The sequence below is a fragment of the Manis javanica genome, chromosome 9 (genome assembly GCF_040802235.1).
Source record: "Manis javanica isolate MJ-LG chromosome 9, MJ_LKY, whole genome shotgun sequence".
In the NCBI taxonomy this organism is placed as follows: domain Eukaryota; kingdom Metazoa; phylum Chordata; class Mammalia; order Pholidota; family Manidae; genus Manis; species Manis javanica.
Genome location: NC_133164.1, coordinates 89,273,038 through 89,512,216, shown reverse-complemented (window position 1 = coordinate 89,512,216; position 239,179 = coordinate 89,273,038). Strand labels below are relative to the sequence as shown.

At 43.0% G+C, this 239,179-nt stretch overlaps 4 protein-coding genes and 2 long non-coding RNA genes across 20 annotated transcripts; 3 read left to right on the top strand and 3 right to left on the bottom strand.

The window, feature by feature from the left end:
• Positions 1 to 8,309: 8,309 nt before the first annotated feature.
• Positions 8,310 to 46,201, top strand: NPC1 (NPC intracellular cholesterol transporter 1). Of its 2 annotated transcripts, none has more exons than XM_073212883.1 (25): positions 8,310 to 8,486; positions 9,097 to 9,219; positions 10,163 to 10,269; positions 12,245 to 12,420; positions 15,304 to 15,471; positions 15,996 to 16,245; positions 17,969 to 18,042; positions 18,579 to 19,000; positions 20,185 to 20,411; positions 22,974 to 23,074; positions 26,259 to 26,361; positions 30,504 to 30,693; positions 31,130 to 31,312; positions 32,054 to 32,168; positions 33,836 to 33,963; positions 34,059 to 34,199; positions 35,539 to 35,628; positions 36,085 to 36,272; positions 36,620 to 36,735; positions 38,352 to 38,481; positions 39,847 to 40,047; positions 40,609 to 40,840; positions 41,572 to 41,685; positions 42,403 to 42,565; positions 43,215 to 46,201. In XM_073212883.1, the coding sequence occupies exons 1-25, from the start codon at positions 8,421 to 8,423 to the stop codon at positions 43,256 to 43,258; spliced, it is 3,852 nt and encodes a 1,283-aa protein (XP_073068984.1). In that variant the 5' UTR covers positions 8,310 to 8,420; the 3' UTR covers positions 43,259 to 46,201. The 2 variants fall into 2 exon arrangements, with proteins under 2 accessions (XP_073068984.1, XP_036873569.1); XM_037017674.2 differs by having other exon boundaries at positions 8,312 to 8,486; positions 18,630 to 19,000.
• On the bottom strand, positions 43,673 to 64,188 carry RMC1 (regulator of MON1-CCZ1). Of its 5 annotated transcripts, XM_073212887.1 has the most exons (20): positions 63,947 to 64,186; positions 63,229 to 63,305; positions 61,057 to 61,141; positions 60,195 to 60,251; positions 59,028 to 59,114; positions 56,068 to 56,208; positions 55,706 to 55,809; positions 53,163 to 53,252; positions 52,966 to 53,071; positions 52,118 to 52,229; positions 49,789 to 49,833; positions 49,450 to 49,503; positions 48,193 to 48,321; positions 47,650 to 47,756; positions 45,754 to 45,873; positions 45,345 to 45,422; positions 44,905 to 45,009; positions 44,753 to 44,821; positions 44,443 to 44,668; positions 43,673 to 43,837 (listed from the first exon to the last, which is right to left on the bottom strand). In XM_073212887.1, the coding sequence occupies exons 1-20, from the start codon at positions 64,046 to 64,048 to the stop codon at positions 43,758 to 43,760; spliced, it is 1,974 nt and encodes a 657-aa protein (XP_073068988.1). In that variant the 5' UTR covers positions 64,049 to 64,186; the 3' UTR covers positions 43,673 to 43,757. The 5 variants fall into 5 exon arrangements, with proteins under 5 accessions (XP_073068988.1, XP_073068985.1, XP_073068989.1 ...); XM_073212884.1 differs by having other exon boundaries at positions 44,443 to 44,821; positions 63,947 to 64,188; XM_073212888.1 differs by lacking the exon at positions 63,947 to 64,186 and adding an exon at positions 63,427 to 63,930 and having other exon boundaries at positions 44,443 to 44,821.
• A 131-nt stretch (positions 64,189 to 64,319) lies between these two features.
• LOC140843426 (uncharacterized) lies at positions 64,320 to 82,908 on the top strand. The gene is made up of 4 exons (XR_012121183.1): positions 64,320 to 65,608; positions 71,707 to 71,766; positions 81,952 to 82,011; positions 82,774 to 82,908. It is a non-coding gene; the product is annotated as an uncharacterized lncRNA (long non-coding RNA).
• On the bottom strand, positions 79,089 to 101,143 carry RIOK3 (RIO kinase 3). Of its 2 annotated transcripts, XM_073212891.1 has the most exons (14): positions 100,879 to 101,143; positions 97,914 to 98,009; positions 96,418 to 96,533; positions 95,687 to 95,832; positions 95,500 to 95,607; positions 95,224 to 95,333; positions 94,328 to 94,471; positions 93,552 to 93,679; positions 85,386 to 85,583; positions 83,984 to 84,143; positions 82,525 to 82,605; positions 82,343 to 82,432; positions 81,361 to 81,468; positions 79,089 to 80,728 (listed from the first exon to the last, which is right to left on the bottom strand). In XM_073212891.1, the coding sequence occupies exons 3-14, from the start codon at positions 96,480 to 96,482 to the stop codon at positions 80,621 to 80,623; spliced, it is 1,446 nt and encodes a 481-aa protein (XP_073068992.1). In that variant the 5' UTR covers positions 96,483 to 96,533; positions 97,914 to 98,009; positions 100,879 to 101,143; the 3' UTR covers positions 79,089 to 80,620. The 2 variants fall into 2 exon arrangements, with proteins under 2 accessions (XP_073068992.1, XP_073068991.1); XM_073212890.1 differs by lacking the exon at positions 97,914 to 98,009.
• Positions 101,144 to 107,123: 5,980 nt separating this feature from the next.
• Positions 107,124 to 217,148, top strand: TMEM241 (transmembrane protein 241). Of its 9 annotated transcripts, XR_012121182.1 has the most exons (16): positions 107,128 to 107,423; positions 111,310 to 111,356; positions 115,622 to 115,699; positions 128,099 to 128,180; positions 138,540 to 138,617; positions 145,908 to 145,933; positions 147,971 to 148,022; positions 149,465 to 149,513; positions 150,228 to 150,273; positions 151,424 to 151,459; positions 155,445 to 155,479; positions 161,210 to 161,279; positions 165,014 to 165,107; positions 207,007 to 207,071; positions 216,357 to 216,534; positions 216,766 to 217,148. XR_012121182.1 is itself a non-coding variant. In XM_017661414.3 (15 exons), exons 2-15 carry the CDS (start codon positions 108,118 to 108,120, stop codon positions 216,824 to 216,826), a joined length of 750 nt encoding a protein of 249 aa, XP_017516903.1. In that variant the 5' UTR covers positions 107,136 to 107,423; positions 108,060 to 108,117; the 3' UTR covers positions 216,827 to 217,148. The 9 variants fall into 9 exon arrangements, 8 of the variants coding, with proteins under 8 accessions (XP_073068994.1, XP_073068995.1, XP_017516903.1 ...); XM_017661414.3 differs by lacking the exons at positions 128,099 to 128,180; positions 216,357 to 216,534 and adding an exon at positions 108,060 to 108,130 and having other exon boundaries at positions 107,136 to 107,423; XM_017661410.3 differs by lacking the exon at positions 216,357 to 216,534 and having other exon boundaries at positions 107,183 to 107,423.
• Positions 202,890 to 206,996, bottom strand: LOC140843427 (uncharacterized). The gene is made up of 3 exons (XR_012121184.1): positions 206,258 to 206,996; positions 205,531 to 205,625; positions 202,890 to 203,259 (listed from the first exon to the last, which is right to left on the bottom strand). It is a non-coding gene; the product is annotated as an uncharacterized lncRNA (long non-coding RNA).
• Positions 217,149 to 239,179: the final 22,031 nt, after the last annotated feature.

Sequence of the window (239,179 nt, the reverse complement as noted above, 5' to 3'; positions counted from 1 at the left end):
GCATTACCTAATTATAAAGATATCAATCTAGCAAGTATATGTAACATTTATAAATACATATGTATGCAATCTAGGAGCATCAAAATATATAAAGCAAGTATATAAAGAGAGAAATAGAAAGCAATGTAATAATAGTCTTTAATACCCCACTTTCATCAATGGATAGGTCATCCAGACAAAAAAATAAATGAGGAAACTTCATCCTTAAATAGCACAATAGACTAGATGGAGTTAATGGGTATGCATAGAACATTTCATCCAAAAGTAGTAGAATACACATTCTTCTCAAGTGCATATGGAACATTGTCCAGGACAGATCACATATTGAGCCACAAAACAGGTCTCAAAAATTCCAGGAAAATTAAAATCATATCAAGCATCTTTTCTCACCACAGTGGTATGAAACTGGGAATTAATTACAAGAAGATGGGGAAGACCACAAAAATGTTGGTTAAAAACATGCTACTTCACAACTGGGTCATCTAAGAAATCAAAGGAGAAATCAGAAAGCACTTAGAGACAAACTAAATTAGAAACTCAACATACCAAAATCTGTGGGATGCACCACAAGAGGTTCTTTCTAATAGGGAAGCCAAAGCAATACAGGTCTACCTCAAGAAACAAGAAAAATCTCAGACAGTCTAACTTTACACCAAAAGGAACCAGAAAGAGAAGAGCAAAGCCCAAAAATTAGTGGAAGGAAGTCAGTAATGAAGATCAGAGCAGAAACAAATGACCTAGAGGCTAAAAAGATCAGTGAAAGGAAGGGCTGGTTCTTTGAAAAGATAGACAAAATTGACAAAACTTAAGCTAGACTCACTGTTGTGTTTACAGTTTTCTAGAACTGTGAGGGTCAGTGGGTGGGGGGGGGGATGTCAGAGGATACAGGGCTTATTAAACCAGGTCGGGGTGGAAGAGTGAGACTCTGGGGATCTGTGTCCTTCCACCCGCTCAAGGCATGTCAGTAATGAGGGGTAGTGAATCACGGAGGGGGGCAGATAAGGGACTAGAGAAACCTCTCCTTGAACTTTTGGGTAGTCCTAGAAGTGGATAGGTGATGCTGACCCAGGAAGGGCCCCAAAGCCAGAAGAAGAGCGACGGCTCCCTCCTCCCATATGTGTACATGGGCGGAGGTGGGGACCCTAGCAGTGTGGGCTTGTGAAGAGCCCACATCTAGTGCCTGGTAGGGAGGGAGGCAGAGGAAAGAAATCAGAGATAGTTTAGAGTGGGATCAGTGGGTAGACCACTCACTAGCTCTGTGGCTTCGAGAACCTTGTTCTTTTAAGCCTCAGTTTTTTCTGAAGACAAACAGTATCTCATAGTGTTATGGGGTTATTAAGTAACATAACATCTACATAGAGAGAACTCATCAATGTAGTAAAAACTCAAGAAATAGTAGCAGTTGTGTGCTTTTAAAAGAAGTTACTCGATTTCCCTTGAGTTTTAGGTCAGGATCTAATAGGCAGACTTCACACTGTTAAGTAGGTTTAACTTATCCCTGGAATCCTTTTCCCTCAAGGTAGTTTCCAAGACTAGTGGCCAGGGAGTGCCTCTCCCTAGGATTCTTGCAGTACGTCAAAGTTTGGCCCTGGGGCTCTTGAGAAAAACCTGGAAGCCTTGGGAAGGGCTGTAAACTAACTGGAAATACTCCCATTGTGGTTTTACAAATTAACTCCTTCCTACCTTCAGAGACTGAGTACACCTGAAAAGACTGGGGAGTGTCAGTCTGTTTGTAGAACTGTTATCAGTGATAGCTCTTCTCCATTCAGCCTGAGAGCACTAATAAAGTTGTCACAGATTTGTAAGGTCTAAAATACATGTTGGGGGGATTCTTGCTTTCCTTAATTTTTAATTTTCACAGATGATGAAATAACATTCTAGACAGCATGATTTTGAAACCTGGTGGTCATCCAAATAATGTGTGCAGTTTTGAGAAATAGTATATATTTCTCCTAACTTTTAAAAGCTTTTTCTGTAGGAACTTGTAACACAAAGAGGTCTGGGTAGGAATTCAGCCATCAAAATGGCTTTTCCTGAGGAGATCAGGAATGGTTTAACAACCTGAGAGCATTGAAGAAAAACCTGAAACTGGAGCTACTGTGGGTAATCTTTCCCAGTCTCTCCTGCTCCTTGATCGATATTGTGATCATATCTTACTAACGTAGATAATCAAGGGAAAAGGAGGTTTTTTATTTTAGTGAGTGGGCAGAAAGAAAAGAACTATCTGAATAGGTCTTTGTATTCTTTCACTGTTTGTCATATTACCCAGAACAAAGACTCCCTCTGGTCAGGAAGACAAAAACCCTCTCTTCCCTGCGGACCCCTTCCCCACCCTTCACTCCACCCATAAGGGATGCTTCTAAGGGTGTTTTAAGCGTCACACATTACCTACTGTGGAATCCTGGGTCACCGTCTCTCATCTGACCTCAGGTGCCCCTTTCTGCCTGTCACCTGCAGCTCTGTGAAGGGCGTCAGCTCTCCAGCCGGATGAGCTGGCTTGGTTTCAGAGCTCTGCCTGTCTTCCACGGCCCAGTCCAAATGCCACATTATCCGTGACGTTTGTTACCCTGTTGCCCCAGCTGGAATGCCTTCCCTCTTCTGAAGTCTTAAGTCTTCGTTTAAACTGCCACAGCATTATTTATTACCTGGCAAACGACTGAGGTGATAGACCTGGATGTGGGCCTTCACTCTTCCTCTGGTGGGAGTGACCTTGGGCAGCCAGTATTCCCTTCAGAGCCTCAGTCTCCTCTGGAAAATCATGGTGACAATGATGCGTGCTTCTCAGGGTGCTTGTGGGAAGGTAGAGATATATTGTTTGAATTGAACTAATAGAGTGCAAGCACCTTGAGGGCAGAAACTATGTTTTTTACATCTCCAGTATGGCCAGGGCTCTTTTACTCTGCTGAATTGCCAAACCATCAGGCCTTTGTGGGTTTAGGTGAGGTGGTAAGATTCAGAGGCTAGTGGAGATCAGAATTAGATTTGCTGTTGGTTTCTGGGTGTGGTTATCAGTGACCACCTGTGGTCCACCAAATTTTCCTTGCTTGGACTGCCTCTTATTTTCAGTCTTTGGAATATTTGTTTTGGCAAGAAAACATAGGCGCACACACACACACCACCGCCACTGCCGCCACTACCACCACCACCACCACCACCTCCTCCACTACCAGCTCCTCCACCTCCTTCTGATGCAAGTATGCCTTTGGGGGATTTGAGAGAGAAGCTTTAAACTTGCTCTTTATCTTACTATTCTCCTTTAGGCCACAGAGGAACTCAAATTATTGTCATTCCCTAATTTCATAAATATAAAGTGGTTGCTCTGGGCAGAGTGTAGGATATAGAAGTAGATTAAAAAAATAACTAACGTTTCAGAAGGCAGTCTGTAAACTGTAAAGTACTGTGTAAATGTTCATTTCTATCCCTGTCATGTTCATAGTTGTTGGGACAGAGGGTGTATACATAAATTACAATGCAATGCAAAGTGAGCTCAAATAAAGGTAGGGACAAAATGTTATGGGGAGTCCATTCTTGAGGTAACCTTTAGAAAATGAATTAATACTTACTAGGTGGACAAGAAGAAACCTGGAGAAAATAGGGGGAAAATTACTAAAAACTTGCTATTAAAATTGTTAATAAAAGTCATTCAACTGTGTACTTAAAGGATGAATTTTATGGTATGTAAGTTGTCTCAAAGTTGTTAAAAAATGGCATTGTACAATGACTACAAGAAACTTAAGAAAGGAGAGTTGCCTATTTTTTGCATAGTACTCCATTGCTGGACACATCTGATCTTGGTTTAACCTCATAGAACCCCTTTAAGATAAGTGTGATGCTATTTTTCTTGTTTTACAGTTTACGGCTCAAAGTTCTCTCAAGGTCACATAGCTAGTAAATGGCAGGCAGGGGGCTTGAGCCACTGTCCTCTGACTTATATGCTCTAATTTATTGAAATTCAAAATATTGCTACCAGGTATTCCTATTTAGCAAGCCAAGTTGAGTAGGTGTTCAGCAGATCTTCCACTTGGCCAATAAGCCATCTCATTGAAGGCATGTTCCCAGCTCCAGGGTGGCTTCTTCAAAAGCCAGTGATAAATCAGGATGGATTTAGCCTATCAGCCTGACCTGTTGTTCAATTGCAACACTGTGTGAATATTCCATAGGAAAAAACCTGCAGCAAGATACACTTCCACCCACTTTTCATGGTTTTGTTTTAGTCTTGTGGCTTCTGAATTGGTTTTTAAACTTGTGGGTGCTGGAGTTCAGAAATGTCTAATACTAAGAGTATTAGTATACTAATCTCTGGGGACTTGTCAGAATCAGAGTTTCATCTGTGCACAAACTGAGCTGCAGTAGGAGCAGTGCAGCAGCTTGGGGCTGGGACTGGAGGTTAGGAGGGAGAATGCCTAACTTGGCGCTCAGAATCTTTATTCCTCTTATTGGTTTTGTTACTTATGAACCATGGGACCTCAGTATCTTCTCTCGAGCCTTAGTAAGATGCTGTGGTACTCCTCCATAGGGTGTCTGAGAAGTAAATGAGGCAATGGGGGAGAAATTGCTTAACATTGTGCCTGGCACCCAATTGGTGTCAAGTCAGCCCTGGGATAGGAGTTAATACTTCTGCAGGATTCACTACAGGCAGCCTGGTGTGCAGGACTCTGTTCCTGAGGCCCAGAGCTGTACCATGTGGTAAGGTGGGCTGCCCTGGGGCTCTGGTGGTAGGGTTAGCAATTGCTGTAGTTGCTCACATATAGCACAAGGGGCTGTTTTTTTTTTCTTTTTTTAACCTTTCCTGAACCATTCTTATTACTACTGAAAGGAGCTTTCCTGTGCAGTCATCTACCCAGTAATTAAAACTCTGGAGCACGTTATGAATTATCCATATGACCTAACCTTTGAAAGTAGAGACAGTCTAGCCTTGTAACTACTAGGTCAAATTTAAATTCTGGGTTAAAACCAAAACAACCAGTAGTTCTCATTCTACTCTAGTCAAACTCCTTCAACTCATGGTGAGTTGATGGTTATTTCAGAGGACGTTTAACAACTGGCCTCTGCCCTTCAGGATTTTATAGTCTTAGGAGGGAATTGAAACAAAGGCAAGAAAATTCTTTTGCAGCCTATCCCCATATATACCTTTGCAATTCTCATAAGTAGAATTCTGCTTGATCTAGGGCAGAAGCTAGCAAGGTAGGGTCCAGCCAGAGCTTGCTGTTGTGATTAGTTTTCTTTGGACACGCCTACACCCACTATTACCTATTGGCGTGGTTGCTTTTGAGCTACACCAGGTAAAGTTGAGTATTTATCACAGAGACTGAATGGCCCGCAAGCCTACAATCTTTACTATCTGTCCCTCCAAGGGAAATTTATCCACCTCTGCCCTGGTGGATCCACATGGGAGCTTATGGAGTATAAGTGACAGAAACAGCGCTCAGATCTCCAGAGCTCTGGGTGCAGAACACAGCTAAGAGCAGTGAGGATGGATGTCCCTGGACACCGGCCACCTGCTCCAGGACAGCTCCCCTGGGCAGGGTTGCACCGGCTGGAACCAGGTGGGAGGAGGCAGGGTTACATTCAGTGGAGGCATTGAGTCGGGAGAGACTTGTCAGAAGGGAGGATTGAAACCTGTGGAGAAAACAGTGGGGCTGGAGACAAAGAGTGGCCTTGGGACCCAGATCAATATAGTCACAGGCAGTTCAGTTAGAGCCAGGAACCAGTTGGTGGAGGGAAGTCAAGATTTATCTTTGCAAAGGCTCTTTAAAAGTTACTGCCCTCCTGTGCGTTTGTGTGTATATTTATCTCTACAGGTTTGCCTGCGAGGAGCAATTGAAAGCCTGGAAGACCCAGATCTAATACAATAGTGTTGATGAAATCTGAGAAATGGGGTGGGAGGCGGAGAGGTGAGGGGGAGCTGTCAGTGTACTCCATACGCACCCGTGCCGTTAGATTATTTGTGGCGAGCCGGTATTGATTCTGTAATTAAAATAAAATCTACAGTCATTTCTTTTTAACATTTTAGGAGTTGGGAATTTAGGAATTAAAGCACTTTAAATGCTCAAATAAGATAGTTCTTGTGGTTCTGACTAATTCTGTAAGACTGGTCCGTGACCACAAGATAAGCTGTGAAGAATCGTCAGTTGTCATTCTTTAGACTTGCCGCCACCCCCTACCACACCACACCCCCATGCTTAAGCAGAGCTTTAATAAGACCCGTTACCAGAGACTCTGGGTATGTCGTGGGGCATTCGGGCCCACAGTCTTTGATAGTCATTCTTCGTTGTTTAATCTCATATGTTAACTGAGGGAGTGCTCTCTAGTCTTTGCCATGGGGCTTTGCTCTTACATGGTGAGGAGCATCTGAGCTCATATTTTGTCAAAACACAACATACCATTGACCATTTTTAAGTGTACAATTCAGTGACTTAGTGTATCACACTTTTGTGTGGCCATCACCAACATCCATCCCCAGAACTGAGCTCACCTTTAATCAGGTACACTTTTGTCCCTGGCAGACCTCAAACATCGGTGGGTTTTATTTAATTATTGGGCATAATACTTCCTTCCCCAGGTGAAATATTAGTGATAGGAAATCAGCACCTGGTGTTCTTTTATCACAGTAAAAGCAAATTCCAGCTAGACACCTTACTTTCAGAAATCAGGTGCTTTGCTTAGAAAGGAAGCATGTGACCTGTGCGTGAGCTCTTAACTTCACAGTGTCCCCTTAGTCTGGTGTCAACATGTGTGCCCTGACATTCCAGAGATCCTAAGGTGCACCTGACCTGCGGAGCCAGCCAGGCCTCAGGTGGGGTCTGGCTCTGCCATTTCTTAGATGTGATCCCAAATGAGCCGCATTCCCTGTGTGACCCTCAGTTTCCTCATCTGTAAAATGGCCTCACAGATCAAGTCTAGGGTTAACAGAGATAATAGGGGCACACTAGCCAGTGTCTGGCCACTGGGCGTGGTGGCAGCGTTTCCTCATAGGAGCAGGTGTGATGGAGCTCAGGGAGGGAGGGCTATGTTTGGGCACGTCAGGAGGCCCAGGGGCGAGGTAGAGGTTGCAGAGTGGCCTTGACAGGGAGTGAGGGGTGTAGTGAGTATAGGGGAGGGAAGCTGGCAGGCATGAACAGTGCAGAGGCAGGCAAGTCCCACTTGGTGTGAGTTGGAAGGGACGTATGGGTAGGTGAGAGTGCACGGCAGAGCCAGGCGAGGCACCTGGAGTTCATCTCGCAGGCAGTGGGAAGGGTGGTGTAGGTCTCTGAGCATCAGGACACTGTGGAGCGTGGTTGAGGAAGAGCCAAGTGACAGCTGTGCCTGGGGACATTGCTGAACTTTGGCTGGGGGGTGGTGACAGGAGAGTAATGCTGGGACAGCACTGGAGAGCCTCCCCTGGAGGCCAGCTGGAAAGCACCTGGTGCTTGAAATGCAAGGAAGTGGGGTTGGCCTTGGAGAAAAGACTGTTTTCATGTAGACCACCTGGGGTCATCCGGCAGACAGCTGGAAGTGCAGCTGGAAAGAAATTGGGGTGGTTTGATGAGAGGGAGAATAAGATTGCAGCACCTATTACAGGCAGGAGTAGGTGAGGGATGAACCCAGAGGTGAGGCCAAAAATGTGGAAGGGAAAGTGGTGGTGGAGGTCCTGGTGGAGGCTCAGGAGCCCGGGCCTGCTGGTCCTGTTGGTCAGCTGAGAATCCTGTGACATCTAGGGAGGGACACCTTGTATTTAAATTACATGTCATATCTGCAGCTACAGCTACCTCCATGGTCACCTTTTTTGCCTTGTCAAACTTCAGTAAATGAATAATGACCTTTTAGTTGGAAACCCCAGGTTTTGGAGGAAGCATACATTTGAATCTTATAATCCCAAGATTTATGGAAATAATTGTGATTCTTTTTATATAAAAATGGTGGTGGCATTTTGCAACTTCTTCCAAAGGTTTGGCATGTAACCTTGTTGAATACCTGTCACTTCCTCCTCTGTATAATTTCCCTCCCTTGTGGCCTAAACACGTGACTTTGAACAAATCAAGATAGGGTAAGTCATAATTTCTGTTTTAAAGTATCTAAAGGATGCGTTCAGACATAAGTCATACTGACCCTTAAATTCCTCCACCATACACCCCAGTCATTTGCCTGTTTTCTCTTTAATGCTTTTATAGGGCTTGGGGGTCTGTGATGATATTTCTATCTTAACTAGGGGTCAACATGAACCAATTTAGCTCCTTGCCTACATGCGGGTCATCTGTGCCACTGGAGAGAATTCACTCTGTTGGTTCTGTGCATTTTTTTTTTAAGGGCTTTTCCACCAGTATCTTGGGAGCCATGGTTGCTTCTTGATAACCCTGTTTCTCTGTGGGACTGACGATTGCGAAACTGCGAGCCTGCCGCCCTGGCCAGCTTGGCGGAGCTCCGTGGCTGTCAGTAATGCGATGACTCACACTGCACCCTCCTTCCCTCTCCAAGTTTCTGGCAGCCTTGTGACTCCCATGTGGGCAGTGAGTGGCTCTTGAGAAGTCTTTACATAAGAGATTTGAAATTTTTCTTTTAAAATTGCTGAGGTGGTTTTCTTTAAGGTTCACACATTGCTTGCTTTCTGCTTAAATCTCGGGGACCTGGTCATTCTTGTTCCTTCTTCCTTCGGGTCTCTTGGTCCTTGTGGTTTTGTTCTTCATGTTATTAATAATGTGCTGATATTAATTAACCTAAATTAATGGAAACATCTTTCATTATTTAGAACTTACATAGTTCCTTATGCAGATGTACACAAATTTTAGTGCCGTAGTAATTGCAAACCCACACTATCTTGCTTTCTTCCCTCTACACTGATTCTTAATGATTCTTACATGGAACTGGCTTCCTCTTATCCACAAACTGGCAGGAAGTAGAAATCATGTAAATAACTAATTTCTATTACCTACTTCACTGACTTACTTGGCAAGTCCAGTTTGGGCTTTTGTTCTATTTTAATTAATACTTTTCAGATGTCCCTTGCTGTAACTTCACTTTGCAGATAACATTGGAAGGTTGAGTGGGTACTTTGTGCTGCTCAAGTTTGTTTTAACCTTGAGGCCCTGACCTGCTGAGTTTTGTGTTGACTTTCTGTAGGTGTTTTCACAGTCCTGTGTTTGGTATGGAGAGTGTGGAATTGCAAGTGGAGATAAGAGGTACAATTGCAAATATTCTGGGCCGCCAAAACCATTGCCGGAGGACGGATATTACTTAGTGCAGGTGAGTTCATTATTTTGGACATTGGGAACCCAAAATGCTAATCAGAGATCCTCTGTAATTATACCTTAATATTATTGGGTGGGAACTGGGGGGAAGTTGTATGTAAAACGAATGGTCTTAAATCTTATCCCACACTCTTACCTGTAGCACATAAAGGCAGAGAAGATAACATAACCACAGAGGCTTAATTTTCTGGGCTGACTTAATGCCTTTCTCATAAAGTTTCCTAATGGCAGGTTATAGTTAGGAACTGACCTTTGTACCTCAGATGTTCTTCCTTGCAGCTTCTTCAAAATATATTAGAAGTTAGTTTTTTGGTTCCTAGATTTCAGGACCCGAATGGATGAGCTGTTAAGGGACTATGACTCCCTTGTCCTCTGCTCATTGTGGTGATTCCTCCATTTTCCATCAAGAGCCTGTGATCTTTGGCTGCTACCAGGACTCTGTTCTGTTTCTTTGACCATCCCTGATACACAGGGATAATAGAAAAGAACGGGAAAAATCAAGGTGAAAAGACTGGTTTTAGAGGCTTCAGTATCTAAAATCAAGTTGACATAAATAGCAGGTCTCCTAGACTTGCTACTTTCACCAGAATTAGTGAAGGCATTTGATTTTCACTGGAGTGACTCATGAAAATAGTAAATAGCACTCTGTTGAAGATTAAAGTTAAAAATCCTGCGAAGAGGTAAAATGATGTGTCAAGGGAAGAGAGTTTCCAAACAAGAAAAAAGTTGAAATGTCTCTACTTATACTTTGTGAATCCCTAGTTTATCAGTAGTAAAACTGATATCCTTTTAAAAGAATTCTATAAGAACTTTGCAAATGTGTGTCCTTCCCTTGTGTTCCTAAAAAGTATTATATGAAAAGAATACCTATTTCACTGAGGAATATTTATCCTTATTTAACAATGCAATTCTGATATGCATGCTTTTTCACCCAAAAGGAACTCTGTCCAGGATTCTTCTTTGGCAACGTCAGTCTCTGTTGTGATGTTCAGCAGCTTCAGACACTGAAAGATAGCCTACAGCTCCCACTACAGTTTCTGTCCAGGTAGGAGGATGACCCTCAGGAAAACAGAAAAAGTGGGTTTAAGGTACTCATGAACTAGTAACATTCTGATTTCCTTTAAAAAGTTCTTGTTATATTTTATGGAAAGCAATCTTATGACTTCTCAGAAATAAAGAATCATTTCTGATGAAGTAAAAATTCTCAGATAGTTCTTTTCCTAGTTCCATTCGGAGTTGGTACCTGGGTTTCCTCTGAGATGCCTTCATCCCAAAGGGCATTGGCACTGTGGCCTAGGGAGGAGCAGTTCCTGATGGTCCCTAAACATGTCCTTGACAGGAGACCTGCATCCCTACAGTCTTCTGCATCACCTCCCTCTCCTGACCTCCCCTGGGGTGTGCACAGTTCTCTCTTCCTGTGGTGACACGATGTGCTAGAGCCCCAGTCCTCAGTCCAGCTGGCCGTTGGTAAATGGCACCAAGCTCATTCTACCATAGTTTGCTGGTTTCGTCAGAATTAGTTTGCAGTCCAGTCTGTTCTCCGTGACAGGGTAGGAAAAGGGCTGCATGCCAGATGTTTTCTCAGCTTACCCCGCAGTTCTCACACGTGCAGGAGGCAAGTTGGTGGTGGTCTATAGATCAGCACATTGTAATATCTTTCTGAATGTTTCACACTTACCCCTGATAAATGTGGATGGGAAGGACAATGAAGCCTTCATGGGGAGGGACACGACAGTCGGTGTCCACTATGAAAACCCTGCCTCTTTCCAAAAGTTTAAACTGGCAATACAGAGTGGAAAACCATCCCTAAATTGTTCTTTCAGGACAACATTGCAATATAACAGTAGATCAAAAGTTGAGAATCTAATCGGGCCAGTGTGTCCTGTAGAAGGCTAATGGATAGAGCTGAATTAGAGCCATCATTCACTCAAAATACATTTAAAAATTTAGCACCTACTCCTGGTGAAGCCTTATGGCCATAAACAGCAAAAGATTACTAAGTTTTTCCCATATTGTCAATGATAAGTAATAAAATGCCAATCTGTGGAATATTATGCAGCTGTCAAAATTGATGATTGTGGAGATTAAGTGTAATAATATGGGGATAGGTTTATAATTCATGGACAATGGCGGAAAACTGCATTCCACAGGTAATTTTGTTAGAATTGTGTAATTGTTCCTGTTTTTGTCGCCGTAAAACATAGAACTCCTGAAAGAGAGTCAGTGTGGGTGTCTGCACCTTCATGAGACCAGAGGCTTTGAAGGCTAGGGCCATACCTACACTGTCCTTCCTATGTTGAGTGTGCTTGCTTGGACTGGATCAGAGTAGAGAACAGTCTTAACTGGTTGTATTGAGAGAATGCAAGTCTAACGAAGCAGTGGCTTCTGCAGATAACAGTGAACCACAGAGGAGAGGGAGTTCTCTTGCTGCGTAACAAGTCAACATTAGGAGGCTAAACTTAGAACCCTTAGGACAGCAGACAGCTTACAGTTCTCATTAGAACCCGTGTGCTCCTGAAGCAGCGAGAGACCACTGCTGTCCGTTTTATCGTCTCAGGTCACAGGAAATCCTCTTGTTTCAAGAGGGCCTAGGGATTATCTGGAGCTTGGAAGAGAGTCCTTCGCTAGGTTATAAAATTAAAATTCTAACATGTAAATGTCATTTTTCTCCCATTTTTCTTCTTAATCGGAATTGTCAACGTAATGTCCCTAATTCCCTTAAGCTTCAAGAGAAAGAAAACATGTCTTTAAATTAAAAATTGCGGAATTCAGAGAAGCATTTTTCTCGCTTTGAAATTACACCTGGACAACAATAAGTAGTAATTAGGGCACTTTTTTTTAGAGAGGTGTCTTCATTTAACATGAGGCTGTAGGTTTAGAATTGCCAGGTTTAATATGTCCTTGTAATTCATTTGTCACCTTGCAATAAATGTTAAATATTCTTTGTCTATTTTAAATCATCTTTTTGTTTGCCCTATTATCTTTGAGATCATAGAAAATATAATTTGCTCTTCCTTTAGATGTCCGTCCTGTTTTTATAACCTAATGAACCTGTTTTGTGAGCTGACATGTAGCCCTCAACAAAGTCAGTTTCTGAATGTTACAGCAATTGAAGATTATGTTGATCCTGTTACAAACCAGACGAAAACAAACGTGAAAGAATTACAGTACTATGTTGGAGAGAGTTTTGCCAATGGTAAGAAATCTTCTAATTACTCTTCTTTCACAATTGGTATCAGGACAGTGAATCAAGTTGTTCGTTTTTGTTGTCCTGTCAGCTGTGTGTAAAAATGATAGCTTTTAGTTCCACTGGCATCATATGGGAGTTGTTGAGCTACGGTCTATGAAACAATCTTAAAGTATTTGTTTTAACTTCTTTCTAACTCCTTTCTAAGTTCCCACATGGAAATTTTTAGCGTGTGCAAGTTTACTTCTGTAAAAATGATTGTAACTTTGGTTGTAGTTGACAAGAATTGTTTAACTTCATTACTGCAGAATTGAGGAGAGGAGTTGGGGGGTAAAACTAGTTGGCAGAGGAGAGGAGATTGTGACTAAGAAGGAACAGGTCACCTTTAGGGGAAAGTGAGCAGCAACTAGCAACTAGAATCCCAGCAACTAGGAGTCATAGAACAGTCTGGAAAAGACCATATGTTTGTTGAAAATGACTGAAATCAAAGAATTCTAAAAGAATAGAAACACTAGGGAAAAATAGTGAACAGATTAGAAACAGAACCAATTGGACCTATTAGTGAAAAACAGTCATTTAAATGGACTAAGATAAATAGCAGATTATAGCTAAATAAAGAACATACCCAAGAACAACCTATAAATTAAAAGAATAAGAATTCGGCAAAGTTGTTGACTATGAGAGTAACATCCAAATTTAATTGTAATGATTTAAGTATGTAAAAAAGAAAATCAATAGAAAAAGTTCCCAATCACCAGAGCAACAAAAAATAAGTTTTTGTTACTAGTAATAAAGCTTCCAAAAGGTGTGACATAAAAGAGCCTGTCTGAATGGACAGAAATAATCTGTTATAAACAGAACCATGCATGTGCAAAGTATGTAACAGTTAACACGTTTTTATAATTCATTACAGGAAAAGATGGGCTAGTTAATAAATAGAGTGAGAAAATAGATTATTTTTAAATTTTTGCATATCATATTAAAAAATAGATTAAAAATCCTAACATTGGACATTTTCAGAAGTGAACATAGATACTGTCTTTAGGACTTTAAGGGTTCTAGGCAAGAGAGGAAAAACAGAAACCGTAAATGAGAAGATTTGTAAATACGATGACTATATAGAGCATTCAGGGAAATGCAGATTCAAACTTCCACACATCAGATTGGCACAAATTAAAAAATTGTTCAATTCTAAGATTTGGTGAGGATGTGGAGCAATAGGGAGGTTTAATATACTTAACTGCCGGTGACCATAAGTTGGTGGGAGCTTTTGAAAACCATTTGGAAAGCAATTTTGCAATACCTGGTAGAGTTGAAAAAATATACCCTCATCCCAGAAATTCCACTCACAGATGGCTGCCTCAGAGAAACTCTAAACTCTAAACAGAGAGAACCTTGTAAGATTGTTCACTTAGTACTTTTGTGATTGTGAAAAATTGGAAACATCCAGAGAATGAAAAGACAAGCACAAACAGGAAGAAAATATTTGCAGAAGACATCTTATGTACGATTGATTACTCCAAATGTATGAGGAACTCTTAAAACACAGCAATAAGAAAACAAACAATCCAACTGAAAAATGTACAAAAGACCCTGAATACTTTCTTAAAAAAGAAGAATGGATGGCAAACAAGCATATGAAAAAATGCTTAATATCATATGTCATTAGGGAATTCCAATTAAACTGACACTCGATACCCATTAGAATGGCCCAAACTGAGAACACTGACACCACCCAATGCTGGTGAGAATGGGGGGCATCAGGAATCCCCGTCTGTTGCTGGTGGGAATGCCAAGTGCTGAGGCCACATTGGAAGATGTTCTGGGAGTTTCTTACAAAACTAAAAACATACTTGAGTTTCTTCTTTAAAGGCAATGAAAATGTTCTAAAATTGTGGTGATGGTTGCATATACCTGTGAATAGGCTAAAATTCATTAAACTGTAACATTAAATAGGTGTAACATTAAATAATATGGTATGTAAATTTTATCTTAATAAGCTGTTTAGAAAAAAAAAGTAAATACATTCCTAAATAGAACTTAGGAAAACTATAAAACTCCCAAGACAGGCATCTTAAAAGCAAGTGGAAAAAAAATATAAATCACTTTAGAAGAATAGCACTTGGGGATTTTCTTAACAGCAATCATAGAGGCCAGAAGGCAATGGAATAATTACATTTCTAAAGAAAACTATCACTTCAGCTATACTGTCTTTCAAAAGTGAAGCAAAGCACGATGAATTTATAAAGTATCTCCTTAAAGTTGGGGGAAGTTTCTGATAAGCAGAAACTGGCATATAACTAGTAATACAGGACCTGTTCCTACTGCTGTCTTAGGTGCAAAATGTCACTGGCATTATCCCTGTTTAGTGTGATATTTTTTTGAAGGCTAAAAAAAAAAACAAGAAAGTAGTTAGGTTCATTCGCACATGACCTCTGCTTTAACACTGTTGTTCCCCTGTAAATTCCTTAGTCCTCTAACTGTGATTTCTGGGTGCCGAAGTTTTCTGGAACCAACTTCACTGACTTTGGGGGCACTGAGGTTCTCAGCTTCTCCTCCTTCAGCCTTAGTGCAGCTCTTTCTGCAGTGGGAGGAATACTTCTCCAGGCTGTTGTGAGCAATGCAGGAGGAGGACTTAAGCCTTTCCTGTCTGCTTATTACATCTGATTTACTTGGAATCTGGCCTGGGATATTACTTGCTGGAGGATAAGCCCGTTTCAGGGGTGATTTTCATTCCTGCCCTTAGCGTTTATTGCTCTGCATTTCAGCCCCACGGCTCCTGATTGCAGAGCAGATGGATTTCAGAGTTCATGTCGGAGCCACTTTGGTAAGATCCCGCCAGGGGAATTAAAGGAGCATGCATTTCAGTCTTTTCCCTTATTCTTCTGCTAGCCATGTACAACGCCTGCCGGGACGTGGAAGCCCCCTCAAGTAACGTTAGAGCCCTGGGACTCCTGTGTGGGAAGGACGCTGATGCCTGCAATGCCACCAACTGGATTGAGTACATGTTCAACAAGGACAACGGCCAGGCCCCTTTCACCATCACACCCATTTTTTCAGGTGGGGTTAAAGCCTCCCAAGTTTGGATTCATAATCTGTGATAGGAAACTAAATTCAGGTGACTAGTTCCTGGTTTTTGCTTCCACTGGAGAGAGGTAACTAGAGCATTTATCCCACCCCTGGTTAACTGAAAGAGTGAGATGATTTTTGTTTTGTTTTGTTTTATAAAAAGACTGAAAAGTGTTAAAGAGGCCTTTTCAGGAGCTCTGCACTCCTTTTCAGGAGCTCTACACTCGTATTAGACTAGCTCCTCAGTGGAGATAAGGCACAGTTGAGGGCTTCCCCTGGGAATGTGGTGTACTCAGGTCTCAAGAACAAACCCTTTGCCCAGAAGTATTTGAAGTAACTTAAAACTTTACAGGACTAACCAGCAAAATCATTTAATTAGTAAGAAACATCCAGTCTTTTACTCTTCTGGTGGTGTCATATAGATTTCATTGTGTTTATCATTGGGCTTAAGTATAATTTAATGCAAACTGTAATTTTTTAATTGAGATATTCATTCAACATAATCCTCCCTGAAGATTTTTCAGTCCATGGGATGGAACCCATGAACAATGCCACCAAGGGCTGTGACGAATCTGTGGACGAGGTCACGGCACCATGCAGCTGCCAGGACTGCTCAGCGGTTTGTGGCCCCAAGCCGCAGCCCCCGCTCCCTTCTGTCCCCTGGAGAATCCTGGGCCTGGACGCCATGTATGTCATCATGTGGATCACCTACATGTCATTTTTGTTAGTGTTTTTTGGGGCATTTTTTGCCATGTGGTGCTACAGGTAAGCTTTGTACAGGTAAGGAAATTTGCCCATTTCCTCCAGGGCAAGAAGCCAAATTATTAGAAGCATTTCTAATTTTCACTTTGCATGCCTTCATTAATTAGACCAAGAAACAAATAGCTGCATTAATGCCACTCCATGAATTACTTTTGTCCTCCAACTAGTAAACTTTCAAAGGCCTGTTGAGACATTTGAACATTTGAAGTTGGTTTCACTGATTTATTCAAAATGATGAGTGATTTAAAGCACCATGCAATGCATTAACCACCCATCCTTCAACAAAAAGTCTTAGATGCCAACTCTGATTCAAATCTAATTATGAATGCAGTCCTATAGTCCTTTTAGAGAAATGCATCTTGATTTAGAATTGTATGTTTTTTAACTTTTTATTTTGAAATAATTTTAGTCTTACCAAAAGGTGCAAAAATAGCAGAGCTTATATGTAACCTTTACCAACTTCCCTGAATATTACAACCTACATCCCCCATAGAATACAATTATCAAAACCACGAAAGTAACACTGGTAAAATATTAGCTAAACCACGGCCTTGATTCAGATTTCCCCAGTTTTTCCTCTGCTGCTGTCTTTCTGTTGTGGGATCCCATGTCACATTCACTTTCCGTGCTCTACATTTCTGCTTTAATCTGCAGCAGTTCCTGTCTTTCTGTTTCTTCTGTGGCCTTGACACTCGGGATGAGTACTGACTAGTTATTTTGCAGAATATCCCTCTATTTGGCTTTCTCTGATACTGTCTCATTATTACATTGAGGCTGTGTGATTTTGACAAGAGTATCACAGAAATGATGTCCTTCTCAGTGTGTCATGTCAGGGCTGCATGATCTCAGTGTCTTTACCAGTGATGTGCTGACCGTGATCAGGTAGGGCAGTGTCTGCTGGGTTTCTCCACTGTGAAGTTACTGTGTCTCCCTTTGGGGTTGATAAAGATCCCAGGGGAGATACATTAAGGCTGTGCCCATATCTTATTTCTCATGCAGTCACCCGCTGGTTTTAACATCCATCCGTGGGGCTTGTTCTCAGCAGTTACTACTGGTGTTTGCCTGATAGTGACCATATTTCCCTCGTTCCTTCTGTGTTGACTAATTGCACTTTCTCTTTACAGTTATCCCTCTCCCCTACTTACTTATTTATTCAATTATATTTACCTCATGGAATTTTTTAAATTCTGAGGGCTCTATCCAATACTGTAATTTATTTTGTTGCTCAAATTTTTCCGGTTTCGACCATGGGAGTACCTTTCGGTTGACTCCTGTGTTTTTTCTAACATGCCCCACCTTCCTCAAGCCTGTTCTTATTTTCCGGAATCACAAGATGTTCCAGGCTCATCTTGTATTTTCCCTGCCCCAGCCCTGTCATCAACCTCTTCTGCAGGGATCCCTGGCTCCTTTTATTGAAGAATGGTGTTTAGAAACCAGGTGTGCTCATTGCTACAGCAATATAGTGTTTACTGTGCTTTTAAAGGACCTGAAAGTTTTAAATGTAAATGAGGGCTAAAAGGTGGAATTAGCCTTTATTTGTTCTAATGCCTTCTTAAATGTTCTCCTGAGATTGGTGGGCAGAGGGACCCAGAGTAAGGGAATTTACAGGAAAGAAGACAATAGGGAGGAGAGCAGAATGAGGAAGGAAGCCTTTAATGGGGCTGTTAGAAGAACTCCTCATGCTATAGAAGTTCACTGACAGTACTTACATGCTTTTATTTTTCAGAAAACAGTATTTTGTCTCCGAGTACACCTCCATTGGTGGCAGTATAGCTTTCTCTGTAAATGCCGGTGACAAAGGTAGGTATGTTTGTCTGAACTAAGGGTTAGGATTTTGCTGGCATGAGAGCGTTCATTTCCTCAGCACACATTTATGCCCCTGTTCTGGGAGAGGGTCTGTGCTTGTGTCAAGGACACAGCTGTGATCAAGACAGGTCCTTGCCTTTGTGGCATTTACTATCTAGTCAGGGTGGCAGATCAGAACCAAGTAAGTAACAATAGCAAGACAGTAATTAGGGGCTGGGGTGAGCTGCAGAGGTGCTGTGTCGGTGGGCTGAGGGCAGAAGTAGCAGGGAAGGTTGCTGGGAACTGCTTTGGGCAGACTGCTTGGAGAACTTTGCCTTTCAGAGGCTTGCCATGTGAGCATTGTTCCTCTGGGGGATGGGGATGGCGGCCCTCAGGGGCAGACAGGAAGGGCGGCTGCCTGAGCAGACAGGTAGCTGATGGCCTGGGGAGACCCTGTGTAGGCCCTCGGTGGGGGCGCGGTCTCACGGCATGCTGGGGCGCAGTCCCACCGTGTGCTGGGGTCGCTAACGCTTTCCCTGTTCCGCTTTCAGGAGCGGCTTGGCTCTTAACCTCCACCCTCCCTTCCTCTCCTGCTCTTCCAGGGGAGGCATCCTGCTGTGACCCGGTTAGTGCAGCATTTGAGGGCCGTCTCAGGGGGCTCTTCACACACTGGGGCTCTTTCTGCGTCCGAAACCCTGGCTGCATCATTTTCTTCTCCCTGGCCTTCATTGCTGTGTGTTCTTCGGGCCTGGTGTTCGTCCAGGTCACGACCAACCCCGTTGACCTCTGGTCAGCCCCCAGCAGCCAGGCACGCCTGGAAAAAGAGTACTTTGACACACACTTTGGGCCTTTCTTCCGCACGGAGCAGCTTATCATCCGGGCCCCCCACACCAACACGCACACTTACCAGCCCTACCCCTCAGGATCTGACGTGCCCTTTGGACCTCCGCTGGACATAGAGATTTTACACCAGGTAATCTGCTTTGTGCAGAAATCAATCCCAGGGAACCTAGGGGATTGTTGGCTTTTACTTTACTGAGAAGTTCTCCTTTGGGTTTGGGGCTGCATGTAGTGGTGTATCTTGAAACTCTTATGGTGAAAGTAAAGGTGTTTTTCATTTACTTCCAAGAAAGCAAATGTTAGGCATTTACCTAATGAAAACTTCACTCTAGACTGTTTTTCTATTTATAGTAGGTCTTGCTTCTTTGTTGAACTTGGGATGAACATTTCTCCATGGAAGCAGAATGTAATTATAATTCATCTTGGGAATTTATGAATTTTTTCTCTTGGTAATTGTAAAGTAATATGCCAGGATCCCGATGAATAAAGCCTTTTATGCCGTCCTGGATGATTGCTGCTCTACCTTCAGGGATGAGTTTATCGTCGCCTGGATGTGGGCTCCCAGCCTGCATCTGGTGAGAGGTGCATTTGGAATGAGGTCCCTCCTGTTCTCTTACAAAGGCCTTTAAGCCTTCTTGTTATCTTATCACACTTGCCATGGAGAACTGTATCTGTGAATAAACTGCATACCACTTATTTTAATGAATGACTGCATAATTGCATGGCTTTTCCTTTAAACACTGTTATTGCCTATAGAAAGTCTGATACCTTGAAAAACATCAATATGGTCCCAAGACTTCCAACAGAATTTTTTCTCTAGCCAATGACTGTCTGTTGCTTTTTCTAGCTTGTTGCAACAGATGCACAACGTAGTCATTTTATTCCAGGAGTGTATTCTCTATTAGAAAATATGGAAATATACATAAATAATCATAGTACAGAGCAAGGCATTAGGTAGTGTATTGTTGGTCATTTGCCCCAGAGTCCCCTCTGTGATCCTGTGGGTCACTGCTGCAGAAGGGTGGGAGGGGAGCTGTTCATGTGTCCTGCACTGAGATCTTTCTGTCCTGGTAATGGTGTCACCCCCCTGTCTCTCTGGATGCTTCTAAGCAGGGTCTCCATGACAGTTTGCTGTCCCTAAGAGTCAGCCTTCATGCCATCAGGTATTTTACCATGGTGTGCCTTCGTCCTCTCCCGTGTCTTAGGAAGAATTTTCCCCGAATACCCTTTATTTCTGACCCTTGAGGGCAATAATGATTAGTCAAAAGCAGAAAGAAATCTTGGGTTTCTGAACTTATTTTTAAAATCTTCTTTCAGGTCCTTGACTTGCAAATAGCCATCGAAAACATTACTGCATCTTACAACAATGAGACTGTGACCCTTCAAGATATCTGCTTGGCCCCTCTCTCACCATATAACCAGAACTGCACCATTATGAGCGTGTTAAATTACTTTCAAAATAGCCATTCCATGCTAGACCACAAAATCGGAGACGACTTCTTTGTGTATGCGGATTATCACACACACCTTCTGTACTGTGTACGGTACGTGCCTGGAGACCATTATTCATTCATCCCACCAATATTTGAGTGCCTGCTGTTTGCTACAAGCTGTTGTAGGAACTAGAGGCTTGGCAATCAGTGAACAGAACAGGACCCTGCCCTGTGTAGCTCATGTTCTAGTAGAGGGAAACATGAACTATAGACACATGCGGTAATGCCAGGTAGAAATGAGCACTGTGGAGAAGATAAAGCCGGGCAAGGAGAGAGAGTGCAGTGGGGATGACTGCAAAGGGGAGGGAAAAGAGGGAGCCTCTGATTATTAGAGGGAACAGTGTTCCAAGTAGACAAGCAGCAAGTACAAACGCCCTGAGGTAGGAGCGTTTTTGTGTAACTGGGGAACAGTAGGTACCACTCCTTCTCTAACTCATGTCTGGATTGACAACAAAGTTGGATCATCCACACCACCTGCTAAGTTTTTTTGAGGTAGTTTCATAGTACAAAAATATAAACCTATGGTGCTTTTTCTTTCAAGTATACATTTATACCATGGTACTGAATTGTTTCTCTGAGTGCAGCATCCCCCAGCAGTCGCAGGGTTTATGCACAATGTAGACTGGACATTACTGGAGCTGCTCCCTCTTGGAGGCACGCCTGGCTGGGCGGGGTGCGTTTCTGTTTCAGTTGGTCACAGAGAGGCTGTGCATGGTGGCAGTGCGATCCTTAGGCTTGTCCCTGGAACAGGAGGAACGGCTTGTGCTGGCTGGGCCTGCCCCTCAGGCTGACCTGGTCTCAGACAGTCATTCAGCCAGACAACCACCATGTCTGTTTCACCATCACGGGGACAGAGAAACAATTCCCTTGTCACCTTCACATGTGCTGTTCAGCTCACCACATCTCAAGAGCCAAGCATCTGACTTTGGTCCAGTTTGGTGAGCTTAAAGTCTGTCTATTTTTGTTACTGGAAAATAACTCTTTAGGTAGTTGGACTGGGTTTATTATTGTGTTTCAAGGAGGTCACCTCTAAGAACAGGTGCTCCACACATGAAACAGTGAGTGCACGCCCACATGCCTTCACTCAGTGCTCTCTGCGAGGCAGATGGTCCCTGGGACCCATGGGCATTTAAGAATAAAAATGTTTAATAATATGTACTTTTCATATTTAAAGAAAACTCTTTTTACAAAATAAAGTCAACAAAATGTTGGCAGTAGAGCAGATGCATGAGGCTTGTGCTTCAGCCATGGGGCCCTGGTTCCAACAGGTGTGGAAACACAGCCTTCAGCAGCTCCCCTCCCTCGAGGCAGGGATTTGTGTTTGGCATATGGTTGATGCCTGTGTCTCCAGCTCTTGCCCCATCTCCCTGCCAGCTTCCCTTGGGGCTCCCCCCTGGAGTCCTGCGTGAACAACAAACCCAGCCCCCCCGGCCCCAAGTACAGACCTCCTTCTTGCATGCAGCCTTTGTATCATGCCTGGGCATCTGCACCTGCCCATTACACCTGAGGCCGCATCCCTCCCCGCCCTCATCTTATGCATGGGTCCTCTGTGGGCTCTAACCTCCAGCTGAATTCTGGTGGCAGAGTGGACATGTGAGATGACAAGACTCGGCTTCTAGCAGCAGCCCTGCTGCCTGTTTGCTCCAGCAGTGGGCTCTAACCTCCAGCTGAATTCTGGTGGCAGAGTGGACATGTGAGATGACAAGACTCGGCTTCTAGCAGCAGCCCTGCTGCCTGTTTGCTCCAGCAGTGGCCTGACCCCCAGGGCCTGATCCCATCAGCCCTGGGCTCTGAAGGCGGTGGTTCGAGTCATATGCAAGAACCTCATGGGTGCCCAGCAGAGCTCTGGCTTCTGACCTGTCTGGAGGCCCTTGTTCCCTCTCTGCTGATGCTGCTTGTCTTCACTACTGCTCATCCCTGCCTGGGCCATGACGCAAAGCTCCCAGCTCATCTCTCTTCTTCCCCTTTTTTTCCTGCTTTGGACCTTCTTCCACTTTGTAACCTAAACTATCTTTGTAAAACAGCTCATCACATCCCTTTCCCCTAAATCTTGAATTGATCCCCAGTGCCTACAGGGTAAAAATCCAAACTACTTAACCTGGCACCCAGTCCTTTTGTTCACTGCTTGTCCCTCACCCTTTCCAGCCTCATCCCCTCCCTTGGAAATCCCCCCACTTCATGGGCATATCCCACGCTTTCCCAGCACAGGACTCAGTCCTTCCTCAGGCTGCCACCCTCTTGCTGTCTTCTCCCCATGCACCTGTTTTCTCTCTCTCTTCTCTTCCCATTTCCTCCCTCCCAGCTGAATTCTCCCTCAGCCTTAGAGATCTGGTCCTGTACAGGTCTTTTTTTGGTGACAGTTCCCTGCATACTGGTTGCTCCCTCCTCTGCACCAGGTGCTGTGTACTGTCAGCCACATCGTGCTAAGCTGGCCTGCCTCTTGCTCAGTGATGAAGAGTTCCCAAGGGCAAGTGCTGACCTGCATCATGCACCTAAGAAACCTGTGCCTAGAATGTAATCAGCCTCATTGACTGCTTGCTGAGTAAACATTTCAGTCTCTGTGACATCTTGAGGCATGTTCTAATTGGGGGATGTTTTCTAAACTTCTTGAAGGGCTCCTGCCTCTCTGAATGATACAAGTTTGCTCCACGATCCTTGTCTGGGTACGTTTGGTGGACCAGTGTTCCCATGGCTTGTGTTAGGAGGGTATGATGGTAAGTAAGAGAAGATTTTACTTTTCCTATTTGATAAACTAGTTGTGGGTTCTGTCATTAATAATAAAGTGGTGATTACAAAGATTTCATAAATTGAGCAGTCTTATTAATGCTCTCTTTTTTTTCTGCATTTGTTTATTTATTTAATCTTTTTTTTGTATCATTAATATACAATTACATGAGCAACATTGTGATTACTAGATTCCTCCCATTATGTCCCCTCCACCTATCCCATTACAGTCACTCTCCATCAGTGTAGTAAGATGCTATGGAGTCACTACTTCTCTGCGCTATACTGTCTTACCCGTGTTCCCCCCTCCACGTTATGTGTGCTAATTGTAATACCCCTTATTCCCCTTATCCCTCCCTTCCCACCCATCCTCCCCAGTCCCTTTTCCTTTGGTAACTGTTAGTCCATTCTTGGGTTCTGTGAGTCTCCTGCTGTTTTGATTAACTCCCTGTCTCTTAAATCCCAAATATAATACCTGCTTTGGCTTTGGCTTTGGGTTTTGTTGCAGATTTGAAAGAAGTAGATGTTGTTAGCCTTCTTAACATCTGCGTCGGTGTGTTTCCTACATGTAAATATATAACAATATTATACACAGCAGTAATAGTAGTTTAACTCCATTCGGGTTCCCAGAGCTGATTCCAGTGTGTGTAAGTATGTGGGAGGGCATTTTCCACACATAACACCAAGCAATTCTGGAACACCAGTAAGGTGTCAGAGAACTCAACTCAATTCTGATGCTATCTGCCTGGAGATGGCACCAGATTCCCCATGTTAAGGGCTCTGGCCTACAGGACCGCCCTCCACCCCCCACTCCAGATGTCTGCAAGCCCCAGGCAGTTACTTGTGCTTCTGACCTACCAGCTACAGATTGGAGGTGCCCACGACCTCCCCCTTGGGTTCAATTAATTTGCGAGAGCATCTCACAGAACTCAGGAAAAACGTTATGTTTAATAAAGGACGCTGTAAAGGATACAGGTTAACAGCCAGATGAAGACATGCACAGGGCAAGTTCCTAGATAAAGGAGCTTCTGTCCTTGTGTTGCTCAGGGCCTGGCTCCTTGGCACGTGGAGCTGTTTTGGTTCCCCAAGCACAGAAGCTCTCAAACTGAGAAGCAGGATCCAAAAGAGCAATAAGCTTTTCTCAGAGTTTTTTGTGAGGGCTTCATTGTACAGTTATGATTGCTTAAATTATTGGCCATTGGCTGATTCAAGTATCTAGCCCCCGCCCTTGGGTGGGGGTCCAAAAGTCTCATTAACGTGACAGAACACCCATTTCACCTTTAAGAATCTGCAGTGTCTAAGAACTGTAGATGAAGACCAAATATACCTGGGAAAGATATATTCAGTCATACAAATATATGTATTTCTTATGAACCATTATACTGCAAGATCACACTATGGGACGCTATCAAAAGCTAAGGACATTTCTCCAGAATGTCTTTTGTGCACAGCCACATAACTTGTTCAGTTTCAAGGAATTCATGGATTTCTTGAAGCTTACCAGTAGATACCCTAGGGTGTCCATGAAACCCTAGGGTGTCCGTGGACCTCAGATTAAGAACATCTGTAAGGGGAAGAGATAATATACAAGACATGGGGAGAACAAAGTTGGTGGGCACTTTTCTTCTAAACCTGTTGGTTAAGAATTGAGACACTTCCAAAGTGGGGAGAGTAGTGGGCTTGCTCTGGGCTCTTCTGTAGTGCCTCCGAACTGGCTGTACTAGATGCAGTGGGGTCATGATTCATGGGACAGCTTTGATGGCTTCAGCTCAACAGGTTTTCTCCCCAGTGAAGAGGCCAAATAGATGTTCCTGTCTTCGCCCAGTAGGGAGGGAAAAGTTGTGATCTATGTCTAAATTTTACTTTGCCTCATAAAATGCCATTTCTGACTGGTGGGGAAATTTGGTATCCCCAACTGGCTAGCCACAGCCATCAAAATTACATTTGATCTCTCTTACTTTTTCCACTAAAATAAATTCCATATGTATGAAAGACTGAAATGTAAGAAATGAAGTGAGTAAAGAGTGAGAAGAAACTTAGGAGGAATTTTTAAAATTATGTTAAAATGGAGAAAGCATTTCTAAGCAAGACACAAAACTAAAAAGCCACAAAAGAAAACTGGTGAATTTGACTACAGAGTTTTTAATTCTTGTGTGCAGAGCAAAGTTTAAAAAACAGAAAGAGGCAACAAAGTGGAGGAAAAAATGTACATAACATAGCATTTCCTTAATATTACAAAGGGCTCTTGTGAAAAAAGAAAAATGTCAACAATGCAAAAGAAAAGTGGGTGAAGCCATATGAAAGTTAGCAAAAGAAGAAATACAAATGGCTTTAATTATATGGGAAACCGCTCAACCTCCAGGAAGGCTGGGTTTTTTTTCTCTTTTGTTCACTAATATATCTGTAGTACCCCAAATTAATTCCTGGCACAAAGTAGGTCTCAGTTAACATTTTGCTGAAAAAAGGAATGAAAAATAGGATAGCCTTTTTGGAGGGAAGTTTGGGAGAATTTATCAAAATTAGAAATGCACATACTTCTTGATTCAGTGATTATACTTGTTCGAATTGATTCTACAAATACGTATTTTTCACACAAAATTTGTATCAAATTATTTGCATTTTGTTCATAATAAAAATTGTAAAAAAATGCATCAGTTGCAGATTGGTTAAATTACACTAGAAAATATGCAGCAAAAAAAGAATAAGGAAGCTCTATGTCCTAAAATGCAGCAGTCACCAAGATACAAATTAAAAATGTAATGTGCAAAACAGTATGTCACTGTTGATGTAAGAAGAAAAGGTGGAAAATATGTTTACATACACATGGAGTGTGTCTGGAAGGATTAGTCACAGCCACAGTAGGGGGAGGCTAAAGAACAGGGACTTGGGAAAGAGCAGTACTGTTCTGAATACCTTTCTGCTCTGCTTGAAATGTTTACCATGCATGAGCCATGTGGAATTAAAAAGAAAATGTCACTCTTCCTGAAGAACTGCTTACATCTGGTGGAGAATCCTTTCTCTTCATTAACTGAACTTCATAAACACTATTTCAGTACATACCTGTCTTGTCCTTAGAGAAGTCACTCACCTTAATTATATTGTGATTATCCCCTCGTACTTATCTAAGTTCCTGCACACTTGTAACCTTTTTGATGTCACATTTTTCCTTTCTAGATCAAAACTACAATAACGCCACAGCCCTTGTGATCACCTTCCCTGTCAATAATTACTATAATGACACAGAGAAGCTCCTGAGGGCCCAGGCCTGGGAAAGAGAGTGAGTTACTAATGGGGTCTAAACAACCTGTCCTGTGTGGGAAGATGGATGCTAAAAGAAAGCACTTAAATTTCATTTGGCTAAATTAATCAACGTCAGGTCTCAACTGTGTCATTTTTTTTCACTTGGTACTAGCAATGCTAAGAAAAAATCTGTAAATAAATTTGCATATAAACATTGTTTGAACAGGTACCCATTCACAAAACTACAAAAGTTCATGTACAGAAATGATCCTTGTATGAAACAAGCCAAATGTACCTTAGTAAGGAACAGGACAGTAGAAAATTATGCAGTCATTATACATAGGTAAATGGCTCAAGATATATTAAATAAAATTTGCAATCTATGTATAAGTGAATATATCCTATACCTGCTGTCCATGCCTAGAAAAAATATCAAGCAAAGGACCCAGGAAATGATGAATTGTGTTTGTAACCTTTAGAGAAGGGGATGAGAGGACTGAGCAGGGCAGGGGACTGACTCTTCATTTGATACCCTTCAGTACTTTTTAAAAAAACAACAACATATATTGGGATATAATTCATATACCATATATCTTACCCATTTAAAGTATACAGTTCAATAGTTTCTAATATATTCACAGATGTAGGCAACCATCACCACAGCCAATTCTAGAACATTTTCTTGACCCCAAAGATAAACTGTATATACTTTAGCTGTCACCCCCATCCTCTCATCCTTCCACCTCCCAGCCCTACACAATCACTAGGGTACTCCAACTCCATAAAGTCTTGTATGAATGGAGTCATGTATTCTCAACAATGTCTTCAAGATTCATCCAAGCTGTAGCATGTATCAGTACCTCATTCCTTGTAGTGGCTGAATAATGTTCCATTCTGTGGATCTACCACATTTTGTTTATCCCTTCATTGGTTGATAGACATTTGAATTGTTTCTACCTTTTGGCTATTGTGAATAATGTCACTATAGACATTCATGTACAAGTTTTTCTGTGAAATTATGAATTCATTTCTCTTGGGTATATATACCTAGGAGTAAAATTGCTGGGTCAGATGGTAACTCTCTGAGGAACTGCCACACTGTTCTCCAAAGTGGCTGCACCATTTCACATTCCCACCAACAGTGTATGAAGGTTCCAGTTTCTCCGTTTTCTTACCAATGTTCATTATTGATCTGATTTTTCTTTTTGAAGTATAGTTGCTATACAGTATTTTCTGGGTTTCAAGTATACAACATAGTGATTCAATAGTTACCGACATTATTAAATGCTCACCCCAACTAGTTACTGTCAACATAGAAAGATGTTACAGAACTATTGACTATATTCTCTATGCTGTACTTTAATCCCCATGACTAATTTATATGATTGAGATTTTGTGCCTCTTTATCCCCATTACCTATTTCACCTACCCCATGGTAACCACCAGTAACTTCTTAGTGTCTATGAGTCTACTGCTGTTTTGTTCATTTTGTTTTGTTTTGTTTTTAGTGAAAAACAAGTGAAATCATACAAGTAAAACCATATGGTATTTGTCTTTTTCTTCCTGGCTTATTTCACTCAGCATAATACCCTCAAGGTCCATCCATGTTGTCAAAAATGGCAGGATTTTTCTTTTTTATGGCTGAATAATATTCCATTGTATATATGTATGGCATCTATTCATCTATAAATGGACACTTTGCTTCCTTCTATATCTTGGCCATTGTAAATAATGGAACAGTGAACATAGGGGTCCATATATCTCTTTGAATCGGAGATTGTTTTCTTCTGGTAAATACCTAGAAGTGGAGTTACTGGGTCATATGGTTTTCTATTTTTATTTTTTTTGAGGACCCTCCATACTGCTTTCCACAGCGGCTGCACCAATTGATATTCCCACCAACAGTGTAGGAGGGTTCCTCTTTCTTCACATCCTCACCAACACTTGTTATTTCTTGTCTTTTGGATAGTGGTCATTCTAACTTGTATGAGGTGGTAAGTCATTGTAGTTTTGATTTGCATTTCCCTGATGATTATGTGATGTGGAGCATCTTTTCATGTGCCTGTTGGCCATCTGTATTCTTTGGAAAAATATCTATTCAGGTACTCTTCCCATTTTTTAATTGTGTTATTTTGGGGTTTTTTTTGGTGTTGAGTCATTTTGAGTTCTTTATATATTTTGGATGTTAAACCCCTTATCAGATAAGTCATTTACAAATATGTTCTCTGACACTGTAAGATGCTTTTTTGTTTTGTTGATGGTGTCCTTTGCTGTACAGAAGCTTTTTAGTTTGATGTAGTCCCACTTGTTTGTTTTTGTTTTTGTTTACCTTCCCTGGGGAGACATCCAGAAAAAAATTACTCATGCTGACATTCAAGAGATTTTTGTCTGTGTTTTCTTCCAAAAGTTTATGGTTTCATGTCTTATATTTAAGTCTTTAATCCATTTCAAGTTTATTTTTGTACATGGCCTTAAATAGTAATCCAATTTCATTCTCTTGCATGTAGCTGTCCAGTTTGTCCAACACCATTTATTGAAGAGGCTGTCTTTTCCTCGCTGTATATTCATGGCTCCTTTATCATATATTAATTGATCATATATGCATAGATTTATATCTGAGCTCTCAGTTCTGTTCCATTGATCTATGGGCCTGTTCTTATGCCTGTGCCATACTGTTTTGATTATTGTAGCCTTTGTAGTATAGCTTGAAGTCAGGGAGCCTAATACCCCAGCTTTGTTCCTCTTTCTCAAATTTGCTTTGGCTATTTGGGGCTTTTTGTGGTTCCATATGAATTTTAGGATTATTTGCTCATTAGTAGTTTATTGAAAAAATGCCACTGGTGTTTTGATAAGGATTACATTGAATCTGTAAATTGCTTTGTGCAGGGTGGCCATTTTGACAATATTAATTCTTCCCATCCATGAGCATGAGATAGATTCCTGTTTATTTGTGCCATCTTCAATTTCTCTCATCAGTGTCTCACAGTTTTCAGAGTACAGGTGTTTTCTGACTTTGTGATTACAGCTGTCCTCATGGGCATCTCATTGCAGTTTTGATTGGTATTTCCCTAATGATTTCAAGCATCTTCATGTGCTTATTGGCCATTTGTATAATTTCATGTGCTTATTGGCCATTTGTATAATTGTTCCTATCCTTTGCCCATTTTTACCTGGGTGATTTTTAATTTTATTAAATTACAAGAATTCTTATATAGTGTACAAATCCTTCATCAGCTATGTGATTTGCAAGAATTTGCTCCCATTCTTTGGGTTGTATTTTTCCTTTCTTGATGGTGTCTGCTGAAGCATAGAAGTTTTTAATTTTGAAATCCAATTTATCTCTTTTTCTTTTGTCGCTCATACTTTTAGTGTCATATCTAAGAAACCACGGCCTAATCCATGGACATGGAGATTAAAAGTACGTGTTCTCCTGAGAGTTTCATAGTTTTGGCTTTCACATTTAGATTCTTGATCTATTTGAGTTAATTTTTTTTATATAGTGTAAGCTTAGAGTCCAGTTTCATTCTTTTGCTGTCCAGTTGTCTCTGACCATTTGTTGAAAAATTATTCTCCCTGCCTTAGATAGTCTTACCATACCACCCTTGTTGAAAATTAGGTGGCCATAGATATGTGGATTATTTCTAGACTTAGACCTGCTCATCTGATTTATTTGCCTGCTCTTGTGCCAGTACCACACTGTCTTGATTACTGTTATTTTGTGGAAAGCTTGAAATTGGGAAGTGACAATCACCTTACTTAGTTTTTGAAAAAGAAGGTTTGGGCTATTGTGAGCCCCTTGCAATTTCATGTGAATTTCAGAGCCAGTTTATCTTCCAAAAAGAAGTTGGCTGAGATTTTGAAAGGGACTGCATTGAATCTGTAGATCAACTTTTAATATTTTGTTCCATGAGCATATATCTTTTATTATACTACATTTTGAAATATTTTTTATAAAAAAGAATGTGAACCAACTTCTAAACTTGTTTTAAATGGTAGAAAAGTCAGCACATCTGGAACTTTGTGATCTAGGGGTGTCTCACCTTCTAGTGTTCAGTGTGGACTATCCTAAAGTACGATAAAGGTTAAGCATGGCATTTGTGTCATAGAAGTTGGGAAGGTGTTTTTCACTTAGCTGTCACCAAATTTTAACTAAAAATATAAAATGTTCTTACTCTTCAGGTTTATTAATTTTGTGAAAAACTACAAGAATCCAAATCTGACTATTTCTTTCACTGCTGAACGAAGCATTGAAGATGAACTAAATCGTGAAAGTAACAGTGATATCTTGACTGTTGTAATCAGCTATGGCATCATGTTTCTGTATATTTCCATAGCCTTGGGGCACATCGAAAGCTGTAGCAGGCTTCTAGTAAGTCGTGTGTGTGTCTTTGTGTATGTGTCTGTGTGAGACCTGGCCAGGCACATCATGGTGGTGTATTTTTCCCTTTACTTATCATCATTCATTGTGTTCCAAACTGCCTAAATGCCTCTGTGTTTTAATTGGATGTGACAATTCTATTTTCTGCATCTCTTTTCTTCAGTTCCAATTTTCTGGTTTATCTTAAACTTAAAATTTATTTCACGTAATCCAGTTTTTTCTAATTTGTCCACTCCATCACCTAGAATGGAAGCTCACAAAATATGTTGCTAGGGAAGACCTAGAACATTTTCCTTATCTTCTCCCAAACATGGAATTGTACTTTTAATTCCGGATTGGCTCTACCTGTGTAAAGAGGTAAGATGAGGGTCTTTCAGTAGTGGGACAGGTAATAACTCTGACCATTTGGGTCTCTGTTGCATCTCAGGTGGATTCTAAAATCTCCCTCGGCATCGCGGGTATCCTCATTGTGCTGAGCTCAGTGGCATGTTCATTGGGCATCTTCAGCTACATCGGGATCCCCCTCACCCTCATTGTGATTGAAGTCATCCCATTCCTGGTGCTGGCTGTTGGGGTGGACAACATCTTCATTCTCGTCCAGACCTACCAGGTACACTTTCATAAACTCACAGAGTTTGGCACCTGACCAAGTACTGGTGCCACTAATGGCTCTTCAGGGCCATGAGGAGTATTTCTGAGTGTGGACAGCAGGGAAGCTTTGTTACCTTCCTCTGTGTAGCTTATTGGTGCCGTGACTTGTTCTGGACATTTTGAGAACCAAGAAGTTCACCCCTCTCTTCGGTTGATGGAATTGATAAAAAGTGAGAATTTGATTTTGAATGTGTGTGCAGAAAGGGCTAACATGCTTTTGGAAAATGTTTTGGGTATGACTGCCATTAAAGTGATTCTGCATATGGCAAAGAAGATTTGTCAGAGGTGCCTCTAAAAAGACAACAGGTCAGCATAGGACCCGCTCATGTAGAAAATGATCCCAATCAGTTGCTTCTCACATGGTCCCCTTGTTCTGTAGCCTTAACCTGCTTGGAGACTGTGGCATTTACAGGTGCCATTTAATGGTCCGGCTATCTGCAGCTGACATGTCTTGTATTTTCCTGATAATATGGTTCAGTCTTTTCTTGGGCTTCTCACCCTGTTACCTAGCTCAGGGGTTCAGTAATATCCTGAATGAACTAACATGAGATGTGAGTCCCCCACCAAATTTTATATGCAATAAGAAGTTTCCTTTTTCTTTCTTAACCATTGAATTAACACAGGGCAGCAAATTAACAAAAAGATGGCATTGTTACTTAGAAATTTTAACATCACCTGTTTTGTCTTTTGTTTTTTTAAGAGAGATGAACGTCTTCAAGAAGAAACACTGGATCAGCAGCTGGGCAGGGTACTAGGAGAAGTGGCGCCTAGTATATTCCTGTCATCCTTTTCAGAGACCATAGCATTTTTCTTAGGTGATTATTACTCTTGGAATTCTACCAGTCTGACAGTTTGCTCAGCCGGAGTGTAGGAAGACTAGAACTCGGGCAGAATGCTGCTTTGTGCTGCCTCCTCCTTTAAGCTTTCCTCCATAATTGGAGGGTATCAGAGTGGATCACAGGAAAGACGGTAGCAGAGTCTTGTTTTGCAAGCAGCTACTTTCTCACATTGTGTTAAGACAGTGTTGATGTTTAGGGACCAGAATAACACACACCTAGAACTCCTTTGCCACTTTCCCTGTTTGGCTCCCATGGCAAATGTTGATATTAGAAAACAGTATTCTTATATAGCCACAGAATCGGTCTCAACACAACACTCTGAGCAGAACCCGCAGGCATTAGTTCGCAAGGTATTTGCTCTTGCTGTCTTCGGCAGTGTTCCTCCTCTGTTCACACAACTTCTGAGAGAAGCGTCCTTATTAATGAGCAGGGGGTCTTGATTCTTACCTCAGTATAAGGAGCCAGAATAAGCTAGAACAAACCAGCACTTGTATGTTTCTTTCCTATGGAGAAATCACTGGCTTGCCTTCCTAGTGGGGCTCTGTTCCTATGTCTGGTGTGGGTAGGAAGAGAACACTGTACCCTCTGGAGAGGCAGCCAGATTAGAGTTGCCCAGCAAGTCCACACAATCTGGGGTCACACGGAAATGCCCCCAGAGGCCACCAAGTCATCTTACACAGGGCCACTGTAGGCCGATCGAAGGTGGTAGTCTTTTGGTACAGACACACCGTTAGCATATTCATTTCCACAAAGCTGTGCACTTTGAAACCTGTGGCCCTTATATGTCCTTTTGGTGGATACAGGTGTGGAAAAAGCTCTTTTTACCTCTCTTTACCTCTCATAAGAAAGCCAGTGTGAGTGTGATGATAACAGCAGCTGACGCCATACCTCCAAGTCAGGGGGACTTTGGGGGGACGAGCAGTGGGGATGGGGTGCCAGAGTGCATGGGTCTGAAAGAAGCAGGTGTGTATTGTCAGCTTTTTGTTGCTGTTGTTCAAGCAAAGCTGTGAATCTAGATTCTTTTGTAAGATCTCATTTTGAATATTGGCTACTTTCTTTAAAAAACGTTTTGTGATCCTTAAACGGGTTGATATAATATGGGCCAAACAGGATACACCTGGCCTGTGGGCTGCAAGTTTGCAGTTTCTGAATTGTAACCTAGTGCCTCTGACTTGGAGTGCCTCATTGATTGTAACTAACCCAGGAGACCAGTATTGTTGATATAATAGCAGATGGAAAATACTGTCCCTTTCTTAGAGTATAACATAAAAGATACTATTAAAAGATGGCCTTTATTAGTTGTTTTCGGAGTTTAATTTGCCTGGAGAGCCCTATTAAATTCAGTCGATTTGGGGTTGAATACCCATTGTCCTGACTAAGTAGGTTGGACCCAGGCCCAGGAACCTACATTTTCAATTCCCCAAGTTCTGCCCCATTTTGCAGAACACCAGGCTTACAGACTCCCCCAGTCCCGGCCTGATACCCAGACTGTTGCAGCACGTGTGGGGGTGGGTGGAGGGGAGGGTCTTCTCGTACGTTTGGCCTCCTCTGGCTCCTTGAAATTCAGATATACACATGGTGTGAGCCTCATGCAGAGTTGTCTGCTGCCAGTGGAAGTGATGGGCAGCTTTTCTCCCCTGCAGGGGCTCTGTCGATGATGCCGGCTGTACGCACTTTCTCTCTGTTTGCGGGCATGGCAGTCTTCATTGACTTCCTTCTTCAGATTTCCTGTTTTGTGAGCCTCTTGGGGTTAGACATTAAGCGTCAAGAGGTATGTTATCAGTATTAAAATCTATTTGATTGGAGTCTGGAATCTAGGTGAGGCAGCCATGGGGTATGACCTCTGCTCCTGTTTTGTTCCCTCAGAAGAATCGCCTGGACATCCTTTGCTGTATCAAAGGTTCTGAGGACGAAGCAAGTGTCCAGGCCTCAGAGAGCTGCTTGTTCCAGTTCTTCAAAAACTCCTTTTCTCCATTTCTGCTGAAGGACTGGATGCGACCAATTGTGGTAGGTGCTTATCTGTGGTTTTCCTCATTTCTCTCCCCAAAACAGATTTGTCACATGAATTCTAAGAAATCAGACAGCTTCAGAAGGAGATTCCGACAGCTGTTAAATATATACACAAGAATGCAAAAGCAAATATGTACAAATATATAAAATATTTTCTAGTTAGTTTAGCAGTCACTATGAGCAAGAGTAAAGTTTTTGTTTTGAAATAATTATAAATTCATAGAAAGTTGCAGAGGTATAGAGAGGAGCCCGGTCCCCTTCACTTAGTTTCCTCCTGTGGCCTTACATAATTACAGCTCAATATCAAAACCAGGAATTTGACGTTAGCACAACAGGTATGTGTAGTTCTATGTCATTTAATCACCTGTGCAGATTCATGTAATCACCATCATAATCAAGATTCAGAGTTGTTCCAGCACCACAACATTTCCCTGCATGCAACCCCTTCGTAGGAGTCACTTATCTATTCCTCCACACCACCAGCTAGTGCTAGTCCCCAGCAACCGAGCGAAAGGTTTTATGTAGTTTATACACTGGATGTAGCCAACAGTGATAATCTGTTACTATTATATTTCTATAAAAAAAACATAAATTACAGTTGACCCTTGAACAAAACAACGTGGGTTTGAACTGCCTGGGTCTACTTGTATGTGGTTTTTTCAATAAATTATTAGAAAATTTGGAGGAGACTTGTGACAATATGAAAAAAAATTTTCTGTAGCTTTTTTGTAGGACTACGGTCTGCAGTACATATAACATACAAAACATACGTGAGTTGACTGTTTATTGGTGAGCCTTTTGGTCAGCAGTAGGCTGTTAGCAGTTAAGTTTTTTGAAGAATCAAAAGGCACATGTGGATTTTCAACTGTGTCAAGGGGTCAGCGCCCCTAACTCCTGAGTTGTTCAAGGGCCAACTGTAGTTTCCTATAACAGCAAAAGGAATGTAATATCTAATGCTTATGGAACATTTAATATTGGGCATTATGCTAAATACTGGGTACTATGCTAAAATCTAGATTATCCCTAGATTTTCTCATTTAATCCACATATTTTATTTTTCCTGTTCTACTGATGAGGAAGTAGAAGGTGAGAGAGGTAAGTTGACTTCCCCAGGGTCACTCACTTTATAAGTGGTGGAGCCAGGATTTAAACCCTTAGTAGTCTGACCCTGCATATTACAATTACAGCCACTACCCCATACTGTTTTCTTAGTGTGTTATTTTAAAGTTGCTTTTCACTTTGGAGAAGTGCTGTATCTTGTGTGTTGAAGATTTATATCCTTAAGCTCATTGTAACAGTAAGCAATTGCTGTCCTGTAACTCACTTTTCATTCCAGATAGCAGTGTTTGTGGGCGTGCTGTCATTCAGTATCGCAGTCCTGAACAAAGTAGAAATCGGATTGGATCAATCTCTTTCAATGCCACATGTAAGATGCTTTCTGTTTTATTTTAGCTTGTTTAGCCAATGCTGAACAAATTTTTCAAAATATGTATGCAGATATTTTAAGCAAATGCCACCTAATAAGTGCACATGCTGACAGGTTCTCGCATGTTAAAAGAACTGCCACAGAGCTCTGCCAGCATGGGGCATCTTAGCTTTTTGAACTCTTAGAGAGCCTTCAGGGACACAGCCACAGAATGTGAGCAGCTGGTCTCTTTCTTACCTTGTGAGGTGCCCTCCTAGTGGTCAGACCAGCCAGAGGAGCATGCTGGATCCAGGGAGGGTGGAGAGGGGGCAGAGTTCTGTGGGAAATCACAAGTCTGGTCTGGGGGTGTATCATTCAGGAGCCTCCTGGTGCCGTCTGAATTCTGGTTGATCATCATCTCACTTAGACACTGTCAGAATGGTCATACTCTATCCTGTTCTTTGATCTATCTTCCAGGACTCCTATGTGATGCATTATTTCAAGTCCCTCAAGTACCTGCATGCAGGTCCGCCTGTATACTTTGTCCTGGAGGAAGGACACAACTACACTTCTCTGAAAGGGCAAAACATGGTGTGCGGGGGCATGGGCTGTGACAGCGACTCCCTGGTGCAGCAGATATTCAACGCAGCTCAGCTGGACAACTAGTCAGTACTGCCCAGTCATCCTATACTACAGCAGAAGCAGCCAGAAGGGGCTCTTGGCCAGAGTCAACTCAGGCCTGAAATTTCTCTCTGAAAATGTATTTTCTTGCAAAATTTGTTTTTCAAAATAATGCTAAATTTAGGCTTTACTGGAGCTAAACCTTTTTTAAAGGACTAATTTATCACATAATGCTTTGAAGGGTTTTCCATGAAGTGCTAATGAGATCTGTCTTTTGACTGGGGAGCAGTATAAAGTCTAGAAAAGGAAGTTAGGCTTCAAGAGACAGACCAAAACTAAAAGCTTCTTCCCTGTGGAGTGGGTCTGTAATTTTCTTTTCTCCTCTCTCTAGTACCCGAATCGGCTTTGTTCCCTCATCTTGGATTGATGATTATTTTGATTGGATCAAGCCCCAGTCTTCTTGCTGTAGAGTCCACAATACTACTGATCAGTTCTGCAATGCTTCAGGTATGTCCAGCTTCTTTTCCAAATCTTTCCCTTTTTGCTGAGACATTTCAGCAGTTCATACCTGTTAACGTGCTGACACTGGGCTCGCCCCCTTGGCCATCTTCCCTTTGCTCGGTTCACTCGGGAGAGGATTGCATTGTTCCTGTCTCCGGCAACCCTCCGTGGGACAGCAGGCTGGACAGGGCCCTGCACGGGGCTCTAGCTGTCAGGGTTTGGGGGTTTATCTTTTCCCAAAGACTTCAATGGCCTCTGCTGATTGGTATCTGGCCGTGGTTTCTCACAAGTGTGCTTTCCTTTGTTTATCACTGTTACCTTATGGTTTTGTAAGAGTGTTGAGGTTGTCTTAAATTTTCTTGATAAAAACAGATGCCCTGGGCATAAAATATGCAAAGAAGTAAAAAGCTAACCTTTTCAAACAATAAGGCTTCTCTATCACTTACCAACTTAACATTTCCCTGTATGGCCCCTGAAGATGACTGGTTAGCCAGAGACGGGTAAGATTCCTCAAGGGAGGAACAACCTAAGACAGGCACAGTCGCAGGGGGGCCATCAGGTGAGAAAATGGGGATCAACAGAGGTGAGGCTTAGAACCTCTCCCCCCCTCCCCCGTTCTGAGAGAAATCTTCTGCATATGTGGATGTTTTATTGCCTTTGTCTAGCTTGGACTAACACAGTCTACAGGCACACACCTGATCATCTACATTTGCTCTCTTACAACACTAAACTATGTTTTCTACCTTTATCTTGTATCTACCTACCACTTCAGCATTTTATTAAAAATAATAATAATAAAGAGAGAAATGTGGTATCCACATATAAATCAAGTATAAAAATCAAATGAATATTCATATTTGAACTGTTTATAGTTCATAATGCATGATCAAAACCAAAAGCCTCTGTGATGACTGCCCTTGTAATGTTCACCATGTAACTTATTCACTATGTAAGAATTTGTTCTCCATGTAAGAACTTGTTCATTATGCTTCAGAAGATTGGAGACTGACGAAAATTAGGCTTGGGGTGGATTAGTGATTGTGCATTGAGCATTGACCCCCCTATACAAAATTTTATTGTGGTTAACAACCATTTGATCAATAAATATGAGAGATGCCCTCATAAAAAAAAAAAGAAAGAAAGAAAAAAAAGTACACACTTCCAATTGTAAAATAAATAAGTAACCGGGATGTAATGTATAGCATAAGGAATATAGTCAAAATATTGTAACAACTTGGTATGGTGATATCTGGTACCTAGAATTATCATGTATATAAATGTTAAATCACTGTGTTGTACACCTGAAACTAATGTAATACTGTGTGTCAACTACCCTTCAATAAAAAATACTTATCTAAAAAAAAAAACAGATGCCCTGCGCTCTGATAATGGAGGTTGAAAGCAGTACACTGCTTCAGGGAAGAAAATTTACACAGCCTACCTAAGACAAAGATGGTATCTCAGATATATTAGACTATGAAAATCACATGTATTTGAAGCTTTTGGATAAGGAAAAAGATTCAGGAAAAGAACTTCCCTCATCTCCTTACCAGTATTTTTAAATGTTTTAAAATAAAATCTGAAGATTTCTCAGCTTGCCTTCTCCACTTTGTTTCTGCTAGTGGTTGACCCTGCCTGCGTCCGCTGCAGGCCTCTGACTCGGGAGGGCAAACAGAGGCCTCAGGGTGAAGACTTCATGAGATTCCTGCCCATGTTCCTTTCCGATAACCCGAACCCCAAGTGTGGCAAAGGGTAAGTGCCACTGAGCCAGTCAAATACGTGCCTTCTTCCCTTTAATTTGGAAAAACTAGGTTTTTCCAGCTGAGGTAGAAACAGTTGTGTGGGGAAGGTCCTCTTCCCCACCCACCCCCACCCCTGTCCTGCTCCTTCTGTGAAAGCATAGAAACCTAAAACACCTTAAAGAAAACTCATTTTCACCTGCTTTTACCCTGGCTTGAGCATTTGTTTCTCTTGCATCCCTGTGTCCTGCCCTCCTGGCTGTACGAATGGATACAGAGTCTCATGCAGGTGGCCAGTGGGCAGAGGACAGGGAGGAACACATGACATTTCAGAAGTGAAGTGATCTGCTCTGTGTGTCCATGGCATGTGGACAGCACGTCTGCTTTGGCAGTGTCATCCTAGATTAAGATTTAGATTCTTTTAGCCCCACTGCTTCTTGACAGGACCTTCCGTATGTGAAGTTATGGGCTGTCTTACTTCCTTATCCAGCCAGGCAGCCAGTTACCTTGGAAACAGGATCACTGGCCCAGACATAGTGAAAATGACTGGAAGTCTGAGGTGGGGAGAGTTGGAAGCTTTTGTAGGAGGAAGATGAGTGCCCACTGGTATGTTAGGTAAATTCTGGCCCTCTCTGTTTTCCATATGAATATATAATTTGACCAGAGTCCCATCAGTTAGTCATATATATCATGTCTATGTTTCTAGACCTACACTAGGTAGCATGGGGAGGCTGTCCCTAAAAATAAAATAGAAGTGTACCTTGCAGCTTGGTCTGCCTGCAGACTGAATGCTTGGCCTACATAAAATATGTCAAAGGAAATTCAGCTTGTATGAAGGCAATAGCCTCCACTTTCAGGAAGCCTCCTATGTGTCCAGCACCTCACACAGACCATTTCATGTACTCACCACACAACCCTGTGAGCAGGTAGTGCTACACTTGTTGCATAAGTGGACGCTGCAGCCCAAATTTAGTGACTTTGTCTGGGGTTCTGTGGCCAACACATGGCAGGGCTGAGGCCAACTTCATGGCTGTCTGACCCCAGGACCTTTGTCCTTTCCTGCCTTCTTTTACACAAACATTGCTAAGCAAATTCTGTATGAAAACACATTGGAGGGTGAGCAAAAGCAGATATAGAATCAACAGCAGCTGTGCACCAAAGAAACCAGAAGCAAAAAGCAGTAACAAAAAGCCAGTATGGGAGACAATAAGCTAAAAGCTTCATCATCCGCTTTCCAGGAGCCTTCCTTTCCCTGAACTTTACAGCCAGGTCTGATGCTGAGCCTAAAGTCAGATGATGTCATTTAGCCTTGAGTTCTCAGACTGTGCAGGTACGCTACTAGGCGTGGCCTTTCTAACCCCACTAAGTCCTCTTTCAGGGGACATGCTGCTTACGCGTCAGCAGTAAACATCCTTGACAATGACACAGATGTTGGAGCCACTTACTTCATGACCTACCACACTGTGCTGCAGACCTCTGCTGACTTTATTGATGCCATGAAAAAAGCCCGCTTGATCGCCAATAACATCACCAAAACCATGGGCCTCACAGGCAGCGCTTACCGTGTGTTCCCATACAGGTTAGCATGGATCTTACAAAAGAGGGTGGCCCAAGTCAGGGCCCACAGCTGGGGGCCCTCTGGCTGGGATACTTGGCTTTCATTCCGAGCCCTCCATCGTGAGCACAGGCACCTGGGTGAGGAGGACCAGGATCGAGCTCCTGCAGGGTCTGTGTGCTGGAGACAGAACTCATGCTCTGGGTGGAGCTCAGTCTGAGCGCCACACCACCACCCAGCACTGAGGGGCCAGCGGGGGCGGCGCTGAGCGGGCGTCCCTGACCGGGACGTGGGTATCTGGCTCTGGTTCCTCAGGATGGTGCTTTCATGGAGGTTTTTCATTTTCGTTTATTGGGGTTTTCACCTTAGGAAGAATGTCTTTTGCAAAGCACTGAATTTGGAAAATACAGAAAAGCAGAAGAAACAAGTGTTTTTCACCCCCACCCCACGATCTCAGTTAAAGGAGTCCTGACCAACAGATACCATCTTTCAGAGTAGTTTCATGGTTTTATGATAGCAGCAGGATGAAAAGCGGAGCTTCCAGAAGCAAGGAGCTGTAACGGAGCCTTTTCCCCTCCTCTGCAGTGTATTCTACGTCTTCTACGAACAGTACCTGACCATCATTGATGATACGGTCTTTAACCTTGGAGTGTCCCTGGGAGCGATCTTCCTGGTGACCATGGTTCTCCTGGGCTGTGACCTGTGGTCTGCGGTGATCATGTGTGTCACCATTGCCATGATCTTGGTGAACATGTTTGGCATCATGTGGCTGTGGGGCATCAGTCTGAATGCAGTTTCACTGGTCAACTTGGTTATGGTGAGTCCCTGTGTGCTCTTTGTCCCCAACTCCTGCATCACTTACATGAGTTGTTTCTTGGGGCAAAAGACCAAGTCCAGCACTTGCTCTTGGCGCATATGTACAGGTAGGATGAGGCTGTGTACGGTTGGGACATGGATGGTGCATATAACAGTGATAATGACTCCATGGTCTCCCTTTGGCTGATCTGCCTTTATTGTTCTGAAGGGTTTGCAGAAACATGTAGCCTAACAACAGCAAGATGATTTTTTAGAAAAAGTTGCCCCTTTCTGGTGGCTTTCTCTGACTGGTACTTACTGGTTCCCATGCAGTTGCCAGGTGCTTTTTAAGTCTTGCAGATGTGAGCATTTGAGAAGTATTCACAGAAAATACAAAGTGTGTCTGTACTTCAGATCTGAACACTACTTTCTGGGTAGGACTCTGAGACCCAAATAAAGAAATGACAATGGTGTGTTGGCTTAGTGAGGGGAACTCTAAGGGGTTTCAGCAACATCCCCTAACAAAGGCATTCTGTAGAAAACTGGAGCATTGGGTGCTGTGTAGAGGAGGGTTCCACAAGTCTCCCAGTACAATTTAAGTTGGTGCGATGGAGGCTTTGTATTTCAAGTTAAAGGAGATGCTCAGGGCTCCTCTACCACTCTGGATCTCCTTGTAACTATCAATCCTGAAAGTTTTGCTGTTTAAGATTTCAACTGGGAAAGCACAGTCATAAAGGAAGTGCTTTGTTTCAGAGCTGTGGCATTTCAGTGGAGTTCTGCAGCCATATAACGAGAGCGTTCACAGTGAGTGTGAAGGGAAGCCGCGTGGAGCGTGCGGAAGAGGCTCTGTCTCACATGGGCAGTTCTGTAAGTAACCTGAGCAGGGTGATCCAGGCAAATTTCAACATTAAGTGCCCATCTTAGCTGTTTCTCAGAAGGGACTTAAAATTCAGGAGGGAAAACAATTTGGGTCCTTTCTTTAGCAGCAGCTTCTAAGGATGACAGGTTTTCAGGCAGTTCATTGAATACCTATATCCTGCCATTCTTTAGAACTATTCCTGTTGGGGAACCCTTCTAGGCAGTGGTACAGTGGAAGCAGGAAAAGCAGAGAAGTCTGATTTGAGAACCAAATCCTTTTCCATTTCAAATCCAGGCCAGCCAGAAGCACTGAAAGGCAGGTGCTGTCACGCCGAGCACCTAGCATGCAGTCTCTGGTCCAGGTCTGGAGAATCATCGTGGTACAACTCCATATTCTGGTGTTAGCTTATCAACCAACTACTTTCCACCATAGAAAACATTGTTAGAGTAACAACTAAAACTTCAAGTATTTAAAATTGCTATGAACCATCGTATTTATCTGAAATATGTTCTTAACTTTAGAGGTAGAATATACAGCTTTTACCCTTTTTTTTTAGACTTATAAGCAGCAAATGAGACAATTTTAGGTAGAACATAGTGCTGCTTACCAGTAACTGGAAGCTGGGGCCCACTACTTTGCACCGTGACTGTTGAGAAAGCCCTGAGGATGTGGTTGATGAAACAGGTTGATCAAAGTGGTTCCTAACCCCATCTCTCTTCTTTTAGGTATTCAGTGGCATCACACTAACAAAATTTGGAGGGATTGTGGTGTTGGCCTTTGCCAAATCTCAAATTTTCCAGATATTTTACTTCAGGATGTATTTAGCTATGGTCCTACTGGGAGCCACTCATGGATTAATATTCCTACCTGTTTTACTTAGTTATATAGGTAAGAGTTCTTATTTTTGAATGAGTGGGATGGAGGAAGCATGTTACTAAAGGAAAATTATGATATTTTGAAGCATTCTTCTGAAGTATTTGAACTTGTACTAATGGTCATTTGATAAATAGTACTAAGCAAAAATATTTGAGAGAGAAAAAATCCTCTCTAGGGGCTTCATGATATCTACTTCATTAGTAAACTGCCTAGCACTTTTTCTGGAGGCCTGGCTGGTGCCTGAACAGGGCCCTGAAGGCAGACGATGAGTGGGTTGTGGTGTCCGAGGCCTGGGCAGCTCCTCCCTGGCCTGGAGAGGCGTGACCACCAGTGAATCAAGCCGGTCCTGCCCAGCAGGGCCCTTGAGCTTGCATTTCTCTGGCTCACTGTTCTACAAAATGCTGCCTCTGCTGTTCATCTCTTATTTGGGGACTGTTCTCATCTTTTTACTTCAGTGTCTGTAAACGACCTATGTTTGAGGACAGTACAAATTGATTTATAGCTTTGTCACAAAGTGAAGCATTGAAATAGACTGAGCAAATGAGGGGTCTGGTTTTCTTTACTGTCTGGGGGTAGAAAGGGCAGGGTAATTCTTGTTACATTGTAAATGCTCTCCTTTCTCCTGAAGAAATTATCTATTTTTTCTTTTTATCCCTCACAGGACCGTCAATAAATAAAGCTAAAAGTTTGGCCACTCAAGAGTGATACTGAGGTACGGAGCAAGAAAACTCCAACTCTTAAATTTCTAGCGGTCTTACGGGGCTTGGGGACTTTGAACTGTGCGGGTCAGTCAGTTGGACAATAGCTGCGTGATCAGGACCAAGGTGAACACTAGATGTTACTGAACGTCCAGCTCAGGAATGCAAGGTTGGCTTGTGAAGCAGTATTATTCAACCTGACGGCAGTCCTGGGATGGCTGAGACATCTTGCCGCTCTCCAGGAACGAGAACTAACTCTTCAGCAAGTGGAAGGCAACACTAGGATGACTGATCTGCTCACACTGACACTTTCTAAAGGGCAATCAATGCACTGTTCTTCCTTTTTTTAGGAGTAAGCCATCACACACAAGTTCTATACCATATTTTTAGTGACATATGAGGATGTTTATAAACTTTAACATTTTGTAGTTTAAAGAGCTTTATTGCAATAAATTAACTTTTTACACATTTTTATATATATTAAAAAAAAAAACTAGCAAGTGATTTCAGAATGTTGTAGGCCTCATTAGAGCATGGTCTCCAAAAACCTGTTTGAAAAAAGCAACATGTTCTTCACAGTGTTCTCCTAAAGGAAATACAGATTTAATCCATTAGACATGGCACCAAAAACAAGAAAACCAACACTTTATAGCTCAGAGATGTGTATACTTGGGTCTTAATTTATTTTTCTTTCTGAAAATACATGGCTTTCCTAAGCTTTGTATTTACACAGCTCCTACCATTGCAGCTGGTCAGGCAGCTAATCTTTAGTGGTAATTAATGCCATCTCACACTGCACACTCATTTCCCATCCTAAGGAAGGACGCCCAGATTTCCCAACTTTGGAGATAAAGAGTGATCAGTGTTTCCTGCTTGAAACATTAATAAGCCTCAGGACATTTAAAACCCTTAACTGCTATTTCCTGTTTTGTTTTTCACTTTTGGGAAGGGACTTCTAAGCAGACACACACTGCGCCGACTGCCTGAGTTGGGGCCTGAAAGTCTCCTACCCAGGACACCTCCCCTGCACAGGCCAGGCGCACCTCAGCTCCCATGGGCATACTGACTCCACTCTCCCTACAGTTCCTGGGCTAAGGGTGGGGGTGCTGTTAGAAAGCTCACCCAGGGGCTCTTCCTAAAAGGCTTCCCACCCACCACCTACCAGTGTTCTCACCACTACTGTGTTCTCACCTGGTGTGAAATGAGGGCTTCCTCGCAGACGCTGGTTTCGCTGTTCAAAAAACCGGAATATAGTGTAGAAAAGCATGTTGTCTTCAGTCTGCTTCGCAGCATCTAAAAATTTCCGTGCAGAAATGTTGTCGTGGCCACCAATGCCCCGGATGAACCTTAAGGCGGCTAACACTTGGTGTTTGGAAAGAAGAACTTCTACTATTTCATCATTGGCTGTCGAAAGTCGCTGGAAGTAAGGAAGAAAAGCCTGGAATGAATGCAAGCAGCAGGAACAGACTTGTGTGCAATTGAAAACTGATGTATCAGTTACCTTCAACATATCCAGAGACAGTTGATGGGCAGGAGGATAAAAACTCTCTAGGGATAACAGCAGACAAGCCTGAAAGACAGATTTTCAGACTTGCTTCAGCATAGGATGTTAGAAAGTTTAATTTTTAATCACAAAATTCTGGTGACACATACCAGCGGCTTTGAGTCACTGAGGACATGGTACTGCAGGAACTGGTGCAGCATATAGAAGAGGTTGTGCTGGACAAGTGTCTTGATGACAAGCTCATGTAGGTAATGCTGAGGACGAAAATGGAAGCAAAGGCCATTTCCCAATCGCCCAACTACAGCAGACTAGCGGCTAGGTTTCTGGAGGACTGGGGCTATCCAAACTGATAGGTAAAAGTTTAAGGGAAGCACGTTCTATGTGCTGGTCATAAAACCCAACTTGATATGACAGGCTCATTCCACCTACAAACAAGGTGGGACTGCTGGGACAGTCACTCAGCAGTCTCAGTGTGGGGCCAGTTGAGCATAGAAGAGACAGTCATCCTAGTTAAGGTAATGACTGTGCTTTTATCTTGTAAAAAAAAACCCGCTCCTCTAACTTGGAACAAATACCGATTTCTAGGTACCTGTACCGCAATCTGAAACTGGTTAAGAGAGCGGATATATTCCATCAGGACGGCTATCACAAACTTGGGCGGCAGCTCCTACACAGGGAAGAAGGTGATCTTAGAGACATCACACAGTTGTCCAGGAGATGACATCTAACTGTTTACCCAGCACCGCTTGTTTCCAAGATGAACTGGCCCAGTGTTCTCTCTCTCTGGTTTTAGACAGAATCCTCCAGGACCTCCCCTGTTGATGATCATGTTTAGGCCCAAGTGTTAGAAGCCAAACTTTCAGCATTGCAAGATCCTCACCCAAAGCAACTCGCCATTCTAATCATAATGAATTACACTGCTTTTCCTCAACCCCCTTCCAGTAAGATCTTGTCCTGAGAATCCGTGGTCCAGGAGAGGCTGATGCACTGTAACCTACCTTCTTCTCTGTGAACACCGACAGGACGTGGGTGTACAGGTCAGACTGGTCAACCACAGCTTGGGTCCGCACCGGCCTTTTGAGAAGTGGACTGTTCCGGCTCTGCCCTGCTTCTACTGCCTAAATAATAAATTACAATTGTGATCTCTGTCATCTTCCAGGTAATGGTGCGTTTGCAGTTAATCGAAAAAGAATCCCTAGCTGCTGTGAACCTAGCATATGGACAGAGGGTGATGCTTCTTAGAAGTATTTTCCTGTGTTGGCTGGGGGAGAGTTAGGAAGTCAGAATTGGTCATCTTGAAAATACACCAATGTTCATGGATGGAACTAAAAAAGCATAAGTCATATTTTCTCTAGACATTTTTTAACCTCTTAAAATAACTCTTCTAATTTTCTTAATCACAGACTTAGCATTTGTTATCTAATAAAAATGAAATGGCTTACTGAATCTGTTTTATGAAACTCTGACCCTACAATAAGTGAGTAGTTCTTAAAAGAATCTGTATCTGGGTTTTTAAATGGTAGGTACGGCTCCCCAAGTATTACTGAATAGGAAAGCTCTGAGAAGACCCTGATCACCTCACCTAACTCTGTAAAGCAGTTTAGGCCAGCAGATTCTACAGGAGGTGTGAGGGGTGGCCTGAGAATCTGCATTTCTAAGAAGCTTCCTGAGCTCCAGTGTTGCTGGTGGGGGCCACGCTCTTGACTAGTAAGGGCGTATGAAGCCTAAGAGCCACAGAAACTGCCCTTTGCAATGAGAACTGCTGATCCCCACAGCCCAGTACACTAGCAGCAAGACCTGGGAGGCCTGTAGGAGAGCTCAGCCCTCCTCCGGGAGATGTGTGCTGAGGCCACCTAGCCTTCCACAGCCTGTGTCAGTCATTATTCTTGAGGGACTAAAGGGGAGTGGACTTCTGGGTTTTCGTTATTGTTTAAAACCACTTCCATCTTCAGCCTTAGGACTAATCAGATCCTTGAAGTGCAAGAATTCCACTTGTCCAAAACATTTCTTCTTTCTAGCTTCAGAAGATATGAGGCACTAACAGTATGACCCTGGTAAGAAGCCATGTTCACTGTTTCCAGCGACTTCACAACCAACACATGCACCCACTACAGTCAACCCTTGAATCATGTGGGGGTTTGGGATGCCAACACCCCGACACAGTCAGAAATCCACATATGACTTTTGAGTCCTGCAAAACTTTAGTAATAGTCTACTGTTGAACGGAATCCTTACCAATAACAGTATATAATACCAATATATAACCTACAAAATGTGGGCTATATATACTATGTACTATATTCTTATAATAAAACAAGCTAAAGAGAACATTTAACAAATTGTTACAAATCTCCAAAAACTTTTTCAACACATTTATTGAAGAAAATAATGTATAAGTGGAGCCACACAGTTCAAGCTGTGTTGTTCAAGGACCAACTGCATACATGAAAAGCACAGAGCTAATATTTAATCATCCCTATGCTCATAGGGTACTGACTAAATGCTAGGGTAAGTCTTATTTTATAGCTCTGGGACCCTAAAAGTAAAGGAAGATGTGGCAAGATGAGTATATTTCTAATTTACTAAGTCTAGGCTCTGGTTTGACAGAGGTATAAAATAATGCAAAGCTGAGACCAAGTTTCTTATCCATAAAATAGAGGTAAGACCAAGGATCTATGTGTAAGATCAAACAGATTAAAAACAAAGGTGAGGGCATTAAGTGACATGTGGCCTCAAGCTACTAGGATGCAGGAACAGGAAGTTGCTGCTTCCCCACTCCAGCCACCTTGCCCTCGGGCACACATCAGACCTCAGTGGCATTATTCTAGCACAATCTTGTAGGGGGAGTGTGGGTGAAAGGGGAGGAGCTGTTCATCACAGCACATCTAACTTACCATCGTGTAACTCTGCTCAGCGTCCAGGTACTTTTTATATTCATGATTGAGTTTGTCAAAAACAGTGGCTATCACAGGTAACGTTGCTCTGTCAGACTCACTCAACACTGGAAAGAATGTTCACACAGGTCAACTGACGATGTCTGCCAAACTTCACAACTTAGACGGTCGCTGTGATAGAAATAACTAACCTCAAAGTGCAAACGTACCTTAAAGGGCATTCAGAGAAACAGGGTAGTCAGAGACCTGAAGCCTAGAAATCACCAGCCCCTTCTGGTTACTGCAGGGCTGCTGCCCACCACCCTCACGCACCCATGTGCACATATGCTCAGCTGGAACCATCCTATTTACTCTTTCTACCAAAGTCTTTACATGTCATTTTTGAATTTTGCAACCTTTCAGGGAGTTCAATAATCCATCCCTCAAGTGGAGAATGAGGCTACTGGCTACAGTGGAGGCATGAAAATGTGGCCCGCTCACCAATATGAGGTGCCCAGGCCTAATGCTGGACTCAGACCAGTGAGAAAGGGTTCATCCACTTACTCTGCGAACAGACAGACAGGATGACCATCTTGCAGTCCTTTCTCTGGAGGAGGAAGTCCATCAGTCTTCCTTTATCTGGCAAGAGGTTTACTATGGGCTGAAGTTTCACTTGGAGGTTCCAGAGGTAACCTGGATTTAGGAGGTAGCAAGTTCAACGGTATGACACAAACCAGAACAAAAGCCCGTAAGGTGTTCCCCTGAACGTTCCCAGGGAGGGGGTGGAATGCTGCAAAGCATGGCCTGGGACAGCCAGGACGTGCCTGACCATGGAAGGACTGACGGCCAAACTGCGTGCCTGGTCGGTTCCTTGCCTCAAAGTAACCCTCTGTTCAGAGGTGCATCAATGGTTTAGCTCCCCAAGTATGGAGGGTGACAAGTCTTTACAGTCCCTTCCCCACACCTAGCCCCATTTCCGCCTTGAAGACAGGAAAAGAGGCTGATACGCGGCATTAACTTTGGTCCTGTACTTTGATTTCTCCTGCTTTGGCTCATTTGTCAAAAGGTAACTCTAGAGGCTCCCAGTGGAATTTCATAATTCATCCATTCATCAATCCAAGACTTTCTGGAACACCCACACTGCCAGGTAGGCAGGCAGAGCCTTTCTTAACTGGGGTGCCCCAAGAGAATTAAATGCTACATTATTATCTGAGTGACCCTTTCTCAATCCCTGATGTCTGCTACAGGGCTAGTGCCATTCTAGATGAGAAGTGAATTCACTGCATACAGTGGATGTCTAGGGCATCAAGGCCAACTCTCTCCTTGAGAACCCCAGCGGACAAGACAGGAAAGTACACAGGTGACTAAAGGCTAACGTACAAAGTACAGAGAAAGATTCAAAGGGCTGGGGGATTACACAGAAGAGACACTGCATCCTGGGGGAGGTGTCACGGCACAGTGAGAAAACAGGAGCACTTGTAGGCACGTACAGAACAGAGGGCACAGGGTGATGGTGAAAGGTAAGGATGGGGCAGGAGGCCCTATACACAGGCTACGGAGTCTGGCTTTTCAGAATGGATGGACATGGAAGGGCTTAAAGCAGGGGAACAGAATTAATTCTTAGTATTAATTATATAAATGTATGCTCATGATAAAATACTCCACACAGAAGAGAAGGGAGTAAAAAGGTGAAAAATCATCCATTCCCAGGGTTGAAGGGAGACGTCATTTTTCAAAGATAAACTTGAAAACGTCCAGCTACTACTGTCCAAAGTCAACAAGCACTACTTCCTCTAAGGTGAGGGCCGCTCCCTGACCCACCTTGGCTTGCACTGATAATGATGTCAGGCTGAAAGACAATCCAGGAAGACGAATCTGCGTGTTATAGGAAATGCTAAGCCAGGAGGAGATGAAAACAAAAGGCAAAGCCAGTTACAGTTCGGCAGAGCGCTCACCCTGCCTCCCCCCCCCCCCATTTGATGCGGTGCTCAAAGGGCCCGCACCCGCAGCGGGAAGCCAACATTCCCACACAGAGCGCCCACGTTACTCTTGGCTGCCTGGCTGCCGCAGGGGGCTGCAGGGCCATTCGCAGGCTCCAGGGTAACACGGGGGTGACAGCTTCCCTTCTGTGCACAGCACCAACGCCTTTGCAAAGGATACAGAGTTTACACAGGACAGGAGACTGGCTGGCCACCGGGGCAGGACCTACGTGCAGGTGGAGAGAGCGCAGTGTGTGAGGCCTGAAAACACAACACGGAAATGCTGCCAACATCAGGGCCTCTGATGCAAAATTAATACTTTCTAAAGCCGTCAGTAAATGTTTATTCAACTGTAGTTAAATAAGCAAGAAGTGAACTGTTAGGTTCCGCTCATAACCCACGTGAGGAGGAGGGGGGAAGCCAAGAACAATCCACAAAACTGTCTTCCCGAGAAGGGGAAAAGCATGTCAAGGCTTCACTCAGTGTTTCCTTTTGTCATCACCAAAGATGAGTCGCGAATGACGCACGCTGAGGAGCTGAGAAATTACCTGGGTGATTCAACATCAAAAACGAAGATAATTCACTGAGAATACTTCAAATCAAACTGTTTTGTGGCTTAGTTATCTATTAGCTCAACTCTCCAGTGCACAGAGCATGTCCAGGCACAGAGATCTCATCTGGGAAGCTGAGCCCCAAACACCTCCCACAACAGGGACTTCTAACCACCAGTTACACTGCTTGGGTGTCAGGTGGGCAGCCCACGTGAACTTCAAAAATGCAGTCCTGCAAACTAGATGCGATTCCCGGTTCTGTTCCAATTACCCGGGTACAATCAGAAGACAGGTGTTAATCAACTGGTTGAAAAAGGTAATTTTTAACAGACAACCCCAAAAAGGAAAAGGGCCTGTCAGACAAGCTAAAATCAGATAAACAAAGCAAAGAACACTTGCATTTGGAATCTAAGAGGGAAGGCCGTCTTATGGTCTCAGGCCAGCTGCCCACCATGAGGACTTAGATGCCCCCAGGTGAGAGCCAAGGGACTTTGGGTTTTAAAGTCCCCCATCTGATCCTAACGTGTAGTCATATGGAGAACCACTGGCCCAACAGACCAAAACCAGGAGGGGAAATGAGGGTCCACCAGCTCCTCCCCAAGTTGCTGGTCTCATCTTTCCGAATAGCACAGCAAGCTCATCCTGACCACGCCTCCCGCGACAGCCCAGGCTGGACAACAGACGAAGCTGCCACCAGCCTGCAAGGGGCTTTCAATCCAGCAGGACAAACAAAAGTCATCAACTACAAACACACTTTACCAACCCACAGGCTAGAAGCTCAGAGATTCGATGGATTCTTGAATTCTTTTTACTCTGTGTCTGGGCTATTACTAGGGCCACACCCAGCATCTGTCTTAATACCACTAGCCCGTTAGAACTTGACTGCCTTCTAACTGGTTGCAAACAACTGGAACAGAGCTGAAGGCTTTAAATGTTTAGTTTTTTTCCCAATTTACCAGCCATTATCTTCATGCCAACTGGCCAGCATACAAGATAATCATTTGACACAATGTATTCTTTTAATGCTAACATTATTATCCCTGGATGGAAAGAAGCTGGAAGGAACCTGGGACAGAAGACCTAATCAAATGTGAGAACATGCTCCTGCCCCACCAGCCCTGCCAGTTACCAAGCTTTTGGCTGATCCAGCAAGGCTGTGCAGGCAGGCTCGGGACAGTGCTCTTGCTGAAGATCAGCTGGAGCCTGGCCTGAATCTTCTCTGTAGGTTCAAGGACATCCTGACTGTGTGGGGCTGACCCACCAAAGCTATCTGACAGGTATTCCTTTTAAGAAAACATTGTTACTGAAGGTCCAGCTGTGTCCCCTCTGACTCTGGTTTACACACTGAAGCTTCAACTTACTGTACACTCCAATCTCCTTTGAGAGAGAGTTGAACAGTATTTGAGTTCTAGCTTGAAACTGATTACACTGGGAGAAGGCCACAGCAGCCACACGGCTTCTTTCCCCTCTCCTGAGCTCCTGACCGCCTCTTCTCTGACTCCTGTGGCCCCCGTGCAGGTAGGAGGACTGCCCTGAATGACCTGGGAACCGGAGCCACACACATGCACCGGCCATCGGGCAGAGCCAACTGTAACTGACACGAGACGTGAGAAAGATGCGGGAAGGGATACCAGGTTCAAATGCCAGCCTTAGGCAGCCACATGTAATCCTAGAGTTATAGAGTGTGGGCACACAGAAAGGGCTTATTCAACATTAAAAAAATCTTCTGGCTTCAATGGGTGGTCCTGACTCTCCATTTTAAAGCTCAGAAAAGAGAAATCATTCTATTTTCGTCGAAGAACAATTCATTTATCTTATAAAATGCTTTTCACAACAGTTTTAGCTAACAAATCAGGAGTTTCATTTAAAAAAAATAAAATCACCTCTTGCAAAAACAGAGAGATCTGGGAAGCTTGGTAGCACCTGTCACCCACCCTCTATACAGTGATTCCCACTTACCTGCTGTGGGGAGCTGATAGGGCTGAATCGATCGAGCTGGAAGCACTGGGTGATGGAAAGTCACGGTGCCGTCAGACTCCCCCCTTAGCTTGATGTCAAATATTACCGAGGTCTACGGTGGAGAAGGCTCAATGCTGAAACCAGCCACAGCTTGGCCCGACCCCTTCATTACCGCACATGCTGCTATTCCCAACCCACTAAGGGTCTGTGTTTGCATCCCATCCCGCAGGTTACTTCCTATTTGAGGAGGAGCTGGCTGTGAGACACGCCTCTCATCTACATTTATCCCCTGCATTCATGACATCCTTCATTCAAAGAGCTCTAGTAATGCAAGCAGCAACTTCTCACTTTATCTGGCAACATCTTCATTAGCAGAGATGCGGGTACCCCCACCCTTCAGGAGGCAGGGGAGGGAAGCGGCTGGTCGGCCACCAGATACCCAGCTAACAGTGTCAGAGAAGCAGGATCCACCCTAGTTCTTTCTCTTGGGCCATAAAGCCTGCAAACCACCCTCATCCAGCATTATTCACAAAGGAAGCACAGAGCTCGTGCTCAGGATGACTGTGGCTCTGCAGTGCATTCCCAGCATAGCTGATGCAACCAAACAACTGTTTCAAAGTCAAATTTCCTCACATGTTATTTTCGGGAATCGTTTTTAATTATCTTCAATCAATGAATAGGGAATCACTGTTTTTCCTAAACCATCTAAAATACCAAACCCATTTCCACCTGGAAAACCAAAACTTGCAGCATAAGAAGCACTTTCAGCCTCTGTTCAGAATGTCTGTCAATCCTCACAAGCCGCCTAAGCCACACTGACAGACTGGACACCCACACGCGGCTCACACCTCTGTGTCCTGATGATGAACCACCACCAGGTCATCCACCACGTTTAGGGCGAACTTCCCCGTCCGATTCAACTTTAATATGTGCGCCTTTCTACAGGGACCTTCTCTGTAGGACAACAGAAAGGTCAAAAAACAGATCAACAAGCTTTAGTTCATATTTTAAAACTGAAGAAGAGGGGAAAAAGCAGTAAATATACCGTGGGAGATGATAGAGGACTACCTCCGCTCCGGTACTGTTGGAGGTCCGAGAGTGATGCCTCAGGAACAGAACATAAAGCTGTCCGTATCTAATCAGGGAGCAAGGAGACACAGGTCACTTCTGGCCATTTGGAATTTCTCCATTCTACATGCTGAATTCTAAGGCCATAGGTAAGTAAATTATGACATATTTACCTAATGGATTATTTTACATCCCATAAAAATACAAAGAAAGTGCAGTTAGCTAAAAAAAAACCAAGCCAAAGCCTATTATATAGTTAAGTGAGAAGGAGGGGTATAAAACTAAATATAGCTTGATCATATTTTAAAAGAAAAACACTAACTTATGCATAATGTCCAAAACTACTGAAAAGAAATACGTGTTTATAGCTATCCTTGCATAATAAACTAAGTCCATTTTTTTTCTAACTTCCTGTATTTTCCAAGGTTGATATAAGTATATTCCTTAATAATAGGAAAATATAATCCCTCCTTTTTAAGCCTCATCTAACAAAGGTTGCTGTGACCAGTTCCTGCAGGCACATCTTTACTCCAGTGGCTGATGCTGTGCTGGGCCTGCCACAGGGAGGAGACCAAAGGGAAGAAAGCAGGTCCCCAGGTCCGCTTTCACTGTCAGCAAGCACTGCTTTCATTTGACCTGTTTGCTAAGACAGGATGCCCCAAAAGATTTCCTTTTAAAAAAAAAAAAAGCATTCTAACTGCTAAAAAATGGTAAAGTTTGGACACCACCATTTTAGGCCGCAGAAGAACCAAAAGTAATTTAGGAGCAAAAAGTTATTATCTGTTGAATAGGGCTATGGGTATACCTATAGGATTATATGGGAGTTATTTGTATCAGTTTCTATTTTCATAATAAAGTTTAAAAATTATGACACCTGCATTTCCAAATGAAAACATACCTTCCTGCATCAGTAATTCAGTTACACATCTGTCAGATAAAAAACTTAAACTATGTTCTTCTTTAGAGCAAGTATGATACATTTAAGCTCAAAAAGAATGCTTGATAAGCTTCAACTTAAAGAATGACCATGAAGTGCAAGTTGCAGTGCTCCAAAATCTTGCGACTACAGACTATCTACTGTTAAAAGAACATATGGGATATGAACAGTTCCCAGGAATGTGTTGTTTTAATGTCTGATTTTTTTCAAACTATTCAAATTCAGTTAAACAATATCCATCATATCATTGATAAGTTTTCACAAATGCCTAGGGTGCCTAACTGGTTTTCTTGGTTTCACTGGATATGGCTGGTAATTGTAGGCCTGCTTTGGTTGTTAATGCGTGCACGCAATTTAATTAGTAGCTTAAAACCTATACATGCTTATGTTACACTACAAGAAGATATGTCAAAGAAATAATCAATCTTCCCATGTTTTCTTCCGTCTGCTACTTCTATAGCTTTTCTTCTTCCTTCCTAATTACAACCCTTAAGTAGAATTCGTGCCTCATATCGAAATGACCGAGTATCATAATTCTTCCAAGTGGTAAAGATACCTCAAGACAAATGCTGGGCATAGAAGCCACAGGGCATAAATCTGCAAAGAAGTAAAAAGCTAACCTTTTCAAACAATATGGCTTCTCTCTCACTTACCAACTTTACATTTCCCTGTATGGCCCCGGAAGATGACTGGTTAGCCAGAGACGGGTAAGATTCCTCAAGGGAGGAACAACCTAAGATAGGCACAGTTGCAGGGGGGCCATCAGGTGAGAAATTGAGGATCAACAGAGGTGAGGCTTAGAACCTCACCCCCCATTTTGAGAGAAATCTTCTGCATCCGTGGATGTTTTGTTGCCCTTGTCTAGCTTGGATTAATACTTAGTCTATAGGCACACACCTGATCATCTACATTTGCCCTCTTACAGCACTAAATTATGTTTTCTACCACTTCAACATTTTATTTAAAAAAAAATAAAATAATAAGGGAGAAATGTGGGATTCACATATAAATCAAGTATAAAAATCAAGTGAATAATCATATTTGACCTGACTGTTTATAGTTCATGATGTGTGATCAAAACCAAAAGTTTCTGTGATGACTGCCCTTGCACTGTTCACCATGTAAGAACTTATTGACTATGTAAGAACTTGTTCGTTATGCTTCAGAAGATTGGAGACTGTTGAGAATTAGGCTTGGGGTTGATTAATGATTGTGCATTGAGTCCCCTATACAGAATTTTATTGTTGTTAACAACCATATGATCAATAAATATGAGAGATGCCCTCTCAAAAAAAAAAAAAAAAGAATGACCAAAAATTTCTAACACTAAGAAACGTAAGAAATAAACTTGTTCAATGGTCTCATTTTATCAGACTAGAATGGTGGAGAAAATGTTCCTAAGGTCACAAAGCCAGTAAAATCCAAAAAGAATGCCAAAAGAATGGCAGGTTTTCTATTTTCATAACATCCAGGTCCTAAATGGGACAGCGGAGGCCTCAGCATGGGCGCCCATGCTCTCCTATGACTTCTATCACCACCTAAAGGCAATTACAAGAAGGAATTCTCCTGGAAGTCAGACATACATCATCGCCATGGCGATGTCTCTCTCTGAAAGATTCAGTTTAGTTGACTTGGGCACAGCTGGTAATTCAATCTCGAACTTGGGCAGCTTCGACACAGTGCCAGCCTGTTCGGGAGGAAGTTAAAGGAAAAGTTGATTGACCCCCTTTGATGTTGTAGCACGCTAGGTACAGTCCCTCAAGGTGTCCACACAGTGTGTCTCAATCCTCCCCCATGGCCCACAGAATGAAATCATCCTCGGGGGTAGGAGTGTGCCCTCTAGTGGTCACACAGGGGGGAGGTCATAGCCAAAGGCCCTGCCCCTTGGAGGCCCCGGGTAGGAGGAAAAAGGAGGGTTTGCTTTTAAAGAGAGTCTTACTCTTACCCGAAAATAAAAGGGCTGCAGCACATTTCCCAGGACGGTGGTGGACAGCAGGATTACCGCGCTCTCGGGACAGTATATGTACCAGTTCACATTGATGCTCTGGCTCTTCAGGAGTTTCAGGTTTCGTTTCTCTGGTAATACCTGAAGCAAAAAAAAACCCCAGAAATAGAATCTTCATTTAAAAGAGCAAAGTGTCAGAAGACTGACACAGTAAATTAAGAAAACAATAGAAAAAAACAGGAAAAAAACCAGCACATTAAATGGAAAAGCATTACTATTTTTTATTTATGCACTACCAATTAGCTATGTGGTGCTTAGCGCTTTACAAATCCATGTCCTCTCACCGCAACCCTGAGAGCTGGGCCTCACTACCATGTGGTGAGAGGAGAAACTAAGGCTCAGCGAGGGGAGGGGAGGGAGCCCACCTCCCAGAGGAGGCCATTCCCTGCACAGCCTGGGTCTGAGCCTCCGCCTCGTGGGGCAGCACCTACCAGGGCACAGAGGGCAGTGACGTTCTCCCTTATCTGGAACCCCTGCACACCTGCTGCTTGGGCTCCACACACTCCAGTCCACACAGCTGGAGAGCGGCTCCCTTTTTCTAACAGATGCATTCATGAGACTCAGCATGCAGCCAGGATTTTATAATCAAAGCACATATTTAAAATACTATTCTGACACATGAAGGAAAGAATGTACAACACCCCGAGGCACTGATGCTCATGGAACACTGCCCTCAAGGGTTGGCATGGAGGTCAGGGTCAGGCAGCCTGGGTTTCTTGGTAATTCAGCTGTAATAAATAAAGATGTGCTAGAGTCCTCTTTCTTTTAAACTTATTTCTTGAAGATCTGAAACTATCTGGATGACCTGAATATATACTTTTTCACTACGGAGAAGAGAAAATAATGCTTTTAAATCATGGCCACAAGGAGCCCTTCTGTACAGCAAGCAACCCTTTCCATTTACACACAGTTGTTTCTGTGTGAGTGGGGTCTGCGCGGATTGCTCGCCTTCCACCAGCCACTGGGAAGGTTCTGGTGACAGCCCGAGAGCAAAGCACCACAGCAGTAATGCTCCCGTTCTGCTCACATGGGTACGTTTTTTCCATCCGTACATTCTAAATCATACTGCTTTCACTAGGCCAACAAATTCAAACCTGCAAGAACCCTAACTCCCTTGGAGGTCTCAGAAGCATCCTTAGGTACTGGAACATATCAGAAGATGAAGAGGCAGAGGCACTGGAGTAAACAGCCAACAGAGAGAAAAGGCAGCCTATGAGATGGGAGGAAATACTTGCAAATCATCCATCTGATAAACACTTGACATTCAGAACATACAAAGAACTCCTACAATTCAACAAGAAGAAAATAACCCAATTAAAAAATGGGCAAAGGAGTTGGAAGACTATCTCCAGGGCTTATACAAATGGCCAACAAGCCAAGAGAAGATGCCCAACATCACTAATCATCAGAAAATGAAAATCAAAACCACAATGAGACATCATGTCACACCCAAAATTATCAATAAAACAGAAAACTAGAGTTGGTGAGGATGTAGAGAAACTGGAACCCTGTGCACTATTGGTAGGTATGAAAAATGGCACAACTGTGGTGGAAGATAGCGTTGCAGGCCTCAAAAAATTAAATATAGAATTACCAGGTGATCTAGTAATCCCATTTGTGGGTACATGCCCATACAAACTGAAAGCAGGGCCTCGAAGTACTCACACACCCATGTTCATCCCAGCATTACTCCCAATGAATGGCCAAAAGGTGGAAGCGACCCAAGTGTCCATCGATGGATGAATAAATAAAATGCGGTACATGCGCACAGTGGGCTAGCATTCAGCCTTCAAAAGTAAGGAAACCCTTACACCTGCTATACATGACGACCTTGAGGACATTACGCTGAGCAAGCCAGTCACAAAAGTGCATGTGACAAATCCTGCGTGATGCCACTTCTGCGACACCCCTGAGGTGGTCAAATCCATAGAAACAGGAAAAGGGGGGTTCTCAGGAGCTGTGGGAGGGAGATGGGAAGTTGTTTAACGGGTACAGAGTTTTAGTTTTACAAGATGAGAAAGTTGCAAAGATGCTTCCCTACAATGTGAATATACTTAACAGTACTGAATTATACCCGTACAAAATGGTTAAGATAACTTATGTTATATGCTTTTCACCACAATTAAAAAAAAATTTTCTTAAAGATGAAGCACTTCACAGAAGAGGAAATACAAATTGGACAATACACAAATGAAATTCGATTATCTCCAAGTAATGAAAAATGCACATTAAAATGTCTTTCTACTCTCAGATGAAGAAATGTCTATAGACTGATAATATCGAGTTGTGGCAGAGATGTAGAAAATGGAGGCTCCCACATTGCTGGGGAAGGTGCAAACTTCCGGAAGACAACTGGCTGTGTCTAGGCAGCTTTTCAGCTCTTCATGCCTGTGCTGTAATTCGCCCTTCAAGAACTCCCTCACCCAAGAATATAAAGAAATGTTTACAAGCATGTTCACTGCAGAACTGTTTATAATTGCAAACAATGAAAACAAGCCAGATGTTCATCAAATGGAAACAGGTTCAGCTGCAGGACATCCACACAGTACCACTACTCAGAATAAAATATGGAAGGATGTTCAAGATACATGGCCATGAAAAAGACACTCCCATTTTTGTAAAAATAAATAAATAAATGTGAGTAGGAAAAGAATGAAGGAATATGCACCAAACTGTTTATAGTAGTTATTTGTATGAATGATGGGGAACTTGTACCTTCCATATCTTGGTAATGTCTGTTTTATAAAAAACATGGATTACTTGAAACATAAAAATAAGAATAAACACCCAAGTGAGAAACTAAAGTTCTAGAATGTCAAAAACCCCATTTGGTGCTCAATTCAAGAGGCCGCAAAACTGGGATCACAGGCCTTTCTCCAGCAAATGTGAATGACAAATACCTGGTAAAATTCTATTCCTTGATCTGTTATGAAGACAATTTCAGTAGAACTGGTCCAGCAGAAACCTAGTATGTTGGCATTCTTAGTCTGAAAAGAATTACAGAAATTTTAATTTTTTAATTAAGAAAAACTTACATATAACTCTGTGCAAAAGCTTAAAATACTCTGCTGTTTCTATCACTCTTTAACAATGGTTACCCCGATTTGATTACTTATTACCAAATCGCAAACTTTCAAGTAAACAGTCCCAAATTTTCACGTGTAGCACCTCGTCGAAACACCTGAATCTTAATTCCTTCCAGTCCATAAAACAGGGAGAAGCCTGAGTTTGGCCGAAAGGAACTGACCAGTGCTCACAGTTACCAACTTCTACCTTTCGGAATCAAAGGCCAGGGGACTTTCTCTCAGCCAACCACATTATAAAGATGGGCGTTATAAAAGCAAAAAGCCAAAGGTTCTTGGTGATGGGGCACAGGCCTTGAGCTCCCACCCCAACCCACCTGAAGCACAGCAGCCTGAGGGCAAACAGCGGGAGCTCTGCCGACTGCTGCCACAGAACTGGGGCTCTGCCAGGGCTCAGTCACCTGGCGATGGGCCTTCTCTCCTTGTTGCAGAGCCCACCCCAACCCCCATGTAGCAAAACCATTACAAAGACGCATAAGGCCATACCCCACCCACTAGCAGCTGCTGCTAGGTGCAAGGTGCCAGGGGGCCACTGGGAGCAGGCCCCTCCAGCCCAGCTTATCACACTCAGCATATCTAACAAAAATGGGTTAGAAGCCATACCTAGGGAAAGAAAGGAAGAGGAAGGACAAGGACAGCAAATCAAGGAAAGAAATTATCGTCATCATCAGGAAAGGAAGGAAAAACTCCAAAACCTCCAGGGAGGCAGCTAGGAGAAGAACTGGGGTCTGACCCTCAGTGGCGAGGGAGTGGGGGGGTGCGGCAGGAAGACACCACTGGGTGTGTGAAACCTTATATATTGATTCACCCAACTCCGTTTTACAGACAAAGAAACAGGCTTTAAAAGCTTTTAAATCTAGTCACAGAGCCAACATGCAGCAGATCTGGCATAAAGCACAGCCTGCAAGCTTCTGCTCTTAGTTCCCTGCCGCACTGGTGTCTGCAACACCATGCCCAGCAGCCGGGGAAAGACAGGGCCCATACCTTGCACTCCTGAGTGTATTCCAGCTGAGAACTATCCGGGATAAAATTGGAAAAATCCTGAAAGAGAAAAAAACCCACAGGGAGAACTTTGGATCAGGTGGCATTCTGCCAACCTGCTTTAGTATACAAGACAAAAGGCAAGGCCAGGTCAATTTAAAAAGTAATCAGAAAAAAAAAGACAAAAACCCAAGCAGGAAAAATAAAAAGACCAATTTGGAGCTGCCCTCTTAAAAGCAGCAGGCTTACAATTCTTTTTTTTTTTTTAAGTTAATCCAAATACTCAAAGTTTAGAAACTGATTTTGAAAACTGATTTTAGAGAAATATGTTGCTACATTTTACAAGAGGCTTTCCAAAAATTTAGCAATTAATACTGATGGAAGGAAATCAGATTCTGCCTCTTTTCTGACAGCTTTTTCTCTACAAATAGCAATGGTGAATATTTACAAAGGCAAAAATGCTAACAAGCTACTCCAGCTTTGAGTATCTTCTCCTACTAGCTCAAGTATTCAAAGATGAGAGAAGTAAATAAATGGAGTTACTTGCGTAAAGCAAATTCACAAAGTAACCAAAAATACACCTCACAGAACATATGGGGCTAGCTATTCATCAATTCAAAAGATGCCTGAGATTCCAATTTACTTTTTAAAAAAATTAAAGCCAAAAATGACAAGCTCAGCTCCAAAGCATTTATTCATTCAAATACCTTTCTCCTCTTCAAGAATTCCCAGGCTCAAATACAATGCAACATAACCACAGCTCTCCTCACATTAAAGGAAAAAATGGTTCCTGTTACTGGAATCTTGTAATTCATTCTCTTCCAAATGTATTTCTTTATATACTATATTTAAGGATACATCTTACCACAGTCTTTGAGGTCCTTTGAACAGCCAGTATCTTATTTTCTAAGGAAAACTTAATGCACTTCACTTCTCCTTTATCTTCCATTCTTTAAGAAGAAAGAGGATGTTATGACTTAAACTTAATAACTGAATTCTAGCTTCTATCATTTTGTGAGGAAAGAAGTGAAATATTTAGGAAGCAGAAATCTTAGTTTAAAATTATGTTTCTGAAGCTATCAGTAGGACTACTTTTCAGGAAACAAAATCCAGTGGGCAACAAGTTACTACAGAAATTTACAGTATCTTGGGAAACAAGTAACTGGAAAAACCAAGATCACATGCACTTTCCCCTGAAAATCACTTCAGACATAAATGAGTAGATACCCAGTGACCTTCACAAACTAGCCACCTCTCCTAGTCACTCACAACAAAGCTTTTGCAAGAACGGACTCCTTCCCATTTACTATCCATTGTGCCACAGTGCACAGGGTGGCTCCACCTCGCTGTCTCACACCAGCTCGAACAGGCATTACAAAGGGTGGTCCAGGGATGGGCTGCAGGGAACCCAAGGAAACTTTGTGGGGAATAGGGACATGCATTATCTGGATTGTGATGATGGCTTCATGGAGGTACATAAATGTCAAAACTCTTCAACTGTACCCATTAAGTAGGTGCAGTTAATAACAATTATACAATAAAGCTTTTAATAAGCTTTTTAAAAGAAGATAAATTCAGTACCTTCCCCCTCAAACCCTATTGAGCCCTCAAATCTGAATCCTCATGGGCCCACTCTTATTTTCCACACCGAACTGACCACTGAGCCTTACCCAAGATATTCCTAAGCACCTATGAGTGCCTGTGTGATACACTCAACACTGCCTTCAGGCGGGTATTCCTATGCCCGGCTCAGGCTATTCCAATCACCTTTGAGGGGCACCCCTGACTCTGATTTGCCCCAACTAATCCAGTTTCAACCCAGCAAACAGGGTAATCTTTCCAAACACTGACATGAGCAAGCCACACTCCAGTTTACAGATTTTCAGTAACAAGATAAAGCCTTAATTCCATGGAAGAATATACAAGGTTCAAGCCAACCCCACCACCAGTCACACCAGCACCACCTCCCTTTCTCTGCATGGACACCTGAGGTTCAGTGCCACAGTCCTGGAGTTCCCCCAACCCCAAGCTTGGTGGTGTTCCCGCCATTTGGAAGGCCTCCTCTCATCTCCACCTAGAATCATCCCATTAAAGCTGTAAAGTTTCTCTCAAAGGCTGCCTCCTGAGGCCCTCCCCATCCCAGGCAGCAGTCTTCCCCAGCCAATCCAAAGATAAAATGTCCCATCTCTTCTGCACACTCACATTCTGAGCAGAGCTTGGTCACAGCGCTCCCCACAGTAACTGTGTGAGCACACCTGTCTGCACTCGCTGACTCAGGCCTCCCAGGCTAATTCAACACTTTCCCAGGCCTGGTGCCTAGCACAGGGGGGCAACCAGTGCTTGCTGAACAGACGGAGACTGATCTCTACTTTAAAACCTGTTTCCTATTAACATAGGCCACCTGTAAAAATAAATGTTTTATACCACCGCTGAACTGCGGGCCTACCTCGTACTTTCCCGTTCTGCAATCACAGGAGTTAAGGTGACCTGAGAGTGATCACCCCAACAGAGATACTTCTGAAAGTGAAAGGGGCTGCTATTGATAATTACCGGTTCAACTTCCGTTACCTGGGAACTCCACTCACCTTAAGCACAATGGAAGCTGGGACTTTTTTAAATACACACTATTTCATGGCAAACACTGACTTAGAAATCTCCTTGAACTACCACACACTCTGAAAAGACCTGGGGCCAAAGGAGGAACTGAAGGCCCTCCTCCATCGACACTGGAAATGGGCCCATCAAGGCCCCGGCCCCATAATTTCAAGTACCAGGAAGTAGGTGCCCGATTTCGGCAAAAGGAAACTACTCTCCCATTTCACCGACAGGAAGTGCAGGGCGTACCACCCCCCACTGCACAGCAGGTGTCTGCGTCCCTCTCGCTACTGCGGGGCTTTGCCTACCCGCACCCCCCCACACACACTCCTCGATCTCCCAGGAGAAGCAGAAGACAGAAACTTAAACCACCTTCTGAATGAGAAACAAAAACACCACCTTGTTTACATGTTGCAATTATTCTGTAAATGCCCATAGTTACCTAAATGAGATGGGATTTCTATCATCCGGGCCTTTAACTACCACCCCAGTAGCTCCACCCGACCGAACGGCAAAAACCTGAGGAAAAAGATGCAGTGTCAATTGTCTGAAGTTTGAAAAGCACAGACAAACCTCCACGCGACCGTTTCTGCTGCACCCCACCCTGGGGCCTACTAAACTAACGTGGCGCACCACCAACCTGCAGATGCTCGGCAGTTCACAGGGATTTTAAGAAATAAAGCAAAGGCCAGAAAGGCTACCACTGCGAGTGCTGCTCACTGTGCAAGGCCCGGCCGGGGCCCCCAGGGCTCCGAGCTGTGATCCGGATCGGCAGAGGCGCCGCGGACACGCGGCAGTACACCCCGCGGCTCCGCACACTGCTCTTCTCCCTTTCCGAAACTCCGGGGGCGGAAACCTCAGTGTCGCCTGTGACTGCACGGGTAACTAACGACACAGATAACAAAGGCGCCGGGAAGACACCAGCGATCTAACAGCTGAGCGCCCCGCCAACGGGCCCCGGGTCGCTGGCGCCGGCTCGGCGTCCACCCAGCGGTCACTGCCGCGGTAAAGCCCGGTTCCTCGGCTGAGTCCACGCGAGGCGCTGGCTCTCGTCCCGAGTCGGGACGGCAGGAGGCCCCGGGCCTAGTGCCCGGCAGGAGGCCTGCGCGCGGGCCGACCCCGGGCGCCGGGCCGCGCGGGAGGAGGCGGCGCGCCCTGACCTGCTTGTTGGCCTCGTCGAAGAAGACGCAGTTGACCGGGTTCGCCTTCTCGAAGTGCACCGGCCGCTCGCACAGCTCCAGGTAGTAGTCCTCCTCGCCCATGGCGGGCGTCGCGGCGGCCGGGGCCCCGGGGGCGGCAGCCAGGGTGCAGCGGGGCAAGCGGCGCCCGCGCGGGGACGCGGAGGCTCGTGCCGGGCTGCGGCGGCGGCGGCGGCGGCGGCTGAGGTCCCAGCGGGCGCCGAGGCCGCTTCCTGGTGCCGCGCCCCCTCCCCATCACGTGACCCACGGCCCTCCGCGCTTAAACGGGCGACGGCAGGCCGCGGTGGGGCCCACCGGCCGTGACCGCGGCCGCTCGGCGCCAGAGGCTCCCGCCTTTCCCCGAAGGCCGGGTCCAGCGCGGCTCTCCGGGCGCGGGACGGTGGCGTGACCCGGAAGCCCACACGGTGCTGCTGGAGGCCTGGGCGCTGCGCGGGGCCTGACGCCCAGGGCGTCCAGGGGTGGGACTCGCTGCCCCGCGCCGGGGAAGGCTCAGCCTGCCCCTGGAAATTCAGGGAGGAGATGGACGCTGTGCGCAGCACCCTATAAGCTGTGGGATGTAACAGGGGAACCTAGTTTAGATTGCGGGTCAGAGAGCCTTTTTGAATGGCCTCGAAATTGGTGGGGACGGGACTCCCAGTTCAAGGAATAGACGAGAGAGACGGGAAGGAGGGACCACGGGAGACCCCTAGGTGCCCATTCTCAGCGACTGGATGGGTTTGGCCCCATTCACTAGGATATATAGGCGTGAGAAGTTTGGCAGGGAAGTGGGGAGATGAAGAGTTGGGTTGTGAACCAGTGAACCCAAGGAGATATTCTAGATAGATGCACATCCAGGTCTGAAGCTACCCAAAGAGTGACCGGACCGGAGACAGACACTGGGAGCTGTTGGAACGCAGATGGTATTTGAAGCCATAGAACTGGAAGAGATTGCCCAAGCCAGGGGCCTAAGGTGAAAATAGCAACGCAAAACCAGCCTCAGCGGCCAGGAAGAGGCGTGGGAAGGAGAATCTGCAGAGCCTGCCCGAGCAGCGGACCGGCCGCCGGAGAACAGGGCTGTCTCTTGCTGAGCGGACGACAGCTTCAGGCAGCAGGTGCCACCCACTTGGACAAAGGCTGCTGAGAAGTCAGCTAAGGAGAGCACTGAGGAGGGTCTTCCATTTTCATCGGGGGAAGACTCTGGTCCTCGGGAAGACCTCCGCTGCAGAGGAAGTGAGAATGAGAAGTGAGGGAGGGGTAATAGCCAGCAACTCCGTGGTGAATATCTGGAGACGCTTGTCTCTGAGGGTGCAGAGGGATGGAGATGGTGGTGGCTGGGAGTTGGGTGTAGAAATAAGTTAGGGTTTAAATGAAAGCAGAAGCCGGCTGCCCCATTAAGAACATTGTGCACAAGCGCCAGGAACGTCTGTTGCGGAGCCCAGGAGCCTCAGAAGCCGGGCCTCTGAGGCGGAGCTGGAGGACCACGTTTCTGAAGAACAGCAGCGTGAGGCGTCTCCGCAGAGCGGGATTGGTTTAGCAGAGATAAAGGTGAACTCTACAGAGAAGGAGCTATCCAAGCCAGAGTACACATCGAGGGGTCGGTCCGTTCTGTAGCCATGAGGAAGAAGGAAGCTGGGAGATTTCATGGTAAGAAAACGAGGGCATTCCTCTCCTTTCTCTAGCAAGAAAAAGAAAAAGAAACAAAAAAGGGGAAAAGAAAAGCAAAACCTGCTGCTTTAAGGATCCTCCATTTGGCCGTACCAGTCCTTGACTCTGTCATCTGCTAACCAGGGTCTTCCCCCTGGTCCTGCCTTCCATCACCTGTCTGCATCCCTGTGGGTGACCCATGCCCCCCACTGCCATTCCCACCCTCTCCCTTCTTTCCTACCACCTTATCCACCATTCACCTGCAAGTCCATTTTTTTTTTTGCTGTTAATCATAATGTCCATGCCCCTCTGTCCTTGTCACACTTTTCTGGCAGCGTCTCAACCTTGGATGAACTCAGCCACCTGCTTTCTCCGTGGCTGCTGCTTGGGGAGCCACACCGCAGAGGTCCCAGGAGAGATACAAATGGCCCTCAGTCCTGCCCTGTCTCCCTGCTCCTCTGCAAAGACATTGCCAGTCACCTTAGCCGGGTTCATCGCCCTTAACAGATGGCCCTGCCTCTGTTTGCAGAGAAAAGCAAGGCCATCAGATGGTAGCTCAGCTTCACACCAGGGGTCCAGCCCTCCAGCTGCCCCTCTGCCCTTCTGCTCCTCCTCCAGGATAGAAAAACGCCCATCCTGACCAAGGCTGACCCTAGCACCCCTTTGGAGCATCACTGAACTAAAAACCAACAAACACAAAGTTCTTCCCAGAAACACTGGCCATCTCCAGCTCTCACTCCCTTCCTCTCCTTCACAGCAAACCTCTCCTAGGAGTTGTGATACTCGGCCTCCATGCATTCATCTTTAACACACTGGTCTGGCTTCTGCCCCATCACTCTGGAAGCAAAACAGCTTTCATCAAGGTCCCCAGGGATCCCCTTATCAATGTGTTCATGAAGATTTTCCAGGCATTTTATATATTTCCCACAAGCCTTTAGTACCTCTTAATCACTCCCTTGTTCTCATGAAACTTTGGTGTTTATGTTTGTAACTGATTTATGTTTGTAACTAGTTAAAGTCTGTTCCTGTGCACAGTGACATCCATGAGGGTAGGACTGAGTCATTTGTATCACTGGCTGTCTCTCAGACTTTATATCCAGTTGCCTACTTCTCATCCCTACCTGGATGTATCAAAGCACCTAGAGATCCAAATAACACCCCTAATCTCCCCATCAGGCCCTCTCTAAGGGCCCCCTATCCTATAAACGGCACCTCCAGCCATTCAGATGCACAAATTAAGAAGCTGGAGTCTCCCTTGGCACCATCCCCATGCCTAAACCCCAGCTTCAGTTGAGAATTTAAAAAGTTTAGGGATGTAGGAGTCTCCCAAGGGAACCCAAGCTTCTCCACAGAAGAGCGTATCTTGAACATGACCCCTATGGGAATGTTGGCCAAGAGCAGGGAAAGCAGTGGGGGGAGGAGGACCCTCAGAAAAGACTATTGCCTCCTTTCAACACTGGGCATCTTAAATCTCTTCCCAGAGAGTTATGTTCAGTCAGTTACTGCAGGTTTTGGCTCCTGAGCAACAGCCAGGCTTAACCTTTGTGCACCTTGCCTTGGGTCTGCAAGCAACATTGAGATCTGCCTGGCCATGAGCAAGAGGCACTGTAACAGTGATTGTGGCCCAGGAAACGGCGCATGTGGGAACTGCAGGCCACACAAAATCCAGAGGATCCAGTACAACCTTGGGCCAAACACATCTTTCCTTCTCCTTGATCCGTATCTTAACTGCAAACTTATTTTTTTATGTATAGTTCAGCATTAAAGACAATTTGATTATTTTGCCCCATGTCCATAGAGGACATTCCCAGACTAAAAAATTATCTTTTCATTGGTAAATATCAAGATTCTGAAAATAGTCCTTAAAGATGGATCTACAGTCATTTTGAGGTTGCAAATGTTACAAGACTCAAATTTGTTAAGTACTTAATACCAGTTTGGAAATCACCATAAATGACAGACCAGAATTAAAATTAGGTGAGAAGCTTCATTGTGTTATATCCGCATCTGGCCTGATAATTGTTTGTGTTGTCAGAATGTTCTTTCTGTGGATTTCCTTTGTTACTTTACTTAGGTTGTTATTTCCTTATTTCAGTTATTTACGTAACTATCCATGCTTCAGTAAAAAAAAATAATTCTGCCATTTCTTTAACCATTAAAGTGAAGAAAGGATACAAAGCTATACCGCCATCTTAGTGTCTTTTCATTGCTGCCAGACTTTTTTTCTGCTCTTGATTTTTCAGAGAAAAAATATTCATTATATAAATCAGAATAATCCAAATGTTCAATATTTTAAAAATTCACTTTTATTGGGAATAAGAAGTTGCATTTTTTAAATGATTCATTAAACAATCTCAAACATTGTTCTTTTAACTGCGTTTAGTTGTTATGGAAAGTAATCTGGGCTCAGATCTGTTTACACTGAAACCCATGGAAGGAGCAGCAGGCATCTTGCCGACCCCTGCCTGTAACTCTGCTGAAGTGGAAGCTCATGGTAGCGTTTGAGCTTGAAGACATTGCTGCAGATTGTCTAATTCAATGGCTCCACAAACCAGTGGGGTGTCAGAATTGAGTTAAAAAAATAAAAAACATGCTTTATTGTAATTATGAAAGGAATGCATGCATAGGGTTAAAATAATTCCAGTAGTAAAGAAAGACATGGGATGAAAAAAATCTTTCTTCTCCCTCCTCGCCAACAATCCTCAAGACCACCACCCAGAGCAAGCCCCTGTGGCCAATTTCTCTTTTTAGCCCTGAGGATAACACCACAACTCTCATATACCTGTCTTGTTTTAGCAGCTTCTATATATGTTGCTCTCTGCTATGAAAAATAAAATGAGGAATTTAGCAAAGGAACTGCCTCTTACCTCCTTGTTACTGATATTATTTTTAGTTCTTCTAGTTCTTACATATCTTTGTATGATATCCTTAGACCTCCATTTTTGATTCATCAATATTAGGAAGTTTCTAGTGATTGTACACCATATAAGGTGGGGAGATGAGGGTGCCAATCTCCTATTGTCAAGGTTTAGGGCATTTACATTCTATAAATATAAATCCAGGGCCTTCTCTATTGATTATTTCTAAATTTTGAAAAATAGTAGTGTTTAAAATACTATGATTATGTTGTTCAAGTAATTGTACATTAACGATATCAAAAAAATACTATGATTATTTTAAATGATATTATGAATATTATGGATCCACCAATAGAATCATGTGGAATGATTGGGTCTATAGAAAAGTAAATGTAATCTTTGGCCACTGAACTTGACCACTTAAAAAGGAATGTCCCAAATATCAAGGTCAAAATTCTCCACCATTTGCTGAAAAATCATGGCATATTTTTCTTTGCTTCAACTAAAAGCTTTGTTATATAGTCTTTTGTTTGTTTTTCTGGAGTTTTTGATTGCCTTCCTTTTTGTTGTTGACAGAAGAGACTATCTGTTTAACATATCTTTCAGCAATTCTGGGTTTTTGTCAGTTATACAGTTTGTATAATGCACTCCACATTGTTTTTGCAGATATAAAGCCCTCTCGTTTCTTATTCTATATTTTGATTGTCAAGCTATTGTGTCAGTTAGAATTGTATTGGCTGCAAGTAACAGGAAGCCTAACTTACAGGAGTTAACCAACTAGGGCTCTAATCTTTCTCAAGGAACAGGAAGTCTGCAAGTATGCCATCAGGCCTGGCACTGAGGTTCCATGATGCTCCAGAATCTATATTCCCTCTCTCTCTCCACTGAGCCCTCCATCCTCAGTGTGTGGCTTTAATCCTCCCACTCATCACCTGATAGCTTCGAGATGGATTCTTACGTAGAATATGGAGTTTGCAGTCCTCAGGCAGGAAGAAGAGGAAGACTGAAGGAAAAGGTCTTCCTGGCTAGGTTCGATCACCATTCAAGAGCTTTCCCGGAGGCCCCCAGTGACATCTGCTTACATCCTAGTAGGCAAAATTATGTTTAATAGCCACTTTAGCTGTTAAGGAGTATGGAAAACGCAGTTTGTAGCTGGGTACATTATGCCCTGTAGAAAACTGGGATTTTTAGTAAGGAAGAAGGTGGAAATGGATATTGGGTTAGCAATTAGCAACGGGCTTTTTTTTCCCTTTTCATTGCCTTTCAGGGTTAGTTGTGCTGTTTCCTCAATTCAGATTCATAGGTCCTTTTCCTGCCCCCATCACTTGGGAATCTGTATTTTTAGTAAACCCCCTCAAGTGATCATTTGCAGGCATACATTCACCTATTGACAAACAAACATGTGGGGACCACTGTTTAATTTAGTTGTGAAAGTCAAACAATATGAACCCTCTTTTTTTCTCTGTAGTCAATCAACACATATTTCTAAAGCTCCTACTTTGCATCAACATTTTCTTAAGTTCTTTGGAGAATATGGTCATATAAAGTATTCATTACCCTAACTCCAAAAAGTGCATTCTAACACAGCATACATTATCCACAAAAATCTAAGGAATAAAATATTATTATTCAGCTACAGGGGTTTGCTGATCTTCTCCTGCTTCGAAAACCAATGTGGTCAAATGAAGGGGCTAATTTGGAGGATTCAGAGCCTGAAGATGGTCAGAGTTTGGACAGGTGAAGAAGAAGGCAGTTTATTTCAGGAAGAACACATGATAATAGGTACACCAGAAACATTAAGGAGAGCAAATAAGAAGAAAGTGGACTTATGTGAAATATTTTAGAGTAATATGATGCACTTTAAAGATAATGGGAAAAGTCTGCTAAGTTATTGCCATTTCCTGACTATTTTTTTGTGATTTAAAAGCTTTACATAAAACAAATCTGACATCTTCAGAGCTAATATTTAAGTTGAAATACCTTTATATTAGAACTGCTATGGATATCTAATAGTATTATAAAAGTAAAATACTGGGAGTAAGATGTGCCCTAGAATTAAGTTGGTTTTAAATTGTATTAAATGAAATAACACCTGTGTGTTTATTGTTTTTATTATTATGACATTGTGTCGCAGCTGGGCCTGGCAGCTATCTCCATTGTGGTTGATATTTATGTAAGAGCAAACTTAAAGAAAACCCTACAGATCCTGGGCAGCAGGGGGCCTTTCTTAACTTTTTTCTGCGTGTCCTGGATGAAAGACCTGCTGAACAGCCAAGCTGTTTCCACCGCGTGCATGTGCTTCTAGAATGCTGCACAGCTGAATCACGTGTGCTAGCAGGAGGCAGAGGACCGTGAGTGGGTAAATTCATGCTGTGTAGGGGTGGTGGTAGAGCCAGCCACATGGCCTCCTGGAATTTATCAAGTCATGCGTGGTATTGTCTGAATACGAACTCAATAAATGATTAATTAAAATAAAGGATTTTTCTCATTGCTCTTCCACAATTGCCGGTTCATCTGGAACCCGGAAACATGAAAACATGGAACAACAATTAGCAATAATTAGGATCTTTGTTTTCAATTTTTTGTGAAAACAAGAGTTCTTGTACCTTTCGTGAAGATCCACAAAGTCACCAAGGCCCCTGGGACGGGCGAGGCCATGATCCTGGAGAGCAGGGAAGCCCCGAGAAGCGAGTCTGACACTTGCCGGCGCTTTATTCCATCCACCGTGAATTTGATGCTCTGAGAGCCAACAGCTGAGAGGCTGAGGCGCTGGGCAGAAGGGGAAAGATAAGACGCTAAGGGCTGGGTGGGATGTTTGTGGACAGCTCACGGCTGAAGCACAGGAAAACCACCAGGCTTTCAGGGGGGCCCGGAGGGCGCTCCCACCCAGGAGCAGGTAAACTGAAACGTGGCAGGGGGAAAACCAAGTGCAGCCTCGACCCAGCTCCACGTGAGGGGCTGGGCGTCGCCGGCCCCTTCTGACGGCCGCGGGTCTGGGGAGGCTGCAGGGAGTTCACGCCTGGTTTTCTCTTCCTCCTCCTCGGTTTATTGCACACCCAGGTTTCCAAGAGCCTCCGAAAGCTCAGCGTAACTCCTGGTGTTTTAAGATAAGCAACGTCACATGCTTGTTTTCCTCCCACAGTAGCTTCAAAGGTGCTTCAGACAGTTTCTAAAACCTGAACACCACACGCAGGATTTTCAGTTTCTCTGGTGTTTTCTCTGATTTTTCTTCTTTTCCAGGTGGTGACAGATGCCTGGAGGATACGTACCAACATTTTTATAGCGATTCTCACTTGGCAGGTGTGCCTATGACTTTCACTTTCTTCTTTGAACTTTTAAAATTCCTTTCCTTTTCAAAATGAACATGAATCGTTTCCATACATAGAACTAGGTATACTTATATTTACTGGCCAGTTTTGGTTGTATGTCACTGGTGTACAACCTGCTTTTCATTTCCTAAGTATTTTCCGTGTGAATGTGTGTTTCCTTACATAATGGTATTTGCACATATTTATGTCTATTAAAAGTGTCAGGAATAATGTGGATGGTGGTTATCCAGTACTGTGAGTAATTTCTGCTTTCTTATTTCCATCTTTCGCATTGTTTGAACTTGAAAAATAAATTGCATCATCTACATGAACAAAAAACAGATTTAAGTGTAGGGTAACAGAGTATCTAGAAAGGTCCATAAAATTAATCTAACTAACCACCTAATGACCCTCTGTAACAAAACTACCATGAGGTCCTCCAGCCTGCATATTTACAACTCAGGGAATAGGAGCTCATGTTAAATTTGTTCCCTTCTTGGAAGGGCTAGTAAAGATTTTTAAAAAATTGAACATCTTATGTAATTCCCAACCCAGTGTTCCCAGTTTTAACCTCTGAGCCACACAGTTATAATGAACCACTCATATATTCAAAATATGCTTAAACTTCTCTCGAATGTGCCATGAACCATTGTAGTGATACAGCGATGAATAAAGCGAGTAAAACTTCCTGCTCTTCAGAAACTTAATGTTTAATGAGTAGAAACAGAAATTAGTAAGGGGTGTCAGATGGAAATAAGCCCTGTGGAAAAAAATCAGGAGAGAGGGAAGGGGACCATTAGATAGTAGTTGTGTAACTGTGAATACCGCAGCAGCCAGCCTCCACCACGCTGCCATGATTTACACCCCTGAAAATTCGTGTCCTTGTACAGTCTCCTCCCAGCATGAACAGGGCTGACCTGTGTCCCAAATGACAGAGCATGACTTCTGAGGCTAGGTGATACAAGACACTGTGGCTCCTGCCTGACTCTTTTTTGGATCAATCACTTGTGCGAAAGCCAGCTGCCAGGCCCCGGGACACGCGAGCAGCCCTTTGGGGAGGAGCCGCCTTACCAACAGCCACATGAGTGAGCCGCCTTGGAAGCGGACCCTCGGTTGTGGTCAGCCTTTTGGATGGTTGGAGCCCAGCTGACATCTTTATTGCAACCTCATGAGACCTGGAGCCAGAGCCACCCCGAAAGCCACTCCTGGATTCCTGGCTCTCAGAGACTGTGTGAGATCATAAACGTGTTGCTTTAAACCACACCATTTTGATGATTTATAGATAATTAATACACTCACTGAGAAGACATTTGCAGAGACCTGGAGGATGGAGACTTGTGTGTACCTAACGGAGGAGCATTCCAAGCAGGAGGGTCAGCACGAGCGAGTCACTGAGGGACGTATGGCTGAGGGTCAGCGAGCAGGCGGTGTGGCTCGAATGGGATGCTCAAGGGAAGGAGTACGTGACAGAGGTAATGTGGGCCAGATTGTAGGCTGTTGTAACCTGTTTGGGTCTTACTCTGAGTAAGATGGAAATCACTGGAGTTTAGGATTTTGAACAGGATCGTGACTTGCTTTAACTTGTCTACAAAAGATCACTGCCTGCTGTGTTGAGACAACTTGAACGGGGCAGAGAGCCAGAGGAGCGGAAGCAAGACCAGTTAAAAAACTAACTGGAACCAGAGATGTAGTAGTGGATACAGGGGGACGTGATCAGATTCTAAACATATTTCTGTTGGATGTGGAGTAGTACCAAAGGAAGTTTGAGATGTCCACCAGATGTTGAAGTAGAGATGTCAAGACATTGGATATAATAGAATTGGAAAATGTTATACAGCATAAAATCCCTTGCCCCACTATTGAGTTGGCACTGTATCCATCCAGTCATTCAAATACTCATTGGGCACCTATTTTATATACAAGACACAATTGTGGCTGGATGAAAAACATAAACCCCCCCCTCCCACCTTCATAGAGCTCGACTTTTATAGTGGTGAGTCTCACCTACATTATGACATATAAAACTCATAAAACTATATATACTACAATTTTTCTAAAATATGAAAACAAGACCTACAAATCTAACTAGGGGATTTCTAGATTAAGAAAAACTAAGGACGTATAAGAGTCATATTTGACGAGTGAAACTTGATTGCATCTGAGTTAAAAAAACTATAAAACAGTTGTTTGGGGAATTTGAATGTGGACTGCATATTAGATAAATATATGGAATTGAGGAAATTTGAATGTGAACTGCATATTAGATAGATATATGGAATTATGTTAATCTGTAGATCATCCTTCTTAAATCATCCCTACATAAAGTGGTTAGACACAAAGAAGCATCCTGTCTGCAATGTCCATTAAATGACTCAGGAAAACAACAGCAAAGAATATGAAGAGAGAGGCAAGTGTGGTAAAAATGTTAACAGGCAAACTAAGGGGGGGGGGATTCAACTTTTCTCCAGGTTTGAGTTTTTTCAAATAAAGTTAGAAAACTTAAATTTCAAAAAATAAAGGATTCACACCCATTAGGAGGCAATTATTAAAAAAAAACCAAAATACAACGTGTGTTGGCGAGCACGTGGAGAAATTGGAGCCCTGTGGACTGCTGGTGGGAATGTAAGATGGTGCAGCTGCTGTGAAAAACAGTACGGAGATTCCTCAAAAAAAACTAAACACAGAATTACTATGTGATTCAACAATTCCACTTGTGGGTATGACACAGAAATAATGAAAGCAGAGACTCAAACAGGTGTTTGTACACCCATATGCATAGAGTAATCACATAGCAGCATGGTTCATAATCGTCAAAAGGTGGAAACAACCCAAATGTCTGCTGACAAATAAACAAAACGTGGCATATGCATACACTCCCTTAAAAAGAATGAAACTGACACATACTACAAACTGAATGAAACTTGATATTCCAGTAAGTGAAAAAGCCAGACACAAAATATTTACAGGAGGTACCTAGACTAGTCAAACTCAGAAACAGAGGATGGCTGCCAGGGGGAATGGAGAGTTGAGTGTTTATACAGGTACAGAGCTTCAGTTTGGGGAGATAGAAATATTTTCTAGATAGATGGTGATGTTTGCATATACTGTGAATGTACTTAATGCCACTGAACCATGTTTTTCAATGGTTAAAATTATGTTTTATGGTATGTATATTTAGTCACAATTTTTAATATACAATTTATACTGATACCAGATCTGGGTCTCAAACACAGGTCTGTTTGATCACCAAACCCTTGGGGTTAACTCCCATTCTATACCACCTATAACAAATCAATACTCCTTCCCCCTTGGAAGATAGATAGTAGGTCCTAAGTCTTTTCCAAGCTAATCTTCACAGTTTTTGGCTAATCCACATACAACTGTCAACCCTATTCTAGTTGCTTTCCTTTAAATACATTCTCATGCCTCTATCTGTTAGGCCAGCCCTTCTCAAACTTTTGGGCCTCAGGACCCTTTTTTACTCTCAGAAATTGAGGGCCTCAATGAGATTTTGTTTATCTGAGTTATATCTGTTGATATTTACCATACTAAAAACTAAAACTGAAATTTTAAAAAAATCATTTGATAACAACAAAACCCATTACATGTTAATATAAAGAGCATTTGTAAGTGAAAAATAACTGTACTTCCAAAACTTCAGTGAGGAAAAGGGCATTTTTATATTTTTGCAAATTACTTTAATGTCTGACTTAATTGAAGACAGCTGGTTTCTTATGTCTGCTTCTGTATTCAATGTTTTGGGGTACCTTGTTTGAGTTGAAGTATAAAAAGAAACTCTGGCCTCATTTAGATAGGCAGTTGGAAAAGGGAGGAGCATATTAACAGCCTTTTCAGACATCGTAGTATTCTTTAATACTACGCTAGTACTCAACAAGTGGTAGCTTCTTAAAGGTTAGTTGCAATGAGGCCTATGAAACTGCATCCAGCAAGTTTTTGTACTCTTACAGTAAATCTACTGGTCCTGAACTTGGAATGGCTCTCTTACCCACTGTACTAGTTACCTATTGCTGCAGTACAAAATGTAATGACTTAAAACTGCATTTATTATGTAACAGTCTCTGTGCATCACAATCTGGACATGGCTTCCCTGGGTAGTTTGACTCCGGGTCCCTCATGAGTTGCAGGAATGATGTGGCTAGGGCTGCTGTCATCTGGAAGTTTTGAATGAAGACATAGGGTATCTGCTTTTAACTCTACTCATGGGGCTATTGGAAGAAGGCCTCGGTTCCCCATGTGGGTCTCTCCACAGGTTTCTTGAGTGTCCTCAAGACATGGCAGCTAGCTTCCCCCAGAACAAGGGATCCTAGAGAGAGCAAGGCAGAGCCATGATGTCTTTTACAAGCTGATCTCGGAAGTCACACACCACTTTGCTATGTTCTATTTGTTTGATTCACTATGCAGAGTCCACATTCAAGGGGAGGGGAATTAGCTTCCACCTTTTGAAAGGAGAGGTATCAAAGAATCTGTGGACATATTTTAAAACCAGAACATTCATGGATAATTTTGTAACATCATGCATTGGTCATTTGGAAAATATTTGCTGAGTTACACATATTTTTTAACTTGATAATTTCATGTTTTTCAAAAATCATTTCCATATTACTACTGATCTCACTGGATATCACTACACATTTACTAGAATGGCTAAAATTTTTTTAAAAGGACTTCAAAATGCTGGTGAGATTATGGAGAAACTCATATTTCAGATGGGAATGTAACGTAGTATTACTCTAGAAAGCAGTTTGACTTAATAAACATGTTTATCACAAACCTAGCAACCCTAATACTCTTATGTTCATACAAAAACCTGTATACAAATGTTCATAGCCACCTCGCTTAAAATAGCCCAGTATTAGAAACAATCCAAAGGTCTTTCAGTGGGTGAGTGGGTATATTTCACTCCCAGATTCCTGTCATTTCACAAATTTGAAAAGTGGATCCTCTGCATCATTTGAGTCATTGTTAAAAACATTAGGATTGATATGAAAGTCCTGGGTCTCCTGGATCTAGTTAGACAATGATTGGTAGGTTACTCAGCAGCTCATCTTACCTGAAGTTACACCATGTGGTCTGCATTCTTCCCCTTACGGGGTGGGAGTGTGGGGACTAGCAGCATTGGGAACAGCCTAAGTCCAAAGTCCTAGTTGCATTTCCCTTTAATAACCCTGTTTAATGGAGTTTTAGAGATCATGCATGCTCAAGTGATAGTGACATAATTTTGATAATTCTATACACACAACACACTATCATACCACATTCTTTCTTTTCCCTTTAAAAGTGGCATTGGAGTGGCCTCCTGTGGATTTCTGTGTCCCCTACTCCATCATTCCCATCAATCATGGCAATGTTCCCACAATCTTAAATGAAATTTTCCCAAAATTCTACGGTATTTTTTATCTGAGCAAAATTCTTAAATGAGCAGAAGCAGCAGGATGCCCAAGCAGAATGACTCCACCTCGGGCTTGGTATCAGCCTGCTTGGACTGCCACGCTGGAGTACTGCAGGCTGGGGGCCTGGCAGAAATGGCTTTCTCTTGCTTCGTGAGGTTAGAAGTCTACGACCAGGGTGCCAGTGTGGCTGGTGTCTGGTTAGGCCTCTCTCCTTGGGGTACAGGTGGCCTTTCTCCTGTGCTTGCATGGCAACAAACTAGTCTCTTCCCATTCTTATAAGGGTATGAGTTTTACTGGATTAAGGCCCCGCCCTTATGACTTCATTTAACCTTCATCACCTCCTTAAAAGCCCTATTTCTATGTGAAGTTGTCACATTAGGGATTAAGGCTTCAACATATGAATCTGGCAGGGTCTTCAATTCCTCTGTTTTACCATTTTCCAAATATGATACAACTTCACACAGATGAAACAGGAGACGAGGAGTTCTGGTTTTCTCACTTAAGAACATATGCTGACATGACAGGCAATGGGCTTACCTCGTCTCTTCTTACTTCAAATCTAACTTTTTAACTCTTTTGATGTTTTCCCCATTTTTCATGCATCTAGGCTCATGTGGTGCTGCCCTCAGGTATTGTTCTTATGGTTTGTGTTAAGCATCTTACATGATTCTGTTCTTTCAGTCCCAGAAGGCATTAGAGAAAAAACTTAGAGCTACTGAGTAGTAGTTCCGTCACTCTGTGACGTATATACCCACCTCTCCAGGTAGAACATAGTGGCAGCTCACTGCAGACCATCACTGGGTATTTATTGAATACGTAAAATATTCTTTCCTTCTGATCTTTATAGCCTTAACAATTTCTTTCTGTATAGAAAGCAGAGAGCTGGGCCACCTCGGGTCTGAGTGGCCAGATGGTCCTGGCCACCAGGCCAAGAGCTCTGTCCATCGAACTCCGTCGTGACCCTTTTATTTACCTTGTTCCAGATGCAGACAGGGGTGAGATTCCAACGACCTCCCAGCTCAGGTACACCTGGGCGCTAGTGATGTTCCAGATGTCCTGGGTGGTGTCGCGATGGAAGGCCCTTGGTGACTTGAGTGAGGGCCTCCTCCCCACGGCCCTCAGGCTGGTCGGGTGATGACGCTGCAGCCACACATCCGGTGGCGGCTCTTGACATGCACACCCGCTCACCCCCCTCAGCAGCCGCAGTGTCGCGGGTCTTGCCCAGAGGGCAGCCAGCGGGGCAGGCAGGCGTTGGGAGGACGAGGACAAGCAGAGGGGCCGGAGCAGGATGCTGGGTGCACCCTGGCTGGACGCGGTGGCGGTGGCAGAGGCGCAAGTTAGATTTTTTTTAAATAGTAAGTAACAAAATGGTGTGGGGGGGAAAAAGTTGTTGGAGATGTATGCATACCATACTGTAAACAGTGGCTTTTGGAGTACAAGTAATATTTCTTTAGCATTTCTGAATTTCTGTAATATTTAAATTTAAACAAGCATGCGTCTTTTGCTAAGCAGGAAAATTGATTTTTTATGGGGAAACACAATGAACTATCTTGCTGAAATAATTTCCTACGCATTCTTATCTTGATGACTTAATTCATATACCCACTTCTATGTAGCGAGGTTAAATATACCTTTGCCATATTTTGCTTCTTTCCATTTGTATTTGATTCTTTAACGAACACTTCCTGCTTTTTTTCCCACTATGTGCAAAATTTACAATGTGATCCACATGAGGAGAAAAACCTATTTGCAATGTGTCATTTAAAAGTGAAATCTAAATATGAGAAGATGAGTGGGAAAAAAACTGCTTAAAAGAGCACTGCTTAATTTTGTAGAGACGTGGTAGCTTGACAGCAGGACCTAAGCTGATATAAGGAAAGAAAGAAATCACACACAGAAACAATTCTAAAATGATCTCTCCATTTTTAATTTCTTAAAAGGCATGTTCACAGCACACTCCAAGAATGCCACAGAGCAATGGTTTGCTGCTCTTTGTGAGAGTATGTCAGAAAATAAGATTAAAAAGTTTTAAATGGTTAATGTTTCTTTTAATTAGTTGTCTGAAATTTCTGTAAAGCCAATAATCACCATCTTAAATCTTTCAGACTAAACATTTCAGAAATGTAATGAGTATCTATCCCAAATCACACTTCTCTGAAATGCACTTAAAAGCCATTCAACAGAACAAAAATAAATATTTTTCTAGAAAGAACATTTTAGGCATTTAAAAAATAGTGTTAAAGGAAAAGCTTCCAAGTGTAAATGTTTGGATTTTTACTTTCTAGGACAAGACACACAGTTTGGGTCCTTAGTGGTTCCACCTTGAATTCAGTAATAGGAGGAATGATTACGCTGTGGTTAATGAACTTCAAACCTAACAAAGCCAACGTACTTGTCCAGTACAGTGCTTGCTTTGTTTAAGATGTTGGCATCTAGCCAGTACTAAAAATTATTTAAAGTGAGGCAAGATAGTTCAGATTGATTAATTTGATATCCCAGTTATTTTATACATATTTTTCATAATTTGATTATTTCTAATTAGCTTGCTGTATTTCTCCCAAAATCAATCAATAAGCATATAGTTTGGAATGTAAACTTTGTTTCACTGACTTCATTAAAATATGTCAAACTTGGTTAAATATTATATTCTGTCCTTCCAGGTAATTTACCTTTCCATTATAAATGCAGCCACACCATGATTTATATATCCTAACCATTTCACCTAAGTGTAGAAAAGCTGAATATTATATTTTAAAAAATCTGAGTAGTTAAGAAATTCTTCTATCTTATCACCCTCAGAAATCTATGATGGCTTTTCTTGCGTATGAATATGGGAACGAACTGTTCATATTTATGATGCACCAATAAAAAGTACTTAGCTTGTGTCTGTTTCTGTCAGCCATTCTGAAACCAAATTTCCATTTGTATCACCTACTAAGGAGAAGAATTTTTCTTGAGAATTATGATCACAATTTAGAAAGAGAATTGAGAAGGGCTAATTTCAGGTGATAAACTATTTGAGGAAAGACACAGCACAAAACAGGGAGGTAAAAAAAGCACGTATGTTGTAATAAACTCCTCCCTTATAAACACATCTGTCCTTTCCTCCCATATTTGGAAATGTTCCCTAAGTTTAAAAAATTCTCATCAAAATACTTCATACCATGAATCCTATAAAATCAGGTCTATTTCATCTACATAACCTACAGCTGTTAAAGAATGTTATCCTGCTTATAAGATGGGAGGTAGTGACAATATATTCTCTCAATGCCGTGCTAAAAATTCCACACATCTGGCACATGAGTTACAAGGGGATAAAAAGCACAGAAGCACCACCATGCCTTGTGTTTTGGTATTTCCATACACCCATAACGTCGCTTGCCACTGGAAGCTGACAGTCACCACTGGTTGACACTGAGAGCAGTGGGCCTGGCGCTAGTCATCATATAGGACTGGTGGACCTCCATCATCTTTCAAGAATGAGGCAGCTTTCCTTCCATTCTTCTGCACATGATCCTCATTCATTTTCTCCAAAGCTTCTATCTAAAAAATTAATATATTGAATCCATTTGTCAAAATCCTACTTCACAGAAACCATAGTTCAAGGTTGAACCAGTACTTTTACTCTTAAAACTAGGTCATTCCTAATGACACTGCCTTGAATTAGAATTACAGTGTGACCCACATCATCTGTCACACACGCTTTACAGGATGGCACACACATGTATATTTTGCATGATTATACCACCAGGGTCAATATTTAGTGTCTTTATTAAGCTACCATTGGAATCCAACATGTCTTACTGTATACTCTATAAAGCTCCCAGGGAGGTTTCTTTGCTAACTTTCTAAATCCAGTTAAAGGCAGGGGCCATGTGTTGACTGCTTTTTCTATCACCCACAGTGTTCACCAACTTTCTCATTCATAAACAGGAGAAACAGGAGTGAATTGGAAATGTGTTATTTGTCTATCTTAATGAAACTAAGAATACCTTCTTGAAGAAGTGTTTTACTGTATGTTTATCTTAGGTTTTAAATCTGGAAAGGACCAAACACAACATCTCAAGAAAAGAAAACCCTCTAAATAATCTTATTTGAGGAATGAGGATAAAATTTCCTGCTCTATCCAGTTCTCTATTACCAGCAAAGTGAAAAACAGCTGTACACACACTTACCTCAGCTAAGAAATCAGCCTCACTGTCTGCTGAGATGTTTAGGCCTGAAACAGCACAGAAGAGCTCTCTGTCACTAAGGGCCTCCTTTACCCCTCCTTTCTGGAAAAACTACGAAAGAAAAGTCAACAAGAGATATTAGCAAGGTTCTCTTAGAAACAAAAAACAGGAATAGTACACTTGTATGGCATCAGTGAATTCCTTCCATAATTTTTAAACCACAGATTTTCCCACTTCAGGTTTAACTCTGCTCAGGTTCTGTTTGCTTTTTGTCCTTACACATCCATGCTATCTTCTGGATTTACTTTGTCACACTGTACACCGTTGACAGTGATAGGTATGAGTGGCATGTGTAAAACTATTTGGCATTGCTCTGAATGCAGAGACTCAAAATATTCACTAGATCCTGTCAATTAAAATGTTCAAGGAAGTTCAGAAATTATTTCCAATATCAAGTAGTTATTCTATCATTTAGAAACATCATTCTTATCTAATTGTTAACAACTTATTTCCTTTAGAAATAGCAAACAAATGTGACCCAAACTTGTGATTACTGAGTTTTACCTTCCTTAACCTGTTTACTCTGCCCCACAGAAACAGCGATCATCAGACACTGGATGATGAGGAAGACTACTCTCCTTTCAATGGATGGCAGTAAGCATGTAGGCTGGTTAGACACCAGCCTCCCTTCAACAACTGTGCATGCATTAAATGTCTACTTTGACTGCTCAAATATTTGCAGCCAAATTAAAAATTTACTCCCTTGCAAATTTAATTCAATTGCCGAAGTATGAGACATGCAATCAAACACATGCTGAAAATGAAAACTGACGAACTGATCTTTTTATCTTTATCTTGAAAGCAGCCAGTAACCAAACCCTTGCAGCAATTTTTAAGAATATGGCCATCTTATTTATCGTAGGAATGAGAACAATAATTTGAACCTTGTATCTCATAAAAAAGACCTATTAGTTTACATGCCTACCTGGGAGACATTCCTACAGTCACGGAACAAGAACTCTAGGCCGTGAGGATGGGTTGGTTCCACAGACTGACTGACATCGATCAACCAAACCTATTTACATACAGAGCAAGTAGTGATTTCTTTACATTCAGTAATTTACATCAAGTCATTAAATCTGAACGTTAACAAAAGGCTCTCCTCACCTTCCCGGCATGCCACAGCATGTTATACTCACTAAGGTCGGCATGGACAAGTGCACATTTGTTATACAACTGCTGCATCAACTGTGAGGAGGCAAGGCAGACATTTAGGAAATGAAGGAGCAATTCCAATTTACCCATACAACTAAAATGTCCAGGTCAACCCGTATTTTCCAGAAAAAGCAAAATGAGGTTAACAAACTTATTTCCTCTTTATTTTGTATAGTCTAAGACTGGGCTGTTTTGTTTTAGGTAGGATGGGGAACACTGAGACACTGGAGGATATGAATGCATGACACTATTTCTTTGTCCACGTGACAGCAATGAGATCAGGAGCCCAATGGGCAGACCTGGATTCCCACACGGATAAGGCAGCAGCCATGTTATGGTCACCAGCCAGGGGACCCAGGTAAGCAGGTGTGTACAATTCTAAAGTAAAAAGTACTTCCTGCCAGAGTGGGAGAGAGTTACCCTTATAAATTAAGGCCTTATATACTCATTAATATATACTCATTATTGGCCTTACATATTCATACATGGCCTCATATACTCAATACTAACCCCTACCCTTACAGAAATCAACATTAATGCTTTGTTTCCCAGCCTTCATAGAGTCAAACAGGAAAGCATATCACTACTTCATCTCTTCCTCAGCCATTCCCCTGCTCAAAGATGCCAGAAAAATGAACTTAATTTTCCTGTCAGTGTTTTCCTCCTGGAAGCAGAGAAACTTGGATTATCTCCATAACGTCTTAAATAACTAATTTGGGTAATACTTTCATATTCACATCAGCTGCTACATGACATGAGCGCTTCATGCAGTGACTATATAAAAAAAGCATTTAAGTTTCTCCACTGTTCAATTAAAACAATGACAGGAATAATGACAGTATTAGAAACATTTTCTTAAGATGAAAGGACGTCATTTTGAATTCAGTTGCTGTCCTGAAGCAAAACAGCTTCCTCAATATCCAACTCTAATACCTGCACAGAGGGGGAAGTGCTCCTTACCATCTTCTTTTCAGCATCACTTGTAATGAGACCAGATCTAGTTTCTTCTAATTCCCCCACAGGTATTTTCTGTGCTGGTAACACTCAAGAAGGCATACAAGCTAATGAGGTACAGTCATCTGCTAAATACAGTAATGTCTACTTTTAGTAACGAAGTTTTGTGAATAATAGCTTCATATTCTATGTCTCTAATGCTAACAACTGAGCCTAACAGCTAACACATGAGCTAATAACTGAGCTCCGTAGGTCCACTTCATAGTTGTTTCTAAAATGATTCAAGACACCAGCATCCCTGATTAAAGACAACTCTTCAATGTCAACATTCCCTCACAAACTTCAGTTTGTCTTGTTATAGCACCCTAAAACTGCAGTTTTTAAGGCATTTTTTTTAGAGTTTAGACAAAGTATGTTGGAAAGTCAGCATGTGACTGCTTTGAAAGGCACAACTTACATGAAGAGTTTGGTAGTAGGCTTCTTTCATTTCTTCACTACTGAGCTTCACTTCTTTCAATTTAGGGGCTGGAACTTGATCCTGGCCAATAAAGGACATAACTAAAATGTGTTTCTTGAGCAGTACAACTGTTGGACAAGGAATTCCAGCTCTCTGCATTCTATACAGAAAGAAATGATTAAGACTGTAAAGATCAGAAGGAAAGAATATTTTACTTATTCAACAAATAAATATCCAATAATAGTCTGCAGTGAGCTGCCACTATGTTTTACCCCAGAGATGTGGGAATGGGAAGACAGGAGGACACAGCCTCTGCTTTACAGAGCCCATGGACTGGTGGAATAGACAGGTAGGCGAGGACGTGATTACAGTCAGCATGGTGCAGGCACCAGCCACAGTGGGGGGGCGGAGCTATGGGAGTACGTGGTGCTGAGGAAGGCTTGGTACAACCATACCAACAGGAATTAGTCAGACCAAGACAGTGTAGGGAAATGCTGGTCTAAGGTTGGAAGCAGCTTGAGGAAAAGTGTGGAGGTATTCAAGTGCATGGCCCATTTGGGGTGTCTATAAATAAACATAGCTGAATCTTGAGTAGCAGGAAGGGTAATGTGGGTCAGGGCTACAGAGACAGGTAGGCTACACATCACAAAAGGACTTTGAGCTTTACACTAAAGGCTATAGGAGCTCTTGAAAATTGTAATAAAGGCTGAGATGAGCTCTCAGTAGTATAAAAAAGAGATTAGAGAGTAGCAAGACTTCTTAGGGAATTACTCTATTTAGAAGTCCTATTATGTAAAAGAATTTTGCAACTAATAAATGTGGATAATTATATTGGAAAGCAAACCATTTTAGAAAAAATGAAGATTAAGCTTTTAATATATTAAGATACGGGAAGGTTAAATGAGAAAGATTATTAGTACATTACTTGGTTGATAAAACAAATTCCTTGATAAATTCTTAGAGAATTGAGGAAAAAGTCTAATAAAGCACAATGCAATTTGACTGCTAAGACCCTGCCCCCACCAAATTAACAAACAATAAATGCCATAAACAGTTCCTGAAACAGAAAAGGGAAATCACTATTTATAAGCTTAACTGGAGGCTTAAAAAAGATATTTAGATAAATGACAAAAAGTCTTAGGCAGGAAATGACTTCATTTTCCTCAAACTTTACTGAGGAAAAAAAGAAAGAAAATGGTTTATTCATCCTAGAAGTATAAATTCAGGTTACATGTATAGAAATGTTTTTTTAGAGAAAGCCTTGTTGAACATTAGAATTTCAAGACTTTCCATAATTTCTATAAATGAATTTAAAAAAGAGCATGGATTTTTTGCTTGGCTAGTAGATCTAACACAAAAAAGTAATTACCAAGATTACTTCTAGCACAATGATTTTCTTTACCTTGTGAGATTGTGCATTTCTTTTTCTGCCCACATGCGGATGATCTTACGTGGATTTAGTTTACTGAAGCGATCTTTAAACCTGAAATCATCTTTAATATATTTGTCACGATTCTTAAACTCATTAAGGGTTGTTTTAAATACCTTGATGGCACATTCTGTAGGTATAACTTTACTATCTTCCTTTTCCTCCTCCAAGCTAAGTGGAAGAAAAAAAGTTTAAATCAATGTAAGTTGTCAACTCACAAGTAAAACATTTCAAAATAAAGATTTTCTGATACAAAAGTCTATCTACATTCTCTGAGAATGTCAAGACTTCAAATCTTAATAAAGTCTTAATAAAACCTAAGGTTTTAGTTTTTTAAATAACATTTTCAAATTGCCAACCAGTTTTCAACAATCTATAATATAGTCTTAATGATTATGGAATCGAACTCAAGGAACAATAAAGACATTCATACTTTAGGCTATAGTCTACCTGGAATGATTCAGGGGCAAAATTCAATGAAATAACAGAATAGACAAACTTTTTAAAAATGTCCCTTTTACTCCTTGCAGATATAAAGGTGAGTGAAGGGGCCCCTGACCCATAAATATGTAAGAGGGGCAGGGGGAATAGAAGAAGTACATGAATAGGACAGGTCCCTTTCGAGTGGAAAGGTCAGGCAAGGCTTCACAGTACAGGTGGCATATAAAACAAAACCAGGACAATGGAAAAGATATGAACAAGAGCAGTCACAGTATTAACAAAAGCAGAAGTAGGAAACTACAGGACAGATAGAAGAAAAACAACAAACACTACAGTTAAGACCTGGCTGGAGAGAGGAAATTAAGAAGTTAGAACTGAATGGACAGGATGTAAGGAGATTTGTGAAGAGCCTAACTGCCTGGGTGAGAAGCCTGGATATATTCCCAAATGCAGGAGGAATCACCAAGGGCCTCACACACTTCCTGAAGACCAAGCCCATAATGGCAGGAGGGAAGGGAGCAGGAGACACCAGGTGTGGAGCCTAATGCAACAGTCCCACAGTAGTGGGCCACTGAAAGGGCTGGAACCATGGCAGTGGCAGTGAGAACACAGAGGAGGAGGACGGAAGGACAGTATTTACCTTTAAATATTTGAAAGGATGTTAATCTGGACAAGAAAGGAACTGTATTTCCAGAGGGCAGAATCTGACTCAAACTCCCATGCCCCCTCCTTCAGTACCGTATTTTCCCAGCCTCCTCCTCCTCCTCCTCCTCCTCCAGTTAGCCTCAGAAGGTTAAGAGTATTCCAACTGATTCTAAGTAACAACCTTCTCTTACTAACTGCCTTCTCTTCCTGGGAAACTTCATTTAGCCCTATGGCTTTAAATAGCACCTATATATGGGCAGCATTTCTATCCTCAGTCCTTTCTCCAGAACTTCAGGCCCATTTATCCAACCCCTACATGACATCTCTTGGATATCTGGCAGGCATCTCAAACTTAATGTGTCCAAAACAAAATTCTTGATAACCACACCTTAAATCTACCCTTCCCTAGGGTCTGACCTCAGAAAATGGCACCACCCAGCTGCACTGGGCAATGACACATCTTCTCATACTCCACACCCAATCCAACAGCATGTAGCATTCTTCATTTTCACTACCATCTCCTTAGTTCAAACTACTGCTATTGCTCATTTAACCTACAATAACTTTTAACTGACCTTAATGCTTCTTCTCTTGCCCTCCTGTAATTCATTTTCCACACTGCAGTCTGAGTAATCTTTTGCACACACACATAAAAATCAGCTTGGTTCCCACTGCACTTAAATAAAGAGCAGACTCCTTACCCTGGTTTACAGGGTCTTTCCTGATCTCAGCTCTGCGTACTTCTCGTCTCCTCTCCCTTTCACACACCATGCTCTAGGCATACTGGCTTTCTTACAGTCTCTCAAAGATACCAAGCTTAAACCTGCCTTAGCATGTTCTCTGGTCTAGCATGTTCTTCCACCTGATCTTTATATTGCATCCCAGATGTGTCAATCAAATCTTAGTTTAAATATCACTTCATCAGAGAACATGTCCCTATTCTACTAATAAAAAAAGTTGTCAACCAGGCACTTTGACATTACCCTAGTTTAACTACCATAACACATAGCTGATATTTTTTGTTTTTTTATTATTCTCTTGGAAGGACTTTGAGGAGGGAGGAAGGACATTCCCTGAGAGTAGGGACCTTCCTGGTACCATTCATTCACTGATATATCCCTATTACCTAGAAGAGTACCTGGCACATGTTAGCTGCACAAACATTTGGTGAAAGGATGAATCAATTTTCAGGAGACAAGATTAAAGATTCTATACAAGAAAGAAATTCCCAGTAATTTAAGGATGTTACATACATCTTTGGATTTTGAGATAGTAAGTCAAAATCCCTGCCACTGAAATAGTTAACCATACGTAGATAAGGCCTTATCAAAAATACCACTGAGATTCTTCACCTAGATGGCCTCTAGGATACAGTCTAATTTCTAAGATTCATCTTGCCACTTTCCTATTAAAACAACCTGTTTCTTAGTAAATTACACATCTCGACCTAGCTTTTAAGGTCCACCTTACCAATTTCTGGTTGGCTTACAGAGTTTTATATCCTATTACCTTTCAACATACATCTAATGTCCTCATTGCCTAAACTTCAATCCTTCCATTTTCAGCTCTTCTGTTTTTTAAAAAGAGTTAAACATTATAGATCAAGCTTTAGTTTCCTTTGAGTAGTATTTTATTTCCTTTGACTACTATCCTGGGTAGTTCATTCTTCATTCCAGTTCTCTAGAGGCAATCATGGGCATGAACAGTATCTTCTAGTCTTTTTAAAAAGATACAATTCAAACAGACGGCATACTATCATATTCTGCTACCAGCTTTTTTTTTTTTTTTTTTGAGAGGGCATCTCTCATATTTATTGATCAAATGGTTGTTAACAACAATAAAATTCAGTATAGGGGGGTCAATGCTCAATGTACAATCATTAATCCATCTCAAGTCTAATTCTCGTCAGTCTCCAATCTTCTGAAGCATAACGAACAAGTTCTTACATGGTGAACGAATTCTTACATAGTGAATAAATTCTTACATGGTGAACAGTACAAGGGCATTCATCACAGAAACTTTCGGTTTTGATCACGCATTATGACCTATAAACAATCAGGTCAAATATGAATATTCGTTTGATTTTTGTACTTGATTTATATGTTGATCCCACATTTCTCCCTTTATTAATCCCCAAATTCTCACCTGATGGCCCCCCTGCGACTGTGCCTGTCTTAGGTTGTTCCTCCCTTGAGGAATCTTACCCGTCTCTGGCTAACCAGTCATCTTCCGGGGCCATACAGGGACATGTAAAGTTGGTAAGTGAGAGAGAAGCCATATTGTTTGCTACCAGCTTTTTGCATGCAATACTGTTGTTTTGTTGTCTATTCTTAAAATCCAGGTTGAGGTTGCAGTCTAACTTAATCATGCTCTCTTCCCTGAACATGACTGGCCAATGATCTTGTTCTGTTCTCTATTCCTATCTCATACAAAGTCTCATTTGTATAACTGTGTATTTGATTATGTAGTTACCTTTTATTGACCATAATAGTTCTTGCTGTAATGTTCTTCTCTTGGCTATAAATACCATAAGCAATTTGAGAGTAGAAAACATGTCTTATACTTTATTTCCTGAAATATTTAACACAAATTTACTATTAGAATACAGTTGGCACCGAACAACACAGGTTTGAACTGACTGGGTCCACTTATGCACAGATTTTTCTCAATAAATATATTGGAAAAACTTTTGGAGATTTGCAACAATTTGAAAAAACATTTTTTCTCTAGCTTACTTTATTGTAAGAATACAGCATATAATACAAGCCTGGTAAGGCTTCCAGTCAGCAGTAGGTTATTAGTAGTTTGAAGTTCTGAGTCAAAAGTTATATGTAGATTTTCCCCTGTGGAGGTGGGGTAGTTGGAACTCCTAACCTCCACACTGTTCAAAGATCAACTGTAATTGTTGATTACTTGGCCAACCTGAGAGTTATAGAAGCCAGATTGACTTTGTGGTGGGCAGAACCCCATAATCCTAAAATGGCCCCCAAGATCCTAGGCCCTGGCATATACCCTGTATGTAGGTGGGAGGAATGGCCACTCACTTTATTATCTTACATTATATGGCAAAGGTAACAGTACAGTCATTTCATTTCCAGCATTACATCCCATTGTCTAAAACTCAATCTTAGACTGGAGAGAAAGACTGCCCTGCTGGCTTTGAGGAAGTGACCAGCTGTATGAAAGGGCCTGTGAAAGGGTGGCCTAGCCAGGACCTGCAGAGGCCTCCAGAAGCTAAGAGCAGTCCCCACCTGACAGCTAACAAGGAAGTGGAGACCTCAGTCTGCAGCTGCAAGGAACTGAACTGTGCCAAGGGAAGAGAGCCCCAAGCTTCAGAAAGGAATACAGCCCAGCTGACTCCCAGACTTCGGCCCTGTGAGACCCTGAGCAGAGCCCAGCTAAGCTGTGCCATCCCAAACTTCTGACCAACAGAAACTATGAGATAACAGGTGTTGTTTTAAGCTGCAAGTCTGTGGTAATTTGTTATGTAGAAAACTAACTTTCAAAGGCATTTATTCTAGGTTGTAGAAAACCAAGTGTTCTCTAGTTTTGCTAACTTACAAATGCCAGATTATTATAGATTATACCAATTTTACCAGAAGGCAAGAGAGATCATTGTATCAAAAAATCATTAAATAAAACAGAAAATGGACAAAGGATAAATGAGGCAGTTTGACAAGAAATGAAATGGCAAAAAAGGTACTTGAAAAAAATATACAACCTTATTCATAATTAAACAAACACATACCAAACTATCTAAATGGTACTTCTCTTCTTTCACACTGGCAATAACTATTGTCTGATAACAAAACCTATGCATCATGAGGATGGTAGAAACAGCCTCATACTGCTGGGTGGCAGCACAAGCTGATTACCCTTCTCAGAGGGCAATTTGGCAGTATCTACTAACATTCAGAACACACACAACGTACAGATTTGACTAGTTCATAGGAAAAATTCCATTTGCCCTACCATTAAACGATAAACACAAGTTCAAGATTTATGACCTGGTGTGACATAAAGAAAAATCTTTTTAGATGTTTAAGAAGAGAAATCAAGAAACACTGCTTGCTACAATAGCCAGCTGAGGCCCAGTGAGCAAAATCTGGTACTCTATTCAGGGAGGCCTCCCATTATTCTACAGAAAGAGGAAAAAGTACAGATAGTCTTTGCCTTAGCAATTTCAATGTTAGGCAGTTGGCTTAAGGGTGTATTTACAAAAGCACACCAGAGTCAATGTCCAAGGATAGTCCTGTGTATCCACACCATGGGATGTACAATAAAAAAGGGGTGGTATAAACTAGCAATACAGAAAGATATATTAACTGAAAAACCAAGATCCTGAACAAGCACAGATTTTTCTCTAGTGTAACGTCTTTTATATAAACAAAATAAGGGATACGTGCAAAAAAATTTCTGGAAGGCTAGACTAAAAACTGTTAACAGTGGTTATCTTTAGAGAAAAGATCTGTGGGGCAAAGGTTGGTAAGATGAAGGCTACTTTTCATTTAATTCTTCCTATAAAGTCTTAATTTCTACCTTAAATGATCTTTCAATAATTTGTGTCAGTATGTTATATTTGCCTGATCCCAAGAATCCTCAAATGAAATTCAGAAAGAGGGCAACACAGTTTAAAGAATAAATAAATGTTTAAGATTAGTATATACTAGGTGTTATAAAAAATGCTCTCATTTGTCCCACAAAAGTCCTATGAGGTGAGGATCAGCTTTTAAATGAGGTTTAGTAACTTGCTCTAGATCATGTAGCTTGAAAAATGTTGAGCTATTTTATCCTAATACTCATTTTTATCCTTTTCATTTTGGAACATAACAATATAATTCCCTATATGATTATTTAAGTATGTCTCATCTAGAGAGACCGGTTATACAGGTTATGAAAAGTAAGGACTTGACCAACATTGTTTGAATCCTCTTAAGTACACCATAAATACCTTCTAAACCTAAAAAAAACTAGAGTAAGTTTGTAATTTATTTTGACATTTTTGTTTGCACACAAAGTTAAGGTACAGGAATAACTGAGGAAGTATAAGCCTCACTAGCTTACTTCAATAGTAAGTAACCAGATGATTTCATATTTCTGACTTAAGCACTTTCTCTAAACAGGTTCCATTTTTTTTTTGTATCATTAATATACACTTACATGAGCAACACTGTAGTTACTATATTCCCCCCATTATCAAATCCCAACCACATACCCCATTACAGTCACTGTCAAAAGTAAGATGCTATAGAATCACTACATCTTCTTTGTGCTATACTGCCTTCCCTGTGAACAGGCTCCATTTTTAAAAATGTTTCTCTTCCTCAAGACATTCTTTAAAGAATGCTTAAGTGAAGTGGGTAAGATCTAAGTACTATAGACCTTTAAAAGATGTTTCCTTAAATGATGCAACAAACATTACTTAAAGCTATATTTTTTCCTATCCTATAAAGATAAGTGATCTTTATTTTATACCTGACTTTAATTGGATTGCATCTAATGTTTCATCAAGTATATTTGCTGTGTACTTTAAACCTAGTTTGCCAATAATTTTAATCATAAAAATGAATTAAACTGTTTCATTCCTAGGCATATGACCAACAGAATTGAAAACATAGGCTTATACAAAAACTTGTACACAGATGTTCATAGCAGCATTAATCGTAATAGCCAAAAAGCAGAAACTACCCAAATGTCCATCAACAACTGGATAAACACACTGTGGCACATCCATAAAATGGAACATTATTCATCCATAAAAAGGAATGAAGTTCTGATACATGATACAATGAATAATAAAAACATGATGCTGAGTTAGAGAAGCCAGACATAATGCACTCACATTTGGTGACTGGGTGTATATGAAACATCAAGAACAGGCAAAACCACAGAGACACAAAGGGTACCAGTGGCTGCCAGAGGATGGTCTGGGGACAGAAGACTGGGGAGTGACTGCAATGGGATTTCTTTCTGAAGTGACAAAAATGTTCTGAAACTAGACAGGGTCTATGGTTGCACAACTTTGTGAACCCACCAAAACCACTGAACTGTATATCTAAATGGTGGATTTTATGGCATTTGACCTATATCTAAAAAAAATGCATTGGATTTTACCAGTGTTTTTTCTGCATCTATTGAGATTGTCTTATTGAACTTGTCAATGTAGTGAACTATAGATTTCCTCACTTTCACCATTCTAGAATTCATTAAATAAAGCCTCTTGATATAACATTGTTTAATTTCCTGCTGCTTTAATTAAGTTCACCAATTTTTTTATGTGGTATTTCTGCATCCTAGCTCATTACAGGACAAGGTCATCACTGTCTTGTGCGCTCTCCTCTGGTTTTGATACCAGGATCATGCTAGTCTTGTAGAATGAGTAGCTTTCCATTCTCTGACACAGTGTGCTTGGGATGTGAACAACCTGTTCCATGAAGGTTTGGTACTGATCCTTCACGAACTCTTTTGGCCTGTAGCCTCTTTGGAGGATAAATCTTTTACTCTTATTTAAGTTTTATCATCATTAGTCTGTTCAGTTTCTACTTGTTTTTTTGGGCGCATTTTGGGAATTCTATATATTTTCCTGGAAAATTGCCCATTTCATGTTAAAGCTGGTATTTCTTAGAGTAAGGATCAGAGTTTTAAGAGAAGGAATCAGTATTTGTTCAGCATTACGTCTTCTCATCCTGGCACCGAAGGGCTCCACAGTGAAAAGACCATGGGTTTTGAGACAAACCCAGTTACAAATATTGCTCTGCCACTTACAACTGCCTGTATGATATGGTATGATCACAATAATGTAGAAAATAATATATATACAGAGAGAAGACTAGAAGAATCTACACAAAACTAATGGGTTCTCTCTGGGTGTTGGGATCAGGATGACCATATTTCTTTATTCATCTTCTATTGTCTAGACTTTCTGCAATAACACTATTTAAGTATTCTGCTTGCCATGCAGCATTGATAAATGACTTTGGGTAACTCCATTTATATCAGGGAGAAAAGGCTAAGCTTTTATTGACATGATAGGATTATATTTTGCTCATTTACCTCCCTCCATATGCATGAAAGACAACAGATTCCTTTCCTGTACTAATACAGCCAGTGATTGTCTCCAACATTCCAGAGTTGACCATTTTATACATAAGCAAACGTGTCTTAGGATCAACTGCTTTTTCCTGCAAAAGACAAACAACTATAAGTGAAAATGACTGGTAATCAAAAGCATTTTATGAGTCATTTCTAATATCTAACATTTAAAATATTTACTTTTTTAACCTTTATTACTTAATTTACAAAGATGTACATTTTAACAGGCTCTTAAAAGAGTACTGTCAAGACAGAATTCATTCCTATGACTTTAATGTCTTGGAAAGTGAGACACCACCGTATCTCCAAAGTTTAAATAGCTCTCCTAATGTACTTACTATTAAGTTTTTTTCTAAAGGTTTAAAAATTAGTTTATTCTCAAGATATTAGATACTATCTTCATTAATGTAAAACATTAGACACTATCAAGTTATTACATGTCATAATGTGACAGGAAAACTTTTTTTTTAAATCTTGAAAACTCATATGCAATGTAAACTTTACAGTCTAAATTAATTATGACCACTAAAATGTTAGTTTAAATAAGTGTTACCAACCATTACATTAATCTGAAAAGTCAAATAGCAAAGCTGCTTGGATTTTATTTGTATCTTTGATCTGAAAGCCAATTTCATGAAAAAAATACCAAACAGGAAGTTTTGTTTTGTTTTTTTCTCAAACATGATGTTTTCTAATATGGATCTTTCCATTAAAGACTAAAACATAAGAATGCTCACTGCAGTAGAATGCTCCTTTTTCTCGTGGAGGCGGGCACTTCGACGTTCTTCTGAGTAGGCATGTTGCTTTAAAGCATTGAAAACATGGTTTGATAGTTTCAAATCCATTCCAATTCCATCTCCTACCTGAAACCCAGGTGCAAACTGCCAAAAAGAAGAATTACCATCTGAATACTTTAAAATGAGGACAGTAAAAACAAATAAGGAGAAGATAAGTCTTTACTTTGAACAGGTTTCCTACTCAACAGATAATCAGGCTAAACAGAAAGCAGAACCAAAGGTGTTAAAGAGAAAAGGTACCTAATAATAAACCCAAGAGGAAGGAGACTATTTCTAGAATTTAGTATGTTTTACTTAATAAATAATTGTGTTCTTAAATGTTGATGTTTTATATTAACAGTATTTATGAAAAGGAAAAATGCTAATTTTTTTTCTATTTTTTTTCAAAAATTACATTTTATTTCTGATTTTGCATGGGTAGTTCAGGTACAGGATTAAAAATTCATAAAGTATAAAAGGGTATATTGTACGAACAATTCAGCTCTCCCATTTCTATCCCCCAATCGCCATTGTTATCTGTTTCTTGAGTAGGGGTGCTATTCTATAGAAAATAATATACTGAAAATAAATGTTACTTTTATAAGAACTGTTTCTTAATTTTAGAATCTATGTAAATCAAGCTGGTTTTCTTAATATTATTGTAGAATTTTATTCTGGGGTATATTACATTCTCATTAGCAGCTGAGTTTTCATGGTATTATTATATTGTCATCTAAAGTATCTTTCAGAAGAACCAAAGATACTTTCAGATATTTAAGATACCATATTTAGAATCCCATGTTTTTAACTTACTCTAATAAAACTCTTGATCAGAGATAATACTTTCAGTAACTTACATTTTCCATTCTGGCTGTATTCTTTCTCCCACATACTACTTCATCATGCTTCGTGGTGATGTCTTTTCCTTTTCCAATAAAACCCTTTTTTGGGGTAGGAACTGGTTTTGCTAGAGACAAGTAAGACAAGTATGTAAAAATAGCAAATACTAAACTGCTGCATTCAATACTGTCTGAAAAGATAACTGAATGTAACATAAGTTACCAAACAAGATTCAAAGATAAGTCTTCCTATGTCCCCATCCTACTCCCAGCCCCCAAAATCAAAGCAGATACCTGGTATATAGGGGTCATCACAAGTATCCTGCCAGTCAACCTCCTCTTCTGAGCTATCACTGTCTTCATAAGGATGCACTTTTCGGTAATTTTCAAAGGAAATGGAAACTGACAAGACAAAAATAGTTGCAGATGTTACAAGCACCTTGTACCACCCAATGGAGCTGTCACAATAAGGTCATAGTACCTTTGCTATCTCCATTGAATTTTTTTTCTTCGCGCCTAAGCTGTGCATCATATTCTCTGTCAAATTCCATCTGTAGCATCTGTGCCAGCATTAGGTCGCTGGAAGTGTCCATGTTTTCTCCAGTAATAAATGGTCCTTCAGCAACACTATTCAAAAGAAGGCAATACAAATTAATATAATGTGCTTGTGTAAACAGATGCTACCAATTATGAGAGTAGGATGTGACTTTTCACTGTTAAAAATTGTACTGAAAAACACTTTACCAAACCATTCAGCTTCTCCTGCCCAGCTGCCTGGGGGCAGGCCTCTGGGACAGCACCAACAAGGACTAAAAGAGCTGTGAGAGAAAGATACAGGGTCTGTAATAAAATCCGAACTGAGACCCAGAGTTCACTCATTCTGTGTTCTGATCAAAGGAGAAGTAGCATATATAGGAAAAGATAAACTAAAACATCTGATGAATGTTTTATTACTTATTAATTTTGGAGATCATCAGGTTCAACTGTTACAATAACTAAAACCCACAGAAACAGTGGTTTGCACAAGATAATACTGAAAACTAATCACAGAACCACAACTAAAACTCAAATTTCAGAGGACTCCCAGTGTGGTGTTCTTTCTACTGCCTTTCTCAATACAGTTCTTAATCATGTCATGACAATCACTGATCAAATTCTAAACCTTTGCTACAACAGGCTATACAATATAGATTCTTTGTGAATTTTACTTACGCAGCTTCAGGAAAAGCAGCAGCTTCTTCTTCTAACTGCAATTCTTTAGCCAACTGTTCACTCATTACATCAGCCAGAGAACAAGATACTGTATTTTGAGGGGTACCCCATGGACACTATTAAAAAAAAAAAGTAAAGGAGCAATTCAGTTCATAATAGTGAAATTAAAGTACCTTCCAAATTTGGAAACAGGTTCTTTTAAAATTTAAACTTTTAAAATCAACCGAAAATGGATGATTACCTACTTGCAGAAATCATCTTAAAAGCAAAAATATCTCCCAGCTCAAATCTATTCAAGGATAAATGTAAGTTAAAATGGCCACAAGCACTTTCTAACCTGTTTGGTGTGCCCTTTTAGTTGAGAGGAAGCACCAGATTATAGTACCACCCCACCGGCCAATGAGTTCAAACAATGTCCCTTGTTCCAATTTAATGCTCACCAAGCAACCTTCTACTTATAATTTGGCTTCCCATGCAGATTATTTTAGGAACAGACTATACCAACCAGCACAATTCAAAGCACAGTTAGAAGTCACACCTCATTCTAATTTAGGCAGTAAGCTTCTACAGGCAAAGAGTGTGTCAGCCCCTCTCAGACATCTAGGGATAACACTACAAGAGAAATAATAATGACAAATAATCCAAACTAGGCTTCTGAACTTTAGACGCTGAGAAAAGGCCATGAAACAGTATCACTACAGCACAGTAACACTGCCTCTAGGAGACTCTTCTTGGGTGGCCAGCCACTCAGCCTTCCTCAGCCCTTTTGAAGTTCAAACTGCAGGTTCATTTCACAATTCCTAATTTTTGAGGGGGCAAGCTTTACTTAGCAGAAGCAAATGATTATATTTGATAACCTAGTGATTAAGAGCTTTAATACTGAATAAGATGTCTAAATACATCCTGCACTTGCTTAGCTCTATCGCCCTTCCAAGATGTTACTCCAAGGTATCCCCCTCCCACCACAGGCTAATAGGAGAGACTCCTGGTCCTGCCTGTTTCCACCTCTACCCCACCATCACAACACAATGATTTTTCTAAAATGCAGGTTTGGGCCCGTGTCCTTACTTAAAGTTTTTTTTATTGTTTTAGTATTTCCTGCTGCCTTAAGTCCCAACGCATTCTTTAACTATTACTGAGTGTCTAGAATAAAACATATGATGTTATCAGTTTTAGTCACAAAATTGTTTAATCAAGGTTAGCCAGTATAGGCCCTCCGGCTGGCCTAAGGGCCTGTTGACATGACTCCTAGAGACAACTGGGCAGCTGACCCTTGTTCAGATTCCATAGCATTGAGGTTCTGGAAATTCACCTGGTTCAAGCTGTTGGGAGAACTTAAGGGTGATAAATAACTATACAGATTGGAGTGCTTAAGGGTGATAAATCACTATTTGTGCCTAACACTGTGTGTCAAGTTTTATTTAGTCTCACCTGAGGCTGAAGATATGCACCTGGCTGTCTATACCTACACTAGTCTATTACAGAATTATTCTGACCTTTCATAAGGCTGGAACTGGAGAAAACAAGGAGGCTTCTTCAAGGTCTGGTGTGATTTTCATTCACGCAGATCTTACGGGCAATTGAGTACTCTCCTGGTGAGGATATTGAGGTATATAAACTTTAAGCTCTCTGTAATCTAAAGAATACAGCTTGTCTTTTGGCCACATACTGACTCCCTTCTGAATCCTCTACACAGAACACAAAACGTAAGCTCTCTGTAATCTAAAGAATACAGCTTGTCTTTTGGCCACATACTGACTCCCTTCTGAATCCTCTACACAGAACACAAAACGCTGCCTCAACCTAGAAACACGTCATCTGATGAGTTTCAAAGTCCAGGTTCCAAAAAACAAATGACTGTATTTGCTAACTCAGAACTGTCAATGACGTTTTGCAATGACTAATAGTAGAATAACAGACATTGTAATATTCATTATATTTGAGTCACTTGACTAAATATACATAACTTACATAGATTATTTAAGTCACACAACTGAGAAGTTACAGTATCACCCCCACAGTAAAGATTTAGAAATTGAGACACAAGAGGGTTTTTTTTTAATCTAAGATAACACTGTAGATGGAAGTGCTGAGATTTGAACCATGGCAGGGAGACTTAAGAGGCTAGACTCAGCATTGAGCTATACTGCTACCCTAATCCCCTTGTCCTAGACTGTGAAAAGCAAACTGCCTGCTGCCTAAAATTCTTTGTCCATCATAGCAGTTTGGCATTTTATAACTAGCACCCCAGACCTCCAGGAAGGGGTCCCAAGACCCTTTCAGGGTGTCTGCAAGGTCAAAACTATTTTCCAAATAATATGAAGACATTCTGTCTTTTTCTCTCTCATTCTCTCAAGTGTATATCATGTATGATAAGTTTCCACTCTGTATCAGATATGAACATCACTCTAAAGACTACTGGAATGTGTGCTTGTATATTCTTGTGTTTTCCAAATTTTTCTAAGGTAATAAGTTTACAATATTACCTTATTCTAAGGTAATATTCTATGACCCTTTAAATGGAACAAATGATCTGTGGTAGCATGTAAAGAACAATTAAGAACCTTTTTAGGATGCATTTCTTTCATCTAAAAATGCAGATTTTTAGAGAGTAACTCAGTTAATTAACTCAGTAGAGATTAATTACTGTGCTCTTACCCATCTTCGATTATACTTGCTACAATGTACATATCTCTAAGGATGGATTTTCTTTATATACTTCAACTAAAACATCAAAACAGAGTATAAGAAAAAAGCAGATATAAGAATACAGCTGTCTCCTATGAATTCAGACATTAAAGACATTTGCAAAAATGCAAAACAATACTACTCTTCACTAATTTTTTTGTGTTGAAGTTTTATATAGAAATGCTATTTGTTACATGTTAATCATTTAATAAACATTTTTCAGTATCTGTTTTAATTTCTGATACAAATATGAAGATATAACCAATATAAACAAAAGTTCTTTGATTCTTAAAAGTGCCAAAAAGCCCTGACTTAAAAGTTTTGAGAGTTGCCAGCTTTTAGCATTCTTTCGATTTTTAAAACCTCCTTCAAATCTCCACCTCCTCAATGTAGGCTCTATAATAACTCAGTCTTCCAAGGGGTTAGAGAAGGAAAGGACTGATTCTTGGGGCATCTTTCCAATTGTTTTGCCTGTGAAAATGCTGTCTTCCCAAGAGAACATTCATAAACCCAGGAAGATTTTGTTGATGAATGATGAAAATGAAATTTTATAGTTCTGACGATGTAAACTTAAATGAAAATATGACTGATATCAAATGCTTTATTACTGAACTAACTTGTAAGTGAAATTTTTTCTGAGGTTAGGGATTCTGAGCAAAGTTTGTCTCATTTGACATATTTACTAGCCTTTACAGATGCGTAACTGGAGGAATTTAACATGTAAAGTATGTATATGTTTATTAGTGTCTGTTTACTGGTTGTCCTCTTATGTTTACTCTTCTTGGCCTCGTCAACAAGGCCTTCATAGGAAAAAATGCGCAAGATACGTTAGAAGTAACATTTGCTAAGGTATTACCTCAGATTCTCCCTACAGTTGTATAAGAACTTTCATACAAATAATTTCCCTTTTCCTAATAGCTAATTATTTCCCCCTTTTTTTGTTTAGATCTAGCCTGAAGAGCCAGTAAGATTGACGAGTGACCCTTTAAATGGAACAAACGATCTGTGTTAGCATGTAAAGAACAATTAAGAACCTTTTTAGGATGCATTTCATAACCTTAACTTGATGAACCCCAAATCCCAACTGAAGCACTCCCTTGCTTGGAAGCAAACCCTAAGTGTCGGAAGTCTTCTCATCCTTTTAACTTAAGTATCATGAAAAGGAGCAGCATAGAAACCAGAAGTCAAATGTGAAATAAACTGAACAGTTGGCCACTAGAGAAAAATCTTAAGACTTTGAAGCCCAGTCCGGTAATCAGAATTCACAACCATACTTCCAGGATGCAGCGTACACTGGATGGAGTATTATTAGCCTGGAGGAGGGAAGAGGAGCCTGGGTTTATTTTTTACTATTTCAAAACAAGAAATTGCCAAGGTAAGGCAACCACACTTGTCAAGGGAAAGAAACAGTGGCTTAAACAACCTTTCTGTAGGGCTTTCTGTTTATTATTGAGCTGACTCACTTGGCCCTTAAAAAAACAACATCGGGCTTGTTTTCCGTCAAACGTCAGCGTCTCTGAGCTAGTACTGCGCAAATACGTGTTACGGAGGTACAGAAACCGAGACGCAGAAAGGAAGAGACCCCAAAGGGCCCAGGGTGGCCGTGCGAAGCCCGGGTCGGCCTCCCTGCCTCTCCCACCCGCCTCCTGCCAGGCCCACCGCGCGCGGTCGCGGGGGCCCGTCCGAAACTTGCCGCCTCGGCGCTTGCCACCCACTCCCGACCTTCCGAGAGGGGCGGCCCAGGCAGGTGCGTCAGTCCCGACCGCCCCTCACCTTGCTGGGTCCCCAGGGCGCGGCCGACCCGGGCTCAGGCGATGCCACTCCGACCAGATCCATGTGGGGGAAGAGGCCCGCGACAGGGAGAACGGAGCAGCGCGGCGGCAGAGCTGGGAAGCGGCTCCCGCGAGGAGTCAGGCGGCGGAGCAAGGCCGACGGTGGCCGGAGGGGAGGTGACAGATGGCGGCGGCGGCGGCCGCCGCGTACGGAACTAGATCTCTCCTCTTCCGCCCTCCCCGCACGGACCGCCGCTTCCTGTTGGCCGCCCGCCTTCCCGTTATGTCCCCGCCCCCTGCCGGCCGCCCTTCCGGCCGCTGTCCCTTGCCCCGCGGTCTGCGGGGGACGTGGGCCGTGACGTGCGGTCACTTCTGCCCGAGGGGGGCGCGGCAGGGCCGGGTGCGGCCTCCACCGGCCGGTCTTTCCCTGTCCCCTTCCCTCCTCCCCGGCGCCGCTGGATCCCGTTAAATTCAGCTAGACGCGTAGACTAGAAGTAAACAAATAGACGAGTTTCCCGAGTTAAAGGTGCACTGGTATGAGAGACAGAAAAATGGCAGGTTTAGAGAGCGGAGGGAGCCTGAAGGAGACGACCGGGTTTTGTTATTGCGGTTTGTCGTTGGCAGGCGGAGCGTGGGAAGTGGAAATCTGTAAAATGTGTTACATAACATTGAGAAAAAAAATAGGACTGCATAATAAGTTTTGATTCGGTATTTTGTAGGGAGATTTTCATTAAATGACCTGATAAAAATAAGTACTACACTTCACTTACTATATCCATGCATGTTCAAAGTTCTGTATTAACTTTCAGTCCTCAAAATAACCCTCAGAGACAAATTCTATCTCTTTATCAGTGTCCCAATTTTACTGATGATGAAACCGATGCTGCCATATGAATGGCAAATCTATGGAGTGGTGTCCCCAGGTGACCTGGGCCAAGGACTGGCAGTGTATGTCTACATGCTAGTCAGACATTATTCTAAATAAGAGTTCTTAAATTGCGATTCTGAGCCAGGATCCCTGAACATCCAAGCTTGAGATTCCTGCAACACGGACGGTGATGATTTCCATTAGCACACAACCCTTGCCCCTTCCCATTTCAGGTCAGAATATGTTCTTAATCTTCCAAAAACTCCAAAATGGTAGCTATAGAATAGGATACAAACCTCTGCTGGGCAAGTGTTGCCCATAGATGTGAGTGTGTATGGAAATTGTGTTTGGGTTATGAAATTGTGCTCTTAGGGCTCAAAGGATTACCATTGCGATATAAATAGTTGAGGGAAAACGGACATAACCAAAAATTGAATGGACCTCTCAATTCTGGATAAGAAAGAAATAGGAGAGACGATCAACCAAGAGAAGTTATTGCAGTTTCCTATTAAATTAGCAAAGAGTTTCTTTAAAAAAAAAAAAGGAAAAGAGCATATCAGAAAGAAAGGCTGAGATGCAGAGCATGACAAAAATGTGCCAGTGAGGCATTACGATTAGCACACATAACGGAGTTCGGGTACACGGGGAAGGCAGTATAGCACAGAGAAGACAAGTAGTGACTAGCATCTTACTATGCTGATGGACAGTGACTGTAATGGGGTATGTGGTGGGGACTTGATAATGGGGGGAATCTAGTAACCACAATGTTGCTCATGTGACTGTATATTAATGATACCAAAAAAAAAGATCAAGTTGGAAAAAAAAAATAAAACAGGGTAAAAAACAAAAAACAAAACAAAACAAAAACGTGCCAGTGAGGGGCCATTTGGGGAACTGATTAGGAAAGGAAAGGAAGCTGAAAGTAAAACTAAGAATCTGGACATTCATTTCAGATCATTTATTCAATAAGTTTTTATTGAGTTTTCTTAAGTGACCAGCACCGGAGTGACAGATATGAATAAAAATAAGTGCCTGCCGCCAGGGACCTTGAAGTCATAAACACAAGTACAACTGAGTTTTAAGATGGCACAATAGAAGCATGTGCAGGGCACAGTGGTGACATGAAGGATAGAAGGCAGACCTACTCAGATATTCAGGAATGGTCCCTTGGAGATGATGACACTGAGCTCAGTCTTGCATGATGAACAGCCAGCAGTGACATAAGCTGTAGGGCAAGTGGGGGCTTCCACACAGGGGAAACAAGCATTGGAAAAGAGCAGGTGGTCTGGCATGGCCAGACTTTAGAGTTCAACAGGGACAAAGTAAAAGATTGGATTGGAGAATGCAGGGAAGGCAGGTCCAAGAGATTTTAATGCTAAGGACTTCAGAGTTAGGACAATAAAGTCGCTAAAAGATTTTAAATGGGGAGAATAATGTTTTTAGATATGCTTACTAGAAAGATGATTCTGACAGCTGTGTGAAGGATAGATTGCAGAGAGGTAAGGCTGGAGATGGGAAAATTGCTAGGGGATTGATGATGAAGGTTGTGTGGTCTTCCATCAGCACATTCTTTGAATAATACTTTCAGTCTAACTTCCAGTTTCAGAAACTTTTTAAAAAATTTCTACAAGGTAACTTTGTATATTCCAGCTGTAATCTTATTTCTCTTATTTCCAAGATTTTGTTTTTGGGCTTTGGTGCCTGATGTTGGCAGTACCAGGTTTGGGTAGGGAAGATCAGGAGATAGGGCATCTCAGTGGAGGTCAAGAAGCTGAGATAACTTTTGCTTTTTCAATTGTTTGATGGAATGGATGTTGGTGTCTGAAGATCTGGTTTGGAGACAAGATGATGTCAATTTTGGATATGTGAAATTTAAGTTGCCTATGAAACATAGCAGCTATCTGTAAATTCGTAAATACACAATTACTTGTCTATTTTCTTTTTCTCCATGAGAGCAAAGATGATGTTTGTTTGGTTTGCTGCTGTAATCAATGCCTAGCATGGTGCCTAACATATAATAGGCACTCAATAAATATCTGGATGAATGAACTGAATGGCTGTGGTTGAAAATGGCCAAAAGGCCACCTTCAACTAGGGGCTGAAAATAGAAATTTGATTATCACCAAAATAGCTACCATTTATTGAATGCTTACTATGTGTTGAGCTAACACTTCAAATGTATTAGCTCATTCAGTTCTTAAAACAATTCTGAGGGATATTGTTATCCCCATGGAAACTGAAATTTGGAAAGCCCAAAGTCACATATAATGAATTATGTGTTTTATACCAGCTATGGAAGAAAATGAAAAAGGAGATTACTTTTAGGGACGATATAAGGAGTTAAGGGACAAGAGATTTTGGAGTAAAGAAACTCAGCGGGAGAAATGGCATAATGGAGCTAAAGAATTAAGAGGTAGCAAGCCAGATGACAAGTGTTGGTGAAGCTGTGGAGCACCCTCGTACATGGCCAGTGGAAATGCAAAAGGGTGTCACCACCACAGAAACAGCCTGACAGTACATCAAAAGGTTAAACACAGAATTACCATATGATCCAGCAATTCCACTCCTTACAATATACATACCCAAGAGAATTGAAACAGGTACTCAACCAAATGCCTGTACCTAAATGTTGACAGAACCCTATTCACAGTAGACTAAAGGCAGAAACAACCCACATGCTCATCAGTGGACAAATGAATAAACACAAGGTGGTATATCCATATAATAGAACATTACTCAGCCATAAAAAGCAATTGTTATGAGTGGATTTGTGTCCCCGCAAGTTCATATATTGAAGTCTCAACTCCTAGCCCTCAAAATGTAGGGATCCACATGGTAGGGGTCTACCTCCATGCTTTTATATATGGATATCTAGTTGTCCCAGCACCATTTGTTGAAAAGTGCTATTCTTTGCTCATTGATTGGGTCAAAGATCATGTGAAGGTTTACTGCTGGATCTCAGTCCTACCCTATTCCATTGATCTATGTTTGTATCCTTATTTCATAACCATCCTATCTTAACTACTGTAGTTTTGTAGTAATCTTTGAAATCAGGACCAAGTCCTCTAATGTTGTTCTTTTCAAGATTGTTTTGGCTCTCATGGGTCTCCTGAATTTCCATATAAATTTAGAATCAGCTTTTTAATTTCTCCAGAGGAATCAGCTGGAATTTTGATGGGGTTTTGTGTTGAATTGGTAGATAAAAATTGAAGAATATTACCATCTTAACAATATTAAGTCTTAGGATCTCTGAGCCTGGAATGTCTTTCCATTTGTTTCAGGTTTTTCCAGTGTCCTTCAATAGTGTTTTGTGTTTTTCAGAGTATAAATTTTGCACCTATTTAGTTAAATTTATTCTTAAGTATTTTATTCTTTTTGATGCTATTTTAAATGGAATTGCTTCTTTAATTTCATTTTCAGATCGTTCATTCCAAGTGTATAGAAATACGGTTGATTTTTGTGTACTGATGTTGTATCTTGCATCCTTGATGAACTCATGTATTCTAATGGTTATTTCTTTAGTGGATTATTTAAGATGGTCTATATTTAAAATCTTGTTATCTGTGAAAGAAGTAGTTTTACTTCTTTTGCAATAGATCTTGGCTTTTATTTTCTTGCCTTTTGTCCTGGCTAGAACCTCCAAAAGAATGTTAAATAGAAGTGGCAAGAATTGTCATCCTTTTCTTGTTCCTGAACTCAGAGAGGAAAACATTATCTTTCATCAGTAAGTATGATTCTAACTATGGGATTTTCATAGAGGCCTTTAATCATGTTGAGGAAGTTCCTTTGTATTCCTAGTTTTTAATATTTTGTCATGGAGGAGTATTGAATTTTATCAAATACCTGATACCTTTCTTTGAGGTGATCACATGGCTTTTGTCCTTTATTGATATGGTATATCCCATTTATTGATTTTTGGATATTAAGCCAACCTTGGATTTCTGGGATAAATCACACTTGGTCTTGGTGTGTACTCCTCTTTCATGTTGGATTCCATTTCCCAGTGTTTTGTTGAGGATTTTTTTCATCTACATTCATAAGAGATATTGATATTCTGTTCTGAAGGGGGTCTTAGGGGATTTCAAGTATGCTATTGCTTCTGTCAACTTTTGGGACTTCTCCATGTGCACTGTCAAAAATATTCAGTAATGAAGAAGATTTGTTGGGGGAACCCCACAAAGTATTGTTTCATCCAAGCTCCCTTCTTTTTTTGTTTAACAAACATTGAGCACTTATAGGTCCATTATAAAAAAATAGATTGATAATTATGACCCTTTGGTCTCAAAGATCTCAGTTAACAAGGCAAGTAGTTAAATCTTTTTTTTGTGTATAGGAGAGCTATCTCAATCTCATATATAGATGCTTATCAATGTAAGACCTGGTAATTTTATTTCTTTTCTGTCTTAGTTTAGTTTGTTTTATGGAACAGAATAATGCAGCTTTGGAAAAATCAGTAGCATTGGTAAGATCTATCAGCACTTTCACTACAAATGTCAGCTTCTATTTAAATGCATGGTTGCTCCTGCTTGTTCATAAGCAAATTCTTTTGAAGAAAATAAGCTATAACTATGATATAATAGGGCCTGAATTGAAGTTGCTCATCTACCAAAAGAGCCCAGAAAAATCTCAGGTAAATGCCAACCATTGTTTCAGCAAATTCTGTTGGGCAAAAAATTTTTCCTAAGGGCTATTTAGCTCTGAAATAGATTTCCTAAAATAATGCCAAGAGAAAATTACTTTTTAGTTTATTTATCTTTTATGTAGAGACAATACATCCAGTGTTTGCTTGGATAATATAGTTTGATAGGCAATTTTACACAAGAAATTAAGAAGAGTGAAGGTTTCCTGGTGTGTGGGCTATTTCTAAAAATCTGTTTCCATATGTGGGGAACCCTTGCACTTCCGTTCCTAACAAAGTCCATCAAGATGGCTATGTTTACTGCTATTTGTCAAAAGCCCAACTAGGTCATTTTTCCACCCTGGAGACTAGGAATAGGACTGTGCTTGTAACTACATTTGGAAAGATTTATTTTATGGAAATTTCAACACAATGCAATGACTTCTCAGAGAAAAAAGAAGAAACTGTACTCACTCCTGTTCCTTCCCCCTCAGTTTTCCTTCTTTTAAAGTAACATTTATCATAAATAACTTTTTGGTGTCGTTAGCAAAAATAATACAAACTCAATGTAGAAAATTCAGAAAATTCAGTAAGAAACATTTTGGTGCCACCATTTAGAGATCTCTATGTATATGTTTCTTTAAATGGCAATAAGGTGTTGTAAACTGTTCTGTAAACTTATTTCCTCTTCCACCGCTTTCTATTTTTCTGCAACGACTGCCAACACCCCTTCTGCACAGGCGGTCGCAGACCCAGTCAACCTTCTTACTTCCCTGCTGGCTTTGGCCAGCTGGGTGCCTCCCAGCCTACAGAGAGCCTGCAGGGCCCGAGAAGGCGCGGCCCCTTTAAGAGGCTGGCCTTGGGCGGCCCCCACGCTGATTGGCGGAGCTCAGAGCCACGTGACTTTCGGCAGCGGCCGCGGAGGTCTGGCTCCCGCTGCGGTGCTGGAGCTCCCGGGGGATCCCTGGGAACCCCCGCGGGTTGACACATGTGCGTGAGGAGATACCTGGTGGGCTTCACCTTTTGTACCTGTTACCTGGCTTCATACCTCACAAACAAGGTGAGGGGGGGCGGGCGCGTGCTGGCTATGATTGCACATCGGAAATCTGAGCTCCCAAATCTTACGTGGAACAAATGTAGCCTCCTGCATTTTATCCAATTTCCCACCTTGGTGATGGGTAAGCTAACTCTGCGTGGGATGCGCTTTTAGAAATAGGAAGTTCCCTTGTTGGACTGTACTGTCCCTGTTTCCTGTCCTGTAAAGCATCTTTTATATCTCCTGGGGAACCAGATTTTCATTGGTGGATTACCAGGAGCTTAATTTTGGGTTGTGTGGGCTACTTTTAAGGGAAAGAAAGCAACTGAACTCTGTTCCATTGGAGAAGGAAGACTAAGAGAAGAAATCAGACATATTCTGCCTTCTTTTCTAAAATAAGGCCCTGCCCCACAACCCCACAAGGTGCCAGAAGCCTTTAAATAATAGAGATCAATCTAGCTCCAGCCCCATCTCCCCTCACACTACTGAGTCCCAAGCCTAATTTTTGTGTCTCCATCGCAGGCATTTCCAGTATATTCAGTTGTTTTTCCATGGAGTTATTTTTTTTAAATAAAATACAATTTTTTTAAAAAGTGATGTCATGAAATCATTTTTATGAAGAGTCAGAAAAGCAGTGGTACCGTGCTTTTGTTTTGTTAGGAGGAGGAAGCTGACCTTGGATTTGGTACAGTGGGCTGGACACGAAGCCGAAGTGGTGATGCAAGGTCCAGGTACCTTCTCCCACTATAGGGCCTTTACTACCTGCCCCCCATTCCCTCAAAAAACAAAAAACAAACAAACAAAAAAACCTCTCTTATTCTCTGGAAAAGAACTCTTAACCAATAACATTTCCTTATACCTTTTCTCCTAATGTGAGTGGCTGTTGTTGTATATTAAGAGGATGCTCTGGAACCCCGCTTCCCTGTTTAGTTGATTTTTAGTTATGCTGATGGATCTTTGAAGATCCATTAATACCTCCTTACTGGGGGGCAGTGATGGGTTTGCAGCCTGGCTCCACTTACATGACCTTTGGATCTCTAACCCTAAGTTTTTAAACTTTAAGATGGAATTAAAAAGTCCTATTTAAAGGGTTATTGTGAGGATTAATAGAAATAACGTCTGTAAAGTGGTTGGCCGCGGGTCCCACATCATGATAAATGCTCCATAAGGTAGGTGGAGGTTACTGCAGAAGAAGGAAGAGAGGAAGGAAAGACAGTCTTTTGCTTATAGTATGACACAGTAATTATTAGCTTTTAACAGATTTGTGTCTTCCTCTTGGGACAGGTAGCTAAACTAAAAGATTTTTTTTGTAGCATCTTCTCAAGGGTATGTAAATTTTTGAAATCCTCTCCTTTTCATTTAACTACTCTATAATTTGTCTAGCTAATCTGATAGGTATATTGATAAAGTTTCACTTAAAAACAGAATGACCTTCCTTTTATTTTTATATACTTTTAAGAAGGGGTAGAGTGATATGTCTTTCATGAAAACCCACAAACAATGGCACTGGTTTAAAAAAAAAAGTGTATCTAAGCAAAAAATTGTGTCTGTCCAGTAGGCAGGTAGCATTTAGTTTGCAGAGATTTATACCTCCTTTGAATGGATATTTGCATCAGTAGAATTATTTTTGTAGCTTTGGAGGCACCTCCCCATTTTATAATCAATGTAATAAAAACTGGGTGCTTTCCATGTGCATCATGCCCCAAGGTACTAGATAAAAATAAACCAAATTGTCATGTCTCCAGGAATATTTAATCTGAATAATAGAGATCATAGATTCCTAAGGACCCTCAGAATTTAAACAACATGCCAATGGCATCCTTCTCCTTTTTTTCACGATGGTTTGGAGTCTTTTGAGAGATATCTGAGTAGATGGAGAGTAGAGGAAGGAAGAAGGCAGAGAGAAGGGGAGGCAAGGAGATTTTATCAAGGTGAAAGAGGAGGTGGAGTCAAGAGTGGTGGAGAGTGGATGCGAGGTAGGGGTGGGACTGCTAGTCATTCATAATGGGGCTCTGTAGGGACTTTGTAACTCTTAGATTGCACCATTGTTTCAACCAAGACCATCTTCTCAAGCCAGCATGGTCATGCTTACTTCTGACAACCTTGGTAGATTGACTTGGACCAGGTAGAGGCCAAGTGGAAAAGGAGCTGCCCAGGGGCTCCCCATCATCAGCATATTCACCTGTGCACGTCTCTGCCAAATGAATTTTCTTTCGAATTAGAGAAATTTTTTGTGTCTATAGCAGAGGATCCTCTCTTCCAATTTTTAGAAGAGTCTGTGCTAGTTTCTTTATTTTCATATTTCTCAGTGTAGTTTTCTCAAATTCTTTCCCTATTGGTAGAAAGAAAATTCATTAAAAAAAATCTTGTATATTCTTAGTCTCACCCCTTCTACTGTTTAAAATTTGTCTGACCAGCAAGTGTTCTGGTTTTCCTGGCCCTGCTGGCCAGCCTTGTGGCGTGGTCCACCATCTGTGGCAGGTTCAGCAGTAACCAGGCCCAGGGCCATGGCAACCCCCAGCACTTCTTCCCCTCATAGCTACTAAGCCTTCAGTCTGGAGACAAAGCCCATGTCTGTTCTCTTTTCAAGAACTCCCAGATTGCTTTCTTTTACCTTGAGAAGCACTCACTTCTCTTTCACCAGCTAACATTTTGCTCTGAGCCACACTTTTCAGTGACATGAGGAATTGCTGAAAGCTGAAATGGTTAGGACTTATATTCCATTTGTCAGAAATTTCTTTTCTCACTGTTGTTTCCCTATTTAACAAGGCAGGTAAGAGCATCAGCATTTTCTATCTCCATTAGTATCTAGGACAAAGCTCAGCACACAATAAACTAAATAAATATTTATCTTCATGAAGGTTGTTAAGGGCGTTGCAGGGCATGGCCCAGATGCTCACTTCATCCTTTATGTCTGTTTTAGAATGAAAATATCAGGGGAAAGTTGGGAAGAACATACTGAAATATGTGAGTAAATAAGCTGCAGAAATGAATGAAGGTCCATTTCTAATAACTAAGCACCAGAGCACAGGCAGTTAGCTGCAACTGTGGGAGTTACAAGCTTGTAACAGGGGAGTTACACATAGGTTAATCCATGGAAAAAATAGATATGTTACCCTTGCCCAACACTAGTCTACTCTCTTTTTTTAAATCACATAAAGAATCAGTAGAGTCCTTGCCGAAATTTATATAATGGTTTTAGACTTTTCAAAATTTCTAAGTGTTCAACAGTAGAAAAAATAGATAAAGATACCCAGAAGGACAAAACACAATTCCCCTATTCATGAAGTGCTGTAAATTCGATTAAAAGACATATTAGAAACACAAGCTGGCCTTAGCTGAATTGGTTAAAAAAAATACAAAAACCTTAAAGTATTAAATCACAGTGAAAACTATGACACTGAAGCAGAATTAGTTAGAAAAAAGATTCTTAGAATGTAAAAATCAAAATCCTAAAAATGGAGGAAAAACAAAGGACAGACAGACTAGGATGCAGTCTTGAAGAGTAACAGAGAAAGGTGGACATTTAAGTAAACAGAACAGTAGGGAGAATGGATACCCAGGAAAACAGTCTGCATCCAGGGGTTTGTATGGTTTTCTCAAGTTGCTGCAGTTGCTGCATGATCCATCTGGAATCAGGGAAGATGCTGAGTGGCTGGGCATCCCCCAAATCAGAGTCAGCTGCTGTGTGTCTCAATTTGCTCAGACACTGGTTCCGTTTCCATGAGTGCTCGGCTTCCACTCTCTTTAGTATAACTTGGAAGGTCATTTTTTTTTTTTACCCAGGGAAGTTTATGACTTTTTGAAATTTGAGAATACTTGTGTTTCTTCCACGCAATGTCTTTGATTATTTGGTCTCTCTATTCTCTATCATTTGAAAATGTCCATTAATTTGGTGTTTGTTTTTCAGTATGTCCTCTCTGTCTTGAAATTTACCTACCCAACATTATTCCAAGGGTGAGTATTTTTTATGTTCTTTATTCACATTTGTAGGAAATGTCCAACCAGGATCATTATTCTTTTTTTTCTTTTGGTATCATTAATCTACAATTACATGAAGAACATTATGTTTACTAGGCTCCCCTCTTCATTATGTTTACTAGGCTCCCCCCCACATACCCCTTCAGAGTCACCATCCATCTGCATAGTAAGATGCTGTAAAATCACTACTTGTCTTCTCTGTGTTGCACAGCCCTCCCCGTGCCCTCAACGCACTATACATGCTAATCGTAATGCCCTCTTTAAATATTCTTTAAAATATTTTTAACAGCTGATGGGTCTTTTTTTTGTCAAATAGATATACTGTAATTTGTTTAGTTGTTTTATTAATGGGCATTAAAATTATGTCCCATGTTGAGTGTATGAAAGCAGTGTTTTTGGACATTTTATATTCAAATCTGCCAAATTTCGAACTGTTTCTTTGGAAATTTCCTAAATAAGAACTTTGAGTTACAGAATATGAACTTCTTTAGTATTTTTTTGAATATTAAATTCTTTCCCAGAAATGTTTTATCAATTCACAGTTGCCCAGCCTGTATATGAAAGTTTCTATAGTATGGTACTTGAACCATGGCTATTTTTTTCCTCTCTCTGCTGATTTTCTGTGAGCTGAAAATGGTTATCACATTTTTATCACATGTCTTTTCATTTCTTAGATTATTCATGAAGTTGGACAGTTTTCTTATGTTTATTATCCATTTGTATCTATTCATTGAGTTGTCTCTTTGTGCCTTTTACCCTTTTATTTATACTAGGTTTTAGTATTTTTCTTATTAATTTAATGAATTCTTCATATTTTAATGATGTCAACCACTTGTCCATCATGTTTATTGGAATTGTTTTTTTTCTTTTGCAGTTCTTTGCTTTTTCATTTTGTTTATAATTATTTTGATTATTTAAAAATTTTTAAGTGACATCATAGAGAATTTATTGTGTAAACTTCTGAATAAAGCAACAGAGAGAACCACAGGTGAATCCAGTGTGTGGTCTTGTGACTGAGGGATGCCTCATTATTAGAAAGAAAACAGAGGGAAAAAGTGGTTCAGAGTCAGAACAATAGTCTAGATATTTTAGAAATAGCATGGAGGAAACTCAATGTTTCCCTTTTTCACCTGCCCCCCAGCTTAAAATAAATTTTTATTTTTATGTGGACAAATATATTGTTTCTTTTGTGACTGATATCATTACTTTTATGTTTATTTTTCTTTATCATAAGATCATATAGATATTCACCTATATTTCATTAAAGCTTTATTCAATTCTTAATCATTGCCTGTTTATTTTAGTGTTTGGTGGAATGTGAAGAAATCACTCTTTTCCTAAGAGTTTCATTTAAATTAGCCCATTTATGATTTTTTATTGTATAATCCTTCCTTTGCGTTTGGGTTGTTAATATCATATAAAACATTTTTCTAGGATCTATGTTTGAGTATTTATTGGTTAATTTTTACAGAAAGGGGCTAGTGCTAAATTATTTTAATTATTATGTGGTAGAGCATCTCATCCCTAATTTTTTTCCTTTTTATATTTGATATTACACAAAAAAAAACCAAAAAGGCAAGAGTCATGATCTTAATGTCAAAGTAGGTTGAATTCAGGACAAATACATTGAACAAATAAGGTAAGGTGTTATAATACTGGAGTATGCAGTTCAAAATGAAAATTAAATAGTGATGAATATCTACCAACCAGTCAATCAGGCATCCTATTTGTTAAACAAAAACTGCAGGAATACCAGGGATTAATAGAAATGTAACTTTTAATAGAAGACAAATTTATTATTTTTCAATGATGGTTCAGTTGGGAAAAAAAACTAATATATCTGTATATATACAGATATGTGTGTGTATATATATATATATATATATATATATATATATATATATAAGTACTAAGTAATACAATTAATAAATACCAAACACTCTATCTTGAAAGTAGACATTATGCCTTCTTCTCAAATGCTCATGGAATATTTGCCAGGAATAAAATGGCAGTTATTTCCAAAAAGTAGCAATTATACAATCCCAGTGCATCAAAAATAGAAAGTTCCAACCTACAAATGGCTCTTGAACATATTAAAAGATAGTCTTCACTCCTAAGAAAAATATAATTGAAAACTATATTGAGAAATCATATTTTACCTGTAAGATGTACAAAATAAACCTTCAAAATTTGGTAACACAGCATTGGTGAGGATGTAGAAAATAGGTGCTCTCATACACTGATCAATGGGTCGAAGGTCGTACAAGTAGGCCTGAGCGGCACTTTGGCAGTATGTAATAGTATTGCAATGGTTTGAATCCTTTAATCCCGCAATCCCACTTACAGGAATTTACCTGAGAAGTTTACTTGCACTAATGTAAAGGAAATATGTACAAAGATATACATGTGAAACATTTGTGACAGCCAGCACTTTTACATAACCCAATTTTCATTTATATAGAGAAGTTATATCCCTAATGAAATACTATTCAAACGTTAAAAAATAATAAGGAAACTCATGTACTTGACATGCAAAGGTCTTCAAGATGCATTTAGTGGAGAACAAAAGCAAGTCCATAACAGTGCAGTCCAACACCATCTTATAGAAATATATATATGTTTTCCTTATTTAAAAAAAGGTAGAGAAGAATTTTCACCAGGACCTCCTAAACATCTTTAGAATTGTCCACCTTCTTCATCTGAATTGCTCCTTCCCGAGCTGCGGTCATCTCTCCGATCACTGTTGACATTTTAGCTGGGTAATTCTTTTTGGGGGCTGTCCTGCTCATTGTAGGGTGTTCGCAGCATCCTTGGCCTCTACTCACCAGATGCAAGTAGCAACCCTCCCCTCCCCACTCTGAGGTATGACAACCAAACATGTCTCCAGATTCTGCCAAGGGTTCCCTGGGGGTAGACCATATCATTGAGTGCCACTCCTTGAGACCCAACAATTGGAGGGCACGGCCCGTATCTGCTCTGCTTAGCCAGGTCAGTGCAGGTTTCATAAAGGATACATAAAATTGGATCTTATAGGATGGGTGGGTGTTGTCTAACATACAAAGAGATGAGAAGAACATTATGGGTCGCGGTGACAGCATGTGCAAAATCTTAGAAGTATGACATGGCCTGGCACGTCCCAGAGGCTGTGAGCCGCTTGGTAGGGCTGGACTGTGGCTGCCAACCACAGCAGACGGACAGGAGCTGACCCTGGAGAGGGGTGGGTACAAGTCCTGGGAGGCTTGTGTGTCACACACACACACACAAGTGACTTTGTCCTGTAGGCCAGGGTTTCTCAACTGTTGTGTTGCAATACATGGGTGTGTTGAAATTGGTTCTGAAGTGAAGTGTCTCAAGTCATAACTAAAAATAAGGTTTGAAATTTATGAATGATTCACCTAAAATAAAAAAGCAATTAGGGCACAACAGGATAAAGTTATGCCCAGAGTATCCCTGTCACCCATCTGGCATCTTGCTGTGCTTCTGCAGGGGACAGGGTGGGGTGTTTACTTTCTCACCTGTGCCTGGATGCTACATGCTGACAGTGTCTCCCGTGAGCTTTGTGCCGTGTATGTACAGCAGAAAAAAGGCTGAGCTACTGCCTGCGGCACTGGGAAGAATCAACCGTTTTTAAAGCAAGGCAGTGACACAATTAAGTTTGCATTTTAGAACAAACTCTTTGCTGCATGGTAGAGAATGGATGGTGGTGGACAACTCGGGAGGGGGGACAGCAAGGGGACTAGTGCTGTGGTTCAGGTGTTCCAGGGTGAGAGTCTGGATTAGGCAGAGAAAGAGGGGTGGAGATGTGAAGACTTTGGATTTGAGAGCTGCTATGGAGACAAATTCAATAGGATCTTGTGATTAGATGAGGCAGGTGACTGTGGAGAAGGGCTAGGATGACATTTCGGTATCTGACTTGGCTGAGCAGGACAGTAGGATGACCAAGATGGGGAGGGAGAAGTTCAAGGTAACGTCCTAGGCATGTCATCACTGGGAGCTCGTGTGTATCCTGATAAGATCATGGATTTGGTATCATCAGTGCATGGACAGTGGGAGAAACAGTGACTTGGGTGAGATTGTTCAGAAAAAGTCTTGATTAAAAAGAGAAGAATATCAATGTCAGCATTGAATGGTACGGCTGGACTCGGGAATAGTAGAGGTTGAGAAGGAAGGGTCTGAGAGGGGGATGATAATGAGGAGAGCAGGAGCTCTGTTAAATTTACGTGGGCCCTTTTCCTTTTCAGGTGGCAGACATTAATTGGTGGCCTTTTGCTTCATGTGTCGTGGAAACTGGGCTGGACAGAGATCAACAGCAGCTCAAGGTAGAACAGCTTCTTCCCTGCTTGATTCCATGATTCATAGCCTGCTTCCTTTTCACATAATTTAATTTCTTACGGTGTGACACTGGGAACACAGATGTTTATTTGAGTTGTTTGATCTCTTAACCTTGAGAGTCAATGCTTTTATACTGAATAGAACTCAAGTAGTGTTTTCCTGGTTAGTAATGTCACTAACATAGTATTGAAATTAATTGAGTTATACAATTTATAAAACTATATTACTCTGGCATTGTTTAGAGCATAGGACCGCCATGAATGGTTATTAAATGAGCTTAAAGGTTTTTTTGTAAATTTTTCATTTTGAAATTATTTACTACTTACAGAAGAGTTAGAAATAGTACAAAGAACTTTCATACCCTTTACTTATATTCCCCAATTACTATTTATAAGTAATAGTAACAATTATTATTTACTTCACTTCTCATATCATTTACTCTTGATACATGGCTATATATATACTTTTTTTCTGAACAGTGTGAGTGTAAGATGCCTCTTTTCTTTAATTCTGAAATCTTCAGTGGGTATTTCCTATCAGCGAGGGCATTCTCTTACATGACTACAGTATAGTAATCAAAATCAGGAAATTAACACTGATACAATACTATATTATCTCGTCTACTCACTGTATTCATATTTTGCCAGTTTTCTCAATGATATTCTTTATAACCCTCCCCAGGGTCCAATTCAGACCACACGATACATTAAGTGTTAAGATTCTATTAATATAGCTTTTCAAATAGGTTTAAAAGGAATCTCAAAGACCAGGACAGTTTTCAGCCAAAATTATCATCTGAATGGGCCATTCACTCCCGCCTCTCACCTAGATGAATCCTCATGATCCTTTGAGACCATCATGCCTTTCCTGAAATGATGCCCAAAATGAAATGAAAATGAAGTCAAGATTTATGTGAATGAGGTAAACATCCCAAATAAATGATCAGGTCACATTTTCTGCAGTTTCTTTGTTAGATTAGCTGCTTAATTGCCAAGTCACCCCTTTGCTTAGCATTCCAAAGAAGGCTTGAGATTGTGTCCAGTATAAACATGAACAATTTTGGCTTCTCCTGAAAATACAAAACTGGACAGCAAAAAAATAGTATTAAGAGGTTTTATGAAGGAGACACCCTGGGAATATAGATTGGATTAATTTTCCTGACCTGATTACAGTATATATTCTGAAAGAATATTCCACACAAGATGTTTAGTCCGAAAGAGTAGTACATCAAGTCATGATTTTGTACTTTTCATGGCATAACATCCCTCAACTTGAAAAAATAAAGATACTTTTGGGATTTTATATGTGATATGAAGCAAAGGTCTTACTTTATACTCAATTGTTATGGTGGATAGTTCAGTGAGAACTAGGACTTCGTTTAAACAAATATGAGTCCTGAACTCAGTAGACCTGTATTTAGTTAAGTAATGAAGCATCCTGATGCAAAATGATTCAACTTATTCATCTACAGAAGCAAGAGATTGGACTGGAGTGAGAGAACTGGACTGTCAGATTTGGGGCTGAGGTCTGTCGGTGCTGATCAGCAGGGGTCTTCCACTCTGTGTAATTATATATGCATATACAATATCATAGCATATATAACATGTAATATATGACTATATAATTACCTTATAATCTCTGACATGAATTATTTACTTAATAGTAGTCTTTAAAACATCATCTTAGTCATGTTGCCTTACAAGCTATGCCATTTGTTCATACTTAAAAAAAAAATGCTGTGGCAATATACACATAACAAAGTTTACCATTTTTAAACAATTTTTAAGTGTACAATTCAGTGGCATTAAGTACATGCACATTGTTATGCAACCATCACCACCATCCGTTTCCAGAACTTTTCCATCATTCCAAACAAATTCTGTTCCTATTATATAATAACTTCCCATTCTCCCTTCCCCCTAGCCTGTGGTAACCACTGTTCTACTTTCAATCTCTATGAATTTGACTACTCTAGGTGCCTGATTTAAGGGGAATCATACAGTACTTGTCCTTTTGTGACTGGTTTATTTCACCTAGCATAATGTCTTCAAGGTTCATCCATGTTGTACCATGTGTCAGAATTTCATTCTTCTTTAAGGCTGAGTAATTGAATAATATTCACTGTACGCACACCACATTTTTTATTACCTTTGGGCATGGGGAATGACTGGTAGAACTAGTAGAAAAGGTTCTCAGGATTCTGTCCCTAGAAGAAGTCATCCTCTGACAGGAGATGTTTGAGACACTTGTCCCTTGAACCCACATGATGCTAGTTCTCAGAAGATTCATGATCAAATTCCCTTTGGGTCCTCTTGCTAAACTTTTCAAGACCTCTTCACCTCTATTTCTGGGACTTCCTTAGATAGTTTCAAAATTCACATACACCACTTCAGCTCAGTGAAGCTTCTTGCCAAAGATCCTAGTGTCTTAGTTTGTAGTGGATCGTGTGGTTCATAACTGCTGGTACAGCTCAAGACTTCCAGTTGCCACAGGCCCTTGGTGAAAGGGAGTTTCCAGAAGGCTTGCAGCAGGAACCCAGCCCCAGTTCCTGTGGGTGTACCTGGCTTGGGCTTGTGTTTGCCACGCTGCTGTGTCCTCCTGGGTGTGCCTCTCTGACTATGTCATCGCAAACCCCAGCCTGATTTGCTGTGACTGTAGACTCCTGCAGAGAGAGCAGTGGTTGGGCCCTGCTGAAAACAGAAAACAGTAGGAAGATGATTTGGAGCCCCTGAAGTCATCCTGGAGTGGGGATTATAAGGGTGCAGCTGGAGGGTGGGTCCCAAATTGGTACCAAATAGCATATAGCACAGAGAGCTATTCAGACTCTTCTTACAGCTTGGAGCACAGCTGAATCCCAGATTCCCTCTCAGACAAAGTGCAGAACCTGGCACCGCATGATGAAATCATTCTGCCCTGAGGATGTTTGCCCGGGCAGCCGGTCATTATCACCAAGTGTTGGATGACACCCTGGAAGCCTTCTGTCCTGGGGAGAGAGCGCTAGCTTCCAATCACAGGCTTGTCACGCTATGGCAGCTGCTGCTTTGCCAAGCCTCTGCAGAACGCTGAAGTGATTTTTCCAGCAGATGTTCAAATCCTGTGCTGAATGCTTTCTGTAGTACTAAGGTGTGATCCTAAAAGAACATAGGAACCCTGTTCATCTGACCAGACACCTGGTAGCACAGTGAGACCCCGGCACTTTGTATTAGATTTTCTAACTAGGACAGACGCAGGTGTGATTTTGCTGTAGACTTCAAACACCAGCTTCAGGTTCCTGTGTTGCCAGCCTACATGTTCAAATAAAAACACAGTGAAAGTAATTTTTAACCGGCTTGCCACTTTTTGTCCACTATACATAAGAGAGCATACTTTCAACTCTTGAGACTTTAAGTATGACAAATTCTAAGTTAAAAATTCTATGCCACAATACGTCAGTGACCAGAGATTTCTAACAGGTGAAGGAAAAGTCCCAGCCCTCAATTTTCCATTAAAAGTCTTTGCTGGAGAACCATAAAAAAAAAAAAATCTGATAAAACCTTCAAATTAACTGAACCCTATCCCTAAAGAAATGAACAGTAAGCCAATAAATCAGGGTCCTGATATATTTCTTTTCAATGATTGATTATTTATTTGTTTTTAAGTGAGGTAGCTCATCTTCATGATAGCTACTGGTCACTGGAATTACCCCAATATGTTTTAATGTGCTGACATTTCATTTTGAGTGACTCTTGTAGTTTTATAAAAAGTTACCTTTGCTCACAGAGGAAAGTTAGCACTTAAGTTCATGTGTTTTTGGTATTTTTTGCTGTTGTTTTCTCTCCAGAGGAATACATTACTTATATGTGTAAAAATTACTTTTGGGGGAAAGTAAAAACAACTTTCAAAGCTTCCTCAGGAAACATTGAGAGCCACTGAAGAGACATAATAGTGAATAAACCTGAGTGGCTTTTATATGGTGATTATGCTAGTTTCTGGGACATGAGTCCACAGGGCCAGGGATAGTAAAAGGGACAGGATTTTTTTTCACCAGCTTTATTGAGATATAATTGTCAAATAAAAGTGTAAGATAATTAAAGTGTACATAGTGGTGATTTGACATACATATACTATACGAATGAGTCCCATCATCTAGTCAACTAACATATTCATCACCTCATATATTTATCTTTTTTGTGTGTATGAGAATATTTAAATTCTACTCTTAGCAAAATTTCAATTATACGACACAGTTACCAAGTTTAGTCACCATGTTATCTATTAGAGTCTCAGACCTTATTCATTTTACAGCTGAAAGGTTGTCCCCTCTTACCCATCTCTCCCTATTCCCCAACCACTGGGCCCTGGCAACCATTTCTCTACTCTCTGTTTCTATGAGTTTGACTTTTTTAAAAGATTCCACATACAATTCCAAATTCCATGCAGCATTTGGCTTTCCTTGGACAGGATTTTTTAATCTTCTGTTTATTAGTGGCCCCAGGTTATGCCTGTACACCTAGTATATAGGAATCTACTGAACTCACACTTTAAATTGTAGCCGAATCTCACGTCACTGTCACTGTGTGTCCATACAACCCCTTTCTGGCCTCTTCACAGGGCTAATCAACAGTATGAAATGTAACCCCGCCACCCCCGACCCCAACCTGAAATCAGAGATGTTGTTGTGTCTTGCATGTCAGCCTGAGATTTGCAGTCACCCATGGATGGTGTACTGGCAAGGTGCTTATGTGAGATTGTGAGATTTCTTTCTTTCCCTTGTTTGTTGGAAATGAGATATGCCTCACTCACTATTCCAGGACCTTGGTGGCCTGTATTTCTTTTTACTTTTTGGACAGTTTCTGAGCACTAACATCTCCTCTGTTTCGGGCTGTCTCGTGGTCCATTTCCTAAGGCTCACTTGGTCGCACACCCAGCCTTGGCTCTGCTGGGTGAGGGGTGGGTGGGCTCCTGCTTGGACTGCCCGAGGGATGGACAGGCATGGTCCTCCAAAGGTGGAGGTGTTGGGGGCTGGGCACTGCTTTTTTGAAGACTCTTTTTGGCCTCCAAGGCTTGTCAGAACCTCACTGGAGGGGGCGAGATTTCAATTTCAGCATGAACTGGGGTTTTTGGGCCAGGGAATGAGATGAGAAAAGAGAAGAAACAATTCCACATGGGAAGAACCAGTTATGAAAGTGGCTGAAAATGGAACTTTACAGAAACCCAGTGGTAACTGGGTTCTCTATGTCTTGCTAGGGTAAGTTCTGGAGGGTGGGGTCCAAGTTGCCTTACTCTAAATCAGGGGTCAGCACACAAGAGCTAGAGAGTAAGTATTTTAGGTTTTGTGAGCCAGACAAGTCTGTTGTAACCACTCAACCCAAAGCAGCATAGACTGTGTAAGTGGACGGGTGTTTACCAATAAAATGCTATTTTCAGCAACAGGCACCAGTTAGGATTTGGCCTGGGAGCTCTAGTTTGCTGTCATGCTCTGTGAGGAGCAGTGTCATCACAGAGATCTTGGGCTCAAGTGGTATTAGGGCTGAACTCTGTCAAGGAGTATGACCCTCTGTGAGTCAGGAGGGGAGTAGAGAATGAAGGGAAAATGTCTAAGAACAGTAGGACTAAGGGAGGACAGGGAGTAAGGCTCTTTGAGGACCCTATTCACCAGTAATGGATCAAAGAATGAAATCTAGGCATCTTCTGTAAGTAGGCAATTACCACAGGCAGAAGTCCTTGTAAATGTAGAGCAAATACTGACACAATTGTAAGGTGTTACTGCTATAGGCAACACCAGTAGGCAGCAGAGGAACCCTGGTATCTCGGTTGCCTGTTATTTCCGTGTTTGGAAACTGTGTTTTTGGTCCACCAGGTGTCAGTATAGTGCAGAGTATTTTCAAGAACTGGGCTCAAGGAGCCTGTCAGACACCCAGCAATAGATAAACCTCTGAGTGTTTTCAGGGAGCAGATGTTCCCTCAATAATGCATGCTCTATTTGAAAAACAAGTGATTTAATTTAATTAGCCTTCATCTCAGTAACAACAGTTTTATAATTCATGCCAACAGACTGTTGTTAGCTTCTTGTAAGATGGTTTATTTCTCAGGGTTCTTAAGAGACGGTAGAGTGTCACAAACAAAAAACAAACAAGCACAGAACTCAAACAAAATGCAATATTTGTCCTTATAAATCATATTGGAAGAATTATGCATCTATAAATTATGAAAAATCATGCATTTATAAATTATGAAACTAATCTTCAAACCATATCTGGTGGCAAATAGTCCTTCCCCTCTAGGAGTTGCAGTGAAAGCCCTCCCTCCCCACACAGACACACTCTGTCACTGGCTCTGCAGCTCCCCAGAGGCCTTCACACCACAGACTCTAGGCTCTGCCTGGACCACCTACGGATTCAGTTCCATCCTGCCTTCTTTGTTAGTACACAGGACAACGAAAGAAGAAATCAGCACGGGAGGCCTGGATGGTGCCACCTTGTGAATTAAAGGTGGAGAAAAGGTGCATTAATAATATGGACCTGGGGTATTTCTAGTGTGTGGCCTTTGGCCGTCTTCGAATCATATGGCGTTAGGGCCTTAAAGGGAGGTATCTTAGATCGGGGGCTACAGCAGACATACCACACACTAGGTGGCTCAAACAACAAATATTTCTTTCTCACAGCTCTGGAGAATGGAATGTCCAAGATCAAGGCACCAGTGTGGCTGAGCTCCTGTGAGGGCCTCACTGGTTTATGGACCACTTCTTGCTTGCTGTATACCCACACGGTGGAGAGACAGAGAGAAGCTAGCTGTTCTCATATGAGAAGTCTCTTCTCATAAGGACATTAATCCCATCAGGAAGACTCCAACCTCACGACCTCCAAAGGCCCCGCTCCAGATACCATCACACTGGGGGTTAGGGTTTCAATATATGAATTTTGGGAGGACACAAACATGTGGCCTGTAGCACAGGGTGTGTCAGTATAACCTCTGGAAGGTGATTTTGTAACCAGTTACAAACTTTAATGCATATATCTTTGAACAGCAGTTCTGTTTCATAGAATTTATTCTGAATATTACAAAAACATGAATGTGAGAGCGGATATATTCAGGACAGCTATTACAGCATTAGCATAGTAAAAACTGGATTAACTACGTGTCCAGCAATAACCTGCTATTCGGTTATTGTTAAGTTGGGGATAATTGTTTGACATGGAAAGATGTTAAGTTAATCAGGCTATAAAAACAGTGTGTATAGTAGGATCCTGTTTTTGTTGAAGTGCTCATAGGTGTGCACATGGGCACTGTCCGAAAGGAGATGCAGCTAAGTCTTAACAGTGGTTATCTTTGGGTAGTGGGATTGTAATTATAGTATTTTTCTTGATTACCTATACTTTCAAAAACTTGTAGCATGGATAGGTAAAGAGATAAATTGTGTTGTAATCTATAACCATGAAAACAGAAAACTAACTGCATTAAAAAAAACCATGTTTTTCATCCATAGACATGAACTTAGAACTTGGAATAGAGGCAGGTATTTTGTGACTTACAAAAAGATGGATCTTTTAAATACCTCAAGTAGTCTGTAGCCAAGTAGTACATACGTACTCTCCAGAAAGATACCAGTTCGTATCTCATAGCAGTGTGTGAAGGCATTGATTTCATGACCCTCTATATTAGATACTAAATTTTAAAACTCACTAGTTTCTTGGGCAAAACCTAGTATATCATTGTTTTAATTTAAAGTTCTTTTATTATTAGGGAGATTGAATAACTTTCCCTGTGTTTATTGGCCATGTGTATTCATTACTGGCCAAATACACCATAAAGAAAATCGAGAGATGATTAACAAACTAGGAAAAAATACTGGCAACATATAAAACAGGCTGGAGTCTAATACTGTTATTGTATAATGAGTGTTTATAAATCGCTAAGAAAAGAAATCAACTACCAAAAAGAAAAACAGTTAGTGGATACCTTTAAGTGATGGATCTAACAATTCAGATTGTCAGCTGACTGATCTGAATTGGGGAATACAATTACAAATTTAATAAACATTTAATCAACATTCTTATCCCCACTATATAAATGAAAAATCCGAGTTCTCATTGCAGACTAGCTCTGGAATTGAGCTATGGATCCAGGCTTACCTGACCACAAAGGCATTCTTGCCACTGTGCAAAACCCCTGCTCTGTACTTGGGTACCTTCCTGCCCCTCCCATGACTTAGGTGACCCCTAGGTGACCCCAGGCTTAGATGACCTGACCTAGGAGAAAGGGCACAGACCAGGGAAATGTGGGAGGTTTGGCCATCCCTTAGAGCCAACTGCTGGAACATTCCTTGGGAGTGAAGAAAGCTAATTACAATTTGCCAAGATTTGAGTAACCATGTAAATATTATAAGATTATGCTTACCAGTGCCCAGAGCCAGGTATGAATTCCATCACTTATTGCTCTATCAGCCTAGAAAATAATTCTCGGTTTTAGCAGCGCTAACTAGAATTTTAAAATTATAGTTTTGTTTCTTCCTGAAGAAATTATTTTGTAAAAACCAGTTGAAGAGATGGCAAACATAAAGAGGCACCACTCCATAGCTCAAGTTTCACCTTGTCTCCACCCTACCTGGAAAAGTATAGAAGACTCAAGTTGCCACACATTTTATCTGCCCCAGGTTACTGTCGAAAGCTCTGACCCCTCCATGTTGAGATAGCAGGTTAACAGTTGTGGAAACCTTGTAAGCCAGAGATCCAAATGCAAGTTCCCGAAGCAGCAAGTGTAAACAATTCTTCAGGCCATGGAAGTGCAGCTGCTAACTGACTGACTGTTCTCCTTGCAGCTCTTTCGTGGAGAGAGACCTGTGTGTGGGCTCCCAGGACTACCAGGCTGACTTCTGCCCTTCTGTCCTGCTAGCTTGTAGATTTCATGAGTGCAGTGTTGCCTAGAATTTGAGAATAAATATTTAATGAGGAATAAATTTGTGACAAAGTCTTTGGGGACCGTAAGAGACTCATTACTGTGAATAATGGACCAAAGGAGGAAATTATGTTGAAGAAAATGTATTTGACTTGTATGCTTAAAACTGAGGAATAAGAGGATACAAGAGAACCCAATGTAAGACATATTTAATAGTCATTTTGCTCATTGGAGAACCTTTTGGTGAGAAGAGGAAACCTATTCTCTGACCCCAGGTCCTTACATCCATATCCCTACCTGACATCTCTGCTTGAATGTTCCAGAAACTTCTCAAGACTTAGTTGAGGATTTTCCCAGTCAAACCTCTTCCAGTTTGTTGCATCTAAGTGCACCACCGTCCATCACACTCTTTAAACTGGAAACCTGGGAGTTATTGTTGGTGTCTTCTATGCTCATCCCTCAGTGGAAATCAACACCAAGTCCTACTGATTTCTCAAATCGGTCCATTCTTTCCATCTCCATCATCTCTTGTCTGGGCCACTGCAGTGCCCCCCAGATCTCCTGCCTGCACATGCCAAATGCCATTCTAGTCTGTTCCCCATACTGTAGCCAGAGCAGTCTTTTCAAAATGCGAATAAAATCTTGTTACATCTACCTACCTCTGGGTTTGTCTCTCCATCTACTCAAACTACAATTTCCTCTTGCCACAGGACCTTTGGATATGCTGTACTTAATGTATGGAATGTTGCATCCCTTCCACTTCTCTACCCCAACCTCTGTACCCAAGTTAACTTTGGATTCTATCTCATATATCACTTATTTGAGGAATGTTTCCCTATTCTCACTAACTAGGTCAGATGCCCTTCTAGTATAGCATGGCCCTTTACTCTCCTTTGTAATACCTATCAAAGTAATAGTTTATATTCATTTGTATGAATAAAACACACATGGTTCCCACATTTATGAAACTTACAGTTTATTTGAGGGGTAGGAGATGCATTAATAATATATGCAAAAGTTCCCTTATCTGACTCTGTTAGATAATTGGTGGGTTAATTTAAAGTCAGATAAATCATGGAATCATCTTTTAGTGAAACAATATTTTAATTTCAGATATATGAAATCCTTTTGGTAAGGATTTCCCTTGTGTTTGGCTTATTGACTAGTGTTCCCTGGAGCCTTCTTGCAAAAACTGCATTTACCATATACCCTATGATTTTCAGTGGAGCCAGAACTTTGATGGTTTGGAACAATATACATGCAGAATCCTTCTCGAATTATAATTATCTTTCCTTCTCCCTCAATCCCTTCATACTTTTCTTGCCCACACCTGTTTTGACAGCAGTTTTTTCAGGGATTCGTATTTATTATTCTGTGTGGGGAAGGAAGGCAGCTTTCACGCTTATAAGAGCTTGGAGGGCCGAAGAGGCTCTGCGGCTGACCATTCTCCTGCAGGTGTGAACTTCTGCCATTGGCACACATTGCTTTGACTTATCCCCATTGGAAACAGGCCCTGAGCGAGAGCACAAGCTCCAGTGGCCCTGTGCCTGGGTCAGAGGCCTGTGTTGACAGCCAAATGCTTACATGGCCATCTGGTAGTATTTCCCAGGAGTCTCTTTGGATATATTTTTTCTAGTTAAAATGATTATCTTGTGTATTTTAGGGTTGAAGGCTTAAAATACAAGATGTTCCCTAGCCATGTTTTCTTATTCCCTCCCATGGCCCCTCAGATGCCCTGATGTCTGTTGGAGTATATGACTCAGCAGGAGTTTCTAAAGAGGAATGGAGCACTTACCTTACAGCCCAAAGTGCTGGGCCTGCTGCAGGCCAGCCAGCGACTGTTTTACCCAGCACCCTCTCCCTTCATCACCAAGGCTCCATGCCTAACGTGCTCTGGGCCTCTTCTGGTGTGTGGCCGGCCATGGCCTGATCCCATCTCCTTGACCCTTGTGAGCTCTGTGTCTAATGGGAAAGCCTTTTCCTAGAAGAGTAGCAATTGGCTGGGATGCTGACCAGTTAGGATGGAGGACAGCATCTTCCTTTCTGTGCTCACCTTTTGGTGAGAAGAGCAGAGATCAATTATTGTCACTGGAGTAATAACAGAGAATATTCCTCAGATCATTAGCTGCTTGGTCTGCTACCAGAGCAAAATCATGTCATGTTTGCAGCTAATCTGATCACATGGCAGCATCTCCCATTAGACAGTGTGATCCTTGAGGGCAAAGTATGAAAGGGTGGCTAAAAACTATGGCTTCAGAGTCAGGCAGACCTGAATTCAAACCCTGGCTTTGCCATCACCAGCTCTTCTGACCACAGGCAAATCATTTACACCCTTTGCGCCTCAGTTTCCTCATCTACACAATGGGGATAGTAATTAATACTTTTCACATAAAATTGTTGTGCAGATTTCAAAAAGATACAGGCTAGAAAACATTTAACACAGCGTCTGCTTTGTAGCAAATTCTTAATAAATGTTAATTGTGATGCTGCTGTTAATAATAATACTGGTGAGGTCAGCACCTTGCGAGTTGCTTTAAGTTTTGGCTGAATAATATATAGGAGTAAAGTTTAAAGGCCTGAGTAGAGACTAGAAACATGTTAATGCTAGGTTGCCTGGGAAGTTGTAGAACAGCAGGTCTTACCATAGATGGAGGGCCTGCCCATCCTAATAAAATAAACAAAGAACACTTCTTGAGCAGGTATCATCTCAGGAGAGAAGTTCATTGAGTTGGTTGGTTTATTATGTTATACCCTGCTGGAATGGTTTCCTTTATTTATATCTGTTATTAGAACTCTGGAAACTTGCCTTAGTGGACTGAATGCATTTGTAACTGCTGGGGGAAGCAAGTTTCAACCTCAGTGATATGCACTCCATGTAAAACTGGGATTTCGCTTTTCTTGAGGACAGCAAGATTCTAAACTCATGAAAAAGCAGCTCTTGGTGTGGCTGCAGTTAAATAAAAGAAACATGCCTTTTCAGAAGTCCTTAGAGATATCCTAAACTGGCATTCCAGGTTAATGGTTGATGACACCAGCACATGGCCACCAGCTAGAGTTCTAGCACCTTTAAAAATCTCATCCTTTGACACTGTTCCCTTTTGTTGTGGTTCCACGGAGCTGTTTGATATATTGCCTAGTTAAATAGCCTTTTAAAATTTTTAATAATTTGGCATGGGTTCAAAGCCTCTGACTACTTAAAATCCAAATAATAATGTTCACTGCTCCTTCAAAAAACCCAGATCTGTTCTCTGCCAGCCCACAGGAAAGCTTCTTCCTTCTCCAGCCCATTTATGCCCTGTTGCGGGGTCAGTAATGCTGGGTGGTTGGGGTGTGATGGCTTTGTCAGCCTCCATCCCTGTCCGTGGCTACAGACCACGTCACACTTGACGAGCCACTTGGATAGTTAAGCGACCACTGTTGGTGCTTCGGTGCATAGCCAGGGTCATGCCTTCCAGATAAGTTTTTTTAGACATAAAATGGCAGAAGTATTGTGGCCTTGTTCCTCCTTCCAGATCTGATGTTCTGATGTGGCTTCCTGCTTCAGTGCTGTTTGTGGGAATAATCTACGCTGGTTCCAGAGCACTGTCCAGACTGGTAAGTGTTAGAGGTTTGGGGGCGACAGCTTCTCTCTCCTCTTCGCCTTTGCCTTTTAACTTACCGTGCCTCAGATCAGTTGGGACAAAGCATCTGCTTTAATAATGATACAGCTAGATTGGAGAACCAGTCTTGGACCTGGGGCCAGTGTGGAGCCTGTTATCCCCTCCTTCCTGAGTTGAAGGTGAGTGGTTAGCAGGGAAGGGCCAAATAATTCTACAAAATAAAGAGACCCAGCTGGAGATGCAGGAAGAGCCAACAGCCATATTTGTGGAGGCTGCCATAGGGAGAGCCAGCCTGCTGTGCCTGAAAGCCGGCTGTCCACTGGAGCAGAAGAGAGGGTTCAGCCTGCTCCTTGCTTTGAGGAACCATAACACAGTCCGTCGGTAGCATGGCCTGAGGTGTGCTGGGCTCAGTTGTGGATGTAAATGCCTGGCACAAAGTTGATACATAGTATATAGGGATGCTAGTAAATGAGTGTCCATCCTATCTGTCCACCCCAGCCGCCCAGGATTGAGCTTCTCAAAGGAGGGAACTGTGAAGTGCAAACTTGACAGTTACATTGTATGAAACTAAAATTTAGTTATTTTGCCATCAACAGAGAATCCATGAATACCACCACTGTCCCGAGACTCAAAGTAAGTCTTAAAAATCAGGAATGGTAGTAATGCCTCTCTTCCTGTCCTCCCTGATTCTTAACCATTTTTATCTCTCAGAAAAATGACTGTATTCTGACTTTTGGAAAAAACACAAAATTTGGAAAACAATTTAGTCTTTTTATGTAAAGTTTGTTGTGCTGGTTCCTTAGATCTCAAATATGACAACAGTAAAAACAAACAAAACTGCCTAGCTGGATAATGATATTGTTAGGACAACTCCAAAGTTGCAAAACAGTGGTTGACAATTAATGGCAGTCATTTCTAAGTTGAATCATCATTTTTCTTTCATGATTCATAAGTTGAGTGGTGGGATGAGGTGTGCAATGGAGGGGAAATGGTGGGCCTAAGAAATGACCCACACTGGTGCTCAACCCAGAACAGGAGGCCAGTGCTGGCTTTCCGCTGCCTCTTCCTGATTCTGTCAGGTTCCTGCAAGTCTGTGGCCATACTTTGAATCCTCTGGCATGCAGAGGGTGCTTCTTGTCCTGTAGCAGAATATAGGACTTGATTAAAAAACAATGTGTTGTTGTCCAAAGGCTCTAAATTTTTTTTATAGGATCTGGATAGTTATGGATGCCAGAGTTTTGAAGTTTTAATAAGCATGGTGTTGTGCCAATAATAACAGCATTTTTTGTTAGTGCTTTTTCATATATTTTCCAGGTATTCCTCTGTTTCTATGTCATTCTCAGTTACCTGACAGGTGATGCATATGTAATCATCTGACAGAGGAAGGAACTCACATGTGCAAAGACTTGGTAACCTGCCTCTAGTCTAGATGGTGGCAGCTCTTCTGAGTCCCCACCTTTTGTCTTTTCAGATTGGACTCTTTAGGACCAACATGAGTGGATTTTGGAATGTGCCCAGGGTATAGTAGTCATGCATAATAACTTCAGACTCTTTGGGTTGCAAATGTTAGCTCACAAACTGGTTTAAGCAAAAGGGAAATTGACTGGTTCACATTCATGAGAAGTTACAGGGTAGAGGTCTACTTCAGGTATGGCTTGATCCAGAGGTTCCAATGACATACTCTGAATCTGGTTTCTGTCTCTCTGTCTTCAGTTTTGCTATATTTTCACAGCCAGGCTCTCCTCTCATGGGTGTTGGTGACTCCAGGCTCACATCCTCACAATGGAAAGGATGGAAAGTATAATGGAAAGAAACTATCTTCCACATAGCTCCTGCATGAGTCCCAGGATTCACTCTGATTGCATCAGTCAAGGCCACTGCTTAGCCCAGTTCTGTAAGCTAACCAGGAGGATAGAATTATGCTGATTGGCCAGCCCCAGACCGTGGTCTCCCTGAATCACTCCCTGTGGCTGGAAAGACCTAGAGCACTGTTTGGCCAGCCCTGGTTGTGCAGGGTCCCCACCCTGATCCTATAGACTGAGAGAAGGTGTAGCAGATCCTCAGTATTGAGGTGCTTTACCAAAAGAAGGGATAAGGGTACTAAGTGGCAAAAAAAAAAACAACCTCAGAAATTCATTATAAATGTCAGTCTGACACATTTTCAGGTAGATGGGAAGTGCTGTAACCAAGAACAGTGTTTCTTGAAGTGTGCTCCACAGTCTGTGGGCTCTCTGCTAATCTGTCCATAAGAAGATTGTGTCAGAATGCGCATCAACTTTGGCACTAAACACACTGCTTAGTTGAACTCCCCCCTCCCCACCTTTTTTTTCCACAGCAAGACTCTTTGAAGAAGGAAGCAATGCCCTGGTTTCCGTTCTGGTGCGAGCTCCTTATCTTCTGGAGGCCTGGCACTTGGAGTGGCATTGGTCTAGAGCACAGCAAAAAGAAGCTGCTGCAGTTCCTGCTCCTTGAGCAAAGGGAAACTGCCCAAACCCAAATATACCCGTTTAGAGTGGGAGGAGGACAGAAAGGACACACCTATTTGTGGTTTTAGTGAAATAACTCAACCCAGCATCTTTTCTTTGTTTTCTGAGTTTTTTGTTTTTACATAATTGCTTTAGAATTTGTAGAGTGGATTAAACATGAGGCACTCATACAGCTTGTGTTAGATAGAAAACAGGCATCAATATGCTGGTGCCAAGCTGTCAGTTTAATGAATCCACCAGGAGCTGGAGGAAAAGTGTGCTGTGGAAATCTGTGGCTATATTGTTATGCAAAACACTGTCAAGGTAGTTCAGCTCCATAAAAGACTCCTTTATCTGACAAGACTTTGAAGCTCTGTTCTCCTGACGTGCAGCTCCTGACAGGAAACTGGTTTAACTCAGCAAATGCGCAGTAGGCACAGTTCTTAAAAAAACTTTTTCCACCTCAGATTCACAACCGAATAATATACAGAGTTAAGGGAAGGAGATTTGTCTTGTGGCTTTCTATTCAGCAACTATTTATTGGGGATCTACTATGCACTAGGGGCTTCAAGACAAATAAGATGTGGTCCCTGACCTTGAGGAACTTCAAGGGGACTCGGGGAGAGACACAGCTCACCACAGGAACAGACACCAGAAATATTCTTTTAGCATGTGCCAGGCACTTTCCATTGCCAGTTGCTCCCACTGACATATGAGGAAACTAAGATGCAAATTCTTTGGTCAAAGTCAACAACTAATAAATGTTAAAGCAGAGATGCAAACCAAGCCTGTCCAAACCTAACAGTTCATCTCCAAAGCTTACCTTCTTTCCTCTCTAAAGCATGCCAACCAGAGATGAGTTTATCAGGACTGACTGGAGAGGAGTGGGGAGAAACTGTGTTGTTGCTCTCCCTTCTACTGGGGCTAACTTGGGTCTGCTTCTCCAGCTTTCTTTCACTGAATAAGGTTGCAAGGATGATGACCTTATGGCATGAGTGTCATTCCTTGGGAGGACAGTATGACCTTGACCGGTTATTATTACATATGTGACAGTTTCCTGGCTGGATCCCTTGTCAGCCACACAGGACTGCCTCAAGGCACGTGCTGGTGAGTGTTTGGATCAGATGTACAAATTCATACATTAGGGAACTTGCCACTGAGTGGCTGTTTGGCCTGCAGATTTCAGCCTTAGGCAAATTCACTGTGGATTCAGTGAGACCGAGAAATGACAATGGAAGTTCTTGGAGGTGAAAGGGCTTATATGGGCTTTATTCTCCCAGTGGTAGGTCGAGCACTAGAATCACATCTGCATCCAGCAGTCTGAAGGTCCGTAATCCATCTCCGTCTCTGCTTCCATGCAGAGCACTGGGCAGAACTCTTTATATAATGACTCAGTTAATAATAGCTCATTGCCTAGGGTGTGGAAGCATTAGCCTAGCAGTAGGCCAATTACATCATTAAGTACTTCAGGGTCAGGTGAGGATCCAGACCATAGGAACTTCCATTTTTCCCACAGGGGCTATCCTCAGTGTTGGTGATTTGGCTGCTCAAACCATGCTGTTTTCTTGCCTAGAGGAAGCCAGGGTCAGCAGCTGAAGGACTCTGCAAACCTAAGTTCAGACATCTTGACAGGACTGCACTTGTTTTCTTATCCAGCTCTTTGATCTTAGTCCTTCCCTGATTGCTTGTCAGGATTTCTGTTTTCCTCAGTACAACATTCATTCAACACATTGGGATGGAGATTGGATATGGGCCTTGATGAGAAAACGCACTTGGGTGGTTAGACCCAGGTGAAGTAAGTTCCGCAGTTAAGTAAACTGGAGCCCACGGGTCCCCTCCCCTGTGTTTGGATCCAATATTATGTAAAGGAACTTGGATTCACAGAAGGAAGGGCTGTAAATGTTGATGTAGAATGTGGACTCTTCCCCCAATGTTCCTTGTTACTGCTGATTAGCGACAGCTCTCCTGTTTCACACTGTTTTCTTATCAGAAATGATCAGAGTCCAGTTGCAAAGATTACTTTTTAAGATGTATTCAGTGGCAAAATAGTAAACCCTTCCCCTGGATTTCAGTTATCTTCTTGCTCCACCTAAAGATGTTCTCATACCCTTATAAAATGACTAATGAAAATGGGACATGGAAGCAAAAAGCTCCATGACACTGGATTTGGCAACGATGTCTTGAATATGACTCTGGAGACTCGTGCAACAGAAGGAAAAAACAGATTGGATGTCATCAAAATGAAAAACTTTGTTGCATCAAAGGACATTATTAACCAAGTAAATGGGCAACCCACTGAATGGGAGAAAATATTAGCAAATCATTTATCTGACAAAGGGTGTTGAAATAGTTTCTAGGCCCAGGATGGAGCTGCTCCTACCCAGGGTACCACATCAGCAAATTGAGCTTCAGTGTTCCTGTAAATGCCCTGCTTGACCAGAAACCCAGAAATGCAGTGTACAGGTATCTCCCACTTTCTGAAAGTTTTGAGTTACAACAGTTTGCTTTTCCAAAAGACCTACATTAGTGCATCTGTAAAAGCAGAATTCCCCTTGGCATTTCTTTTTGTTAGCGAAAAAAGGTATTAATGTAGGTCTTTTGGAAAAGTAAAGTATAACAGGAACTTTTGGAAAAGAGAGGATACAACTTGCTTTATGCCATTTCAGCTTATGAAAGATTTCATAGGAACTTTTACTTTTGGAGGGTGCGGGAGACCTGGATCCAGTTAGCCAACCCCCAAATGCCAAGCAACTCTGTGCTCTATATGTACTTATTTCCTTGTTCCTTGACCTTCCTAAGGTCAGATATGCAACACCAGCCAATTGGCTGTGTTTCCCTGTTGCCACTTCTAATGCTTCGTAAGTCTTGCCCAGAATCCCCCAGGAAGAATGTTCCATTGCTTGTGAGGCATGGTGCTCCCCCATCAATGGATTGTTTTCCCTTGAGTAAAGGGCATCAACTCATTACCAAATTGTTTTAGTTTTGTCATTTGTCAGGGATTAATACAAAATATATAGAAAACTCTTAAAACTCAACAACAAAAACCAAACAGCCCCATTCAAAATGGGAAAAGGATTTGAATAGACATTTCTCCAAAGAAAATGTACAGATGGCTGATAACCTCATGAAAAGATGCTCAACACCATTAATCATTAAGGAGATGCAAACTGAACCACTTCATGCCCATTAGGATGCCTATTACCAAAAAACAGAAAATAACAAGTGTCAGTGAGGATGTGGAAGTTGCACTGTTGGTGGGAATGTAAAATGGTACAGCTGTTATGGGAAACAGTATGGGAGTTCCTCAAAAATTAAAAATAGAATTACCGTATGATAGAGCAATTCCGCTTTTGTGTATGCACCCAAAAATATTGAAATCAGGGACTTGAACAGGTATTTGCACACCCATGTTCATTGTGGTTAGTCATATTAGCTAAAAGTTGGAAGCAACTGAAGAGTCCATCACTGGGTACATGGATAAAATAGTGGTATGTCCATACAATGGAATATTACTCAGCCTCAAAAAGGAAGGAAATTCTGCACATGCTACAACATGAATGAACCTTGAGGGCATTATGTGAAGTGAAATAAGACACTCACACAGGGAAGAATGCTGTGTGATTCCACTGGAATGAGCACCTCCAGTCATCGAATTTATGGAGACAGAAAATGGAGTGCTCGCCAGGGGCTGGGGGAGGAGACAATGGGGAGTTAGTGTCTAATGGGTAACAGAGTCTGCAAATGGATGATGGTGATGGTTGCCCAACAATGCACAGCAGTGTGAATGTACTGAATGCCACTGAACTGTACATTTTAAAATGGTAAATTTTAAATGTATGCTTTCCCACAATTTAAAAAATATAATTATAAGACAATCCTGGGCTCTGTTAGAGTCTTCTTGAGGATTATAGAAGAGGAGGGAATGCAAATGTGCTTTCCCTTGCTTCCCTCAGAACTCCTTTGGGTGCTATAGGGTATGCATATTTAATTTGACTGAATTCATTTCTATGCACTTAGGTAAAAAGTTTGAGAAAAACAGAAATTCACTGAGCAGGCCATTCTGCCCTCTGTTCCAGCCCCGGGAGTGAGCTGAGGGCTGCTGTGCAGCAAGGCCTTTTCTTATTCCCATGAATCTCAGTAAGCGGGAGGAGCTCTTGATATTTTAAGATGCCTGTTTTTCGTACAACAAGGCCTCTTATACACAAGTCAACTTCTTTATATGATGTGTAAAGGAAGGACAGAGATGGCTTCCAAGCTCGCACCAGAGACTCTGGCAGAGAAGGAGTCTGGTCTTCTGCCCTCAAGGAGTTTACCATCTAATGACAGAGTGATAAAATCAGTGTAAATTAACACATATTTAATTCATACAAATCAATTTATGAATGTTTTCTCATCTACATATTCAGATACTTCACCCTCTTCCCAAAGGGGAATGTGTGGTGGCTTAGAAGAATAATTACAATTAAAATAAGGTAAACATTTTTTTATAAAGAATACAATTTTAAAGGAAATCTAGGTAAAAGGCAATAGAAAAATGAGATGAAGCCACAGAGAGAGTTAACACATAGAAATTTATGCTGTAATATCTTGCAAAATAAATACAGCTGGGCCTTGAATTTAGCTTTCAGATTTGTGTAGCCAAATAAAAGTTACAACACTCTGAGTGCTCGTAAAATAAGAGCAGAGCTATTGCTGAAGAAAAGCAAAGCTCTTCCTGTCTCCCAGTTCCTGAGTCCCCATAAAGGTAGACCAGGTAGGTGCTTGGTGAGGCAGGACCTTCATAAACATCCTTATGACAAACACAAGGCTCACCTAGCTTCTGGGATTCTCAGTGCATTTGAGCTTGGCGATATAGCACAGTGTAGTAGGAACAGTTCTCTACAGCTAAAACCACTGCTCTCCGGTTCTCTGGCTCCCTTTATGGGAAGCCAGACTGCCCTTAGGCATCCCCTAAGAAACATGATTCCTGGCAGGAATTTGATTTTGATAAAAATCCGGTAACGGACAGTTTAAAGTTACATTCTTTGGCAAGAACCTAGAGTGCAATTATTCTATATTGTAGCTTAAGATCACACCCACATATTTGAAAACCACTGAAGGAGAAAGTGGGGTTGACATTCTTTGACAAAAATTAAGAAGCCGACCCAGACTCATTATTTTACGAGCACACCTCGGCAGAGCCACTTAAGGCTGTGCTTGTGGGTAGGGCCAGGATTTTCTGTAGGAAGCTGTTCCAAGTCAGTTCCAACACCTGAATAAATAACAATCAAAGCTTCAAAATTCCACTCAGGGTAGCCTGCGAATAAATAAGAGTTACCAACCTGTCTTCACAGCCAAAGAAACACTTCCACTGGTACAGGGATGAATACTGTAAGCTAATGGACTAGAAGTGAGCTGCAAATTGTCCTCCCCCTCCCCCCGAGTAACTAAATGAATTGTCCTGCAGGGTTGTTGTGTCAAAAATGATGACTTGGTCTTTATAGTAGTTGATGTTGGGCCACTTTTGCTAATGAAAAATAGTAGAACCTTTTGTTGCCAAGGCCATTCCTAGAGTCGTGACAATGTGGAAGAGCATACTTATTTATCTGTTCTCTTTAGCAGCAATCAAGTGCCTAGATTGTTGAAAAGTGGTTTCAAATTATTGAGAGGCAAGTTAGGAAAGAGAACCAAAGTATATCTCTCTGTTTTCTCAACTGTAAAATGAGGATGCTAATAGAATCTATCTCATAGAGTTATGCTAAATATGTAAAAGCAGAATAGTAGCTGGGACATAATAAATAGTCAGTATATATTAGCTGTTACTATTGCTGTGATCATTTCTTAGAACTTTTGTTCTGAGATGTTACTGATTTGACAGAAGTAAGTCCTGCTAAACCTTACTCCATAAAGAAAGGGCAGGTTTTCTAAAAGAATCAGTCACTAGCTGGTCTCCTGAACTAATAGCATAGTTGAGACTGGGACTTGTGCACAAAGGAAAGTCAGTAATTAAGGTTGCAAGATGCCTTAATATGTGTTTTGATCGATCTCTGCAGAGGCTGATCGAGTCAGTTGTAGAATTACTGTTTCTAAAGCCTTGTTAGCATCTTGGTAGAAAAAAAAATGGTTTGAGAAATTCAGATTCAATTTTTTAAAAATAGAAATGGAAGATATCCCTTTCAAAAATGGCACTGAATTTACTCTGAGTTCACCCATTTTAGGTCATGCCAGTTTTATTACTGGAGGAAACAGACTGGTAGGATTTGGAACACACCAGTCACACCTACAGGACTTTGAAGAACTGTAGGTCTAGCAAGTTTGCACTGGGGGCTTGATGGAATTTGGGTATTACAACATTGAGGCTAGGAGCATGGGCTTTGCAATTAGCCAGGCCTGGAGTGGAGCCATTGGCTGTGCTCCTGAACTAGCTGTGAGCACTCCAACAAGTTGTCTGATCTTCCAACCTTCAGTTTCTTCGTCTATAAATCAAGATACTAGCATCCATTAATAGAGTTATCGGGAGGAGGTTTAAATAAGAGAATGCAATTAAAATAATTAGCACTGTGCTTAACACATTTTTGGTAACCATTATTAGTGTACTTTAAAATTAATTCTATATGTGTAGGTGCTTTTCCAGAATCTGGTCAGAGTAGGGCCTAGGGAGATTGAGAAACCTGTCTACAGTTTATAAAATTGAGAAAATTAAGCCTCCTTGAGGTCTGGAGTTGGAGTCTAGAGTTCTATAATCTTAGTCCCAAATCTAATTTCCTTACTGATTTTATAGTCAAGGAGGCAAAAACATTTAAAATAAGGTCTTAATTTTAAGTAAAGAAGACCAGGTCACCCTTTCATGTGCCCTTTCTTGTACCTCATGATTACCTGTCCAAGATTTTTTTTTGCTTGAGATCTCCAAGATTTCTTGGCCCTTTTCAAGCCAAGAGTAGGAGGCCAGGGCCCAAGTTTGCCAAACATGGACCACTGGACAAAGCCTGTTTTAAAAAGTCTCTTTAATAATTGTAAAACACATAAAATAATTCAAAATATAAAAATGTAAGAGGTATAAAATGAAACACAAAAGACAAATGAAAAATTAGAAAGTTAAAGTATGATTTTAAAAGGAAAAAGCTGTTTGAATTGAACTTTCAATGAAAGATAAGAGTAGAGAATGTTAAAAAGGCAAGAAAAATATAAGGCAAGAATTTCAAAAGGAAACAAAACAGTTCAAGTTGAAACAAGCCAAGCAAACATGTTATTGTCTGCTTTGAAACTCCTAGCAGCTTCTAAAGTCCTCAGCAAGGTCCTTTTCCCTGACATGGCCCATGATTACCTCTCCACCTTCCTCTTCCCACCTTCTCCCTTCCACCTTACATTCACTATGCTGAACCCCTGCCAGGTGCCTGAGCAGTGGGTCCCCCTCTCCTCTGGGCTGCTGAGTGTTCCTCTGCCTGCGGCACTCTGCCCCTCCTCTTGTTTGGCTCACTCTAGCTCACCACTCAGTTCTCCTTTAGATGCTGGACTTCACTTCCTCCACGAAGGCTTCTTTCCACACACTGGGTTAGGTGCGCCTTCCTGTGCTCTGCATCATAGCTGTTCCCTTGATAGGGATCTTCCTATCATGTGTCCACCTTGTTCTTGGGATGTGTCCCCTGCACCTGCCATGGTGCCTGACACACAGTAGGTGCTTAATAAATTCGTGTTGAGAATATCCGTAGGAGGGGAGCCTCTCCTTCTACCTTACCAAGAATAATGCAACAACAGAGAGCACTAGTCCAGGCAGGAGAGCTTTTGCCAGACAGCATTATATATGTAAATGCCAGAAATTCCCACAGATATTTATTTTTAAGTAGAAATCAAGTATTACATAATTATGAGAGCCAGTAAAATATTTTCATGCTTATTCCATTTTCTTTCAGGTCATTCCTGTGTTTCTCACTTTGCACAATGTAGCTGAAGTTATCATCTGTGGGCACCAGAAGTGTTTTCAGAAAGAGGTAAAGATCATGCAAAATGTTGGTTTCATTTCCCTTACTTCAAAGAGGCACCTTTTTTTTTAATGGACAAAATTAGTGTCTACCTTTTCCTGCCATCTGTTCCCAGTTAAGACTGCCTGACTGTGGTCACTAATTTCAAGGATTGTGGCTTTGACATTTCTTCGGTTCACTGAACATATGTGGGAATGCTTGTTGATCTGAACGAACTCAACGCCCGGCCAGGGCTGAGCCAGGGCCTTGGGATACAAGGAGAAATTCATTGTGGGCCTGGTGGGGGGACCATTCCCACCCACAGCTAATCCCTGAGCCACGTGGAAAAGCTTGGCTGAGCGTCACAAGCTGCTGGGAGCCCTCACCCGCCTGGGGAAATGTCCTTTTTCCCCAGTCCCCACTCTGCCTCCCACCAGCCAGAGCAAGTTTCTTCACCCCTTCTGCTTTCCGTCTGTGCAAAGGGGATAGTGACCACACGCAGCTCATAGAGTTGTTGGGGGGATGCAAGGTGACACACCTGCTAAGTGCTCCCAACAGTTTCTGGCACGTAGTAGGGGCACTGGGCATGTTAGCTATGTTAATGTTATTAGTGGTTTTAATTTGGTCCCTCTTCTGGGAGTTCCTTTTTTTAACATTTGTCCATTTGAAATGCTTTCGTATCAGTATTTTGGTACTTTTAACTAAAGGGAGTCTAGCCAGCCATTCAGGCAGCATGCTTTCTACAGGCAGGTATGGGAGAGAGATGGGTGTGCCCCCCACCAGTGGCCCTCTGCATGCCTGTGTACCTCTGCCATCCCGCTTGAGCTCCCACCCTCCTCTATCCTGGGTGGACCCCCTTCCCTCTGCCGGCTTACTTCCCTCAGCCCACAAACACGCTCAGTGTTCTCTGTCCACCAAGGATGGAGCAGGCCTTGGGCAATCCCCTCATATTAACCCAGCTCTGAAGGCTGTGCTTATAAAACCATCGCCGACAGGAAAGCCAGCCTGCTGCCTGGTCCCTGTGCCTTCCCCCTCTGCCTCATCGCACCTTGCCCTTCCCGCCATGGCTCCTAAGAGAGAGGGTCAGGCCAGTGCTGTCCATGGCCTCATGTCCCTCTCACCTTCCATCCACTCCTGCCCCTGCCTCTCCCTGCCCCCATTACCCTGAAGTTGTCATGGCTGAGGTCTCCGATGGCTTCATTTATGGGACTCAGCTGACTTTTCACACCATTCATCACCCCATGCCCTATTCTTGAATCTTTTGGTCCCTTGACCTTCATTTCCTGTGTCTGCTGCTTGTCTTCCACGTCTGCTCTTCCTTCACAGCACCTGTCTTTCGTCTTAGGTCTGCCCCTCAGGCTCTCCTAGGGCTCTGCCTCAGGAGCCTTCTGTTCCAAGCCACAGACTTTCTGGACAGTCACATTCACACCCACGGCACCAGCCACCTTCAGTTCCCTGGGGGCTCCTGAGCTCCCATGTCCAGCCCAGGTCTCTCTAGAGCTTAGGTCCCTGATCAGCTGGCCTACAGATCTCAGCTGGCTGTTTCCCAGCATCTGAAATGCAAAGGGATCGAATGGAACTGCTCTCTTTCCCTAACTTGCTTTTCACCTGTGAATCCCACTGCTGGTCATCACCACTCAAGTCAGAGATGTAGGGGTCCCCTAGGCTCCTTGGTCTCCTGCACCTCATAGCTGTCTCTTTCTGAATCTGTCCCCTCCTCTCCATTCCCAGCTGCTGCCACCTTAGCTCAGGGCCTCATCTGCCTGTCTAGGAACTGAGGGTTGAGATCCTGATCTCCTGAGCCCTCAGTGAAGCCAGGTAGGATCTGGAGTGAGCAGTCCTGGCTTTAGATGATCGTTGTTTTTTGGATGTGCCATAACCTGGCAAAGGCTGGGGGGCACCAAGCCACCCAGATGTATGCAGTGCCTGGCTGGTTTCCCTGCCTCTGCCTCTTCCCCCATTACCTCCTTCCACAGTGCACCTGAGTGGCCTTTCTAAAACACAGATCAGATCATGTCCCCCGTATACAGCCCTGCAGGGACTGCCATGACTTGCATGGGGCATGCAAAACCCTTCACCCCTGGGCCCATCCACCTCTTGGGTTTTAGGAATTCCATCCACAGCCAAATGTTTCGCTTTTCTTAGGCCATGTCCTGTTGTTCTCCTCTGATTTGTCAGCAGCCCTCTTAAACACGCCATTCACTCTGTGACTATCTTTGAACCTGCTTATGCACCCCTGTGCGAGGCCCTGGGTGTAAGGTAGTGAGCAAGAGGCATGGTCACTGCTCTTATGAACCATCAGCTGGGAAGGGGAGATAGACACTAAACAAATCATGAGACCCACTTGCTGGATTGTTGGCCAGAGAGGCCACTCTGGGGAAGTGACATTTAAATACAGACCTTGAAAGGTCAAGCAGGAGTTAGACCTGGTCAAGTAGGGATGGGGTCCAGGGGAGGTACCCAGGAAGAGAAAACAGCAGGTGCAAAGGACCAGATGTGGGAAGGTCACTTGGGGGCCAGTGTGGCTGGAGCTTGGTAAGAAAGTGGAGGGCTCAGGATGAGGCTGGAGGCTGGGGAGGAGCCTCAGTGGCGGAGCTAGCCAGGAGCTGGAATTTATGCTGGGTGCAGCGGGAGGCCATGGCCAGGGAGGCTGATCAGGTTCACAGCATCTGACTGCAGAGAAGAAAGGATTTCAGGACACGAAAAGGGGCACTGTGGTGACCCCAGCGAGACTCTCAGTACTGTAGGCTGATCTACATGCAGTTGGAGCCTTCCCCGCACCTCCACCTTCCTCTGTCATTTTACTTCTCACACCACATTGCGATTTCTGTATGTCATCACTTCTAACATGTGCTGCTTTTTCTTCACATTAAAAAATTTTTGCTTCTGAAACTGAAATGCTTTTATAATCAGTGCTGTGCCCTGGTCTAATTTTCTCTCTCTTAGTAGTCTATAAAAGAAAGGAAACTCTGTAATCAGTGGCATCCTAAGTTAAGTGAAGTACAAGAGTTTTTTCTCTGTGTCTCCGACTGCTTGCCCGGAGCCCTCTCATTGTAGGGACCACGTGGTTGTGGCCCCAGGGCTCAGCCCCAGAAATGCTGCCCAGCTGAATATTCACTAACTAGTCACTAGTTTTAGGTTCAGAATCTCACCAAGAGCAGCTCAGATTTGGGAGACTGGCTGAAGCCACTCAAATTCAAAAATGGCTTCTGATTCACAAAATAGATACTTTTTCTGTGAATTAAAAAAATGAAGATTAAGATTTACCTGGTTAAGGGATGATATCCAGGCATCCCATGGGGCATTGCTTCCTGATGAGACAGATGAGGGTGAGCATATAGGACAGGAGGCTGGAGAGTCCTCAGGGATTTTTCCATCAAGCCAAGAGGGCCTGTCTTTGGAAGGAACAGGATGGACACCAAAATATTTTGAATCTTCCATTCCATTTCATCACTAACACAGAGCAACATCATTTCTTGTCAGGGCAAATTAAGGAACAGCTGGGTGGATTACGTATCTATTTAGTTATTTTTAAAAAACCTCTCTTTAATGAATGTAAAGTTGTAGAAAGTACAGAGGAAAAAATCCCCGAAACCAACTGTGATCTAAGAAAACTATTCTTTCAGGCTTTCTTTCTATGCACATGTGTAGACACACTTACACAAGTCATAAAATGCATCCAGTTTTTTCCATTGATCGACTTGTCAGAAATCCCTATTTATGTCCTCATTCCACTCCACATGGAGTATGCTGTGTCGGCCGGTCCCTATTTGTAGACTTGTAGGTGGTTTCTAGTAGTTTGGCATCAACATCTGCTCTGTGGTAAAGATTGCTGTGATATGTTTTCAGTATGATTTATATTCCTGGTCATTCAGCCTAGAGCATTGCCTAAGTGGCCAGATATTGTGAGGGACACAGTCACACGCCATCTCTCAGGCTTCGCTTGTGGCTCGCAATGAGAGCTCTTGTGTCCAGTATATCAGGTTTCACAAGAACCAACTTTGGAGAGTAAAGTTGGCTTCCTCATGACCCCGTTCCTAGACGATGAGAATAACCTCTGTCTGGAGCTGTGGTTCATTGTCACCATCCACAACCTGTCCTTGGTGTATGCATGCATAAACACACGTGCAGTTCGACTACAAGGTAATGTGTGGCTTGTGGAATTAGTCTCACTACCTTGCAGATAGATTTATCACAGTTTCACATTAGAATACTGATATTCATTGATTTGTTCAACACATATTAAGTATATACCATATATCAAACATCTTGCTAGACCTACAGCTACAGAGATAGAGAGGACAGGTTTACCACTCTTGCAAAATTCAGGTTGTAAACATGTTGTCTGGTGCCCAAAGGATGACATATGGGCAAGAACAGGGGTGTGGGTAGACCAGGGTGACCACCCGTAAAGCCTGCTTGGAAAGGTCAGGCTAGATTTGAACCCAGAAACACAGATGCATAGGAATTTTCTAGGTGGGTGGGAGAAAGGGCACTCCAGGCAGGCAGAGGGAGCAGCAAATGAAGACTAGTGGCCTGAAGAGGTCTCATTGCAGGACTGGCAGGCTAGCTGTGGCAGAAGGGCATCATAAAAGGTCAGGCTCTGGAGCTAGATTTCCTTCGCGCAAACCCTGTGACCTTGGACAGCTTAGCTCATTTCCCAGTGCCTTAGTGTCCTCATCGTAGCGTATAACCGAAGACTTAATTAACCCGTAATGAAATGAATCAGTACGTGTAGAGCACTTAGAATAGCACCGGTGTGGTATAGGCGGCCCTCAGAGTGAGCTAGCTAACCCAGAGCAACATCAGCTTTTAGTGTTATTTTTGGCAGCATGGCTTTTGAGAGGTGAACTGACCCATTCAGAGCACTGAGAGGTCATTAGACTTATTACTGGGTGGCTATGGGACTGAGGGGCCTGGGCCGGTGATGGCCTGACGTTCACTCTGCAGGTGTTTTCGATCCCTGGGGGAATAGAGTTCAGTAATGAATTTATTGCTTATTTTCCCTCTCTGTGGCTCAGGTTCTGGGCTCCTTGAGTAGAGGAGTTTAAGATAAAACAGGATTCTCTCCTCTGGGGGCTGGGTGAGCTCCTCAGGCCCTGGGATGGTTCGCTGCCCTGAAACAGAAGCCCCCAGACAGCTGTGGGGAAACCTGTTCCTCACACGAGTTGGAACATCCCTTTCATCTCAGTCCCCTCCATTCCTACTCTTGCACCAAACTGTTGAGATGTTGGCTATATTTAGCTCAGAATCTTTTAGTAACACATTTCCCCATGGTGGTGGCAGGTATCCAGCTGTGGTGGGCGAGGTCACCTTTGAGTGTGTCATCCTTTTTGAAGGTATAAGTGTCCCCACCAGGTGGCAGTGGAGTCACAGTTGGCATCGCCTCTGTACTCTCCTGAGGGGAGGTCCACAGGATAAGAGATTAAAAGATATAAAGATCCAAGCCACTGCTTTGTACACAGACATAATCTGTTTATTATAACAATGCAAACTGGATTATTTAGTAATACATGAAAAGTTGAGATAGTCTCCTCAGCAAACCACAAGTTTCTCTTGTCAGTGCTTCACTTTTTAAAAATTGAGGTATAATTGCCATATAAGATCGTATTAGTTTCAGGGGTACAAAATTATGATTCGATATTTATATATATATTGTGAAATGATCACTGCAAAAGTCTAGTTAACATCCATCACCACACGTAATTACAAATTTCTGTGTGTGTGTGTGTAATGAGTACTTTGAAGATCTACTCTCTTTAACAACTTTCAAATATACAATGCAGTGTAACCAACTATAGTCACCATGTTTTATAAGTTACATCCCCAGGACTTAATTATTTTGTAGCTGGAAGTTTGTATCTTTTGAGCACTTCTTTTTTTTTTTTTTTTGAGAGGGCATCTCTCATATTTATTGATCAAATGGTTGTTAACAATAAAATTCTGTATAGGGGACTCAATGCACAATCATTAATCAACCCCAAGCCTAATTCTCAACAGTCTCCAATCTTCTGAAGCATAACGAACAAGTTCTTACATGGCGAACAAGTTCTTACATAGTGAATAAGTTCTTACATGGTGAACAGTGCAAGGGCAGTCATATCACAGAAACTTTCAGTTTTGATCACACGTCATGAACTATGAACAATCAAGTCAGATATGATTATCCATTTGATTTTTATACTTGATTTATATGTGAATCCCACATTTCTCCCATATTTTTTTTTTAATAAAATGCTGAAGTGGTAGGTAGATGCAAGATAAAGGTAGAAAACATAATTTAGTGCTGTAAGAGGGCAAATGTAGATGATCAGGTCTGTGCCTATAGACTAAGTATTAATCCAAGCTAGACAAGGGCAACAAAACATCCACGGATGCAGAAGATTTCTCTCAAAACCGTGGGAGGGGAGGGGAGGTTCTAAGCCTCACCTCTGTTGATCCCCAATTTCTCACCTGATGGCTCCCCTGCAACTGTGCCTATCTTAGGTTTTCCTCCCTTGAGGAATCTTACCCATTTGAGCACTTCTCTTTTAAACAGTATGTTTATACTTCATACTTTATCTGGAGTCAAAAAATTGTAGTTTACCCTCAGCTAGCAAAAGAATCCTTTTGAAATGTCCAGAATTAATCTGTTATTCTAGCTGCCCATTTCCCCCGTCAAATATAGAAAAATCATGCTTCTCCCTGCTAGAACTTTTTCCCTGAGTTCAAAAGACCAATTCCCTTACATTTCAGACAGCTGCAAATGCCCAGTTTTGATTTCCCCAGTCTGCCCCTTTCTTTCTTCTCTCTGAGGGTGGAATCAAATGTCCCTTCTCCTTTTTTCTGTTTCTTCCTTTATGCATCATACCAAAGAATGTATGGCACTTCAACTTCAGAGATGGATTAAGAGAAGAAAACTTGAAGGGAGAGATTGTAATCTAAGTTGAACAAGAGCTTAATTTCTTTTCTTACTCCGGTTACACCAATGTCTGTCTGTCTGTCTGTCTCTCTCTCTCCTCTTCTCGGTGTGTAAGATATTTGAAGGCTTCACCCCAGTGACATTTTGTGTTTTTGTGAGTAAATGTTGTTCTGATGGTGAGAATGGTAAACTGCATATCCAGTGTGCTGTGCCCCAGGGAATCAACTCTGCACCTCTGAGTCATCCTTCATTTGGTTCAAGCAGGAAAAGCCTCAATAAATACTAAAGTGTAGCAAGCTGTTAAGCCCCCAGTAACTGTGCTCATAGTCTGTTTGCCTCTTGATCTAAGTGTTTTCTTTTAAGGAGGGGAAAAAAGGAGTTTTTAAGGACTAATTATAAGTCTCCTTGTTTTTATACAGAAAACTTCTCCTGCAAAGATCTGTAGGTAAGTTTTTTCTTTTTAAACCACAAACCAGTAAATAGAGATTTAACCTGATTTTGAACTTTGATGATAACTGTTAAGATTCATATTTGAGAGCTGACAGAGGAATTTGTTTTAAATACTTATATATCCCTATTTTGTGTCTCATTCTAAAATTTATTCTTTCCCTTTTTCTGAAATATTTTACTGCTAAGGGGAAAACAACCTGCAGTAGATTTCAGCCACTGGTGCCCGGGCCTTCACTAGGAATTGTGCAATACTGGTGGAGAATGAAAATGGAAAACATGGAAATGACCTAACATTTTAAAAGTAATGTTTGCAGTTTATTGGGTTCTTAAGATTTCCCATGTTGGGAAAAGCACTGGCCTTTGAGTCTGGGAATCTGAGTGTGGTCGTGGTCCACAGCAAAGTGTGTATGGGCAGGTTTCATAACCCTCCATGCCTCAGTTTCCTCAGCTGAAACCTGAACTGGACTGGACTCTCAGTAAGGTCCCTGTCCCCTTTCCCCACCACTGCCATGTGCGAATTTGGGTCTGCATGCCTGGTTCTCTGACTGCTTCCTGCCTCTTCTGCAGCAGCTGTGAAGCTCAGTCCTGCAGATGCAAAACTAACAGAGATGCTTTGAAATGTGGATTTAGGACTTTTTGTTTCAACTATGTCTGGGCTCCATCCAGTCTCTTTCTTTGCCTTTATTATAGACTGCTACTTGGAAAAGACAAACACAAAAACAACAACATCAGGATTCATCCTCTTGTTTTAAAGATCAGCAGGTGTTAAAGAGAGGCATCACAACCCACTAATGCCTGATAAGTCAAGTAGCACCCAAGGCCAAGTGTGGTGGGAAGCCAGGTCTCACAGCTGGCTGTTCCCCATCTCTCCATAGCCCCAAGGGGTGGCCTGTTTGGGGAGTCTCTACCACTCATGGCCTGTGGATGGGGAAGCATCCTACGTCCTATAATGTCTTCCATTGTAGGCAGACACCAAACCTATTTGAATTCTCCTCTGCTCACACCTAAAACCTGCCTGTTCCTATGCAGCCCCAGAAACCCTTCCTGACAACCTCCCTGTGTCTGAGTCACTGGGCAGTCTGGTGTTTTGGAGTCTTCTGGTGGCCATTTATATGTGTGCCTTGAAAGCTGGGGAGGCTAAAGGCATCGGGCGGGTTGGACTGGAGAAGCTTCTGGTGCCTCAAGATGTCCCATATCATCCTGACCTGCCCGAGGCCATGAGAACATAGTACAATGAGCTCCCATCTACCTCTCACCTAGGTTCACCCACTGGTAATTGTTTTTTCCATTGGCTTTCTCTTTCCATATGTATACCTATACATATATTATCACATATAATATGTAAGGATATATATAATTGTTCTTACTCTTTTTTTTTTCTGAACCATTGGAGAATAAGTGCAGAGATCATAAAACCTAAATACTTTAAAGTTTAAATCTGAAAAATAACAATCTCTTGTATAAACCACAGTGCAATTATTAAATTTACAAAATCAACATCTTACTCAATACTATTATTGTCTTAATATTGACTCTGTGTTCAAATTTGGCCAGTCACCCCAATATTGTCTTTTATAGTAATCTTTTCCCCACAGATGTCATGTCTTCTCCATACCCTCCAGTGCTCTCTGTGGTATTATGTTTTCCGGAGGTGGCATAATTGTAGTCCGATTGCCCAACATCCCACTGGTATACTTTTTGGGTATCTGTACTTTTAAAAATCTCTTTTTATTGTACATTTCACAGACAGTGTTTTTCTCAAGTGAGCCAGCTGTGGTTCTGCAGATGTCCTGCAAATGCCTGTCTGTGCGAAAATGGCTAGCCGAGCAGCGGGGAAGGGACTGTCTGGTTACCAGCGGAGCACATAATTGGAAACCACATAGGTGGAAGGGTTCTCAGAGGATGATGGGGATCTGGGCTCGGTCTCACAGGAGCTTTGCCTTATCTACGCTCCAGCTAAAGCTTCCACGCTCTCTGGGAAGCCCTTTGATGTTGAAAAGTGAAGCTGTATGTTCTGTCTCCCTCTCCACAGCGCCCTTTTGCTCCTGGCCGCGGCAGGATGCCTTCCCTTTAACGACCCCCAGGTACGTACAGGTAACTCATTTGCCTTCCAAGGACTTTTTACTCTCCAAAGCCTGCATGTCTGAGCAGAATTGCCTAGTCCTTCCTTTAGTATCAGAGTAACCTGAGCATTTACAGGCTTTCAGCTGGGTACCTTTGGGCTGGGCCAACGCCCTCCTTCGGGCCTCTGCCTTCTCCCAGGGCTGCGGCGGGGTGGTGGAGCTCTGCCTCTGGGTGCCATGTGGGTGCTTGGAGAACCTGCAAGCCAGCGCCCAAGAGGCCGCAGCCTTACACATTGAGGCGAAGAGGCTTTTTCCCTCTCATACCTGATCTACAGAGGAGCTTTTGCTTCACTCGACTGAGTTGTTCTTGATTAGGCTCCAAGGACCCACCCCCACCCCCAGCAGTCCTCTTACTACTGGATCTGCTCTCTTTTCTCCCGCAGCAATTATTCAGTCCCCATCAAGTGTCAGGCACTGAGCCAGTCTCTGGGAGCACAAAGAATTGCCCTCATCCGGGCATAAGTCAGAGTCTAGTCAGGGGAGGAGACAGACGATAAGCAGATAATGAGAACACAGGGGGGCCAGGACTCTGCCCAGGGAGAAGGGGATGCTGGGAGGCAGCTCCGAAGACTGGGGGACTTGGGAAGTAGGACTAGCTAATGATTGCTGGGAGCCTGCTGTGTGCCAGGCTCTGTGCCAGGGCTTGTGTGCTGACTTTATTTCAAATCTCACAAGAGTCCCACAAGGGAAGGGACTATTATTATCTCCATTTCATGGCTAAAGAATAATGAGGCTGAAAAGGTCACCAGCTAATGAGTAAGTGGGGATTTTAGAATTTAACCCAGCTCTTCCTGATGCTGGAGCCAGACTTTGCTTACTGGACCTACATCTTGAAGGCTGAAGAGCTGGCCAGAAGGAAACAGGTGTGGGCAAAGTCTCGCAGGCATCCTGATTACTCTGCAATTTAACTTTATTGAATACCTACCACGTGTGTTCCTGTGCAGATTCCTGCCCTTCTAGAATTTTGAGCTGGTAGGGAAGCATGCATGTTTGCAGGAAGTAAATTCTCTTTCTCTGGAAAGGGGGCAGCTGATGGGACTGGAGGGGTGGGCAAGGGCTTGTCATAGAAATCCTGGGGTGTCATGAGTTTGCATTTTATCCTGGCATCACTAGGGAACTGTTGAATGGTTCTAAGCAGTAGGTGACATGCTTGGATTAGCCTTTTAGAGATGCAACTTGGTGGCAGTGTGGAGAATGGGCAGGGGTGCTGGAGGCAGGGAGCCCTGTTAGGAAAATGTCAGAGGCAACTGGGTGAGCACTGAGGAGGGCCTGGCCCAAGGTCTCAGGAGCCCTGTCTGGGCATCATTGCCTGGAACTGTGCACTGACATTTAGGGTTTCTGTTCGCCACTCTGAATCCTGCTTGTCTGTACTTACTGCCATTTTTTAAAATCCTGTGTTGCAGTTTGATCCAGATGGATATTTCTGGGCTGTAATTCATGTATTCTGTGTGGGTAAGTTTTAAAAGAATGCTTACTTAAGTATTTGAGCTTATTGTTTAGACCTAATTGTATACCCAAAAACTTTTTAGTGACCCTGAACAGCAGGAAGATTAAATACAAGGTGTCAAGGTAAAAATTAAATGGGTGTTTTCTGGCTTGATTTTCCTGTTTTGGGGTTTTCCTCAAATGTTTCCATCTCCAGGATAGTCTCCTCTTTTTCCTGACGAACATTCCCTAACTCAGCGTGGCCGAGGTCCTGCTTTGCTTGGGTCCACTTTTGGGATGCTGATTGGTCTTCCTAAAAATGGTGGGAAGAGACCCAGAAGTTTGTGCCAAAAGCACTCTCTTTCAGCAGTTTAGCCCCCAAAATGTAAGTGGGCAAAATAAAAGCACCATTGGACTTTATTTCAAATTGTATATTCAGTGTTTCCGGTCTGTAGTCTGACAGAGGGAAGACCGTGCCCTGCCTTTGTTGCACGCAGTTCAGAAATCCAGTGGTCTTGCTCTTTCTCCTGCACACCATGCAAAGGAAACCAGAAGTTTCCTGTGAATTCTATCCATCTGTTGATCACAGCCTCTGGGCCGAGCACTCCTTGAAACCCTCTGGAGTGGTGGTGGTCTCCCCCAGTTGGCTGTGGATGACTCTCATAGGGAAGAGGGACCCTTCTCCATGTGTGTTTTGCATAGGATGCCCTGTACCAGTAACACATACTGCTTCATTTTCAGGGGCTTATAAAATACTACAGAAGTCTCAGAAGCCTAATGCGTTAAGGTAAACTTTGAAAGTTTGGTGAGTTGCTGTTTGGTTAAAGGCAAGAGGTGAAAATCATGGTATCGTTTGGCCCTAGACTGCACTTCTGGGTTGTAGTGAGGGCAGCAGCCTGGGCCTCCGGGGCCATTTCTCTTGCTCTCGGGCCATTCCAGGCCAGGCCTCCTCCTACCTGAATCATATCAGCTGTCAGCAATGTGCAAAGATCAGGGAAGACTATTTCTCCTTCAGAGACAGCCATTCAGATGACATTTTTACAAAAATTACGTGACCATATGCTCTGGGCCCCGGTTTACTTCCTCCAGCTCAGAGGCCAACTCTTTTTTCTTCTTCCCCCAGTGCCTTGCTCACTTGACTTGGTTTAGACCCAGAAGTCAGTCACTACTAGCTCTGTTGTGGGGTAAAATGAGGCCATTGTTGTGGGCATTCAATGGACTGGCCTTGGCAAATGTAAATGAAAAAGAGGAGAATTCAGAGCTCAGTTGGGCTGGAACCATGAGGTCAGAGCCTCTAGACTGGCCGGCTGGCCTCTAGGTTTTGGAGCCCGCCTGAGGCCTGAAGAGGAAAGGTCTGAAGGGAAGGATTCCTCAGAGGTTAACAATCTGAGGGTGTGACTCAGTCTCTAGAGCACCTTTTGTTCTTTTAATAAAGTCTTTATGCAGCAAGGAGCCAGTACAGTTGCCTGGAAAAATACAGGATGCTCAGTTAAGTTTGGATTTCAGGTAAGTAGTGAGTAATTTTTTTTTTTGTAAAAGTATGTCCCGTGCAATATTTGGAACATACTTATACTAAAACATTATTCTTTATTTGAAATTCAGATTTATTTGGGTGTCCTGTACATTGACTTGTCGAATATGGCAGCCCTACAAACCAGTCCAGTGGCCTGAGAGAACTGACATTCCTTCTAAATGGCAGATGTACACATAGGAAATAACTCACCTCAAGTGGAAAAATGTGAGATAGGAGGACATATTCTTAAAAATGAGCTAGGAACTAGTTTTGAATATAAAATTCTCTTCACACTATTTGTTGATAATTTATAAATGCAATAACTTACACATAGATTTATTAATAGATGATAATGGCTATTTTGTGTATGTAAAATACTTCTATTATTTCAGGTTTTTCTTTCTTTTTTTTCCTAATTTCTTAGCGACATTGACCAGCAGTACTTAAACTATATATTCAGGTAAAGTATTATTTACATTTTCAAAGAACAAGTCATATCTTTCTAAAGCTAATGGGTTTTTATTTTCCCAACAATATTTTGATCAGGGAGTGCCGAGCCAGTGTGCCTGCCAGGAAGGCAAGCTAAATAATTCGTGAGATGATCGGAAGTTGAGGAAACCAAATAGTAGTGCTGCCCTTAGGCCAGATAAGAGGGGCCTTGTCCAGCCCGAAGCCTCAGAGGGCCGTGCCTGTCCCCTATAGAATGTGGGGTCTGCAAGGCTAAGGGGACGTTTCTTTCCAGAGCACACCCCCTCTCTTCTAGCAGGGCCCCTGGAATTCCCTACTCAAATGGTCCTCAGCTGGATTCCGAGGCCTCCCTGGGCCTGTTTTTCCAACTGATTCCTAGACCCAAGCAGTGATACAAAAAAGGCTGTTAGTAGGGGGCATGTGGATGAAGGAAGGCCTTGCACACTGAGGTGTCCACACACAACTATATGAAGCCCCAGTGTGCAGGATGGAAGAAGGGATAGAAAGAGAAGGGGCACATTGGGAGCTGGGAGCCTGAGGCTGGATCTCTCCAAGCCACCATTCTGACATGAAGCTCCAAGGACTCCATAAATTCTAGACTTTAATCTGGACTTACAGGTTGTTTTGAAGGTATGTTTATTAAAGCAGGGTGAAGTTTGAGACTTGATTTATAACATTCAAATATGGTATATGGACTTCCATTTGTACCCTTGCCCTAAACTAACCAAGGAATAAGGTTCTGTCTACTAAAGAGAAAAGCTGGGGAGCATTCGGACTGTGCACTGCAGGACCTAACTGAGAAGCAGCGTGACGCATGCTGTCAGGAGCCCATTTCCCGAATGTGGCAACATTCAGTCCGGAGGACCAAGGTCGGAGCTGTGCCTCTCAGCATTTGGTCATGCTGATTTCTGCAGGAAGTTACTTGGCTTAAAATGTTCAATATGAGCTGCATTCTCCATTGGCAGATAAAGCTCATAAATATCTTAGTATTTATTAAAATGGCTTTTTGAAAGGATTCACTCCCAGCATGGCTGTGAGCCTCTTTTGTACTCAGCTGAAAATCACTGGTTCCACACTGCCCAGGCCTACCAGCTGCCTTTTTGAGACTTTTCTGAAAACGCAGAAGGCTCTTGGTGTTCAAAATGTTTCTGTGGCTTTGGACTACTTCAGGCAGTTGTTTACCTCCACAAAACATGTTGCCCACTTGAGTAATTAAGGAATAAGGGAGTGGAAAAATGAGCCTCTGTGATCCCCAGCAGGTTCTCCTGCCCACCTGGCTCTTTCCCCTGTGGGAGGCCATCCCTGCAGGGAAGCCTGGTGCTCGGGGCTTCCTGGCTGGGCCTCCCACACACCCCACTGAAGCCACAGTTCTATTTCTGAGGTTCTTTGGTACAAGTGATGGTGATGTGTGAATCAGAATGAGGGCCAGTATTTGATTTCCCCTGGGCTCTGGACACCGAGGGCATCAGCACCTGGAGATGCACAGTGCCAGCCGGAGCTCCGCCTGCCGGGGCCAAAAAGTACTTGCATCTTCCCCTTATTTGCGAAAGGCCAGCAGGTGAATGGTTCTCTACTTGGTACATACTCCTATTTTCTTGAGGATATACTTGCTCCCTGACTCTGACTTTTAGGTGTTTCTCTTATAAATAAGAGGTCTAAGGTCTAAGGCCCACGGTAGATGAGAAAGGGTGAAGAAGAAATAAGGAGGAGGATGTTTTTAGGGCTGAAAATGAATAGGATGTCTAAAATTGGTAATTTAGAGTTTGCTTTGACCAGCATTTTGAGAAATTTAGGTAATTTGTAAGGAATAAATATGGGATATATGCCTAGCACCATTTCTTTTTAATAGGAGTAGACACTAGTCTCTCCTTATCTCTTAAATAGAAAGTTACCGTGATGTTCCCTGTTCATACTCCACCTCCTTATCTGACAGATGAAATTGTGTGTGAGAGAGACAGAGACAGAGAGAGAAAGGGAATATTCTCTCTGGGGTATGACTTTGTGAAACAGAAAAATGTACTGGAGTTTAGCCTATGGAGATTCTATTTTTTATCATATGTCCCCATTTTATTTCCGAGAATGTTTTCTGTTTTGTTCACTGCTTTATCCCCAAACTGGAACAGTACCTAGAACTTACTAGGCACTCAATAAATATTTGATGAATGAGTTTTAGAAGTCTGCAGTTTATCTGGCATGAGATGCTTTTTATAATAGTGTGATTTCTTCATTAGAGTTTACATGTAATATATAATCTTAGAAGTCCAGGGGGCTTCAGGTTGCATTTCTCTTCAAGCATATTCTGCCAGAAATATGTCTACAGGTGATTAATTGCAATGCAGAAAACGTATGGAGCACCTGCTATCTCTCTGGCCTTGCTATAGGCACTTGAGATCCAAAGATAAATAAAATATGGCTCTTGTCCACCAGGAGGTCACAGTGTAGGAATTAGTGGTGTGACACTATAGTTGCAAAATTCAAATAGGAATTAGAAACCAACTCTTTTGTTTAATTATTTCTTCTTATATTTACTCTGTAATATTTTATTTTAGGGTCTCCCTTCCCAGGTGATTCCAATGATGGAATTTTTGAGTACCTTAGCAAGGCCTGAGAGATATTTTGGGATGGAAGAACGCTCTTCATATCCTGCCATAGGAGCAGTAACTTCTGCTGCTGAAGTTCAAACAAAAGGGGGCCCAGGGAGCTAAAATAATGCAGTACTTACAGGATATGTTTTCCATAGAAAGGAGAGATGGGAAGCAAAGGACAGAAGGTCTCTGGTCTCACGTATATTTTTACAGCTACATGTCAACCCTGTCTTACTAATCTACAATTTCTGAACAACTGTTCACATGGCTATTCTCCATTACCTTTCTCCTGACCCTCCTCTCCTCCAGCCTCTTCCCATGATGCTCCTCTGAACCATCAGGGAACCTGCACTTTAAAGGTAGAGCAAAGGAAGAGCTTAAGGAAAACAAATGGTATAGGGAGATAACCCAGGAGCAGGGCAGGGCAGCACTGACCAGCTAAGTGGCTTCCCCATTCAAAGCTGTCTTCTGCTACATTGCCCATAATGTCAGCAATTAGAGATTTGTCGCCTTGGGTCCCAATCCTAGTGCACTTTAGAGCCACCAGGGGCCCTAACAAAGTAAAACAACGGATGCCTGGGCTATAGGCTCAGAGATTCTAGCCAGGATTTTGGGCTATTCTCATGTGCAACCAGAGTTGAGAACCAGAGTACACCCAACACTTAAAAAAAAATTCCCTCCCATAGTTGGGTAAAAAGTTTTACTCCTAACCTCTAACTAGACGAGCTGCCTGGTTGGCTTGGAGATGTGAAGGGTGTGAATGTGGGCTTAGGATAGCCTGAAGATACTATAGATGGACCCTGGGAGCTGGGAGAAGCTTCCAGAGAGGAAGATGGGAGAAGGCCAAGGATGAATATGGCCTGAATCAGAGGAATACTTCTTTCTCCTTTTCGGCATCAATTGCAGATCAGTCCAGGTAGTTTCCAGGCATATGATGGATGGGACGGCTCATTTTGTGGGTTAGCTTCCTGGACATTTAACTTACCTTCTCTGCAGTTAATTTCATGGCACAAATAGATGCAGCTCACAGTCAACAGCTAGCTTTTAGTGTGCAGCTTATTGGTAATTGAGAGTTGCTTTGTCTAGCATACAAATACTCTTTGTAGATGTGGTGAGCATGAGAATTCTTAGCAGCATAGCTGACCTCAGAGGATGGGCACGGATCCTTGGTCCCTCACAGGGTAAATCAACCCATCTGCCAAAGCCTGAAGCAATTCCAGAAATTCTCTCTCACTGAGGAGTTGGATTTAGGCAGAATGGGACCATTTATTGCAGATAATTTGCTTTCAGGCAGATTTCACCATTTCAGAGCAGAATGGGTAGAAATATCTGCTGTTTTCTGAGTGCTGGGGAAGCTTTCTTCACTACTCTGCTCTGCTGTTTCTTTTTCAGTGTGGTGCTCCTGGCGTTTGCATCTCACCCCACAGGTAAAGGTCATTTTGTTTATGTTGCCCCTTCAGCCTGGTGCTCTGGCCCAGGTTATGTCTCAGAGACATTTTGTAAGAGATGTGGTTGCCTTCCAGAATGCCAAACTCTTCAGGAATGGCCCAGTTATTTGAAACTGTTCTTAATAATCCATTATGGATTTTTTTGCCTGGGAACTTATTCTTATCTCTTCTTGACTTTTGTTGTCCACATTTTCATCTGGTGTACGCTTGGATATGCAGGCAAGTTTATGATCTGCCTAATAAACTAGAACTTGCTTTGTCCTCTTCTAAACTTCCTTCTTCATGCATCCAGAGCTGCTCTCCAATTCTGTTGCTAAGGGGTTTGATGAGAAAGTTCAAATTTTCTCTATTCCTAACATCCTTTTCAAGATTGTATCATATGTTATCATATAATATCCATAATTGCAGATTAAAGATGTCAGGTTTTAAAAACTTACCTTTACTCTTGCTGCCTCAGTTACTCTGTAGTTGTGTCTCAGATTCAGGAATTGCCCACTATACTCTATTCCGTTGTTGTTTTTTACTTTGAAAGGTTTTGAAGTTGATGCCAAAGATAAAGAAATAATATCTGTGTGTGCTGTGTCTGAATATACATGTTTTATTTGTCATGCTCCTTTAGTGTCATTGACCAGTTCTGCATAAAGCATTTCCCCAAGCCCCCAAGAGCTCAGTATTCTTGCCTATAAAATGAGAAAAGTCACCAAGTGGTCAGCAGCTTAACATTGTAGATCAGCCTGGCCAGAAGAGTAATTTAAAATAAGCTTCAGTTTCTTTTTGAGGCGATGAAAATGTTCTAGAATTGGGTAGTGGTGGTGATTGTACAACTCTGCCAGAACCCTAAAAAGAATGTATGTCTTACAAGGGTGAATTTTAAAGTGTGTGAATTATATCTCAATTAAAAATGGATAGGGGATAAAAAAAGAAATCTCTGTTATTTGAGAACCTGTTTGGAGATCAGTTATGCCAGGAAAGGCTACTTGCAAGGATTAATTTTCCTCTAAATTACATTTTTAAGTTCGAAAAAAAAGAAGGGACTTCAGATGCTCGGCTCCTATGCCTTCATTGGCATCTCACGGTAAATGCCTGAGGACAGGCCTGTGGGGGGAAGTTCAGAGAGCTGTGAAGGCTGTGGGGTTCATCAGAGGGGGAGCCTTGGTACACATCCCTGGCAGGATTCCTGGCTGCGACTTCGGTTTGTTACAGCTTTCAGGTAGCCGAGGTGGTATCTTTGAAGAGGCTGGGTATGGAAAGCTGGGCTTCTGAGAAGGGCTTTGCCAGCCTGATGAGACTGGCTTTGAATGTGACATGAGAGATGGTGGTAGCTCAGAATCTAGAAGAGCTCTGGGGAGTCAGTCTTTGCCAGCTTTATAAACCCAGGTTGATTGCCCTAAACTCTTTGGTGGGTCCTGGTGGTGTTTTCTCATAGTAGTATATGGTTGATTACAAAGTTTAAGCAAATAAAACACCTAAGGAGACTATCCTTCCTACAGAAATGTCCAAGTGTTCTGATTGGGTGGTTTTAGTTCCTCCCAGTTGGCTAGCTTCTTCATTGGATGCAAGGGTAGTCTAGCCTTTTTTTAAGATGAAACAACCCTTTATTCTTTTCACTCTTTCTTATTACACTTTCCACCTAGAATGTCCACCGCAGGGCATGAGCGTGGGTCAGGGAGAGCATCTTCCTGTTCCCCACAATTGCACCAGTTAAGACACAGTGAGAGTCATGGCCACAGGTGTAGTGTTTTATGAAGGATCTGTTTGTAATTACTGACATTTTAAAGCAGGGCTTTATTCTTTTTGGTTTCTTCTCACCTCTTCATTTTTTACTTTTAATTATTTGGTAGTACTTCTAAAACATTTAAAAATTGAGATACAACTTCTATATATCAAATGCACATTATCTTAAGGTCACGGCTTGGTCAGTTTTGACAAATGCATACTCCTGTGATACTCACACCTTTATCAAGATATAGGGCATTTCTCTCGCTAGAGAAAGTTTCCTCATGCCCCTTCTCTGTCACTCCTTCCTCACCTACCACCAAAAGCCACCACTGATCTGATTTCTGTTACCATCAGTATGTTCTGTTTATTCTGGGGACTCATAAATCTAAACACACAGGAAGTGTTCTTCTGTTTCTGGTTCTTTCATTCAGCGAAGAGTTCAGAAAGTCATCCATGTTGTGTGTACCCCTGGTCAACCCCCTTTTATTGCTGAGTAGTGTGCCGCTGTATGAACTTACCACCTTTTGTTTATCTCTTCACCTGTTGATACTCACCTGGGCTGTTTCCAGATTTTGGCTCTTGTGAGTAAAGCTGCATGAACATTCCTCTACAAGACTTGTTGTGGACTTGTGTTTTCATATCTCTTGGAGAAATACCAGGAGTAGAATTTCTGGTTTATAGAGGAGATGTATGTTTAACTCTTTACAAAAGTGTCTGTTTTCTAAAGTACTATTTTGTGCCCCACCCAGCAGTGTATGAGAGTTCCAGGTGCTCCACACCTTCACTGACATTTGTTGTTGTTAGTCTGTGTTAGCCATTCTAGCAGGTGGATACAGATCTCTCAACAGTGGTTTTGACAGAACCAGAACTGCCCTTCTTGCTTGCTCCCGAGTGACTAGAAGAATACGCATCCTTGTCGTTGCAGATGACATGGCTTGGGTTGCAGCCTGTGGGGCACCTTGGGACAGAGTGGCAGAGGTCAGGTAGAGAGCTCCCCGTGTTGTGGGCACAGCCCCTGCCACCTTCCCTCTCTGGGAACTGGTTTTGCTTCTTGGTGGGTAGAAACTACCTCCCCTTCTGATCTTCCACCTTCAGGATTCATGCAGAGACTAAGAATCTTGGGACTTACTTCCACTTGGACTGTTTTAAGCAGCAGTAGAGAAACTCTTCCCATGTGTGAAAGTTTTCATTTCATATTTGCATGAGGCCCCTCTGCTGTGGTGTTTAAGAGAGCATTTCAGGAAACAAGAAGAGCAGGGAGACCCAGAGGAACCTGACTGAGAAGTGACCCTGTTACCTGGTATGCCTGTTGCTGGTGGGTGAGATAAAGGAAGCACACCAATCGCTTCTCGGCACTGACCCACCTGCTATCTTCCTGCCATCTCTCAGGGCTGAAATGTGGTGAGAGGCGATGTTCTTGATGTGCAAATATCAATTAGTCGTGAATGTGGCAATGTAAGATTGTGCTGCACTTTTCACCGTGGCCATCTCATGCTCTCTAACCTTCCGATAAATGGGGCCCCTGCCTCACTTGGAGTCAGCAGAATTTGAGCTGTGAAGCACAAAAGTGGAGGCTCAACTCAGACTTTATTTCACAAGCTGCATGTTGATGCCACAAAACATGTTTACAACTCCTGAACCATTTCATGTGTGCTTAAATTGTGCATTCTCACCAGGTGGTTCAGAAGCATTGTCTTTTGAGCATCTTTACACATTTTTTAGGCACCGAGATTTAGTTCTCCTATGGTTGAGCCAGCCAGCCACACATGGCAACATCTTTAGGGCTGTTTGTAGCACAGTTGTTAACCTTTGCTGTTTAGAGGTTGGTGTGGACCCTCTCGGTTTAAAAACTCTACTTTAGTAAAAGAAGAGGCAGACTGAAAGCAGCAGAGGGTAAGCATTTGGGGTCACTTTGAATTAAGGACCAGCATAGCCAACTGGGAAGTGTTGGGGACATTCTCCCCAGGGAAAGCAAGAGGAGTTTGGGTCCCTCAGATACTCTCGGTCCAGTAGTGCTCATTGTATGTCAAGGATGGCCTGACACAGAGGATATAAGTGGTGAGTGAGCTAGAGCCCCTGCTCTGAAGGATTCGAGAGTTCTAAAGGAGAAACAGGCATGACATCAACTAAGTGCTGTGTGAGACGTTTAGAGATTTTAGAAATGGCTTAAAGATAACAGTGAGCTGTTCTCGCTCAATAATTTATAGCATCAGTTTTCAGGATTTGGGTGAAAGTTATTATCTAACTGGCAAATTCCCTAGGACTGTGATTTTTTTTCTGTCTCTTCCTCCCTTCCACCTCTGACACTCTACTGCTCTTTAGACCCATCCACAGCCTGCACTGGGCTGTAAAGGTTGCCAGTGCACCGTAAGTCCAGTCTACCTCCCTGGATCTGTCTCTGATGGGAGACTGGGTTCTGAGCAGAGGCAGTGCCTGAGGAATCTTGAGGTCCTGAGTTTAATTGGTCTCCTCTCTGCCGTTCTCATCATCACACTGACTGCCCTGCAGTGCTCTCCCACTGAGAGGGAAATTGGGAAAAAGCCAAGATCCAACAGCTGCCGAAGAGACAGAGCAAATCCTCTATGGGCGTTCCTTCACCCGCCGGAACAGGGGACTCTGGCCACCCTCTAGGACTAGGGAGCCCAGGGCTGCCTCAGCTGTCACTTCTGTGGGGGAAGGGACTTCAGAATAAATGGTGCTCTTCATGCCCCAGAAGTCTGCGCCTCATGGTGTTGTTTACAAAGCCCCTCCACCAATATAGGTCTTTAGTAGACAACAGAGGTATTCAGTGGAGTGGAAGCAGAGAGCGCAAGAATTAACCTCTTACTAGGCTGCGTGAAAACCAGATCCCAGGAGAACCTCGTCTTTTAGTTAAACACTCACATATGCACAAACAAAACAAAACAATAGTCACACTAAAAAAACAGCCCTCTAGGGAAGGAATTCAGATGGTTGAATATTTGAAATCATCGAGGTCCCTGAAGAGGGATAGTAGCCCATTGCATCTTTTGTTCTGACACCCTTGTTAAGTATAGTGAAAAGGAAAGCTAGCCTGTATATTCCACCACCCTCCTGCCATGCCGTGACTAGTCAGGATGACCAGCCCTTGTGCCAGTCCATCCAGAACTGCAAAACCAAGGCCAGGGGTCTGGACCAGGCTCAGAAATTCCAGATTTGGAAGAATTAGGCTATCTGCTGTGGAAATGCTGAATTCCTTTTCTCTGGACGTTTTTGGAAGGCCTTCTGCTTTTTTAATCTCCTGACTTATTGTTTGTGACTAAGTTCAAATTCCAGAGAGGGAAGCAGCCAGTATGTGTGATTATTTCCTCTTGCACCAAGTGGAACTAAAAGAATGAACTTACTTCACTAGAAATAAATGTACCCTTTGGACCTTAAGCCAAAATGAGTATGCACAGTCAGTCTGGCCCCTATGCCATTTGTGCAGTAATTAAACACAAAAATGAAAAAAAGAGGTCCGTGGCATGCATTCACAATCTTTATTTTAGATATAAGGCAGAAAAGAAGAGAAGAATCTTTGAAAAGATCCTTTTTGTCCTAACTCAGCCATAGGCAGGGATGACTGCCTGGTGAAGAGGAAAGATCCTAGGATTTGGAGTGATTGGGGTGCATATTCTGGCCCCCCAGCTCAAGGGTAATGTAATCTTAGACAAATGGCTAAACTTCTTCAAGCTCCAGTTAAGACGGGGGTAATAAAACCTCAGAGAGTTGTTAACAAGGATTGAAAGAAGTAATGTGCAGAAAGCTTTTAAGCATAGGGCCCTGCACAGGGCAGATTCTCACTCAATGGGCTTTATTATTATCAGACTGTTACTGTAGGCCAATGCCAATAACAGAAACTCAAGGAGTGCCAGAGGGAATTCAGTGCTGGGCAGCTCAGTGCTGCTGTGCTAACAACCCTGCCTTGTGTTTACAAGCCAGCTGGGGCAGGGGATGTGCAGGCCATGGTTTCACCCTTGCTCTGCCCCACAGGTGATCTCCTCAGCGTTCTGGACTTCCCGTTCCTGTATTTCTACAGATTCCATGGCAGCTGCTGTGCCAGGTAATCTTAACTCACAGACTGTCCTACTATTAATTTGTATGTTTCTGTACCACCAGCTGTGGCTTCCTGAAGTCCAGGGTCACAGCCAGGTATCCAGATGAGCGGCCAGAGGGAGGAGGTGGCAGGTGCGGGTGTGGCAGCAGCCCCTGGCCATCAGTGGGTTGTTAGGAACATCCCCAGGCTCCGGGAGCTGCCTGGGCCGGAAGACCCCTGTCCTCACCAGGGCAGTGGTTTTCAAACTTGCAGGAGAGCTAGGATTCCCCCACTTTTTTTTCTCTACAACCAAGTCTTCTCTAGAACTTCAATATGTAAAATGATGAAACAGATTCAGTTCAAGGGCAGACTTGGGCCTAGAATTTCACCCTCTCCACTTCCACTTTGGTTTCTCTCTTGTTCCTGAAGTGCAACCTCCAGAAATCCTTGACTGAACCCTCAGACTCTTAAGAAGCAGATTTTGGAGGCCAATGACTAGGAGATGTTTAGACAGCAAGATGGTCAGTAGTATTTGGCCATGGGACATATCCAGGGACGTAGACCAATTAGAAGAATGCATTTAGATACATAGAAGTTCATACCCACCCTAACCCCTCTTTCCTGCCACCATCCCCACTTTGCTTGACTTTATTACACTGAGAAATGGAAAGGCTTCTGTGGACAGTCTCAAAGCACGTATTCTGATGTGGTGCCAAGATTGTAGTTGGGTTGAATTCCAGCCTTGCTGCTTGCTAACTTGTGGTTTTGGGTCAAGGCATCTTAGTTGTATGTTACACAGGCCTTAGTGTGTATTAAATAAGATATGCAGAGCCTGAAGCATCTTGCCTGGCTCAGTAAATAATGGCCATTGTTATTATATGCTCAGGTTGATAGTCAATAGTCAACAAACCATGAGCAATTGCTACCCAAGTCAGACCACCTATTTCCACACATTAATATTGTACCTTGTGAAGTGATCCTTTACAGTAAGTCGAAAAGCTGGTACGTAGCTAGGTGATGTTTCTCATGGGTGTGTTAGGACAAAAAGAAATCAATATTATAGAGTTTATTTATGCATTTGATCCTCAGAGTGATTTATCTGTCAGCCTCTGAAAAGTGTCAGGAAAACACCGACAGAATTCATCTCAGTCCCTGTATAAATCAATATGTCAGAAACAAGCCTGACTCTGGTGCCCATGCGCTGGTTTCCCCTTGGATCTGGTTCACTGGCAGCACAGAGAAGCCAGGTGCCAAGAGGAGGCAGCCACTGTGTGTGGTCATGTGCAAGAGAGCAGCCCAGTTCACAGCCCTCTGGTGGGCTCAGGGGGTGACGCTCTAGCTCCATTGGTGCCCCTTTTCATCTGCAACTTTCTCATAACCCAACATGAAAAATCAGCTTTTCTGTTTTTGGTTTTTTACTTTTAAAGATTTAGAAATCTTAATTTGAATAGATTTAACTTTCTATTACCTTCTACCCCCTGGTTTCAGTACAAAGCTTAACTTCTTTTAAGAATGTGTCAGTTTCCCCCACATCATCTCTTTCATGACTGTATCTCAGGCTAAGAATTGTCACCTTCTGAGGTCCTGGGGGAGCTGAGAAAGGATCATGGAGGCCGGAGGGGACAGTGGTAGCCATGACCTGGACACCCCATTAGCAGGGGGCCCAGGCTTTTGCACTTGTGAGATCCTCCCATTCCTTTTAAGATCTGCCTCCATAACAAGGGATAGAAGAGCTGATATTAGAAGGAGAAAGAAGAGGAATCCATGAGTAATTTAGAAATGATTCACTGACATACAAGTCAAGTGAGGAGGGACTCGTGCATGTTCGGAGTGTGTCAGTCACACCAGGAATAGCTCTGTTCCAGAAGAGTCTGTGCAGAGGGAAAGGTGAACATGGAGGCATGCCCTTCTGGCTGCAGGCAGAGAGAAGAGGAAAAGACTGGAGGGAAAGGAGGCATGGGAGCTAACAGGACAGGCACCTCCTTGGATGCAGCAGGCGCAAGCCACCAAGAAGTACCCTGCAGCACGGGCTGCCTCACTTCCCACTCGGCCCTGGCCCCTGGAGCATCTCACTCGGGCTCCCTGGTCACAAGCACATTGCCATGGGGAAGTTTGAAGAGCTGGGGAGAACTGTTGAAAGAAACTGGAAACCTGGACACTGTTTGTGCTGGTGCCTCTGTTTCTTGTTAATAAACTGAGGTTTGATGGGGAGGGGGCAGCTTTCTGTTCTCAGAGTCTGATTCCCATCGGGTGGGGTAAGGACCTCTGCTCATTCTGGCTTTCAGAACACAGAAGAGGCAAAAGAAGAAGGGAGGAAAGGGGGTTGTGGTCAAAGTTGTGAGGGTCAGCAAGCACAGCCAAGAATAGAAACCCAGGCCCCTTGATTTTCAGCCTACTGCTCACCCACAGGGGCCCCCTTGCCTTTCGGGTGTGAGTGACTCAACGACTTACCCCACAGCTGCCCAGCCTCCATGACTGCCGGTGTTAACCCGAGTGAGCTCTGCAGGTTGCCTGGGCCAAAGAGGCTGAACTGTAACAAGGGGGACCTAATCCCTACCTCGTCCTGTCCCTGGATAGTGGCTGAGAACTAATCTAATGAAGTAAAGGCACACATTTCTATGAAATTTAGCCTTAGGTGTGTTTAATTCAATTCAACTTGCCTTCAAGTAAACTTGTCAAGCATTTATGTAATACCCACTATGATCAAGGTCCCGAGTTTGGCCCTGTTGGGGAAAGTACAGAGAAGCTCATGGCTGGGCCCTGCCCTCTCAGAGCTCACAGTCTGGGTTGGAGCCGCACACCAGTGCCTGGACTGCAGGTCAGTGTGGCCCTCTAGGCTGTGGAGGTATGGATGAGGTGCAGCTCATACGAGCTGCCTCTCTGGTTAGGGCACAATTGCAGTCCTATCTCGTGCATTTTAATATTCAACTTCTAAGGAAAGTCACACTCAAGCCCCTACGTGTGTGTCTTTGCAGGAAGTCGGCTTCTATCCTGCAGACTCTCTACTACATTTTCTTCCCCAATTGCTCTGCCTGCAAATGCAAGGGAACATGACCATTCTTTTGGGTGCCCTTTGCTTGGAACTTGACCACACACTGATGCTTAAAAAAATGGTACTGGTTCAGGCTACAACTTCCCCATTCGCTGGTGTGCCAATGCCATGCTGGTCCAGACCCTGAATAACCCCTGAGATGCTGCCTCAGCCTCAGGCTCCTGTGGTGGGGGCTCTTTCACGTCAGACACGTGGGCTTAGGCATCACTGCAAAGCATAGCTTCTCTGTGGGTTGGACTTCTGTTACTGGAGCCAGCCCTCTGCTTCGGATTCTTACCCTGAACCCAGGAGCCAGTCTAGACTCTCTGCCCTCATATGGGGAGTTTCACTTTGGGGATCTTTTCCTGGCAGGTTTTTCTGCTTGAAAAAAATCGGAGCTCTACCCCAGCTGGCACCAAGCTCCAGAAACAAAATGGGAGGGGCAGGAGGTCTTGTCCTCCATATTTTTTTCTTTCATAGTTTAGCCAGAGGCCTCCCAAATTTCGATACCCCACCTCCCCAGTTCAGTGAAACACTCTCCTTATAGCTCCTTAGAAAAATAGAGTTTGAGTTTTTAAATTTTTGATGTTTTTATCTGGAGATGACTAGACTACACAGATGAGATAGAGGTTGTATATAATTAGAAATTGACTGGTAAAATGTAACAGAAAATGGCTATTGGCTAAAGGAAGATAAGCCTCACTAACAAAAGAATATTTTCTCCTTCCAGTGGATTCTTAGGATTCTTTCTCATGTTCAGCACTGTGAAGCTAAAAAGCCTTATGGCACCAGGACAGTGTGCAGCCTGGATTTTTTTTGCTAAGGTAAGAAAGAGGGAAGAGTTGGGAAAACTCTTACCTCAGGAGCCTTTGTAGTCAGTGTTCTTAGAGCCTGTGTAATGTCAGCTTTGATCTCCAAGAAATCATTTCCAGTCCCTGGCCCAAGCCTGATCCTCCACTCATTCAGGCAATAATGTCTGAGGCCTTCTGGCTATTTTATCATGCTCCTGAAAGGTGACCTGGGTAAGCCCCTTAACTTCCCTGAGTCTTAATTTGTCCACTTGAACATGAGAGGTTTTGCCCAATAAAATCTCTAAGGCTTCTCCAGTCCTTAAAGACTGGATGCATGGGGAGATTCTTACCTTCCTTCCTTGGGACTCTGAGGGTGTCCAGAGCTCAAATGACTTTCCCAAGAAGTCCAGACAGGAGTGACAGAGAAAGAAAAATAGGCAGCCGGCTAGGTTGGGCGACTCCAGTGAAGCAGTCAGAAAAGGGACTATTAAAAGAATGCCCATTGCATTTCTGATTGACCATGGTTGGAGAATAAGAGAAAGAGGTGGGAAAATAAGGAGCTGAGAAAGCAGCTGTGGGATGCATGACCTTAACTGAGATGTTTGGAATTAGCTTCTTTCCAGTGGAGCATTTCAATTCCCTGATGTCTGTGAAGGAGTCAGGTTACAGGGCCCACAGTGTAGCTTCCAAGGAATAAGGTTTCTTCATTTAATCTAATGAAATAACCATTTAAGCTTGTTCCTTTAGTCATCTTCATGTTTGTTGGCTGATATTTTTCCCCAGAAAACAAAAACAAACATTTTTCTTTGAAAAATCAGATTTCATCCAGTGATATTTTTACTGCATGGTCTACTTTCTAGAAGTATTAATAATGCTAATTCCAGCAGACGGTGAAGAGAGGCTGAGATGCTGATTTCCAGCAGGATGGAATGAGAAGGTTGCCAAATCCTCTCCCCAAAAAGGAGCTAGAAAGCTGTGATAAGATTGTCAAAAATATCCATCTCAGCTCTCTAAAAATTGACCAAGGCATACAGCATGCTGAGAAGCATTTGCTCGTGAAAAGTACTAAACTTTGGGTAGAAACAGCATGAGCAACCTGCTCCCATTCCCTCCTCCCCAGGTCTGTCAGAGTGATATTTCAACCAGAGCAGGGCAGGCTGTGAAAACCAGCAGACTTGCTGTCACTTCCATAATACTGTATTTGGAGTATTTTTAGTTAAAGTGGCCATGTCAGTGGTAAAATTATAGAAAGAGTTGGGAGTTCCACTCTCTTGAGTTTACAGTCCTCTTCGGGGCAAACATTGGATCAGTGGTCTGGCTGGAGACTTAATTGGTAGTCTTGGGAGGTGAGACAGCTGTAAGGGCTTCATAGCTCCCCATATATCCTAGATTGACCTTAGTTTGTATGCACAAGGAGCAGAGGTAGAGTGTGTCCAAGACACTCACAAGTACCTGGCCGACAGAGCTTGTGTGCACACACAGAGGACATGTGAGAGAGCCAGCAGAAAGTAAAAGCTGGGGCAGATAAAAAGTAGCCTCAAGTTTGAATGTGCTCCCCAGCACCCCCACAGACTCAGAAGCAGAGAGAAGCCTTTTTGGCTCAAGGTGTTTGAGCAAAATATCTGACTAGTGTTTGCCAGAACACTAAGCTATACAGACGTGGATATGACCCTTAGAAATCCAAGTTTAAAAACAAAAACAAAAAAATTGAGAAAAGACATGAACAACTGTACCTTGTGTGGTTACACATTTCATGGACTTAGTCCACACAAATTACTAAACAAGCAAAATAATACCAGTTAACAGTACTCTGGGGAAAAAGTCAGAATCCAGAGTTGCTATCATATGTTATCTAAAATGTTCAGTATTCAGTGAAAAAATTAGAGGCACTCAGAGAAGCAAGAAAGCATGATTTCATGCACAGATTAAACAGCAGTTAATAAGAACTGTGTTTGTATGTCTGTCCTCAGATAGGATTTAGCAGAAAGAGCCTGCAAAGCAGCTACTTAACTATGTTCAGAGATATAAAGGAATCCATGTTTAAAGAATTAAAGAAAAGACCCAGTAAATACAGAATCTCAATAATCAGATAGAAATAATTTTAGAAGAACCAAATGGAAAATCCAGCACTAAAAAGTACAGTAACTGGAATGAAATGAAAGAATTCTGTAATGGTACTCAAACAAATTTGAGATGGCAGAAGAAAGAATAAGTGACCTGGAAGGCAGAGCAAAAGAAATTATTCAGTCTAAAGAACAATTTTTAAAAAGTGAACAAATAAAAACAGAGGCTCAGAGACTATTTATTTGGAAATTAAATAACATACTTCTAAATAGCCTGTGAGGCAAAGAAAAAAATCACAAGGGAAATTTAAAATATTTTGAGCCAAATGAAAACAAAAACATAGCATGTCAAAATGTAGGGATACAGCCAAAGTAAAGCTTAAAGGGAAATTTATAGCTCTAAACACCCATCTCAGAAAAGAAGAAAGATCTCAAATTAATAACCTAAGTGTCCACCTTAAGAAACTAGAAAAAGAAGACCAAACTAAACCCAATGTAAGCAGAAGGAAGGATATGATAGTTTAAGTAGAAATTAATGAAATAGAAGACAGAAAAGCAATAGAAAAAAATCAGTTTGTTCTTTGAAAGCATCTACAAAATTGACAAATCTCCAGCTAAACTGACTAAGAAAATAGGAAAGAAGATACAAATTATCAAAATTAGAAATGAAAAAAGAGACATCACTATGGTCTGATAGAAACTTAAAGGATTGTATACTATGAATAACTTTAGTCATGCATGTTATGAGTAACTTGATGCCAGCAAATTAGACAATTTGGATGAAATGGACAAATCCCCAAAAAGTTACAAATTAGGAAAATTCACTCAAGAATAAATGGAAAATACTGTAATTAAAATTATTTCCACAAAGAAAATCCCATTCTCAATTGGGTTTATTGATGAATTCTATTTAAGGATGAAATTTTTTCTTCACGAATTCTTTTATAAAGAGAAAGAGGGACCAACTCACAATTTATTATATAAGGTGTTATGCTGATACTAAACACCAAACCAAAAAAAAGAAAAAAAACCCTAAGAAAACTTAGACCAATATCCTTCATAAACATAGATGTTCAACAAAATATTAGCAAACCAAATTTGGCTACATGCAAAAAGGATTTTATACCATTTATTCCAGAATGTAAAATTGGTTTAACATATGAAAATTAATATAATACATTATATTTATAGGATAAGGAGCAAAAATACATGGTCATGTCAATAGGTGCAGAAAATCATTTGACAAATTCTAACACTCATTCATGATAAAAACTCAACAAACTACTAACAGAAGGGGACCTCCTCAACATGATAAAAGGCATCTGTGAAAACCTATAGCTAATATTATACTTAATAGTGAAAGACTGAATACTTACCCCTGAAATCTGGGAACAACACAAGAATGTTTGCTCTCATCACTTCTATGCAACATTGTACTAGAGGTTTTGGGGAGTTCAATAAGCACCTCCCAACACACACATACTCAAAGGCATCCAGATTAGAAAGAAAGAAATTAAATAGCCTGTATTCACAGATGACATTATCTTATTTGTAGAAAATTATAAGGAAACTATAAAAACACTAATTGAGCCAATAAACAATTTATCAAGGTCTCAGAATGCAAAATCAATGTAAAAAATCTATTGTAGTTTTGTAAGTAATGAACAGTCATTTTTATAAAAATGAAATTAAGAAATTCCATTCATAATAGCATCAAAAAGAAAAAAGTTACTTAGAAATCTAACAAAGAAGTTCAAGATTTAGACATTTAAATTTATAAAACCTTTCTGAGAAAAATTAAAGATCTCAATAAATGGGGAGACTTGGTATTGTTAAGATAGAAATTCTTCCTAATTTGATCAATAGATTCAGTGTAATTTCTACCAAAATCTCAGGAAACTTTTTGTGCAAATTCACAAACTGATCCTAAAATTTATTTGGAAATCCAATACACAAAATAATTTTGTGAAAGAAAAACAAAGTTGGGTGACTTAAATTACACAATTTTGAAACTCATGTAAAACTAGAATAATCAAGATATTGTGGTATTGGTGTGAGGATAGGCATTTGTGGTCTATTGATTTTCAAGGAAGGTGCCAAAGCAATTCAATGAGGAAAGGATTTTCTTTTAACAGATGATACTGAAACAGTCAGATATTCACATGCCAAAAAAAAAGGACTTAGACCCTTACCTCACATTGTTAACTCAACATGGATCATAGACCTAAAGGTAGGAGCTAAAACTAGAAAACACAGAAAAAAAAAAACCTTAATGACCTTGTTTTAAGCAAGGAGTTCTTAACTATGACACCAAAAACATGAGCCATAAAATAATTGATAGATTAGGTAACATTAAAACATTTTGCAACTCAAAAGACACCATTGAGAAAACAAAAAGACAAGCCATATCCTAGGAGAAAATATTTGCAAATCATATAACTGATAAAGGACTTGTATCCAGAATATATGAAGAGTTCTTATACTTCAGTGAGACTACATACAACCCAATTAAAAAAATTCAAAAGGTGTGAATAGACGTTTCATTAAAGAAGAGAGATGAATGGTTTATAGTCCAAGAAGGAGCTCAACATCATTAGTCAATTAGGGAAGTGCAAATTAAAATCATGATGAGATATCACTACACATGCACCAGGATGGCTATAATAAAAAATATAGATGCTATCAAGTGCTGACAATAATGTGGAGAAACTGGAACCCTCATAAGTTGCTAGTGGAATGTAAAATGATATAGCTGCTTTGGAAAACTGTTTGGCTGTATCTTAAAACATTAAACATGAACTGATTATACAACCCAGCAATTCTATTCCTAGGAATCTACCCAAGAGAAATGGAAACTTATATCCACAAAAAGCCTTAAAACATGAATGCTCAGAGCAGCATTATTTGTAATAGCCCCAAACTGGAAGCAATCTAAATGTCCATCAACTAGTGAATGCATAAACAAGATGTGGTATATACATAACAATGGAATACTATTCTGGAATAAAGAAGAATGGACTGTTAATACATTGCTACAACGTGGATAAATCTGAAGAAACATTATGCTAAGTGGAAGAAGCCAGTCACAAAATAATACAAATAATATGATTCTGTTTATGTGTATTGTCCAAAAAAGGCAAATTTATAGAGACAAGAAACATATTTGGTTTCTTGGAGCAGAGGATCGGTTTCTTGGAGCTTGTGGGAGTTTTTTTTAGGCAATGAAAATGTTAAAGCTGAGTCATTGTGATGGTTACCATCATTGAAATTAATTTATTAAATGTGTTCATTAAAAATCATTGAATTTTACATTTACAGTGGATGAATTTTATGGTAGGTAAAGCATCCCTGAAAGCTGTAATATAGTGGTGCTCAAACAAAGTGCGTTAATCTTGTGTTTTAGGATTAGGAAGTACATTTTTTCCTGTGTATAGGCTTTGCCTGTTTAGCCACTATTTTGATGAGTCTTCTTTTTATTTATTTTATTTTTTCTTTTCTCCTTAAACTCTGAGGGAGGTTTATAATTTTCTCCTCTATAATTGATTCAGAGGTGGAAGGATTCTTAATTGGCTGCTGTGGTTTAATGCTTATATTCCTTAAGTGTGGAGGATTGGATAGATGTGCCATTACAGTCTCTTGAGGCCTCAGTACATCAAGCAGTATCTCTCTCTCCCTCTCTTACTCTATCTCTCATTTTTTTAAATTAAATTAAATTAATTTATTATTTTTTTATTGATATTGTTAATGTACAATTACTTGAACAACATTATGGTTATTAGACTCCCCCTATTATCAAGTCCCCCCCACATACCCCATTACAGTCACTGTCCATCAGCATAGTAAGATGTTTCTCTCTCTCTCTTTTTTCTTTTTTCTTTCTCTTTTTTTTTTTTTGAGAGGGCATCTCTCATATTTATTGATCAAATGGTTGTTAACAACAATAAAATTCTGTATAGGGGACTCAATGCACAATCATTAATCAACCCCAAGCCTAATTCTCAACAGTCTCCAATCTTTTGAAGCATAACGAACAAGTTCTTACATGGTGAACAAGTTCTTACATAGTGAATAAGTTCTTACATGGTGAACAGTGCAAGGGCAGTCATATCACAGAAACTTTCAGTTTTGATCACGTGTCATGAACTATGAACAATCAAGTCAGATATGATTATCCATTTGATTTTTATACTTGATTTATATGTGAATTCCACATTTCTCCCGTATTTTTTTTTAATAAAAAGCTGAAGTGGTAGGTAGATGCAAGATAAAGGTAGAAAACATAATTTAGTGCTGTAAGAGGGCAAATGTAGATGATCAGGTCTGTGCCTATAGACTAAGTATTAATCCAAGCTAGACAAGGGCAACAAAACATCCACGGATGCAGAAGATTTCTCTCAAAATGGGTGTGTGTGTGAGGTTCTAAGCCTCACCTCTGTTGATCCCCAATTTCTCACCTGGTGTCTCCCCTGCGACTGTGCCTATCTTAGGTTGTTCCTCCCTTGAGGAATCTTACCCATCTCTGGCTAACCAGTCATCTTTCGGGGCCATACAGGGAAATGTAAAGTTGGTGAGTGAGAGAGAAGCCATATTCTTCGAAAAGGTTAGCTTTTTACTTCTTTGCAGATTTATGCCCTGTGGCTTCTATGCCCAGCATTTGTCTTGAGGTATCTTTACCACTTGGAAGAATTATGATACTCGATAATTTTCGATATGAGGCACGAATTCTACTAAAGTCTTTTTTCTTTTTTATATGAAAATGAGCTGTTATCCTCAATGGCATAATATTTACCCATTCTTTGGGCCACCTACACATCAAAATGTGCTGACATTTGAAGCACAACAAAATTGTACTTAACAAGACAGCATTTCCCCATGGTGTCCTTGTGACTCTCCTGGGCGCCAGCATATTCAGAAAATGTCTTGGAAGAATGTTCCCTTGGTCCCAGAGGAGAATTTGGTTCTGTGGAAAAACTCCAAGGTACACAGGCAGGGAGGTCATTCAGAAGAAAGCTGAGGGTACCTTCTTCCTGGCTTCCGAAGGACCCATTCTGGCCATTCTCCAAGGAGCTGTCACAGCAGCTTCATCTCCTCCAAGTTCTGAGAAAGGCATCCATGCTTCTCTCTGGTCCTTGTCTTTCTGAGTATCTTCTTTGGGTCTGAGAATGCTCAGCATGGAAAAAATGTGTAAGTCATTTTACATGTGTTACCACAATTATTATTGTATTTCTCTCTGGGAATTTGAGAAACAGTCTAAGCCAAAAATAACAGAATATTTAGCATCTTCTTTTTTATTTCTCCCTTCATTTTAATAAATGCAAGCATGTGAAACCGAACTGCACCTTCACAAAGTCTTGGGATCCCTTCCCACTCGTAATGTAAAGTATTGATACAGGAAAGAGTGACTGAGTTAAGGAGAAAAGCAATGAGATGTGTAGCCATATAGAAAGATGGGGTATGAGTTAATGTTTTTCTCCTAGGCTTTCTCCAGCAGATTTAAGATCTCACATGAGAGTTTTTCCAGGATTAAACAGTGCCTTGTCTCACCCTTGTTAACTTCAAACTGACCAGGGTTCTCAGCATCCATGGGAAAGAAGCAACTGAGGTCAGAGTGAATTTATGGTAAGGATGAGCCAGGAGAGGGGAGGTGTCCCCAGATAGCAGCCCCAGTCAATCCTCTAGGGTTCTTAGGAGCCAGTGTTTGCCCCTGTCTCAAAGCTCTGACTGTAAGAAGGTTTTCCTCCTCTAAGCTAATGCCATAGTTGGTGCCACCACTTCATGCCCAGAAGGCAATGGTAGACCAGAAAACTGAGCCCCAGTCTGTTCTTTTCATGACCCTGGGCATAATGAATGCCTGTCAGTGTCACATCCCAGGCGCCTGACTTGCCTCTCTTAGTCCCTTGACCGACACTGTCATAATTTACCACCTGCCTGAAACAGCTGTTAATTCCATGGGATTTTAAGGTACATTAGATTCTCATAGTTTTGATGGTATTAGATGTATTTGGTCTCGCTCTGCATGGTCTTATTTTGGGACCATTCTACCCATCAGTCAACATCATGAAGGAAACCTTTGGAGAGGGAGGTGGGGGGCATGCATCAGTGTGTGTGTCTAAGCTGTTTTATGATCTGGAGAAGGTGAAAGTGTCGAGGGTGAGACCTTTCGGGGACATTGCTGAGCTAGGTGGTGCTGATTCAGGCCCTGGGAAGGGGAGAGCTCTGAGGAGGCCGAGGCAGTCGAGTGGCTGACTGGTTCCTACAAGCCCGGGTTGCTGGGAAAGGTGGAAGAATGGAATGAGGGCCTCCCAGGATGAGAGGCAGGGACCCCAAGGCAGGATGTGCAGCTGGAGGACCATGAGAAAATAAATTTGAGTGGAGGAGGAGAGTGGGGAGGTGTGGGGGGAGTTGGGCCCAGAAGAAGCAGATCATAGAAAGCCCTAAACGCCAGGCCACCCAGACCATTGTGAACCTTTGGATGAGACTAATGGTAAATAGTGTTTCATCAGATAATATGGCAATGGTGCTTTAAATAGATTGGAAATGAGTTCCAAGCATTTAGAAGGGACGTAAACCAAGGTAGTGATGGCAGGCATAAAGAGAAAAGGTCAACTTGACTAATAGTTTGAATAAAAATAAGTATTAATGTATCATATAATTGGGTGAATATGATAAAGGAATTAGATAACAAAGACTCAGATCATGTTAGACAAGTAGGGAGTGTGTAATGATACAGGGAATGATGGATAGGGAAGATCCAAATGGTCCTAAGGTTTGTAGCTAGAGACACAGGAATCCACGGCATTACAGACAGAAATGGGGTGATTGTGAAAGAACCTCTTTGGGGAGGAAGTGATTGGGAATAAAACATCTGAACAACTGTTTGTGTTGGACAAATGAGATAAAATGTAGTTGAGAGTCAGGGCTTTGCATGTCTGTTGGTGTTGGAATCAAGAAAGTGAATAAATAGATGAGCTCACTGAGAGGGGGGTAGGGATTTGGGCAGAGCAAAGGCCTAGGACTTCTCCTGGGAGATGCTCAGATGCCAGGGACCGGTAATGAGTAGAGAGAGGAGTAGTCCCTGAGAGGCAGAATGGGAAACCAGGCAAGTTCAGGGTGGGGAAGTCTCAGAAAGAATTTTAAGGAGTAAAACCAAATGCCACCAAGAAGTCACAGAGATCCGGATTGAGAAAAGACCAAAGTGCGGACATTGCTAGCCTTTGAGGAAGCAGTTTTAGTAAAAGGGCAGGGGTGGGAGTAGGCAGAGGATGGATCAGAAATGCCCAAAAATACATAGGAAGTAGACAGAAGGTTGTGATTGGTGATGGGCAGATGGAGAGCTGGCTCTAGTGGAGATAATTTCTTTTCTAGGAAAAGAAAGACTTGAGTTAGGCTTGAAACTAGAAAAGAAGACACCCATAAGCAGAGAGATGCGAAAATGCTAGAGAAGGAGGGGAAATCGGGAGAACATATTTCAGTGGGCGGTGGAAGGAGTGTGGCAGCTAACTTTAGAGAAAACAGAAGCCTTCTTTTCTGAACCTTAGCAGAGGGGAGGTGATAGATGGGGGGAGGCTTTCCCCTGAGACGAGTAGCAGAGGGAGTGGGATTTCAGGGGGTAAAGGAAAGGGAAGAGCACTCATGGACTGGCTTTGGTTACTAAGTGCTGAACCCCTCTGGTTCTCAGTTGTTTCATCCATAAAGCAAGGCGTCTGGGCTTAGAAGCTACCTAAAGATAGCTCAAAGCCGTTTGACTACAGTGAGCTCTGACAGTGTTGACTGTGTCTGATATTTAAGACTAAATGCAGATGGCGTTTACATTCCACTGTAGAATTATATATAATGATGATAGGCTAGAAGCCATATCAATAACTATCAGTGCCTACTTAATCAAACATTTGCTGGATTTTAAAAGTCTTTAATAGATACAATCAGAATAAAGTAGGAAACCATTCAGTAATCTGACCTTCTTCCATTTCTATCACCAAATTCCCCCTTCTCTTATGGAAGACTATGTGTAAATGCTACAAGCAGTTAATTGGAATGTTTGTCCTTGTTTTATGTAGGGTTTGGACAGTCAAAATTTGTGCTTATGGGATGAGATTTCTTTTCCCATTGCTACTTAGGAAGAATGCTGCTCACATGGTCCAGGCAGAAGATGGGGAAGCCTTCTTACACATGGTCCCATCTGAGTCTTCAAACCTGGAGCGTTTGCCAGGTGCAGAAATGGGGCAAGCAAAGAAAGATCAAGGGGAAAATATTGCAATATTAGAAAATTGTAGAACCTGGGCTTCTCAATGTTTCAAGATAAAGGAGACTATATAAGGTAATGTATGTGGAGATAGCTGGGGTGTTCCAAATGCTGTGCAAACATAGAGCATATGGCAGAGTCATATAAACCTGAACCACGACTTAGTTTTAACTGGGCTTTGAGTCCCAGGCCTGCCACTTTCTAGGTGTGTACTTCATCTTCTCATCTGTAAGCAAATATAGCAATAATGTCTACCTTATGCGGAGAGTTGCATAATATTTAGATAGCTCTAGAATAATGAATGCCTGCAGTTGGCAGATCCTCCTTGGCCCTGTCAACCACTAGTTTAATTCTTTCACCAAATTAACCAGTGATTTCCTGAGTCTGAATCTGTCATTTGTATTCACAAGCTCCACGTAGTGAATTTGGTTGTGATTTGCCTATTCTCAACACAGCTCAGAATTCGGCATGCAGGAGAACAGGTCTTTCATAGCACATTTAATCAAACACTGTCTAACAAAGGAAGCAATTGATGCACCATTCACAATGTTTTTAAACCTGTATAAAGAGTCATTGATTCAGAACAGTTGCTGTGCCTGTGAACATGTATGTTTGTTGGTTTCCATGGAGACCACCCTGCTGGCTGTTGTGTGATCCCTAGCCTTAATTATACACTGAGATTGCCAGGGAGCCTTCAAAACTATCTCCATAACAATACCGCCTTGTATAGTAACACGATTGCCATCCTGAATGGTGTTTCCCATACAGGAGTTTCTCTTAAAAGAGTTGAGAAGATTCTGCTGAGTTTCAGCAGAAATTTATCCTTATGAAGAACTGGTTAGGAATTTTTCTGAGTTTTGACTGCCTATCTCTCAGGCTCTTTTCCCAGATCTCTGGAGCAAGGCCTACAGTCTCTTCTTTCAGTGAAATGTTGACATTCCTCTTGACCTATTGCCAAGATAGTGAACTAAGGAGTCTTGACTATGTCAGTTTAGTAGGTAAAATTAAGCCTGCTTTAAGTACATATGAACTTGTTAAAAGCATTGTCAACAGATGCTGTTAGGGTTTTATATTTTATGTTTGGACTTTTAAAATATCTCCAAGACCATTGGTAAAACTCTTGCTTTTTCTGGCAGAATTTTTTTTTAACAAGAAGAGACAGCTTAGTGTCTTTTTAACATGAAATCACACAGATTCCATGACTTCCATAAAGCATAATTTTTTTGCTCTCCACTTAATCTTTTAGATGTATTTGTAGGGAAATTCCAAAGCTTAACAGTGGATCATACCTTGAACTTCTGAGGAGGTGAGAAGTAAACAAATCTTTCAGGTTCTGAAATCAGGCTTCTTCACTGGCCTGCATGCATGTACACACACACACACACACACACACACACACACACACACACACACACACACACACACACACACATACACACACACAGACACGCGCACACACATGCAAGACCAGGCTCAGAAAAATCCTGGGAGTATAGTAATGATGCCCAGTGTGTTTTGCCCTCTACAGGTCATCTGTGCTGAATAGAATGTTAGTTCCCTTCTGCTTTCTAGTCTGTTACTGCTATTCTTTTTGTCCCATTTTATTGAGGTATAACTGGCATATACCATTGTATGAGTTAAGGTGTACAGCATAAGGATTTTATGTTTGTATATATTGTAAAATGATCACCAAATGAGTTTAGTTAGTATCCATCACCTCACACAGTCACAAAAAAAAAAACACGGAATGCTTCACCAGTTTGCACTTCACCTTTGCACAGGGGCCATGCCCCTCTGCTCTGTGTCCCTCTAACATCAGTATCTGTGCTGCCCAGGGGATGGGTATCTTTATTCTCGCCATCATCCCCATCATCAACCTCACTCTCTGTTGGGCATGGAGCCCCTGGGGCTCTTTCTGTACCTCCTGGGTGGAGAAGGTCCTCACGAACCCGGGGCTGCCCCCCCTCAGTTCACTGTTGGCACTTCTTCCCTCTTCTCAGCCTCTCAGACTCCTCCCCCTCTTCCTGGCATGTTTAAATAGATGAATCAATATTTAACTATTTGAATAGATAACTTTCTGTGTCTCGGCGTAGTCCTCTTTTCCCCCTGCCTTTAGTTGTCACTGTGCCCCTTACCGTGCTCTGGAGAGGGCTGATGAAAATGAATTGTTAAACCCAATGAAGCTGTGCTGTCTGTAACTTTTATGTTGAAAGAGTGCACTTAAAAATCTAATTATGGCTATTTCCTAATTAAATCATTTTTCTTTTGCACAGTGTAGGCGGCTGTGGCAATGAGAATAATTTTTGATGGAAAATTAAAACCTAGAGGCAGCAGCATAATTTCCTTTACAGTCTCTAGCCAGGCAATAATAACAGCATGTCAGTGTCTTTCCATGACATCACTGTTGAAGGGACAGGCACATGAAGCGGCAAGTTTGGGAGCTGCTCTGTTATTGGTGAGCTGTATGGAAACAGTCAGCAAAGAAGTTAGTTATCTGGGGATTATTTGTTTATGAACAAGTTTTCCCAGAGGGCACATGGGAGGGGAAATACAGTTTTGGAATAAAAAAAAATTGACTTCCATTTCCTGTTGTCAAAATAATTCATAGGGAAGTGAGTGATGTTAATGGACACTTGGTTATTTTGGATAAGGTTGTTTTTCTTGTTTCCGATTATGAACTTCTAATTCTTTTCTGGGCTATTTCTAGTGCCATTGATCATCACAATGTTCCGTGCTGCAAAAATATGATAACAATTCTGGGTTTCACAACTCTTGACCTGAATGAATTTGCTAGTTCATTTATGAAGGAAATACCCTTTATTTCTGTAAATTTCTGGACTGCAGTGTTTATATGGGTGTTGTTATCATCCAAGATAATTTAAAATGACTAAAGTTGAAGTGCTTTTTGCAACAAGAAGCTCAGTTAATTGGGAAAGTTTATAAGGCCTCTGTTGGGAGGCGAACTAATGTGTGCTGGGTCCATTGTAGGATAACACTGAATGAGTGCCGAGTGAATGCTCAGATATACTGGTCTTATTTCACACACCTTTGAGGTTTTGTGCACTCATGTCAGAAATAGAGGAAGGTGGGATTCTGCCTGTAACTTGTGAAGGAGCCTCAACTGCCCCCAGGAAAGCTCTTGTGGGGCACATACACTTTTCTTTAATTGTGCCTTGTATACTGTTTCCCTGTGAAGACCCTCTCTCTGGATCCCAGAACTAAGTTCTCCAAGGTGTGGCTGCCACTGGGTAATCAGCCAAGAGCTCAGGACATGGACATGCCCAAACCAGAGGGCAGAATATGGGCAGGACTGGGTGCCAGTGTCATGAGAGAATGAGCTGTCATAGTCAAAGCCAATAAAATGAAACAGTTCTTGGAAAATCCGAATGAGCAGACCTCTTTTAAATTATGGGAACGCTGAGTTTTGATGCATGATAGAAAGGAATGACGTGGATTTGAAAGATTTTTAGTAGATATTTACTTGGTGTGACATTGTGAAAATAACTTTTCTATCCCATTATGCCCTGGAGACAGTCTTGGTGGCCCAGCGACCCAGGTGTGCCACGTACCCTACCAGCGCCTTCCCCCGTTTGTTCTCCTGGTTTATCCCCCAAAGTGGAATTTGTTTAAAGTATTCTCATTTGCTCATTTTTTTCCTGCTCACAGTTTTACTCTTCCAAAAAGTTATCCAATCTTGCCTTTTCCCCTCTTGACTCTATATCAGCTTTTTCAATGGACCCAAGCATTCTTCAGGTTAAGATTTTGATGTTTTTGTTTAGATGTAAGTAGACTGCATCTGACTGTAAGGCCTGACCGTTAAGTACAAGCAGGTTGTGCTTGTTTCTCTGACTCCAAAATAGCTAGTTAGTCAAATATGTGGCAAGAACAATTTTCAGTCAATGATGAATTGCCTGGCACCTTGTAAACACAACCGCTGGTAGACTGTGTTTGTGATTTTCCTTGATTGTTTGTGTGCACACCTGGGGAGTGTCTGGGAGAGGTGGTGAGGGGAAAGGATCTCCCCAGCTATGTTTTCATATCTGCCCTCTTGTCCTGTGACTTACTGGGGACGGGGTCACAGGAGAGCAGGCACATGGTCACGTCTGTCTCTAAGGAGAATCCTCTTGTTTCTTTCTTGCCCCACCTCAGGCCATTATTCTCTGTTTGAAACTCTGTTTTCTGCACAATTTTCTAGGTATGTGGTTATGTTTGGCCCAGAATATGGTGGGTAATCAGTCAGGTTTGATAAATAAAATGCCCATCTCTTTCACTCATCATCATGTCAGGAGAAGAAAAGTAAGGGGAGGGGTCAGGCTAATTAGGAAAATAATTATCTGGTCACTGTACTGCCCAGCCACCCACCTGGGTATCAGCTTGTGCGCCCAGGAAGACAGGGTGTATCTTACTCAAGGTTCCTAACACCTAGCAGAGTACCCTCCTCTCCATAAATACGGCCTAGAGAATACTTTAAAGGGTAAGTTTTTCCCCCAGATGCGTAATTTGGAATGCAAAGGATTTGGTGACTGCTAAAGTACCTTTTACATTTTTTAGTGAAAATGGAATTAGGAGCCATTGTTCTCAAGTCTTTAGTTAGTCCTTAGGACAATGACTACCCTTCCTCCTCAAAAAAAGAAAGAGAATTTATTTCCTTTCCCACTGTATTAGATTCATCTTCTTGGAATTTGAAATCTTCAGTTTCAGTGATCCAATCCCCTGTTGTATCAGTGCCCCGCCCCCTGCCACCAGAAAGGATTTTCATCTTTGAAAACAAGTGAGAGTAAGAGGTGTTCTCGTGACTTCAGGCCCTGCGTTACTGCCGTAGACGACCTTGCTGTGAGCAGTGCTGGCATGAGTATTCCAAGCTGCTGCCACTGGGCTGCACCCTTGGGAGCTCTTTACTTCCCTCTGTGCACCCTTAAAATGTTGGGATTTGGGAGATCAACACTTTGGGAGGGAGGGTTGGGGCAGTTAACTCGATTTCACCTTTCTTTGGAGTGTGCTTTGTAAGCTTCGCCCTTCACAGATGACTAGAACAGTCAATAAATTAGTGAAGGAGCTCACGCCAGAGTGGAAGAAGGGGATGCCTTCTTGCATTCCCGACAGCACCCAGCCCAGCTCTGAGCCCACAGCCCGAGAGCAGTCAGTGTTCCTCCACTGACGTGTTCTCTGCCCTGGCACCTGAGTTAGGCCCCAGCCGTGTGAACTGCTCAGCTCTGATGAAGGCCTGCTGCATCTTCTGTGAAGTTAGTCGTGGTTACTCTTATTTTTCTCAAGTTATGCCTGGGCTGTTGACTGTTCACTCTAGGATTATATAATGTATGATCCCATTTCAATCCTCACACTTCTTACAAGTATTTTTTTTTTTCCCTGAAAAAGTTGTTTTCAAGTTGCTGTGTGCAAAGATGTTATGTTCAACAGATTTATGCAGCAAAGATTTATAGAGTGAGCTATCACATTCCAGGCTACAAGAAGGGACAGTAGAGAATAGTGACAAGTAACCCCACATTTTGGAGGCAGAGAGACATGGATAGGAATCACACTCTCTGCATCATGACCTTGGAAAGATTGCTTAGCCTCCATATGTATCAGTTTTCTCATCTGTAAAATGGGAATAATTGTATAACTTCACAGAAATGTTGCAAGGATTATATGAGATAATTCTGTTGAGCAGTTGATATTTGCTATTATTACTTGAAAAGAATGAGCTTTTCCTTTGCAGATGGAGAAGTGTTTGGGGTGTGGTTTGCATTTGGGGTTTGGTTACAATTTGAGAGCTGCTCATCTGTGTCCATAGAGAATCCTCACCTCCGCTTTATAGCATTTTGCCATTCTGGTATCAAGAGAAATTTTAAATGACCAAATTCAAGTGCCAGATCCATAGGTTTAAATTTTTTTGTCAAAATTTTCAATTAACTCAGGGATCCTAGTTTATCATTTCGTCCACCATTTTGGCAGTCCTATACAAATGTTTGTTTAAAAAAGAAAAAGAAGTATCAGCCGTAAGATTATTGGATGAGTCTTCTGTCAGGAAATTGCAGCTTTCAGGCTATACCAGGTTATTTGCAAGAGAATGGGGAATAAAGACAGAAGTGGTATTGAAACCACCCACCCACCAGAGTGGCTAAAATTAAAGAGAATGACAATACCAAGTGTTGATGAGGATGTTGAATAACATTTCTGGTTTAGAAAACAGTAATCTAAACAAGCAGTCCCATTCCTAGTGTATACCCAAGAGAAATGAAGACATATACCCACAACAAGACACATTCAGTGTTATGGAATTAGGAAGAAGTGATGGTTGCTCAACTGGGTGAATATACTAAAAACTAGTGATTTGTGTGTGTTAACTGGGCAAATTTTATAGTATGTACATTATATCTCAGTAAGACTATTATTTTTTGAAATGACATATTCAAGAAAATCCATACTAGTTTCATTCTTTGTCAGCCCTAGCTAGAGGAAATAGTTCATACATCAGTCGGGGAAAAATAAATTATGATCTGTCCAGGCAATAGAACAGTACTCTGCAATAAAAAAAAAAAAGCATGCAGCTGCACAGGGGACTCAGGATCGGATACATTGGTCAGGAAGGGGCCTGAAGGAGCATTGGAGATGCTGGAAAGGGTCACTTTCTTTGTGAGTGGTCACGTGGGAGTTCACAGATGTAAACATTCAATGAGCTGTACATTTAAGGTTCAAGCTCTTCATGCACTTTACTATATTTACATTGCATTTCAATTTAAAAATCTGATGTGGGTGCTGGAATGGTGCCATCCTCAGAAGGCACAGCCCGCAGCTGTCAGTCCCTGGGCAGGCCCAGGTGTTGGGTGCAGCAGCTTTCCCTGCAGACCTCTCCTGCCTCTTGCTTTGACCTTGTCTTTGTACTGCAGGTGGTCCAGAGTGTTACTTGGGAAAGGAAAGAAACCACCAGCTGATGGCTTGCTCTTCTGGGCAGTGTCCACCAGTTCTCTTGAATACATGGTTGGACAGGGTTTCCAGTAAATATTCAGCTCTGTGCCAAGGTAAAGAAAGTGAGTTCAGGCTTCCTGGTAGCATTGCAGTATTTATTATTCTGCTTATGCTCTGCAGGTGAGAACCATGCCATCAGGTACACTCTCCCTTTAGTGGCTGGGTAAATTAAGGAAAACAGCAGGTGCACCATGCTAGAAGACCATGCAGCCTGGTTAAAGGAGCGCTCTGCTTCTCTTGCTGGGCCTGGCTAGGGGGCCTCCCTGGGGGATGATCTCTGGCTTGCCCTGTGGGGTGGACCTCCTCATGCCTCTTATGGCTTTATGGCTGTAGAGCTAGGGGTGGTCACATTTTGAGCAGGCTCACCAAGTTGGTGATGCTCTTCATCCCAGCATGTCCAGATACACATGTGTGTCAGTGTGTGCGTGGGTGCTTCAGGTGAGGAGGTGACTGTCAGCTTTACATGGGGGTGGAGGAGGCCTAGAGGTGGGAACCAATGCAGGCAGGCCGGCAGACTTACTCAGGCTCCATTATCAGGCTGCACTCCAAGCTGTGGGCTCCTTCTGCAGAAAGAGGGTGAGGGGCATCTTCGTCCAACCCCCTCTGCCCTGCGCTGTGTGAGGGCACCTTCACCTTTTCAAGCAAACAGAAACCCTGCCCTTCTGTCTTATGCTGTTGGCAAAACACAGTATAATTTTTACTCCATAGATAGCAGCTCATTAATTAATGAGACTTTAGATTCAGAGCTACTTAACGCTCATTGAACACCTGATATAATAAAAAGTACAAACAGCAGTCACAGCTAACACTGCCTGCATGCTCACCAGGTGCCAGGCCTTGTGGTAGGGACTTAGGCACACATTTCTTACTTAATTCTTACCACGGTCTTGTGTGGTTCAAACTGTAACTCCTCTTCCCCATTTAACCATGAGGAAACAAAGCCATTGTGCAAGGTGTCTAAGCTAGAACAAGGGAGCCTGGACTTGAGCCCAGGTCTTGACTGCAAAGCGTGCTCCCCTCCCATTGAGCCTCTTCAGGAAGACTGGGTCTTGAAGGGTCCCATTTGCAGTGTGGGTGGCTTTTGAGAGACTGAGTCCGAATGTGATTATAATGAGCATGACCCCCCAGGAAAGGCTGTGTGGGAACTGGAGTCCTCGCACGTTACTGCATTTGTCCTTAGTGGCTGACCACACAGTAGAGAAACAGCTCTGGGAACCTGGGAGGTGATACAAGACTAATGGGGAATCAAATCCCAATCATAATATAAGTTGGTCACGGGACCGGAAGTGTACTGTAGGGAATATAGTCTGGTTCTGTAACATCGTTCTGTGTTGACAGTAACTGCACTAATTGGGGTGATGATTTAATAATGGGTGTAACTTTGAATCATTGTGTTGTATACTTGAAACCAATACAATATTGTATATCAACTGTACTTCATTTTTTAAAAAATGACTGATGGGGGAACAGAGGCCAGGAAGGGAACTTGCCTGCTGCCAGCAGAGCAGCACCGCGCAGTCGGTCCCGTCTCAGGAACACCCGTGGCAGCCCGTAGAGCAGCTGTGTCCAGGCTGGGCCCCTGGGCTGCGGGAATGCGAAGGGCACAGTTCTTAGGTCTTGAATTTCCTGGTGGGTGTTTTCTCCATGACTGAAGAAAATGACTTCTTCCTTAATGTGTGACTTGAATTTGATCCATCACACCTCTTAGAGAAAAACCTTAGAAACCACTTAGTCCAACTCCCTTCACTAAAAACAATCCAAAAGGCTTATAGAAATTGTAGAAAGTAAAGTTAAAAGAAAAGGCTTGTGTGATCCCAGCACTGTGGACATTTCAGGGTATGCTTTGGGGCTTCATGCAACTGGGTTTTTAAGTCTGTTTTTACAGACATGGGCTCATTCTCTACTTATTGATTTTTATGTAACATTATGGGGACTATTTCTCACTTCTTGGGGTGCATGAGGGAACTGAGGCCCTGTGGTGACCAATTCACTCAGGGCATCCAACACCAGGCCTGACCAGTCCCCAGAGCCCACCTGGCCTGAGAGAGGCCTGAGGCCTGGGAGTGCAGGGCAGCAGGCTTCCCAGGGGCTTAGGCACCTCGCACGGTGCCTGGCCCATGATGGGCCCTTGACAAAGGAAAGAGCGAGAGAAGGAAAGCGGCCTGTGGCCTCAGCCTCTCTGCCAGCCCCCTGTCTTCACGTGTAGGCCGCCCAATAGTCCCTTCAGAGCCGCTGCCTTGGTGCCCTGCCAGCCCCGCTCCCAGGAGTTACCTTTGTGGTGAACTCAGAAGTCTCCCAAGCTGGCCAAAGAGGCTGTGTCTTCCCTCTAGTGGCTGTCGAATGCCTACATACCCGCATTCTAGCAGTTAAATCCCACTCACAGGGATGAGTTCTGATTTCATAGCTATGCCACAAGGCCCTGGGGAGCCATGACAGCTTGCGGTGGTGACTGTGGGGCAGACCCTGGTTTTCCACGCTGGCAGGTGACCGAGATCTTGGTCGAGATACTGAGCAGACCAGAGTAAACCCAGTGAGTGTTTTCAGTGGTGTGGCTCAAAAGTCCTGTACTTAAAAATAAGTATTATAGTGGTCTACTTCTGTAACACTGTGGGTTCCTGGACCCCACAGGTTGACCTAGCCTCACGTTCTGAGAAGATCAACAGATGGCTGATGGTGGCCCTGAAGAGATCAGTGTACAGGCTAGCCTCTCATTTTTGCTTCTCCGTTTAACTCCTTGTTGAAACTGATATTTCTTGACTGAAACTGGAAAGGGGAAGAAGATGCACTGAATGTCTGAGCAAACTTTAAGGTTAATGCAACAGGAACTGGCTGCAGTGTCTTCATCAGAACAGATGAATGAACACTCTCCTTTCTAACCACTTTCCGTCAGTCCTGTCCAAGCACACACGAGAGGAGGTGATGTTCCATATGTCCCCCAAAAATCCGTCAGCAGAATCTTCCCCCTTGAATCTCAGGAGTACATTTCCCAGAACCTCAGGGAACCACATCTCTGGGTCTCACACATTTGCTTTCTCGCCTTATACTGGGTGAGGGGGAGCAGTTCCTGCCTCCTTGCTGGGCCCCATTGGCCATCTGGGTTCATGTATTCACTCAGCAGACATTTGTTGAGCACGTGCAGGTTCTGGGCCCTGCAGAGCCCTGGGGACTGAGTAGTGATTCAGTCACAGCCCTGCTTCTGTGGAGCTTGGAGGGTATGTGGTTTGTCCAGCACCTTGAGCCTGTGTGGGAGAGCTGCCCCAGGTCCACGAAGACCTTTCACTGTTTCTGGCCTTGCTCTTTGGGCTTCCAGCAGCCAGCACCCAGCCACCTCCAGCCTGGCTGCATTTATACTGTCCTGAGCCTCTGTCTGGAGGGGTGATTCAGAGATTGAAAAGCCAGTGTATCTGGTTGACAAGGCCTGGAGAGAGCAGGCACTCTGTTCTCACTGGTGGAGATGTCAGTTGTCTCTACCCAGTGGAGGGCTGCTTGGCAGTCCTCACTACATTTCCAGATGTGTTTACTCTTTGACTCACTGCTTCTGCTTCTAAGAAGTTACCCTTTAGGTAGGTTTCCTCCAGTCTAAAATGGCAGATGTACAGGGTTATTAAACGGCATTGCTTATAGGAGGGAAAGGCAGAGAGCCATCCCACTGTACATCAGTAGGGGGCTGGGCGCCATCGGGCCAATGGGATAGTGAAAAAAAATCAGTGATGCTCTGTATTTCTGGCAAGGGAATGACATCTAATCATATTACTAAGTGGAAAAGGCAAGGAATAAAACTTGTATATATACTGTACTAGTACTAGCTTTTGTGTGAAAAAAAAGAAAAAACAGAATCTGTATTGATATTCACTTATGCATAAAGAAAATCTAATACATAAGAGACATGGTGGCCTTTGGTGGGAAGTAATAACTGAACAGATGGGGACCAGGTGGGCAGGGAGAGAGATGCTTCACTGTGCCTATTTTTACAGTTTTTGGTTTAGGAATCATGTTTGTATTGCCTATTTAAAAATGACATTTGAAAAACAAAATAGGTTGCAGTATGGCCCCCGAACCTGGGTATGAGAGTTTTGAACTGGAAATTGTTTATTTTTTTTGCTAGAAACCTATATTTGAAAGAAGACAGAAGTAGCAATGAGGGGGTCTCATTAGGAGGGAGAACAGGGTGCCAAGATAAGGTGACCTTCTAAGTTAAAGGTGTGTGACCTCTGAGCTCACTAGCAGAGAAGGCTGGTACTGCAGATGGTGCTGTGTGATGTACTGAGGATTCCCCCAAAGGCAGGCAGAAGCACTCTTTGAATGTGAGTTCTGTGGTGGGACCACACAGTGGAGTCTTGGCATCACATGGCTCTGGAGATGACCAGCTGAAGCATGTAATACATGTGGGTGCATTACTGGCACCAAGACACAATATAAGGCTTTCAGCAGATTCCTAGTACCTAGGAGAATAAAGCGAGTTCCTTCAGGGTACTGCCAGGGGGTGAAATCTACACTTACTGCATGTTTGCATGTGCCTGGGCCCACAGGCTTTTACATCTCTTCAGTGAAATACAGCACTGATGAGCACTTCCTGATAGAGGAGGGCGCTTGGTGGGCTCCTGGCTGCACCCAGAGGGGGGCCGGGCCAACCAGCAGGCTGTGCGCGGACTCTCTGACAGGACCCAGGTGAAGACCACAGTTCAGATTTCTGTATTTTTAGCTTTCTAAGTTTTACAAGGAGTGTACCTTGTAAATTGGATGGAGACAAGGCATTTCGTTTCTTGGCCATTGACAAGTTTCCTAAATTAACTGCTCTCTGCTTTGTAAAAACAAATATTTGAATGTCTATAACTGTAAATGTCCGTTTTCATTTTAAAGTTAGGAGACAGACTAACATTAAATGGGTTCTCCCAGGCTGTGGGTTTGCTTGTATCTTAGAGCCACCCAGTGTGTGGTCCCTCGTGTGCCAACCCGCCTTTGGCTGCCAGAAAGCAGTTGACCCCATGCAGGAGCCCCCTCCTGCCCTGCCTCTGCAGCCCTCTCACTGCTGCATAGGTGGGCGACTGGTGTGGACTTGGGGCAGTCATCTCTGCCTCATCTCTGCCTCCCTGTTCTTGTTTTCTCCTTTCTTCATCTCTCTTATCTACTTCTGATTTTGTCTGTAACAACTGTCTTTTTAAGCTTATTGAAAATTCTCACTGGAACAAGTCAGGGAATGAATGAAATTCCCTCTGTCCTCTTCCAAAAAATTTTAAGTAAGAGAATAAAATTCAGTCCCTGAGAAATACTTTATGGATGATTCCTTTGCTTATGGGGGGGAGACTGAAATCCAGATTGGGGAAGCCTGCATGAGGCTCCTCAGTGACGGTAGCGCAGCAAGGGAGTGGCTAGGTGCCCAGACGATGCCCACTGCCCTCCCTCAGACACGGGCAAGAGCAGAAATGGGCAGGAGATTTGGGCCAGCTCTTTTGAAGTCCAAGTTTAGGTTACCTTTGGCATGCTGATAAAGGTACATGCCCAGCCATCCTGGAACCAGCTGCCCATCTTTGAGTAAGTAGGACCCTCCATGGGGTTTTCTCAGTGCCTTGCTATTGTTTTTTTCTCTCTCATTGGGCTTCGTTTGGCTTTAACGGTGGCCACTCCCCACCTCATACTTTGCACTTCAGTTGATACCCAGTGACTTAGAGTTTGCTGATCATAGTCATACTGTTCTTTCTGGGTGGAAAGCCCTTCTCATCTTCCCTTACCAGGTAATTCTTATTTGTCCTTCAAGATTAGCATAGGCATCATCTCTATGTGGGGCTTGTTCCCATTGCATTCAGAGTGTACCCGTAGTCTCAGTACTTAGCATATGATGTTGAAATTATTTGCTTAGTAACCTGTAGAAGTGGTGAACCTAGAATAGTGTGCTGTGAGGGCAGGCTCTGGCCTTTCAATTTTGCCTCTCTAGTGGCTAGTGAGATACTCACTGGACATGAATTTGGCCTCAGCTTCATTCCAGCAGTAACTCAAAAACCTTTTCCATTTTCATTTCTAATTCAGTGGCAGATTCTTCTGAAACAGTCAGTCATTGCTTTTTTAACTTTAATTTGCTTTCCAAAAAAGCAAGGAATAATGTCTTAGCTCAGGTTGCCATAACAAGACACCATAGACTGGGTGGCTTAAACAACAGACATTTATTTCTTGCAGTTCTGGAGGCTAGAGTCCACGATCAAGGTGCCAGCAAGGCCAGTGTCTGGTGGGAGCTCTCTCCTTGGGTTGAAGATGGCTGCCTTCTAGCTGTGTCCTCACGTGGCAGAGGGAAAGAGAGAGGGAGGGAGAGAGAGTTAGAGAGGGAGAGACAGGGAAGGAGATGGGGAGCCCTCTGATGTCTTCTTGTAAGTTCACTAATTCCATCATGAGGACCCCACCCATGACTTCATGTAACCCTGATTGCCTTCCAAAGGCTCCATCTCAAAATGCCATCACATTGGAGGTAAGGCTTCAATATATTAATTGGGGGTGGGGGGGTCACCATTTAGTCTTTAGCGGAAAACTTCACAAGTGACCCACTGACATTTTGCAGCATGTCAAGAGTTACGTGGCAAGGAGCAGAAAGTCTTCATGGTTTGTGAAAGTCCCTCAAGTGGAATTGAGATGGTAGAATGAGTCTTGTGCAAGCTTTGTACAATTCTAAGGAGATCTCACTCTCTGCTCATGTAAAACTGTGACCAGACCTGGAGCCTGGGTACAGCCCTTGACATCAGGGGCTCACTTCTCCCAACTGGTATTTCTTCAGGAATTGTTGGGATTAAGGAAGCAGGTGGGTTTACCAAATGGGCTCCACATTTCCTCTCTGTAAACATTGCAAGGAGGTCTTGACATATATCTTTTGGCAACTCTATTCTTTCATTTCCATTATCACCAAGTATAACAATTGTGTGAATTGAAGTTATTGTTACATCAAAAGGAAATTAAAAAAATCCTCATGGCATTGGAGTTAGTATAATTATGGTGCCTTTATTTAAAGCTCCTTTGAGCTTAAATTCATGTCATTTCTAAAAATAGACTGCAGGGATTATATCTGTCCTTTGAGTGAATCAAAACCCTTAGAAAATAAAAACACCTTAGCTACATGCCCTTCCTTTCCAGAAGCACAGAGTACTGCTTAGTTTGGGAGACTGATAGAACCTTTAATCAGCAAGACAAAAGTGTGAAAAATAACCTTGGCCAAAACCCATCTTTTTTATTTTTTTATTAAGAGAAAGGAATATTATCAGAAAAGTGTACCTCCATAGCCGATCATCTGACACCCTTTAAGTGATCAAAATTAAGGATATTTAAAGCATGCGTTAATCTTTGATTTACCATTAGTTTTATCCTATCAAGGAGTAATCTCCCTTTTCTTTCTTTCTTTTTTTTTTTTTTATCTTTAATCTACACTTACATGAAGAATACTATGTTTACTAGGCTCTCCCCTATACCAGGTCCCCCTATAAACCACATTACAGTCACTGTCCATCAGCATAGCAAAATGTTGTAGAATCACTACTTGTCCTCCGTCTGTTGTACAGCTCTCCCCTTTCTCCCTCCCCCCCATGCATGCTAATCTTAATACCCCCTTTCTTCTCCCCCCCTTATCCCTTCCTGCCCACCCATCCTCCCCAGTCCCGTTCCCTTTGGTACCTGTTAGTCCATTTTTGCGTTCTGTAATTCCGCTGCTGTTTTGTTCCTTCAGTTTTTCCTTTGTTCTTATACTCCTCAGATGAGTGAAATCATTTGGTATTTCTCTTTCTCTGCTTGGCTTATTTCACTGAGCATAATACCCTCCAGCTCCATCCATGTTGCTGCAAATGGTAGGATTTTCCCTCTTCTTATGGCTGAGTAGTATTCCATTGTGTATATGTACCACAACTTCTTTATCCATTCATCTACCGATGGACATTTAGGTTGCTTCCAATTCTTGGCTATTGTAAATAGTGCTGCGATAAACATAGGGGTGCAATCTGTCTTTCTCAAACTTGATTGCTGCGTTCTTAGGGTAAATTCCTAGGAGTGGAATTCCTGGGTCAAATGGTAGGTCTGTTTTGAGCATTTTGATGAACCTCCATACTGCTTTCCACAATGGCTGAACTAATTTACATTCCCACCAGCAGTGTAGGAGGGTTCCCCTTTCTCCACAGCCTCATCAACATTTGTTGTTGTTTGTCTTTTGGATGGCAGCCATCCTTACTGGTGTGAGGTGATACCTCATTGTAGTTTTAATTTGCATTTCTCTGATAATTAGTGATGTGGAGCATCTTTTCATGTGTCTGTTGGCCATCTGTATTTCTTTTTTAGAGAACTGTCTGTTCAGTTCCTCTGCCCATTTTTTAATTGGGTTATTTGTTTTTTGTTTGTTGAGGCGTGTGAGCTCTTTATATATTCTGGACGTCAAGCCTTTATCGGATGTGTCATTTTCAAATATATTCTCCCATACTGTAGGGTTCCTTTTTGTTCTCTTGATGGTGTCTTTTGCTGTACAGAAGCTTTTCAGCTTAATATAGTCCCACTTGTTCATTTTCGCTGTTGTTTTCCTTGCCCAGGGAGATATGTTCAAGAAGAGGTCACTCATGTTTATGTCTAAGAGGTTTTTGCCTATGTTTTTTTCCAAGAGTTTAATGGTTTCATGACTTACATTCAGGTCTTTGATCCATTTTGAGTTTACTTTAGTATATGGGGTTAGACAATGGTCCAGTTTCATTCTCCTACATGTAGCTGTCCAGTTTTGTCAGCACCATCTGTTGAAGAGACTGTCATTTCCCCATTGTATGTCCATGGCTCCTTTATCAAATATTAATTGACCATATATGTTTGGGTTAATTTCTGGAGTCTCTAATCTGTTCCACTGGTCTGTGGCTCTGTTCTTGTGCCAGTACCAAGTTGTCTTGATTACTATGGCTTTGTAGTAGAGCTTGAAGTTGGGGAGTGAGATCCCTCCTACTTCATTCTTCTTTTTCAGGATTGCTTTGGCTATTTGGGGTCTTTGGTGTTTCCATATGAATTTTTGAATTATTTGCTCCAGTCCATTGAAGAATGTTGCTGGTAATTTGAGAGGGATTGCATCAAATCTGTATATTGTTTTGGGCAGGATGGCCATTTTGACGATATTAATTCTTCCTAGCCATGAGCATGGGATGAGTTTCCATTTGTTAGTGTCCCCTTTAATTTCTCTTAAGAGTGACTTGTAGTTTTCAGGGTACAGGTCTTTCACTTCTTTGGTTAGGTTTATTCCTAGGTATTTTATTCTTTTTGATGCAATGGTGAATGGAATTGTTTTCCTGATTTCTCTTTCTATTGATTCATTGTTAGTGTATAGGAAAGCTACAGATTTCTGTGTGTTAATTTTGTATCCTGCAACTTTGCTGTATTCCGATATCAGTTCTAGTAGTTTTGGAGTGGAGTCTTTAGGGTTTTTTATGTACAATATCATATCATCTGCAAATAGTGACAGTTTAACTTCTTCTTTACCAATCTGGATTCCTTGTATTTCTTTGTTTTGTCTGATTGCCGTGGCTAGGACCTCCAGTACTATGTTAAATAACAGTGGGGAGAGTGGGCATCCCTGTCTACTTCCTGATCTCAGAGGAAATGCTTTCAGCTTCTCGCTGTTCAGTATAATGTTGGCTGTGGGTTTATCATATATGGCCTTTATTATGTTGAGATACTTGCCCTCTATTCCCATTTTGCTGAGAGTTTTTATGATGAATGGATGTTGAATTTTGTCAGATGCTTTTTCAGCATCTATGGAGATGATCATGTGGTTTTTGTCTTTCTTTTTGTTGATGTGGTGGATGATGTTGATGGATTTTCGAATGTTGTACCATCCTTGCATCCCTGGGATGAATCCCACTTGGTCATGGTGTATGATCCTTTTGATATACTGTTGAATTCTGTTTGCTAATATTTTATTGAGTATTTTTGCATCTACATTCATCAGGGATATTGGTCTGTAATTTTCTTTTTTGGTGGGGTCTTTGCCTGGTTTTGGTATTAGGGTGATGTTGGCTTCATAGAATGAGTTTGGGAGTATTCCCTCCTCTTCTATTTTTTGGAACACTTTAAGGAGAATGGGTATTATGTCTTCTCTGTGTGTCTGATAAAATTCTGAGGTAAATCCGTCCGGCCCCGGGGTTTTGTTCTTGGGTAGTTTTTTGATTACCGTTTCAATTTCTTTGCTCGTAATTGGTTTGTTTAACTTTTGTGTTTCTTCCTTGGTCAGTCTTGGGAGGTTGTATTTTTTTAGGAAGTTGTCCAATTTTTCTAGGTTTTCTAGCTTGTTGGCATATAGGTTTTCATAGTAGTCTTTAATAATTCTTTGTATTTCTGTGGAGTCTGTCATGATTTTTTTGTTCTCATTTCTAATTCTGTTGATTTGTGTTGATTCTCTTTTTCTCTTAATAAGTTTGGCTAGAGGCTTATCTATTTTGTTTATTTTCTCAAAGAACCAGCTCTTGGTTTCATTGATTTTTGCTATTGTTTTATTCTTCTCAATTTTGTTTATTTCTTCTCTGATCTTTATTATGTCCCTCCTTCTGCTGACTTTAGGCCTCATTTGTTCTTCTTTTTCCAGTTTCGATAATTGTGATGTTAGACTATTCATTTGGGATTGTTCTTCCTTCTTGAAGTGTGCCTGGATCGCTATATACTTTCCTCTTAAGACTGCTTTCGCTGCATCCCACAGAAGTTGGGGCTTTGTGTTGTTGTTGTCATTTGTTTCTATATATTCCTTGATCTCTATTTTGATTTTTTCATTGATCCATTGATTATTTAGAGGCATGTTGTTAAGCCTCCATGTATTAGTGAGCCTTTTTGTTTTCTTTGTAGAATTTATTTCTAGTTTTATACCTTTGTGGTCTGAAAAATTGGTTGGTAGAATTTCAATATTTTGGAATTTACTGAGACTCTTTTTGTGAGCTAGTATGTGGTCTATTCTGGAGAATGTTCCATGTGCATTTGAGAAGAATGTATATCCTGTTGCTTTTGGATTTAGAGTTCTATAGATGTCTATTAGGTCCATCTGTACTAGTGTGTTGTTCAGTGCCTGTGTGTCCTTACTTATTTTCTGCCCGGTGGATCTATCCTTTGGGGTGAGTGGTGTGTTGAAGTCTCCTAAAATGAATGCATTGCAGTCTATTTCCCTCTTTAGTTCTGTTAGTATTTGTTTCACATATGCTGGTGCTCCTGTGTTGGGTGCATATATATTTAGAATGGTTATATCCTCTTGTTGGACTGAGCCCTTTATCATTATGTAGTGGCCTTCTTTATCTCTTGTTACTTTCTTTGTTTTGAAGTCTATTTTGTCTGATATTAGTACTGCAACCCCTGCTTTCTTCTCACTGTTGTTTGCCTGAAATATGTTTTTCCATCCCTTGACTTTTAGTCTGTGCATGTCTTTGGGTTTGAGGTGAGTTTCTTGTAAGCAGCATATAGATGGGTCTTGCTTTTTTGTCCATTCTATTACTCTGTGTCTTTTGATTGGTCCATTAAGTCCATTTACATTTAGGGTGACTATTGAGAGATATGTACTTATTGCCATTGCAGGCTTTAGATTCATGGTTACGAAAGGTTCAAGGTTATCCTCTTTAGTATCTTACTGCCTAACTTAGCTCACTTATTGAGCTTTTATATACACTGTCTGGAGATTCTTTTCTTGTCTCCCTTCTTATTCCTCCTCCTCCATTCTTCATATGTTGTGTGTTTTCTTCTGTGCTCTTTTTAGGAGTGCTCCCATCTAGAGCAGTCCCTGTAAGATGCCCTGTAGAGGTGGTTTGTGGGAAGCAAATTCCCTCAGCTTTTGCTTGTCTAGGAATTGTTTAATCCCGCCATCATATTTAAATGATAGTCGTGCTGGATACAGTATCCTTGGTTCAAGGCCCTTCTGTTTCATTGCATTAAATATATTATGCCATTCTCTTCTGGCCTGTAGGGTTTCTGTTGAGAAGTCTGATGTTAGCCTGATGGGTTTTCCTTTATAGGTGACCTTTTTCTCTCTAGCTGCCTTTAAAACTCTTTCCTTGTCCTTGATCCTTGCCATTTTAATTATTATGTGTCTTGGTGTTGTCCTCCTTGGATCCTTTCTGTTGGGGGTTCTGTGTATTTCCGTGGTCTGTTCGATTATTTCCTCCCCCAGTTTGGGGAAGTTTTCAGCAATTATTTCTTCAAAGACACTTTCTATCCCTTTTCCTCTCTCTTCTTCTTCTGGTACCCCTGTAATACGGATATTATTCCTTTTGGATTGGTCACATAGTTCTCTTAGTATTGTTTCGTTCCTGGAGATCCTTTTATCTCTCTCTATGTCAGCTTCTATACATTCCTGTTCTCTGGTTTCTATTCCTTCAATGGCCTCTTGCATCTTATCCATTCTGCTTATAAATCCTTCCAGCGTTTGTTTCACTTCTGTGATCTCCTTCCTGACATCTGTGATCTCCCTCTGGACTTCATCCCATTGCTCTTGCATTTTTCTTTGCATCTCCATCAGCATGTTTATGATTTTTATTTTGAATTATTTCAGGAAGACTGCTTAGGTCTGTCTCCTTCTCAGGTGTTGTCTCTGTGATCTTTGTCTGCCTGTAGTTTTGCCTTTTCATGGTGATAGAGATAGTTTGCAGAGCTGGTAGGATTGACAGCTGGAAGAGCTTTCCCTCTTGTTGGTTTGTGGCCTTCCTCTCCTGGGAGAATAGCGACCTCTAGTGGCTTGTGTTTGGCAGCTGTGCACAGACAGGGCTTCTGCTTCCTGCCCAGTTGCTATGGAGTTTATCTCCGCTGTTGCTGTGGGCATGGCCTGGCTGGGGCTTCTCCTCCAAAAGGGTGCAGCCCGGTTGGAGTGGGAGCGTCCGGGAGGCTATTTATCTCCGTAAGGGGCCTCTGTGCTCCCTGCTGCCCTGGGGGTTAGAGTGCTCAGAGATCCCCAGATTCCCTGCCTCTGGGCTAAGTGTCCTGTCCTGCCCCTTTAAGACTCCCAAAAAGCACTCTCCAAATGAAACAACAACAAAAGGGAAAAAAAAATTAAATAAATAATTTTTTTTTAAAAAAAGGAAAAACGTGCAATTTTCTTTGTCTTCAGGCGCTGGTCTCACACACCTGCTCACCGGTCTTGCTGCCCTGTTTCCCTAGTATTGGGGTCCCTGTCCCTTTAAGGCTTTCAAAAAGCACTCGCCAAAGAAAAAAAAAAAAGCCGCTCCCATTTCTTTGTTCTCCAGCGTCGACCTCAGGCACCCGCTCACCGGTCCTGCCGCCCTGTTTCCCTAGTATCCAGGACCCCACGTATGGACTGTGTCTGCGCTCTGTTCCGGATGGCTGGGGCTGGGTGTTCAGCAGTCCTGGGCTTCCTTTCCCTCCCTGCTGACTCCTCTCCTCCTGCTGGGAGCTGGGGGGAGGGGCGCTTGGGTCCCGCCAGGCCGGGGTTTGTATCTTACCCCCTTCACGAGGCGCTGGGTTCTCGCAGGTGTGGATGTGGTCTGGATGTTGTCCTGTGTCCTCTGGTCTCTATTTTAGGAAGAGTTGTCTTTGTTATATTTTCATAGATAAATGTGGTTTTGGGAGGAGATTTCTGCTGCTCTACTCACAACGCCATCTTGGCTCCACCTCCAAAACCCATCTTTATAAAAGTAAGTCTGTCGATAGTTGAATACATTTACTGAACAAAATGAAACTGAGAAAGTTGAGAAAAAGCACTAGAATGAAGAATCTGCTGCGTGTACACCAGGTTGTATTGAGTTTGAGGGAAAATTACAGTAGTCTTGAATCCTCCATTTATCTTCTACAATTGATATTCTAAGTATATGTACATTATCTTGTTCTTAACATTACTTGGCAAAGAAGCAATACTGGGCAAGTTTATAGAGGCTTTAATGAAAATTATAGTATATTATGGAAAATCAAACAATCAAATCAGGTGTTTTAGGAGGAGCTGAAGTGGAATGCCCACAGAGATAGATAAGAGGGAAAAAGCCCTTCAAGGTACCAGGAAACACCACTTCAGTTGACATGATATTAATATGTCCTCGAGAAATGTGAGTACTAAGGAGAAAAGTGTGACACTGAGCCTGGGAAAGAGCAACACCTTCTGCATGGCTGTGCCAGGAAGATTGCAAGTTCAAGAGAAAAGATTCAAAGTTCCACACACTTCTGAAGTTATAACCAAAGGATCAGTGTCAGATGGTTGAAAAGACATTGAGGTCTTTTTTTTTTTAATTGAAGTGTCATTGATATATATGCCTATATTGGTTTCAAATGTATACAGTTACTCATATTATTAAGTCCTTACCCCCTCTAGTGAGGTTACTGTCTATCAATGTAGAAAGATGTTACAGAATCACTGGCTGTATTCTCCATGCTGTACCACCATCCCTGTGACCAGCTTATATTGTGATTGAGAGTTATTGTGCCCCTTTATCCTCCTCACTCTTCCCCCACCACTTGCCCCAACACCCCCCCTTGGTAACCACAGTCATTTCTCAGTGTCTATGAGTCTATTACTGTTTTGTTCCTCTGTTTTTCTTTGTTTTTATATTCCACAAGTAAGTGAAATCATATGGTATTTGTTTTTCTCTGCTTGGCTTATTTCACTGAGCATAATACCCTCTAGATCTATCCATATCATTGCAAATGGCAGTATTTCTTTTATTTTTTATGGCTGAATAATATTCCATTGTGTGTGCGTGTATACACCACTTTTTCTTTATCTACTCATCTAATGGATGGACATTTATGTTGCTTCCACTTCTTGGCTATTGCAAATAGTACAGTGATAATCATAGGAGTACCTATATCTTCTTGAATCAGGGGTTTTGTTTTCTTCAGGTAAATCCTAGAAGTAGAATTACTGAATTAAATGGTATTTCTATTTTTAGTTTTTCTGAGAAAGACACACAGGTCTTTTTAGTACATAGCATGTTTTTAATACATAGTTCAGAGTTTTGGTACTTGAACTCTACTTCCCACTTCTCCTCCCAAGACTAAGGAATAGTAGGCAAGGAATATATGGACAAGGAGTACTAGGCGAATGGGAAAGAAAGTCGAGGTGAAAAGCTCAACCTTAGTTTAGAAACTTAAGACTTTCTGCTCCCTGTAGGAGGCATGGTTTTCCTCCCCATCCTCCACTATCACCCTCAACAGAGAGAGACAAGTCAAGAGAATTTTATTGCAAGAATTCACAAAGAAATAGAAAGAAATGTGGAATCTGGATTCTTGCCTTTAAAGCACTAGAATCCCACTAACTAGTGTAATGATTCTCCATAAATGTAAATTCAGATGAATAATTCTTCCCGTCAGAGTGAACTTGGAAGGGAGTGAAAGGATAGAAAGCAGAAGAGTTTCCTCTCCCTTGAGCAGAGAGAATCATGAAGGGAAGAAACTGAATATTCCTCTGACCTCCAGCGTGCTTTACTAATCACCGTCAGTTGCATCAAATCTGAAAGTCTGTGTCTGAAGAGAAAGAGATTGTGCCCTTGAGAAAGTCTTATTGCCCCAGGCTGGTATTACAAGATCCTAGTCTATGATTTCTTAAAAAGCTAATTTAGATTGCAGTGATGAGTGAATAAGATCGGCATTGATCAGGAAGATGTCCAGAAAATAATCAAACAAAGCCTACCCACCGTGCCTCACCATGACATCCAAGGCGGATCCAGGGAAATAGTGGTCAGTCAAGCCTGGTGTGAAAACCAGTGGGTTATTATCTCTCTCGGTCTTAGCTTTCTTATCTTATATAAAGGGAAACATTTGATTTCAGAGTAGAATGTTGTAGATTGTGACAAGCCAACATTCAATTGAAACAATTAGGAGGAGAAACAAGTAAATTACAAAAAAATATAGTTTTAAAGAAATCAGAGATTGATCTGTGAAAGCAATGAGAACTAAATTAAATTTCCAGGGAAGGGAAAACCCTTTCTGGGTATACTGAGTAACACAGGCTATTTTCTTCAGGGAGGTGGGGAGAGAGGGAGGATATCTGCTGACTCTGGGTGTGGGCTAAGGATCTGACTTGGTCCAAGAAGAGGAAATATTCTATGGGAAAGAGAAACTAGTAGAGCTTATGGCAGTCATGTGGAACTGGCTTGATTGGAAATTAGAGAAGCACCAAAGGCAAGTCTAGTATTACTGTTAGACATCTGCTGAGTTCTGGAGGAGAAGTTCAGGAGGCTTCAGTCTGGCCCAGAAAGGCAAAGTGAAAGCTCTTCTAGTCTTAGGTGCTTAGGAGACAAAATCCTACTAGAAGGAGGGGCCTACAGCAACTATACAATTAGTCTTCCCCTAAAGACAGTTGTCAGATTTTGGATGTATGTGGGATGGGAAGCTAAAAAGTAAAGGTCAAAATTTCTGAAAGCAGAACTTTCAGGGATGAGGAGACAAGAGACCCAGCAACCTCTTAAACACAAGTCTGGGAGGGCCATAACTGAAGGACTAGATAAAATAGTGAACTGGGTCTGACTACAGCTGCAGCCCATTCTGATTCACTCAATTTGGATTGAGTGGTTGAGCCCTCAATCAAATCACCTGACTGGATTGAGCCCATCATTAGAGGAAAACCACAACACTTCTGGGGATAAGCTGTCATCCGGAGCCTCTGCAGTTATTTTATATACAATGTCCAACATACAAAGTTATAGATATGTGAAGGAGCAGGAAAATGTGACTGATGATCAACTGGAAAAAATAATAGGAGCAGAACTCATCCAAATGATCCAGATGTTGGATCTAGTGATAAACTTAAAAATGACTGAATGATATGTTTTTAAAAATAGAGGAAAAGTTGAATTAAATGATGGGGTAATTTCAATGCAAAATTGGAATTTGTAAAAAAGAAATAGTTATTATTAAACTGAAAAAAATTTATGTGAATTTGATACTTATGGGTGTCTAAGGGCAAACTGAACAGAGTATTGTAGTAGGATTAGTGAAGTATTAATAAAGAGGTAAAAAGAATAGAAAGAACAGAAAGCATAAGAATCATGGGAGAAATTGTTAAAAAGTCTAATATATGCATAATTGGAGTTCTAGAAGCTAAGGAGAGAAATTGGACAGAAGCAATAATTGAAGAAATCATGACTGAGAATTTCCAAAACTGCTGAAAGACATCAACCCCAGCTTCAAGAAGCTTGTCAAACCCCAAACAAAAAATACAAAGAAAACCATACTTAGGTTATCCTAGTCAAACTGTTGAAAACCAAAGATTAAAAGGAAAATCTTAAAATCAGAGAAAAAAGACATATGTTAAATTAAAGGAATAACTGACTTTTCAACTGCAACTATGAATACCAATTGACAATGGAATGACATCTTTAACATGCTGGAATTTAGGGAAAAACTAGGTATCTGTACTTCATTCCTTTATTCCTACTTTAAAGAACTGGTTACTAATCTCTTCAAAATTACTATAAATCCATTTGGAAAATTACTATGTGAGGTTTTTCTAGACTCTTTCATTAAATATGTGTTTGATCTAATCCTCAGATTTCTGTTGAATCAGTAAACCTTGTATTTATTTCACGTAGTATGATATTGGCTTCTTTCCTAAAATCACAATGGAAGCTCCCTATAAATCAAGTAAAGTAGTACCCATTTGGATAGAAAGATTCTGTTCTAAAGTAGAATATAAATGTTTGACAATAGAATGAATGAATCGCTTAATAAAAAGGGAACTATGCTAAAACAGTATGATACATGTTCAGTGTTAGTTAAGGTGTTGGATGGAATAGTGATAGAGTTCCTTGCTACTTAAAATGTGGCCACAATGCTAAAAGCACAAGCAACAAAAGGAAAACTAGATAAATTGGACTTCATCAAAATTGCAAACTTTTGTGCTCAAAGGACACCATTAAGAAAGTGAAAAGACAACCCATAGACAAACCACATATCTGATAAGGGACTTGTATCTAGAGTATAAAAAAATAACTCTTATAACTCAATAGTAAAAGGACAAATAATTCAATTTTAAAATGGGCAAAGAAGCTGAATAGACAGTTCTCCAAAAAAGATTAACAAATAGCCAATAAACCTATGAAAAGATGCTCAATATCACTGACTGTTAGGGAAGTGAAAATCAAAAACCACAATGAGACACAACTTCACAACCCACTAGGATGGCGGTAGTAAAAAAAGACAAATTAGAACAAGGATGTGAATAAACTGGAACCATGATACACTGCTGGTGAGAATGTAAAATGGGGCAATAAGTGATGCCTGTAGTGATGATGGTGACGACTGTGAGAGTAAGGATGTTGTCTCATTTACCAGGTTCTGGCCTATTCATCAGCGTAATAAATTGGTTCTGTGAGTTTTGGCAGTTGTATGGACACTTTGACTCAAACTAATAAGGCATCAGTATGAAGATAATGCACAAATGAAGAATTCCTTCATATGTGATTTACTAAGGGCATCTAAAAATTGCTGATACCTGGCCTCATGAGATACTCCAATTTGATTGACAGAGTAGAGGACTTCAGTTTGCTTGTTTTTAACTTCTCAGGAGATTCTGATGTGCAGTCAAGGTTGAGAACTCCTGACTCAAGTTGACATCTCCAGGGTTAAGCTGAACCACCACTTAGGGTTCGCTTGGAGTTGGAAAGCAGGGTGGGTACAGGAATCAGGGATCTGGGTTTTAGTCCCCACACTCCCCTTGTGACTGTGTGCTTTGAGCAAGATATTTAACCCAGGACCTTCAGTTTCTTCCTCTCTAAAATGTGACTAAGCACCCTTCTCTGCAGGATATTGGGAGGAGCACATGAGCCCATACCTGTGGCACTGCAGAGCCTGATGTCTGGGACTTTTTTTTCCCCCCTTTTAAATTTTTCTTATTTTCTTCTCTTACCTTCCATGTACTAGATATTCATGTCACTTTTTTTTTCTAATTTTGTTCTATTATTTATTCTTCTGTAAAATTTAGGAGTTTGTTAAAAGTCACCCCTTTAAGCCTGGGGATTTAAAATGAATCCTTCCTTCACATGATGCTGATCGCTTTTTGTTCCTCATCTATGTTCTCAATCCCCTTGTACTTTTGGTAAATGTTGTTTTCCTGATACCTAACAAAATTAATGACTTATTGTATATATTTCAATGAGATAATACCAAATACCATTAATAGCCACAGCCAGAGTTTAGCATGAGTTATCTATCATTAATAATTACACTGATCATGGTAATAAATCATATGATTGATAATTAGGTAGTAAGGGTTAATTAAATATTTTTAAAACTCCAAATAGTTTCTCAAGCTTGGCTATGGTTTCTGTCTGGTGGACTTAGTATAGTTCCTTGTGTCCTAAGAGAAAATCTCAGATTATAAATATTTATTAGTTTTATTTATTAACCTAAAATAAGGGCTATGTTGGTGATATTCATATGTGGGTCTGTGACACAGCTGGACTGCAGGACAGTGTAGCATATGCCTCCAGCTCTGTGACCTGTGAGAGAGCTAGAGGCTGCCCTTTCTCGGTGATGAGCTGAGAAGCCACACACCAGCCGGACAGAGTAGTTCCTGAGGCAATTACCTTCCATGTACTAGATATTCATGTCACTTTTTTTTTCTAATTTTGTTCTATTATTTATTCTTCTGTAAAATTTAGGAGTTTGTTAAAAGTCACCCCTTTAAGTTGGGAGTAGAGCAGAACTCCTCACTATGTATGTAACATGCATTCATATCACCTGGTGGTCTGTTCCCATCATAGATTCAGGAGGTCTGGGGTGGGGCCTGAGAGTCTGCATTTGCTACAAGCTCCTAGGCAATATTGGTGCAAGGGTATAGAAAACATCTGTTGTTCCATCTGCCCAGCATTTTTTCTATCTTCCTCCAGAGAAATGTTCCTTCCTCCATTCCAGCCATGAAGTTCAAGAGTGAGCTTCCATGTTCGTACATTACTTGCCTCTCAGGCCACACAGTCCATTGGTCCAGGAGCCAATTAGAATCTCTCCTAACAGTTTTGGACTTGGAACCAGAGAGAGCCAGACTCAGATCCTCTCTGTGGAGCTCTTTCTAGCTCCATGGAGGTAATGGGTCAAAGAGACAGAGATGAGGAGCAGAGTTCCCCTGTGGGTCTCAAGTCTGGGTTTCAACTAATATGTGAAAAGTGATTGAAAAATAAACAATATTGTGACCTTTGGGTTCTGTTGCCAGCTCTAGGATCTGGTGAATTTCCATAAAATGTACCAGGCACTTAGAATATGTGGGTCTGTGTTACCAGGTCTCGAACATAAACAAAGATGAATAGCACACTTGCTGGTTGAGGGCACCACACACTTCAGTAGTTTGGCATGTGCAGCGGAAGGGGTTATGGAAGCCACTGAAAGAGGCGCCTCATCTGCCCAGATATCTGGATGGGGGCCAGGTTCAGGAAAAGTTTTCTAGAAATGGATTTGGAAAAGGTGAACAGGAGTTGTGTAGGGAAGCCTATGAAATTATTCCAGGCAGAGAGAGTTTGGTGAGCAAAGGAAAGATGATGGTTTGAAACTGGGTTTTAAAAACAACTAGTGTACGTGGGAGGTGCTTGTCTGTGACTGAGGTCGCTACAGTGAAGCACCTTGTCTGCAGGCTGTGATCAGTCACTTTTTTTCTTCATCATGTGTATTTAAAGAACAACAAAACAATAACAAACAACACACCTGAATCCCATTCTCCCTCAAATACGTGACTGACTTTCTGGCAGGATCCCTCTAAAACCACTCCCCTTTATTTTCCCTTAAACAGAGCATTTGTCTTAGGATAGGAGTGAATGTTTAAAAAACAAACCTGAGATGCTTTAAATACCAAAAGCTGTTTCAGTTACACAGAGTTTGTGACATCCGTTGACGAGGCCTGGGAGCTTATGGCGCTGAGCTCTGCTGTCGGCACCGTCCGTCTGTGGCAGTCCTGGTGTGTGTTGCTCAGCTCTGAGTGTGCAAACAGGACATTCCTCAGATCACAGGACTCTCTTCCCTGGGGAAAATTCTGTGTTTATAAAAATGCTTCTTGGAAACAAGAACAATGCTTGATAGTAGCGACTGCTACTTATGTCTCTTGGATGGCAAGTCCCAAGAGTAATTTGAAGTCTTTTTTTATGAACAGATTTTAGCCACTTTAAAGACTTTTTCTAAGAAAGTTTATGCTTTTACTGATAGTCAGCTCTAGAGCTTTTTCATCATACCAAACTGAAACTCTGTTCCCGTGAAACATGAACTCCGTGTCCCTTCCTGGCCCTGATAACCTCATTTTGCTACAAGTTTGACTCTATGAGTTTGACTACTCTAGGTACATCATAGAAGGGAAATCATATACTATTTGTCCTTCTGTGACTGGCTCATTTCACTTAGCATGACATCTCCAGGGGCCATCCATGGTGTAGGGTATGTCAGAGTTTCCTCCCTTTCTGACACTGGATAATATTCCATTGAATGGATATACCACATCTGCTTATACATTCATTCATCAGTGGGCACTTGGGTTCCTTCTAAAGTTTGGCTATTGTGAGTAATACTGCTATCAACATGGGTTTGCAAATACCTGTTCAAGTCCCTGCTTTCAGTGGCTTCTTTTTTTCAAAAAAGCTGTATGGAGCCCAGGCAGGCCCTTTCTTGAGTTTCTGGCTGTAAGGGAAGGCTCAGAGCCTTGGTTCTCCTCCCTGCTGTAAAGTCTCCAGGCCCCCAAACCAGTCACACACCATCTTTGGGTCACAGTCTTCCCACCTGTGATCTAGGGAGTCCCTTCCACCTCTTGTGGTGCCCTGGGTGACTACACGTGGGACATCCTGTACCCAGACCTGCCCATCCAGCCACTCCTGGCTTGTGCTTGTTCCTCAGCAGCCTTTGAAGTGGAGTGGACTCTTAGCACAAGAAGATGCATCCTTCACACTTCAAGTGTTCTTGAGCAGCCCTGGCGGCCCATGGCATTTAGAAATCTGGCACTTTGCTGAGGCATGAATTTGAACCACACGTGGTAAGGCTGACGTGTGGGTGTGAGACACTTAGTGGGTGAGATGGGCTGGCCAGCAGCCCAGTGTCTGCCCTCGGCGAGGCATGTCAGTGGCTGCTCACCCTGCCTGTGCAGTGATTTTTGTGAAATGGGAGAACTTGGGTGACTGTGTGTGTCTGAGAGAGAAAATGCCTCCGAAAGGTTGCTGACCACTAGGGCTGGTGATGGAAGTAAAAGAAAGAGGGGAAATCTGATGGTTCCTTTTGAGTTGATTAGAAAGTGGCCCATTAACTCCACACAATAGCCTTGTAGTACAGACAACTTCTCCACAGAAATAAAGACAAACCTAGTTGTGGCATTTCTGTGAATGTCTCAGTGCACAGAGCATTTGCTCATTGAGAGGTAAGGTAGGAGACTGGACAGACATTTCCAGGAAGTAGCTGGGGGCAAAGGCACCAGGGTGGGTACTAAGTCAACCTTACATTCAAGTAAGGGCTAGTTTGAAAGTTTTAAGATGTGTTTTTCTTGGCAGAGTTGCAATTAATAGGAATAAGTAGGCCAGTTGTTTGTCTCATCGCAGACAGGATTTCTCCAAAGCAGAAGATGCTCACAGAGGAGCAGAGGCACAAGTCCCAGGCTTGCAGGACACGTGGGAGGGGTGGCTTCCCAGGCTGGAGTGCAAGTCCCGTGAGGAGGCACTCAGTGTAAGGATTGAAGCCGACCAAAGAAGGCCGAGAAGAGCTGGTAAAAAAGGGCAAAAGAGATGAAGACGATGGTGAAGAATTAGGAGACACTGGTTGGGCCCTTCATACATTTAGTGAGATGTTCTGTTACGCCTGGCTGCCAACGTCGCTGAACCCATCAGCAGAATGGAGCCTCTTTCAGCAATTCCAAGAAATACATCTCCACTGGCACCATCCCAGGAAATGCCCAGGAAGTTGCAAAAGAGGTACTAACAAGATTAACTTGGTTAAATCTAAGGAAGGCAAAAGTAGGAAGAGAAAATTGCATTAAAAGTAAGAATAAAAGAAGAGGTAATAAAAACAACCACAAATGAGATAAAATCGTATTTTCCCAACAGATAATGGCAATGAGTTGGAAAGCCCAGATGAAATACATTTTTGGAAAAAGTGAAAATGACAGACTTATGTCAAGGAGAAAAAGACCTCATTAGGACAGTGGCCTCCCCCAACTAGAATCTCTAGGTCCAGAGGCGTTCAAGTCAGGGTTTGCTTTCACACTAAACATCGTCTTCATCCACACAGGAAAATAAGCAGGGAAAATGCTGAATGGACTCACGTGGTTAGTATAACCTTGTTCCCAAACCAGACGATTGCCTTGCATGGCTGTAGAATGTTACGCCTGCTTCATTTAGGACCAGAGAGGTACACATCCTAAATAAAATGTTAAACAACAGAAAGGTGGATGGGAAGGGATGGAAGAACAGGTGCCCCGCATCATGCTCTTTAAGATAAAACCACGACTCAGCACTTTTCAAAATCTCTTTCCCCTTGTCTTTTGGTTCTGCTTTGCAACAGTCTCTCTGGCCCAGTTTCCACCTCATTTTTACTCCTGAACACAACACAGATCTTTCTTGTTATTAAGGTTTTTGCTGAAACTCAATGAGGGGAAGCAAAGAGAAAGTGACCTCAAATGCATAAACTACAAAGGTTCTAAAACCTCACAAAGTTCTATACCAAAGTTTCTTGGGTTATACTTCCAGACTTCTTTTTGAGATAGTAAGTGAATGAAGATGAGATGCATTAAACATGCTCCCTTCCTTCTGACCATATGCCTGCTGCCTTATTCCCAGCTTGGGGACCTGAAGAGCCCTCCAAGATAGCATATAACATCCCGTTGAGTGAGACAGGAGTTGACATTTCCGAGGGTGTCCAGCCTGAGTGACCCATCCAGTATGGCCTGCTTCTCACTTCTCATTGTGAGAAAGCAAGTCCTTAGGTGACTTTCCTAATGGAAGCTGTTGGGCAATACAGAAGACAAAATTCTGGGAAAAAAACCACCTTACCTTAGGAGATGTTCTGGGTGTTGGCAAAGCTGGGTCTTTGGTCCGTGCACACTCTTTGTGCCAACTTTCTAGAGGGACCACGGGGGTCCGAGTTCTGTTACTGCCATTCCATTGCAGGGACTTTCCTGTAATTTCTAGCTCTTAGAGATGTGGGGCTAACCTCTTCCCTCTCCTTTGGCTTCTAGCTATTTGCAAATAATTAATTAAGGATTTAAATGCTCCCTCTCCCAGGAAGCACCTTGTTTCTTAGAATGTGGATCATGGGCCAGAAGGATGGGGCACGAGGCCGGGGGAGAGACAGTGCTGCGGGCAAAGGCAGGTTCATGGCTAAGATTTTATCTGCAAGATCTGGGAACAGGTTAATGAGCTCAGGTGCCCTTGGGGAGTATTTGTGCACAGCTGAGACAAGGCAGAAAAGAGGGTTCTTACTGTGCCTCTGCCCTGGAGAGAGATGCGAAATGCTGGCTGTGTGCCTCCTCTGTTGAAGATCTTGGGAGTTAAAGGCTTCTTTGAAGATTCTCACCTCCAAAATAGACTAGGATTTAGCATTTTCCACACCAAACACCAAATGCTTTGCTCAGAGGCAGCACTACATGCAGGGGACTAGAAAGTGTGTGGGGCAAAGGACAAGAAGAAATGGCTGATGTCAGGGACGTGGACTAACACGAGCTAAGCTCATGAAAAATGACTGGAGAAGGTTACCAAAGTCTTGCTGCTCAGACGACCTTTTGTTGAAATTATTTCTACAGGTGCTCACAGCAGGTTTATCAGTATTGCTGTTTGATGCGATCCTGACCAGTGCGGCCGTGGGGTGGTAAGTCTTTTGCATAGAGAGAGAAAAGCTAATTCGTTCTTTGGGTTTCATCAGGATACTAATTTTTGTTCTGAAATGTTGAGGAAAGAGTGTGTGTGTTGGGTATGTATTTTATTGACATACAAATATACTCTCAGAAGAGTGCATGTATCATGTAACCTGGTGAATTTTCACAAACTGAACGTACCATGCCTACTATAACCAGCCTCTAGATCAAGAAACAGAACCTCACCAGAGCCACTCACCCACACGAGTAACCCCTGTTGGGGAACCACTAATTTATAAAGGTACAAATATATATAAACACATATTTTTATATAAGCCGCTATATATATAATTGTATGGAGGTCTTTCTTTTATCCTTCGATTCATTTTCTCTTAGACAAACTCCAAACCACCCTTGTCACTCGCTTGCTTAAAGACAGCACTGCCTCTCCTACCATAGTTGAGCAGGGACCTGAGGGAGTGAGAGAGTGAGCCATGGGGACGTCAGGGCAAACAGCACATGCAAAGGCCCTGAAGTGGGAGTGTGCTTGGTATGCTCGGGGAGCAGTGTGACCAGAGCAGGCTGACTCAGGGGAGAGCAGCCATAGGAGATGAGGCTAGAGAGGTAGTTGGCAGCTGACCATTGTAGGGTCTTAGCTTTACCCTGAGTGACAGGGAAGCAATTAGAGGATTTTGAGCAGAGGAGCCACATGCTGCTGTGTTAAAAGCACATTCCTCTGGCTGCTGTGTGAAAGTAGGCTATAGAGTTCTGTCCCTGAACCCTGCACAGACTCTGCCCATTGGAAAGCTGAGCAAGCTAAGACCTTGATCTACTCCAAATTACTTTTCAAACCCATTGATGTGATCGTTAGCAAGGGTCCGGGTAGCCATGTGCAGAGGTGTGAAGGCGAGATGGGCAGTGAAGGTGAGTTTAAACTGTTAAAACTGCTGCTGCTCCCCTTACCAGTGGGCATGCTTCATTTGGGGACTATACACTTATTTTTAAACTGTATAATAATACATGTTCTTTGTAAGGCATTTAAAACAGTAGAGAAATAAATCAAGTAAAACATAAAGGTCTGTCTGTTACCCTTTGCCCCCGCTCTTGCCCTTCATCAGAAGTCACAAGTTTGGTTTAGCGTTTAGCCAGGGGTGCATATTCCAAGTGAGGTGGGTTCTGTTGGTCTGCACAATGAAACCACCTTGAGTGGTGCTTGCCAAGCAAGGTGAGTCTCTTGTCACCAGGAATAGTTTAGTTCCCGCTGAGTGCCTGCAGACACGCAGCTTTCCTTCCCTGGGACCGACTGCCTGCAGCCTGGCCTGAGTCACTGATGCAGCACATCGGAGAGAAGAATTCATTTTTGTTGTTGCTACTTAATAGTCTTCTAACTGTGGTTTTAAAAGGAAAAGGAAGCCTGACACCACCTTAAGATAATGCCTATTTCCATTCCAGATACACGGTTGGGCAGCTTTCTGCCCCATCCCCTCCACCACCAGCTGGAATGGCATTCCAAAATTGAAGTGCACACAGTTTTAGGATAGGTTTTCACACTTTACCAGTATTATGGAAAGAAAAGCATATTGTTGCTTAGCTTTGCTCAAATAAAGCATAGCCTGAGAAAATTAGTAGTTGTAGTCATGCTTGGGATCATAGTAATCCTAAGAGCTGGTTCCCCTCACCCTTTTTGCATTTGTTTGCATGTTGGACCTGCAGAACTGTGACCTGTTTGACTCAAGGACACAGTGCTGGCTGGTGGGGCTGACGCTGGTGCCCAGCTATATGTATGTCAGACTCTCTCTCAGGACCACTTGTGACTAATTCCCTGGTGCTGTGCTAACCACAAAGGCAACAGCATCACTTTTAAAGAAAGCTAGGGAGATTCCTGCAGGATAAATGTGAGAAGAATTAGGCTTTGTGCAATACTATGATGACAAGAAATGAGTTTGCCATCTCAGGTGGCCTTGAGCTGCAAGAGGGTTTGTTCAATTAAAAGATATTTACTGAGGGCCTAACATGTGCCAGGAACCATTCTTGGATAAAAGTGAAAAATTGCTGTCCCTGTGGAGTCTCTACAGGCAGACCTCAGCGATACTGGGGGATTGGGTTCCAGACCACTGCAGTAAGGTGAATATCAAACATGCACGTCTAATGAATTTTTAGGTATCCTGTCCCAGTGCATATGAAAGTTACTTGTATGCTATACTGCATCTATTAAGTATGCAATAGACTGATATGCAAAAAAGCAATATACATTACCTTAATTAAAATATACTTTATTGCTAGTAAATGCCGAGCCTCATTTGAGCTTTCAGTGAGTCATAATCCTTCTGCTGGTGGAGGGTCCTGCCTCAATGTCAATGGCTGCTGACTGGAGTGGTGGTTGCTGAAGGTTGGGGTGGCTGTGGCAGATTGTTTACATTAGACAACAATGAAGTCTGCTGTTTTGGTTCACCCTTCCTTTTGTGAATGATTTCTCTGTAGCATGCCATGCTGTTTGATAGCATTTTACCCACAGTAGAACTTCTTTCAGAATTGGAGTCAACCCTCTCAAACTGTGCCACTGCTTTATCAGCTAAGTTTGTGGAATATTCTAGATTCTTTGTTGTCATTTCAACAGTCCTCACAGCATCTTCACCAGGAGTAGATTCCATCTCAAGGAACCACCGTCTTTGCTCATCCATAAGAAGCAGCTCCTCATTAGTTCAAGTTTTATCATGAGATGCAGCAATTCAGTCACATTCCCAGGCTCCACTTCTAACTCCAGTTCTCTTACTATTTCCACCACATCTGCAGTGACTTCCTCTACTAAGGTCTTGAAAACTTCAGTTTGTAAAAAACACAGTATCTATGGAGCACAATAAAACAAGTTTTGTCCATAGTCGTTCTTCCGCTGCCTGAGGGCAGGTCCAATTCTAAACAATACAAGACTGACAGAAATGAGCATTTCTGCTCATAGCATTCAGTAAAAGGAATTTTCAACCTCTCTGAGGAGTCCCTGATGGGGGGATTTCCTACCTCTAGAAAAGAAAAATTCGGGAACACTCCTACACCCCCCTGTTCTTCCTCTTCTGGTGTCTCCTCTTCTTCCTTTTAATAATAATAACTAACCATTTATCGAGCAACTACTGTGTCAGACATTTTTTATGTTAATATTATCTCACTGACTTTCACAAGAACCCTCCAGGTTATTCCCACTTAAAGGTGAGGAGGTTGAGGTTCAGAGATACTGAAGCAGTTCTCCCCAAGATTTAATAGCTACTAGGTGATTGGACCAAGATTAAACCCCAGCTCTGTGTGTGTCTCAGACCCCATAACCTTCATGTACCTCCCTAGAACTGATTGGGGAAACACCAAAGGTTTGCCTGCAGTGTAGATAGAGTCTGGGTAGAAACAGGTTGTCAGTGAGAGGTATAAGGGAAATCGGTCTAAATAGACCTTTTCTCACCAGTTGTGATCATCTGTAAAGAGCATCAAGATGACTGACAGCTGAAGAAGGAGCATTACCCAAGCCAAGATGGCTCTGTTTCTTGTTCAGAGGCTGACATGGTGAACAAGAACATCCCTGGAACATTTTTAGGGAAAAGATCTCATTGTCTTAAATTTATAGTACTATAAAGATATGGTTCTGTCAGTCAGCAAAAAATGTTTATTGAGTGACTGCTGCATGCCAAGTATGTGAAAGTCATGAAGAAGTATGAGATATTGTCCAGTCTCAAGGAGTTTTCAGGGGAAGGGGAAGTCATAAAGATAATTTCTGGGATAGGACAGTGACCGGATGCCCAGTGAATGTGAGCTTGGGGAAGAGGACGAGGTGTTAGGAGGGCCTTGGGACTGGCTGGAAGCTGGACCTTATGCAGAAGGGAAAGACTTGGCTCGGCTCAGGTTTAAGAGGATTTGACCCTTCTGGCCCTGGGGAGACAGGAAAGATGGAGGAGCCTGAGGTGCCAGTGGGGTGACATGACGATTTGGAACTGGAGCCAGGCTGAGGGGCAGGGAGGTAATCCTGTGTTCCCTCCTCCTCCCTCCACACCTGTCCTTCTGGGAAGGCAGACTGACACCCAAAAATCCAACTGCCAAGATATCCTGGTACATTCTTGAGACTTCCCAGATTTCTGGGGCTTGACCTTCACAGTGACAGTCTCGGTTCTCGACAGCATTTTTTCCTTCCTATACATAAGCCTTCATCAGTGATATTTTGCACTGAATTTCAGAATGAACTAAAAGAGCCCAGGTATTGAGCTGAGTGTGAGCAAGAGTGAGATGCTGTCCAGGTGGAGGGAATGCTAGGTCTGAGGGACACTGTGCAGGCAGCCTGTAAGCAGCCTTACAGAGGCCGTTCGATCCGCACCTGCAGCCGTCTGGAAGAGACAGTCTCTCCAGGCTGCTCGTATCCTGGGGACTTGATGGGAAGCCCTGAACTAAATGGAAGGAAAGGCTTGTGAACCCAAACCAAGGAACTGTATGTGTGATTATTGCAAAAGGAACCTTCACTTTGGAATTTCCTGCTTTTTGAGACCTCTGGATCGAAAGATGGTGTTTTTTAGCCTCAAAGAATTTTCCAACCACAGAGTGAACCACCAGAAGAGGATGTCAGACTAGTGCAGATGGTCTTGTGCACAGAGCTGGTCTGCCTTGTCCATACCCTGGGTGTGTTCAAGTGGGACTGGTGACTAGTTCTCAGATCTCAGGCAGGGGCAGGGCTGTGCTCTGCCCTATGGGAGCTTAGACTGATCAGAAGTCACAAAGGGTAGGGCCTGCAGACCTGTTTTGTTTGGACCTAACGGGTTTGCCTGTGTAGTTATTGTCTCTTGTTTTTGTCTTCTCAAAGTTCAGTCAACATTTAGAAATCAGGTGATTTCCCCATAAAAGACCAGATTTCCAGATTCTTTTGAAAATGTGGACCAGCTGTTACATTGGGCCTGTACTTCCACGTGGCAGCAGCTATTGGAATGGGCAGAGGCTAGGCCACGTGTGCAGAGGTTCCCCGAGTCAGCACAGCCTCCACCCCTCTGACCAGACGGTCCTGTATCAGCTGACATCTTCTATGTTCAGTCATTCATTCATTCACCACCAAAATGTACTTGCTGGGTTCTGAGGCCACAGACAGTCCATTACCCCAGGAGTCACCATCTAGGAGAGGTGCACACATGTCATTACCCACCTTCCTGGGTGGGCAGCTGCTTAGCTGCGCAAACTAGGTCACCATCTAAGGCAGGGTTTCTCTCCCTTGGCACTGGTAACTTTGGGGCCAGATAATTCTCTCTGTTGTGGTAGATGGTCCTGTGCCTTGAAGGACTTTTAGCAGCAAACCTGAGCCCCACCCTCTAGATGCCAGAAGCATCCCCTCAGTTAGAACAACCAAAAACGTCTGCAGGCATTGCCAAATGTCCTGTTGGGGGCAAAATAGCCCCAGTTTGGCATCACAGATCTAAAGGTTTGTGGTGGTTAGTGGAGAAAATGCCATTGGGAATTTCAGCATGATCTTAAGGAACTTGCTTATCTCCTAACTGGAGACTTGGGTCAGCAAAGGTGTCAAGTCCTCAGCAGCCCCTCCACCCCCTCTGTGTACAGCACCATGTACCACCTGGATGTGACAGCTGGATGTGAACCCCCGTCTCCCTGCTGACTGTGAGCTCCTTCGGGAGAGGAACCACGTTTCCCTCCCCTTTGCATTTCTCCACCTGGTGCAAAGTGCTTGCTGAAGAAATGAGTGGTCAGCCTTCTAAATACTGTACCTAAGAAAAATTATAAACCCAAGTACACATGTTGGTCAACTTTTAAATTCTTTAAGTAAGACCAACTGCTCTTGTCCAGCTAACTGTCTTGTCTTTAATTACAAAAACAATCTATTGCAAACTCGGTAATTTAAATATCCAGAGTAACATTTAATTAACAGAGTTTTATGATATATACTGATGTGAATTCCCTCTATCCCAAAATTTCAGTGAAGGAGATTCCGTACATACAAAAGAAAAAATTTCTGAGCTGGGAGAGTGGCCCTGTGGAGGAGAATTAGTTGTGAGTGCCTCTTCTTTCCATCCTATTGACTGGGAGAGTCACTCTTCTCTCTAGGGTAGTTTAGGTACTGGGAAAGAAAGGGTTAACCAAAACACAAGCTCTTTGTTCTTAGGATTCTGTGATCAGCTTCTTGCTTTTTCCAGTCATTCACTGAGCCTGCCGTCAACCATGGGTTACCCACAGGAGGGTCACTTGAACTTGATCCTAGCACAAACCTCACAACACCCACAGTCTTCCAAAAATGATCTTACATCATCTTTGAGTAAAGATGTCTTATGCCTTTAATTTTAGGGGAATTCATGGAGAGTGCCCATCTGTTTATAGGAAGAATGAATTTAGGGGTGAAGAAAGAACTTCCCCCAACATACCCTAGAATGCATTTAAGATCACAGTGACTGAAATTTATTAACTTTCCATTTGAATTAAAAATGTGAAACCCCCCCTCTTTAAAATGCTGAGAAGGAAGGGTTCTCTAAATAATGATTGCTTATTACCTCTCAACATACAGTGATTTATCATATTGTGAATGGTCATTCAGCAAGTCCCTAAGGGAATGATACCTTAGGCAGATAGGTTTTGGTGAGGAAAAGAGAGAGAAAAAGTTTGGAGCATGATGGGAGAAGGGAAACAAAGTGTAAGAATTCCATCATCCACTGAGTGCTGTACTCAGTCCTGGGAAAAGGAGTCAAGTTACCCTCTGTCTAGTGAGTAGGAATTCACTGAATAACCACCATAACAAATGTAAAGTTGAGAGGAGAGTCTTTGGCTCCCGATAGGAGAAAAGAGAAGGACTGGAGAAATGCTGAACATAAATGCTTGGAAGAGAAGCTAGTGATGAATATTTCTGGCTGAGTGTTCTCCGTAATCGGATGTTTATGCCTGAGTTACATGAAGTGTGTTCACTTCAGGAATGATGAGGCTTATAAGACTTGCAAACAGTCCAGGAAAGCTCTAACTTAAATAGTTGTAAAGCTATTAAATTCCTGCACCCTGTGACAGCAACTCCCCGCTGTTCAGAAAACAACATCAAAGCTCACCTCCCTGGCTCTCTTAACTGTAAACTGAACCAAGGGCTGTTTGCTTTTTTAGCATTCCCTACTCTGCTTTGGTGTTTCATGAAACAGCTAAGCCAAAGGGCTGAGATGCCAGGTTATTACACTTCAATGTTGTTCTAAGGCTATGGGTGTAGAGGTGGCAGAAAGCCTGCCGATGCCCTGTTCTTCACCCTGGTGATTAAGGAGGATTAAGGGAAGCTGTGGGGGTGACTGAGCCCCCACTTACATTTGCAGAAATAATACCCCCCCAAACCCAAAGCTCTGTGCAGCCCCTGTGCGCAGGTCACGGTGGCTCTGTGCTTGCCTGGGTGTTTAAGAAGGTGGTGTATGTGTCCTTCAGGGGCTGATGAAGGGAACAGCAGCTGTGTTTAGGAGAAGCCAGATCTTTGGAGGTGGGCCCTGTGTATGGAAACCATGGCTTCCCCTTCACAGTCACCTCTTCATCCAAAGAGTGAGGCAACAGAACCTTCCAGCACTGGGTCCTGAACTAGACCAGGGACAAGCACAGACATGTTGTCTTTTGGGACTTAGACCCCATTTTCTCACAGAAACAATCCTAAAAACGATCAGATCCTAGGAACATCCTTAGGGATTTACTTGGTTCATAACATAGACATTGAGTTCAGCTACATTATTACGAGTCAGCAATTTATTGACTTGCTGTCACTCGAGTATTTCTGTGAGAAGGGAGAGAGCACACCCCACCCTGGAGTGCCAGCTGTTAGGCACGCCTCTCATGCCTCCCCTTCCTGTTCCAGGGGTCAGCTGGGTGGGGTAACATCCTCTCAGCCCCTCAGTGACTGGCTACTCGACAGCGCCTCTGTACCCTCAGCCGGGGGCCATTAGCAGCAGGCAGAGATGCTGGTGGTGTGGGGGATTTCCTGCTCTCTCGGGTTGGCAGGTGGGTGGTGGACATTTGTTCTCTGCTGCTCTAGAAAGCAGAACTCGGGCCCACAGGCAGAGTTGTAGCAAGCAGCTGTTGGGTCAGTATGAAGAAGGTCTTCCTCCTAGAGGGAGGAGCCGCATGCCCAGACCTTCCACAGGCCGGATGTTCATGGATGCTGGCTTCGCCCCATGGCCAGAGCTTCTCAGCAGTGGGACTGGCTTGCTATGCACCACAGGAGGCACCCCTCACTAGAAGTCTTCAAGCAGAGGTTGGAGGCCAGCTGTGAGGGCCACTGAGGAAGGGATGCTGCTCTGGGAAGGCAGTCAACTGGAGAATAGGTATATTTATGGCTTGTCCATTATGGGCCAAGCACGGGCCGGGGTAGGTCATGATTATTTCCTACGGTCAGATGAGGAAACTGAAGCTGGATAACGTGCACAGGATATGTAACTCAGAGACGCACGAGCCACAACTGGAGCTTGGTTTTTTGCTTTTATAGTCTCACACTTAGTCACTTTGTTTCTATGCTAAAAGGGATAACTGGGATATGTTATCTTTGTGTTGGAGTCACCCACATAGGTGACATTTCTCACTGGGAGAATATAATGTGCCTGGCCTATGTGTGCTTCATATATTTGGTACCCCAGATATGTGTTAGAAATATAAAGGTGCCATAGCCTGAACATGTGTGCCTTGTGTATGCGAATATAGGACATTAGGATGTTGGGTGGTAGGTGGAAGAAGAAAGGAAGAAAAATCTAGAAGTAAGGGCCATTGGCACCTTGAACAAGAGCATTCCATTGGCAGGGACTCCCTATCATAACCCTGTATTGAGGGCCCAGCACATGCCTCAGAAGTGCTTTTTGGGATGAATGACAGATTCAGGCAGACACTAGCATGTCTACTGAGAAGTTTAAAATAGAAAATGTACAGAATTTGGATGTATTAATTTTCAGGCATTTAAAATATTCAACTCACATAATGTGGGGCGGGGCATGGGGAAGGCAGTATAACACAAAGAAGACAAGTGGTGATTCTATAGAGTCTTACTACGGTGATGGACAGTGACTGTAATGGGGTAGTCTTGATGATGGTGGCGTCTAGTAATCATAATGTTGCTCATGTAACTGTATATTAATGATACCAAAATAAAATTTTTTAAAATTTCTTTTTACCCAAATAAAAAAAAATTAATTCCTCTTTTCTTCAATCTCTAGCTTTCCCTCTACTTTTCCATTTCAAATCCCTGACCACGTTTCTTTCTGCTCTGGTTGGAAATTCATTATTCTCCATTTATATTTTCATCTTTCAATGTTCTGTTGGTCTAAATGAAATAAAAGGATTCAGAAAGCGTCACCTTAATGATGATAGGACTCCGGGATGCCTGCATGATTTCATACCCATCAACCCTCCTTAGCAAGAAAGCACCAGACAGCTTTGTGGGGAACCCTCCTCCTGTCTTTCCATCATTGAACCTCTACCTGCTCAGCAGAAGCCTGAGCTTCTTCTTGAAGGAAGGTATCAAAACCCACCTCGCATCCCAGTTCCCTCCCCCCACAGAGCGCAGGTTTACTCGGGGTGGCTGGGCAGTTCCTGGTCCTGACCTGGAAGCCAGGCAGTCTGGCCTGGAAATGGGAGTCCCGGCCACAGGGTGTCCCTTGCCCTGCTGCCTGTGGGTGTCCGGCAGCTCGGTGGTCTGCAGCCGCGGGACTCCAGGGAGCAGAGAGCTGACCTCTTGTGTTTTTGCAGCCTCCTGCTTGGCGGCCTTGGTGAACTCTTGCTGGTTTTCTCAGAGCGGAGGGGCTCCTGAAGACGATGGGAGCGCAGAAAAAGTAGGCCCGCAGGCCGCCCGCACGGTCCCTGGGCTTCGGAGCTTTCTGTGGAGTGTGTCAGAAAGAAGAAAGCAAGGAGGGAGACCACCGCTCCTCAGGGCGTCGGGGAGGACTCTTTCTGAGGGTCTCTGAGCTGCCTCGGAGAATGTGCTGTGTCTTTTCACGCGGAGGGGCTCCCTCGCGTCCTGTGGAACCTGCACGCCCACTTGTGCAGAAACAGACGCAAGATCTCCCTGTGTGCGGATGGGGACGCTCACCTGGATCAACCTGCGAGCCTTTTATTAAACGCCCTTCACCTAACACTGCAGGGCTGCCCGAAGTATTTTGTTGCATTGTTTTGTTTTGTGTTTTTACCTCTTTGCAGGCTCTTCTGGACATCCTTTCCTTGCTCTCATGCTGACTTATCTAGAGCCCCTACTTACCCTCTTATGAACTCAGAGAAAATTCCTGGTGGGGGCTTCCACTGGGGGCTGGGATGGAGATGGGGGGCTGAATGGGAGTTCTGGGCCAGGTAAGAAGCCAGCAAGACACTATTACTCCAGAGTGAGTGCCGAAGTCTTTTTGTGGTTGTGTGTTGTGTTGTATTGAATTTTGCACACTCTTTTTTGCCCACAGTTAGATAAACTTGGTACTAAGTGGTCATCAGAAGGAATAGCATTTATAAGCACTGGGCAGTGACAAACACAAACACATCTGTATGCACATACATATTTATATTCATATTCCTTAATGCTTTTGATCCATTTAATTCCCTGATATCTCAGAGAAGTTTCAGATCATTGGACACTGAAGTTTGTTTTTCAGTCCTGATCAAAATTGAGTTGCAACTCTAAACCTCGCCTCTAAGGGGTCAGAAGAAATTCATTTGCATTGAAATGGTCATTTGATTCTGAATCCACAACGAAGGTTTAAGAAAACAATGTCTAACTGCAAATATTTCTGCTCCTAGTAGGTGTTTTGAATACCTTACTTCTCTGCAGGTGTCAGGGTTGGTCATTTTGAGGTGTAGAAGGTAGTGAAGTCCAGTGAGTCCTCTCCGGGCAGGCAACCAGGCCCTGCAAAGCTGGATACTCGTGTCCCTGGGGGAGAACTGTCCTCAGCATCTGGAAAATAAGCCTTGTTCATCCTGTGAAAAATCAGGTCAACTCAGACTGTGCTCATTCTTTCTGCAGGTTTTCTCCAACTCGTTGAAAAAAGCAACAGAAAATGAAACAGATTGACTAGTACGTTTGGAACTTGAGTACCTTAAATTCAATTCTTTGTCTTTTCCTGCTCTCTGCTTGTCATTTAAGGTGAAGATGTTCAGAGTGAGACCTTTACATATATATATTTATATAATTTCAATTTGCTTTTTGTCTTTCATCTGAGGCATCGAACTTTCTAAAGGCAAGGCCAAACAAAAATCTGAGTTTAGCATTTTCCTTGTTCTTCTGCTCCCACAAAACTCTCTCTGTACATTTGAGGGCAGTTCTCCTCCATTTGCAGAAAGTGGCATCTGTCCAAATGTCATGCTATGCCTGCCTTTCCACATGCTATTCAAGCAAACGGAGATTCTCAGGCTGGAAAGAACCATGCACAGTTTATAAGCCCTGAGCCCTGTTTCCGGCAGGACTGACTTCAGAAACTTTGGCTGCAAAGTTTTAGACATTTTTTTAAAAGAATCTCTAGCAAGGATTTTTTGTTGTTGTTTCTGTTTGTTCGATTTTTTTTTAAATTGCATTCCAGAGTCCCGTTGTTTTTAAAATCTCAGGCCTTTTCTTACTTGACACAAGGCAGAGGATGAGGTTTTTCTTCCATATAACATCCTGTTTTCTTCAGCTGCCATCTCTTCTTGGGCTTTTTTCTGCAAGTCTTAACCACCACCTTTCATGGCCAAGTTCCCATGCCCCACTCTGAATGCAGAGTGAGCCCAGAGGTCTGTAAATCAGGGGCTAGCCCAGATAACTGCAGGCGCCTTAGCGCTCATTTTCCTGGGCCCCGGGCCCCCAGGGAGGGAATCTCCAGCTACCCCAGGCCTCCCTGTTACCCAAATGATCAGTTGGGATATGTCCTGTCTGGGTCCTGATGACCTTAGGCCTTGCTGGCCCCACACCAAAGCCAGAGTGTGGTCTTTTTTTATTTGTACAAATAAATAGTATGCTTTCTTTCAAGAGAGGCAAGATTTTGTATGATTGTTATCAATAATCTGCTATAGATATTAAGAAAAATAAACGTTTGTTTTTTTTTTTATAATTTGCCTATCTCTTCTCTTCAACCTTGGCAGGAGAATATTGGGCAAAGTTTGTTATCCTTGGGAAGGGAGTTCTTGCATCTTAAACACAGGCCAGACTTGGACCAACATCCAGGCCACTTAGCTCTGAACCGGGAGGGCAGCCCAGACCTGTGCTGTCTGTAGTCACGCATGGCTATTGAGCACTGAAGTGGAGTGGGTTCAAATTCACATGTGCTATAAATATAAGTACACACCAATTTCAAAGATTTAGTAATAAAAAAAGGGTGTAAAATATTTCATAAGGATTTTTATTTTGATTAAAGGATATAAAATGTCTCATAACAATTTTTCTATTTGGTATACTGGGTTAAATAAAATACATCATCAAAATGAATTTCCTCATTTCTTTTTACCTTTTTTAATGAGCCTACTAGAAAAATTTAATCTTTCTGACTCCCATGATGCTTCTGTTGGTCAGTGCTAATCTGGAGCAGTTTATTTACACTGGGGCCAAGGAAGTGGCAAAGGAGAGGAATGCTGCCAGCAACTGCTGGGATCACCAGCCCAATGACAGTATGGAAGACCGTCACTGAGGGCTTGCTATATGCCATAAACTGTGCTAGGTCCTTTGTTTTTTTTTGTTTTTTTTTAATTAAGGTATCATTGATACACACTCTTATGAAGGTTTCACAAGAAAAACAATGTGGTTATTACATTCACCCTTATCATCAACCCCCCCCACCCCATATCCCATTGCAGTCACTGTCCGTCAGTGTAATGCCACAGAGTCCCTTTTTGTCTTCTCTGAGCTACACTGTCTTCCCTGTGACCCCACACACACCATGTGCACCAATCATGATGTGCTAGGTCCTTTGTATGCCTCATGTCATCCAGTCTTCTCAATGGTGGACAGGCAGCATTGACCCCATTTTACCAAGGAAATTCAGAGAGATTCATAACTTTTCCAGGTCACCCAGCAAGGGCTGAAACGCAGGTCTTTCTGATTAACCCTGTTCTTTTCATTTTCACCTTAGAGTGTTCTGTTGAGAGGGAGAAATGAAGTCCCCCCATTTTATGGGGGGTTGTCAGTTCTCTGCGAAGTGTCTCCATGTGGATTCCTAATATCAGTGAGGTCATTTGTGACTTCCTCCTTGGAGGCCACATGCCCACCCTTTGCCAAGGGGCAGGGTCTGTGGCCTGAGTCGCAGCTGCCCTCCCAGAACGTCCCAGTCCCCCCTAGCCTCCCCCTCACGTCGTGTCTGAGATCTGCCTGTGTGGGGTTGGAGCAACCAGGAGCACGGTGTGATCTGAATGCCAGGATGGGAAATAACATTTGTACATGTCCATGACGCTCCAGACAGCATGCAGGTGCCTCCACACATGGACTCTTCCCACCCAAGAATGGTCTGTCTCACAGATCAGGCCTCCTAGACCCTGACAGGACAGGAAACAGCCCATCTGCCCCAGCCCCTCCCATGTCCTGGGTCATTTTGCTCACTTACCTCACGCCTCTTCCCTCCTACCCACTGGGGTCTGAACATACCAGAGGAGCCAAATCTCCAAGAGCAGCCCTTGTGTAGGCCCAGAGCAGGGCTGTGCACTGTGGGGTGTCAGCCGCCTGGGCCCCATGCAGGCCACCTGCAGGGCAGCTCCTGGGGCCTCTGAGCAGAACAGCAAACCACTGGGAAGGCCGGCCAGTTCTGGAGTTGGCATAAGGCTCCCTCTGTTCTGGAAACATTTCAGAGCCAGCAGACATCCCGTGCTCCCTGGTGAAAGGAGGGATTCTTTTCTCCTGCTGTGAGCTGATTTTTGGTGGCCTGACAGGTGTTAGCTTGCCTTTAGTAAAACAAACAGCGGTGTATAAACCTTCATCCAGTTCCATCCCAGAGCCACTGGGGAGGAGTCAGGGGAACTGCACTCCCTCCACCGCCCAGCTCCTCTCCCTCAGCAGCTGAGGGTGGAATCCCATTGAAACAACTGCCTGAGCCAAAAGGAACACTTGAGTCATTTATTTCCTGCTTGCTGTGTGCATGCACAGCCCCACGGGCAAGGCCTCTGTGCCCACTAGTCTTCACACCGTCGCTTGCCTTGGGGAGAGCAGCGGTGTGCCGTAATGTAGGCCTCAGAAATCTGGGGACTTGATCCGGGCATCATTCCCGGGCCAGGGGGTTTGCATGACAACTCCAAGTTAAGGGGCGCTGTCTAGGGAGAGGGCTCTAGGTCAGATGGAGAACCTGGGGTTTGTCCCTGGTGAGTGAGGTCGTCCACAACTCTGTTTCATCACAGACAGAGGATCGCCCACCGGCTCTGGTCTTGGTCTCAGATGTCTCTGTTTTCTCAGCAGACCTAACCGGCCATCCTCAAGAAGCCAGCCACTCTGTTGCTGGAAGGGAAAGGCTTGGCTCTTCACATAGACGAGGCTGTGGACAAATCCTGCACACCTCAGGGAGGCTGGGAGTTGCCCCTGGCTCCAGCGGGCACTCCGGTGACTTTCTGAGTGATTGTGGATCTGTAGCAAATGCACACTCCCTGTTCCCGGATGCCCTGGCCTAGGAAGGTGGAGGAAGGCTCCACGGTTACGTCCCACAGGTGGAGCCACTGCCACGTGCCTGCCTGTTTTTGTGTTGGTATTTGGCTCCTGAGATGAGGGGCCTGGATAAGGAAACACCACTGAAGTGAGGAGGCAGTCCCTGCAGGCACAGTTTTGATAGGTGCAGACCAGCTCCCACAGTTCAGTGAAATACGTCAGCCTCAGACAATGTGGTTTAGATCTCAGTTCATGGTAATTAACTGGGAGTGAGGCCCAGGCCACTGGGCTCGCAGGCTGACTTGGGGTGGGCCTGACCTGACCAAAAGACCCACAGTTTGAGATTCATTTTTTAATAACAGCTTTATTGAGATATAATCCACATGCCCTAAAATGTACCCATTTAAAGTGTGTGAGTCTGTGGTTTTCAGTATATTCACAGAATTCTGCCACCATCACCATGATCTAATTTTAAAACATTCATCACCCCAGAAAGAACCCTGTATTCACTGTCATTCCTCTCTCCCCACTCCTGCTGATCCAGGTGATCCACTTTCTATCTGTCCAGTTTGTCTGTTCTGGAGATTTCATATGAACGGGGCCCACCCACCTTTCTGACCTCATTTTAACTTGATTGCCTCTTTAAAGACTCTATCGCCAAATAATGTCACATTCTGAGGTACTCGGAGTGAGGACTCCCAACATATCTTTCTGGGGGTAGGTGGCAGGAACACAATTCAACCCATAACACTTAATCAGTTTTATTTGAGTAGCTGTGCACACAGTTAACAGATATCTTCTCAGCCTTCCCTGTCACCCAGGCAGCTTATCAGACTAGGTGTTAACCAAGGAGATGTAAGCAGACATTGGCAGGAGAGACTTACGGGAGCTAGGTTCCTTAAGAGAACTCAGATAGTGTAACTCCAGGGAGAGGAAATCCCAGGGCAAAATACCTCTAAAACCAAAATCAGTCAAAGGGAGAAATAAAGTTTAAAACCTGTTTATTGGTTACAAACTGCGGTCCAGGGCCATTTCTCTTCCTGGCTCTGGCAGAATCCAGCAAAACCTCCCCCTAACCTCTCAGGTTCAGATAAGCCCTAGGTTGCCCAGGTAATTACCCATTGATATGGAGATGAACTCTTCTCCACCCCTGAGGAATGCCTGTTAATATATAGATGCACTAAAGCCAGGCGAGATATTCTGGAAATATTAGTTGTACCCAGAGATAGGTATACCTTCTGCCTTTCTCCTGCTTCTTGCCTGGATTAAGGACATAATAGCTGGAGTTCTGGCATCCATCTTGGGCCTTGAGACAACCTTACAGTTGGAAGCTGTGGTCTAAGGATAGTGGAGTAAAAGCTATGAAGACCTGGAATCTCTGAAGACACCTTGGAGCTACCATACCAGACATGGACTACCCACCTCCAGCCATTTTAAGTGAGAGAAAATAATAAAGTTCTCCTTTGCTGTTTCTAGTTCCTCGCAGCCAAAGGCAACCCTAATGGGGTCTCCACAGAGCCAATACAGAGCAGTGGGAAACATGTACTAACACTCTGGGGAACCAGACCTGGTTGAGTGCACTTTCTCTGTTCCTATACACCCAGCTGTCCCCCAGCATAGAAATGGCCTCTCTACTTGCTACCACCCCCTACACTGTAAGCTCCTTAAAGGCAAGGTCCGTGTCTGTTTATATTTGTGTTGGCACAGTGCCTGCACATAGAAGGTGCTTAGTAAGTGCTGACCTGAACAGCTTTTAAGTCCTCTACACTTAACAGCTCTGTGGTCTTGGACTCTGAGTCTTAACGTCCTTAATGATAAAAATAGAGGTTGTAAATGTTTTAAAGATAAAATACAATTAAATATTTATAACATTTATCACAATGCCAAGCATGCATTGGATGCCCAAGGAGTGCCATTATTAGTACTATGATTATGTTCTCTACAAAATTCCTGTGTGGTTACAGTATGATGTTCTACTTATTTCTGACAACCAGATTTTGCTTTTTCCTAAGACCAAATCTCTCACTTACACACATTGTGTTCATTAGTTCCCCTTCTTATTCCTTTGCTTTCTTTTGGTCTTAAGAACTTCATCAGCATATGAGTTCCTAGACTGCCTGGGTTCCCTTTCTGAAACCTTCCAGTCTGTCCCTTCTAGTGCAGGTAAGGCTTGCATGCTCAGCCAAGGTGTTAGGCAGAAGGATAGAAATGAGCAGGGTGGAGAGAGAATTAAGACCAGTAAAGCTCACTAAAAGGTACTCAGAGAGTTAACCAGTTAAAACTAGAGAGTGAGAAAAGACTCACAGAGTTAATGAGTGAATCAGTTGAAGCTCCAAAGGCCTGGAGTAACTTGGAATGTCCAAATAGTCCCCAGAGAAGGTTCCTGAGTACAGCCCATGTCTTCATTGTGTCAATTAGATCATGCCATTGTAAGATTTATTTCAACCTGCTAAAAGGCCCAGCTTGTTCTAACTTAACCTATATACTGTATTCCTCCTCCTCCTCCAGCCCCTAATCAAGTAATTTGCAACCTGAGCAGGAGACAAGCATCATGATTAATTTAGCAAACAAGCCCAGATATAAACAGCATAGTAAAAACAGGAAAGATTCCATCTTAAAACTAAGATTGCATTTTAAAACCCAGGAAGTTAAGAAGGAAGGTTCTTAACATACTATATAGCAAATAGACAATAACTCAGCCCACTTTGGGGTCAGGACAGGCTGTCTTGATTGATACAATCCCAGAAGGAAGCTGCTATCCTGGGGAGGAACCAGATCAGTAAATTTCCTGTAATAAGTTAATTTTGCAGAATTACCTAGAGGACTGATAATAGAAGAGATGTAATGTCTCTCATCAAAGATAAGCATCTTGAGACCACTTAACAAGTCTACACCCCGAGCCCTTTTTCACATTCCTGAAAAAATCCTTAAAAGGGGGAACCCCCAATATTTCAGCATGCCTCTTCTCTGATATAGCTCACACTCCCCTTTCTCTGAATGTGTACCTTTTTACCTTAAATAAAACTTTTCCTCAACCTTTCAGGGTGCGCTTCTCTCTGAGGTCGCCTGCACATTCCCCACACATTCTCTCTCTTTAAATAAAACTTAAACCTTTCAAGGCTCCTCTCCTCCCTGAGGTCACTTTTTCTCTCTTCAAATGCATAACTTTAAATAAAACTTCTCCTCTGCTGCACTACTGTGTCTCTGCCCTTCTATTCTTTGTTGCTGCAGGAACAAGGACCAAGGAAAATAAACAATGCCCCCATAACAATGGTACCAGCTAAGTCAGGATGCAGGGGGCGTGGGATACGTTCTGCCTGAGGGTCTTGGTGAATGGAAGAGGGTCTTCCTATGAGAAGAACAGGGACTCAGCTGCAAAGATGGCCCCGATGTTCCACCCTTCCTGGTGCCCATGCCATTTGCAACAAGCCATTTCCCCACTGTGTGGCTCTTTCCCCCACAGCCTTGTGACTTGTTTTGGCTAATCAAGGCAGTGGGACTGACACCTCCGATTTTGAGGTAAGGCCTTAAGAAGCCCTGTGCACATCCCCTTGGTCTCTTGGGCTTCTCCTCTGAGCCCCTTCCTCAACGAAGCCTTGGCCAGCTCAGCAAGATCCTGACCTAGCAGGTTTAGCAAGAAGCCCCTCACACTTGATACCTAAACAAGCTCCTCTTGGTATTTTTCTACCCACTGACTCCCTCACCCTGCCCATTGCCTGTAAGTCCCAGATCTCTCTGTTGTAGACAGAGCTGAGTTTAGGCTCTGTCCCCCATTGCAGCAGTCTTGACCCGTGTTGGAAAGTCTTGAGTAAAGTTTTCCTCGTCTGTTTAAGTCTGTCCAGTACACATTTTCTTTGTGACAATTTCCTCCATGAGAACAAGCCTGGACTAGCCCTGTTGAAGAATGAGACCACGTGGAGCAGAGCTCAGTCCTCCCAAATGAGGCCACCCTGTGTCTGCCCTCAGCTGCCTGCAGACACATGAATGAGCCTGGCAGAGACCAGCTGAGTTCCGCTTAGGTGGACAGAACTGCCCCTCAGAGGCTCATGGGAAATACTGTCTGTTAGTTCACAGCACTGCAGTGTAGGGTGATTCGATGTACATCAATGTTAGGTCAATAGATGATGGGTACAGAGGAGAAAAGGGGAGAGAAGCAGAGCAGAGCCCCTTCTGAAAGGCACACCCCATCCTCCTGCCCTGAGCAGCTTGGGTCCTGCAGAGCTCACGTTCTGTGGTTCCCATGGCATCAGTGAGGGACAGCAACCACTCCCAGAAAGGAAGATGCAGGGAATGGAGCCGCAGGTAACTGTGTGGGTCCCTCAGTCACCAGCCAGCAACCTAGAGGTGAGGGAGGGGTGAACTTCAGGGCTGGAAGGGACTGGCTGGCCCTGGGGCTGCCTCTGGGGTATGTGCTGCTGGGGAGCAATCAAGTCCTACATTCCAATCACTTCAAGTGAACATACCGGGACTGAGCTGAAGAACTCTGAAATACCAACACACAACACCCAGGAGCTCCCACTCAGATATTCTCCTCCCCAGTTGGGACCTCCCCCTGCCCCAGGTCTGTTGTTCCAGCAGCTTCTCTTGCCTCCTCAGCCCTTTATTTATCTTTGTATTTGTTAAATTGTGGTAAAATACATCTAACATAAAATTTACCATTTTAGTCATTGTTAAGTGTACAATTCAGTAGTGTTAAGTACATTCACAATGTGGTACAACCATCACCACTCTATGTCTGGGATTTTTCATCCTCTCAAATGGAAATCAGTACCCATAAAGCACTAGCTCCCCATTCCCTCCTCCCCAGCCCCTGGTAACCTCTTTTCTACTTTCCGTGTCTGTGGATTTGCCTATTCCATGCACCTCATGTAAGTGGAATTGCATACTTGTTTTTTGTGTCTCTCAGCCCTTTATTCTTACCAAAAGTTTTGTTTTTACACATCTGAAAAGCAGCTCACCAGGGATATGCACTTCCTTTAATTCCCATTCCCCTCCTGTGACCCTAGCAAGAGGTGGGCTGCACAACCTTGGCCCGGTTCCAGTGTCCCTGTTCCCATCAAATCCCTCCCCCAAAACAAATCACTCTTCCTGACCAAGCTCCTGAGCAAGGATGTCCTCTCACGGTCGTTTCTGCCCTTTGAGCCCAGCCACTCTCGCTCCACATTCTGCACTACGTCCAGTCAGATGGGGAAGCCGTGCTGCATCTAAAGGAAACTGTGGGCCTCAGGGTTGTCACCAGTCCCCAGAGGAGAGGCTCCCTATTCCTGGAGCAGCCCCAAGATGCCCCACCAGTTCTAGGTCAAAAGCTTGATGAATAAGTATTGATTCAATAGCAGAGGCCCTGGCTGGCGCTAAGTTGGAATCAGACTAGTCCTGTGGGGCAAGAACTATCTGGTGGAGCCTGAGGTCTGTAGGTAGCCTGTTGGCACAAGTTTATGAGGTAAAGATGATGAGGAAAATGCAGAATGTTGCTAATTTCCAGCTCAAAAGGCTTCAGAGGCTGTGGACACACAGAGGGTGGAGGAAATGGGTGATGAGAATGGGAAGTAATGGGAGGAAGGAGTGTGGCTTGCTGTTGTGCGTGTGATGTCCCTGGGGACTCTCGGGTTACCTGTGATTAACTTTGCCCCAGTGAGGACACCAGACAGCAAATTTCCACCTTGACATAGGATGGAGTTTATTTTTATTCCACTGCAAAGCCCGTTCTTCATTATCATTCCCTACCTCCCATTCCTCCATGGCCTTTCCCTGCCTCTGCTGAGGTCAGCAGAGCCCAGGCACGTGGTTCTGGGAGGAGGTAGGGAACCCTGCTGAGCCTCCCGCCTCCTGTCTGTATATTGGGCAAGGTAATTGAATTCCTTCACAGGGCTGTTGAAGTAACTAAATGGGAAAAAGTTGTGTGTGTGTGTGTGTGTGTGTGTGTGTATTCACCATATATGCAGGTAGACATGCCCATGTATGTAGACTATCTATGTTTGTATGAGGTTTAGCACAGTGCCCAGCACAGCCAAGCAGTAAGCATTACTGTCGCTGCCCTTATCATGGTCCAGGATGGCTTCCGCGGTAGTTGGCTCTAAGTTGCAGGATGCTTGGAGTGTCCCAGGAAATGGAAAGTGATGGTGAGGTAAAGTGACCTGAAACTCAATCAGCACTCGCATATCCAGGTGTGAAAAACAAGTCCTCATTCTTTCATTCTGGGAGTCATAGAACGGGGCAGTGACATTTATAAGCACTGAACCTGAATGACTGCACTATAGAAGCAATGGTTCCTGAGGCTTGTTCACCTTCCTCATTTCCACAGCTCTGCCCAGCACTTTCTGTCTCTTCAAGCCCCTTTCCCTCCCTTCTAGATGGGCCTCACTTCTCAGTGGGAATGGAGGCTGTCAGGTGAGACTCCCTCACCTTCCTCTCTCACCATGCAAACCTGCTTGTCCCTCCCCTTCTTTTTTACCACCGAGGAGTCCTTCTCTCCAGCTTCACATTAATCCCTCTACCTCCACTCATGTTGCTTCCAGCACCCCCTGCCTCTCAGGAGCCTGGCCATCTCTCCCTTCTGGCTGACCACTCTCCCTCAACTGGCTTTAAACACCCTCTAGTCCTTCCCACTTACCAAGAGCAAAACAAAAAATGAAAAACACCGAGATTGCCTTCTTTCTTCATCCACATTGTCACAGGTTGGTTCCCCCAATATTGGCAGCACCAGTTAAGACAGAGCTGAGGGCATGGCAGAGTGCCTGGCGGGAGGCAGCGGGGGGCCGCAAAGCATGACTGCGTGGGTTAGACATGCTGCGAATTTATCAAGAGTGAGAAGTCTGGTTCAAGGCGGGTCTGCACTGGGTAAGAGTCATGACACCACAGCTCTGGATTGGGGAGACTGCACAGTGAGGGCTTCAGAGACTCTCCAGGCACAACCTGTAGGTAGATGTGGTGCCCTGATGAGGCTGATGGGTCTCTGGGGAGGTTTCCAAGGTCACACTCCATGATGTGCTTGGGAGGATGGTCCCCAAAGAGTGAAGAGATGCCAATAGACGTGGTGGGACAGCCACACCATGTCACTGTGGGCGGCAAGGCACTGTGTCACTGTCTGTCCAGGCTGAGCATCGGGGTGGAAAGCCCTGACTCCCAGTTTCAGGCTCCTGCCTCAGCCCCTCCCTCCCGCACACAGCCAGCTTTCTCAGAAAGGTTCCTGCCAGCCTACGCCATTCCCCACTTCCTCCTCAGTCCTCAATCCTCCCGCCGTCTAAGGCCTCGCTCAGTGAGTGCCTCCGGGACGTTCCCGTCTTTGATCCAGGTGACGGTTAGGCCTCCCGGCCCGTGACCTGTCTGGACTTCTGTCTCTTGTCCCTTGGTGCCCATGACCCTTCACCCTGCAAGCCCTGCTACTGCTCTGGCTGCTTTTTCTTTCTCTTCTTTACACCCCATGCTCCTCTCTCTGTTGTTAAACATTATCATCCCTCTTTTCTCTCTGTACTTTCTCCTGTGGCAGTGCCATGCAGTCCCGTAGTGTCCACTGCCACAGGTGCACAGATAATTCCTACATTTAACTCCCCAGTCTGACCTCTCTTGCTGTGGAATTTAGGATGGTGTTAGCACCATAGCACCATAACCAACCAAACCCCACATGTTAGGGGTTTAACACAGTAAAAGCTGACTTCTCCCTGACACAGCAAACCAGAGTGGGAGCTCCTGGTCGGCTGGCTGTTCCTGCCCTCACGGAGAACCAGAGGCCCAGGCTCCTTCCATCTGGTGGCTCTGCCACCTCCTATATCTTCAGAGTCCTCTGCATTTCTCCAGCGGATTGCGTAGGGGAGGACAGACCGTCTCTCCTCTACCATTCGGGTCTGTAGCTGGTCTGTGATGCACAGTGGTTAGGAAAAGGGAGGGGCCCTTGCAAGAGCAGATGGGAGTGTGGTGGGGGTGACAGACTGTCTGGGCGTGGTGTCAGCTTCTCAGCTTCTCTCCTGTGAGAAGAGTTGATTTCTCCTGGTAGGTGAAACTCCTGGAGGGGAATCCATGACGGCTGAGTTCCTTTAGGAGGATCAGCCCTTAGGTAGGTAAGGGGCCTTCAGAGAAAGCCTCTCCATGCCTTCACAGATTTCAAGTGCCTTCAGTTCAAAATAATCAATATATTGAAGTGACATATATTGAGGTGATGTGTCCTGAATTCCTTTAATAGGGAAAAGGAGAGTGTAGAAACTACACCTGGTTTTTAAAAGCTTTGACGTGGAAAGTTATACATATCACCTTTACTCATGTTCCACTGACGATAAAACAAAACACAAAAACCCACAAAAAAGTGATTGTGTTGAATTATGATTTGAACTGTGTACACCCCCTCTCCTCCAAAGATATGTTCAAGTCCTAACCATAAGCACCAGAGAACATGACCCTGTGACCTTATTTGGAAATAGGGTCTTTGTAGATGTAATCAGGTTAAGACAAAATCACATTGGTTTAAGGAGAGCCCTAATCATATGACTAGTGTCCTTATAAGATGACAGAAATGCAGATAGACACCGAGGAAAGAGGACCATGTGAAGATAGAGAGCCAGAGGAGCCTTCCAGGGAACTGAATCTTTGCCTTCCATCTGTGACTTGCTTAAAGCCTTCAACTTCTTAAAGCTATGACTCTCAACCTTCTGAATGTAGAAAACTCACTGAGGGACCTGTTGCAAATATGGATTCCTAGAGCTTACCCTCAGAGATTCGAGCGTTCTCAGGGCCTTTCATTTCTAAAAGGCACCCCAGTGATTCTGATGTGTCTGGTCCTAGTAGGACACCACACCTTGACGAGTGCTTGTCAAATACCTCCTTCATTTTCCAGCAAACTATTTGGTCCTTAATAGTAACTGGTCTCTGGAAATTTCTTTCAGCAACAGAAGTCCAGATCTTATCTTAATAGGAATGGAAAGAATTGTTTCAATTTGGGAAAGTCTATATCATAAATATAGAATTCTCCTCCCTCACTGCTTCTCCATAAGAATCTTGATTCCTATTCAGTTCTCGGCAGCTGGGACTCATTGTTTTATTTAGAACCATGGTAGAGATTTCCTGAGAATCAGTTGAGCCACTATGGGAAAAATAAAAAGCTTGTGCTGTCTTTTCTGGATGGTTGAGTCTCAGGACACAACACTTTGGATGCCCTGGTGAGGTCAAATTGCTGAGGGCTGTGAGCTCTGGGAACCCTACAGAGCAAAAACGAAACTTTAAGGGCCTCAGTGACCTGGCAGCTATGGAAAACATCCACCCCCCAAAAGTGGCTGGGGCTTGTAGGGACTCCCCACACTAGGCAGCCACAGAGGTCTCAGTTAAATTGACATTGTGGGGCGTTGTGTGTGCTTAATGGGGTTATCTCTGGGACATGGGTGCTGAGGTCCTGGGGAAGCCTGGAAGGATGAGTAGGGGAACAGGGCACCCTTAGCGAGGTGAGCAGGACAGGTGGCAGCCAAGTGCCAAAGGGAGCGTTGAGGAAGGAAAAGGGGACGGGGCAGGAGATCCCAGGTGTGGAGCAGGGCAGAGATGGGGAGTCGTAGGAAGAAAGAAGCACAGGCTGTGGACTGGCGGTGCAGGGAGGGGACAGCCAGTGAGAAAAATGATGGCATTGTACAGGCAAAGCAGCCCAGGAGTACCCTAGGAGAGAGGGAAGCAGCCCCATTCTGAGAGCAGAACATGGAGAGCTGGAGGTGGGTGGGGCTGCAGGGAACATGGAATAGCCCAGAATGTAGGGAGACTGTGCTGGAAGCCGGCCGCTGGGCCAAGCGGAGGATGGGAAGGGTCCCGTCTGGACGCGTGTGCATGGGTTTTGCCCTGACACATCGGCAGAATCTGAAAGGAGCGTGGGAGGGGCCTTGGCAGCACAGAATGTACACCCTGAGTGTTGTGGGCTCAACTGTGTCCCCCAAGTATATACACTGGAGCCCTAACCCCCAAGACCTCAGAATGTGAGAGCTGGGAGAGGAGGCCTTCAAAGAGGTCATTACAGTTAAATGAGGTCCACGTGGGTGACTGCTGTCCTGACCTGAGGAAGTGAGGGCACGGGGTCACCAGGGGCCTGTGCACACGGAGAAGAGAGAGTCCGTGTGAGGAGACAGCAGGAAGGCCTCAGCAGAAACCAGCCTTGCTGGCACCTTGATCTTGGACTCCTGGCCTCCAGAACTGCGACTGAACAGCCTCCCATTGTTTGCTGGGGGCCGGGGCTGTGGCAGCCCCTGCAACCTCCTGCCTGGGCACCCACCTGAGCCATGTGCTCGTCCCGAGCTGGTCTGAGGTCAGCAGGGCCCGGCCCCTCCCTCTCTGGCCGTGGGTGCTGTGATGAGAAAGGCATTGTCGGGCCACATAACAGTGGAGCCACATCTGTTCCTGAGACCGCCCGGGCTCTTCAGGGTGCACCCTGAGGGAGCCGGCGGCAGGTCCCACCTGGTGCTGATGTGTGCACCTTACTGAGGGGTGGCGGTCGGGTGCCTCTGACGGCCTGAGGGACTGGTGGCAGGCCCTGCGCGGAGTGGCTGTAGGGCCGAGTGTGCGGCCCCCACTCTCCAGGCACTGGGTCAGAACACGCTGCCCCAGAGTGGGGACTGGGCAGGCAGGCCAGGCAGCCAGCCACCCTGCATGCATGCTTCCTGAGCCCCAGTGGGGAAACCTGCAGGAGGGAGACTAGAGGGCGAGAAGCCAATGAACTCCACCTGCCATGATGCCAGGCTGACGGCCTCCTTCCAAGGCCGCCTGCATGGACAGCAGCCCAGGTTAGTGAGCCCTGGAATCCCCACTTCGTGGTGGTTGCTGACCTTCATGTCACCAGGGAGGAGGCCTCTGTGCTGCAGGGTCTCATATTCCCTACGAGAACCTGGAGCTAGCGCTGGGGTGACCTGAGCAAAAGGCTGCCACACCATGCCCAGCTTCCATTCGCCAGCCAACAGGTGGGGTGGCTGCCACCAAGTGGCAGAGATCACGTGCCTCTCCTGCTCCTGGGTCCCTGAGCGGCAGCCAGCACCTCTGTGTGCTCAGCAGTGGGCCTCTGGGGAGCGTGAGTACATGAGCGAATAGCACAGGAGTCAGGAGATGTCCAGCCGGAACCAGCGCAGCCACAGGAACAGGGAAGGGAGTCAGGGCACCCGGCCATGCTCTGGGAGACACCCTTCCTTGTTACCTCTCTCTGACTCCCACTGCCACCAGCTCCTCTGTGTCCAAGTTTCTGTGGCAGGGCAAGGGCTAGGCAGCCTTGCACCCATCCTCGGTGGTCCCCGCCCCTCCTCTGTAGCCCAGGGCTGGTCACAGTCCTCCACCCAGGGTGGAATGGCAGGTGCCCCAGCCCTCTGAATAGAGAGGTGAAATGGGGACATCAAAGTCCTCAGGGCTAGTGCTGGCTGCCATTTGTGTAACTGCTTGCCCTGAATGGGGCAGGGCGTTCATTATCTAGGACTCAGTGCCCAGCCCCACTGTCCCCTGTCCATCCTTACCCTGCTGCTGGCACCTCCCCTGGGTGACTGTGGGAGTGGATGGTTCCGAGTTGTGAGAAAATGGTATCAAATGCAGGGTGTATGTGTGAATGTGACTGTACTGTGTGTTTGCACGCTCATGTATCTGTGTGTATGCCTGTGTGTGTGTCTGTATGTATCTGTTTGTGTGTGTGTTGTGTGTGTGCATGTGTATCTGTGTCTATGCCAGTGTGTGTGTCCTGTGTGTATACCTGTGTGTGAGTGTGTGCACGCGCGTGCACGTGCATGTGCATGTGTACTGGCAGGAAGAGCCTCTGGCCCCAGCAGGGAACCCTGGACCTGTCTGGCCTGGCAAACAGGATGAGTGGGCTCAGCTGCCAGTGTCAGGTGGGAAAGCAGGGGGCCCAGGTAGGGCCCTGCAGCTCAGGCCACCCCCAAAGAGGCATCCTTAGCGTCACTCCTCCAAAGTGAGCAGGACTGTGGAGTCTCACACTCTGCTGTGAGAACATTCTAGGTGCTCCCCACTGCTCATCTCAGCTGTCCTGGGGTGCAGGGGTCACAGACTTCCTACCAACAGTGATTTTGTTCTCTTTGTACCCCTGCCTCGCCCCCTTGTTCTCCTGCAGTTTTACTCTGAAAACATTGGAAATCTTATCTGGGCCGGAGATCCCGGTGACCTGAACAGCATCAATTTCCCATCATGTCTGAAGGGTGCTCTTGGGGAGGACTTAGACAATGCTCCTGCCTCACTCCACTGCACCCCAGTAGGACTAGGGCTGGGCTGGGGGTTAGGGCTTGGAACTCAGGGTTTTTTTAAAAAAAACAGCGAAGCTAGGACTGAATTCCAGCCTGCCTCCTGGGACCCACTCAACCCAGCTCCCTGGGCGGGCGGGCCACACAGCTGTGCAGCAATAGCACGGAAGCAGCCCTGAGGCCCTGGAAACCAAAACGAGGCACTATATGTGGCCCCACTGGTCCTAGATGCCTGTCTGTGCTCCAATAGCTTCCTCCATAAAGCAAGATTTTAAATGATTATTTTGCTGACTCCGTTAAGTTTAGCCAGAAGAACTAATAATTGTTGCTATTTATGGGACACCTACAGGTGTTTACTGTACCACCCACTTGATCCTCTGGAAGCCCCTCTGATGGGAGAGAGTAAGACCCCTTAGAGGGCACGCAGTGCTCAGTGGCTGGCTTGACGTCCTTCCATTCGTCTGCTCTGAGCCCCTTCCTTCCCTTCTCTGCCTGCCTCTCCCAGGGCACCCCTTCTGGGCTCTCTGAGGGTGGCTGCCGAAACCATCCCTTCAGTTCTGGGCTCTCCTGCTGCTGGCTGCGTGCTCTCCCAGAAAAGCCTCTGGCCCCTGTGACCCCCTTGAAAACTGCTTCTGCCCCACTTTCTGATACATACTGGGGAGGAGAGGGTAAGTAATCTACTCCACTTGTGTCTTGTTTTTATTTTGCAAATAAAAATGAAAATTGGTTTCATGGGAGAAGGCAGCTGCCTTAGGAAAAAATGACATCTGGCTTAGAATCTCTTAAAACAACATGTAGGGGTCGCTGGGGACTTCTAGATATGCCTCAAAGGGGATCTGCTTCCTTTTCCTTAAGCCGGGGTTTTTAAAAAGTCATTTACAGCAAATGGCTCTGGTAGAAGCTGCCATGAGCCTCCCCATTGGGCCCACTGAGTTTTTTGGGTCATCTTCTGTGAGCAGAAACCCCTCACAGCAGACTACCAGGAACCTCAAGGACTGCCCAGTTGGCAGGGAGGGGCCTGGATACCACCGCACCTTGGGGGCTGCTACGGGGCCAGGGTCCTTGTAGCCAAACTGCCTTTCTTTGTAAGGGGCATGTGATCTCCCTGATCTTTCCCATACATTCTCTATGCTCTCACGGGACAATTTCTCTGCTTGTTTCCAGAATGCTTTGGAAGTACAGATGGCCCCCCTTTGCCCATGCTTAATAAAACACCATGTCCTGCTCTGCCAGCTGGGCGTGCCCAGTGGGTCTGGCGCATGGGATGGGGGCAGTGGAAGTCAACTCAGACAGGGAACTATTTATGGAGGTGTGGCCTGGTTAAGGGACGAACACGGGGTAGTGAGGCCCTGGGACCAGCAGGGTGCTTTGGGTGGGGTAGGGCCTGGGCTGTGGAACACAAGCTGACCCTTGTTCTGCTCCCCTTTCTCCCAGCAGAGCCTACCCTACAGCTGGAGGGCCAGGGCCCTGGCGGGTGGGGTCTGCAAGGTCACACCTGAGCAGAGAATTGATCAGAGCTGCAGACAGAGAACAATTCGCCCAATGGGGTGACTGTTAAGTGATGGTTCCTTTGTCTTTACCAACATTTACTTGAATTCCATGAACCAAGGCACTGTGCTTGGGGATTGGATACCTGCCCTCCTGACCCTGTGCCACCGAGTAGCAGGTATGTCCATAAAAGTGTCTCTCTGGACATCGGAACAAGGGCTGCTGTCCTGCAGGTGACACTGGGAGCTGAAGCATGAAGAGTCTCCTACGGTTCGTGATCCCTGGACTTTGCCTTCCCTGCCAGCTGCCTGCTGGAGACGTGCTGGGCTTAGCCTTAGAGAAAAATACATGCATTTCCTAGTCACACACTGATGAGGGGGCACAGCCAGGGACACACAGTCACAGGGCAAGGAGAATGTGTGTTCATTGTAACACACAGTGGAAACCCACACACGCAATGAGAAACTCCCTAGTGCAAGGTTGGTGTACACCAGTGCTGGCCATGTTACCACACTGTGAGCATCTGCTTAGTTTCAAAAGCCCTTAGCTCACCTACTGCAGAAGCACGTTTTGCAAAAAGCCCGTGTTCTACCAGGGCTCAGAAGTGTGTTCCCCCTCAGCTATGACCGCTGCCCATGCCTGAGAGGACACTTCCATTTAGCACCTCCAGACCCCTTCTCCTCTCTGCCTGAAAGGAGCTGGTGGCCACTGGGTGCATAGGGGAGGTCCCACTGAACCTGAGAGGCCAGCAGGGCAGCATATCCAGGACATTTGCTATCAGCCTGGCTCTGACCATCCACTTTCTCAGCTTCTCTGACACAAGATTAAGGCAGGACAGCTGGTTGGGCTTCGAATCAGACAGACTTAGATGTGAATCCTGCCTTTACCACTTCACAGCTGTGGGATCCTGGGAATGTAAGCCTTCAGAGCCTCAGTCTCCTCACATATGAGACAGAAGCATGATATCTAACCTTACCGTCTGTTTAGGGGTTGAATAAGAACCTGTGCTTTAATGGTCTCACCCAGGGTTGGTGCATGGCATCTACGTGGTGAATATTAAGTCCTTTGCAGTTCCACCTCCATGAAGTGTCCAGGGGTTTTCTGTCTATCAGAGTTCATGACTCTGGCTTCTCACCAACCTGTCCAGGTGCCCTGGCAGAGTCTGATTTCACCCTATGTCCTTGGTGTTCACTCCTAGGACCAAACAATTGCGCTTCACTTAGCTTGCCTTGTCATCCACATGCCAGGCTGAGTCCTGAGTGGCGACTCCCAACCTCTGCCTTGGCCCTGTCTGTTCCAGGCCCTTCGGGGAGTCTGGTCTGTCCTGGAGCTTCTGCGTTGTCGGGCTCCCTTTGGCACCTGGTAAATGTGCTTTCCACCTGCTCCCAGTGGTCCCTCCCCAGTATCGGGAAGCCCCCCCAGGGGCAGGCCCTTGGAATCATGCTGTCATCCACAGAATCCAGTGTAAGACACATTTTTAAAATGCTAGGTGGCCCCCCATTGCTGGAGATCTCATCCGCGATGTCCCCAAGGCCACTACTGCACAGCTCCCCAGCTGTGATGGAAGGGACTCATGCTCCAGCACCTGCAGCAGCCCTGACCCTCCAAAGGCACAGCTCCCCAGCCACGGGCCCGAGAACCTGGGAGACAAGCCTCATCGGGCAATGACCCCACTCAGCACTGGATGAGGCAATCCCATTAGCCAACTCTGCACTTGGGACCTGCAACAGGTGACCCGTAGCTTAGTCCAGTTTAAATATTTCTGGCCATGTGCATCCAGAAAATGGTAGATGAAGCAGCTAGGTAAACAGATGTCAAAACCTTCAGTGAGAGATTGGCACTATTTTTCTCTTTCGGTGTTAAACCATCTACAGTATCTCTGCTCCTTTCTCTGTCTGATGAATGGTACCTTTTTTTAGACAGAATTTCATTTTCTATGTTCACATGGAGGAACAATGCCTCTCAGGATTTTAGCGCATACAAATCTCCACCGGAATGCAGGTTCTGCATTTGTAACGAGCCCCAGGTGATGCCAAAGCTGCTGGTCCATGGACCAGACTTTGAGAACCACAGGGTTACAAGGTGGTGGTGGGAGATGGTACAGGGGAAGTACCCCACTCGCCACTCTTGTCCTCACAGTTCAACCAGCCCTGAGCTTGTAGACTTCCTGACTACCTGTTTTGAAGTCTGAATGGTCCTTTATGGGGTGGGGCTCTCTGAGCTGGCACCCGGGCATTCTGTGCTGGGCTAAACTGGTGTTACATGACTCCAGACTCACAGTCTTGTTCCCTCCTTTCTCTGCCCTCAGCACTCTCTCCCTGGCCCTGCTGTGATGGGGTTAGCGCTGTCCTTAGCCAAATGACCCTGAGACCCCTGGAAATGAACTCAGGCTGCCCCTGGAAGAGGCGAGTCATGAGGCACCCCCCCAAGCCCCTTTCTTGGTAGGACTTCGTCCATTGCTGGTAACACAATTAACAAGTGACATAATGACCTGCCTCAAAGTTACTTGTTCTCCCGCCTACCCCTTCCCCCGCGTATGCAGACTGTGGAGGGGGTGAGGAGGCCTCAGGTCCTGATGAGTTACAGAGGCAGCCAGGGTGGAGGGGCAGGGCCAGCCGGCAGCACTGAGTCGGAAATGTCCAAGCCGGGGAATTCCACCATCAGGGGCCATACAGCTCCATTTGTTGCTGGGGGAGTGAAGGGGACAGGACAGAGTAATGAGGGCAGGGCACTTCAATGTCCCCAGCTCTCCCAGCAGTGAGGCAGGGGCTGTGGCACAGGTGACCTGTGTGGAGTAAGGGGCTGCCCCAGACGGGGCCTGCTGGTTGAGGGCAACAGGAACTCTGGTAGGGGTATTTTTAATATAAAATAAAAACGCAAGGACACAAACAGTTCTGCATTTGGTGGTTTCCTGCTTTACCACAGGTTTGACTGTGGGGAAGGGAAGTAGGGGCTTCTCCTGTGTCACTGGGCTTGGGCACAGGCCCTGAGGGCAGGTACTCTGTGCACTGGGGTGGCACCCTTCACAGGCAGGGTGCACAGCAGGCCTGCTGCCCCCTCCTCCCCAGGGTAGCTGCAGTAGCCTGTCTGCTTGGTTGGTGCCCATTTCTTACCAGACTTAACAGACAGGGCTGACGAGAGAGAGAAACTACGAGAGAGAGAGTGGCTAGTCTGTCCCGAGGCATGCAGGGGACTTGGCAGGGCTTCCCCACAGGCATCTGTGCACAGGGACAGCTGTGAGGTCCCAGGGCAGGCCTGAGAGTGCAGCAGGCCAGGGGCTGAGCCCGCCCCATGGTGGAGGCGGGAGGGAAGAACCCGAGGGTCCTCTCGAACAGTCTCCTGAGTGGCTGCCTTTCTCTTGCACATAAGCTCAGGCTGCCCCCGACTCTCTGCCAAAACCTGAGGCTGGGGGAGTCCCTGGGACACACCCCACCCCAGGGGTGGCCCTGGCAATGACCTTCACTCCCACCCTATGGCTCATCTTCCTTTTCCTTTAGAAAGCTCATTCATCAGACAAGCAAATGGAAACCCCTTGATAGAATTTTTTCATCCTCAGTCCCCCTCCCAACTTAATGGAAACCAATACAACTCCCCGTTCCCCAAACCCATCCAAAATAGAATTTAAAATTAAGATGAGTCTTTTAACAACATGAACCAATGACTTGATTCCATTTTGTAAATGCTAAACACCAGCCAAATCACCCCAAATTCAAGAGCATTAGCCTGATTTTAAGACCCAGGAAGGATGCAGCCTGCCCTCCCCATGTCTGGGTTGGCGGCCCGTGTCATCCATCAGACATCCCTGGGGTTGGCAGGAGACTCAAGGCAGATGGATGGTAGGGCGCTCTGCAGGCAGCATCTCGATGCCAGCAGCCCTGCTTCTCAGAAAAGCTGTCCACCTGCCAGGCACTCGCCA

Bases quoted from the DNA above. Each gene is read 5' to 3' on its own strand.
- NPC1 (XM_073212883.1), top strand. From the start codon at position 8,421: ATGACTCACACTGCACCCTCCTTCCCTCTCCAAGTTTCTGGCAGCCTT. The intron at 18,043-18,578 runs GTAGGTATGTTT...TTCCGCTTTCAG, and splicing joins TGTAAATGCCGGTGACAAAG to GAGCGGCTTGGCTCTTAACC. The intron at 40,048-40,608 runs GTTAGCATGGAT...CCTCCTCTGCAG, and splicing joins TACCGTGTGTTCCCATACAG to TGTATTCTACGTCTTCTACG.
- RMC1 (XM_073212884.1), bottom strand. From the start codon at position 64,048: ATGGGCGAGGAGGACTACTACCTGGAGCTGTGCGAGCGGCCGGTGCAC. The intron at 56,209-59,027 runs GTATTTGTCATT...TTTTTGCTTCAG, and splicing joins AAGGAATAGAATTTTACCAG to GTATTACCAGAGAAACGAAA. The intron at 53,253-55,705 runs GTATGTCTGACT...CTCCCTGATTAG, and splicing joins GACATCGCCATGGCGATGAT to ATACGGACAGCTTTATGTTC.
- RIOK3 (XM_073212890.1), bottom strand. From the start codon at position 100,941: ATGGATCTGGTCGGAGTGGCATCGCCTGAGCCCGGGTCGGCCGCGCCC. The intron at 82,433-82,524 runs GTGAGGAGAGCC...GTATGTAAATAG, and splicing joins TGCTGTGGCATGCCGGGAAG to GTTTGGTTGATCGATGTCAG. The intron at 81,469-82,342 runs GTAGGCATGTAA...TTTCTTTCGTAG, and splicing joins ACTGTAGGAATGTCTCCCAG to TTTTTCCAGAAAGGAGGGGT.
- TMEM241 (XM_017661410.3), top strand. From the start codon at position 107,352: ATGTGCGTGAGGAGATACCTGGTGGGCTTCACCTTTTGTACCTGTTAC. The intron at 145,934-147,970 runs GTAAGTTTTTTC...CCCTCTCCACAG, and splicing joins TCTCCTGCAAAGATCTGTAG to CGCCCTTTTGCTCCTGGCCG. The intron at 207,072-216,765 runs GTAAGTCTTTTG...GTGTTTTTGCAG, and splicing joins ACCAGTGCGGCCGTGGGGTG to CCTCCTGCTTGGCGGCCTTG.